Source organism: Mirounga angustirostris, unplaced genomic scaffold (genome assembly GCF_029215605.1).
Source record: "Mirounga angustirostris isolate CCGP_5_RB_7025 unplaced genomic scaffold, mMirAng1.0.hap1 SCAF_11, whole genome shotgun sequence".
Classification (NCBI taxonomy): Eukaryota; Metazoa; Chordata; class Mammalia; order Carnivora; family Phocidae; genus Mirounga; species Mirounga angustirostris.
This window is the reverse complement of record NW_026991719.1, coordinates 43,030,938-43,319,295: the sequence shown is the minus strand read 5'-3', so window position 1 is coordinate 43,319,295 and position 288,358 is coordinate 43,030,938. Positions and strand designations below refer to the sequence as shown.

The following is a 288,358-nucleotide window of genomic DNA, read 5'->3' as shown; positions in this document are numbered from 1 at the left end:
CAAATTTGCTAGTAAGAAATCTTATCAATTTAATTCTTTCCTTTGTAGAGAATTTTATTTTTCTATCTGGGAGCTTTGAGTAGTCTTTGATATTCTTAAATTTTATTATAATGTGTGTGCATGTGTGTTTGTACATACATATACATATATAGGTCTTATCTCTCCTAGTCTGTCAGCCACAATGTGTTTGAGGAATGGGGAGAAAAGAGCACTAGGTACCACAGAACCTATTAATCATTCCCATTTGCTGCAACTACTATGATCAAGTTTTCATCTTGAAAGTCTTTGAAAGAAGCAGCACTGTGAGGAGACAATGCTCCCCCATTGTAATCTACTAGCCTTGGAGATCTGAAAGGTATGAAGAGTGAATATCCAATGAGGTAGTCCTCATCTATTTTAAACAACCTCCCACTCAACCAAGCAGAGTTTTTGCTGCCCTGATATACTCTAATATATCCACAGACACTGGTAACTGTAGTTTGAGATGTTTTCACTGATTTCTGTAGTGAAGGGGTTGATAATGTAGGCACTGTGACAATTAGAAGAAATACAAGAGCAAACTTCAAAAGCTTTCCTTAATGTATCATCTCACTTCTGCCTCCAGTTACTCTCTATTCCAGGCTGTTAAAGAAAACCATACAGCCAATTGAAGCCACCACAACAGGAGTTTTGGTGGGTGTATTTGAGATATTGACACCCTGATTCTAAAGTATATGTGAAAATGCAAAGGGCCAAAAATATCCAAACCATTCTTAACATAAAAGAATGAAGTGGGAAGACTTCCCAGATACCAAGACTTAGTATAGAGCTATTGTCATTTAAGATAGTGAGGTACTGACACAGGCAAGTAAACCAATTAAACCAATGAGACACTAGAACGGACAAAGCACTCTTACATATGTAGACCCTTGTTTTATGACAAAATGGCACTACAAAGTGGTGGATGCAGAAAGTTTTCTTTTTAATAAATGGTGCTGGAGGAATGAGGTATTCATATGGGACACAAAATCAGATGGGAGCTTATTTCACACCAACACCAAGTTGATTAAAAACCTAAAAGCAAGTGGCAAAACTAGAAACCTTTAAAAAATTTTATAGGAGAATATTCATACACTTGGAATGGGGAGAAAATATTTGCAAAACATATAATCCATAAAGGACTTGTATTCAGAAAAGAGATAGATGATAGATAGATGATAGATGGATGGATGATAGATAGATGATAGATAGATGATAGATAATAGATGATAGATAGATGATTGATAGATGATAGATAGCTGATTGAGAGATGATAGATAGATAATAAATAGATAGAAAGAAATTTCCTACACATCAATAGGAGACAGATGGCCCAATAGAAAAATGAAAGACTTGAAAAGTCACTTCACAAAGGAGGAAATCCAAATGATCAATAAACATAAAAGTACATCCATCTATATTAAAATTTAAAAGTATGACAAATGCCAAATATAGGAAAGGATGTGGATCAACAGTAACTCTCATATACTATTGGTGGGAATGTAAATTGGCACAAACACTTTGTAAAACAGTCTGGCATTACCAATTAAAATAGAAGATATACTTAGACTATAACCCAAAAGTTTTATCCTGGGTAATAAATGGAACAGAAACGTGTGATCATGGAACACTACATCAAAAACTAATGATGTAATGTATGGTGATTAACATAACATAAAAAAAATTAAAAAAAGAAATGTGTGAAAATACACAAAAATGATATATAGCTTTACTCATAAGAGCCAAAAACTAGACACCATCTAAATTTCTTTCAATGTGGAAGGATAAACTTTTCTGTATTCATATAGTAAACTACTATTTAGCTAAGAAAATAAAAATATTACAGTACACAAAACAACATGGATAAATTTCACAAATGTAATCTTGCACAAGAGAAGTCAGACACAAAAGAAGATAGTGTATACTATTCCAATCATATATATTTCAAAACAAAATTTAACTGTAGTGCTTAGGGATGCACACATAGGTGCTAAAATTATAAAGTGCTAGGAAGTGACTACCACAAAAGTCACATCATATTTTGATGCTACCTGATATAAACTCTCACAGCTTGCCACTTCCTTACTGGTAAATGCATCCACATCTACACTCATCCTTTCCTTTTCCCCTCTAGCCTCAAGGATAAGACATCTCTTCTGTGTCCTCTGTGTCCTTTCACCACTAATTATTCCTCTTTCTCCAACATCTTCCATCCTCATTCCACTGCTTCATTCTGTAAATACCCTAAAACAATCTAGTATGCCCCACCTCTTTTTCCTTCTTCTCTTTGCCCTTCCACCTCTCTCCTCCTTTCACAAACTTTAAAAGGTTAATTTACACACACACACACACAATTTATTCATGTTCATTTCTCAATCAATTAAAATCTGGTCTCCATACTTCGTCTCACTGCCCTGATATAAGTTCAACAACGATCTCCTTCCTCATTGTCAAGCCCAATAGCTAAGTTTCAGGTGTCATCATTTTGGCCCTTTTTATTGTATTTGATAAGTTTTCAAGTTTCTTTAAATCTTCTCCTTTGGCTTCCAAAACACTGCTCTTTCCTGTTTCCTTTTGCTTCTATTACCACCACTAAGAAGAAGAAATACATTTTACAGCTAACAATAATACATATTATATTATATAATATATATATATATATATTCTACATCCTAGGTAACAGTCTAAACATTTACATATATTAAATTGCTTAATCCTCATACAACGTTATACAATAGATACTATTGCCAGCATATTTAGAAATAAAGTAGTGAAAGCACCTAAGGTCACTAAGCTAAGTGGCAGAGGTGGAATTTGAACCTAGGCAGTCTGGCTCCAAAATCCATTCCTTTAACTTCTACTGCTCGCCTACACAGTCACCATCAAGGGCTTTCTTTCTTCTATTTTTTAACTGTTGGCATTCCCTGGAATTTATCCTTAACCCTCTGCTCTTTAGATAATCTCATCCACTCTTATTATTTTATTTTTTTTAAGATTTTTATTTATTTGACAGAGAGAGAGACAGTGAGAGAGGGAACACAAGCAGGGGGAGTGGGAGAGGAAAAAGAAGGCTTCCCGTGGAGCAGGGATCCCGATGCGGGGCTCAATCCCAGGATCCCAGGATCATGACCTGAGCCGAAGGCAGATGGCCAAGGACTGAGCCACCCAGGCGCCCCCACTCTTATTATTTTAAAAGACTATCTATATGCCAATGACTCCCAAATCCATACTTACCACTCTGACTTCTCTGCTAAGTTCAGGACTGGTCTCATGGGCATGAACTCTGTGCTGGTTCACAGGGCCCCATGTTTAGAAAAGGCCTTGTGCTTGGTTTAATGCTCTGCTGTCACTGCCTTGAAATTTTTAATAATTCTTGAACAAGCGGTTTCACATTTTATTTTATTTTATTTAAGATTTATTTGTTTATTTGAGAGAGAAAGAAAGCGGGGGTGGGTGGCAAAGGGAGAGAGTCTTAAGCAGACTCCATGCTGAGCACAGAGCTTGAAGCAGGGCTAGATCTCATGACCCTGAGATCACAACCTGAGTCAAAACCAAGAGTCAGATGCTTAACCAACTGTGCCACCCAGGTGCCCCAAATAGCTTCACATTTTAATTTTGCACTAGGACTTGCAAATTATGTGGCTAGTCCTGCCTAACATTCTGACATATATCCAACTGCCTATTAGACACCTCCACCTCTCTCAGCCCAAATCTGCACTCATATTCTTCCATCTCAATCTTCCTAATATTCTATCTGATATTTTATCTTTAGTCAATGGTAACATCTGGTCACCCAACCCAGAATCCTAAGAGCCATCCTTCATTTCACCTCCTCTCTATATCCAGTCCTGCCACCTAAACTTTCTATCTTTTCCTTGAAATTATTTCCTTGAATTATTTTTTAATCTCCATTACTGCTATTATTTCAGATCCTCATTATCTTTGGTCTGGAATATTGCAATAGTTCTCCTTAAAAGTTTGTCCTGCTTCTAGTCTTACCCTTTCAAATCCATCCTTCATAATGCTGCAAAACAGGGCTACCACAGTGCGTAACTCCAAGTAACATTACTCACAGTGTGCAATGTAGTAGCCTTAATAACAAGACTGATTTTTCTTAAATGCAAATATGGTTATGTTAATACACTACTTAAAACTCTTCAATGGCACCCCCGTCAACTACAGGATAAATTCCAAGCTCTTTACATTCCATTCAAGCACTCCACAAACTAGGCCTCAACAACTCCTTTCCTTCATCTCATGTTCTATCAACAAAGACCTATGCTCTGAATTCCCTGTTCATATGATAATTGACTTTCTCTGCTTGACTTATTTCACTTATTATATGGTTTCACTTATTTGTGGAACATAAGGAATAGCATGGAGGACATTAGGAGAAGGAAGGGAAAAATGAAGGGGGGGATATCGGAGGGGGAGATGAACCATGAGAGACTATGGACTCCAAGAAACAAAGTGAGGGTTTTAGAGGGGAGGGGGTGGAGGGAAGGGTTAGCCCAGTGATGGGTATTAAGGAAGGCATGTATTGCATGGAGCACTGGGTGTTATACGCAAACAATGAATCATGGAACACCACATCAAAAACTAATGATGTACTGTATGGTGACTAACATAATAAAATAAAATAAAATAAAATTTTAAAAAAAGAATTCCCTGTTCACACCATGCTTTCTTCTCTGCTGCAATGTCTTCTCCTCAGCCTCCTATTCTTTTTCATCTGCATAATTTCTATTTATGCTTCAGAGCTCAGTTCAAGCAATCTGCTTCAAGAAGCTTACTCTGAACCTTGACTCTCAACCCCAGGCTGGTTTAAGAATCCCTTCCTCTATTATAGCATTTATAACACTCTAGATCATTCTCTATTTATATATCAGTCTCCCCCACGGAGTACAAGCTCCTTAAAGGCGGATATTTAGTGTCCTCAGCACCTAGCAAGTTCCTGTCCGAGCTGAACTGACCCCAGAAAAAGACAAACTCTACCCTAACTTCAGGATAGGGAATGGTTTTTCAGAAATCCTCTTAGGACTGTTCATAGTGGCAAACACCGTTTAACAAGTAGCACCAACAGAGAGGAAGAAAATGATAAATATATCCAGAGCTTATATGAAGCCAGCATGTAGTATTTCAGCCATAATGATTGTAAAAATATTGAAATGTTTTCTTTTTTTTTTTTAAAGATTTTTAAATTTTATTTATTTGACAGAGAGAGAGAGAGGCAGCTAGAGAGGGAACACAAGCAGGGGGAGTGGGAGAGGGAGAAGCAGGCTCCTGGCCGAGCAGGGAGCCTGATGCGGGGCTCGATCCCAGGACCCTGGGACCTGAGCCGAAGGCAGACGCTTAACAACTGAGCCACCCAGGCGCCCCTGAAATGTTTTCATACCTGCCAGTAAATAGCTATTTAATACTCAAGCTCTACAACTGCTTCCATCACTATCCTAGGGCCTCCCCTATGTATCTCCTAGGCTCCACCAGGATCCAGCTCAACAGGGGCTTCTGGAACCTTGCTCTAGGACTAATGTCTTCTCTGACTGATTAGAGCCCAGATTAAACCAATTGTTAAATATTTTGACGATTACCTCTGAATTTACTCCTCCCCAAGCGTGCAGCATTTCCTCCAACAACTTATCTCTGTTTCACGATCCTGGAGACCCAAGTCATTCAACTTAGAACCTAAGCTGAACAATTAAACATCCACTAGGAAGAGTAAACTACAGTCAAAATGGATATTTACCATCATCAGGATTGATATTTTTCAAGCTTTCTGTGGCATTGGATACCCCCATTTTTTAAATGAAATTTTTATGTGCATGGCAGGGCAACACACTACCCAATTAATATCCTAATACCTTGCTCTTTATCTTTGCAGCAACCCTCCCTTGAACTAAAACCCTAAGCCCTGACAATCGTTAAACTGTTCCCAATTTCTGTGATACTGTCATTTCAAAAACTTTAAATAAATGGAATCATACAGTATGTAACTTTTGGGGATTGACTTTTTTTCATTCAACATAATTACCGGGAGGTTTTTTTCTTTCTGTTAATATACTTTTCAGTTTGCATTCTGCTCTTTTTTATAACTTCTGTTTCTTTGCTGAGATTTTCTATTTTTCATTTGTTTCTAGCATGTTCATAATTGCTCATTGAAGCATTTTTATAATGGCTTCTTTAAAAATCTTTGTCAGATAATTCCAACATGATTCATCTCAGTGTTGGCGTCATTCGATTGTCTTTTTCTCATTTGAGTTATTTTCCTGGTTCTTGGTATGACAGGTGATTTTTTAATGTATCCTGAATATTTTGGCTATTGTGTTAGGAAACTTTAGTTCTAAATAAATCCTCTATTTTATCAGGCAGTCTCCTTGTTTAGGTTTAGCACATAGATCCTGTCCTAATTTTATGTGCTGTGGTTTCAGTAACAGTTTAATTTTCAGAGCCTTTGCTGTGCTTTGATCTGCTTAGGCTATCTGGTGCCTCTGGGGTTCCCACTGGTCTGTGCTGGTCTGCTTGTGGAGGCAGAAGGTGCTTCCTCAGGCTAGGTTGTGTGGTGCCTCTAGGTGGGGAAAGGGAGTCTCCAATGAAGAACACGTTTTGCATTTGGCCTCTTGTGGCAGGATCCCTCCTCCCAGGGCAGCCTGGCCAGTCTCTGTCAGGGAAGGAATTCTCAGACCATTGGACACAAAGAAGCTTCCAGAATAGGTCACTTGTTCTGGAGGGATCCTGCTTGCAGTAGACTCCCTGGCTACCCAGTGTCTCTCAGTGGAGAAAGGAGTCTCAAGGACCACAAGAACAAAGAGTTTTATTTCCAGGATTTATAGTTGTACTTAGTAAGTAGGAGTAGGGAGAATGAGTCTATTCCATCTTATCTGGACCAGAAGAGCTCTGTATTCTCTTTCATGCTAGTTAGGATGTCTTAGCATTGAACTAATCTCTTCCCTCTTCTAAATTGTATAGAACATTTTAGAAAATATTGTTCTTGCTTTACATTTAAGAAACTTAACATCATCTCCCATTTGAAGAGCCAGCTGGATTATTTACCAATAAGTTAACAGAGAGACACTGAGGTTTTGTTCAATATTATCACTTAAAAAAAGAAAAATATTTTCTTGAGGTATAACACACAGAAAAGTAAATGAATCTTAAGTTTACACACCAGTAAATTATCACAAAATGAACATACTCATATAGTATTTTACTTGATTAAAAAATAATCTGGAGATCTATCTTACAGAAGTGTGAATATACTTAACACTACTGAACTGTACACTTAAAAATGGTTAAGAAGATAAATTTTATGTTATGTGTTTTTTACCAAATTAAAAAAAAGAATATGGAGAGACAAAACAACAAAATTCTGAAAAATACCAACACCTCCAGACTCACAGGCTAGCAGAGATAATTGGAGCAAACTCCTAGCATGTCTTTAGTTCCTTTTCCTCCCACATATTTGGGAAAATAGTTCTTCACGGTTTTTAGCTATAAAGAAAAGAAAAGAAATGTGGCACGCATTGCACCTTAAGTGTTGTGGAAAAAGCAAAGCATAGTTGTTCTAGTCGAAGTTAGGGTAGTGTAGCAGCCCTGCCCTTTTCACTTGACTTTTCATCATACAGTCATTCTGTCTTCAGGACTGTTGTGCAAATTAAGTGAAATAAAATAGGTAAAAGGTCTGCTACATGGCAGATGTTCTTTAAAAGTTTGTTGAGTATGGAGATGAAACGAGACAGTAATACAGACAGGCTCATATTATAAACACATGCTGCTCTCTAAAGAGGAAAACCAGGGAAGAACAGTCAGAGTAGGACTTACCTTGTATGCCAAGCACCTTGAAAAGTGATTTATAAATGAGGTATCATTTAACCCTCTACAATTAATGCTAAGAAAGTAGTACTATTAATTTTCCCACTTGACAGATGAAAAAACTGAAGCTCAGAAAGATTAGGGTAACTTGCCCACTGACACACTGTTAAAAAAAAAAAAGTAGCTGAACTAGGATTTGACTATCTAGCTTCTCTCCCAGGAACAAAGCCAAGCCTGTCCGAAGAATAAGACTCAAACCCCTTTTCATGGAGTACAATAATCAAGTCTCAGCAGATCTTTCCAGCCTTCTCTCTCCACTTCTCCACCTTGTACTTCTGCTCTAATAACTGAATATTCCCTCCATCATCCTCCCCCTCTCTCAGCCAACCTTTACACTTTTACACCCTGCTGTTTCTCACATCTATGCTTTGTTCCTACTGCCCTAAATTTGGCCTCCTCTCCCTCTCCCATTTACATGGCTAAGTCACCTCTTTTTGGAAATCTCTGTCCATGTCTCCATAACCTGGCCACCCTTATAACTCCTACTATGCTCTATGCTTATTTATACTGAATTACCAATGTATATTTACTTTTATGTGAGCTCTTTGAAGACCAGAACCATTTCTTATTCATCTATATTGTGTCTAACATGACTCTTGGCACATACTTGTTATTCAGAAAATGCCTGTTGAATGAATAAATGATTGAGTGAACAAATGAATGACCCTAAACAGTGTTTTTTCCTCTTCGGCCATTCATCTCTCCTGGTCTGAATTTTGGAGCCCTATTTTTGTGGTAATCACCTTCATTGATTATTTGTGTAATATTTTTCTTTAACTCAAGTCACTTTCAATATTTTAAATCAATTTAGTCTTGTCCTAAGCAATATTTTGTGAAATTATAGGTTGTATGTATTGGATATATATAAATATATATTCCTAATGTATATATAAAATATATTCCCGATATATATTAAGATGACTACATAACTATTGAAATTTTAAAAATGCTCACCATTTACTTTCTAAATCATTGTGAACCTCAAGTGGTATACACACCATGATTAAGGAAATAATCATCTAATGATACTGATGCTGTTGTAGGAAGCAGGGGAGGGGCAATGGTAGCTGGATAACTCTGTGATATTTACCACCAAGGCAGGTATTTTGACTGAGGCAGGAAGTCCCTAAACAGTGGCAGTTGCTCATGGTATTGCTTGATCAGTCTCTGGAATATGGCATCCCATACTTAAACTCAGGATGCCTATGAGGTACAAGAGGCTCATCCCAAACCACACCTGGCCCCATCACAATGCACCAGTCCTGTTAAAATGGAGTTCTGGCCCCAAGTCCTGAGTGCAAGCTTTCTCCTTGTGGCACACATTGTGTAATACTGAATTCAAAGCTGTGTATCCTAGTGCTTATTTTTAACTGGGTGACCTGGTGCAAATTTTCTGAACTTAATTTTTCTCACTTGTAAAATAGTTTATATATATACCCCTCATGCAGTGGTTTTCAACCATGGGTATACATTATAATTACCTGGGAAAATTAAAAAATTTTTTGCCAGAAATTCTGATTTAATTGGTACAGTAAAGGCTGGGCACAAATATTGTTTTTAAAGTTCTCTAATATGTAGCTAAGGTTGAGAATTATTGAGTTCACTGGAGAATTAAATGAAAGCATGTATAAAGCACCTGGTACACAAGAAATGTAAGCTATTATTAATATTACCATCATTACTATTAGGCTTATTCTTTGGTTACCTTTTCTAGTTTCCATTCTGGTAACCTATTCACAACCTCTTTCTCTGGCAAGCCCACGCATCTCTGGCCCCAAAGACCAAGCTGGCTGTCTGAATCATGTTTGCTGATGATGGCTTTGAACATCATCCTTTCCCCTCTTAGCAGAAACTCTGGGATGAGCCTCTGACACTGGGACCACATGTATTCCACACACCCTGGGTTGAAACCACTCATGGTCAGGTGTGTGGGTGATTTTGAATAAGCCCCCATGCCCTGCTTCTCTCTGTGGAATCTGAGATGCAGCGGGTGGCCATGGCAATCACACGTTGCCTCTCTCCCCCTCCTTCTTATCCAGGGACATCAGGTTACAAGGGAACAAGCTGTTCTTCTGCCTTAGTAATGGGGTGGGGAAGGGGAAGAGACCAGCTGTATGCATATGAGTCGCATATGAGCTGCATATGAACCTCAGGTGAGTTTATTATTATGGAGGCTCTTTTGCTTTTTTTATGCCATCAGCTACCAAAGCGGGTTTTGAGCCTAAGGAAGGCAGTTAATGTGCCTACTTGCTAATCATCACCCTAAAAGCAATAGTTAATATTTATTGACTGCCATGCTTTGTGTTAAAGCACTTATATAGATGATCTTATTTAATTTCCAGAGCAACCTTTGGAGACAGGGTCTATTTTTATCATCTTCATTTTCAGGTAAGAAAACCAAGATGCCCAGAAAGGTGAAGTAACTTGTCTCAAAGTAGTAGGTAAAGAATCCTAAGAAATCTGCCTCCAGAGACTGTGCTTTTACCCAGATCTCTAGACTTCATCATAGAGATGCAAAAGACCTGAAAGACCACCCATTCCAAACCTCTTATGTTATTAATGGGGGAAACTAAAACCCAACTTGGGAAAGGAACATTTTTCTGAACCACAGGCATTTTTAATTTTTTTAATTTAAATTCAATTAGCCAACATATAGTACATAATTAGTTTCAGATATAGAGTTCAATAATTCATCAGTTGCATATAACACCCAATGCTCATCACATCATGTGCCCTGCTTAATGCCCATCACCCAATTACCCCATTCCCCCACCCACCTCCCCTCTAGCAACCCTCAGTTTGTTTCCTATAGTTAAGAGTCTCTCATGGTTTGTTTCCCTCTCTGATGAGTTCCCATTCAGTTTTCCCTCCCTTGCTTTTGCTTTTGTTTGTTTTGCCTTTGAATGCTCTGTGCTGCTTCTTATATTCCACATATGAGTGAAACCACATAATTATCTTTCTCTGATTTATTTCACTCAGCATAATACACTCCATTCCCATCCACATCGATGCAAGTGGTAAGTATTCATCCTTTGTGATGGCTGAGTAATATTCCACTGTGTATGTATGTGGGTATATATATACCACATCTTTATCCATTCACCTGTCGGTGGACATATGGGTTCTTTCCACAGTTTGGCTATTGCTGCTATAAACATCAGCGTGCATGTGCCCCTTCGGATCATTACATTTGTATCTTTGGGGTAAATACCTAATAGTGCAATTGCTGGGTCATAGAGCAGGTCTATTTTTAACTTTTTGAGGAACCTACATACTGTGTTCCAGAGGGGCTGCATCAGCTTGCATTCCCACCAACAGTGTAAGAGGTGAACTATGGGCATCCTTTAAGAAAATTCACTTAACAAATATTTATTGAGCACCTACTAATACCAGGCCCTTTGCTAGGTGCTGGAGATATACAGTTAAAAAAAAATACTTGCCCTGGGACACCTGGGTGTCTCTGTTGGTTAAGCATCTGTCTTCAGCTCAGGTCATGATCCCAGGGTTCTGGGATCAAGTCCCACATTGGGCTCCTTGCTCGGCAGGGAGCCTGTTTCTCCCTCTGCCTCCCACTCCTCCTGCTTGTGGTCTCTCTCACTCTCTCTCTCTCTGACAAATAAATGAATAAAGTCTTAAAAAAATACTTTCACTAATACAGCTTATATTGTAGGGAAGAGATGGATTAGGAACAAATTAATGAAATAAATGTGGTGTATTAAAAGTTGCTAAGTACTATAAGAAAAATAAAACACAGAAAAGGCAAAAGGAGTATAGGGGTAGCTGCTACTTTAAATAGAGCAATCAGGGAAGATCTCACTGAAAGGGCATTATTTTTATTAATATCTAAAAAGGTGAAGGGGTTAATTATTTAAATATTTGGGGGAAGATTTTTTCCAGGCGGAGAAAACAGCTGGTACAAAGCCCCTGTGGCAGGGGCACATTCTCTATGTCCAAGGACCAGTAAGGAAGCCAATGTGGCTAGAAGAGAGTGAGCATGAGGCAACGTAGTAGGGCCTGATGTTATAGAGCAAAAGATCATGCAGGGATATGTAAGCCATTGTAAGATCTTTGATTTTTACTCTGGATGAGATGATTAGTCATTGAAGGATTTGGAACACAGGAGTGATATGATCTGAATTAAGAAATAAAAGCACTCCCCTGACTGCTATAAGGAAAACAGATGATAGAAGGGCAATGGTAGAAAGAAGAGGGTGAATACAGAGGCCACAGTGAGTGAATCATAGCTTAGAACAAAGTGGTAGTGGTGAAAGTGATGAAAAAGTGATCAGTTTATGAGAAAATTTGAAGGTAGACCCAGTTGTAAGGGAAGAATAGTTGTGAGATGTGAGAGAAAGAGAGGAGTCAAGAATGTCTGTTTAGACTCCTCTAGCACACTCTGTTGGGCCCAAGAATTGTTTTGACCAAGCAGCTGCCATTAATTTTCATCCTTTCTTCCTGTCCCAGTTTTAATCCAACTCCATGGATACTCTGGGGAGTCTAGTACCCTCTAGGGAACCATGAGAGAGATCTAAAGCCAAAAGAATCATTGAACCCCTGTAGTGAAGGTGAGACAACTTGGCCTGATGTGCCTTATCCTAACCTGCATTACTTGCCCTAGGACCACTGCAGGAAAAGAGAATATTCTGAAATTGGAGGCTATATATGCTCATTTGCCTCCTGGGTGAGGCAGCTATTATGGCCTGAGCAGGAAATAATGTGGCTTCCCTGGTACCTCTTGCAGATGGTCAGCAGAGGCCTACTTGACAGGTTGCAGACAGAATCTCAGAGGGAGAAATCCATTCTACTTCAGTTATAAGTCATCTTTAAGAAGTCCCTCAGATCCCATGACAGACATTTAGAAACTAGAAGAGAGAAAACCCTTTGGTTTTTTTTATTTTAGGTGACAGCTGTACATTAAGGTATTTGAAGACATGTGAAAAGTAAAAGGTTTTGCTCCTCCTCCCCTCCCTGATTTTTGGCCCTGACTATTAGGATTTACAGTTTCAAGATTCTTGAGAATAGCAGCTAATCCTAGTCATGCTTTCAATTAGGCACCTCTAACAACTGCACTTCCAGGAAGATATCAGGCAGGTTAAGAGTTTCCTTAGCAGATCCAAAAATAAAAGGACACTTCATTAGAGAGGAAAGAGGGTGTACTAGGATGTGGGGAGAGGCCAGAGTCCCAGCAAGATGCCCAGACCATGTGTTTCACAGTTATATACTGCTATCTTCCCAGAACTGGGCTGATATTGATAAAAGAGACTGAACAATGCAGACATTTCCAGAGTCTAGCAGTGATATATGGACCAATATCAAGAAGAGAAGTAAGGAGGAAATAGCCTCCTTCCCTTCTAGCTGTCCTCAACCTGATGGTAGCACCCCTAATGAAGCACAACCTCCTAGGAATGGTGTGTCTACATGTGGGGCAATTTCCCTAACTCAAGCCAACTGAAAAGCACCAGCAACCCAAGGCTGTAGAATGTCCAATAGTCCACAAGCTATGGAGAGAAGAAATCATCTTAAAAAGTGAATGTTTTTATAAGAAATTCCGCTTAGATGGGCCTTTGCAGAATCATTAAAAACATTAAAATAATTATTCTGAAGGCTGTGCTAAGAACTCTACAAGTCATAAAGTAGTCATAGTCATAGCCTCCATTAATGGTTATCTACTCTGTGCTAGACATATTGTACATTTTTATTCATCAATCGTCACAGCAACCTTACAGAATTACATTGACATAGCCATTTGGAAGGTTAGGAAATGGAGGCCACCACTGATTTTGTCTTATGTCACATAACTAATCAATGCCAGATTCTGGAGTTAAAGCTAGATCTGTTGTTCTTATTCTACAATTGTTACAAGTGTCTCTAGAAATCAAGACCCTTCGAGGTTGACTCCCTCCTTACCTATCATATTCTCCTGTTTTGTGGCTTCCCAGTCTCTGTATCCTAGTTGGGCCTCTAACAGCACATACCCTCATTAAAATACCTTGCACACTCCAGGAGCTAGATAGATTATTAGTTAACATAATAAAAAAAGATTGTAGGCTGTGGAGGCAGACTGTCTGGATTCAAAATGTTATTTCTGTCACTTCCCTGTGTAAAATAGGGATAATAATTTGATTCCTCAACTGTAAAATTGGGATAATAGTCTCTAACTCATAAAGTTGTTTTGAGGATTAAATGAGATAGTGTACATAAAGCTCTTAGAATGATGCTTGGAATAGAGTAAGAATTCCTTAAGGGTTAAGTATTGTTCCTGGCACTGGGCCTTTCCTATTTCTGTTACACTTTATTTGAAGAATATCTCCACCCTCTTCTTTCCATTCAGGTATTTCTTAACTAAGGATTAAAGCCCACCTCAAACCCCACATCCTTAAGATTTTTCTGACTCGGGGCTCCTGGGTGGCTCAGTCGTTAAGTGCCTGCCTTCGGCTCAGGTCATGATCCCAAGGTCCTGGGATCGAGCCCCACATCGGGCTCCCTGCTCGGTGGGAAGCCTGCTTCTCCTTCTCCCACTCCCCCAGCTTGTGTTCCCTCTCTCGCTGTGTCTCTCTGTCAAATAAATAAATAAAATCTTAAAAAAAAAAAAAAAAGATTTTTCTGACTCTTTTCTCCTAAGGTCAGGAACAAGACAAGTACACTCTCATCACTTTTATTCAACAAAGTACTGGAAGTTCTAGCCACACCAATCAGACAACAAAAAGAAATAAAAGGATTCCAAATCACTAAGGAAGCAGTAAAACATTCACTATTTGAAGATGACATGATACTATATATAGAAAACCCTAAAGACTCCACTAAAACACTACTAGAACTGATAAACGAATTCAGTAAAGTCGCAGGATGCAAAATCAATGTACAGAAATCTTTTGCATTTCTATACACCAATAATGAAGCAGCAAGAAAGGAAATTAAGAAAAAAGTCCCTTTTGCAATTGCACCCAAAATAAAAAGAAATCTAGGAATAAACCTAACTGAAAAAGCAAAAGACCTGTACTCTGAAAACTATACAACACTGATGAAAGAAATTAAAGACAACACAAAGATATGGACAGACATTCCAGGCTCAGGGCTTGGAAGATATTGTTCAAATGTCTATACTACCCAAAGCAATCTACACACTTAATGCAATCCCTATCAAAATACCAACAGCATTTTCATAGAGCTAGAACAAACAATCCTAAAATATGTATGGAACCAGAAAAGACCCCAAATATACGAAGCAATATTGAAAAAGAAAAGCAAAGCTGGAGGCATCCCAATTCTGGACTTCAAGTTATATCACAAAGCTGTAGTGGATAAAGCAGTATGGTACTGGCAAAAAAAATAGATACATAGATCAATAGAACAGAATAGAAAACCCAGAAGTGAACCCACAGTTATATGGTCAATGAATCTTTGACAAAGCCGGAAGGAATATGCAATGGAAAAAAGACAGTCTCTTCAACAAATGGTGTTGGGAAAACCAGTCAGCTACATACAAAAGAGTGAAACTGAACCACTTTCTTACACCATATACAAAAATAAATTCAAAATGAATTAAAGACCTAAATGTGAGGCACAAAACCATAAAAATCCTAGAAGAGAACACAGGCAGTAACCTCTTTGGCATTGACCATAGCAACTTCCTTCTAGATATGTCTCCTGAGGCAAGGGGAACAAAAGCAAAAATAGAATATTGGGACTTCATCAAAATAAAAATCCTCTGCACAGCAAAGGGAAAAAATCAACAAAAGGTAACCTATAGAATGGGAGAAGATATTTGCAAATGGCATATCTGATAAAGGGCTAGTATCCAAAATATATATAGAACTTAAAAACTCAATGCCCAAAAAACAAATAATAGAATTTAAAAATGGGCATAAAACATTAAGACATTTTTTCCAAAGAAGACATACAGATGACCAACATACACATGAAAAGATGCTCATCATCCCTTACCATGAGGGAAATGCAAATCAAAACTATAATGAGATATCACCTCACACCTGTCAGAATAGCTAAAATTAACAACACAAGAAACAACAGGTGTTGGTGAGACTGGATAAAAAGGAAAACTCATGCACTGTTGGTGGGAATGCAAACTGGTGTGGCCACTGTAGAAAACAGTATGGAGGTTCCTCAAAAAGTTAAAAAATAGTTAATATCCAGCAATCACACTACTGGGTATTTACCCAAAGAATACAAGAACACTAATTCAAAAAGATACAGACACACCTATGTTTATAGCAGCATTATTTACAATAGCCAAGATATGGATGCAACCCAAGTGTCCATTGTTTGATGAATAGATAAAGAAGAAGTGGTATATATACAATGAAATACTATTCAGCCATAAAAAAGAATGAAATCTTGCCATTTGCAATGACACAGATGGAGTTAGAGAGTATAATGCTAAGCAAAATAAGTCAGTCAGAGAAAAACAAATACCAAATGATTTCACTCATATGTGGAATTCAAGAAACCAAACAAGTGAAGGGCAAAAAAAGAAGAGACAAGGGGAGTGACAAAGTAAGAAAGAGATTCTTTTGTTTTAATTATAATTTTTTTATTATATGTTAGTCACCATACAATACATTATTAGTTTTTGATGTAGTGTTCCATGATTCATTGTTTGCATATAACACCCAGTGCTCCATGCAATATGTGCCCTCCTTAATACCCATCACTGGGCTAACCCATCCCCCACCCCCCTCAAAAACCTTCAGTCTGATTCCTGGAGTCCATAGTCTCTCATGGTTCATCTCCCCCTCTGATTTGCCCCCCTTCATTTTCCCCTTCCTTCTCCTAAGGTCCTCCATGCTATTCCTTATGTTCCACAAATAAGTGAAACCATATGATAATTGTCTTTCTGTTTGACTTATTTCACTTAGCATAGTCTCCTCCAGTCCCATCCATGTTGATGCAAATGTTGGGTATTCATCCTTTCTGATGGCTGAGTAATATTCCATTGTATATATGGACCACATCTTCTTTATCCATTCATCTGTTGAAGGGCATCTCAGCTCTTTCTTTTAGTTTGGCTATTACGGACATTGCTGCTATGAACATTGGGGTGCATATGGCCCTTCTTTTCACTACATCTGTGTCTTTGGGGTAAACACCCAGGAGTGCAATTGCTGGGTCATAGGGTAGCTCTATTTTTAAATTTTTGAGAACCTCCACATTGTTTTCCAAAGTGGTTGTACCAACTTGCATTCCCACCAACAGTGTTAGAGGATTCCCCTTTCTCCACAACCTCTCCAACATTTGTTGTTTCTTGTCTTGTCAATTTTTGCCATTCTAACTGGTGTAAGGTGGTATCTCAATGTGGTTTTGATTTGAATTTCCCTTTTTCCCACATTTTTTCATGTGTCTGGTAGCCATTTGTATGTCTTCTTTGGAGAAGTGTCTGTTCATGTCTTCTGCCCATTTTTTGACTTGATTATTTGTTTTTTGGGTGTTGAATTTGAGAAGTTCTTTATAGATCTTGGATACCAGTCCTTTATCTGTAGTGTCACTTGCAAATATCTTCTCCCATTCCATGGGTTGTCTCTTTGTTTTGTTGACTGTTTCCTTTGCTGTGCAGAAGCTTTTTATCTTGATGAAGTCCCAAAAGTTCATTTTCGCTTTTGTTTCCCTTGCCTTTGGAGATGTGTTTTGAAAGAAGTTCCTGTGGCCGATGTTGAAAAAGTTACTGCCTATGTTCTCCTCTAGGATTTTGATGGATTCCTGTCTCACATTGAGGTCTTTCATCCACTTAGGGTTTCTCTTTGTGTACGGTGTAAGAGAATGGTTGAGTTTCATTCTTCTGTACATAGCTGTCCAATTTTCCCAGCACCATTTATTGAAGAGACTGTCTTTTTTCCATTGCATATTTTTTCCTGCTTTGTCAAAGATTAGTTGACCATAGAGTTGAGGGTCCATATCTGGGCTCTCTATTCCGTTCCATTGATCTATGTGTCTGTTTTTTGTGCCAGTACCATGCTGTCTTGGTGATCACAGCTTTGTAATATAGCTTGAAGTCAGGCAACATGATGCCCCCAGCTTTGTTTTTCTTTTTCAACATTTCCTTGGTGATTCGGGGTCTTTTCTGGTTCCATACCAGTTGTAGGATTGTTTGTTCCAGCACTTTGAAAAATGCCATTGGCATTTTGATCGGGATGGCGTTGAAAGTATAGACTGCTCTGGGCAGCATAGACATTTTAACAATGTATTCTTCTGATCCATGAGCATGGAATGTTTTTCCATCTTTTTGTATCTTCTTCAATTTCCTTCATAAGTGTTCTGTAGTTTCTCGAGTATAGATCCTTTACCTCTTTGGTTGGTTTTATTCCAAGGTATCTTATGGTTTTAGATGCTATTGTAAATGGAATCGATTTCCTAATTTCTCTTTCTACAGTTACATTGTTAGTGTATAGGAAAGCAACTGATTTCTGTGCATTGATTTTGTATCCTGCCACATTACTGAATTGCTGTATGAGTTCTAGTAATTTCATGGGTGTTCAGAATGGTCTGGTAGATATCCAGCTCAATTCAAGAGACCGGTTGAAATAGGGTCCCCTACTCCTCCACCATCTTTTTCCTCCCCTCCAGATTCTTAATTGTAGAGAACAATCTGATGGTTACCAGAGGGGAGGTGAGTGGGGAAATGAATTAAATAAGTGATGGGGATTAAGGAGTGCACTTGTCATGATGAGCACAGGGTGATGTATGGAACTGTTGAATTATTATATTGTACACCTGAAACTAATATAACACTGTATGTTAACTAACTGTAATTAAAATAGAACTTAAAAGATTTCTCTGACCATCACAATTTGCCAGTACTTCCTGCCTGAACATATTATCCACTTTGTGTTCACAGTCCCTAAATAAGCTTGGAACCTAGAAGGTGCTCAGTAAATCCCTGTGGAGACACACAAATCTGTGAATAAAGGAGACATATTGCTAGCTGTTTTTGATATGTGAAGACTCTTCCCAGCTGCCCTCCTGCCCAATTAAGCAATACAGGCATTCTTATTCTTTTATAGCTTAGCTTAACAAGATTTCACTTTCAGGGTGGGATTTTTTTTTTTTTATTTAAAATTAACTAACATATAGTATATTATTAGTTTCAGAGGTAGAGTTTAGTGATTCATCAGTTGCATGTAACACCCAGTGCTCATTACATCAAGTGCCCTCCTTAATGCCCATCTCCCAGATACCCCATTCTCCACCCACCTCCCCTCCAGCAACCCTCAGTTTGTTTCCTAGAGTTAAGAGTCTCTTATGGTTTGTCTCCCTCTCTGATTTCATCTTATTTTATTTTTCCTTCCCTTCCCCTACGTTTATCTGTTTTTTTCTTAAATTCCACATATTTGGGTGGGATTTTTTTTTAAGATTTATTTAGTTATTTATTTTAGAGCGAGAGGGAGAGCATAAGTGGGGGAGGGGCAGAGGGAGAGGGAGAGGGAGAAGGAGAGAAGCAGACTCCCCACTGAGTGAAGAGCTCGACATTGGGGCTTGATTCCAAGACCCTGAGATCATGACCTGAGCCGAAATCAAGAGCTGGACGCTTAACTGACTGAGCCACCCAGGCACGCCATGATTCCCCCCCCCCCAGGTAACTTGCTCATTTCTCACTCTCAGACTTTCTCTAGGAAACAGATTCACCTAATTTGCTAACACTTGACCTTCCTGACCATGTGCCTTAGTGATATAGTGGGAAAAGTGTAACTTTCTTCCCTTTTACTGGTCTAAGGACCACTGGGGGGTTCTGATTTAAAGTTTTGAAACTTCTTTTCCCAGTACAACTCCTTGCCCCTCTTCCCAACCCACCCTGTACTCTACCTGGGGGATCACATCCATTCACATAATTTTAATTACTGCCTCTATGTTAATGGCTCCCATGCAGTGATGCACTAGTAAATATTTAAACACTGGCTCTGAGGGAAAAAACTTACTGATTTATATGTAGTGTTTGCTAATTTCCCTTGTGTAAATATTTCCACTTTGACAGTTTTCAAGTTATCAACATGATATCAGTGAACACAGAGATGGGAAGAGATGTGCAATAGCATACCATTATATTACATTTCTACCATATAAATATGGTAAATATAAATAACTTCAAGAGCATATATAATAATAAAATAAATAGGAAGTGATGGGTTTTGAGTATTTACCTTTGTTTTTAATATAATTTATTTAATTATAATTTTATATAACTTAATTTTTAATAACTGTTATGTTTAACAACAAACTCACTAATCTTTGAAAATTTGGCAGTCTCTCATGAGCCATTACAAGTAGGCTTCAGCACACCACTGCTCCCATGTGACTGTCTCTCAAACATATGTCTCCAGCCCAGATTGTTCTCCTAAATTTCAGACATATATACACAAATGACAACAATTCAACTCGACTTGGATTTTCAACAGGCATCTCCAACACATTTTAACAATTATATTTTCCATCAATTCCCACTGTCTAAAGTCTACTTCAAAAAAAAAATAAAGTCTACTTCACACTTTGTCTTCCTTATTTCAATAATGAATATCTCAGCCTATGAATTATCTTTGGCTTCTTTTTCTAAGCTGTCCAATATCACTGAGCCTTTTTAATTCTAATTTATTAGCACATTTTCCCCCTCTATTGCCTTAGTTTAGGTTTCTTCATCTCATCTCTAGAACATAACAACAATCCCCTAACTGGTCTCCCTGTATTTCCACCATAACTCCCTACTAATCTATTACACAAAATAATTAGAATGAAATTCAAACTTCCCCATGTCACTATAAAATTTAAAACTCCTCTGTGGAGATTGACTTCCATCATGATGGTGTAAGGAGCTCCACTGACCCACTCCCCAGTGAAACTGGTGAAAAATATTTTTAAAACAACTGTTTAAATCTCTGGAAATTGTCCTAAAAGCAAACAGCAAATGAAGAGACATCTCTTCAAGAAAATCTGCAAAATTTCAGTAAGGAAGGTGAGAGTCTGTGGTATTTGAACCAAGACTGCTTCCTCCATTCTCCTCCCAGCTCAGGAAGAGGGAGAATGCCACTCCAGACTACTGCAACTGAGAAACAGGGCTCCCTCTCCCCCAACTTCCAGTCAGAGGGCTCTCTTCCCATGAAAAGCAGGGGTGACTGTTGTCAAGAGGTGGTGTCTCACTTCTTCCACCCAGTCCCCACTCATAGAACAGAGACTTTGCCTTGGGTGAGGCATGCTGACAATACTGGGACCTTGATCACCCTTTCCCTGCCTCATGAGGTGGTAGTTACATGGAAGGAGAGGAAAGCTAAGAAGACCTCAGCTTACTAACTACCTCCCCACACCAAGAGATCAGCTCTTAGAGTGGGAACATTACTCAGAAAGAAATTTGCCACCTCCTCATCCCCAGCTCCAAAGCATTATTGGCTCAGAGAACTTAATCTCTTACCAAAGGAACTGACTTTATTTCAACAGAACTTGAAGAAGTACAAGCCTAAGGAAACTCTCAAGAACAGTGGAGGATGAGGTGAAAAGTGATTGGGAGGAGGTTCATGGATTTAATGAAGATACAGTCTAGGGATGCCTGAGTGGCACAGTTGGTTAAGCATCTGACTCTTGGTTTTGGCTCAGGTCATGATCTCAGAGTTGTGAGGTCAGGCCCTGCATTAGGCTCCATGCTCAGTGCAGAGTCTTCTTGGGATTCTCTCTCTCCCTCTGACCCTCCCCACCTCTCTCTCTCAAATAAATAAATAAATCTTTAAAAAAAGATATAGTCTAGATTGTAGGCCACCTAGTTTTCAGGAGAGAACTGGGGAATAAGACAGCTGGGAGGAGCCCTCCTGGGGTCAGAACAAATATCAAACACTGTTCTCAGAAACTATTGCTTCTGAGAAAATGGAAATTCTGGGCTTTAAAAGTATAATAATTGGGCTTCCTGTTTCCAGTTTCTTATGGGGAACAGGAAAGTTGCTACTCCATCCTAACAACAAGTAAAAAGCTGAACAGACTGAAAAATAAAAAAAATCTTAGATTTATAAGAGAAATGAAAACACAGGCAAACTGCTGCCCCTGAGATTAGAGAGACAGCCAGGCATATAAAGATTATCACAGATCAGAGACTCATGAGCAGAAACCACCAGGAGAACCAGTGCCAATAGGAAATTCTGAACTGTAATTGATGTATTGCTGGAGGCTAAGTGTTGAAAAACTCTAAGCGTTAAAAAATCCACACGGACCCAGTTATGGGGTTTCATAATATTGTGAGACATACTTCCAGGAGCTTGACCAATTTCCCATGGTAGGTATCAAAGAAAAATTCCCTTGGACTTCTGGCAGGGGAAGGGGAAAGGAATCATTTTGAAATATACCAGAGCACTCTATTCTTCTAAACAAGGTCTGCCCTCAGGGGAACCTAGCTAACCAGAGCCTAACCTGCTGGAGTTTATCAGTGCTTAACTGAAAAGCTACTTTGCAGGGGAAGAGAAATATCCAAATCTAGCTGTCTAGCCATCCTCTCCTACCTAAGGAGGAAGACAAAAACTGAGTAACACTTGTGAAGTTCAAAGTCCAGAGGTATAAACTTACTTAAAGACTGAGACCTAATCATAGAACTACAGATTGTTTCCCCTCCACCCCCAACACCTCATTACCACAATACTAAAGGCCTATTTGCAGTAGTTTCTTTTACCTGGTACATCATATTCTGCTATCTAAGGAAAAATACAAGACACATCAAAAGCAAAAAACACAATTTGAAGAGACAGACCAAAGAACAGAATGAGATGTGGCAGGGATGTTGAAATTATCAGAGTGGGAATTTAAAACTACCACAATTAATTTGTTAAGGGCTTTAGTGAATAAAGTAGACATCATACAAGAATAAATGGTCAATGTGAGCAGCAAGGCGGAAGTCCTAAGAAAAAAATGCTAGAGATAAGAAAACACTATAAAAAAATAAATGCTTTTGATGGGCTAATTTGTAGACTGGACACAGCTGAGAAAAGGATCTCTGTGCTAGAGAATATATGAATAGAATCCTTAAAAACTTAAAAGAAGGGGCCCCTGGGTGGCACAGTCAGTTAAGCAGCCAACTCTTGGTTTCAGCTCAGGTCATGATCTCAAGGTCCTGAGATCAAGCCCTGCACTGGGCTGTGAGCTCAGTGAGGAGTCTGCTAAAGTTTCTCTCTCCCTCTCTCTTTGCCTCTCCATGTTATCTCTTTCTCTCTCAAATAAATAAATAAATCTTTTCTTATAAAAACCTAAAAGAAAAGAAAACAAGGACAGAAAATCAGAATGAAATACCAAACGACTGTGGGACAACTACAAAAAGTATAACATACACATAATGGGATTACCAAAAGAAAAAGAAAGGAAGAGAAGAAATACTTGAAACCATAATATCTGAGAATTCCCCCAAATTAATGTCAGTCACTAAACCACAGATCCAGAAATCTCAGAGAACCCCAAGCAGGATAAATATCCAAAAAGCTATACCTAAACATATCATTTTTAAATTACAGAGAATCAAAGATAAAGAAAAATCCTAAAAGAAGCCAAATGGGGGGAAAAAAACCTTACTTGTGGAAGAACAAAGATAAGAATTATATCCACGGGCACCTGGGTGGCTCAGTTGGTTAAGCAACTGCCTTCGGCTCAGGTCATGATCCTGGAGTCCCTGGATCGAGTCCCGCATCGGGCTCCCTGCTCAGCAGGGAGTCTGCTTTGCCTTCTGACCCTATCCCCTCTCATGTGTTCTCTCTCATTCTCTCTCTCTCAAATAAATAAATAAAATCTTAAAAGAAAAAAAAAAGAATTATATCCAATTTCTCTTCAGAAACCATGCAAGAAGATGAGAGAAGAGTGAAACATATAAAGTGTTGAGAGAAAATAACCACCAACTTAGAATTCTGTACACTGCAAAATTATTCTTCAAAAGTGAAGGAGAAATAAAAACTTTATCAAACAAATAAAAATTGAGGGAATTTGTTGTCAATAGACTTAGTTGCAAGAAATATTAAAAGAAGATTAATAGAGGGGCGCCTGGGTGGCTCAAATGTGAGGCATCTGCCTTTGGCTCGGGTCATGATCCTGGGGTCCTGGGATCGAGCCCCACATTGGGCTCCTGGCTCAGCAGGGAGCCTGCTTCTCCCTCTCCCTCTGCTTCTCTCCCTGCTCATGCTCTCTCTATATATATATAAAAAAAAAGGTTAATGGAAAGAAGGTAAATAATACAGGTCAGAACTCAGATCTACATAAAGAAAGGAAAAGCACTGAAGAAGAAACAAGTGAAGGTAAAATAAAAACTTTATTTTTTAAAATTGATTTAAGAAGTAAAAGTTTATTCAAAATAAAAATAGCAACAATGTATTCAATTATGTATGCTAATGTATATATCATATACATATATTTACATATGTATATATATATAAGTAAATTAGTGACAATAATGATACAAAGAATAGGAAGAAGAAATTAGGGTTATATTTTGTTATTATAAGATGCCCTATCTATGAAGTGACATAGTGTTATTTGAAAGTAGACATGGGTTAGTTGTAAATGTATATTGCCAACTCTAGGGCAACCACTAAAAGAAATAAAAAATAATTATAACTGATAAGCTAAAAAAGGAGAGAAAATTGAATTCTATAAAATGCTCAGTAAAAACAACAAAAGGCAGGGGCGCATGGTGGCACAGTCGGTTATGTGTCTGACTCTTGATTTCATGATATCAGGGTCCTGGGATCAAGCCCCACATCGGGCTCCACACTCAGTACAGAGTCTGCTTGAGATTCTCGCTCCCTCTCCCTCTGCTCCTCCCACTCATGCTGTCTCTCTCTCTAAAATAAATAAATAAAATCTTTTTTAAAATATATAAAACAACAAAAGGCAGAAAAAGAGTGGAAGACAAAATTAGAAATAAAGAATGAAAACAATAGATAGAAAATAATAATTAAGATAGTAAATATTAATACAACTATATCAATAATCACTTTGAATATCAATGGTCTAAATAAATCAGTTAAAAGACAAGATTGTCATAGTATATCAACAAAAACAACCTGGGGCACCTGGGTGGTTCAGGTCATGATCCCAGGGTTCTGGGATTGGGTGGGCCTCAGGCTCCCTGTCAGTGGAGAGCTCGCTTCTCCCTCTCCCTCTGATGTTCCCCCTGCTTATTCTCCCTCCCTCCCTCTCTCTCTGTCAGATAAATAAAATCTTTAAAAAAAAACCTCACACAAAACCCAACTGTATGTTGACTACAAGAAACACACTTTAAATATAAAGATACATAAAGATTAAAAGTAGAAGGGTGGAGAAAAATATACCATGTTAACACTAATCAAAAGAATACAGGTATAGCTATATTAATTTCAGACAGAGCAGAATTCAAAGTAATTAAAGTTATCAGGGCCAAAGAAGGCCATTACATAATGGCAAAGTGTCAATTCTCTGAGAAGACATAACAATTTTTTACATGCATGTGCCTAATATCACAGTATCAAATTACATGAGACAAAAACTGAGAGAATTAGAGAAAAATAGATGAACCCACTATCATAGTTAGAGGTTTCAACACTCCCGTCTCAGTAGTGAGCAAATCAGTCAGGCAGAAGTGAGGACATACAGGAATTCAATAACATCATCAATCAACTGAATATAACTGACACTACTTTAACAATAGCAGAATGCACATTTTTCTCAACCTCACACGGATTATTCACCAAGATATATCACACTCTGGGCCACAAAACACACCCTAACAAATTTTTTGAAAAAAATAGAAATCATACAATGTAAACACATGGATCACAATGAAATAAGCCTAAAAGTCAATAACGGAAAGATAACTGGGGCTGAGGGCAGACATCTGGTCTGACCGCTGACACCACACCACCACAAGCCCACAGCAGCACCACACTGGCCCCTTAACAGCACAGGGACCACCCAGGTCCACAACAAACAAAGCAGGCCATTACAACTGACAAGAATGAAGACAGACAAACACAGTTCAACCACAACAGTAGGGTACACACAACCCGCATAGGACACATCCCTGAAGAGCCTTGTTCTGGTGAACAAGGGACATTACAGTCAGGGCACTGCCAAACCTCTTCTTCATAAGGCCACTATGCTCAAGATCAGGAGACATAAATAACTTCCCTAATGGATGGAAACAAACAGTGAGTTAAACAAAATGAGGAGACAGAGAAATATGTCCCAAATAAAAAAAAGACAAAAAACAGCAACAAAGCTAAATGAAATGGAGATAAGCAATATGCCTGATAAAGAATTCAAAGTAATGATCATAAAGATACTTACCTGACTTGAGAAGAGAGTGAAGGATCTCAGTGAGACCTTCAACAAAGAGAAGAAAATATAAAAAATAACCAGAGATAAAGAGCTCCATAGCTGAAATATAACACTAGAGGGAATCAATAATCAATTAGAGGAGGCAGAAGAAGAGATCAGCAATCAGGAAGACAAACTAATGGAATGCAACCAAGCTAAACAGCAAAAAGAAAAAAGATAATAAAAATGAAATGGGGAATGCAGAAACAATATCAAGCATAATAACATTCATTATAGAAATCCCAGAAGGGGAAGAGAGAGAAAAGGGAGTAGAAAATTTATTTGAAGAAATAATAGCTTAAAATTTTCCTAATCTGGGGAAGGAAGCAGACAGCCAGACCCAGGAAGCACAGAGAGCCCTCCCCAAAATCAACTCAATCAAGACACATAAGTAAAATGGCAAGAACTAGTGATAAAGAAAGAACTCTAAAAGTAGCAAGAGAAAATAGTTACATACAAGGGAAACTGTATGAGGCTATCAGCTGATTTTTCAGCAGAAACTTTGCAGGCCATAAGAAAGTGGCATGAAATATTCCAAGTGCTGAAATGAAAAACCTGAAACCGAGAATACTCTATCTAGCAAGGCTATCATTCAGAATAGAAGAGAGGTAGTTTCCCAGACAAACAAAAGTTAAAGGTGTTCATCACCACTAAACCAGCCTTACAGGAAATGTTAAAGGGAATTCTTTGAGTGGAAAGAAAAGGCCATAATAATGAGTAAGAAAATTATAAAGGGAAAAATTTCACAGGTAAATACACACATAATAAAAGTAGTAGATTAATTACTTATAAAACCAGTATGGAGGTTAAAGCACAAAAGCAGTAAAATCGATGATGTATATAAAAATCAATCAAGGCATTCATAGAATAAAAGGATGTAAAGTATGACATCATATAAATAAAATGTGTTGGGGATGGAGTAAACATTTAGTGCTTCTAGAATGGGTTCAAATTTAAGCAACCATCAACATAATATAGACTGTGATATGCATGTTATATAGGAGCCTAATGGCAACCACAATTCAAAAACCTATAATAGATAAATAAAAAATAAAAGGAGAAAGGAATCCAAGCATATCACTAAAGAAAGCCATAAAACCACAAAGTAAAAGAGCATGAGAAGACAAGAACAGAGAAAAACTACAAAAACAATTGCAAACAACTAACAAACTGATGATAAGTACATACCTACAAATAATTACTTTGAATGTAAGTAGACTAAATACTCCCTTAAAAAGATATAGGGTGACTGAATGGATAAAAAGACCTATCTATAAGCCACCTATAAGAGACTCACTTCAGACTTAAAGACGATACAGATTGAAAGTGAAGGAATAGAAAATATTTATCATGCAAATTGAAATAAAACAGTTTATTGATTGTTCTCTCTCATGGTTGGTCCCCCTCTGATTTCCCCCCCTTCATTTTTCCCTTCCTTCTCCTAATGTCCTCCATGATATTCCTTATGTTCCACAAATAAGTGAAACCATATGATAATTGACTTTCTCTGCTTGACTTATTTCACTTAGCATAATCTCCTCCAGTCCCATCCATGTTGATGTAAAAGTTGGGTATTCATCCTTTCTGATGGCTGAGTAATATTCCATTGTATATATAGATGCAACCTTAGTCTAAATTGAAAACTCTGGGGGTAAGAAAAAGCTACTTGGGTGTTTTTTTCCCTGAATAAATGTTATTTTTTGGTAGAAATTTAGAAAACTGACACAAAAGTAGAGAGAATAGTATAATAAATATCAACTTGAACAAGTAAAAAAAAAAAAGAAAGTTGGGGTACCAATACTTATATTGGACAAAATAGACTGTAAAGCAAAAAGAGTAAAAAGAGCCAAAAAAGGACACTACTTAATTATGAAGGGAACACTCCAACAAGAAGATATAACAATTGTAAATATTTATACCCCCAACATGGGAGTGCCTAAATACATAAGTAACTGTTAACAGACATAAAGGAATAATTTGACAGTGATACAATAATATTAGGGGTCTTTAACAACCCACTTGCATTAATGGATACATCATCCACATAGAAAATCAACAAGGAAACAGTGGCTTTGAATGATACATCAGACCAGAAGGGCCTAACAGATATATTCAGAACTCTCAATCCCAAAAGCAGAATACACATTTTTTCAGGTGCACATGGAACATTCTCCAGAACAGATCACATGTTAGGCCACAAAAAAGTCTCAATAACTCAAAAAGGTTGAAATCATATCGTGCATCTTTTCCAACCATGACATTATGAAACTAGAAATCAATCACAAGAAAAAATATGGAAATACCACAAATACATGGATGCTAAATAACATGCTACTAAACCATGAAGGGTCAATGAAGAAATTAAAGAGGAAATAAAAAATACATGGAGACAAGTAAAAATGAAACAAAAAGGTCCCAAATCTTTGGTATGCAACAAAAGCTGTTCTAAGAGGGAAGATTATAGAAATACAGGCTTATGTCAAGAAGGAAGAAAAAAAACTCAAATAAAAAAACCTTACACCTAAATAAGCTAGCAAAAAAGAGCAAAGAGAACCCAAAGCAGGTAAAAGGAAGGAAATAACAAAGATTAGAACAGAAATAAATGAAATAGAGACAAAAAACCCCCCACAAAACAATAGAACAGAACAATGAAGCTAAGAACTTGTTCTTTGAAAAGATCAAAAAAATTGATGAACATTTAGACAGACTCATCAAAAAAAATGAGAGGACTCATTTTTATATAAATATATAATAAATAAAAAGTAAATAAAATTAGAAATGAATGAAAAGAAAGAATAACTGATACCACAGAAATAAAAGAATTATGAGAGAATATTATAAAAAATTATATGCCAATTAATTGGACAACCTAGAAGAAATGGATAAATTCCTAGAAATATATAACCTTGTTACACTGAATCAAGAAGAAATAGAAAATTTGAACAAACCAAATTCTAGCAATGAAATTGAATCAGTAATTTAAAAAAAACACCACATCCCAACGAACAAATACCCAGGACCAGATGGCTTCACAGGTGAATTCTGCCAAATATTTACAGAAGAGTTAATATCTATTCTTCTCAAACTATTCCAAAAAATAGAAAAGAAAGCTTCCAAATTCATTCTAGAAGGTCAGCATTACTCTGATATCAAATCCAGCTAAAAATACTACAAAAAGAGAAAACTAATATCTCTGATTAACATGGATGCAGAAATCCTCAACAAAATATCAGCAAACCAAATCCACAATACATTAAAAATATTCATGATCAAACAGGATTTATTCCAGCGATGGAAAGGTGTTCAATATTGGCAAATCAAACAACATGATATATCACATTAACAAGCGAAAGAATAAAAAACATATGATCATCTCAACAGATGCAGAGAAAGTATTTGAGAAAATACAACATTCATTTATGATAAAAACCCTTAAAAAAGTAGGTTTAGAGAGAACATACCTCAACATATTAAAGGCCATATATGAAAACCCCACAGCTAACATCATACTCAATAATGAAAAACTGAGATCTTTTCCTTTAGCATTAGGCACAAAACAAGGATGTCCACTCTCATCACTTTTATTCAACATAGTCCTGGAAGTCCTAGTCATAGAAATTAGACAACAGAAAGAAATAAAATGCATCCAAATTGGTAGGGAAGAAGTAAAACTTTCACTATTTGTATATGACGTGGTACTATAGATAGACAACTCTAACAACTCCACCAAAGAACTAGAACTGATAAGTGAATTCGGTAAATTCACAAGGTAAAAAATTTATACCCATAAATATGTTTCAGCTTGTACACTAATAATAAAGTAGCAGAAAGGGAAAATAAGAAAACAATCCTAATTAAAATTGCAACAAAAATAAAATGTGTAAGAATAAAGTTAACCAAGGAGGTGAAACATCTATACTCCAAAAATTATAAAACATTAATAAAAGAAATTAGAGACAGCACAAACAAATGGAAAGATATTCCATTCTTATGGATTGGAAGAACCAATATTGTTAAAAGTTCCATACTACTCAAAGCTATCTACAGATTTAATGCAATCCCTATCAAAATACCAACAGCATTTTTCACAGAAATAGAACAAGTAATCCTAAAATTTGTATGAAACCACAAAAGACTCCAAATAATCAAAACAATCTTGAAAATGAAGAACAAGCTGGAGATAACACAATTCCAGATTTGAATACATACTACAAAGCTGTAATCAAAACAGTATCTAATGGTTAAAAAAAGATAGATACATAGATCAATGGAACAGAATAGAACTCAGAAATAAACCCACAATTTTATGGTCAATTAATCTATGACAAAAGAAACAAGAATATCCAGTGGGCAAAAGACAGTCTTTTCAACAAATGGAAAATTTGGGAAACTGGGGAGTTACATGCAAAAGAATAAAATTGGACCACTTTCTTACACCATACACAAACATAAACTCAAAATGGATTAAAAACCTAAATGTGAGTCCTGAAACCATAAAACTAGAAGAAATATAGGCAGTAATTTCTTCCACATTGGCCACAGAAATATTTTTCAAGATATATCTCCTCTTGCAAGAGAAAGAAAAGCAAAATTAAACTATTGAGACTACACCAGAATAAAAGTCTTCTTCATAATGAAATAAACTATCAACAAAACAAAGAGGCAACCTACTGAATGGGAGAAGATATTTGCAAGTGATGTATCCAATAAAGGGCTAATATCCAAAATATGTAAAGAATTTATATCACTTTACACCAGAAAAACGAATAATCTGATTAAAATGGGCAGAGGACCTGAATATACATTTTTTTCAAAGACACAGAGACCGCCACAGACACATGAAAAGATGCTCAACATAGCTATTCATCAGGGAAATGCAAATCAAAACCACAATGAGATATCACCTCACACCTGTCAGAGTGGCTAAAATAAAAAGAGAAAAATAACAAGTGTTGGCAAGGATGTGGACAAAAAGGAACCCTCATGCATTACTGGTGAGAGTGGAAATTGGTGTAGCCACAGTGGAAAACAAAATGAAGGTTCCTTTAAAAGTTAAAAATAGAATTACAGTGGGGTGCTTGGGTAACTCATTTGGTTAAGCATCTGACTCTTGATTTTGGCTCAGGTCATGATCTCAGGTCATGAGATTGAGCCCCACGTTGGGATCTGCACTGAGCATAGAGTCTGCTTAAGATTCTCTCTCTCCCCCGCCCCTCCCCTACCTCTCTCCTGCTCTAAAAATAAACAAATAAACAAATAAATAAATAATAAATAATAAAAGAAAAAATAAAAATAGAATTATAGTATGATCCAGTAATCCCACTACTGGGTATTTACTCAAAGAAAACAAAAACACTAATTTGAAAAGATATATGCATCCCTATGTCTACTACAGCATTATTTATAGTAGCCAAGATATGAAAGTAATCCAGGTGTCAATTGATAAATGAATGAATAAGGAATTGTGGTATATCTACAATGGAATATTACTCAACCATAAAAAAAGAATGAAATCTTGCCATCTGCAACAACATAGATAGACCTAGAGGATATAATGTTAAGTCAAGTATGTCAGTCAGAGAAAGACAAATACCATATGATTTCACTCATATGTGGAATTTAAGAAACAACAAACAAACAAACAAAGGGAAAAAAGAGACAAACCAAAAAATAGACTCATAAATACAGAGAACAAACAGATGCTTACCAGAGAGGAGATGGGTGAGGGATGGGTGAAATAGGTGAAGGGTATTAAGAGTGCACTTATCTTGACCAGCACTGAGTAATATATGGAATTATTTTACCACTGTACTGTACACCTGAAATTAATATAGCAATGTATGTTAATGACACTGGCATTAAAGAAAAAAAGAAAGAAATATACAATCAATATCCTAACTTTCCACCTTCAGACATTGAAAAAAGAAGAGCAAAGTAAACCTAAAGCAAAGGAAGAAAATAATAATGATCAGAATGAAAATTGTTAAATATAGAATAGAAAAGCAATAGAGAAAATCAATAAAGCTAAAAGCTGTTTCTTTGGAAAGATCAACAAAATTAACAAATCTTTGTCTAGACTGACCAAGAAAAAAAAGTCAAATTACTAGAATCAGAAATGAAAGGATATACCAAAGACCTTACAGAAATAAAAAGAATTAAAAAGTAGTACTATGAACACTAACAAGTTAGAAAACTTAGATGACATATTAGTTTCCTAGGACTGCTGTAAAAAGGTATTATAAATTGGGTGGCCTAAAACAATAAAAATTTATTCTCTGGAGAATAGAAGCCTGAAATTATGGTGCCAGCAGGGCCATGCTTCTCTAAAGCTCTAGGAGGAGGATACTTATTTGCTTCTTTCCAGCTTCTTAGTGTTGCTTGCAATCCTTCATGTCTCTTGGCTTATAGATGTGTCACTCTAATTACCCACTGTAATCACATAGCATTCTCCCTATGTGTTTGTGTCCACATTTTCTTCCTTTTATAAGGACACCAGCAATTGGATTAGCACTCATCCTAATCCAGTACTCTCTCATCTTAATTGATTTCATCTGCAAAAACACTATTTCCAAATAAGGTCACACTCACAGGTTTCAGGAGTTAAGACTTCACCATATCTTTTTGGAGGATGCAATTCCACTCATAAAAGATTAGATGGAAATTTTCTAGAAAAACACAAACTACTGAAACTCACTCAAGAAGAAATAGACAACCTGAATAGACCTATAGCAAGTGAAGAGATTGAATTAGTAATAAAAAAAATTGCCCATTAAGAAAATCCCAGGCTGAAACTGATTTACTGCTGAATTTTGCCAAACATTTAAAGAATGCCAGTTATTCTAAAACTCTTCTAAAAAATAGAAGGGGGGAATAATTAACTCATTTTATGAGGTCAGATTGCCCTGATTCCAAATCAGACAAGGACATCAAAGAAAAAGAAACTACAGCCCAATATCTCTTATGAAAATGGATACAAAAGTCCTTAACAAAATAGTAGCAAACCTAATCCAGAAACATATAAAAAATAATAATATACCATGACCAAGTTGTATTTAACCCAGGGATACAAGGTTATTTAACATCCTGAAATCAATTAATGCAAAACTCCATATCTTAAGAATAAACAAAGTCACGCTATCCTTCAATAGGTACAGAAAACCATTTGACAAAATCCAACACTCCCAACAAGTAGGAATTTTGAAAATGGGAATTTTCCCAACACAATAAAGAACACCTATGAAAAATCACTGCTAACATCATACTTAATGATGAAAGTCTAGATCCATTTTCTCTAAGACAAGAACAAGACAAAGATGTTTGCTCTCACTACTTTTATTCAAAATTTACTATCCAAGGAAATTAGAGAAGCGTAAGAAGTAAAACGCAACCAGATTGAAAAAGAAGCAAAACTATCTCTATTGCCAGAAGACATGGGAAAATCCTAAGGATTGTACATAGAAAATCCTAAGGAATCCACTAAAAAAAAAATACTAGAATAAATGTGTTCAGCAAAGACACAAGATACAAGATCAATATACAAAAATCAGTTGTATTTCTACTGCATCTGCAATGAGCATTCCAAAGATATAATTAAAGAAATGATTTCATTTATAATAGCGCCAAAAAGGAATAAAATACTTAGGAATAAGTTTAACACAAGAAATACAAAACATATTTGGAAAACTACAAAAATCTACTTTTTATTGAGGTAGAAATGATATACAATATTACATTAGTTTCAGGTGCACAACATAGTGATTCAAAATATGTTTACATTGCTAATTGGCTCTTATTTTATTTTGTTTGTTTTATTTTTAAATTCCACATATAAGTGAAATTATGTAGTATTTGTTGTTCTGTGTCTGATCTACTTCACTTAACATAATACCCTCAAGGTCCATCCATGTTGTTACAATTTCTCCCTTTAGGTCTGTTAAAATTTGCTCTGTGTATTTTGGTTCTCCTATGTTGGGTGTATATATATTTATAAATATTATATCTTCTTGCTGGCCTGACCTCTTTTTCATTATGTAGTGCACCTCTTTGTCTTTTATTACAGTCTTTGTATTGATTCTATTCTTTCTGATATGAGTATAGCTATACCAGCTTTCTTTGGGTTTTCATTTGCATGGAATATCTTTTCACATCCCTTTACTGTCTTTGTGTCCTGACTTCTGAAGTAAATTCCTTGTAGGCAATATATAGATTCATCTTGTTTTTTTTAATCCATTCAAACACTATGTCTTTTAAATGGAGAATTTAGTCCATTTACAATTAAAGTAATTATTGATAGATTTCTACTTACTCTGTTCCTTTCTTCTCTTTCTATCTTCCTTTGGGGTTTGACAACTTTCTTTAGTGTTTTGTTTAGATTTCTTTCTCATTTTCTTTTGTATGTTCACTATGTTTTTCCTTTGTGGCTACCATGAGGCTCACCTAAATCATTCTATTTTAAGTTGATAGCAACTTATATTTGAACACATTCCAAAGCTCTATGTTTTTATTTCCTCTCACATTTTATGTTTTTGATGTCACATTTTATATCTTTTTATTCTATGTATGTCTTAAGTATTGTACTTTTTTGTCTTTTAACCTTCACTGTAGCTTAATAAGTGATTAACCCACTACCCTTTCTATGTATTTACCTTTTCCGATGAGATTTTTACTTTCTTATATTATCTTGTTAGTTAGTGCTGTCATTTTTAAGCTTAGTAACGTCTCTTTAACATTTCTGGTAAAGCCAGTTTAGTAGTGATGAATCCTTTAGCTTTTGCTTGTCTAGAAAACTTATTATCCATTTCTTTGGTTGTAAATGATAACCTTGTTGGATAGAGTATTCTTGGTTAGAGTTTTTTCCTTTCAGCACTTTGAATATGTCACGCCATTCTCTTATGATAAATCTGCTGACAGCCGTATGGGATTTCCCTTCTATACTTCTTTTTCTTGCTGATTTTGAGATTCTCTTTGTCTTTTACTTTTGACATTTTAATTATAATGTGTCTTGGAGTTGGAGTTAAGATGACACAGAAGCAGGGGAACCCTAAGCTTACCTTGTCCCTTGAACACAGCTAGATAAATATCAAATTATTCAGAACACCCCAAAAATCAATCTGAGGGGGGACCTGGGTGGCTCAGTCAGTAAAGCAGCTGCCTTCAGCTCGGGTCAAGATCCCAGGGTCCTGGGATCAAGCCCCACATTGGGCTCCCTGCTCAGCAGAGAGCCTGTTTCTCCATCTCCCTCTGCCTGCTGCTCTGCCTGCTTGTGTTCTCTATCTCTCTTCATTTATTTATTTATTTATTTATTTATTTATTTATTTATTTAATAACTAAAATCTTTTTTAAAAATCAATCTGAGGACTGAGAGAACAAAACTGCAAGTCTACAAGTAGAATCATGGATGGTAGGAGTGGCAGAGAGTTGATTTGGGGCAGATAAGAACTGCGGGTGCTACGAAGGGGAGGGAGACATGCTTATAAACACGACCACAAAGTATTATAAACAGTAGAGCACAAAATCTGACATTTTAGAAGTATGCCACCACCAGCGTTGTTCCTGGCTAAGCAGTGCTCCTGTGGAGAAGGAGGGTGGAGACCCAGGAGCAGACAGTGTGGTCTGAAGATCTCCTGGGTCACACAGGGAGAAATTGTAACCCTGCTTGGAATGCATTTGGCAGTGGCAGCAAGGCCTTTCCAGGGACAGAAGAATGGGTTGTGCCAATGTGCTGCCCTGTTCCCAGGCATAGGAGCAGGAACCTGGCTGAGGGCAGCAAACCTTGGTGCTGGCTTTCTGCTCTTCTTTGCCATAAATTTCAAACTGCTGCCTGGTCCTGTGACTGCTTTCTTGAAATGAGCTGGCAAATGGCAAAAGTGTAGCGAGTCCCTCCCCAGAGGTTCAGCGTGGGGCCTTGCCAAGTGAGTCCCTAAAATTTGGACTTTAGAAACCCAGCTGTGTGCCTGAGATAAAACACAGGAGTGCTGTGATGCCTGGCAGGAAAAGAGCTCAAACACACACACAGTGAAGGCATGGATCTGATGGAAGCCAAGAACACAAGAGGGGTGATGGGTGATTGTTTACTGTTCTGTGAAGGCTTCTTAAAGGGTGATGTGTGCAAGCTCTCTGCTCAGGGGATGAAAGAGTGTTGTGATGTCATTTTTGCCCCCCACCAATCAGCACTGACTGAACTCAGTGAGCTAAACAGTGCCAAAAAGTGGAGACCAGAGCCACTTACAACAAGCCATGCCCCCTTGTGTGCATCTCTATAAGGGCAAGTTGGACTGAAAATCAGTGCAACAAGACTTTCCCCAAGAAGGCCAGAGAAAACCCATTGCACACACCAAGTCTATGGGTCATAGAGTATGACAAAGCTTCAGGTTTAGAGAAATAGAATCTAGCTTCTTTTTTTGAGGGGGTGTCTCTCTTCTTTGAACAAGCAGACCAAAATAGGCCTAGGATCTAGCTGGACAAAAAGACAAGACAAAGGAATTCAACCCAAAAGAAAGAACAGGAAGTAGAACTAATGACCACGGATTTAATCAATGCAGATATAAGTGAGATGTCTGAACTAGAATTTAAGACTGCAATTATAAGGATACTAGCTGGGTTTGAAAAAAAGTATAAAAACACCAGACTATCCCTTACTACAGAAATAAAACACCTAAAATCTAGTCAAGCTGAAATTAAAAATGCTTTAACCAAGATGCAAACCTAAATGGATGCCATAACAATGAGGATGGGAGAAGCAGAGGAATGAATTGGGGATATAGAAGACAAAATTATGGAAAATAATGAAGCTGAAAAGAAGAAAAGAAAGGTATTGGATGATGAGGGTAGAATTAGGGAGTTCAGTGACTCGTTAAAATGTAATAACATTTGTAACAATGGAGTCCTGGAAGATGAAGAGAGAGAAGAAGGGACAGAAGTTTTATTAAGCAAATTATAGCTAAAAACTTCCCTAATCTGGGAGAGGACACAGGCGTTGAAATCCAAATCCAAGAAGCACAGAGAACTCCCATTAAATTCAACAAAACCCAGCCATCACCAAGACAAATCATAGTTAAATGCACAAAATACACAGACAAGGAAAGAATCCTGAAACCATCAAGGGAAAAAGTCAACCTACAAGGGAAGACAAGTCAAGATCACAGCAGATCTGTCCACCTAAACTTGGCAGGGCAGAAAGCAGTGGCAGGATGTATTCAATGTGCTGAATGGGAAAAATATGCAGCCAAGAACACTTTATCCAGTAAGACTGTCATTCAGAATAGAAAGAAAGGTAAAGAATTTCCCAAACAAAAACTAAAAGAGTTCGTGACCACTAAATCAGCCCTGCAAGAAATAGCAAAGGAGACTCTTTGAGTGGAGGAAAAATGCCAAAAGAAACAAGACTAGAAAGAAACAGAGAACATCACCAGAAATACCAACTTTACAGGTAAAACAATGGCACTAAATCCATATTTATCAATAGTCATTCTCAATGTAAGTGGACTACACATTCCAATCAAAAGACATAAGATATCAGAATGGATAAAAAACAAGACCCATCTAATGTTGCCTACAAGAGACTCATTTTAGACCTAAAGATATCTGCAGATTGAAAGTGAGGGGATGGAGAACGAACTGTTATGCTAATGGACATCAAAAGAAAGCCAGAATATCCATACCTATATTAGACAAATGAGATTTTAAACCAAAGAATGTATCAAGATCTGAAAAAGAGCATTATATCATAATTAAGGGGTCTATCTATCAAGAAGATCTAACAATTGTAAGAAATTATGCCCCCAACTTGGGAGCACCCAAATATATAAATCAATTACTGACAAAAATAAAAAAACTCATGGATAATAATACAATAATAGTGGGGGACCTTAACACCCCACGTATAGCAATGGACAGATCATCTAAGCAAAAAAACAACAAGGAAACAATGGCTTTGAATGACACATGGACCAGATGGACTTAACAGGTATATTCAGAATGTATCATACTAAAGCAGCAGAATACACATTTCTTTTAGTGCACATGGAACATTCTCCACAATAGATCACATACTGGGTCACAAATCAGCCCTCAACAAGTACAAAAAGTTGGAGATCATACCATGCATGTTTTTTGACCACAATGCTATGAAACTTGAAGTCAACCACAAGAAAAAATTTGGAAAGACCACAAATACATGGAGATTAAAGAACATCCTACTAAAGAATGAATGGGCTAACCAGGAAATTAAAGAAGAAATTTAAAAAAAAACATGAAAGCAAATGAAAATGAAAACACGATAGTCCAAAACATTTGGGATGCAACAAAGGCAGTCCTAGGAGGGAAGTATATTGCAATACAGGCTTACCTCAAGAAGCAAGAAAAGTCTCAAATTCACGACCTAACGTTACACCTAAAGGAGCTAGAAAAAGAACAGCAAATAAATTCTAAAGCCAGCAGAAGAAGGGAAATAATAAAGATTAGAGCAGAAATAAATGAAATAGAAACAAACAAACAAAAAACAGAATAGATCAACAAAAATAAGAGCTGGTTCCTTGAAAGAATAAAGTCTATCAAGCCCTAGCCAAACTTATCAAAAAGAAATGGAAATGATCTACATAAATTAAATCATGAATGAAAAAGGAGACATCACAACCAACACCACAAAAATACAAATAACCATAATAGAGTATTATAAAAAATTATATGCCAACAAACTGGGCAAACAGGAAGAAATGGACAAATTCTTACAATCACACAAACCACTAAAACTGAAACAGGATGAAATAGAAAATTTGAACAGACCCATAAACAGCAAAGAAATTGAATCAATAGTCAAAAATCTCCCAACAAACAGAAGTCCAGGGCTAGATGGCTTCCCAGGGGAATTCTACCAGACATTTAAAGAAGAGTTAATACCTATCCTTCTCAAATGGGTCCCCCCTCAAAAAGAAATGGAAGGAAAAATTTCAAATTCCTTGTACAAGGCTAGCATTACCTTGATTCTAAAACCAGAAAAAGACATCACTAAAAAGGAGAATTACAGGCCAATATCCCTGATGAACATGGATTCAAAAATTCTCAACAAGATACTAGCACATCAAATCCAACAGTACCTTATAGAATTATTCACCACAATCAATTGGGATTTATTCCTGGGCTGCAGGGGTGGTTCAATATTCACAAATCAATCAATGTGATACACCACATTAATAAAAAGAAAGGATAAAAAGGTAGATCCTCTCAATAGATGCAGAAAAAGCATTTGACAAAATACAGCAGCCATTCTTGATTTAAAAAAAAAAACCCTCAACAAAATAGGTATAGATGAAATATACCTCAACATCATAAAGGCCATATATGAGAGACTCATAGCTAATATCATCCTCATGAGGAAAACCTGATAGCTTTTCCTCTACAGTGATCAGACAACAAAAAGAAATAAAAGGCATCCAAATTGACAAGGAAGAAGTCAAACTTTCATTTTGCAGATGATACGATACTCTATGTAGAAAACCTGAAAGACTCCACCAGAAAATTGAAAGAACTAAAACACGAACTCAATCATGGGATATAAAATCAACGTACAGAAATCTGTTGTATTTCTGTACACCAATAGTGAAGCAGCAGAAAGAGAAATCAAGGAATCAATCCCATTTACAATTGCACCAAAAGCAATAAGATACCTAGGAATAAACCTAATCAAAGAGGTAAAAGATCTGTACTCTGAAAACTATAGAACACTTATGAAGGAAGTTGAAGAAGGCACAAAGAAATGAAAAAACATTCCATGCTCATGGATTGGAAGAACAATCATTGTTAAAAATGTCTATACTCCCCAAAGCAATCTACATATTCAATGCAATCCCTATCAAAATACCACCAGCATTTTTTCACAGAGGTAAAATAAACAATCCCAAAATTTGTATGAAATCGGAAAATTCCAGACTTCAGGCTATATTACAAAGCTGTAGCTATCAAGATAGTATGGTACTGGCACAAAAACAGACATGTAGATCAATGGAACAGAATAGAAAACCCAGAAATGGACCCACAACTAAATGGTCAACTAATCTTCAACAAAACAGGAAAGAATATCAAATGGAAAAAAGAGAGTCTCCTCAACAAATGGTGTCAGCAAAATTGGACAGCCACATGCAGAAGAATGAAACTGGATCACTTTCTTACACCATACACAAAAATAAATTCAAAGTGGATGAAAGACCTGAATCTAAGACAGGAAACCATCAAAATCCTAGAGGAGAACACAGGCAGAAACCTCTTTGACCTCAGCTGGAGCAAGTCCTTACTAGACACATGACCAGTGGCAAGGGAAACAAAGCAAAAATGAGCTATTGGGACTTCATCAAGATCAAAAGGTTCTGCACAGCAAAGGAAAAAATCAGCAAAACTAAAAGGCAACCTATGGAATGTGAGAAGATATTTGCAAATGACATATCTGATAAAGGGTTAGTATCCAAAATCTAGAAAGAACTTATCAAACTCAACACCCAAAGAATAAATAATCCAGTTAAGAAATGGGTAGAACACATGAATAGACACCTTTCCAAAGAAGACATCCAGATGGCTATCAGATACATGAAAAGATGCTCAATATCGCTCATCATCAGGGAAATACAAATCCAATCACAATGAGATACCACCTCACACCTGTCAGAATGGCTAAAATCAACACCCCAGGAAGCAACAGCTGTTGGCAAAGATGTGGAGAAGAGGGAAGCCTCTTACACTGTTGGTGGAAATGCAAACTGGTGCAGCCACTCTGGAAAACAGTATGGAGGTTCCTCAGAAAGTCAAAAATAGAACTACCCTACAACCCAGCAATTGCACTACTAGGTATTTACTCAAAGGATGTAAAAATACAGATTTGAGGGGGTACATGCACCCCCATGCTTATAGCAGCACTATCAACACTAGCCAAACTATGGAAAGAGCCTAAATGTCCATCAACTGATGAATGGATAAAGAAGATGTGGTATGTATATATTTGCAATGACATGGATGGAGCTAGAGTCTGTTATGCTAAGCGAAATACATCAGTCAGGGAAAGACATATACCATATGATTTCACTCATGTGAGATTTAAGAAACAAAATAGATGAACATATTGGAGGGGAGGGGAGAAAGAGAAACAAACCATAAAAGACTCTTAAAGAGAGAGAACAAACAGGGTTGATGGAGGGAGGTGGGTGGGGAATGGGCTAGATGGGTGATGGGTATTAAGGAGGACACTTGTTATGATGAGCACTGGGTATTATATATAAGTGATGAATCACTGAATTCTACTTCTGAAACGGACATTGCCCTTCATGTTAACTAACTAGAATTTAAGTAAAAATTTGAAGAAAAAAATAACCAAAAAAATTTCTCTGGCTTTGATTTTCTGCAGTTTGACTATGATATACCTAGGTGCAGTTTTTGTTTTTGTTTTTTTTTAGGAGGTGATGTGACAAAATATATTTTTAAAGTTTTTATTTAAATTCCCTATAGTTAACACTGTAATATCAGTTTCAGGTGTACAATATAGTTATTCAACACTTCCGTGCAACACCTGGTGGTCATCACAAGTGAACTCCTTAATCCCCATCACCTATTTAACCCATCTCCCACCCACCTCACCTCTGGTAACCATCAGTATGTTCTCTGTAGTTAAGAGTCTGTTTCTTGGTTTGCCTCTCTCTCTCTTTTTTTCCTTTTGCTCATTTGTCTGTTTCTTAAATTCCACAGAAGAGTGAAATCATATGTGTCTTTCTCTGACTTATTTCCCTTAGCATAATAGGCTCTAGCTCCATCCATGTCATTGCAAATGACAAGATTTCATTCCTCTTTATGTCTGAGTAATACTCTAATGTGTATATGTGTGTGTGTATGTATATATATATATATATATATATATATATATATATATATATATATATATATATATATATATATACCACTTCTTCTTTATCCATTCTTTGGTCAGTGGACACTTGGGTTATTTCAATAATTAGGCTATTGGAGATAATGCTGTGATAAACATCAGAGAACATGTATCCCTTTGAATTAGTATTTTTGTATTCTTTGGATAAATACCTAATAGTGCAATTGCTGGATCGAAGGGTACTTCTATTTTTAACTTTCTAAGAAAACCCCATACTGTTTTCCAGAGTGGCTGCACCAGTTTGCATTCCCACCAATAGTGCAAAAGGGTTCCTTTTTCTCCACATCCTCACCAGCACCTATTGCTTCTTGCGTTGTTGCTTTTAGCCATTCTGACTGGTGTGAGGTGATATCTCATTGTAGTTTTTTTTATTTAGATTCCATTAGCCAACATATAGTACATGATTGGTTTCAGATATAGTGTTCAATAATTCATCAGTTGCATATAACACCCAGTGCTCATCATGTCATGTGTTCTCCTTAATGCCCATCACCCAATTACCCCATCACATCTTCTTAATGGACATCTTGGCTCTTTCCACAGTTTGGCTATTGTGGATATTGCTGCTATGAACACTGGGGTGCAGGTGCCCCTTCAGATCACTACATTTGTATCTTTGGGGTAAATACCTAGTAGTGAAATTGCTGGGCCATAGGGTAGCTCTATTTTTAACGTCTTGAGGAACCTCCATACTGTTTTCCAGAGTGGCTGTACTAGCTTGCATTCCCACCAACAGTGTAGAAGAGTTCCCCTTTATCCACATCCTCACCAACATTTGTTGTTTCCTGTCTTGTTAATTTTAGCCATTCTGATGGGTATGAGGTGGTACCTCTTTGTGGTTTTGATTTGTATTTCCCTGATGCCAAGGGATGTGGAGCATTTTTTCATGTGTCTGTTGGCCATTTGTATGTCTTCTTTAGAGAAATGTCTGTTCATGTCTTCTGACCATTTCTTGGTTGGATTATTTGGTTTTTGGGCTTTGAGTTTGATAAGTTCTTTATACATCTTGGATACTAGCCCTTTATCTGATATGTCATTTGCAAATATCTTCTCCCATTCCATAGGTTGTCTTTTAGTTTTGTTGACTGTTTCCTTTGCTGTGCAGAAGATTTTTATCTTGATGAAGTCCCAATAGTTCATTTTTGCTTTTGTTTCTGTTGCCTTTGGAGATGAGCAAGAAGTTGCTGCAGCTGGGGTCTAGGAGGTTGCTGCTTCTGTTCTCCTCTAGGATTTTGATGGATTTCTGTCTCACATTGAGGTCTTTCATCCATTTTGAGTTTATCTTTGCATATGGTATTAGAAAGTGATCCAGTTTCATTCTTCTACATATGTCTGTCCAATTTTCCCAACACCATTTATTTAAAAGACTTTTTTCCATTGGATATTCTTTCCTGCTTTGTCAAAGATTAGTTGACCATAGAGTTGAAGATCCATTTCTCAGTTCTCTATTGTGTTCCATTGATCTATGTGTTCTCTATTGTGTTCTATTGATCTATGTGTCTATTTTTGTGCCAGTACCATACTTTTTTAAAAAAGATTTTATTTATTTCAGACAGAGAGAGAGAGAGAGCAAGCACGAGTGGGGGGGTGGAGACAGAGAGAGAAGCAGGCTCCCAGCTGAGCAGGGAGCCCAATGCAGGGTTGGATCCCAGGATCCTGGGATCATGACCTGAGCTGAAGGCAGAGGCCCAATCAACTGAGCCACCCAGGCGCTTCCAGTACCATACTTTCTTGATGACACCTTTGTAATATAACTTCAAGTATAGAATCAGGATGCCTCCAGCTTTGCTTTTCTTTTTCAGGGTTGCTTTGGCTATTAGGATATTTTGTGGTTCCATACAAATTTTAAGATTCTTTGTTCTGTCTAAAATGCTGTTGGTATTTTGGTAGTGATTGCATTAAATATGTAGATTGTTTTGAGCAGTATAGACATTTTAACAATATTTGTTTTTCCAATCCATGACCATGGAATGTTTTTCCATTTCTTTGTCCTCTTCAGTTTCTTTAAACAGTGTTTTCAGAGTACAGGTCTTTTACCTCTATGGTTAGGTTTGTTCCTAGGTATCTTACTGTTTTTGGTGCAATTGTAAATGAGATTAATTGTTTAATTTCTCTTTCTGCTACTTCATTGTTGGTGTATAGAAATGCAACAGATTTCTGTAGATTGATTTTGAACCCTTTGACTTAATTCATGTATCAGCTCTAGCAGTGTTTTGGTGGAGTCTTTTGGGTTTTCTATATAGAGTATCATGTCATCTGTGAATAGTGAAAGTTTTACTTCTTCCTTGCTATTTTGTATGCCTTTTATTTCTTTTTGTTGTCTGAATGCTGTTGCTAGAACTTCCAGTTAAATAATAGTGGCGACAATGGACATCTCTGTCTTGTTCCTAATTGTAGAGGAAAAGCTCTCAGTTTTTTCCCCATTGAGGATGATATTAGCTGTGGGTTTTTCATATATGGCCTTTATTATGTCAAGGTATGTTCCCTCTAAACCTACTTTCTTGAGGGTTTTTATCATCAGTCGATGTTGTACTTTGTCAAATGCTTTTTCTGCATCTACTGAAATGATCATATGGTTTTTACCCTTTCTTTTATTAATGTGGTTTATCACCTTAATTGATTTGCAAATATTGAACCACCCTTGCATCCCAGGAATAAATCCCACTTGATTGTGGTGAATGATTTTTTTAAATGTATTTTTGGATTTCGTGTGCTAATATTTTATTGCATCCATTTTCATCAGGGATATTGGCCTGTACTTCTCTTTCTTAGTAGAGTCTCTATCTGGTTTTGGAATCAGGGTAATGCTGGCCTCATAGAATGAATTTGGAGGATTCTTTGATATTTATCCTGCATGGTGTTCTCTGAGCTTCCTGGACCTGTGGTTTGATATCTGTCATTAATTTTGAAAAATTCTCAGGCATTATTACTATAATTTTTTTTTAACTCCTTTCTCTCTTTTCCTTCTGGTATTCACATTACACATATGTTAAATATATTCCAATTGTTCCAAGTTCTTAGATATTGTGTTATATTTTCTTCATTCTTCTTTGCATTTCAGTTTTGGATGTTTCTATTGACATTCCTTCAAGCTCACTGATTCTTTCCTTGACCATATCCAGCCTTCTGTTGAACTCATCAAAGGCATTCTTGATTTCTGTTACAAAGTTTTTGATTTCTATAATTTTCCCTTTGATTCTTAGAGTTTACATCTCTTTGCTTATTCTGCTTATGTTACCCATCTGTTCTTGTATGTTGTCCACTTTTTTTAGTACAGCCTTTATTATTACTATTATTATTACTATTATTATTATTATTATTACTATTATTCAGTTATTTCAAATCCCAGTCTGATAATTCCAAAATTTCTGTCCTATCTGGGTCTTGTTATAATGCTTGCTTTGTCTCTTCAGACTGTTTTAGTTTGGTTTTGTTTTGTCTTTTGCCACTCTTTGTGATTTTTTATTAACTAGACATGATATATTAGGTAATAGGAACTGAGGTAATATGCCTTTAGTGTGAGTTCTTAGGTTTATCTGGCTAAGAGTGTGGCTATGTTTAATGTTTTCTATAGAAAGCTTCAGTTTCATCTAGGGTCCTTACATTTGTGTTCCCTACTGTCTTTGAGTTTGCCTAGAAACTCCTTCCCAGATAAAGCCCACTGTTCTTTCAGCTCTAATCCACTGTTACCATAAAGGGACCCTATTGATGTTGTAGTTAGGTGTGAGGGGAAGGGAAACATTCTAATCTTATGATAGATGTCAGTCTTTTAATGAGCCTGTACTTTTTTTTTTAAAGATTTTATTTATTTATTTGACACAGAGAGAGAGAGCACAAGTAGGCAGAGCAGCAGGCAGAGGGAGAGGGAGAAGCAGGTTCCCCACTGAGCAGGGAACCCAATGTAGGGCTCAATCCCAGGACCCTTGGATCATGACCTGAGCCAAAGGCAGTCACTTAACCAACTGAGCCACCCAGGCACCCTGAGCCTGTACTTTTACCTAATTTGATAATCTCTTTTTTGATTGAATTTTTAAACATGTTAATATTGAATATTAATATTGACAGATTGGATTTGTGTCTGTGTATCATTTTGCTTTTTTAATGTCTTTTCTGTTCCTCTGTTCCTCCTTTAATGTTTTGTTTTGCATTAAATGAATATCTGTAATATAATATTTTATTCCTATTAATGATTTTTTCACAATATATTTAGTTATAGTCTTACTGGTTTCTCTAGGGAGTACCAAACACATTTTAACTTATCAGAATCTACTTCAGATGTATACTAACTTAATTCAGTATGATGTGGAAACTTTATTCCTATAGAGTTCTACCTTCCCCTGTTTTGTACTATAATTGTTATACATATTATATCTATATATGATTTAAAAAACAATAATACAGAGGCACATGGGCAGCTCAGTCAGTTAAGTGTCTGACTCTTGATTTCATCTCAGGTCATGATCTCAGGGTTGTAAGATCTAGCCCCGCATTGGGCTTGTGCTGGGCATGGAGTCAGCTTAACATTCTCTCTCTCTCCCTCTCCCTCTAACCCTCCCCCTTCCCTCTCTAAAAACACACACACACACACACACACACAAAAAACAATAATCCATTTTATTTGTATATATTTATATTTATTTATTTATAAAATAAAGTTATATATTTGAAAGAAGCTGGGAGAAGATAGGACAGAAAGTATATTTTTTTATTTTTTAAAGATTTTATTTATTTACTTGACAGAGAGAGACATAGCAAGAGAGGGAACACAAGCAGGGGGAGTGAGAGAGGGATAAGCAGGCTTCCTGCGGAGCAGGGAGCCTGATGCAGGGCTCAATCCCAGAACCCTGGGATCATGACCTCAGCCAAAGGCAGATGCTTAATGACTGAGCCACCCTTGTTTCTCCCAAGAAACAAGAAAGGTCTCAAGTACACAACCAAACCCTACACCTAAAGGAGCTGGAGGAAGAACAGCAAATAAAGCCTAAACCTAGCAGGAGAAGAGAAATAATAAAGATCAGAGCAGAAATCAATGAAATAGAAACTAAAAGAACAGTAGAACAGATCAACGAAACTAGGAGCTGGTTCTTTGAAAGAATTAACAAGATTGATAAATCCCTAGCCAGACTTATCAAAAAGAAAAGAGAAATGACCCAAATCAATAAAATCATGAATGAAAGAGGAAAGATCACAACCAACACCAAAGAAATACAAACAATTATAAGAACATATTATGAACAACTCTATGCCAGCAAATTAGATAACCTGGAAGAAATGGATGCATTCCTAGAGATGTATCAACTACCAAAACTGAACCTGGAAGAAATAGAAAACCTGAACAGACCTATAACCACTAAGGAAATTGAAGCAGTCATCAAAAATCTCCCAACAAACAAAAGCCCAAGGCCAGATGGCTTCCCAGGGGAATTCTACCAAACATTTCAAGAAGAATTAATACCGATTCTTCTGAAACTGTTCCAAAAAATAGAAATGGAAGGAAAACTTCCAAACTCATTTTATGAGGCCAGCATTACCTTGATCCCCAAACCAGACAAAGACCCCATCAAAAAGGAGAATTACAGACCAATATCCCTGATGAACATGGATGCAAAAATTCTCACCAAAATACTAGCCAGTAGGATCCAACAGTACATTAAAAGGATTATTCACCACGACCAAGTGGGATTTATCCCTGGGCTGCAAGTTTGGTTCAATATCCGCAAATCAATCAATGTGATACAATACATTAACAAAAGAAAGAACAAGAATCATATGATCCTCTCAATAGATGCAGAAAAAGCTTTTGACAAAGTACAGCATCCTTTCTTGATCAAAACTCTTCAGAGTATAGGGATAGAGGGTACATACCTCAATATCATAAAAGCCATCTATGAAAAACCTACAGCGAATATCATACTCAATGGGGAAAAACTGAGAGCTTTCCCCCTAAGGTCAGGAATGCGGCAGGGATGTCCACTATCACCACTGCTATTCAACATAGTATTGGAAGTCCTAGCCACAGCAATCAGACAACAAAAAGAAATAAAGGCATCCAAATCGGCAAAGAAGAAGTCAAACTCTCACTCTTTGCAGATGATATGATACTTTATGTGGAAAACCCCAAAGACTCCACCCCAAAACTGCTAGAACTCATACAGGAATTCAGTAAAGTGGCAGGATATAAAATCAATGCACAGAAGTCAGTGGCATTCCTATACACCAACAACAAGACAGAAGAAAGAGAAATTAAGGAGTCGATCCCATTTACAATTGTACCCAAAACCATAAGATACCTAGGAATAAATCTAACCAAAGAGACAAAGGATCTGTACTCAGAAAACTATAAAATACTCATGAAAGAAATTGAGGAAGACACAAAGAAATGGAAAAATGTTCCATGCTCATGGATTGGAAGAACAAATATTGTGAAGATGTCAATGCTACCTAGAGCAATCTACACATTCAATGCAATCCCCATCAAAATACCATCCACTTTTTTCAAAGAAATGGAACAAATAATCCTAAACTTTGTATGGAACCAGAAAAGACCCTGCATAGCCAGAGGAATGTTGAAAAAGAAAAGCAAAGCTGGCGGCATCACAATTCCGGACTTCCAGCTCTATTACAAAGCTGTCATCATCAAGACAGCATGGTACTGGCACAAAAACAGACACATAGATCAATGGAACAGAATAAAGAGCCCAGAAATGGACCCTCAACTCTATGGTCAACTCATCTTTGACAAAGCAGGAAAGAATGTCCAATGGAAAAAAGAGAGTCTCTTCAACAAATGGTGTTGGGAAAATTGGATAGCCACATGCAGAAGAATGAAACTAGACCATTTCCTTACACCACACACAAAAATAGACTCCAAATGGATGAAAGACCTCAATGTGAGACAGGAGTCCATCAAAATCCTAAAGGAGAACACAGGCAGCAACCTCTTTGACCTCAGCCGAAGCAACTTCTTCCTAGAAACATCGCCAAAGGCAAGGGAAGCAAGGGCAAAAATGAACTATTGGGACTTCATCAAGATAAAAAGCTTTTGCAAAGCAAAGGAAACAGTCAACAAAACCAAAAGACAACCGACAGAATGGGAGAAGATATTTGCAAATGACATATCAGATAAAGGGCTAGTATCCAAAATCTATAAAGAACTCATCAAACTCAACACCCAAAGAACAAAGAATCCAATCAAGAAATGGGCAGAAGACATGAACAGACATTTTTCCAAAGAAGACATCCAAATGGCCAGCAGACACATGAAAAAGTGCTCAATATCGCTCGGCATCAGGGAAATCCAAATCAAAACCTCAATGAGATACCACCTCACACCAGTCAGAATGGCTAAAATTAACAAGTCAGGAAACGACAGATGTTGGCAGGGGTGCGGAGAAAGGGGAACCCTCCTACACTGTTGGTGGGAATGCAAGCTGGTGCAGCCACTCTGGAAAACAGTATGGAGGTTCCTCAAAAAGTTGAAAATAGAGCTACCATATGATCCAGCAATTGCACTACTGGGTATTTACCCCCAAGATACAAAAGTAGAGATCCGAAAGGGTACGTGCACCCCGATGTTTATGGCAGCAATGTCCACAATAGCCAAACTGTGGAAAGAGCCAAGATGTCCATCAACAGATGAATGGATAAAGAAGATGTGGTATATATATACAATGGAATATTATGCAGCCATCAAAAGGAATGAGATCTTGCCATTTGCAACGACATGGATGGAACTGGAGGGTATTATGTTGAGCGAAATAAGTCAAACAGAGAAAGACATGTATCATATGATCTCACTGATATGAGGAATTCTTAATCGCAGGAAACAAACTGAGGGTTGCTGGAGTGGGGGATGGGGTGGGAGGGATGGGGTGACTGAGTGATAGACACTGGGGAGGGTATGTGCTCTGGTAAGCGCTGTGAATTGTGCAAGACTGTTGAAACTCAGATCTGTACCTCTGAAACAAATAATGCAATATATGTTAAGAAAAAAAAAAGAAGAAGAAGAAGGTAGCAGGAGGGGAAGAATGAAGTGGATGAAATCGGGAGGGGTAGATGAACCATGAGAGATGATGGACTCTGAAAAACAAACTAAGGGTTCTAGAGGGGAGGGGGGTGGGAGGATGGGTTAGCCTGGTGGTGGGTATTGAGGAGGGCACATTCTGCATGGAGTACTGGGTGTTATGCACAAACAACGAATCATGGAACACTACATCTAAAACTAATGATGTAATGTAGGGGATTAACATAAGAATATAAAAAAAAAAGAGTACAGATTCTCCCTCTTCCTTCTAGGATTTTATTGGATGGTTGGTTGCTTGCTTATTTTGTGACTTAGCTGGACTATTTAAGTGAAGTCTATTTCTCCACTGATGTAGAGCTTCTGTTTCTCCCCAGAGGACACAACCTTAGGCATGCACACAATTTTCCTGACCATCATGAATGACTGTGGTTTTAGCTTCTCTCTCTCTTTCCTGATGTACTTATTAAACTTCTGGCTGGTATGCCTCTATTAGTATTATACCCAGCTGTTAGTCTCTATTAATTGCCAGCTGATTGCTCTATTGTTTTTAACAATGCTCTGCAGCATAAATTGCTCCACAATATGATACAATTGTAGTTGGGTTCTTTGACAGGGACACACTATTACCAGTCTTTTATTCTTACACACACATTGGCATAAAATTCTATAATTCTTAAGAAGAACCTCTGAATAATAAATCAGGAGCTGGAGGGTAAGGTGGGAATGGGGGATGGAAAACCCACTATTCACTAGATGTCCCACCTAGATCTTCTCTTTGGAGAAGGTGATATGTGTGTGTGTGCACATGTACAAGTACAGGAGGCACTGGTGCCACTCCCAGCTGCTGACACTAATTAGTATGGATCTTCTGCATCTCAGAGGTGGGAAGGATGGAACCTACAATGTTTACTGGCTCCTGATTCTACCTGGTGTAGATCTTCTACCCCAGAAATCTTTGCAAGATGAGAGCTATCACCAGACGGCCAAGTGCTTTGGAGCACCTCTCTTATAACACAGAACTGTACAAAATTAGGGGACTGTTTTCTTCACCAGCTGCCCTGTCTGGATCCCTCTTACATAGTGGGATTTGAGGAGGTGGGGAACAGGCACCTCCTGGTTACTGCCACTCACTCTATATAGACCTTCTACATAACAGAGCTGTGGAAAATGGGACCTGATGATGTTTACCAACTGCCAAAAGCACGCAAAATAGCTTTTCCATCCCAGAGGTCTGGGGATATGAGATTTGCCACTTGGCAGCTGAACCTGATGAAATAGTTCTTCTGCATGGCAGAGCTATCAGGGATGGCTGCAGTCTCTAATTCAAATGCCATGGCCTCCTACTGTTTTTATTGAGTTTTTATACATTTTAAAAATAAATGTATCTCAACTTTTTATAAGCCTGTTAATCAACTTCCAGAGATTTTGCTGATTTTGATCAGCTTACTAGATGTTTTTCCTAGGTAGAGGTTTCCTTGAGCTCCTTACTTGCCATTCTGGGAATTGGAACATCTTTTTTCTTTTTATAGCCACTGTTGTAGAATGAGTTGTTTACACTTAGTCTCTCTACTTCCTCCTTTTATTCCTTTCTCAACCTATTGAAATTTGGCTCCTGTCTCCACTATTCCCATGTGGTAAACCTCCTAATGACCTCTAAGCTGTCAAATCAATAGACACTTTTCAGTTCTAATTTTGCCAGAAACTCTTCATAGAATTTGACATGTGGACCAATCCCCTTTTGCAGTTCTCATTCTTCTTGTTTTCTGTGATGCCATTCTCTCCTGAGTGTCCTCCCACTTCTCTCTCTCTCTTTTTAAATATTTTATTTATTTATTTGATTTTTTAAAATTTTTATTATGTTATGTTAGTCACCATATAATACATCATTGGTTTTTGATGTGGTCATCCACGATCCACTGTTTTCGTATAAGACCCAGTGCTCCATGCAGTATGTGCCCTCCTTAATACCCATCACCGGGCTAACCAATCCCCCTCTCCCCTCCCCTCTAAAATCCTGTTTGTTTCTCAGAGTCCATAGTCTCTCATGGTTCATTTCTCCCTCCAATTCCCCCCCCCCATTTTTCCCTTCCTTCTCCTAATGTCCTCCATGCTATTCCTTATGTTCCACAAATAAGTGAAACCATATGATAATTGACTTTCTCTGCTTGACTTATTTCACTTAGCATAATCTCCTCCAGTCCCATCCATGTTGATCTAAAAGTTGGGTATTCATCCTTTCTGATGGCTGAGTATTCCATTGTATATATGGACCACATCTTTCTCCATTCATCTGTTGAAGGGCATCTCAGCTCTTTCCACAGTTTGGCTATTGCAGACATTGCTGCTATGAACATTGGGGTGCATATGGCCCTTCTGTTCACTACATCTGTGTCTTTGGGGTAAATACCCAGGAGTGCAATTGCTGGGTCATAGGGTAGCTCTATTTTTAAATTTTTGAGGCACCTCCACACTGTTTTCCAAAGTGGCTGTACCAACTTGCATTCCCACCAACAGTGTAAGAGGGTTCCCCTTTCTCCACAACCTCTCCAACATTTGTTGTTTCTTTCCCTGTCCATTTTGGCCATTCTAACTGCTGTAAGGTGGTATCTCAATGTGGTTTTGATTTGAATTTCCCTGATGGCTAATGATGATGAACATTTTTTCATGTGTCTGGTAGCCATTTGTATGTCTTCTTCAGAGAAGTGTCTGTTCATCTCTTCTGCCCACTTTTTGACTTGATTATTTGTTTTTTGGGTGTTGAGTTTGAGAAGTTCTTTATAGATCTTGGATACAAGCCCTTTATCCGTAGTGTCATTTGCAAATATCTTCTCCCATTCTGTGGGTTGCCTCTTTGTTTTGTTGACTGTTTCCTTTGCTGTGCAGAAGCTTTTTATCTTGATGAGAGAGAGCACAAGCAGAGGGTTGGGGATGGAGAGGGAGAAGCAGGCTCCCCACCAAGCAGGGAGCCTGGGGTGGGGCTGGATCCAAGGACACTGGGATCATGACCTGAGCTGAAGTCAGACACTTAACCAACTGAGCCAACCAGGCACCCCTCCCACTTCTCAAACTGTGCTTTGATATTCCATCTTTTGGACTCTTCTTTATCTATCTGCCTCCTAAATGTTGGGTTTTCCCCACACTTCCCTCCTTGTCACTTCCTCTATGAACTCTCTCTAGGTAATCAAATTCACCTTCTCTGTTTAAGTACTACCAATATTAAAGTGTCTCCCAAATTTACATCTATACAACCTTGCCTGGAACCTGATACTTGTGTATCCAAAAGCCTGCTAAAAATCTTCACACAGCTGTTTCTTGGGCTTTTTCAAATTCAACATCTACAAATCAGGCCTTATCATCTACCTCCCCTCGAACCTGTTCCTTCTTCTGTATTCTCATTTTCAATGGATTGTGACAATTTCCACCTAGCCCCCCAAAAGAGAAGACTGTAAATCATCCTTAATTGCTCTTCCTTATTCTCCTCCCAATTCTGTCAGGTCACCAATCCTATTGATTTTATCCTCCAAATATCTCTCAAATTCATCCTTTTGTCTCTAGTCTTACTGCCCATGCCTTAACACAGCAACCATCATGTCTGGCCTTGACCCAGTGGTCTCCATGTTCTAGTCTAGGCCCATCACCTCCCCATTCTTTACACAACAGCCAGAATGATGTATTTATAACACATCAATGATGTTATCATTATCCTTGTAAAAACCTTATGACAGTTCCTCATCATGAACAGGATGTTCAAATTTCTTATGTGTTATAAAGCCCTTCCTGATCTGGTCCCTGACCACTTTTCTGGTTGTATCTTACCAATTTCTGCCTCCTCCATCCCTTCCATCATGTATCCAAAGCTACCCCGCACTCTTTTAATAAACATATTGTCTGTTTTAGATTAAGCTTCTGTTGATTACAATAGCAATTCCAACCAATTCATGAGCTGTTTGTGTTACTCAGCAAATGAGCCAGCTTTTGATTGCTTCATCATCTTTTCAGAAGCTCTTCAAGAAGTTAGAGCATCCCACTTACATATCTTGACTACCTGACAATATCTACAAATTCTTCAAGATTCATTTCCAATACCAACTCCTCTCTGAGGCCATTCTTGGCACCCTTATACTAAATTAAGCATTTGTTCCTTCATTAGACCTGTGGGTTTTCAAGTGTATTTTTCATATCTGTATCCATGAAGCCTAACACAGTGCCTAATATATGACAGATGTTCTGTAAATATTCTGTACTTGAATGCTAGCTATAATTTACTGTTTCTATAATGTGCAGGGTGCCTGTCCATAGTCCTACACAACTTGTATTACTGTTATACCTATTTTTTTTAAGATTTTATTTATTTATCTGAGACAGAGAGAATGAGAGAGACAGAGAGCACATGAGAGGGGGGAGGGTCAGAGGGAGAAGCAGGCTCCCTGCCGAGCAGGGAGCCCGATGCGGGACTCGATCCAGGGACTCCAGGATCATGACCTGAGCCGAAGGCAGTGGCTTAACCAACTGAGCCACCCAGGTGCCCACTGTTATACCTATTTTATACAAGGAAACTGAGGCATAGAATAGCAACATCCCTTCCCTAAGGACATATGGTTGGTCAGTGGTAGAATCTGAATTAAACCTCAGTTCCTCAGGACTCTGAAGCCTGTGCTTTATAAACTTCTGGAATGAACCTGAGGTTGGGGTGTAATGAACAGCATAAACAAAAGTACAGAACTGAGAAGACAATACATAGATGGGAAACAGTAAAGAGTTCAGCTGGTTTGTAGATTTTCAGAAGCTGGCATAGAAAGAAAACATCTGAATGCAGATGGCCTGAAATGCCACACAGAGAAGCATGGACTTTATTCAGCAGACATATATAGGAGTGACATGATTAATGTATCCTTTTGAGAATATTAATCAAGTGCCATTGTGCAAGATGGATTTGAGGGCAAGAGACTGAAGGACAGGAGACAAGTCAGAGCACTTGATGATGCTCAGCAATCTTATTCCTCAGCAATTCCCTCTCTCTTTCCTCTCAGCAGGTTCCAAGCTTTTTAACAGTTTTCTTCAGTCCTTTACCCACCCCCCCATTGCTTGCTTTCAGCAACTGGCCTTTATTGACAGAAAGGTAAAGGACTTATGTAGGAATACCTTCCATTCTTACTCTCTACTGCCAAATTTATATCTAGCTTGCCCCTATCCTATCCTCCCTAGTAATAATAGCTACCATTTTGAGCACTTACTGTCTCATGTAATCCTTACAACTACACTGTGAGAAAGATTCAGTTATTCTCAATTTATAACAGAAAATTGAGGTTTGGAGTGGTTAAGTGCTTGTCAAGTTCACCCAGGTAGCAAGTGGCAGATTTGGGATTTGAACCTAGGGTTATGTGATTCCAAAATCACCTTATAACTACTATACCTGAGAGTGAGTGGTATCTGTACCACTACCCTGAGAGGGGTCCATTTCAACTATCTCCTCCCACTTCCTTGGGGTCTTTCTCCAGCAACTATCCCCCGTCTTTTTTTTACAAAGTCAACCTCTCTACTTCCATGGACTTTTTCTTCTCAGGGAATATATACCCTAAAGCTTTATCTACTAAAAATAATATTGAGCCAACAAAAGGGTCAATTTCACCCAAGTTTTTTTTTCCCCCTATATTATCATCCTAGTTCATACCCTTTATTCCACATGTCTGTAAATATTTTTCTATCCTGTCTCTACTTTCTCAGTTCCCACACTGAAATCTGATTTTAACTCTACCACTGCATGATAACACTTTTACTAAAGCCACCAAATTGACAAATCCTATTTCAAACCTCATATTACCTAGTCTCTTTGTTTCTGGTCTTCTCCTTGTCCCTCTTCCACTGTGTTTTCTTATTCTCAGCTTCCATACCACTACTTTACTTCAGATCCTCATCATTGCTTGTCTGGATTAATCTCTTCTCCCCACTCTTATCATCTCAAGTCTATTCTCCACACTGGCTGTAAGAATGACTTATCTAAAATGTAAATCTAACCATGTTGTTGCTCTGCTTAAAATCCTTTAATTCAAATACAGAACTACATAATATGTTGTACATGGGTCTTTAGAATTATGGCCCTTATTTAGACTTCCAGCCTCATCTTCCCTCTCTCCTTCCTGCATACTTTGTGTTCCATCCATATTGAATGCCTTGCTTTCTCATACCTTCATGCCTTTATATGTATTTTCCCACTTTTTCATACATTTCTTCTCCTTGGTCACTGGTTGAACTTCTCTTCCTTCAAGACTCAGTTCAAATGTAATTTCTTTTTTTTAAATTTTATTTTATTATGTTTTGTTAGTCACCATACAATCAAATATAATTTCTTTTGTTCTACCATTCCTGACTCACTGCTCTGCAATCTCTTCACTCTTATCTCTTTCATATTTCCCAATCCCCGTTTGTTGCCCTCCCCTCTATTTCAACACAGTACCTCTATTAGCACTAATAGATTCCAATAGCAATCATTATATGCCCCAAAGGGATTATGAATTCCTCAAAGCCAGAAACTGGGTCATAAATATTTTTGTATCTTCAGTGCCTGACACATAGTGTGTGCTAAATGAATGTTTGTTGAATTTAAAGGATGAATTGATGAGGCTGTCAACCTTGTCCCTATATAAAATAAGAGACCCAACCTATGGTAGCAACCATAGGAATATAAAATGGAAGAGACAATAGGCCTTGGCTGGGTAAGATGAACAAAACAGAAAAGATAATTGGGGATGTTCTTATCAATGGCAGAGAATGGAAAGCTAATTGAATTGAAACAAAGATGCTGAAATAGGACTGGTTATATTTAATGTAAACATGAGCCACCCAGGTAGTGATTTACAGCCATTGGAAATAGAGGTACAAAGTTTGGGGATAAAGCTGAAATTTCCAAGATAGAATGGGGAAGTGGCATTTTCTTATAGTAAACAGATGTCACAAAAAGATTTAGTTTAATTGAAATTTATCTATATCACTTTATCTCCTACAGTTTTGGGAATAATATTTATTAAGAATTTCTTATTTATAAGCCAGGACTAGATTACTTTGGTTGCATGTGTGTGAGTGAATGAGTGATGAGGACAGACATTCAGGTTCCTTTTCAGCCACCCATTCAGTCAACAAAAATTCAGCAAGCATCTACTCTGTCAGACCCTGTGCTAGGTGCTGGTCTGAACAAGAAAGATTAAGTCCCTACTTTTATGTGATACATGAGATTGTTAACAACAACAACAACAACAAAAAACCCCATAAAACAAATAACCACATGAATGTATATAAAAGAAATATAAATTGGAAATTATTAAAACGATGATGACATAAAGGAAATAATAATTGGGGGAAATTCCTTAAGAATTCTTTGAGGATGGGATGCCTGGGTGGCTCAGTGAGTTAAATGTCTGCCTTCACCTCAGGTCATGATCCAAGTATCCTGGGATCCAGTCCCACATCAGGCTCTTTGCTCAGCAGGCAGCCTGCTTCTCCCTCTGCCTGCCACTCCCCCTGCTTGTGCACTCTCTCTCTCTCTGACAAATAAATAAAATCTTTAAAAAAAAAAGAAGAATTCTTTGAGGAAGTAATGTTTAAGCTGAAACCATGATTTTCATCAATCTTCTCAATGGTCAGTTACTTAGAAATAGGGTCAAAAACGTAAATTAGGAGTCAGCAATATTGGGTCGCTCAGCTGCATATCCAATCAATCACCTTAACCTGACTCCCATATATATACATATATGTGTGTGTGTGTATACTGCCAACCTGACTCCCATATATATATACATATATGTGTGTACATACACACACACATACCACCACCACCACCATCCCCATTCCCCCAAATCTGCCCAGTTATGGCTGCAAAGGTGCAAAGGATACTGGGATGAGGGGATGGGAAAGGCTCTGTGGCAGTTAATCTCCAACAGAACCATACTTCCCAGTGTTCACACCATTGTAAGGTCTCCTCCCACATTGACTCTGGGCTGGCCCTGTGACTCATTTTTACCAATAGCATGTGGCAGAAATGATGCTTTGTAACTTTGAGTCTTAGGGATCTAAAATTTCTGTTTTCACCACTTAGTACACTCCTTGCTGAACCTAGCTGCCTTGCTGTGTGGAAACCCAAATAGCCATGTGAAGAGGCCTGCTTGAAGGAAAACCAAGCCTTCAGCCAAAAGTCCAAAAACTCCTAGCCAACAGCTAGCACCAATCAACCACCATGTGGATGAGACTATTTTAGACCTTCCAGCCATCCCAGCACCTCATCTGATAGTACATGAAGCAGAACTGCCAGTTAACACACATAATCATGAAAAATCATAAAACATCGTGGTTTTAAACAACTAAATTTTGCAGCAGTAACTGAAATAAGTCCTTACACCCATGAAAGACCGAAAGTAGGAAAATGTGTTAAGCCAAAACTTCATAAAATCTTTGTGCTTTTTGGTTTTTATTTTTATTTACCAACCTTTTTTCTTTCACAGTGATCAGTAATTGTCTTTATAATGAGAAAAAAATAAACATTTAAAGAATTTTAAAGTAGGATCATTCCTGGGGCATTTGGGTATAGTGTTGGTCAGAGTCTGCACCAATGAGGACTGCATGTTTTTTTACCTAATTAATGCTGTATTGGTAAAATATCTGCTGACTCATGAGTCCAGGCAATTGTTCGAAGTTGAATAAAAGTCACCCCCAATTATTTGGAGATTTGGAATAGAATGGAATAAAGAAGGAAAATAAATTCAGGAATATAGAAAAAACATGTCATGTGGCTAAAAAGGCTGGAAGGTTTGGGGTCATGAGCAGAGAGCTATACATTTCTAGCAACAGTTAAAACCCTGCTATTAGGAGAAAAATCTGGTACACAACTTTAAGCATCTTAACAGGATTTTTGTCCCTCTCAGTCTTTGCCTTCTTTTTACTTTCTTTGTTTGACAAGAGATATACAGGTACTGCAGGTAATTTTCAACTTCCCAAATAAGCAGATCAAAATGATAGCTGCCTAACTGATATTCTCTATCAAGAGCCCCTTCTTCTCCTGGTAAGAAGACATTTTTGTTGGCACACAGAAGCTTTATGGCAGCAAAACGATGAAGAGTAATTAGACACAAAACTGCATTTTCGTGTCACTTGCCACAGAAGCAGTAAGAGTCAGAAATTGCTATTTCAGCCTTATAAAAAAAGAAAAAAAAAAGCTTTCTTTAGATTTACCCCTTTGTCAAAAGAAAGGTGAATTTAAAATTTTTCCTCCCCTGTTATTCCATTCAATTAGCAAGTGACAATCCATTTCCATCCAATCTGTTGATTAAATGTGCATCAACTTATTTAGATTCAGTCAACCAGCAACTTTGGTGACAGACTTCTCTTCAGTGTATAGAAATATAACATAAACAGATATTCACAACTTGATTATAGTCTGCTTCAATAACATGCAAATGCTATTTATTGCTCACTTCCAAATTAGAAGTAAACTAAATCAAATCCAAGTTCAACATTTAAAGTAAGACTGAGGTTATTATGAAATAGCAGAATAAGAGAAAACAGTGCTTTAACAGTTTTAAGATAAATCATCTGAAATTTGTGGTTTTGAGAATAGCTTTGCTAAATCCTTCCTGTTAAAAGAAACAGCCAAAGAAATGTACAAAAGGTACATTACATTGGTAAGTTCCCATTTCATACCTTGATGGTGTGGGTGTTGGACTATGTATAAGTTGATAGTGGAAGAAAATGGACTCTTTTTTTAAAGATGTATTTATTTATTTATTTGACAGAGAGAGAGACAGCGAGAGAGGGAACACAAGCAGGGGGAGTGGGAGAGGGAGAAGCAGGCTTCCCACCAAGCAGGGAGCCTGATGCCCGATCCCAGAACCCTGGGATCATGACCCGAGCTGAAGGCAGACGCTTAATGAGTGAGCCACCCAGGCGCCCCAGAAAATGGACTCTTGACAGCAAAAATTGCTGTACTTCTTATTCAATCAACTGTGGTTTGAAAATAGTCTTCCTTTTATATTGTACTAGAATTACAAAAATGAAATTAAAATGTAAATGTATTCTGGTTCAGGCAAATACCTGCATGTGAAGACTAAGGTCTGTGGAAAGAAGGAACCTTGCCTCAGTGACACCTAGAAAGACTAGTAAGGAGGTGACTGAGTGATGAGGACTGTTGGAAAAAATGTGGGTTCTGAAATTAATGATGAAAGCTTTAAAACATGACCAGTTCAGGTATAGTTACTTCAGGGGTTGGGTACATAGGGAAGCGTCTTTGTTCTAGGTGACTCTGTAGACAGCATCTGAGGAACTTACAATATTTAGAATTGTACAGAAATGGCCATATTTATTGAGTTACTAGAGGAGTTGTAAGGAAAAGCTCTGGTTTAAAATTAAAATTAATATTCATTCATTGATTTATTCAAAACACATTTATTGGGTTCCTTCTCCATGCCCTGTCCTGTTATAGGTTCTGGCGATATAGCAGTGAACAAAATAAAGTCTCTACTCTCACAGAACCTAGTAGCTAAACTGAAGATATCAGTAAACAAGAATTTTAAGTGGTTGTAAAAGCAGGATCCACATGTGAATAGTGTCTGTAATTTCACTTGTACAAATTGTGTCTGATTCCTGAACAGCTGATTTATTTTTTCTTATGGGCATCTCTATATCAACATCAGGAATCATTCCCAATATTCTTCCCTTTCTGCTTGAGCTCCTAATTTCCCATCCTTCATCTTTCTAATGCTGACTTTTGGGGATCAGTATGCATTAATAAAGGAATGCTGACTCCACCTTATGGAATAGGTCCCTCAGCTTCTTCTAGCCTCAAAGGAATGGTCCTGAATGTCCCAATCTATTAGCTGAAGGTCATACCACATAAGAGAAGCCAGTTGAGTGTGAAGGCAGGCCAGAAAGCGGGGACTTGAATTCTGACTTTGGTTAGTTACTTACTCCTAAGAGGCATTTTGCTATGGGACTATAAAACCAAGAGTACCTGATACTGTGCAATAGTAGTCAGAAAGAGATAAACATAGAGAAGGCCCATGGACAGATAGAATGAATTTGAGACAGAATGCCAATAATTATACTTTCTAGATTAAAAAAATTATAACTTTCTGAATTAAAAAAGCTGCATGCATTTGCTACCTTTGTGAGCCAAGAAAAAATTCACACTGAAAGATAAAGCAACCCTAATCATAGCTACACAGAAGTGTAATGTTAAAACACACCTGCACCAAGATAACTTTTAAATAAGTTTTGAAATTAAATTAAACATAATAAAGAATTAGCATCATCAGGCTCTAATGCCCTTGAAACTTTTCAGAAGCCCTCTTTAAAATTTCCACAAAACTCTCAATCTACCTCTTCATCCTCCTCTAATTAAACCTGATTTTCTCAAGCACTAGCATTCCAAATACATAAAATAATTTCTTACTCAATTTTATTGTTTTCTCAACTCATTTAAGAATATCGTTTTCTTTTCTTTTGTATCAAAATGTCTCCAACTTCAGCTACATTGTAAACTAAATTGGTTTGATGAACTAGCCTTGGAACCTAACAACCATTTATAAAAGATTTCCTTTCTTTCTTTCTTTTTACACAGATATATTTGTTACTATGTAATTCACAAAATATTTTAGCCTATTCTTTCTCATAATGGGCTTTTAATTTCAGTACTTTAAGTCTTTTGCACCCAACTTTATTGAAGTATAGACAAAATTGTAAGATATTTAAAGTATACAACATGATGATTTCACATACACTTACATTGTAAAAGGAGTCCCCCATCTAGTTAATTAGCACATCTATCACCTCACATATTTACCTACTTTAATTTATTTAATTTTTTATGATTTTTAAATCTAGTTTTAATAGAGGTTACCAGTGATATTTTTTTCATTTTTCCACATGTCGTTTCTTATTTTGTATATTTCTGCATGGTCTATTTTTATTCAAAAGTTAGTAAGTGGTTCTATTCTGTCATTGATAAACATGATTCTGATGTGTCAGTTTGGCCTACTGTTCCTCTATGATCTCCCTTTTTTATTGTTATGCTCATTATAATGGGGAAATGTTTCTTTTTTGTCTTTTTTAGTTTCTTAAACTTGGCAGAGTTCTAATCTCCCTCTTGATTTTTCTTTTCTTTACCATATGGGTTTTACAGAGCACTTATTATCTCATTTTAAAAATATATAGGCTTAGGGAGAGAAAAGTGTTTGAAGAGTTTGAAGGGGGAGTCCTGAGGCTTGGCAGTCGGGAAGTTTCCAAAGCCGAAGCAGCCGCCGCCGCCTTGGACAGGACCAGCAAGGACAGTGGAGTGATTACTCAATTAAGAGCAAGATGGCGGAGGAGTAGGAGACCTGGATTTCGTCTCCTCTCAGGAATTCAGCTGGATAGGGATCAAACCATTCTGAACACCTACAAACTCAACAGGAGATTGAAGAAAAGAAGAGCAACAACTCTCTCATCAGAAAAGCGACCACTTTCTGGAGGTAGGACGTGCGGAGAAGTGAATCCAAGGCGATATTCGGGAGGATAGACGGCGGGGGAGGGGCCTCCGTCGGCCGCTTCTGGCAAGTGATAGAGCCGCGGAGCACAAAATCGGAACTTTTAAAAGTCTGCTCCGCCGAGGGACGTCACTCTGGTGGCTAAGCGGGGGGTGGAACCCTCCGGGACAGTGTGGTCTCAGGACCCTCGGGGTCACAGAAAGACCGGGGGTGCCTGAGGGCGGCAGAGCTCCCAGGTATCGGAGCAGGGAAGCCGGCTGCAGAGGCGGAGCCCAGGCGCGGGCTCTCAGCTCGGGGTGGCCATAGACCGTGATCCGCGGCCCAGTCGGGCCCCTGCTCCTCCAGCAGGGACCCAACAAGCGGCAGATCCGGGGACACTCACCTTCCTCCCCCGGGGGAAGCCGCGCGGGAGTGCACCGCAGGGATCTGCTGGGTTTGGAGACTCCGCATGGGGTTGTGCGCCAGAGATAGGAACGTTTGGTCACAGGCCGGGGGAGCACGGAGTGCGGCCAGACCAGGGAGATGGGAGTGACTGACGGCTTTTCTCTGGGGGCTCACTGAGGAGCGGGGCCCGAGTTCTCGGCTCCTCCGGGGCGAAGATTGGGAGGCCGCCATTTTCACTCTCCGCCTCCAAAGCTGTACGGAAAGCTCGCAGGGAACAAAATCTCCAGAGAGCAAACCCGAGCAGATTACTTAGCCGGGAGGGGGCAAGGGTAGGGCAATTCCGCCTCTGGCAAAGACATTTGGAAACCATGGCAACAGGGCCCTCCCCAGAAGATCAGCAAGAACAGCCAGCCAAAACCAAGTTTATCAATCAATGAGAACGGCAGAACTCCAGCGCTAGGGGAATACTGCACATAGAATTCATGGCTTTTTTACCATGATTCTTTAGTCTTTCAAAGTTAATTTTTTTTTAACTGTCTTTTTGTCTTTTTATTTCTTTTTGAATTTTTCTTTTTCCCTTTTCCAACCAACATCTTCTCAATCCCTTTTTTTAAAAAAAACATTTTTATTTTTCATTTTTAGAGTCATATTCTATCCCTTCATAGTAGTTACCCATATTTTTGGCTTATATATATAAGTTGTTCTCTCTTTAAAATTTTGAGATAGTTTCTTCTAACAGATTAAAATATACCCTAAATCTCTAGTATATGGTGTTTTCTATTCCCCTGCCTGATCACATCCTCTCCCTTTTTTTTCTTTTTCTTTTTTCTTTTTTTAAATCCTCTTCTTTCTTTTTTCAAACAACTTCTTATCAATTCCTTTTATAAAATTTTTTATAATTTCCATCTTTACAGTCATATTCCATCCCTTCATCATATCAACCCTTATTTTTGTACATATATAAGTTTTTCTTTCTTTAAAATTTTGGGAGGCACTTTCTTCTAAAAGACCAAAATACACACAAATCTAGTGTGTGGCACTGATCTATATACCATATAGATCATATTTGATCACATTCTGGTTTTTCTTTTGTTGTTGTTGTTTTGTTTTGTTTGTTTTTGTTTTTATCTTTATCTTTTTCTTTTTTCTCTCTTTCCCTTTCTTATCCCACTGCTTCAGGTCTTTTCTGATTTGTTTAGAGTATATTTTCTGGGGACGTGGATACTCTGCTAGCATTTTGTTCTCTCATTAATCTATCCTCCTCTGCACAAAATGACAAGACGGAAAAAATCACCTCAACAAAAAGAACAAGAGGAGTACCGACTGCCAGGGACCTACTCAATACGGACATTAGTACGATGTCAGATCTAGAGTTCAGAATCATCACTTTAAAGATACTAGCTGGGCTTGAAAAAAATATGGAAGTTATTAGAGAAACCCTTTCTGGAGAAGTAAAAGAGCTAAAATCCAACCAAGTAGAAATCAAAAAGTCTATTAATGAGGTGCAATCAAAAATGGGGGCGCTAACTGCTAGAATAAATGAGGCAGAAGAGAGAATCAGTAATATAGAAGATGAAATGATGGAAAATAAAGAAGCTGAGAAAAAGAGAGATAAACAACTACTGGATCACGAGGGCAGAATTCGAGAGATAAGCGATACCATAAGACGAAACAACATTAGAATAATTGGGATCCCAGAAGAAGAAGAAAGAGAGAGGGGGGCAGAAGGTATAATGGAGCAAATTATAGCAGAGAACTTCCCTAATTTGGGGAAAGAAACAGGCATGAAAATCCAGGAAGCACAGAGAACCCCTCTCAAAATCAATAAAAATAGGTCAACTCCCCAACATCTAATAGTAAAACTTACGAGTCTCATAGACAAAGAGAAAATCCTGAAAGCAGCTCGGGAGAAGAGATATGTAACCTACAAGGGTAAAAACATTAGATTGGCAACAGACCTATCCACAGAGACCTGGCAGGCCAGAAAGGACTGGCAGGATATATTCAGAGCACTAAATGAGAAAAATATGCAGCCAAGAATACTCTATCCAGGTAGACTGTCATTGAAAATTGAAGGAGAGATAAAAAGCTTCCAGGACAAACAAAAACTAAAGGAATTTGCAAACACAAAACCAGCCCTACAGGAAATCTTGAAAGGGGTCCTCTAAGCAAAGAGAGAGCCTAAAAGCAACATAGACCAGAAAGGAACACAGACAATATATGGTAACAGTCACCTTACAGGCAATACAATGGCACTAAATTCCTATCTTTCAATAGTTACCCTGAATGTAAATGGGCTAAATGCCCCAATCAAAAGACACAGGCTAACAGACTGGATTAAAAAACAAGACCCATCGATATGCTGTCTGCAAGAGACTCATTTTAGAACCAAAGACACCCCCAGATTGAAAGTGAGGGGGTGGAAAACCATTTACCATGCTAATGGACACCAAAAGAAAGCTGGGGTGGCAATCCTTATATCAGGCAAATTAGATTTTAAACCAAAGACTGTAATAAGAGATGAGGAAGTACACTATATCCTACTTAAAGGATCTATCCAACAAGAAGATCTAACAATTGTAAATATCTATGCCCCTAACATGGGAGCAGCCAATTATATAAGGCAATTAATAACAAAAGCAAAGAAACACACCAACAACAATACAATAATAGTGGGGGACTTTAACATCCCCCTCACTGAAATGGACAGATCGTCTAAGCAAAAGATCAACAAGGAAATAAAGACTTTAAATGACACACTGGACCAAATGGACTTCACAGACATATTCAGAACATTCCACCCCAAAGCAATGGAATACTCATTCTTCTCTAGTGCCCATGGAACATTCTCCAGAATAGATCACATCCTAGGTCATAAATCAGGTCTCAACCGGTACCAAAAGATTGGGATCATTCCCTGCCTATTTTCAGACCACAATGCTTTGAAACTAGAACTCAATCACAAGAGGAAAGTCGGAAAGAACTCAAATACATGGAGGCTAAAGAGCATCCTACTGAAGAATGAATGGGTCAACCAGGAAATTAAAGAAGAATTAAAAAAATACATGGAATCCAATAAAAATGAAAACACAACTGTTCAAAATCTTTGGGATGCAGCAAAGGCAGTCCTAAGAGGAAAGTATATAGCAATACAAGCCTTTCTCAAGAAACAAGAAAGGTCTCAAGTACACAACCTAACCCTACACCTAAAGGAGCTGGAGAAAGAACAGCAAATAAAGCCTAAACCTAGCAGGAGAAGAGAAATAATAAAGATCAGAGCAGAAATCAATGAAATAGAAACTAAAAGAACAGTAGAACAGATCAACGAAACTAGGAGCTGGTTCTTTGAAAGAATTAACAAGATTGATAAACCCCTGGCCAGACTTATCAAAAAGAGAAGAGAAATGACCCAAATCAACAAAATCATGAATGAAAGAGGAGAGATCACAACCAACACCAAAGAAATACAAACAATTATAAGAACATATTATGAGCAACTCTATGCCAGCAAATTAGATAACCTGGAAGAAATGGATGCATTCCTAGAGATGTATCAACTACCAAAACTGAACCCGGAAGAAATAGAAAACCTGAACAGACCTATAACCACTAAGGAAATTGAAGCAGTCATCAAAAATCTCCCAACAAACAAAAGCCCAAGGCCAGATGGCTTCCCAGGGGAATTCTACCAAACATTTCAAGAAGAATTAATACCGATTCTTCTGAAACTGTTCCAAAAAATAGAAATGGAAGGAAAACTTCCAAACTCATTTTATGAGGCCAGCATTACCTTGATCCCCAAACCAGACAAAGACCCCATCAAAAAGGAGAATTACAGACCAATATCCCTGATGAACATGGATGCAAAAATTCTCACCAAAATACTAGCCAGTAGGATCCAACAGTACATTAAAAGGATTATTCACCACGACCAAGTGGGATTTATCCCTGGGCTGCAAGTTTGGTTCAATATCCGCAAATCAATCAATGTGATACAATACATTAACAAAAGAAAGAACAAGAATCATATGATCCTCTCAATAGATGCAGAAAAAGCTTTTGACAAAGTACAGCATCCTTTCTTGATCAAAACTCTTCAGAGTATAGGGATAGAGGGTACATACCTCAATATCATAAAAGCCATCTATGAAAAACCTACGGCAAATATTATTCTCAATGGGGAAAACTGAGAGCTTTCCCCCTAAGGTCAGGAACGTGGCAGGGATGTCCACTATCACCACTGCTATTCAACATAGTATTGGAAGTCCTAGCCACAGCAATCAGACAACAAAAAGAAATCAAAGGCATCCAAATTGGCAAAGAAGAAGTCAAACTCTCACTCTTTGCAGATGATATGATACTTTATGTGGAAAACCCCAAAGACTCCACCCCAAAACTGCTAGAACTCATACAGGAATTCAGTAAAGTGGCAGGATATAAAATCAATGCACAGAAGTCAGTGGCATTCCTATACACCAACAACAAGACAGAAGAAAGAGAAATTAAGGAGTCGATCCCATTTACAATTGCACCCAAAACCATAAGATACCTAGGAATAAATCTAACCAAAGAGACAAAGGATCTGTACTCAGAAAACTATAAAATACTCATGAAAGAAATTGAGGAAGACACAAAGAAATGGAAAAACGTTCCATGCTCATGGATTGGAAGAACAAATATTGTAAAGATGTCAATGCTACCTAGAGCAATCTACACATTCAATGCAATCCCCATCAAAATACCATCCACTTTTTTCAAAGAAATGGAACAAATAATCCTAAAATTTGTATGGAACCAGAAAAGACCCCGCATAGCCAGAGGAATATTGAAAAAGAAAAGCAAAGCTGGCGGCATCACAATTCTGGACTTCAAGCTCTATTACAAAGCTGTCATCATCAAGACAGCATGGTACTGGCACAAAAACAGACATATAGATCAATGGAACAGAATAGAGAGCCCAGAAATGGACCCTCAACTCTATGGTCAACTAATCTTCGACAAAGCAGGAAAGAATGTCCAATGGAACAAAGGCAGTCTCTTCAACAAATGGTGTTGGGAAAATTGGATAGCCACATGCAGAAGAATGAAACTGGACCATTTCCTTACACCACACACAAAAATAGATTCCAAATGGTTGAAAGACCTCAATGTGAGACAGGAGTCCATCCAAATCCTAAAGGAGAACACAGGCAGCAACCTCTTTGACCTCAGCCGCAGCAACTTCTTCCTAGAAACATCGCCAAAGGCAAGGGAAGCAAGGGCAAAAATGAACTATTGGGACTTCATCAAGATAAAAAGCTTTTGCAAAGCAAAGGAAACAGTCAACAAAACCAAAAGACAACCGACAGAATGGGAGAGGATATTTGCAAATGACATATCAGATAAAGGGCTAGTATCCAAAATCTATAAAGAACTCATCAAACTCAACACCCAAAGAACAAAGAATCCAATCAAGAAATGGGCAGAAGGCATGAACAGACATTTTTCCAAAGAGGACATCCAAATGGCCAGCAGACACATGAAAACGTGCTCAATATCGCTCAGCATCAGGGAAATCCAAATCAAAACCTCAATGAGATACCACCTTACACCAGTCAGAATGGCTAAAATTAACAAGTCAGGAAACGACAGATGTTGGCGGGGATGCGGAGAAAGGGGAACCCTCATCACTGTTGGTGGGAATGCAAGCTGGTGCAGCCACTGTGGAAAACTGTATGGAGGTTCCTCAAAAAGTTGAAAATAGAGCTACCATATGATCCAGCAATTGCACTACTGGGTATTTACCCCAAAGATACAAAAGTAGGGATCCGAAGGGGTATGTGCACCCCGATGTTTATAGCAGCAATGTCCACAATAGCCAAACTGTGGAAAGAGCCAAGATGTCCATCGACAGATGAATGGATAAAGAAGATGTGGTATATATATACAATGGAATATTATGCAGCCATCAAAAGGAATGAGATATTGCCATTTGCAACGACGTGGATGGAACTGGAGGGTATTATGTTGAGTGAAATAAGTCAAACAGAGAAAGACATGTATCATATGATCTCACTGATATGAGGAATTCTTAATCGCAGGAAACAAACTGAGGGTTGCTGGAGTGGGGGGTGGGGTGGGAGGGATGGGGTGACTGGGTGATAGACACTGGGGAGGGTATGTGCTCTGGTAAGTGCTGTGAATTGTGCAAGACTGTTGAATCTCAGATCTGTACCTCTGAAACAAATAATGCACTATATGTTAAGAAAAAAAAAAAGAAGAAGAAGAAGGTAGCAGGAGGGGAAGAATGAAGCGGGGGAAATCGGAGGGGTAGACGAACCATGAGAGACGATAGACTCTGAAAAACAAACTGAGGGTTCTAGAGGGGAGGGGGGTGGGAGGATGGGTTAGCCTGGTGGTGGGTATTGAGGAGGGCACATTCTGCATGGAGCACTGGGTGTTGTGCACAAACAATGAATCATGGAACACTTCATCTAAAACTAATGATGTAATGTATGGGGATTAACATAAGAATAAAATAAAAAAAAAGAAAATAGAGACATGAAAAAAAAAGAATGAAGCGGAGGAAATCGGAGGGGTAGACGAACCATGAGAGTCGATGGACTCTGAAAAACAAACAGGGTTCTAGAGGGGAGGGGGGTGGGAGGATGGGTTAGCCTGGTGGTGGGTATTGAGGAGGGCACATTCTGCATGGAGCACTGGGTGTTGTGCACAAACAATGAATCATGGAACACTTCATCTAAAACTAATGATGTAATGTATGGGGATTAACATAAGAATAAAATATATATATATATATAGGCTTTATTTTTAAGATAAATTTTAGGTTTATGTCAAATTTGAGTGGAAAGTACAGAGATTTCCTAATATTGGTTGCAAAAATAGTCTTTTGTTAGCACCAAATCTTGGGAGTCCTTCCGAGTATCTTCTGAGACTCTATTCAGACTTAAATATGGACTAGGGTTTTGGGATCCCAGCTGCCTCTCAGGGTCCAATGATGCTTTGAGGAACTCACAATATTTTTTTTTCTCTCCACTTCTTTTTTTTTATGTTATGTTAGTCACCATACTTCACATCATTAATTTTTGATGTAGTGTTCCATGATTCATTGTTTGCGTATAACACCCAGTGCTCCATTCAGTACGTGCCCTCTTTAATACCCACTCCCCCACCCTCCTCCCCTCTAGAACCCTCAGTTTGTTTCTCAGAGTCCATAGTCATTTTTAATGAGAACATTTATATTTTACTCTCTTAGTGAATTTCAATTATATAATACAGTGTTATCAACTATAGTCACCATGTTGCACATTAGATCCTTAGACTTCATTCACCTTATAACTGAAGTTTGTATCCTGTTACCAACCTCTACCTATTTTCCACGAACTCTCCACTCTCTACCCCTGGCAACCACCATTCTACTGTTTTTATGAGTTCAATCATTTTTTTAGATTCCATATATGGGTAACACCATACATAGTTTGTCTTTCTTTCTCTGACTGATGCATAATATCCCCAAGATCCATCCATACTGTAACAAATGGCAGGATTTTCTTCTTCCTCATGGCAGAATAATATTCCTATATATATCACATTTTCTTCATCCGTTCACCCTCTAACTAACATTTAGTTTATTTTCATACATTGGCTATTGTAAATAATGCTGCTATGAACATGGGAGTACAAATAATCTCTTCAAGATACTGATTTTGTTTATAAAAGATTTTCTATAGGAAAACTAATTCTGTAATCCAGACAACTGACATACAAATGAACTTTGCAATGGCCTGTTTGTGATTAATAAATGTCAGTTAAGTGTTGCAGACAATAAATGTTATTAGAATCCAGATGGAAAGTGCCCTCTGTATTAAAGATTCTGAGACTGGTTTTACAGATGAGTCAAGAAAGCATCCTAAGCAGTGAAACAGTAGGATCTGGGGCATTAAAGCTGGAATTGCCTAGGGTATATTTAACGGTTATTGCTGAAGTGAATAGCTTGGATGGAAAATGTTGGATTGAACCAGATTATAGGGATGTGTGAGGGTCTATTACAATAAGTAATAGAAGTTGGGGCACCTGGGTGGCTCAGTCGTTAAGCGTCTGCCTTTGGCTCAGGTCATGATCCCAGGGTCCTGGGATCGAGCCCTGCATCGGGCTCTCTGCTCAGTGGGAAGCCTGCTTCTCCCTCTCCCACTCCCCCTGCTTGTGTTCCCTCTCTCACTGTGTCTCTCTCCGTCAAATAAATAAAAAAAAAGAAGTATACAGAATTCATATGAACTCTTATGTTAGTACAGTCAACCAACTTGAACACAGAACAATGCACCACTCTACATATGTGTGTATGGAAATCATAACCATCCCCTCCAAATTATGGTCTGTCCTTTTACTGTACTCTTAATCTCGTGAATGACACCACATGCACCCATCTGCACCAGGTAAAACCCTGGCAAATTTTCCTTGACACATCCTACCTCTTCATTCCCACATATAAGTCATCAGCAAATCCTATAAGCTCCACCCCACAAACATACCCAGAATTCACCCACTTCTCTCTTGCCATACTAGCTTCCCCTGCTACTTCCATAGTCCAAGCCATCAACATCTCTCACCTGGACTACCTCAATATCCTCCTGAATCCGTATTTGCCACCCTCAATCAATCCACTCCACACTGTAGTCAGTGACCTTTATAGAAAACCCATCTGATTGTGCTACACACATTTTAAACTCTTCGGTTGTTTCTCACTGCTTTTAGAAAACAGAACTTCTTAACATGGCCTTTTACAGTTTGTTCCCCACTATATCTCCAGTCACACCTCAAAGCGTGCACCCCCTACTTTCTACACTTAGCCATACTAGCCTTCTTTCAGCCTTTTTTCCTTCCCAAGTCTCTACTGTCGTGGGGATTTGGACACTCTGTTCCCTCAGTCTGAAGTGCTTTTCCTTTTCTTCACTCTTCACCTACTTAACTCCTATTCATTCTTCAGATATCTACTAATAGCAATTTCCCTGAGAAGCCTTACTTGATCTACCAGTCTAAATTAGGCCTTCATATTACTCTCTCACAGCATGTGAAAATTTTCCTTCCCAGAACTTTTCAAAGTTGGACCTTCAGATTTGCCTGTGTGGTTATTTAATTAATGTCTATTTCCTTCATTAGACTATAAGCTCCAGGGGGCAGAAACTATATTTGCTTTGCTTTCCATTGTATCCCCGACACTTAGCAAAGTGAAAGACATGCAGTGGGTGCTCTAAAGAAATTTGAATCCAATCTCCTTGCTCCCTTGCACTTCAGCCATACTGACCTCCTTACTATTCCATTAATCTGCTCCTTGAATACTCGTGTACAAGAGCTTTGGTACTTGCTGCTATTCTGCCTGGAAAACTCTTCCTCCAACTTACTCTCTCACATCATTCAGGTCTCTGCTCAAATGTCTCCTCTTTGAGCAAATATCTGTGGTGTGCATTCTTGCACAAAATGCTGCTATACAGTGATGGTGAGGATTATTAATACAGTCCCAGTGGAATATAAGCCTTACAAAAGCAGAGATTTTGATCTGTTTTTTTTTTTTCACTGCTATATCCTCAATGCCTAGAGCAGCTCCTGAAATAGTTGGTACTCAACAAATATTTGTTGAAAAAGTAGATTATTCCAGGCACCTAACCAAAGCTGTCTATATCATGTAATAAGAAAATTTCAAAGACCATCGAAAAACGAAGATCACTGGAGCATTAGTGGGAAGCTATCCGAAACAACTTGTGTGAGAAGTTGTTGGCAGATTTACCAGTTTTGGGAAATTTCCTTGAATTTATATTCTATTAAAGTGGAATACATATACTCTCAGAGAGTCTCTCAAGTTGAGTATGAAGGAATTCTCAGTTTATATTCTCTTCTTCCCAGAATTATCTAACATTAACTTGAAAGTTGTTCTCATCGGGGGATTACCCTGTTCTTCCCAACTACTATAGATTGTAAACTCCTTGAGGCAAGGGATTATGTTTCCTCTTGTCTCCAGGAGAGACTCAGTGGCTGCCAAAATGCATTGAATAGGCCCCATTTATGGAAATGCTTCTAAAGATTCCTTTTTGATTCTACTTGGACCAGTGCTCCCCCATCCTTTTTCTCCCCTTTTCTCGGAAATACTGGAAGTCCTGGGAAGTGAGAAATGAAGCCATAATGATTTTTTACAGATAAAATCTCTCAGTGTTCTCAAATGAATAAGAATACTGGTTTTTTTTTTCACATATGGGCAAATTAGCGTATTAGCAAAATAGAACAGAAATGTATTTCTTAATATAGTTAAAAGAACTATAGCTTCTACTCAAGGGATCCAAATGATAGCAGACTTTATAACTAAAATCATTTGCTAGAAACAAATGATATAACCAATTCACAACTTTGTAGCAAGTCTCATAACTCACATCACCGAGAAAGGGGCCTGTATGATTTATCTAATCAGTGTCAAATGGCCCTGAGTGTGGTTCAAACATCAGAGATCAAATACAAAGAGGACCAAAAGAAATTTATCAGCTTTCCTGAGGTTACTAGTTAACAAACAAGATTTTATTTATCTGGTCTTCCATGGGTTGTGTGTCTTTTCAAGCTTCTTAAAGAGAATATAACAGAATAATAACTATGGAATGCAAACAGCCAGACTTTGAGGTTCTTGGATGAATTTGAACCTCAAACCACCCCAAACTATTCTTCCTAATTATTCTAACAATAAGAGGAAAGGCAGTGGTTATCTTTTCCTTTATTCTTTTAAAGAATTTCCTTTATTCTTATAAAGATAAGACATCAACTGAACATTGGCAGGCTGTCTTTATAGAGTTGACATGACAGGCAGTTACACTAGAGTAAGAACCGAACACCACAATATACACCTTTCAAAACCTTCAACCTACCACTCCAATTTACAGTGGCCCTAATGTGTGGGTATGAAAGAGGTGCCAGACAGGGATCTGGATTGGCACTATGAATTGATTCTTTGTAGGCTCCAATCTCATGTAGAAATGACCCCTTTCTACATGCTAGTCTCCTATAAGCCTGTTTTGATATGGGAGACACATATTAAAAGGCCCCCTGGCATATGGACATAGGAATGTCACATATGTAATCTGGGAAGTGAAATTAACTATGAAACCAGAACAATCATACTGAACAAGAAACCAGCTTTGTCATCATTCATATTGGTTTTGTTTTGTTTTTTCAAAGGTACCCCTAAAAAAGGTACCCCTAAAGCTCAACCCCTCTGTTTTTAACTATCTTGTCTCATGACTAAGTTAGCAGTATCTGGAACCAGCCTGCTTCAATTCAAATCTCAGTTCTTGCATCTTAGGCTTGCACAAATGAATTAACTCTGTGTCTCTGTAAAATGGGAAGAATAACAGTACCTACCTCATAGGGTTTCTGTGACAAGAAAATATGTTCATAGAGGACTAAATGTAGCACCTAGCCCATAGGACTTTGATGCTAAATAAAGGGTACTATTATTGTTATTCATTTAGCTAAGGGACAGGTAATTAGTTTTATTAACCAAGACAAACTAGGCCTAAACTTAAGGTCAGACAGCCGTGATTTGTAAGTTTTTTTCTTTCAATACATTGACATCTTGCTTGTTTTCCCTTGGCTTCCAAATTTAAAAAAAAACAACAACAACAACAAAACAACTGCTTATGTTCAAATTATGTCTCTACCACTTACTGTGTGACATTCATTAAGTTATGTAACCTCTCTGTTTCAGTTTCTTCACCTACAAAAAGAGAATAATAATAGCATGATAAGGTCATTGTGAGTATTAAATGGGTTATTTCACATAAAATCCTTCAAATAATGCTTTCTAGAAAGACCGAATTGAGACTGGAGCAAGATTGGAAAAAGCTGGGGAAAGTTAATTTTAAAGATGAAGAAACTGGAATACAAAGAGTAACTTGCTTAAAATCTTAACTGCTAGAAGTGGTGGATCCAGAATTTGAGCTTGGTCTGAACATACTTTTTTTTTCCCTAAAGTTTTCTTCCCCTTCCTTTATTGTCCAATTCTCTCTTACATAAACTGCCTCCTTCAGACTGGTATATTCACTGGTCTTCAAATGTACCTGGCCCCAGCACACCTTTGCACACACTATGTTCCTTACTTGGAATGTCTTTTCCCATTTCTTTACTCCCTCTCTTAATCAAGGCCTAAGTGTAAATCTGCGTTGCATAATGGAGCCCCACTGACTTGATCTCCACCTCATGCAGATCTCTTTGCCTCTCAACTCTGGAATTCTCAGTGTCTACATCAAACCCTTGACATCACCACTAGTGACTAACACTGAATGCCTAATGTGTACCTAGGTATCAGCTAATGCATGATTTCATTTAATCCTCCCAAGAAGCCCAGAGTTAAGTACTTTTATTAACAGCCACATTGTACAGATGAGAAAATTCAGGCTCAACAAGGCTAAGTAATTTGTTCATGGGTAGTAAGTGAAGGAGACAGGGTTCCAATCCAAGCCATCTAATCCCCAAGACCATACTCTTACCCACAATATTCCACTGACTGGTGTCCTTAGGCTTCTCTTCACATGTTTCTCAGCTCCCCAGCTTGATTCTGAGCTAATTGAAGGGAACAACCATGTCTTATTTATCTTTATAGTTCCAGTGTGCCTAGTAGCATAGTGCTTGGCAAGGAATAGGTATCATATATATCTATTTAATAAGAATCGGCTTCCAACTTAATCCACAATTTCACCTTGAAAATCAAACAGAAACAGACATGAATCATGTTTATGGATGAAATTAGGCAAGGTAGTGTGGCTTGATCATCAATTCCATTAGTCATTAGTGGCAGGGTGATGTCTGCATATTCTGGAATCTGAGATAAGCTTCTTTTTGTCTTTCTGTCTTTCTTTCATCACTCACTCATTCAACAAACTATAATAGAGGTAAAAGCATGCATAGAGCTCTGAGGGAGCACAGAGAAAAGAACTAACTGGGGGGTGGGATGTGCAGGGGGAGATTGTTGAGAAAGTTTCTCAGAGAAGGTGGCATAACCCCATTCAGCAACCACTACAGTACCATTTCAATAAGTGGATGCATAATAAATGGCAGTAATAATACCATTATCTAAATAAATAATGGAAATGGAATAGAGTTGGCAGAGATCACTTGATTTTAGACTTCTTAGTGAAAGCAAGTTAGGGAAGAGATCTTGAAGCTTAAGGGCATGGGATTTGCCAGGGCTTGAAGCATAGGTTCTTTGTAAGTAAAAGATGGGGGAATAAAAAAAATTCCCCAGGTATTGAATGCCTCTTAGGTACCTGATGTTTGATTTATGTCATTTAATTTAGTCCCCAAAGTAATAATGTGAAATGAGGTTTTCCCCCCATTCTATAGTAATAATGCTGAGGACAGGAAGATGAAGTGACTTATAAATGGTAAAGATCAGTTGGACTTGTTTTAGTGCTCTTTCCATGAATACTGGTAACAAACTCTCATATAGAACTTATTAATTACAAAACATGTTTCTTAGAGTGTCAAATTTATTAAGTTATTTAATTCTTTCAGTACCCTCAATGAGGTAGGCATTAGTATTACCATATTATTTTACAGATAATGACAATGAGACACAAGGAAGCTAAGCAATTTTCCCTAGATCACATAGTAAAGAAAATGATGGAGCCAAAATTCAAACACAAGTCAACTGTCTCTTAAACTAAGTACATTAGGCTGCTTGCACTCTGTTAGGCCTAGTTGGATAGAAGGAGGCATTTGCCTTCCAAATTCTACAAGGCCATTAGCACAAATTCTTCCTGTGAAGGTGACAGATGGGGGGGAGGATGTGATAGAAAGTAGGAAGAGAGATTTGGTGTCAGCAGAGGAAACCAGCATTTCTTACTGTCTCTTTTCCTTCCTCTGCTTTACCCCAAAGTCAGAGGGGTGGGTGTGTGGCAGCCTAGGGGCATAGAGGTCGCAAACCACTTCCTCACTCCCCCCATCCTTGAATCTAACAAGGGCAGAGTCCATCTTTTCAGAGATTCCGCATGACTAAACCCCTTTAACCTCATCTTAGAAAATGCACAATGACTGGTGTTAGAGCATTAAATTTCTCCTCAGTTTGTCCTATGTACCACCCAGGATGAGTACCATGCTAAAGAGAAATGCCAGAGTTAACTCATGATGGGGGTGTCCCCTTTAAGGAACTTTGAACTTATTTAGATTCCTTTGTCCTTTTTGTTAAGGGGTAGAGCACCGTCTTGGGGGGGGGGGCATGACATTTTCTAGTTTTGAACTGCAGGGACCCAAGGTAAGGAATATAAGAATATACTAGACCTAAGCAAGCCCCATGAGAACTTTGAGAACTTGCTGTCTTTCCACAACAAATTTGATTTGTCCTGATAGGGGTTGTCAAAATAATTGCCTCCCCTTACCCCTTACTATCCAACTTACCTTTCACTTCGCTTACCTTTTGTTGCTTTGTTTTTTGACAAATAGTTGTCCTGTCAGTTTGGTTACTGAGTTTTAGTAATGTTTTTTTTTTTTAGTTGGTTTTAATGGACGATGGCCAAATAGAGCAGACAAGAACCTGGTCCAACTCTATCTCCTAAAGACACTTCTACCTGACATGCCAATACCTCACTGCATGCCACTCATAGACATTCAACTCAGGTTCCCCCACATATTCAGAATCGAGTTTATCATGCCAGACCCCCCACTGAGCTGGCTGGGATAACTCTGCTTACAGAAAGGCATACACTAATTGAAGTGGGCACCCCCCAGTCCTATCATGAATAAGAAATGAAGCATATACTTGATCCCCCATGCCCCCAGTTTCCAATCTACAAGGCAGTAGAGAGTGGTTTGTAACAAGCTAGAGAATTACCATTCTAAGTGTTTTCTGCAGCTTGATTTTATTATACCTTTAATTAAATCAATGTTGTGGCACCAACCCCCAGTAGAGATGATAAAGGGTAGTTAGTTCAACGGATTTCTGAGGGAATAAAGGGCTTCTCCAACCTGGAGACAGAAAAAAGTATTGGCTGAAACCAAGCTTGCAGCAACTATTATGGGAAAGAAAAGAGGGAAAAGGGAGAGATAGAGGAAGGGAGATAAGAGGCATGTATGGAAGGGCAAGAGTGAAGGGAATACTGGATAGCCAAGACCAGAGAGAAGGTGAAGGATGCAACATCTGCTGACAAACCCCATAGCACAGAGCTGAGATATCTGGAAGGGTGTTTTCTCTGGGAAATAACCAGATCTGTGAGCATATTAAGAACCTCATTGAGAGGCACCTGAATAGCTCAGTTGTTTAAGCATCTGACTCTTGATTTGGGCTCAGGGTCCTGGGATCGAGCCCCACATCGGGCTCCACACTCAGCACAGAGTCTGCTAGTCCCTCTCCCTCTGCTCCTCCAGCTCTCACTCTCTCTCACTCTCTCTCGCCCTCACTCTCTTGCTCTTTCTCGCAAATAAATAAATAAAATCTTAAGTCAATCAGAGAAAGACATGTATCATATGACCTCGCTGATATGAGGAATTCTTAATCTCAGGAAACAAACTGAGGGTTGCTGGAGTGGTGGGGGATGGGAGGGATGGGGTGGTTGGGTCACAGACATTGAGGAGGGTATGTGCTATGGTGAGCGCTGTGAATTGTGCAAGACTGTTGAATCACAGACCTGTACCTCTGAAACAAATAATACATTATATGTTTTTTTAAAAGATTTTATTTATTTGACAGAGAGAGAGAGAGAAGGAACACAAGCAGGGGGAGTGGGAGAGGGAGAAGCAGGCCTCCCGCAGAGCAGGGAGCCCGATGTGGGACTCGATCCCAGTACCCTGGGATCATGACCTGAGCCGAGGGCAGACGCTTAACGACTGAGCCACCCAGGTGCCCCAATACATTATATGTTAATACAAAAAGAAGATAGCAGGAAGGGAAAAATGAAGGGGGGAATCGGAGGGAGAGACGAACCATGAGAGACTATGGACTCTGAGAAACAAACTGAGGGTTCTAGAGGGGAGGGGGGTGGGGGGGATGGGTTAGCCTGGTGATGGGTATTAAGGAGAGCACGTATTGAATGGAGCACTGGGTGTTATACACAAACAATGAATCATGGAACACTACATCAAAAACTAATGATGTAGAGGCGCCTGGGTGGCTCAGTTGGTTAAGCGACTGCCTTCGGCTTGGGTCATGATCCTGGAGTCCTGGGATCGAGTCCCGCATCGGGCTCCCTGCTCGGCAGGGAGCCTGCTTCTCCCTCTGACCCTCCCCCCTCTCATGTGCTCGCTCTCTCTCATTCTCTCTCTCTCAACTAAATAAAATCTTTAGAAAAAAAAACACTAATGATGTAATGTATGGTGATTAACATAACATAATAAAAAATAAATAAAATAAAATAAGATAAAATCTTAAAATAAAAGAACCTCATTGAGCAGAACTGTGGCTACAGCTGCTGGAGCTATGGAGTGGGGAAGGCAAAAGACAAGTTCCTGGATGTGGGAATGACTTCAAGGAGTTGGGGGTGGAGGAGGATAGAGAATGGAAAAAAAAAAAATACAACAATCTGGAAAGGAGTAAGAAAAACACATTAAAGATGCAACTCAGATGTTGACATTCTCTGTGCTGTTTAGTGTCAGAGCCTCACGGGAGAAGAAAGAATTGCACAGTCCTCAAGGTGAAAGGAAGACACGTGCAGAATCACTGAGGGGAAGAGAAAACATCAGTAAACCATTCAAATGATGATTTGTTGTCAGGATTAGATACCCAGTGATATAAGTAAATATTCACACAGAGACTGTGTGGTGGGAACATTAATAATTCATACATTGGGATGCTTCCCGGGGATCTATTTGCTACGATTCAAATCTGAGGCGTGACAGAATTTGATGTAAGTTGGAGGCCCCAGGGACAGCTGCATATTGTGGGGTTAGAAATAAAGCTTACAAAGGAAAGAATCAGATAAATTTTAGAACTAAGGAATCAGCTAATTGAATCCTCCCCCTTGACAGATAAAGACACTGTGGCTTAGAAAGCAGAAGCATTTGTCCAGTGAATTACTGTGGGATCTGGGCTTTTAGACCAGGAACCTGTGCTCATCTCCATACAATTGGTCACTGGTGCCATCTGTGTGGGTCCAGAACTGAGGAGAATTGGGACAAAGAGACACTGGAACCAAATGCAATCCTTCACCCCACCCCCATCTCCAGGATTCAGAAAGTAAATAGATCCTAAAATGGGTAATAAAAGAGAAAAATGCCTGTAAGAAAGACTGGGCCATTGTAGCAAGAGAGAAATGGGCTCTTCATCTCATTATCTGAATTAATTAAATGGAAACAGCATCAAATAACATGCAGCTAAAATGATGCTCTAGCATCATCTATAAATTGAAAAGTACATTTTAAGATGCTTCTATGTATTCCATACTATGTGAGGCTCTGAGAAATAAGTGAGGATTCTTTTTTTAAAAATTATTTATTTATTTATTTGTAGTTTTTGATTTTATTATATTATGTTAGTCACCATACAATACATCATTAGTTTTTGATGTAGTGATCCACGATCCATTGTTTTCGTATAACACCCAGCGCTCCATGCAGTACGTGCCCTCCTTAATACCCATCACCGGGCTAACCCATCCCCCCACCCCCCTCCCCTCTAAAATCCTGTTTGTTTCTCAGGTCCATAGTCTCTCATGGTTCATCTCTCCCTCCAATTCCCCCCCCAATTTTCCCTTCCTTCTCCTAATGTCCTCCATGTTATTCCTTATGTTCCACAAATAAGTGAAACCATATGATAATTGACTTTCTCTGCTTGACTTATTTCACTTAGCATAATCTCCTCCAGTCCCATCCATGTTGATCTAAAAGTTGGGTATTCATCTTTTCTGATGGCTGAGTAATATTCCATTGTATATATGGACCACATCTTCTTTCTCCATTCATCTGTTGAAGGGCATCTCGGCTCTTTCCACAGTTTCGCTATTGCGGACATTGCTGCTATGAACATTGGGGTGCATATGGCCCTTCTGTTCACTACATCTGTGTCTTTGGGGTAAATACCCAGGAGTGCAATTGCTGGGTCATAGGGTAGCTCTATTTTTAACTTTTTGAGGCACCTCCACACTGTTTTCCAAAGTGGCTGTACCAACTTGCATTCCCACCAACAGTGTAAGAGGGTTCCCCTTTCTCCACAACCTCTCCAACATTTGTTGTTTCTTTCCCTGTCCACTTTGGCCATTCTAACTGCTGTAAGGTGGTATCTCAGTGTGGTTTTCATTTGGATTTCCCTGATGGCTAATGATGATGAACATTTTTTCATGTGTCTGTTACCCATTTGTATGTCTTCTTCAGAGAACTGTCTGTTCATCTCTTCTGCCCACTTTTTGACTTGATTATTTGTTTTTTGGGTGTTGAGTTTGAGAAGTTCTTTATAGATTTTGGATACCAGCCCTTTATCTGTAGTGTCATTTGCAAATATCGTCTACCATTCTGTGGGTTGCCTCTTTGTTTTGTTGACTATTTCCTTTGCTGTGCAGAAGCTTTTTATCTTGATGAAGTCCCAAAAGTTCATTTTTGCTTTTCTTTCACTAGCTTTTGGAGATGTATATTGAAAGAAGTTGCAGTGGCCGACATCAAAGAGGTTACTGCCTATGTTCTCCTCTAGAATTTGGATGGATTCCTGTCTCACATTGAGGTCTTTCATCCACTTTGAGTTTATCTTTGTGAATGGTGTTAGAGAATGGTTGAGTTTCATTCTTCTGCATGTGGCTGTCCAATTTTCCCAGCACCATTTATTGAAGAGACTGTCTTTTCTCCACTGCATGTTTTTTCTTGCTTTGTCAAAGATTATTTGACCATAGAGTTGAGGGTCCATATCTGGGTTCTCTATTCTGTTCCATTGGTCTGTATGTCTGTTTTTGTGCCAGTACCATGCTGTCTTGGTGATCACTGCTTTGTAATATAGCTTGAAATCGGGCAACGTGATGCCCCCAGCTTTGTCTTACTTTTTCAACATCTCCTTGGCGATTCGGGGTCTTTTCTGATTCCATACAAATTTTAGGATTGTTTGTTCCAGCACTTTGAAAAATGTCATTGGAATTTTGATCGGGATGGCATTGAAGGTATAGATTGCTCTGGGTAGCATAGACATTTTAACAATGTTTATTCTTCCAATCCATGAGCATGGAATATTTTTCCATCTTTTTGTGTCTTCTTCAATTTCTTTCATGAGTGTTCTGTAGTTCCTAGAGTATAGATCCTTTACCTCTTTGGTTAGGTTTATTCCGAGGTATCTTATGGTTTTCGGTGCTATTGTAAATGGAATCGTTTCTTTAATTTCTCTTTCTACAGTTGCGTTGTTAGTGTATAAGAAAGCAACTGATTTCTGTGCATTGATTTTGTATCCTGCCACATTACTGAATTGCTGGATGAGTTCTAGTAATTTGGGAGTGGAGTCTTTTTGGTTTTCCACATAAAGTATCATGTCATCTGCGAAAAGAGAGAGTTTGACTTCTTCTTTGCCAATTTGAATACCTTTTATTTCTTTTTGTTGTCTCATTGCTGTTGCTAGGACTTCTAGTACTATGTTGAACAACAGTGGTGAGAGTGGACACCCTTGACGTGTTCCTGATCTTAAGGGAAAGGCTCTCAGCTTTTCCCCATTGAGGATGATATTCACTGTGGGTTTTTCATAGATGAATTTTATGAGCTTGAGGAATGTTCCCTCTATCCCTATACTCTGGAGAGTTTTAATCAGGAAAGGATGTTGTATTTTGTCAAATGCTTTTTCTGCATCAATTGAGAGGACCATATGGTTCTTCTCCCTCCTCTTATTAATGTGTTCTATCACATTGATTGATTTGCGAATGTTGAACCACCCTTGCATCCTGGGGATAAATCCCACTTGGTCGTGGTGGATGATCCTTTGAATGTACTGTTGGATCCTATTAGCTAGGATTTTGTTGAGGATTTTGGAATCCATATTCATCAGGGATATCGGCCTGAAATTCTCCTTTTTGATGGGGTCTTTGCCTGGTTTGGGGATTAAGGTAATGCTGGCCTCAGAGAATGAGTCTGGAAGTTTTCCTTCTGTTTCTAGTTTTTGAAACAGCTTCAGTAGAATAGATATTATTTCATCTTTGAATGTTTGGTAGAATTCCCCAGGGAATCCATCAGGCCCTGGACTCTTGTTTTTTGGGAGGTTTTTGATCACTGCTTCAATCTCCTTACTGGTTATTGGCCCATTCAGGTTGTCAATTTCTTCCTATTTCAGTCTTGGCAGCTTATAGGTTTCCAGGAAGGCCTCCATTTCATCCAGATTGCTCAGTTTATTGGCATATAGTGGTTGATAATAATTTCTTATAATTGTTTCTATTTCCTTGGTGTTAGTCATGATCTCTCCCCTTTCATTCATTATTTTATTAATTTGGGTCCTTTCTCTCTTCTTTTGGATAAGTCTGGCCAGTGGTGTATCAATCTTATTAATTCTTTCAAAGAACCAACTTCTAGTTTTGTTGATCTGATCTACTGTGTTTCTGGTTTCTAATTCATTGATTTCTGCTCTAATTTTAATTATTTCTCTTCTAATGCGTGGCTTAGGCGTCATTTGTTGCTTTTTCTCTAGTTCTTTAAGGTATAGAGTTAGTTGGTGAATTTGGGATTTTTCTATTTTTTTGAGTGAGGCTTGGATGGTTATGTATTTCCCCCTTAGGACCACCTTTGCAGTATCCCATAGGTTTTGGACTGATGTGTTTTTGTTCTCATTGATTTCCATGAATTGTTTAAGTTCTTCTTTGATTTCTTGGTTGACCCCAACATTCTTGAGCAGAGTGGTCTTTAGCTTCCAAGTGTTTGAATTTCTACCAAATTTTTTCTTTTGATTGAGTTCCAGTTTTAGAGCATTGTGGTCTGAGAATATGCAAGGAATAATCTCAGTCTTTTGGAATCGGTTGAGACCTGATTTGTGACCCAGTATATGGTCTTTTCTGGAGAAAGTTCCATGTGCGCTCGAGAAGAATGAGTATTCTGTTGTTTTAGGGTGGAATGTTCTGTAAATATCTATGAGGTCCATCTGGCCCAATGTATCATTCAAAGCTCTTGTTTCCTTGTTGATTTCTGCTTAGATGATCTGTCCATTGCTGAGAGTGGAGTATTGAGGTCTCCTACAATTAACGTATTGTTATCAATATGACTCTTTATTTTGGTTAACAGTTGGCTTATGTAGATGGCTGCTCCCATGTTGGAGGCATAGATATTTACAATTGTTAGATCTTCTTGTTGGGTAGACCCTTTAAGAATGATATAGTGTCCTTCTGAGTCCCTAACTACAGACTTTAGCTTAAAATTGAATTTGTCTGATATAAGAATTGCTACCCCAGCTTTCTTTTGAGGTCCACTGGCATGGAAGATGGATCTCCATCCCTTCACTTTCAGCCTGGATGTATCTTTAGGTTCAAAATGAGTCTCTTGTAGGCAGCATATGGATGGGTCCTGTCTTTTTATCCAATCTGCAACCCTGTGCTATTTTATGGGAACATTTAGGCCATTCACGTTGAGAGTGATTATTGAAAGATATGAATTAATTGTCATCATGTTGCCTGTGAAGACGTTGTTTTTATAGATTGTCCCTGTAAATTTCTGTTGTAGATCACTCTTGGGGTCTTTCTCCTTTTATAGAACCCCCCTTAATATTTCTTGCAGGGCCGGCTTAGTGGTCACATATTCTTTCAGCTTCTGCCGGTTGTGGAAGCTCTGCATCTATCCATCCATTCTAAATGAAAGCCTTGCTGGATAAAGTATTCTTGGCTGCATGTTCTTCTCATTTAGTACTCTGAATATGTCTTGCCAGGCCTTTCTGGCTTGCCAGGTCTCTGTGGATAGGTCTGATGTTATTCTGATGTTCCTCCCTCTGTACGTAAGGAATCTCTTCCCCCTAACTGCCCTTAAGATGGTTTCCTTGGTTCTAAGATTTGCAAGTTTTACTATGACATGCCGGGGTGTTGGCCTGTGTTCCTTGATCTTAGGAGGGGTCCTCTCTGCCTCTAGGACTCGAATGTTTGTTTCATTCCCCAGATGAGGGAAGTTCTCAGCTATGATTTGCTCATATACATCTTCTAGCCCTCTCTCTCTCTCCAATCCCTCCGGGATTCCAATTATTCTGACATTGGAATGCCTCATGGTGTCATTTATTTCTCTGATTCTATTTTCATGGATTCTGAGTTGTTTTCCCTGGCCTCCTCTTTTCCCTTTTTATCTATTATACTGTCTTCCAGATCGCTTATTCTCTCTTCTGTCTCAGTTACCCTAGCTGTTAGATTATCTAGATTGGGTTGGATCTCATTGATAGCATTTTTAAGTTCTGCCAATTCACCTTTCATTTCTGCCCTTAGAGACTCTATGTTGCCATTAATTGATTTCTCCATTCTAGCCATTGTCTTCACAATTGCTAGCCTCAATTCCATCTCTGACATCTTGGTTATGTCTGCATCCATTTGTAAATCTGCAGCATAAGTCATAATCTCTGAGTCTTTTCTGTTTTGGGGGCTCCTCCTCCTAGTCATTCTGTTGATGGGTGTTTGAGGGAATGTATAGAGTCCAAATTATTGACCAGAACCCAAGCAAGATGCACCTGTTTTCTTGGGACCTTAGGGTTGCTGGCCTCTTGTTTTCCCAGCCTGTCTTTTGCGGGAGGGGCCTGCCGCGCTGTTACTCAGGCAACCCTGTTTGGGCGGAGTTGCCCTGCACCCCTGTGGCGGGGGATGGGCTCAGTGGGAATCAGTCTTTGGGGCTTTTGTTCTCTGGTGCCTTTCCCTGGCGGCTTTCCATGTCTCTTCCGCGAGTCAGAGCAGAAGAGATCGTTTCCAACCCTCTGCCTCAGAGCAGAGAGACCTCAGTCTGTTCTTCCATGAGCTCTCCAGGCCACACCGTCTCCGTTTCTGTCCCTGCTGCTATAAACTGCAGCGTCCTGGGTTGTGCACCCCTCCGCAGCGCTCCCAGTCCTGCCTCCAGGTCAGGGCACGTCTCTGCCCTTTGTGCTTCTAAAACCGCCAGCCGCTCCCAGTTCGGGCAAGACCCCGCCGGTCGGGGTTTCCTCCCCGGGGGCTGCCCTAAAGTCCTTTCCCTGCCAAAACCACTCTGCGAGTCTGTGCCCCGTCCTCAGCGCGCAAGGCTGTCACTCACCGGCGGTGTAGGATCCCCACGGCCAGGCACCCTCCTGCCGCCGTTTATCCTCCGATATCTGCCCACAGAATCACGGCTCTCCGCTTCGTACCTCGAAACCAGCCGCCCACGATATTCTGTTTGTAGAGATCCAGATCTTCTCACATCTCAGGCTGGTTTCGTGGGTGCTCAGAGTGGTCTGGTAGATATCCAGCTCAATTCCGGGGACCAGTTGAAATAGGGTCCCCTACTCCTCCGCCATCTTTCTCCTCCCTCTAAGTGAGGATTCTTAATTTGATTTCTCAAAGGAGAATTCCATGTGGGTGGGGAAAACAGATCTAGCAAATTCATTTGGCTACCAAAAGCCCTGGATTTTCCAGGTCAGTTCTCATTTAAAATATTCAGCACCATGATCCCCTTTGTATATTCCTAGTTGCAAATCAACATCTTAAACCACTTGATTTAGAATTTTTAGTCACTCATTCATTTAACATATATTTATTAGGTGTCTACTGTGTGGCAAGCACTGTACAAGGTACTCGCGATCCACTTATGAACAAAACAGTCCCTGGCTTCATGGAGCTTACAGACTGTTAAGAGACACAGACAAGTAAACACAATTACAGTCATAGAATAGGGTTATTATGGAGTGAAACATACAGTACTATAGGAACATAGAGGAGGGGACAATATTATGCCTCCTGGAGGCTGAAAAGACTTCTGAGAGGAGGTAATGGCTAAGGTAAAGACTGAAGAGCAAGTAGGAATTAACAAGGCAAAAAGAGAGAGTGGGGAAGGGGACAGAAAGATATTCTTGGCAAATGATATAGCATGTGCAAAGTCCCCAAGGCAAGAAAGCAAAATATAGAAGTTATTTAATATCAACTAAGTGTTAAGTTGTGGGTTGTGAACATTAAATATAACATGAGGTAAGAAATGGGGGAAACTAAAGGTTTTTTTGTGGAGGATGGTAAGAGAGAACAAAGTCTGGAAGAAATTCCAAATACTGAAAATTGGCAAATATAATTTTGACTTTAAAAAAAATGGAGAAAAGGGTATTCTGCAAAACTATTAGCCAGTGTGTTTGATGTTAACCCAGGTCCATATTCCTAAATGTTAAGGGACTGGTTTAAAAACACATCATTTAAAAAAAGAAAGAAAAAGCATTGCAGAACTCATCAAGTGTTAGCCATGGCGGGCTAACTTTATTTTCCCTATTTATGGGATTACTAACTCAGGAAAATGCTATAAGCAGGGCATGTCTGAGTGCCAGGCAGTCTCTCCTGATATTTTTTTCAACAACTGAAGAAGTGAGTCTGGATGATAGTAGAATTTGATGGATTCCCAACAGGGTGAATGACCATCCCTAAGTATGCAAATGACAAGATATCAAATATGATGGAAAACAGAATAAGGATCTACAAAAATCTTTCTTCTCAACCAGGTCATAAATGCTCTCTAACTAGAATGACCATATAATGTATCATCTAAATTGGAACATTTTGAAAGAGATGGGGGTCATTTTTAACAATTATGTCAGCAAAATATGCATAAGCCAGGACTGTCCCTGGGCAGACTAGGTATATGGTCCCTGATCTATATTTATTGAATGAACAAATGCACAAATGAAACTCATCTAAGAACACCACATCTCCTTAAGTCCTTTTGAAGTGTGCCATGATCGGGCAACAGTGTCAAGTATCTCTCTAATTCTCCATGTTGCTTCCAAAGAATTACGCCTTGTGTAAAAATCCTCCTCTTCTGAGGTTCATATCTTCAGCAGGTGGTCAATACCATGTAAAAACCTCTTGGTCATTTTTCCACATTCATTGAAGACGTTGGAACCCATCCCTAACCTCTCCACTCACATAGGTTTTGCTGTCATCCTTTGGGGACTTCAATGGTCACCAACCCATTCAACCCCATGCTCTCACAGTTTCTTTCTGGTGAACTTCTCTTTTCTGCTTCAACCACAACCATACCCTGGACTTCTTTGGTGCTTGGAACTGCTCTATTTCTGAAATTTTGAACTCTACTATCCTACATCTAATTACACCTTCCTATCCTTCTATGTCTCTCACTCCCTCACTCTTATGACATCAATTGTTTAATCTCATTGATACCTTAAGTTACTTTCTTTAACCAGCATAGACCCCCTAAGCAATAACTTCACCTCTTCACTATCCTCTCTCTGCTACTCCCTTTCCATCTTGTCCCTCCACTGCACCCTAAAAAACAAAATCTTTTGTGGGTCACCTGCCCCTTCTTCACCTATCTTAAGTATGACTAGAGAAAAATCACACAAGCATGTGGATAACTACCAGTATAAAATCTTGATATCCAACCTTAGCTTGATCTTCAAGCAGTCAGATAATCCTACTATATGACCCTAACCAAGTTCCTTTCCCAATACTCTCAGTGGCTATTTGAAACTTTCACCAAGCCCCTCAAGTTCCCTACCCACCCACCATACCTCTCAACATGTACAGTAGATGAGCTTGCTTCCTATTTCACTAAGAAAGCAGAGGTCACCAGGACAGGAACTCTCCCAACTTTATTCCTGTACCTAAAAACTTATCTGCACTGGAAACTACCCTAACCTGACCCTCATGCCTCAGAGGAAGAGGTGTTGCCTTCTAATTAAGGTTTATTCCTCCATCTGTGCTCTTTTTAAAAAATATTTTATTTATTTACTTGAAAGAGAGAGCAGGAGTGGAGCACGGGGGGGCAGAGGGAGAAGGACAAGCAGACTCCCAGCTGAGTGGGGAGCCCAACGAGGGGCTTTATTCCAGGACCCTGATATCATCACCTGAGCTAAAGTTAGATGCTTAACCAGCTGAGCCACCCATGTGCCCCTCCATCTGTGCTCTTAATCTCACACTCTTCTTCTTCAAGAACCTTGCTCCATTACCTTCTCTCTTTTGTACCTTTCACCTTTCCCTCTCTACTAAAATGGTCCTTTGAGGTCTCCAATGATTACTTGGACACATTTTTTTTTTCCAAAAGTTGTTTAACTTATTTTGAAATAACTTAATTCACAGGAAATGGCAAAGCTAGTTCAAGAGTGGCCCCATGTATCCTTCACCCAGTTTCCCCCAGTGATTACACTTTTTTAATCAATATCAAATCAGAAAATTGTCATTGGTTTTATCACACGTGTGGATTCCTGTAACAACCACTGGAATCAAGATATTGAACCATACCATCACCATAAGAATTTTCCTCATGCTGCCCCTTTATAATCCAATTGCCTCCCCCTTACCCTCATTATCCCTAACTCCTGGTAACCACTGAACTGTTTTCCATCTCTCTAATTTTGTGATTTTGAGAATGTTATATAAATAAAATCATACAGTATGTGATCTTTAGAGACTGACTTTTTTTCACTCAACATAATTCCTTTGAGATTCATCCAAATTGTAGCATGTATCAATAGCTCATTCATTTTTATTTCTGAATTGTATTTCATCATATGAATATACCACAGTTTATCCATTCACCTGTGTAGGACATTTTGGTTGTTTCCAGTATGGGGCCATTAAGAACAAAGATTTTTTTAAACTATTCTAGAGCCTGTGCATTTTCATATACATTTTATAATAAATTTTTCTAATATCTATAAACAATCTTGCTGGGATTTTGATAGGGCTACATTAAACCTACATAAACCTTTGGGGATAGTTGTCATCTTTACTATGTTGAATCTTCCAATCCATGGACACCGTATGCATTTTCATTTATTTAAATCTTTTTTAAATTCTTTCATTAGCATTCTGTAATTTCAACATACAAATTTCATACATGTTACATTAGATATACACCTAAGTGTTCAATTTTCATTTTTTGAGTGATTTTATAAATAGCATTGTATTTTAAATTTTGGTTTCCATATGCTCCTTGCTAGTATATAGAAATACAATTGACTTTTGTATTTGATAACATATCTCGTGACTTCACTGAACTCACTCATTAGTTTCATGAGTTTTTTACAGCTTTCTTGGGATTTTATATATAGACAATCATGTCCTCTGCAAATAGAAACAGTTTTATTTCTTGTTTACCTGTGTGCCTTTTATTTCCTTATTGAACTGGCTAGAACTTCCAGTACTGTGTTGAATAGTCATGGTGAGAATGGATATCCTTGTTTGTTTTAGATCTTAGGAGAACATTCAGTCTTTATCTGTTAAGTATGATGTTACAAGTTGTAGGTTTTTTTGTATATGTTCTTTACCAACTTGAGAATGTCTCCTTCTATTCTTAGTTTACTGAGAGTTGTTACCACTAATGAATGTTGAATTTTGTCAAATGCATTTCAGCATCAATTGATACAATTATGTTTTTTGTTGTTCTGTAAGCCACTTAATGTGGTGGATGACATTGATTGATTTTCAAATATTAAAGCAACCTTGCATCGCTGAAATAAACACCACTTGTCTTTCTGTTAGTGATTTCTAGTTTGATTCTATTACAATCATAGAACACATTTTGTATAATTTCACTTCTTTTAAATCTGTTGAGGTTTGCTGTATAGCCCAGGCTATGGGCTCTCTTGGTATATGTTCTTTGAGCACTTGAAAAGAATGTGTATGCTGATGTTTTGGGGTGAAGTGCTCTATAAACATCAATTAGATCCTGTTGGTTGATGATGTTTTCAGTTCTTCTATATCTTTGCTGATGTTCTGACAAGTTGTTCTTTTGATTGCTAAGATAGGAGTGTTGAAGTCTTCAACTTTAATTCTGGATTTGTCTATTTCTCCTTTCAGTTCTATCAATTTTTGCTTTACATATTTTGTAGCTCTATTGGTTTGTTAATGCACGCTTAGGATTCTCATGTCTTCTTGGTAGATTGACCCTTTTATCATTATGTAATATTCCTTTGTCTCTGGTGATTTTCTTTGCTCTGAAATTTACTTTATCTAAAATTAATTTAGTCACTCCTGCTTTTTATTAATGTTTGCATAGTATATCTTTTTCCATACTTTTATTTTCATCTTATATATATCATTATGTTTTAAATAAGTTTCTTATAGACAGCATTAAGTTTGGTCATTTTTTAAAAAATTTTTTCTGCCAATCTGTCTTTGAATTGATGTATTTAGACAATTTGCATTTAATGTAATTATTGATGTGTTAAGATTTAAGCCTATGATTTTATTTTTAACAAATCTGCTTTTCTGTTGTTCTGAGGGGTTTTGTTTGTTTGTTCATTTTTTGTTTTTTGGTTTTCCATTTTTCCCTTTGCCTCCCTGTAGGTTACTTGAACATTTTTAGTTTAGTTTATTTTTATTTTTTTCTCCCCCCACCTCAACCCCCTAGTTTAGTTTTTAATTGATCTTTTTGTATAACATTTTAGTGATTGATCTTAATAATCCATTATACATGCATAACTTACCACATTTTACTGGTGTCGACATTTTTCAAGTTCAAGTGTAGAAGCTTTACTTCCTTTTATGTTCTTTTGTTCTCCTCTGTTTACAATATAATTATCCTAAATATTTCCTTATATTCATTGCAAATAACATCAGTTTATCATTTTTCTTTAACCACCAAACATAATCAATAACTCATGAGAAGGAAAGCGTGTTATTAGGGCTGCAATAACAAAACACCACAGATTGGGTGGTTTAAACAGAAATTAATACTCTCACAGTTCTGGAGGCTAAAAGTCTAAAATCACAACATTTTCAAGTTTGAGTTCTGAGGCCTCTCTTCTTGGCTTACCGATGACCATCTATCTTCTCTCTGTGTCTTCACATGGTCTTTCCTTTGTGTGCCTGCATATCTGTGTCTTACTCTCCTCTTCTTGTAAGAACACCAGTCATACTGGATCAGTGTCCACCCATATGACTTCATTTTACCTTAATTACCTCTTTAAAGGCTCTATCTTTAAAGACAGTCACATTCTGAGGACCTGGGGCTTAAGACCTCAACATATGAATTTTGGGGAGACATAATTCAGTCCATAACCAAAAGTATATTGTATTTACTCGTATTTTTGCTCTTTCTGCTATTCTTTCTTCCTGATGTTCCAAGATCCCTTATTTTATATTTCCTTTCTGTTTTGAGAAATTCTTTTTTTAATTTTTTTAAAATTTTATTATGTTATGTTAATCATCATTAGTTTTTGATGTAGTGTTCCATGATTCATTGTTTGCATATAACACCCAGTGTTCCATTCAGTATGTGCCCTCTTTAATACCTATCACCAGGCTAACCCATCCCCCCACTGCCCTCCCCTCTAGAACCCTCAGTTTGTTTCTCAGAGTCCATAGTCTCTCATGGTTCGTCTCCACCTCCAATTTCCCCCCTTCATTTTTCCCTTCCTGCTATCTTCTTTTTTTTTTTTAACATATAATGTATTATTTGTTTCAGAGGTACAGGTCTGTGATTCAAGAGTCTTACACAATTCACAGCGCTCACCGTAACACATACCCTCCCCAATGTCTATCACCCAGCCACCCCATCCCTCCCATCCCCCACCACTCCAGCAACCCTCAGTTTGTTTCCTGAGATTAACAATTCCTCATATCAGTGAGATCATATGATACATGTCTTTCTCTGATTGACTTATTTCGCTCAGCATAATACCCTCCAGTTCCATCCACGTCATTGTAAATGGCAAGATTTCATTCCTTTTGATGGCATTCTTTTGCTATTCTTTTAAATAGGCCACAAATTCTGCTAGCCACAAATTCTCTTAGTTTCACTCTTCTAAGAATGTCTGGATTTCTCCATCATATCTAAAGGATATTTTCACTAGCTTCTGATACAGCAGTTGTTTTCTTTCAGCTCTTAAAAAAAAAAGCTCCTACCATTTTCTTTCAGCCTCCATAGGTTTTTTTTGTTTGTTTGTTTTTGAGAAATTCACTCATTCTAATTGGTTTTTCCCCCTCTTTAGGAAACACATTCTTTCCTATGCTGCTTTAAAGATTGTTTTTCGTTGTCTTTAGTTTTCAGAAGTTTGACTATAATGTGTCTTGGCATGCATTTCTTTTACTGTGTTTTGAGTTCACTTAGCATCTTGAATCTATAGGTTTATGGTTTTTGCCAAATTAGGGGAAATTTCAGCCATTTTTTTTCTCCAAATACATTTCCAGTCCCACCTTTTTTTTTTCCCTCTCCTTCTGGAACTCCAATGGCATGGAAATTAATGAGGCTTTTAAAATGTTTTCAGTCTATTACTCACATTAGGGATTTTCTATTGCTCTATTTTCAAGTCTACAAATTCTTTCCTTTCCTTTGTCTATTCTGTTATGGAGCCCATCCATTGAGTTTTTGTATTTGGTTATTGTATTTTTCAGTTCTAAAATCTCCATTTGGCTCTTTTTTATATGTTGCATGTCTTTGCTGAGAATTTCCATTTCTTTGCTAAGACTTTCTGTTTTTTTTTTTTTCATTTGTTTCAAGCATGTTTGTAACTGCTCATTGAAATCAACTTTTATGATAGCTACTTAATTTTTTTGATAGTTCTAACACCTGTGTCATCTCGTTAGTATTTGCTGATAGTCTTTTTCATGCAAGTTGAGATCATCCTGTTTCTTCATATGATGAGTCATTTGGGGTATTGTGTTATGAGACTGGATCTTATTTAAATATTTTATTTTACAGCTCTCCTTTGATACCACTCTGGTATGGAAGAGTGGGTGCTACCTCATTATTGCCATGCTGGAATTGAAATCCAAGTTCTCTATAGACCTCTAGTGATATTCAGGGAGAACATTGTTGAAAGTCTCAACTCTCCATAAGGCTTTCTTTCCCTGACATCACTCCAGCAAGTAGAGTGTGAGATTCCTCATTACCACCAGGTGGAAATGAAAATTCAAGCTCTCCATGTGATTTTCACTGACCCCATGAAAGAGGGGTCTTGTTACCTCTTGGTGAGGATATAAATCTCAGCTCCCCACTCAGCATTCTCTGACGTCTCCTTAGCAGGGGATAGTGAAAGGCTGGGTGCCTTGCTACAGGGTACAAGTCTACCTTCCCTATTTGGTCTTTGCTGACAGTGATGGGGTAAGACCACAGATTTTTCTGTGCTGTTTAATTGGAGTTTTTTGCCTTTCTTCTTTTCCCTATTCCCAGTCCTTTGTTTGGAGACAGCAGGCTTTACTAGGGTTTTTTTTTGGGGGGGGAGGGCTCTGTGCCCATTGTTGTTGGCTTCTCCAACAACCAATCTGCGATACATGAAGCACAGAGTAACCCTGGAGGCCTCACCTCTGTCATTCATTGGGGTCCAAATTCTCTAACGGTCTGTCTTCTCTCCACCTTGTAGAGTCTTATTTTTGTTCTCTATATAATTAACAGGAAAGTTTGCTATATTTGGTGGGAGAAATAAGGAAAAGTATGTTTACCCCATCTTACTGGAAGCAGAAGTCCCATAATCCTAAATAATCTTTTTTTAATTTTCTTTTCTTTTCTTTTAAAGATATTTATTTATTTAGAGACAGAGAGCATGAGCAGAGGGGAGGGGCAGAGGGAGAGGGAGAAGCAGACTCCCCACTGAGCAGAGAGCCTGATGCGGGACTCGATCTCATGATCCCGGGATCATGACCTGAGCTGAAGGCAGACCCTTAACCGACTGAGCCACCCAGGTGCCCCCTAAATAATCATTTTATATCTTTGATTTATTTGACCTCCTTGCAACATTTGACTCTTTTGACTACAGCTTCCCACTTGAAATTCTCTTCATTTTGATTGTTATCCTACTCTCTGAATTTCTTTCTAATTGTCTTGCTGTTCATTCTTAGTCAACACTGTGAGCTCCTTTTTCTCTGCCCACCTGATAGATTTTGGGGTTTCCCAGGTTTCACTAACCAATTTCTAATTTTTCACTCTATATCCTAATCATGATTGACTTTCAGATCTAAATATAAAATTCAGTTCTTTTTTTCATACTCCCCATCCATATATCTAATTGTCTACAGGACATGAACACTGAATACCTCACAAATATCACAAACCTAACAGGTCAAAAATTAAGTTCATCATTTTTCACCTGAAACCTGACTTTTGCCTGTATTCTCATAGAGGTGGTATGATATAGTGGTAAAACATGCACACTCTGGAGGCTAGATTCAAATTCAAGCACAGTTTAGTACTAGCTACATAGCTATTGGCAAGTTATTTAATTTTTCATTGCACTAGCTTCATCATCTGTAAAGTGGGATTCAACTACCTCATAGCTTGAAGGGTAGGTTATTATGACTTAAAATTCCTCAAAGGCTTTCCCTCTCTTTCAAGATCCAATCCAAACCCATTACCATGGCAAACAAGGCTGAGTCCCATGTTTTGACGCCTTCCTTGTCACTTCCTCTCCTATCATTGCTAATACACAATCTATACGCTCCTTAGGAAGGTTGTAATCTTCAAAATGTACCATGTTCTTCCTATTCTTACTGCCTGGAAGATTTTGTTCTGCCTTTTTTTTAAAAAAAAAAATCTCATCTTTTAAGAAGCTGCTCAAATGTTCAAGCTTAAGTTGATAAAGACCCTTCCTTGATTTATTTAACACTACCATAACCCTTATCACACCCAAGGAAATATTCTCTAAGTTCCATATGCATTAACTCTTTTTTCCCCTACAATTCCATTGGTGGATAATATTATTATTTCCATTGTATTGATAAAGAGAATAAGGCACAGAGGAATCAAACAACTAATAAGAGACTAAGTGAATCTATCACTCTAGGATCATCCCTCCCAAAACCCAACTTAGACTGGTTACACCTTTTATGTGTCTCTACCTAACTATAAACATACTTCTAACTTGGCATTTATCTATCAGTGTTTTTATTTTCTATTCCTTTCATAATACATGGAGGTCAGGTACTGTCTGTGTCACAGCATCCAGCAAAAGACCTGTATCAATAAATGTTTTCTGAGTGAATGAACAGAATGATGAGTTGAATGAAACAAAATGAAATTTACCAAGAATGAATGTAAGGGACTACTTTTGAGTTCCAAGAACCAGCTGTACAATGCAGTACAGGCATCTTTGTCTTCACACCAACCTGTGCAAGAACCATATAGATGAATGGTTTGACAATAACCTCTATTCCAGCCAACAGTGAGATGTGGCTGCCAAAAATCTAAAGGGATAGTGATCCTTATTAGCTCAACCCCTCACAGCTAGAGTCACTGCAGCTCAGTTCTGTCCTCATCACGAGCCATCCTGACTTAGGCAAGACATGTAGTGCATTTCCAGTCTAAAATGGAATCAAATGGAAATAACATCTAAATTTCAAAAACATCAAAATGAAAAATGGCTGAGAACCATTGTAAGATGCCATTGATTATAAGACCCATCCTGTGTTCAAAGAAAAGAATAGCATGCATCTTAAAGTTGATTAAACATGAGTATCTGCAGTTTTAGCTCACCACTGGTGGGACCTAAATTAGCTTCACTAGCAACCCATTGGTAATGTTAGAGCTAAACACAAAGCCTTTGTATAACCTCTGAGTTACAGCATTTCCTTAAAATGTATTATTCCCCTTTTCCTATTTCCTCCTACTTCCCTGCATTAGTCCAGGCAGTACAACAGGGTATCTGTCTGTCTGTCTGCCTGTCTCCATTTCCTTCTTAAATTCTTTTCTACAGCCTGGTCCTAAGGCCCTACTCCAAATCTTAGTCCATGTGGATGAGGCTGAACTCAGATCTCTGAACCTTCCAGTCCCCAAATTGAATCTACAGTTAATAAGTTAATTGTCCAGAAGACCTGGCTTTGAGGACCCCTTTACCCATTTGGCTTCTGACTCTCAATCCACTTTTTCTGATGGCCTGAGGCTTGCCCCACCCTTTAAACACCATGCATTAGACCCACTGGGGGCCCCTAAAGTCTGGCCTCCGCAGCCCAGTTAGTGTCCGCAGTACTGCTCTGCTCTGTTATGAAAATCAGCCTCACAGCTGCGACAAAAGCAGCTCCAAAAAACACTTCATCATGGCTTGAAGCCTGCCGCAGTGTTTAAAGCACATTCGCCGCTTTATTATCAGCCTGTGGATCATTTATTTTGTGAATTATCTGTGGTCATTTAGAGCCCTAGTTTGCCCCTCCTCCCAATTGCAGAGGCTGAATCCAAGCACCTCCACTCCCAACCACCAGGCTCCCCCCTCCCTTTGCCAACAATTCATGTGTGCTCTGGAAATGCAAACTCATTCTAATATCAGCCCAAGAAAAACAGAATTAGGAACAGAGGTAACTATAAAAGAAATTCTTAAATACATCTCTAAGCCAAAGGAGAGAGAATTCAGAGCTTATCAGTACCAAGATAACCTCAAGTAGTGTATATAATTAAGAGTAGGCTTGATTCTCTGAAGGCACTCTGAGGTACATGCAAACAAGTAATCTGATGAAATCCATGCAGTGAAAATGGACACATATATTTTAGCTGTCCAGAGGTAGATCACGTTTGATATCTGGCTGAGAATAGACTAGAAATCAAAGAACTAGATAAAACCCCAGAGAAAAAGAATAGAATGGCCTGGAAGCTCATTGCCACTGAAAAATAAAAGATTTATAGATGCTAAAGAGATGGGGGGTGGAGAGATGAAGAACTAACAAACAGGGTAGAGGGGAAGAGGGGAAGAAGAAAAAGGGATGGGAGAGGGATTTGTAGATACCCTGGGGATGTGTGATGGTAACAGTGATGAAATGGAGAAGGAAATCAGCACTGCTGACTTTCTGCCTGCTGCAGGACTAGAGCCATGAAGGGAACTCCAGGGTAGAACACAGTCTGGGGTGACTGTAGCAGGCAAAGGGGAGCTCAGGGATATCTATAGGGATGAGCTGTAGGTATTTGCATTCATTTTTCAACAGGTTCAAAGTAGAAAGCACATGCAAGAGGTGGGGGAAAATGGTAAAAAGAAGTGAAGAGGAAAAGAAAAACCAGAAAAAGGAGCCCTAAAGAGGCTGGGACCAGGAAAAAGAGAAGCATGTGGTAAAGATTCAAGCTAAAAAGTACTTGAGGTCCAGCTATTTTAAGAGGTGCCTGATGTGAACCAAATGAGACAAAACCTTAGTCATTTTATGCCCTCAATGCCTAGTGCCTGGCACATTGTGAGTGTTCGCAAGTGTTTTATATGATTCAAGATATGTATGTGTGCACATGTGCACATGCATACATACGAATACCCCTATAGAAAGTCGAGGGTGGGCTAAAACATAAAATTCTCTTCAGAGATATGATAAAACTAGCAGAATTTATTTTCACCTCTATCTCCACTAATGCTTGGTCCTCCAGATCGCCCTAATAATAGCCTGCTTCTCAGGACCCCAACTGCCCTGTTTATGGCAGTCATCTTGTTCTGGGAGTCTGATTATATAGACTGTTGCCTTTTCTGTGCACTCATGGAGGGTCGAGAGCAGTTGTCCACAGCACTACTTAGAACAGAACTAGATACATAGTAGATACTCAAAAAAACAAAAAAAAACAAACAACAACAAAAAAAAACCCAGAGTGAGTGAATTAAATAAGCAGAAAATTCCAGTATTCTTCAGATAAATAGCAAATTGATCTTATTCTCCAAGGAACTGCCCTCAGGTAGAAAGAGGGAATGGCAACTTTCCAGAAATGTTGGCTGAAGTTTGCTTATATGCTGGGAGAACATGACAGATGGGGTTGCTTGCTTACTCCCTCCACCTTTTCCTTCCAGAGACCATGGTAATATAGTATTGTTTTGTATGTATGTATGACCCCAAAGGTAATACTGGGAATCAGAATACTCTATTCTGCAACCAATCTACCTTGCTGGAAAAAAACGCTTGATATACTCCTATTTCATGAAGACCATTCTGCTGCATGCAAAGTGTGACCTCACATTTTGGGACAAGGCCAATTTTAAAGCATTCTTATTTTTCTTATTTTTTCAAAAAAATAAATATCTGCATATTATGTTAAAGAGTTTATATGCATTTAGCAGGGCTGAATCTCATCTTGCACATAATAAAAAGGGTCATTCCAAATCCATATTTCCAATGGCTTACTGGGTGGGGTAGCCAGGTGTTTATTTTTTTTTAAGATTTATTTCTTTATTTGAGAGAGAGAAGGAGAGAGAGCACAGGGGAGAAGGGCAGAGGGAGAGAGAATCTTAAGCAGACTCCCCGCTGAGCATGGAGTTCGATCTCACCACCTTGAGATCGTGACCTGAACCGAAATCAACAGTCAGATGCTTAACCAACAGAGCCACCCAGGCACTCCGCCAGTTGTTTACTTTAAAATAATTTGCTAAGCTGCACATTTATGTTTCATGCATTTTTCTGTATGTGCGTTATATTTCACAAAAAAGCTCTTAAAAAATCCTGTTGTTTCCAATTGACAAAGTGAAATATGCACTTGTGGAAATTGAAATATTAAAATGTAATAAATGATTATAAGACAGTGCTTTTGAAATATGTAAAAGTAATGGTTGTCTTTGTTATCTCTGGAACAACAAGTCATAAGTGATAAGACCTCCATTAACTCTGAAATCCCCATTAAAGAACTTACTTTGCCCCTATCAAATGAAAACAATCACCTCTAGCAGATCCACACGGATTAGTTTGGGGTACAAATCTCTGAAAAAAAAAATTTGTGTGTTGTTGTCTTCTAGCATCCTGCTGACATTATCTGAAGCTAACTGACTAGATATAATGCTGCCGTGGGAAAAACAAGCACCCAAGAATGGTCATCTCACCCTTCTTTCCCAACCCATCCAGGACTAGTTGTAAATACAAGAATGGTGGAAGAGTTACTGCATTGTTTGTTATTGGATATTTCTGTGTCTTAACCAAAGATGATTCACTAAGAGTGACTAAAGTGGAAAAGAATCTGATTGCTAAGGAGCAGCTATACAAAATCTCCTGGTGCAGATTCAAATGTTGGCTTACCCAATAAAATATCAGGAAATTATTATTTTCATCCAGCCTATTCTCTCTGTCTCACTCTTTCCCTCCTTGTGCATACTTCCAAGCCTTACCACATGCTGCTTCCTCTGCCTAGAACACTGTCCCCCATTTCTACCCCAGTTCTTACTCAGCTAACCTGTACTCTTCTCTCTCAGCTTAGATGATACCTCCAAGAAGTCCATCCAAGTCTACCCAAGGCTAGACTCAATGCTATTCCTCTGTACTCCTCCTCTCATAGCCCTGATCACACTTGATCCTAGTGGCTTGTTTAGGGTCTTGTTCAACATGGTAGTCCCAAGCATCTATCAGTTTCTGGCATATAGTGGATGCTCAATGAAGGCTGTTGAATGAATAATTGAAATTCATTTCTGTGAAGCCTTTCCCACCTCTCCCAGTCAGAACAAATTGCTCTTTTGATGTTTCATAGCACTTTTTTACAGACCTCTATTCTAGGCTGTCTCATGTTATAACTAGCTGTGTACTGGATGTCTTCCTTCACAATGTTTCATGCTTCCAAGGGGGGCAGGGAATTAACCTTATTTATCTTTTTATTTTCCTTGGGACCTACCTTCTTCCTTATTTGTACAAAGTAGACCTCAATAAATGTTTGTTGAAATTCTCTGCCCTCTAGCCCCACTGTCACACAATTAATGATTAGAAAGGATTGGTTCATGATCTGTAAACAAAAACTTAACTGCACTAGAGAAATTGCTATTTAAAAGGACAAGTTAGTGGATGTTTGGGGAAAGGAAAAAAAAGGAATGTGTAATGTGAGTAATTATCTCCTAATTATCTGGTTAGTAAATTCAAGATTTCATAAACAGTGTTTTGGGTTGTTTTTTTTTCCTGCAAACATAAACATACTCCTGTAATTACTTTAAATTTTGCAATTTTACTGTTTTTCCTCCTTGGAATATATATTTATAAATTAGGTAGGGCCAGAATTAATTTTAGGGAACTAGATGAGGAGACACTGAGATGTCTCTCTCTCTCTCTCTCTCTCTCCCTCTCTCTCTCTCTCTCACACACACACACACACACACACATTCACACAAGGAAAAAGAGTTGTAAATTAGAGAGATCTTTTTGGTCTCAGCTTTAACCTGAGAGGATTCCAGTTAACTGAGATAAGATGCATTATAATGAACATAGCCTGACACTTTTGTAAGCCACTAATTTAAACTCAAGGCATGCATATTGAGTCTTTTTAATTTGTTGCTTATACCACATACTTGTCTGGTTACAACTTAAAAAAATTAAATGGAACATTGCCATCTCTACTCCACTGGTCTCCTGGATTCCACTCTTTCCCTTGCACGGTCCATTTTGCACACAGATTTCCAGAGTGTTCTCATGAAAACATAAATTATATCATGTATGTACACTGCTTACAACTATCCATTGACTTCCCACCACATGAGAACAAATATCCACACTTCCTGCCTAGTAGGCCCTAAATGACTCAGTCCCAACTTATCTCTCTTAACTAATTATCTACCTTTCTCCGATTTTCTTTCAGCTTCTTGAACAAGCCAAACTATTCCCAGCTTAGAGACTGCAAATACTGTTCCTCTTGCCTGGAATGTTCTTCCCATAGATCTTTTCAGGACAGGTGCCTCTCATCTTTCTGGTCTCAAATCAAATATCATTCCCTGACCATTCTATTTAAAGTAACCCTCCATCCCACCATTGGTCACTTCCTAAATCGTTTCCTTCATAGCACTTATCACCATCTAATATCATTATCTTATTTATATATTTGCTTATTGTGTGTCTTCCTCTTTAAGAAAATATTATGCAGCCATCAAAAGGAATGAAATCTTGCCATTTGCAACGACGTGGATGGAACTGGAGGGTATTATGCTGAGCGAAATAAGTCAATCAGAGAAAGACATGTATCATATGATCTCACTGATATGAGGAATTCTTAATCTCAGGAAACAAACTGAGGGTTGCTGGAGTGGTGGGGGGTGGGAGGGATGGGGTGGCTGGGTGATAGACATTGGGGACGGTATGTGCTATGGTGAACACTGTGAATTGTGTAAGACTCTTGAATCACAGACCTGTACCTCTGAGACAAATAATACATTATATGTTAAAAAAAAGAAGATAGTAGGAAGGGAGAAATGAAGGGGGGGGAATTGGTGGGGGAGACGAACCATGAGAGGCTATGGACTCTGAGAAACAAACTGAGGGTTTTAGAGGGGAGGGGGGTGGGAGGATGGGTTAGCCTGGTGGTGGGTATTAAGGAGGTCACGTATTGAATGGAGCACTGGGTGTTATATGCAAACAATGAATCGTGGATCACTACATCAAAAACTAATGTGTAATGTATGGTGACTAACATAACATAATAAAATAAAATTTTTTAAAAAGTAGGTTCTAGTAAAGCAAAGGCCTTATACACTGCTGTGTCCTCAGCAGCTAGAGTAGTGCCTCATACAGAGGGAGTTGGTTTAATAAATATTCATGAAATAAATTATGGTGAAAATCAGTTGGGATCCTTTTCAGTACTTAGTTCTGCGTCTTGCCCAGGGCTGAGTAATTCAATCTGATTCGATTTAATTTAGTTCAACAAGCATTTATTCGTTTTATTCACCTCTGAGTCTCCAGAACCTAGGAAGTGTTTGGCGCACTATAGATGCTCAACTAACAATGGTTAAATGAAGGAATGGGTTGTGCACCTACTGTGTGCAACACTGAGATGGGGAAAGCCACTGGGAAAGAGGGCCACAATAATGAGGAAAGCAGCCCAGAAGCCATTTGTTGACTGCCAACAGGCCAAAGGCAGAGGCTAGGCCTGGTCTCCATGGCAACCTTTCAATAGAAAGCATAGGAAGGAATCTATCTTATACCTTTCCACCAGGCCAAATAGAAGCTAGAAGGAAGATGAAAAAAAAGGAGAGGTGTTTTTTCCTAAGGCCCACATCACCTCTCTTTTCCACTAACAGGGTGTGGATCTCCAAACTGCTCGCAGGGTAGGTTTGGGGGAAAGGCTTCTTCATCAGTCTTGTTCCCACTGGAGCTCACCAATGGGATGAGTGCAGTACAGTACCAGTTTCCCAGTAAGGTGATCCCTTGGGGCCTACCTGAATCACTGCAGGGGAGGAGTTTCCATGGAGGGGGCTGCTTCCTTTAGCTCCCTTAGGCCTAGGTGAAAGGTGGGGATGGCAAGGGGGAAAGGGCTTAGCCTGGATTAAAGCTGCAATCTGTGAAGCAGGATATAGGCTCTGTGCCACCTCTGGGGCTCTTCCTACAGCTGCAGCTCTCTCTTGCTGCCCTAGTTACACTATCAGGGACATCTTTATGGAAAAGCACCATCTATACTGTAGATTCAGAAAGTAGATTAGAAAGTTCTTTCTAGAGGTGCCTGGGTGGCTCAGTCGTTAAGCGTCTGCCTTCAGCTCTGGTCATGGTCCCAGGGTCCTGGGATCGAGCCCCACATCGGGCTCCCTGCTCGGCCAGAAGCCTGCTTCTCCCTTTCCCACTCCCCCCGCTTGTGTTCCCTCTCTCGCTGTCTCTCTCTCTGTCAAATAAATAAGTAAATAAATAATCTTTAAAAAAGAAAGTTCTTTCTAAAAGCATCAGTTCAGCAGGACTGAGCTGAACTATGTATTAAGAATTGGTCCAAGATATATGACCTCTACCTCTCCAAACTCTCCAAAGTAAGATAATACTAACCCCATTTTGCAAATGAGAATATTGAGACTCAAGTTAAGTAGAAGTTTAAAATCTCAGACTCTGGAGCTGAGCTCCATCACTATGAGATCTTGGACAACTCACTTAATCTTTCAGAGCCTCAGCTTCCTTGTCTCTAAAGTGAGGATAAAAATAATATATAACTCCATAGGGATTACACACACACACACACGCGCGCACACACACACACTAATCTCTTGAAAGTGCTTAGCACATTATCTGGTAAATAGCACATCATTGCTCAATAAATATTAGCTGTTGTCATTATCCAAGGTTACCTAAGTAGTATAGAGATCAGATTCAAACCCAGGTCTCTCAGGCCCCAAAGCCCAAATTCCTTCCATTATAGCAGGAGTTCTCAGACCATAGCATGCATCAGAATGACCTGTAACACTTGCTAAAATGGGTTACTAGCTTTCACTCCAAGAGTTTTAGGTCTGGGTGGAGCCTGCAAATTTATGTTTGTAACAAGTTCCCAGGTGATGCTGATGCTGCTGGTCTAGAGACCACGCTAAGGATCACTGCACAAAAGTCCTAAACTAGAGCTTCACTTTCAAAGAACATCTAAAAGCAGCTCAAGAGATTTTAGAAGATAGTAAGGTAGGAATGATTCCAGAGCAACTGCATTTTAAATAGGGGATTATGGAAGCTGAGAGACTGCAGCTCTGCCTATAGAGAAGCACAAAGTAGGGTTGCTCTTTTAGAGCAAGGTATTTGCCCCTCAAATCACAAAAAGCTGTAAGCCAGTTCTTCATTTAGAGACTATGCAGTTACCATGTGCAACATGAGAAGGCCCTAGGGGAGAACCTCCTCTTCACTGCTCTCCAGAGCCACAAAGGCAAACAGCCAACCCTGGGGGGGGGGGGGGTGTTTGGGTTTTTTTTTTTAACCATGTCCAAGCCACACTGTTGGCATTAGTTCAGGCCTAAGCTCACATCTTGGGTATTTGGGAGCTAATGGGAGACATGGAGCCTGTAAATCTGTTTTAACAGTGAGTCACATGGCTGGGATGGACTTTTCCTTCCAGTGGAATGACTACAAAATACTGCCTCACCAACAATTCATTCCAAAAGAGGATGGAACTTGGATACATGGGATTCTCAGTTCTCCCACTAACTAAAGTCCATGCTTAGAATTCTGTACCCTGAAACATCCATATTGACATTCCTAAACTCCTATCTCTAGTAGCTACTATCAGTGGTAACAATGCACCACAAAGGGCTTATGCAAAGCCCCTCTCCCCACTGTTTCTTAAGGTCCTATGCTCTATGCTTAATACCCATAGCAGGTATCCATTTCCATGATAGACTCTCAATTATTTAGTTCCCCCCACACCATCATAGGCATCCAAAAACTAGATTTCATTCTCCGGGTAGGCAAGCTTTCCCTAAATTTTCCCATAAACATTGGTTTGAAATACCATTCTTTGGTATAGGTTCCTCAAAATGCAAATATCCCTGGCAGAATAACACTTTAAAGCACAGTAAGTCTTAATACCCGAGTGTCAGTGATTCTGGGAGTCCTTTCCAAGCAACTTAGGAAAATATGGAGCATAGCCCTCCTTCAGGGCTAGGTCTGTGACTGACACATCTATATATTCAGTCCCCAAGAAGGTCCTACTTCTATTTTTTGGGAAAGGCAATTGAGTGTTTATATGCATTATCTGCTAAGTCTTTTAAAACACACCTGTACATTGAAAATGTAAAAATTTTACATTACTGTCCCAGGCCTCCAATTTTGAATTTTATAAACAATAGATAGCTTCTTTTGAGGAGAGTGAAAGATTCTCTCTCTCTCTCACTCATCTCCTCATGTAATATTACAACTGGAAAGCCCTTAACAATCATCTGTTGCCAGCATTTCTCTATTGGAGGTATGTATTGGAACCAGCTAGATCACTTTTTATTTTTATTTTTTAATTTTTTATTTAAATTCAATTTAGTTAACATATAGTATATTATTAGTTCCAGGGGTAGATATTAGTGATTCATCAGTTACATAAAACACCCAGTGCTCATTACATCAAGTGCCCTCCTTAATGCCCATCACCCAATTACCCCATGCCCCCACCCACCTCCCCTCTAACAACCCTCAGTTTGTTTCCTAGAGTTAAGAGTCCCTTATGGTTTGCCTCCCTCTCTGTTTTCATCTTATTTTATTTTTCCTTCCCTTCCCCTATGTTCATCTGTTTTGTTTCTTAAATTCCACATATGAATGAAATCATATGGTATTTGTCTTTCTCTGATTGACTTATTTTGCTTACCATAATACCCTCTAGTTCCATCCACGTTGTTGCAAATAGCAAGATTTCATTCTTTTTGATGGCTGAGTAATAGTCCATTGTGTGTGTGTGTGTGTGTGTATACACACACCACATCTTTATCCATTCATCTGTCAGTGGACATCTGGGCTCTTTCCATAGTTTGGCTATTGTGGACTTTGCTGCTATAAACATTGGGGAGCAGGTGTCCCTTCAAATCACTATTTTTGATCCTTTGGATAAATACCTAGTAGTGCAATTGCTAGGTCGTAGGGTAGTTCTCTTTTTAACTTTTGGAGGAACCTCCATACTGTTTTCCAGAGTTGCTGCACCAGTTTGCATTCCCATCAACAGTGTAAGAGGGTTCCACTTTCTCCACATCCTGGCCAACATCTGTTTCCTTAGTTAATTTTAGCCATTCTGACTGGTGTGAGGTGGTATCTCATTGTGGTTTTGATTTGTATTCCCTGATGCCAAGTGATGTTGAGCTAGGTCACTTTTTAAAACTATAGATACCTGGGCCCTACTCCATATCTGTTGAGGCTGGGTCTCAATGCAAGGGGACCCTAAGCATCTAGATTTTCAAAAAAACGTACCTCCTACTGCTTTGAATGCACAAACCTAGTTGATCTCATTCAAACTCTTCATTTTAAAGATGTAGAACCTGAAGTCCAGGGAGGGAAGGCACTCATCCAAGGTTACACAGCCAATTAGTGGCAGAACTGACTCCCCAGCCCAATCTTAAAATAGTTAATTAGTTGCCTTTACTCACAACTTTGTCCAGAACTGCTCTTTCTCTGTGTGCCTTACAAACTTAAATGTACACTACAAAAGCTATAAAAGAAAGGACACGAAGAGAAGGATAAAGAAAAAACAGGGAGAGGGAAAAAGAAAGCATTGTGGATTTCAAACTATTCAAGGACTTAGATGGGGATAAGAACCTGTGAAGGTCTGAAATTTCCAATACTTACTAGCTGGACAGGATCTGCACAGAAATTATTTGAGAGTCACACTGCAAACATTATTGGGAATTTTATGATCCCTGAGCTCAGTGGCTGTCATCTTTGTATTGCTATTAATCAGCCAGGCTTGGTCTTCCATTCCCCAGTATAATCTCCTCAATTGTCCTTAGCCCTAGGCTATGCTATGTGATACTTTCACCCCACATTGAGCCTTACCCAATCTTCTGTCTCTTTGCAGGTCAGACAGGCTCCCATCCATCCTTTCTGTGTTAAAGCCACTTACAAGGGGAGGGGGGTGGGGGGATGGGTTAGCCTGGTGATGGGTATTAAAGGGGGCACGTACTGCATGGAGCACTGGGTGTTATACGCAAACAATGAATCATGGAACATTACATCAAAAACTAATGGTGTAATGTATGGTGATTAACATAACATAATTTAAAAAAAAATAAAGCCACTTACAGAGTGGCAGAGACAATGTCTCCATGGACCTGAGTTATATGAGTTTGTTTTCTTTTCAGATTTATTTCGGGGGAGGGAGAAGCTGGAAGCCTCCAAACCTTTTTCTACCAATGCATCAACGACATCCCAATCTAGAGGAAGGATTTTCAGCTGTCACAACTGTCTATTTGAAATAGGATCCTGAAAAAAAATAAGCTATTGTAAATTCAAGATTAAGAAAGTGGTTAGGGGGTTTGGTAACACCAATTTTTCAACCACCTTAACCTTCTGCCAATGCACAAGTAATCCTTGCCTTCCGCATTTATGATTTCTGCTCTTCTGAGCCTTCATAAAAGAGGTCATAAAATGATGCTGAAGTCATTTTAGGTATAGTTTTCAGCTCCCCCATCTCATTTCCCAAAGTATCTGTCACATACCTTCTCTGCTCATACAAGCCCCCTCTACTCAGTCTTACCTCCCACCTTACTGAAACCAAAGTCACACTAAGTGAGCTCCCTAGAACTCCCTTCTCCCTACATTTCTACCCAACATTCTATTTTCTTCTTTGTATCACTTATCTTCTCTGAAACAACTGCCTATATCCATCTACTTGCCCTTTCCTTAACCTCCAGCACTCTGCCTTCTATCTCCACCACTCTTCTACACTCCTCTACTTTCATCAGTAAACACCCCTGGTTTACTGATGAAATAATATTAGTAGAGCATATGGCACATAATAATATTAGTAGAGCATATGGCACAGTTCCTGACACAGAATAAGTACTCAATAACATGGTACCTCTTCCCAAACATAAGCAAACATATGTGTGCACCCATGCATATGCACATGTACACACACACACACACACGCATGCACACACACACACAGTCAATTCCAATGGCTTTCATTCTTTCATTCTTTATCTCTTTGTGGCATTTGACACTGTTGACCACTCTCCTTCCATTCTTGAAAGTTTCTGTCATTATGCATTAGTGTAGTGTCTTATTACTCCTTTCTTTTTTCTTCCTATCTCCTCCAAATGTGGTCACATCCTAAGATTCACAGCTGAAATCCCTTATATCTCTAGATTCTCTTTCATAGATCACTGTTACTCAAACTATAGTCCATGTACCAGTGCCCACCAGCACTAGTTACTGGTCCACAATGAGATAAGAAGCTTATCCAGAATGGAAATCACTCACATCACTAAGCACATAGATTAGTTCAACTGGCATTTTTTGGTAACAAAGCTTTCTCGATGAAGGAAGTAGTGCGTTGATTTACATTCTGCCGCAAGTGTCTCCTCTTGCCATGGCCTAGTGCCTCGAGATTTTTTATGCTGTTACAGCTTCAGTATTCATCTCTATTCAAATAAAGTTCATTCAAATCAGCATCTCTAACCCCAGCTTCTTCCCAGAGCTCCAAACCTATATCTTAGCTGCCTGCTAGACCCAACCACCACCATCAACCTGGATACTCTTTAAACTCAAGAAGTTAAAAACTAAACTCATACCTGAAATCCTTTTGGGAGACAAACAAACCTACACATCTCCAAATATGTCTTATATATATATTTTTTAATTGTACACATAATACATGAATTCATTTTCCTTGTAAAAATTTTTAAACTTATAAATAAAGTCCATTTTGTATACCATCAACAATCAATCAAGGTCCACTAATCTCCTCCTCAGAAATAACTGTTGTTGATAGTTTGGGTTTGGGTATCTTTCTAGATCTTTTCCTACACATTTGCATACATACACAGAATATGTCACTATAGAAAACATAGGGCACTTTTTTGTTCTTTTTTTTAAATCTCAGTGTTATATTATAATGTATCATTCTCAAATTGTTCTTTGCAGTCAACAAAATATTCGGTAGATCTTTCCATGTCAATCCACATAGATATGTCTCATTCTTTTTTAAGTGCTGACTAGTATTCCATAGAAAAAACGTCCATAGTTTATTTAGCCATTTCCTATTAATAATGAACCTTGTGTCACAGACACTGCTGTGTTCAGCAAACCACTCTATTATCCTCCTGGGCACACAGAAAGTCATAGGTGAGCAATATGACTAGACCTGGCCAATGGAATGTGGATGGAAATATACGTTCTATTCTTAGGCCTGGCACTAATATCTACAACAAACTCCTCTGCTCTCTCTCCCTTCTATTGTGACCATGGGGGCCATATGTGGAAGATGGGAGAAATGGGATCTCTGAATAACTGCGAGGATGATCCCTCTCCTCACTGACCACATTGGAATGCCATGTGAGCATGCAATATATCTTTATGGTGTTAAGTCACTAAGACTTTAGGATTATTTATTACAACATCTATCATTGCTTAGCCTGACTAATACAGACCCTTAGGTTGTTTCCAAATTTTTGCTATTTCACACAATGCTACAGTGAATGACTTCTGTATATGTGGAGTTGTTTTCCTATGATAAATTCCTTCCTTACAATTTAGCATTTCTCTGACTCAAACCTCATGGTCATTGTTCACTACTCCCATTTTTTGCCCTCCTTCCCATCCAATTAATTACAAAGTTACTTTTTACTTGGTAATGTCTCTTGCATTTCTCCCTTTCCTACCTCGTGTAATATCAACCGGACCAGGGCCTCAACCACCTATCTAGTCTCACTGCATCAATCCCCTACTCACTCTAATCTATCCTCACAACCACAGCTGATCTAAGTTTCATAAACTTCCACTTTAATCACGTCACTATTCTTGCTCAAGAAATGATCACTAGCTCCTCGCTCCATATCAGATAAAATATAAACTCCTTGACCTGACACTTAAGGTCGCAACTGAGCCCCATTCTACCTTTCTAACTTTACCATTAGTTACTTCCCCAAAGAAACTGCATTTCAGTTGGAAGTACCTTCCCTTAAATCTGAATTTGCTTCCTATATCCACAATGCTGCTTTGGCTTAGTCCCCTTCTCTATTTATTTGAGTCCTATTCATCCTTTAAGACCAAGATTATACCCTCTCTCTTCTGTGAAACCATCTGTGATCATTTGATCTCACTGGAATCGCCAAGTCCACAAATTCCTTTAACATTTTTACTTCCTCATTTGGTTCATGGATACTCTCTCTTTAACTTTTAAAACAATTTCACCTACCACATCAAGACCTCTCTGTAGAATAATACAGTTTCCCTGCCTCAGGACATCATCTTCTCTGATATCTATCATACACCTTTTTCTTTTCCACTTAGGAGTACTGTGCTCCCTCCTTTTTGTCTCTCTTCTACCACTCATATTTTTTCTTCTGGGATTTTTAAAATAAATATTCTCATAACCTCAAGCCCAATTGCTCTTTCTCTTCTGGCTCTTTTCCACTGACCCAGAGAGACTCCCTCATTTCTTTTGCTTAAATTATTGTCAAAATGGGTACAGGTGGGAAGTTGTAACTGTAGGTATTTCAAGAAAAGTAGGGAGGGGGGTCCCCCAGTGGCTCGGTTGGTTAAGCATCCAACACTTGATCTCAGGGTCATGAGTTCAACCCCCACATTGGGCTCCACACTGGGCTTGGGGCCTACTTTTTTAAAAAAGAAAGAAAAATAGGAGCAGCAAAGATCTTGTGGTCATGTTGGGCAGCTCTTGGGAATTTCACAAAAGATATCAGAGGCTAGTATCAAAGTTGGTAAAAGCACCCCAGAAGGGATGAAAGGAGATGAATGGAGAAATGAAAGGAGAGAATGAGACAGTCTGGGGAAAGGGGAAAAATAAAGGCAGAAATTGGGGCAGATATGCAACTAGATCCTTGGATTGAGAAAATAGGCTGGATGGAAACTAAGGGCCAAATGTTTAAAAGGTGAAAAGATTACCACTCCTAGGTAACCAAGAATCTATGATGGCCTGAACATTTTCTTCTTTGTTCCATTTGTGTTTCAACCAAAAGCTCTAATTATGGTTGATAAGTGTTAAGAGCAGTGCTGATGCAACCAAATTAAAGAATGAAGAGCCATATGCTTTAAAGTGAAATTAGACATGATCAAAAAACAAAAACAAAAACCTGTGCAGCATCCTCTAAAGTCCTTGAAAGTGCCAAAAGTCTTATTCAGAATCTCTACAAAAGCCTTCATCTTACTTTATCCCACCCCTAATTAAACCAGCTTCTCTCAAAAATACCAGCACTAAAACTCATCTTATTCAACTTTATATTTTATTTTATTTAATTATTAGTACAACAACATTATTTCTCATGTGAATTTTTGTAACAAATATACAATTTCAGCTATGCCGTGGAACAAATTGGATTTATGGATGCACCTGTAAAAGTACTCATCTTTAGCAAGTTCCTGATATAACATGCACTCCAAGGTCCAAACAACTGTCTTACAACCCAACTTTAAAACATCACCTATTATTTACTTTTCTATGTGTTTGTTTCTTGCCTCATCAAACAGCCCATAAGCAACTCAGAGTTAGGGAACCTACCATTTTCATCTCTTATCCAGTGTTTCCCCAACACTAGGCCAGGCACACAGCCTGTATCTTCTCCAGGACTGGGTTCAGATAAGAATTCAGTTGAATGGCAAATTAAACCTGCCTTCTCCGTACTTGTTCCTTTCACTTTCTCTCTTCCTTCACTACTACACTTTTTAAAACAGTAATAGGTCAGGGCAAGTCACTTGACTTCCCTGACATAGTTTCTACACCTGTATCTTGGGTACGTAATAATTTACTTAACTGATGTAAATTGTTGAGGACAGTGGTTATTTAATAAAAGTGGTCCATCATTATTATCTTACTCCTAGGCTCACTATTAATGAATTACTGTTACTAATAGTGAAAGTCAGAACCCATCCCCTCACAGGTGTGCTAGAGTGATAAAAGGATTGAGTACCACTCTCTGAGGTGGTGACTCCATAGATTTCAGAATTTAGTGTTCATAACTGCCTTGAGGATCTCTGATGGACTCAGGAGTGCTCCCCAGGCTTGATTTGCAGGGATGTCTTTATGCTCACTAAAGGTCCACAGAAGAAGGAGTGTTTCCAGCATGTGTAAATTCAGATGTTTCCAGGAGTGCTTCATGCACTACACAATAACATTCCCTCTGGGCTGAGGATGGAGCTGCTTTGAGGCAGATAGGAGCTTTTCCAGAACCAAAAGGTCAGTAAGGTCTGTGGGCCTTACTCTCCAGAAGGCATCTCCAAAACTACAATTGGTTGCTCACACTATCAGAAACAAGATACCCTCGTATATGTATATAATAGTAAATATGAAAAAAATACTAAATATTAGATACAGATAAAGAAAGCATCTGTTCCTAATCATTCTGGCTATGTACCTCGGCATACAACAGACCCTCAAGACAAGGTTCATTGTTACTGGAATGTTTATGAATTTGTATTTCAAAGTAAAAGGGGGGGCAATCCGCGCTCTTAGTCTCCACTTCCTTCCCTGCTATTTGTGTCTCAGCCCACTTGGCCCAGGTTTCTTTGGTACCATTCTACTGAATATGCTCTCTTTGAGGTCACCAATATCCCAAGTATGGACTCAAGTGAGGCCTGCTCCTATCATCATCTTTCTTGACTGCTGTGCAGTATTTGACACTGTGGACCAGACAATCCATCTCTCCAGGTTTTCCTCCTATCTCTCAGATTATTCATTCTCCCCTTTCAACAACTTTTCTTCCTGTGCCTATCCCTTAAAGGTTGCTGTTTCTAAAGCTCCCATTCATAATGCCCTTTTCATATTTTGCAAACTCTCCCAGGGAAATCTTCTCCACTCCCTTAGCTTCAACTACCACATTGATGATACATATGTTTTTATCTCCAACCTACATATTTCTCCTCCACTCTAGACCCATATATTCAACTATCTACCAAAACTCTTCAATTAATCTCCATTAATGACACCATCATCTATAAAGTCATCTAAACTAGAAATCTGGGAGTCACAAAGAAAGTTTTCCTTTTCCCTAGTACCCACATTCAATTGTCCACAAAATACTATTATAACATTCTTTGGAATTGCCTCTTAATCATATTCCCTCCTCATTAATTCCACTGTCACTGACTTTGTTCTGACCCTTATCACCTCTCACTTGGATTTTTGCAACAGTCTAATTGGTCTCCCAGCATCTGTTCTTGCCTCCTTCCAAACTGTCTTCCCTGTAGCTATTGGAGTGAGCTTTGTAAATTGTCAGTAATATATCATGCTTCTGCCCCCAAAATATTCAGTGCTAAATCCAAATGCTTTAGTATGGCATAAGGAGGTCCTTCACAGTCACTCTAATTTCCTTTTCTAGCAAGATCATCTGACATTGCTTCAGTCAAACTGAACTTCTTGCAGATCCCTGGACACTCTATGCCCTTTATATTTCTGTGTCTTTGCAAATGCTGTTCCTCATGCCTGAGATGACTCTTCCCTTCTTCTCCATCTTTGAAACATAGTTCAAATGTCACCTCTTTTATGAACACTTCCTTGGTTCCCCTGGAGCAAGGAGAGACTATTCATCTTCTGAGTTAGCATTTCATCCAGGCATCTAATCATCACATTTATTATTCTGTATTTCAATGATTTGTGTGCATCTTTGTCCTGAAGATAGATCTGTGTGTAGAGCTATAAATGAAACAAAGGCAGGACATGGTATCTTATGTGTCTTTATACCTTCAATACCTACTACAGTGCCTGGCACATAGTAGATAATCAATAGCAGTTTTGTGAAAAGATAAATGTGGTTGGCTGCCTAGAAAGGCACTAAACCAATAAAATCATAATAAAACAAAAAAATCTCCACAGAGTTACATGCATGCATTGAGACCCATGGATTATTCGGATCCCAAGCATCCGGGTTCACAGTCAATGACTACATGAATTCTATTCTAAAGGTGCCTAAGGCAATAATTCTATAGCAGCAACCAGAACTATAATAACCAAGAAACTAAGTTACTTAGTTACTTATGGCACTGTAATATCCCTTTCTATTCTTTAGTACATTCCTTCTTGGCACTGAAGAAGAAAAACACTAACCCTTAGGCTAGTGGTGGAAGTGGGAGTGGAGGGGGTAGTGAGGATTAGCTGACTTCTTCAGTCTCATTCACACGTTTTGGTTTCTATGGAAGAGAGAGAGCACACGTGTGATATCGTCAAGACTACAAAATCTTCCCTCGTCACTCTTGTCTCCAAAGAAGTCAAACCTCTTTTAAGAACTCTATCCTCTGACTTACGCTCACCCACCTTCACTTGTCACACAAAAGAGAACTTTATCAAGGGAGGAAAGTCTATGATATTTCAGTATGTAGTCAATCTAGTCACCTCTTTTATCATCATACCAGAGTGTGTCTTGATGCAGCTTAATATAGCACAGAAGAAAGAGATTTACAGAGCAGGAGTGAAAATCCAACTCGAACTCAGCAGAAAGAAAGTGGTTAAAGGCAAAAAGTGAGTCAGCTCTACAGGCAAGGAAAACATGGACATTCATACAAATTTCACGGAGGTTTGCTGACTGACTTTGTTGTCAATGCCTTATGTTCTCACCATATTAATTAATACTAGGGAAAACATTCAATGAGGACCTGGCAGTGCAGTTTGATTCTCTGCTGTGGACTGAATTGTGTGTCACCAAAATTCATATGTTGAAGCCCTAGCCCTCAATGTGATGATATTTAGAAGTAGGCCTCTCAGAGATCATTAGGTTTAGATGAAGTCATAAGGGTGGGGCCCTCACGATGGGATTAATGGCCATAAGAGAAGAGACACCAGAAAGCTTGCTCTTTCACTCTCTTCATCGTATGAGGGCACAGTAGGAAGGCAGCCATCTGCAAGTCAAGAAGAGCAGTCTTACCAGAACCCAACCATCCTGATGTGAGATTTTCAGCCTCCAGAACCATGAGAAATAAATTTATATCGTTTAAGCCACCCAGTCTATGGCACTTTGTTATGGCAACCCAAGCTGATTATGACTCCCTCCTAGGATTCCCCTCAAAGGTAGCAACTCCAAGTTATTAGTGGTGAGTTAATTTAGTGTATACTATCTGTATCTGCTCCCAGTTCCCCCAACTCTTCTATTCCTCAAGAAGCTCAAGAGAAGTTTCAAATTGCACTGGAGTGCTTCTTCCCATTCTTCTTGTTTGTTTTCCTTGAGGCTATGTTCACGTGAACAATTCAAGACATTTCCATCTTTATGCCTTTTATTCCTGAAATTTCAAAGAAGCTTGCAGATTAGGCAAAGTTCTCCTCATCTCCACTCCAAGTTTCCATTTCTCCTATGAAGAAGTAGAATAAGGCTGCAGTTCTGTGCTGCAGTTGGAAGAAAAGTCGGTATTCTTGGGAAAGAATGGAAGCACAGGGAGGATTTTGAAAGGAAACAATATTCTCAGGCAAGGATAGGAGGAAGTGGTTAATGGAAGGGGGAGGTAGTATTGATAAAAAGCAGTTGCCTCCTACCGCAGGTTTGGAGTGGACAGCAAATGAGTAGGAATGGCAATGGCTGATGTCATGTGCTGTTCTATCATTTCTAGAGAGCCTAACACAATTTGTAGTGAAACTATCCTCTACAGAACTTTATTGATTTGGAAAGTATTCACTTGGAGGATTCAATGGTAATGAACAACAAATGAGTATCTACCTCACAAGGCTGTTGGGGAAATTAAATGAAATAATATATGGAAAGTGTTTAGCATGGACCCTGGCTTATAGTAATCAATCCATAAGTGGAAGCTGTTGTTATAATTGCTATTGTTGCTGGTGGTGGTGGTTAAATTAGGGTTTCTTTATTATGGTAACTGTGTTTCTGTCAATGTTAGATTTTCCCTGAGTTGGTTTTGTCACAACAGCAATTGTAGTGAGGAGAGACAAGTGAGTTGATAGCAGTCCTGGACAATAACCTGAGAAACAGTGAATTAAGAGACCGTTGAAATGCACCATCCATCCCACTACATGAACTTAGGAGTCATCAGTGACATCTCCTTCTCTGCCTCTGCCCCTCACTCTCAATCTACCACCAAGCTCTATTTATTTCTTCTCTTAAATATCCATTTACTGGCTACCTAACTGTTCTCCCAACTTCTCTTATTCCTCCCCGATGGTCTATTCTTCACAAAAAGGTCAGTGTAATCTTCTTAACATGTAAATTATGACATCCTATTGACCATGACAATTTAAACACATGCATTTACCTCCACTCTTTTGGCAAACCTCACTAAAATGATCATTTCACAAGAGATGATGATACCAATACAATTTTTGAAGCTAGAAAATAGAAATACAAGGGTAACTGACTTAGCAGACCTGAGGAAATTGATTCCAAAACTGGCAGTGGGAAAAGTAGATAAGCAAAACAATTCACAACAAAGAACTTCCAAAGGTTCAGCAGTTGGTGCTACCAGTACTTCTGGAAGTGAGGGTGAAATTGAGGCTGAAAAGGAGAATATGCTTAAAATTTTATTAACCAGTTAGATCTCAATATCCCATCTACAACTTCACACAGATGGATGATTGTCTCTGCCCTCCTCCCCACCAGAATATGTGAGGTTTATTCTCTGGAGAGAGTAAAAAGAAAGGTCTCTGGATTGGGGAAACATTGAACACAGTTGAGGCAGAGGTACTATATGAAAAACAGAAGGATTAAAAAGTTTACTTATTGATTGTTGAGACTCCTAGCCCCTTACCCCACTTGGTTCTCAGGATTCTGGCAATCAGACTTAAAGCCTCCAGGCAAGGTATTGGAATATTCTTCTTTGGAAATATAAAACAACAACAACAACAAAAAGACTTAAAGATACTTGCATAAGGGGTTGGTCAATGAAAAAAGCCAACCAGATCATCTTGTAGTAAAGCCCCGTTGTAGTAGACAAACCCTAAAGTGATCCTCAACACGTCACACCTCCTGGTGTTCATTCCTTTGTGTAAATCTCTCCCCTGGAATGTTGTTGGGACCTGTGACTTGCTTCTAACCAACAGAATATGGCAAAGGTAATGGGATATACTCCCATGATTAAGTTACATTATATAAGGTTCTGCCCTAGCAGACTGGAGCCAGGGTCTCTTCTTGTGGGCTTGATGAAATAAGAAGCCATGCTGAAGAATCCCACATGGCGAGGAACTGCCAGTACCTTTAAGGAACAGTGGGTGGCCTCTAGCCAACAGCCAGCAAAAAGCCAGGACCCTCAGTCATATGGCCACAAAAAAATAAATCCTGCCAAAAACCTGAGTGGGCTGGAAGCAAATTATTCCCCAGTCAAATCTCCAGATAAGAATGCATCCTAAACAACACTTTGATTCATCCTGTGCAGAAGGCCCAGCTATGCCAAGCTTGAATTCCTGATGCCTAGAAACTATGAAATAATCAATGTGTGTTGTTTTAAGTCACAAACTTTGAAGTAATTTATTACATAGCAATAGAAAACTAGTGCACACATAGTCTACAAGTCTCACTAAACACTCTGATTTTCTAATCAGCTTTTTAGGAACCTACTTATAAACATAAGCAGATAGCCAAGGATGATGAGGTATCTGAGGAAAACCTCTGATATCAGAGACAGAGATCTAAACAAACAAACCAAAAACTTAAAAGAAACAGAGAGATGAAAAATAACCATTAATATCAAGAGATTAGAGAAGATATTGCATCCACTAAACAAGAACAAGGTGATATTTTTTAAAATAGGATACTGAGAGAAGACAAAATTACTCTTAAAAATTCTTTGAAATTCTTATCAGAAAGAGTTGTGTAAAAAGGAATTTGTCTGGTCTTCATCCCAGGTTCCTGGGATGGAGCTTCTACACCCTTGGAATTTCTTGAGTGATAGGATTGTCTTTGTTATTCATGATAGGCCTCTGGAACCATGTTTGAATTTATGCTAATGAGGTGATTTATGGTGGGCTCCTAGATAGTTTCAGGATTGGGGCTGGCCATGCTGGAAAGACTAGAAAGACTAACCATGAGTGTTAGGGCTTTGAGCCAGATGGTATCAGCTTGACTTGATCTCTGTGGAGAAGGAGGGAGTTGGAGATTGAGTTCAATCACATGGTCAATGATTCAATTGTGTCTAATAATAAAGCCGCACAAATACAAAAAGAAATCTCTCGACACCAAGGCGAGCTTCCTGGTTGGTGAGTACATTAATGTGTCAGGAAAGTGCATCCTGCTCCACTGGTGGGGGAGGGGGGCAGGTAGGACATGGAAGCTCCACATTTGATAACCTCCGGGAACTCACTCTACAGATCTCTTCATTTGGTTAGGCTAGTCTTGATTTGCATCCTTTGTAATGAAAATGTAGTAGGAAGCATAGCACTTTCCTGAGTTCTATCAGTCATTCTAGAGACTAATCAAACCTGAGGGAGTCATGGGAACCTCTGAATTTGTAGTCAGTAGGGAAGAAATGTGAGTGTCTTGGAGACCCCTGAATTTGTGGCTGCATCTGAAATGATGGCAATCTTTTTGAGAACTATGCACTTAACCAGTGAGGTTTATGCTAACTCCAGGTAGTTAGTGTCAAAATTGCATTGCAGTATTGCAAAAGATAAAACTGAAGAAATATCCCAGGAAAAGAGCAAACAGACAGACAAAGAGAAGGGAAAAGGAAGATAAAATATGAGTAAATTACAGGATTGGTCCAGGAAGTATAACATAAGAATAATGAGTTCCAGGGGGAAAAAAAGTAAAAAAAAACAAAAAACAAAAAACTGGAGAGACTAAGATGAAATAAATAATTCAAGAAAACTTCCCAGGATTAAAAGACAGTTTTAAGATTTAAAGAGCTCACAGAATGCCCAGTACAATGGAAGAAAATAGACATGCACCAGGGTATATCAATGTGATGTTGCACACATAAGGGCAAAACAAAGAACCTAACAACTTCTAGAGAAGAAAAATTAAAAAGGTAACTCACAGGAGATCAGGAATCAAAATAGTTTCAGTCTTCTCAAAAGTTAGGAGCCAAAAGACAATGAAGTAATGTCTTCAAAATTATTAGAGATATGGCAAGATGAGAGCAGTGCCACAGATCTAAAGAACAATTAGGCTGTGCCGAAGCAATTCAGAAGGATGTCTCCCAGAAGATGAAATTGATAGAAGAGCCAATGCTTTCAATGCTATCAATCTTCACACACTGAGAGAAGAGTTAGTCAGTTGAGGAACAGGTTATAGATGAAGTAATGTTAAGTTTATGGAAAAATAAAGAAATTGAATAAATAAGACAATTATCAGCTCCATTAAAAACACAGATGTGCAAGAAAGGAAAAGTAATCATAGTATGCTATAACTCAACTGTGAATAGGATTTCACATAATATAATAATAATATAATAATATAAACACTGAATATTGATGTAATCAAAATTACAACATAATTGTACTAGCAGAGGGGTAGAATGGGAAGTTTGTGTTTGTGTGTACATGGGGCTAATGGTGATAATGAGCTAAACTCTTCTCTTCCATAGAATACTTAATCTGAAAATTATAAATTAGCTTTATAAGCATGCTATTTAGCTAAAGGAGTTCAAAGTAGCTGCCGCTGGTGAATTGATAATGGGGGGGTGACAGCTGTTACAAATAACTATTTGTTTCTTTAAACTGCATATAAAGTAAAAAAATTAGAAAACAAAAACTGCTTTCAAAATAAAATTTAAATAAGATCATGTCACCAAATTGCTTAAAACTCCTAGTGGTTTACCACTGCAATGAGAATCAAATCCTAACTTTCTCATGACTTATATGGCTCATCATGATCTGAATCCTGCCTATTTATACTTCATCTTTTTGTACTTTTATACTTCATCCATTTATACTTCTCCCCCACCCCTGCTCCCCGCATCTCTAGGCTCCAGCCACTCTGGTCTACTTTTTCTTCCTCAAACATAACAAGCTTGTCCCCATCTCACAGCCTTTGTGTTTGCTGTTCTCTCTGCCTGTAATCACTCTCCGCAGATCTTCACATGGTTGAATCCTTCTTTTCGTTCAGGACTCAGCTGAAAGCTGCCTCTTTGGAGATATTTTCCACAATCAGACAAACCCAAATTGGGGGACAGTTCTGAAAGTAACTTACCTGTACACTTTAAAAATGTCAATGTCAAGAAAAACAAATAGAAGCTGGGGAATATTCTAGATTAAAGGAGACTAAAGAGACAAGAACAACTAAATGCAATCTATGATTTAACCCTCTATATTTTTAAAAAGTTATACAGAGCATTATTGGGACAACTGGAGAAATTTTAATACATGTTGTATATTAGATAATATTAATGTATCATTGTTAAGCCTCCTGAGTGTGATAATTATATTGTGTATATACAAGAATGTTCTTGTTCTTATGAGAGAGATGCTAAAGTGCTTATGGGTAGAGTGTCATGATGTCTGCAACTAACTTTCAAATGGTTCAGCCAGAGAGAGAGAGAGAGAAAGAGAGAGAGAAGAAGAGTTATAGATATCAAGCAAATGTGGCAAAATGTTAAGTTGGTTAATATTAATGAAGAATATATGTGTTCATTGTATTATTCTTGCAACTTTTCTGTAAGATTGAAAACTTTCCAAAACAGAAGTTGGTAGGGAAAAAAATATTGAACTTCAGTAGGTTTGTTGATAGTAGTGTTGATGAAGTAATTGCAAATTATTTTGGATATGTTATAGGATTAAACATATTGACCAAAGTAGTCCTCTAGGCAGTTCCTATCACATCATCCTGTTTTGCCTACTTCATCACATTTATCATTTATCAAAATAAAACATTATTTTGTTTATGTATTCATTTGTCTGTTTAATGTCTGTATTTCTCCCAACTCCTACCCATAAGTACTATTTGAGTAGAGATGGTGTCTGTCTTATTTACTGGTGAATTCCCAGCTTTCAAACAAGGGCCTAGCACATAGTAGATGTTCAATAATTACTTGTGGAATAAATGAATGAAACAATCCCAAGAAACCTTGGGTAGAAACAATGGTCAGGCCACTGCAGTCTTGTTCCTAGGGTCAAGTTAAGGCTCTGAAGCCCAGTTGGGAAAGGGCCTTGTTATTGCAGAGACCTGTGAAGCTGAGAGAGAAAAAGGAGAGGGAAGTCAGCTTCATTCTGGCATATGGAGTGTGGTTAAAGGGAATAAGACCTATCAGAAATGGCAGTGACCCCAAAGATTACAACTAGAGGATAGGGACTTAAAACTAAAGGTGATTGATGACAGAGAGGTCCTGGAAAGGACTATTTAATGCTTTAATCTCCATACAAGACAAGTGAGTTATATGACACTTGTCCTTCCAAGTCACTTCAATTGTGTAAAGACTCTTCCTTGAAATTCCCTCTTATCACAGAGCCAATGAATTGTACGTTTAGAGCTAAATCTCAGTAAGAGAGGAGAAACAGGGGAAGAGAAAGGGGTATCTTAGAACACAGTAGGTGATTCTTTGGGGGAAAGGAAAGTTACCTTCCTCCCCCTCTTTTCATCACAGCAGTTCTGTCTGTCAACCTCTTTTTTTTTTTTTAATTTCCTTTCCTTACCTGTTTCTTCCTCATCCATCATTCCCCTGTTTCCTACCCCTACCACTAACCTGGGGTTAGTGCCAGAAAGAAGTGCTGTGGAGACTAGTGAGGTAGTAAAATAATTTTGTGCAGGGACAATTCTTACTAAAATAATCCTTTTGTGCTTCTGAATAAGGACACACACACACACACACACACACGTTCAAATATTGAGAATGAGTATTGCAGTTGTCTGCCTGCTTCCATTATTGACATCACACCATGAGGGTGCTAAGACAGAATTTTTTTCAGTCTTTCTAAACGCCATCACATCAGGAATCCTATCAGCTCTACACACTCTCCTACCCCCACCCTTACCCCTCCCACACACCTGTGACCTGTCACACCACATTCTATCACTTCTTTCTCTGTGGCCTTAAAGCAATCTGTTTTCTCTTATTAATCTGAGCTCAGTTTAGATCCTTGGCAGTTCAGAACTGGATGACTGTTTCTAATCAATTTCCCCCATATCTAAGCCATAGTAAGTCAAAGATTCTGCAAAGATCCATTTTCTTATCCTCCCTCAAATTGTCCTCAATCTCTTAATCTGCTTTCAGGTCTACAACCATCCCACTCCAGCCTGCCTAAGAACTTTCTCTCATCTCCTCCATTCCACTGTTCATTCATCATCAGTTAGAATTTCAAATTAGGAATTCCATTAGCATGTTGAGTCCATGGAAGCCAAATGACCCATTATGGACTGAATCCAAATGTATAGGCAGGTGGTTAAGCAGGTCGGGCCAGCAGCCTTGGCAATGCAGACCCAAAACTAGAGGTTGCAGTAAAAATCAAGAAAGAATCATGATTTCACAAATGACCCTGAATTAACTGGATCCCAGCTCAAGGGGGACAACGTAGATTTGTAGATGATTCTAGAACAAAGTATGCCATCAAGGATAATTTTTCTCACTGGTTGGTTCTACCATGTCACCCCTATACTCAATCTTCATTGGCTCTCAATTACCTTTAAAATCAAATCTTCAAACCCTTAAGTCTGGCATTCAAAGCCTTTTACATCTCCCCATTCTTCTTACCGCTTACTCTGCTCTTACCTTATCTCTCATCAATCCTTGGTATAATCTGTCTACCTCAACCAGCCTGGCATATTCTCACTACCAGGTTGCAATTCTTGCTCCTCTCCTTGCCTGTAATGTCTTTTCACTTCCTTTTTGCAGATCCACATTAACTGCATCATTTAAGACTCACTTCAAGATATACCCCCTTCTAAGAAGCTTTCCCTGATTCACTCACAGTATCACTGATACTTTGTGCTAAAGCAGACTTTAAAGCTCGCTGATCAAGTTCAACTTTACCTCCCCCCACACACACACCAATTTTTCAGATGAGAAAACTTAAGGCCCAAAGATACTAAGTGATTTGTATAAGGTCTGTGAGTTTAGTGGTAGCAACTTAATCTCAAGCCAGATTTCCTGACTTCCTTTTCAATTTCTTTTCACATTGTTACACTTTTTCCCAATGATCCTCCCCACATACACACACACAAGTACAGTGTGGTGTCATGCTCATAAACTAACATCTGTATTTGGATTGTTTTTCACCTGTATTTGGTTTATCTCAACCACCAAGTTCTAATAACTCTTGAGGGAAGGGATTATGTATAATATTTCTGCCCCCTCTTCTCCTTCCCCATGGCACCTAAAAGGGCTGCATATACCTCAGACGGGCAGTAAATACATCTTAACTGTGGAGAGCTTCATTTCAAGAAAATATAAAAAACAAAACCAATAAAATGAGTACACCAGGGGTGGATTATTATATCACATACATATTCAAAAAGGTTCCTTTAAACAGGGACCTCCTATAGTGAACTTGGTTACAGATCATTAACTACCATCCAGAGAGAGAGAGAGAGAGAGAGAGAATGAGAACTGAGAAACCTCGAGGTAAAAATGTAAGAATCACTGCTCCTCTTACAGGCTTGAGAAATAAAAGGGTGTTAAGGCAGACTTCCCACTTTGCAATAGAGAGGATTTACACAGCCCCTGTCTTGCAACCCCCAACTCAGCACTAGCTCTGGTGTCTCTCTCGGCTGGGAGTTGAGTGATACAAGTTCTAAATGTCCGTTCCACCATTAATTATCTCTGTGACCTAAGACATATCACTTAATCTCACTGGACTTGTGTTTTCTCTCTGTAAAAAGTTAGGGGGTGGGAGTGTGGGATGGACTTGCTTTGCCTCACACATTTGTTATGAGGCTGAAGTGAGATAATATATGTGAAAGTGCTTTAAAAATCAAAAGGCATTATATGAATGCAAGGTATTAACTTTTTAACTCCCAGTCCTGTATCAATTAAATCATAGGAGCCTAGAGCAAGCAAAGGATAACAGGTTTGCATGTTAATCCCATCTAAATTAATTGTCAGAATCCTCTACCTTCTTTGCAAATGCTGATCTTCATCCTGTCTCTTTATTTTATTTGGTAGAATATTATAAAGGTTGCTATTTTGGCTTTGCACATTGCCGAGGTGGCAGGAATGGGGGAGGTTGGCAGCTGCTAAGACTCAGGAGAGGCACCTATTTCTTTCCTAAATTGCTCTAAAGGGGAGGGGGAGGGAAACTGAAGTTGTTGGTCAAGGAAAAAAAGGGCCTCTACTCTAGCTCTACAGTGTCACTCTCTCATTCAATAATGAAAATTGAAAAAAAAGGAGAAATAAAAGCTTTAATTTTGCCACATTTCTCAAGTTTTCTCTTCTTTACCTCTCCAGAATTCCTAGTATGCCTGAAATTAAAGGATCTCTGTGCTGGCTTGGATGAGTTTATTTTGGGTGGAATCAGGATAAATGTGAGGCTTCATCTAGCCCAATTGGGTAACTTATATAATATGCTCTAAAGTCCAGCATTAGGGACCATGTCTGCCCTGGGACATCCAGATCCATGTCCACTCAAACCTCTGTGGAAATGGTCCTTGTTCTTATTCTTATGCAGCTCTTGGCCTTTATATCAGTATTGTTCAATTAGAAAAGAGCCTCTTAAGAGATCATCAATCATTTGAAATATCAAATACTGCTAAAAAGCAATGCAGGGGGGAAAAAGACACCCTAACTGGTAACCTGCAATGAATCATCCACTTAACAGACATCTCCTGAATCCTTACTACAACCTCAGCCCTGGGTCAGGTTTTGAGGAAAACACACAAGCATCTCAGTAAAGCTTTCTCTGTTAAGAGACTAGCAGACTATGGGGGAGAGGAAGGAATAGATAAGACATAGCACCAGTGTCTCCCCAAGTCAGGCACTAATGAACTCTGAACTTCCCCCCCACACCCCCACAGTGGTCCCATTGTACTCAATGTTGGGCTGAGGAGAGACTAAAAAACAAAACAAAACCTTAGTATAACACAAAGCAATGAGGCAGCTTGTGATGTACTGAGAAATGTCTTAAAAATTAAATTAATCATAATTAAATCCAGGCAGTATATAACCCACCCTAATGGAGCCAAAACCAATGCACAAACAACTATTTTAGCATTCACCCTCAAACTGACTTTGCAGCAAGAGTTTACATCATAAATTTTGGACTCCTTGTAATTAAGTATAGAATTATAGACAAGAGTATCAATGAACATACATAAAGCAATAGCTCCAACTTGTCCCCTGGTGGTGTCCTGCTTGATGACACCCGATCTATGCCAAACCCCACCCTGTTGCTCTCTAACCCAAGAAGCCATCCTGATCAGGGACTCCTCCAACTTCAGCCCTTCTAATTATATGCCAGCGTTCGGTGAAAATAAGATTTAAATATGAGATATTGGCCCCTTCTAAAAACAGATTTCACAAAGTCTGAAAGCCTGAGAAGTGAGCTCCAAGCATAGGCATACTGGCTGGTCAGATCTGACATCTGCATGTTTTTCAGTCCTGAACTCAGGGTTAAAAGCAGCTTGGCTGCTTACATATGGGATGGAAGAGAGGAGAAAAAGCCCAAGGAGGGTGAAAAAGATGGACCCTTTGTGTGGATTTACTGGAAGGAGGCCTGCCATCAGTGAGAGACTTGATAGGCAGGGCTCACCTCCCCTGGGTTTCCCCAGCCCCAGAGGTTAGGGATGGTCCTGACACTAGCTTAGTAACTGCCAAGGAGTGTAACCCTTCTCCAGAAGGGTGGGCTTAGGCTATGATGCAGCAGTGAGGATCTGGGAAATGCAGATCTCATCAGATTCTGGTCTTTGGAGGTGGGGGGGTGCTAGGTAAGATTGTCTTCTGCTGTATTATTTACTGCTGGGACGTGGTGTAGGGAACAGAAAAATGCAGCAGGTTCTAGAAAATTCTGGGTGGGTCAGTGTCATTTGGCAAAAGAAGAGGGATTAGTGGAGGATATGGTCTGGGAAGAGAGGGTTAGAGGAGGGGCTGCAGAAGGAGGGCTGCCATCCACAACTGCAGTATTATGTGTGTCAGAGATAAATTCACTTGTCATATTTCAAATTAGGTTTATAGATACTTTCCCCATCCCCCACACAGCAGTGGCTTAACGGGTGGTCTTCTCAATTTTTAATTGCAATTTTGCAGTATATTGGCGTCTGAAGTCTAGGTCTGACTGAGATGATGGTTTGTATATATGTGTACGTGACTAACAGTCGAGAGATCTTCTAAAGTCTCCCGATGAGGTGGGAAGGGTGCTGCGGCAGGGACCGGCTGTACTCTTCTCAAGAGAATCTTCCATCCCTAACGTCAGAGTGCTATTGAGGTATCAGGAGGTGAAAAAGGTGTGGGTGATGCAGTGAATTTCCCCCAGCCCAAGATACACACACACACACACACACACATTAACAAGTTCAGTAAAAAGTCCCGTTGATGCCTGGGAAGTCCAGCTAAGAGCAAAAGGCAGTCTCCCATGGCCAGGGCGAGCCAGGCAGACTCCCGAATCGCCGCGGAGACCAGGGCAGCCTTCTCTCCGGAGCGCGCAGCCTAGCCGCCGCTTCCCGGGGAACTCTTGCCTTGCTCTCGGGGCTACATCTGCAGGCTGCGGAAAGCCAGGGCTCCAGCCCTTTCTCATTACACACCTTCCCCAAAGCACCCCAAGCCCAGTACCCAACGGCAAACCCCTCAGATCTGGCGAAACTCAAAAATGCAAAAACTGAGGCGGGGGGCAAATTGTACCTCAATCCAAAGGACTGAACACACACACACACACACACACACACACACACACACGCACAGGCGCGCGCGCGCGCACACACCTACCCCGACCCCGTGCCGTTTAATTTCTTTCCCCGGGTTAGAAAAGAGGATTACTTGCCCACAGAGGCTTGGAGATGGGGGGGCAGGAGGTTGGTCCGAGGCTAGGCTCACCTGCTGCTGAGGTGAGAGAGCAGACACAGGATGCAAGCTGTTAGGAGCCGCAGCTCACAGCTGAGTGGTTGGGGGTTGCAAAGACCCTCAAGTTCTCCTCTGGCTTTTTTTTTTTTTTTTTTTTTTTTTTGCATTCACGTCACCAAAGGGTTAAACGGCTGGGCTCCAACAGTCCCCCCCCCCGCCGCTCCACTCCCCCCTCCCCTTTTTTGTCTCCCCCCCCCCTTCCCGCACGTCGCTAGGAGGTCATCAAGCGCTCTGTCCAGTCCGCGTTCGCAAGCCCCTCTGCTTCCCGCCCATCGGGCCCGTGGCTGCTTACGAAGAGGTGTGCGCTCACCGAGGGGCGTGTTCCAGCGCTGGGAGACGCCGAGCGCCCCTGGGTTAGACCTCAGAGCGGAGCCAGCCATGGAGCGGGGCGGGGGAAAGTTTGGCACCCTGCAAGGGGTCGTCGAACAGGAGTGGGCGGGGCGCCCGAGGCTACTTTAGCCCTCCAAGCTCAGGGGCGCGAGCTGCCCAGACCTGAGGCGGTGTGCGGCCATGGACCGCGGAGCTGCCGCGGCCCAGGGCACTGCCCCGCCTCAGGATGGAGAGCAGCCCGCGGAGTCTCCGGAGCCGCCGCCGCCGTGGCCGCCGCCGCCGCCGCCGCCGCCGCGGGCTCCTGCGCTGCTCCACGCGCCTTCGCCAGAACCGGCACCGCGGTTCGCTCCAGAACCCTGTCCGAGGGCGACCCCAGAACCAGCCACAGAAGACACAGAAACGGTCGCAGAACCAGGTACAGAACCGGCCCCAGAGCCGGCTCCAGAACCAGCCACAGAACTCGACAAAGAACCGGTCTCAGAACCAGCCACGGAACCGGCCCCCGAGCCGGCTCCGGAACCAGCCCCAGAACCAGCCCCAGAACCAGCCACAGAACCGGCCTCTGAGCCGACCCCAGTACCAGCCACAGAACCGGCCCCCGAGCCGGCCCCAGAACCAGCCCCAGAACCAGCCATAGAGTCCTGCCCTGAGCCGGCTCCAAAGTCCCGTACGGAGCCGAGCCCAGCACCACGTCTACTGCAGTGTCCGGTGGTCGCTCCCGAGAGGGGTCTAAAGACCTCATCATCGCCCCGAACACCACTGCTGTTCTCCAGTATAAAGGTAAGAAAAAGACCCACTGGGGCGTGCGGGGGGAAAGAAGCAAAACGAGGCCGGATGGCTATCGAGCTCCTGGGACTCTAGGTATCCTAAGCATCCCATGTGGCTGCCACCGACTGGCAAAGATGCGCGGAGAGATGCGGGGCTGGAGGAGCCCGGGGGAGTGGGAAATGGTTGGGAGGCGGGAAGCAACATGTGGAAGCGAGAGTGGGCTGTTGGGGCTAGAAACAGGGTGACTGCACGGGTTGGGAGTCGGAGCAGTCTTCCCCATGGGGAGAAGTGGCAGTGCAGTGAGCGCTTATATCTTGAAAAAGAGGAGGAAGACGTCCCCGGGGAGCGCAAGAGACCTAGAGAAGTATTTGGGGCTGGCCCTGGGTACACGGGGATGGGACTGAGTGGTGGGGATGGGGGTGGGTGGGACACACCTCTTAGCCGCGGTCACTGCCGCAGAGGCCCAAGCTGCGGAGCCGCAGCCGTCAGCTTGGCCCCCTCCCTGACACTGGGGAGGGGGTCATCAGCGGGGACGCAACTGGCGGCTCTCCAAGGAGGTGCCCGGCGCGGCGCCTCTGTCGGCTGCTGGGAGCTGGTACTCCGGGTGGGGATGAGGGGCTGGGCGGCGCCCACGCGCACTGCAGGGGAAGGGCAGGGTTCGCTGGGGAGGAGGGGGAGAGCATGCGTGTGTCGAAGCCACCATTCCATGGGTCTGCAGGATTTCCCGGCAGGTAGGTGCAAACACTGTGATATGATGATGGGCCGCGTTACGAGCGGGAGACTGGCATCCCGCACCGGGGCTACTTGGAATGGTACAGGAGTCCCGGTTTAGAGACACCAAAATAGGAGTTGGTATTTGAGAGCGTGTGAATGGGAATCCTCATCTCTTCCAGTCTTCAGAGATGCCTTCCTAAGCGTTGCGCTTTGCCTGGAGAAGACGCGTGGAGGATCCTCGCGCACCCGCCCGGGGGAGAGGGGAGGGGGGAGGAGGGAGGGGGGAGGAGGGAGGTTTTCTGTGTTTGCCTTGGACCCCCTGAAATCCCACTGGCGCTTCAGCGGGAGTCTGTCTTTCTTGCTTTCTCTGTACTCCCCCTACTCATCCTTTTCCCCTATAAACTTCGTTCCACGAGACTGTGAATACAATGATAATGCATAGATACACCTTGATTTAGCTTCCCCTGCAGGAAAAAAAAAAAAAAAAAAAACACGAAACAAAACACAGAAGCAAACAAACAACACACCACACCAATACCCGTCCATCCTGCTGCCTAGCAGGGCGTAGGGACAGGGCTCTGGAATCCTTCTGCTGCGGACCGCACACTTGTAGAATGTAGGGGAAGGGGGCAGAACTTGGCATCGCGAAATGGAAATGGAAGCGCTGGTTGCTTCCTGAGTTATGAGTAGGGAGGCTTGAGTTTGCAAAATAACTGCAATGATAAACGACTGAATAAGAAGAAGCCTAACGCAAAAAGTTTCACGGGGGAAAAAAGTGCAGAGGTTTAAAAATAAATAAAATAGGACTGTAGGAGACTGAGACAAGTTGTTGTTGTTTTCCAACAACCGGGCTCTCACCAGGGGGTGGATCTCCCCCTCCCTGCAGCAGCCCTTCCCTGCAGTGATCTCAGGAAAGGGCTGTGCAGCTAGACGCTGTGTGCTCTGGTCTTTTTGGAAGAGTTTGTAATGAAGCCGGTGGGAGGGAGACCAGCAGGGACCACCTGAGCTATGGCCTTCTTAAGTGAGATTTTGGGAACATGGCTCAGAAACTGACACCTGGGGACTTAATTACCAGGATGTCCGGCAAATATATGGCCTCTTTGGTCCCTGGAAGACTGACTGGAGGCCAGGAGCTCCGGAGATGAGAACTGTGACAGTGGGAAAGCATGTCCCACAAGCTTGACAGGAAAATGTCTATTGCCAGACAGATGAGGAGGATCAAGGTAAGGGTAATCAGGTTAGCTTCCTCTACAGAGTGCCCTCTCAGATGTGCTGGCCAGCTGATCCATAGGCATTTGTCAGCCCTGGCAGGGGACCAGGACCCCCCAAGGTTTGACTTTGCCCTTGGTAAAGTTAGTCATTTGTTCAGCCATTTATCTTTTAGAATTGGTTTAAGGATCCTGACCATCCACTAAGAAGGCCATGCAGATGAACCCATCAGTGGCTCTAGATGATTTCGAAGGATGCAAAGGATCTGGGTAAATGCTCACGTTGCTGGGAGCCAAACCCCTCTTCAACACCCTAGGTGTTGCTTTGCAATTGCTCTCTGGTGTCGTTGGGAACATCTGATCTTCAGTGATAGGACCGTTCTCTGCTGCAGACTCCTCAGGCAAACAGCACCCACAGCCAGCTGACTTGCATCTTAACATTCAAGGCAAACAGGTTGCCATCTTAGCTGGGGAGGTGTTGTTCTCAGACACTGCCTCCTTGAGGCAAACTTGGGGAAACACACACACACACACACACATACACACAATCTCAACGATCCTTATCATACAATGAAATCCTCCGTCGCAAGGCACAGTCAGTACCAGAAGCATGAAACTAGCCTGATAAGTCAAAGGATGAAATGAGTAAAACGAAGTGTTTGAATGTGACTGCAGGTTTCTCCCAGATAATTTTTGCTGACTGGTTTTGCAGTGGAAAAAAAAAAAATCAACATCTTCCAGTGTGTAGTCTGCTCTCTTTTCAGGTTTCTGAACCTGTTGCTTGCAAATCGATGCCAGTCATGAGAGTAGAGACTGAGAAAAGGGGGCTCATATTGTCTTTCCAAACAGATACCAGGATAACACAGTCTTGTGAACCAAACTTGTCTATTTCCTTCCTTTCTAAAATGTTTTGATTTCCAGAAAATGAGCCATGGTCTCCCACCTGGTGGCAGCAAGTGTAAGTAAGGATGTGTGAATTGGTTCTTTAACAATGCTATGACTTGCTTGGGGGGAGTGGGGCTTACATGAAGTATACTATATTTGTTTCCCTCCCCTCATCTATGGTTGAAGAAAGATAGTTTGTGTTTTTATTAGTTGGGTTTGACTAGCTACAAAATTATAATCACACCATACAGGTGATTGATGAAAAATCTGAAAAGAAATACACTTCTGTGGCCTTTATTTCTGGGATGGGGGTGTGTGATAAGAGATCAATTGCCATTGACCATTACACCCCAAACCATAACAAAGAAGTTTTCTGGTATTTTTTGCACACACTTTCTTGCAAAGCAGCAAGCATTTGTTTATATGGTATCTGGTCATTCTTGCCCGAATACTTTATCGTTTCACTTATTTCTGAGCTTCTCAAGAAAGAAGAGACAGGTAGATACTGTCTCTCCCTCTCAGTGCCTAGTACAATTCAGCCCTCCCTGTTTTTGCTCAGTAAACATCCACTGAAGCTTGAAACCTATCAGTTCCATTTCCAGCAATGAGGACGACGTAGAGACTGCTGCTGTGAATGAATAAAAATGCATTCTCATTGATTTCAGAGTGAGAAGTAAATGCTTATTTAAATGCCCTGGACTATATAGCCCTTAAGGAAATGCAGTCCATCTTTCCCTTTTCAGAATGAATGTTAGAACCATAATTAAGAAGCAAATTACCAACAATGAAAAAATGGTTTGGAAAGTGTCCTTATCCCCTGCAGTCCCAGCAGCAGCAGACTAATGATGATGTTGTTGGTTTCAGGGGTAATAAATTTTTTTCCTAAGTGAACAGAATATCTGTGGTGACTATAAACAGTTTTGGGATTGTAGAATCAAATGTTTAACCTGTTGAAGTTCAGGATAAAATTACTTTCTTTCCTCTTGGGTTCTTTCCCCCCTCCTTGCCAGGTTTTGATGAAACCATCTGATTTGTTTGGTATATTCTGAGAGATCCTGAGCATTTGCAGCAGTTTGTTCTAGAAAAGATAATGAGATATTTGGTCAGTCATCTTTCTTTTCTGAGAATACAATTCTTACGTATATATTAAAATCTCTGACTGGGGCTTCTGCACATCTGCAGCCCAAAATGAAAGGCTGATCCATTGTCCGAAGTGGTTCCAAGGAAAAGGGGAAAATCCATAGAGACCAGGAAACCAGTCAGGGATATTATAATAAGGATTATATAATCCCTTCTGCTAGTATGGCGCTTTACAGTTTGCAGAATGCTTTCCTTTGCGTTATTAACTCTCATTCCCCTGACAAAGGCAGCAGGGTGGGAGAAGGCAAAAATAAAACTTCACACCTAATAGGATATAACTATTAATTTATCTAATGTGGATTTAAAAAAAAAATCGAACATAGGGCTTTCTGTGACACACAGGATCCTCATTTGTTTAAGAACAATCTTTAAGCTGACATTCCCTCAGCCTGGATTTTTTTCAAAGCAGCAATTGCTGTTCCTAGTCTGATGCTCCCAGCGGGGGCCATCCTAGAACAGGAGTCTGAGAAGGAAGGATACAAGGCAGAGGCGCAAGACCCTGAACCTATTACTCCCAAAGAAGACCTTTTTTTGGAAAGAAAATAAATAGAAATTCTGCTAGGGATAGGGTGCCCAACCTTTCCAAAGACTGCTGACTGTAATTCCCTCAGTGGAAAAAAATAGTTTTAAGAATTAAAAAAAGAAAGCATCCATTCCTAAAGGGAGATGCCCCACCCTCACCAAAGCAAATAAACCTTATTCTCAAAATAGAAAAACAAATTTACAAATTAAAAAAAAGAAAGGAACAGTGACCCCAGATAAGGAAACTTATGCCTCCCCTTAAAATTATTTTAAGAAAAAAGGAAAGAAATTCTAAAGGGAGATGTTCCTCACCCTCATCAAAACCCATGGAACTTATGTCCCCAAGAGAAAAATTAAAGAGGAAAAGAGAAAAATCACCTCAAGGTAAACAGTATTTCTAACCTTAAAAAATTCATGAAATTTATCAACTTTATTTGCACCCCACTGCTCATGCCCAATCTCTTACAAAAATTATGGGGGCAAAAATAAATCTCTCAAAGGGGAGTCTCACCAAATCTCCCTAACGTTATTTCTTCCAATTACATGAAATGTCCAGAATAGGCAAATCCTTAGAGACTGAAAGTAGATTAGTGGTAGCCTGGGGCTTGGGGGAAGAGGATGGGGGAAGTGTGGGTGATGGCTAAAGGGTAAAGGATTTCTTTGAAAGATGATAAAAATGTTCTGAAACTAGATAGTGGTGATGGTTGCACAACCCTGCGAACATGCTAAAAACCACTGACTTTGTACACATGAAAATGGTGAATTTTGTGGTATATGAATAATATCCGAATTTTTAAAAATAAGTAAAAGAAAGAGATCACTCCTCCAACTGCAAGATAATGAACCTACTCTCTTCCCAAAAATAAACAAAGGAATAAATGAATGCATAAGGAAAAAAGAAATTTTTAAAAAGGAACCAAAAGACAGAGAGATCCTCTTAAGAGCCTCTTAACCTCACCAAGGAAAATAACTTTTATTCACCCCCCAATTTTTTCTCTTTGGGAAAAACAAACAAAAAGGAAGTCTTTGTACAGGCAGATACTTTCAAAATCATCAAAGTCCATGAAACTTACCAATCTTTCCATCCCAGAAACACACAAATGTTTTAACAAAAAGAAAGAAATGTTAAAGGACAGGGTCCCTGATCTTACCAAACATCCTGAATTTTTAATTCCCAGAAAAGGAGAAAAAGAGAAACAAAAGAAATAAATCCCTCCCCTGCCAAGGGGAGATGCCCCATCCTCACCAAAGCACATGAACCTTATTCTCAAAATACATTTTTTTAAGGTTTAAAAGAAAATCAATAATGGAAAGGCATGTGTGTTGGTGGAGGGGATAATATCAATGAAATGAAAACAAAATCCTCTTAAAGAGAAGTGCTCCGGCCTCACAGACACATGAACTTTTCTGTCAAGATACAGCAAAAACAAATGTAAATTCTTTAAAGAAGAAAAAATAAAAGGAAATCCTTCTAGTGGGAGATGATCTGAATTTATTCAAAACCCAAAGCTTGATTCTTAATATAGGAAATTTAAAAATTGGAAGCATAAATAGAGAGAGAAACAGAAACAAAACCAAGATGTCCCCAACCTCAACAGAGCCCCTTCATTCTCAAAACAAGAAAATACATTTAGGATTAGGGAGAAAGAAGGGAAACAATGAAAAGTATATTTTCAAAGAGAAACCTCCTTTTTAGGGAATGAAGATGCCCCAAACTCACCAAAGTCCCTGAACATCTTTCTCCAAACAAAAAAAAAAGAAGGGAGAGAGCAAAGGGGTGAGGGAAAGGAATTGGAAGGGGAGGGAGAGAGGGGGAGGAAAGGAAGTGGGTAGAGAGGAAGGGAAGGAGGGAATGAAAGGCAGAAGAAAATAAACTAAGGGACAATTTTTAAAAGAAAGACATTCTTCTCAGGGAAAGTGCACCAATACTTTATTGATGATAATGCATATTATTCCTGATGTTCAACCTACTCTACCTCCCACAAAAAGGAGAAAAAAATCCCCCCCAAAATCTCTTCCTAAGGCTTCTTCAAGGGGAGATGCACCCAATCTCACCCAAACCCAGAGGCTTTATTTATCTTCCAGCTTTCAAGTATTTTTTTGATGAAATAAAGGAAAAAGAAATTCTTTTACAGAAAGATGCTCTCAATCTTATTTCTTCCAAGTTAATTATTTATTTTAAAGAAAATGAAAGAAAGGAAATACCCCCACCCCATCAGGAGGGCCCCCAATCTCACTAAAACCAGTGGCCCTTATAGTTTTGCCCCACAAAACTTAATTTTTTTCTAAATGGAATTCCTCCAAACCTAAGGAGATATGCTCCCACAACCCCACCAAAAGCAAGAGATCTTTCTCCCCAGACATTTTTTTAAAAGAAAAGTCCTTCCATCATAAGAGATGCTTTCAGTTTCACTAAAATCAATCTACTTTATCCACATCCACGAGGAAAACAAAACCAGAAAAAAATGGTAAGAGGGAAAGAAATTCTCCTAACCTAAGGCAAGTTGGCCAGAATCTCACCAACATCTTTAAATTTTATTCCCCTAAAGCGATTTAAAAAAAAAAAAAAAAAAAGGAGGGGAGAGGAAAGCCTGTCTTTTAAGCTCTCTACACCTACCCCATACTAAAGACTTCCTAGGAAGTGTAATACAAAGAAAAGGTAATATCTTTCTAGAACCATGCCAATGAACCTTAAATTCAGAACCTGAGGCTGAAGGGTAGTAAATGTTTAATCCCAGGCTGATTTCCCTCTGCCCCAACTCCAGCCCATTTCTGGTTACCTTCCCCATCAGTCAGTCAGGCTGTGCACTCCGGAAAGGCAAACCCTGCCCATAGAAAACAAAATTAGGAAAGCAAACCTTCTGGGGAAAAATCATATGCCGCATTTCTAAACCAAACAGAAATGATTTGGGGGATTAGCTGCCTCATATTCCCCTCTAGCACTATAGAAACTCAAAAGTTGATGATAAACTCTAAAGCAATGACGCTCTATTAACTTCCAAATTAGACACACACCTACCTAGCAGAGAAGGACCCTTAGCCAATTCAGTAATAGGTTTCTCAAGGTGGTTGTCTAATCATGTGCTCACTTAAATGTCTGTTCTCTAGAGTTATAAAGGGCTTGATTTTCACAAATACATAAAATTTGCAAGTCAGATTTATAAGCAGAGACTAAGACTCAATTAATGTTTTCCAAAGTTTTTAATTCATTTACTTATTTAAAAATTAAATTGAGTACCTGTGTATATCCTATGTGCTTAGCACTGAAGAGTCCATGGTGGGCAAAATCACAGAGACGAGACTTCCTTAAAACAAACTGGTAAATGAGACACCCAATTACCAAAACAGATGATTTGTTTTACTAGATGCTTTGCTGAGGCAATCACTTAAATAGTTCTCTCAGCATACCTTTTCTTAAATAAAAATTTAATGTAATAAAATAAAGGATATGTATCTTAATTTCAGAGAAAGTGGGAAATCAAAACTGCTTCCAAAAAGTAAATAAAAATTACGTAGCACCCCATCACTCAAGATTGAGTATCAAGAGATAATGAATATTTTGTTGGTTTTTTTCCATTTATTTTCTCAGAAAAGATGCTTATATACACTTATAATCTACAGTAGTTAAGACTTTAAAGGAATGTACAGTTGTGTCTCAGGCTCCCCCCTACCTGTTACCTCCCCCACTTAATTATCAAATCATGTGCATTTTTCTACATCGTATTTAGGAAACAATTGTTAATTTTTAGCTTAAAGTTCATCTAGTCAAATGACTGCCTGTGTGATCTGATTGATGAACCTATGCTGGAAACCTAACTGTTCAGAGATGTATTTGCAATGTAAAGCAATGAGAATATACATTGTCGTATATACAATTGGCAGTTTGATCTCACGTTTACTAAGTGCACTTTCTTAGACATCCAGATTTCATTTGTCCAGCTAGCTTTTGTGATTTGGACTTGAAGCAGGAGACCCGGAGCAAAATTCACCCTTTTCCCACTGTTAAATTCCCAAAAGAAAAATCTAAATTTAAATTTCTAAGACTCTGTTGGGTCACTTTTAGCCATATGCAAAAATGTAGTATTGGTTTTGTCTCTTTAACACACAGTTACCAGCCATGCTCATTAAGGTTCCTCCTACCCAGAAGGGAAATACTTTTGTTTGAGGACATTATCAGCAATTATAAGGAGATAGAATATTCATTCAGCTTTCATTAACCAAATGTGGTAGAAAATTGAGAGAGTTAATAAACTGTATACAATCCAACCAAGGTTGAATTAGTAATTTAAAAGGCAAGTGTAATGTGGTATTAAGATCAGAGTCTTCTTCCTTATCTGTAGCACTTGGAGATTTTCATCTTCCAAAGCGTTACAGGCATTTGCTGTTTAAGCCTTTTTCTTTAAAGAGATTGTAAAAGAGATTTCAGACCCTGAGGACGGCGACTCCCACCCCCTTGTTTTCCTCCTAGCACAGGACAAGGCACATGTTACTGGGGGATTCTGAGAGGTAAACGTGATGCTCCAACCCAGAGCTTCGCAGAATTCTAAAACAAGAGGCAGTGGGTACGGGGAAGGAGCCTGCCTCTGCCCCCAGGAGTAGGAGGGGGATGGAAGCACTGCTTGCAGGGCTCAGCTAAGAACTTCCAGAATCCTGGATGTTCATTCATTTGCCTTCTCCTGCAGCGAATGTCTCTACCTGTTCTCTTCTGGGATTTTGCAGCTTGAGACAGGAAATGAAAGGTACCTGCTGAGCAAAACCAAAATTGTTAATCTCCTTGGCTATGAGTAGAGACACTTGAAACCAGGAAAGTTTTTTATTAACCCGGGCTCTTTCAACTGAGTCCCCCACTCTCACTTCACTCTTCACTCTGTGAAGCCGGCTCCAGCATCACAGCACGATCCTCTGAACCCCACCTCTAACCGTAGTCCCTGCTTACCTTGATTGTTAATTTTCCCTCAGTAAGTGTCATTTATTATGTTCCTTGAATATATTGTTTCATGGTTTATTCACATCACTGCGCATGTCCCTTGCAGTATAAAAGAAAAATGTGATGTAGCTTTATTAACACAGCTAAGCATAAACAGCAAAAAGTAAATGAGGCTACAGAACAAGATTACTGATTTCAGAAAATTAACAAATTTGTGCCCTTCTCACTAACCTCAATTAATACTTACTGTGACAGTTTCCCTCCTGCCAGGCTTGAGTAGAACATAACTTTTCTCTTACTCAGAATTTGGATATTGCTGTCCCTTTCTCACACCCTCACCTTACTCTGCTTGACTGTTAAGACTAATTAATTAAAATGATAATTTTGGCATTGTCCTGGTCTCTTTTGCTTTAATTTACTCAACTTGGTGACTAGGGCTCCAGGATGTTTTTTGTTTGTTTGGTTGGTTGGTTGGTTGGTTGGTTGGGTGTTTTTTTTTTTTTTTTTTTTTTTTTTTTTGGCTTCACGTGGAATCAAAGCACCCATTTGGTGGCTCATTTGATGGTTTTCTTAGTATATCGCTTTTCACTAGTGAATTGTCTTTCTAGAAATGCCTGGAAAAGCCTTACTTTGCCTTTCTATCATCCCTCATCAGCACTAAATTTTTTGAGTTCTTCACCTCATCTCTAATGGTGGAAAAACAAACATAGACATTCCCAGGCAACTTGAAAGCTTGCTTTGTTTGTTTGTTTGTTTGTTTGTTTGGGTTTTTTTTTTTTTGGTTTATTTTGTATCCAGTATAATAAGGCATCATTGTGAACGACACATAAACATATCTGCTAATTAGCTCATTAAGTGTTCAATAATTATGTAATTGGTATATAAAATGCTTTACAATATGATACATATTTGGAGGATTGTTACATGGGCATTTTAGAGTATTTTACTGATATTTGAGGAAATTGGTTGGGGTTTTTAAGATGAAATGGGAATGCATTATTACTTTTCCAATGTAGAATAATGGAAGAAATTTTCCCACTATCCAAAATTCACTATCCAACAAGTTTTCAGAGGTGGATTAGATTCAGATATGAGGGACTGCCTGATAGCAAATTCACTTCGATATAAGAAATTTAAGGGAAAAAATATAAAGTTGTTTGAGGTAAGTGGGATATATTGTTCCCAATATATTCTCCTCAAACCCAGAGAAAATCAGAATTATTAAACAGTGACATTATCAGGTAGAAGTGAGGTTATCCCTGAATTGGGCAGGTGAGACCAAGGCCTACAGACCGAAGAGTGAGGCTTTTGTATAGTATATGGAGTTGGAAAAAAAAAAATGCCCACTCTAATAGAATCTAGAGTACAGATTGAAATAATGTGGAAAATAAGGTGGACAGGCAAAGTCCTATTGAAACTTTGAAGGCAACTGACAAAATTGTGTATATCATCCAAATGATGACATACAACCACTGGAGGGTTGTTGATTAGTAAAATAACATGGCTGAAGCAGAGGATTGGTTGATGGGGCATATAATTAAAAACTTTCAATTTCTTTGTATGCCAAATTCCAAATTAAACTACTAAAGCTAAAAGTGGAAGAAAAGAGTGATTGTATCTAGTGTCTTTTTTCTATTGTTTTGGGCCTTCTTTGCACTTTTGTAAGTGGCTGGTCCGCTTTCTCTATGATATTTTTCTCTATCTCATATCACAGAGTTTTCTACAGCAAAAGTAAGAAGTTGATGGCAATCCAGTGAAATCTTTTATCTTCAGTGTTGTAGACCCGTGGAATGTCCCGAAAATGGCCTTTGGGGATCAGCTGACCTAATATGTTTAAAATCTTTTTAACAGTAGAAGCTTTTTAATATTTTCTCAATGAAATCTTAAATGAAAGCCTAATATTTAATATAAATACAAGAAGTATTTCATTAGTCCTTTTCTATGCTAAAATGGGTTTGTAACTGATGTACATTTCTAATTATTTGAAGCTAAGAGGAAAGCGAGTTTGCACTCTGTTTATTCCTGGCTGCTTAGCAAGGGTGCTGGTGATGTAGAAACACATTGAATAGGAAAAAGAAGCAAGTCAGAGTTTAAAATTTGGCCTAAAATATTCCAGAAATTCCTAATAGTCTCCTGGAAACATAGCCATTCTGGAGAGTTCCTCCCCCCCCACCCCAGGAATGTGTTACAACAGGCCTCATAAAGTGGGTTGTCATAACGTACACTGCCTTCGCTTATAGGAAAGTTTTTCTTATGGGGGATTGTGTTCTTGACCAAGGACGCTATACCAAGTAAATGATAGGTATAGCTAAACATATGTAGTTAAAAGCTAATGTATAGCTGTAGGCTTCTGTAATAATGCAAACTAGCAAAATTGTTCCAAGTCCTATAAAATGGGCATAAGTGTACCGTACACATTGGTTTTGTGAGGGGCCCTGGTGTACTATAAATTGTACATGCAGCACATAAAAGAGCCAATTCTACATAAATTTAATCTATTGTTATTATTTGTTTAAAATTTGCACTCTGCCTGCATCCAAGAAGGATATGAAGTATCCTACAAAATTAAACACATACGAAACAGGACAATTAAGCTCAAATAAAAACAAGACAAACCAATTCAATGCAGTGGTGAAGGAGACTTTAAACTAATATATGCTAGTTATAATAAACCCCAATTACACATTTAATTAGCGGTACTTCTGTTTGCTGCCTTTGGTGCTTGAAGGACTTTGGGGAATGATTTGAATGACTCAGGCCTCTTAAAGTTGGTGTCCAAGGAAGTTGAGCTGATGCCTCATTTTTATGCGATATATCTTCCTGTAGCAAGCTGCAGCAACCACAAAATGAGGAACTAAAGGTTGCCAGCATTGTGGTATAGGTGTTAATTCACTGTCCTAGAAGGCTGAGGCTCAGGTTATTTCGGTGTGCCTACATTTTTCTAATATCATAATGCATGTGTCTGTGAGGCATGTAAGTACAGGACTTTCTCAAATAAAATAGTATTTCCAATAAAATTCCTCAAAAAAATCCAAATAGTACTGTATAACCAGGGGTTCAATAGTTTGTACTCTTTCTTAGATTGAGAGTTATTTCACAATGCTTCCAGTCATAATTCCACTCTACATAGCTGTGCAATATGAGGTAAATTGCTTAATCTTTCCGTGGCTTAGCTTTTGTGTCTCTTAAGTGAAGCCAATAATGTGCTGCTGACTCAGCTCAGCTCAGCAGTCTCCTCCAGCAAGTCTTCACTGGTATCCCATCTGGGCTAGGTGCCCTTCCTCTGGGCTCCCATAGCACCCTACACAAACTTCTGCCTCTCAATTGCCATATATACTGAGATTATCAGTTTGTGTATCCCATTAAGGCTATAAGGATAAGTAAGGCCCTTAGGGCCTAACATGCTGTCTGCCACTCAATAAATTGCAGCTTGAACTACTTTATAAAATTTTGGCAGTCAAAATTTTATCCAAAATAGCTATCTACTAATTACAGGAAAAGCTTTAACTTGTTTTACCAATGCCTCTGATCAGATCAGCACACGGATCTTGAAGACGGTTTGATCGGGAAAGAGAACATGGAGTCTCTACTTAGACACAGGAAACTCTTAACAGCTGTCTTGTTTCCAATCAGAAGGAACAACTTTTCCCTTAAATAGGATAAACAACTTTTATCTTTTCTAGAATAGCAACTGGGAAAGATCACCACATAAAGTTGTACAGTTTGTACACTCTACAAGGCTGCCATGTCTAAGGGGACACCTTTCACAAAGTAAGCCATCATAGATATATATATTTCTTCTCGCAATGTTCCTGCAGATGGCAGTCAAGTGCCTTGCGCTAACAAAATTGGTATATTATGACAATTTCCTGACAAATGGAAGTAAAATACCTTTAGTGAATGGTGCCTTTTCCTGATGTGCCCAATGGTGTGTTATGGGCTGATCCTGCTACTAATTCCTTGCATTTAAATATGATGCCCCCCTTAGCAACTCCCTAGAAGCTTATAAACCATATGCCCAGAACTGATTTCCAAAAGTACCTATCTTATTCCATAATACAATTAACCTGAGCATCATTTTAAAACAGAAACCTGCAACAATGGTTTGAAAAAGGAATTTACAGGGCCACAGGCATAGCCAGGCATATATCCACAGATGCACACTGGTACATTTACTCCCAGGAACATATCCAAGTATATATACTCCAATAGCTGAACAGCCTGGTAGGTAGGTATACACACACACACACACACACACACAGATTTAGCTGGACATTAAAGCATATAAAGGAGGAGGCTCTGGCTGCTTGCTTTGGTACCAACCTCTTGCCCAGTTTTCCTATTTAATCTATTTTCAGCATGTCTTACTCCTACAGGCCATGAGTTCCCCAAAGTTTACATGCTCTTATGTGAGTTCAATTCAACAAAACCTTTCTAAGGGCTTACTAGTGACAAAGAACTGTGCTAAGTAGATAAAGGAAGCCACTCCATCTTGGAAGGTTGTTTGAAGGAGGTTAGATCTGAACTGTGTCTGAAGATTAAGTAGGACTTTGATAGGCTAACATGAAAAAGGAGACAAAAGGCAGAGGGAATATCCTAAGCATAAGCATGGAAGAGGTGGAAAGGACAATGCTCTGATAATCCCACAAAGACTTCATATGGTAAGAACTTTTGGTACATCAGGAGGAAAGGCTGCAGAAGCTAGGTGGGAGCTAAAATGCAGAGGAATTTGAATGCCAGGTGAAGGAATATGTGTTCTATTCCATAAACAGTGGAGTATTGTGGAAGATTTTTGATTGAGAGTAACATGACTAGGTTTAGATTTAACAAAACTCTATCAATATATAGGATGGGTTAGATAGGAAGACTCTAGAGGATGGGACATAAGTCTAGGCAAGAGATGTTGAGGCCCTAAGGCAATCAGTATGGGAAGAAATAGAAGAGATGCTAACAGGATTTGGTTTGTAACTGATTGGGTGTAGATGATGGGGGAGAGATGAGTAGAAGACAACTCTGAACTTATGAGTCTGGAGTTGTTTGAATTATAGAGAAGACAGGGACAAGAGCAAGCTTAGGTAGTAGCTAGAGGAAGATTATGAGTTCAGTTTTGAAGAATTTGAGTTTGAGGTATTGGCGAGGCTTGTGCTCAAGACAGTGATTATAGAAAAGCAAGAACTTAAGGGTTAGAGGACTGTTGCCCTGCCCCTAATTGAAAACAATGAAACAAAATTAATAGAATCAGATAATGGAAGAGAAACAAATATGGATAAATTCTGTTTGGGAAAATAGGCAGAGAAAAAATACTGATGTAGAAATTGAAGTATCGGAAGAGAAGGGAGAAACAAGAGAATGTGTACTTTTTTTAAAGGAACATTTTCTTTTTAAAATGTTGATCCTGAATAATTTTTTTCAATAACTTCTCTATCCTCTCCTTTGGCTATTTTCTCTTTGTTGGTGAAAATCCTCTGACTGGTCTTGAAAGGAGAAGGAATATTGTTAATGTGTTGTCCTCAGACTGAATGCAAGTAGCTCTTCTCTCATTACCCAAGTCTTTATTTGTAAGCCTTGGAATATACTGTGCTTGGGAAAACCATTAAGAAAGGTTAATAGTTACCTAGTTATTAAGGAGAAGCATGAGAACATTTCTCTTATGTTAATATAATAAGAAGAATATATTGTCCTCTACATCAAAGATTCTATTTTAAAGCTCTTTGCACATAGTATGCACTTAATAACTTGAAATAACAAGAACCACAAAGCAGTCTTATATGTATAGTGATACTAAAAGATCTCCAAAGACAGTAGACTAAGACATCTTAAGGTATTATAAGATTTGCTCTGAATATGTTGAGGGGAGATGAGGACTTTCTTAAAGAAAACTATACTTACCAGGTAAACTGTCTTTTGGAAATGAGGTAAATAATAAGCCACTTAAAATGGCTCCAGACAGTGGAGGAAACACATGGAAGGCCAGACTCTGAGAAGAGATAATCAGAGAAGAAATTGATAAATGTTTGAAAGCGTGAGCTGAAGTCCTAGTAGGTCCCCAACTCTTTGCTAGTTGGTGTGGAAAAAGCAAAGGTAGATATGAAGTTTACAATCTTATTTGGGAAACAAAACATGTATACTGGAGACAGGTACATAACAATACAAAGAAAGATATTATATTTCAGCATGTGTAGTACAGAGAATAATGCTATAGAATTATAAAAGAGGAGCAATAAAGAATGGATTAGTTTGAGAAGGCTTCCTGATGGAGGTGACATCAATTGAATTTAGATGTGGGAGCAACATACACAGACTTGGAAGCATCAGGGACTCTATTCAATTGATATCAAAGAGCTTTTAGAGAAAGGCAGAGGGATTTGGATTCTATTCTGTACAGCAGGACATTATTTAAGGTTCTTGAATAGGAGAGTAACATAATGAAATAAATTTTTCTAAGATATATATTGCGACAGTAAGAAGGATAGATTGGAGAACAAGATAGGAGGCAGGGAGATTAGGCTGTTGTAAAAATCCAGGTGAGAGATGATGGTGGCCTGATTATTGCAAGTGATGATAATCATTCATTCATCTAAAATCATTTATTGAATACCTATTCTGTATCATGCACTGTGCTGATAACTGTAATTTACCTGAAGGAAATTATAGCCAAGCAAAGGAAATAAGACCAAGTATACAAATAATTGCAATCCCAAGGAGAAAATGATATTCATTTTAATACAAGAGAAACTCTGAGTTCAAAGGAGATAAGAAGTGATTGGAGCCTGGCAGAATGGGGTAGACTTGGGTTCAGAGATGAGTTAAAGTATATTCCAGAATTTTTCTTATCTGGGGGGAAGTACCAGGAAGAGTGATAAGAAGGTAATTCTGGGCAAGAAAACAGTGTAAGCAAAGGAACTGAGGTGAGAAAACACCAGTGTTTTTGGAGGCCAGAGGAAGTGGAGCTTCAGAGATGCAGACAGAAATGCAGAACTGGGAGAAAACCAACTGATTTGGGGGAAGGTGGGTAAGGAGGAAGGGAAATCATTAAGAGAGAAGCATGGGAGATTAATAATTTCTAATTTTCTTTCTACTCTGCAACTCACCCTTTTCTCAAATGCTGTCTGGATTCTTTCTTGGTGGCATCCGAAGGTCCAGGATGCTTTTGTTTCATTTCTGGACTACCCACTTTTACATACTGTCTTTCTCTAACATGAGAGTATAGGCTCCTGCCCGATGTTCAGAACTACCCTGATCTGAGAAGGGAAATGATTCCCCCATGAATTTCATACAGGGTCTGTTTCTATAGTAAGCAGCATCTATATTCAATCGTTGGTATTTAAGAGCATCTTCTAGTCTGTTTTGCTACTATATATGCATGTTTGGCATGCCTTTGGAAGGCCTTGTTGTGCATGTAAGGAACACTATTCCTAATCAACTTTCTCTGTATGCTTATAATACTAAAATTTCAGACTGAGCTTTCAGAGACCTTTCCCAATCACTCATGTTATAGCCATAAAAAGTAGTGGTCTTTCTAGACTACCACTTGATTTTTGTATTATACTCCACAGTTTTCTAAAATGCTTCCACATTTCCCATGTCCTATGTCCTTGGATTCTCACCCCAACACTGTGTGTGATATTGGTTTTATCCCCATTGTGCAGATCAGAAAACTAAGGCTAAAGGACACTTGACTACTAAGGATTGGAGTCAGGATTCAAGCCCAAGGCTCCTGACTCCAAAAGCAATCCCTAATTCATGCAGGCTAGTTAGTACAAGGTTTTCAAAGCAGCCCTCTTGAGCCCATATATAATCTAGATTATTCTAAACAAAGTGGGATAATGGGAGCCACCTGCCTTCATTTCAGGATTAATTACCTTCGTTAAAGCCAACCAAATCCACAGGCTTAAGATGAGATAAGGTTTTAAGGTGGTCGTAATGGTTGTTTTTTTAAAAAAAAAAAAAGCTGAAAAATGCTTTAGATGCTTATAATGATGATTCATTATGTAAATAATTGGGGACTTCCTGAGGTCAGAATTCTCAAAATGTTCTGCAATTCTTAAGAGATTAAAAACGCACCAGTCAAGTCATTTGGCCCCAGAATTGAGATTTAAGAGGCTGATTCTATTCCTAGCTGTGCCTTTGTGATTTGAGGTAAATCCTTTAACCTCTCACTTTTTATTTATCCATTTGTAAATAAGCATATTTCCCATCATAGAATATCGGGGAAGCACTTTAAAATTCTAGGCTCAAAAGTATTTCAAAGCCTCATAATTTCTGTAAAGCACTTTACACAGCTTCAAAATAACGGTGACATCGATACAAGGTGGAATTAGTTTGTTAAAAACAAGTAAAGTATATGGAGACAGGGTTAAAACACAGATTGCTGCCTGCCTACTACTGTTTTTTAATAGGTGCAGCTCAGGTCTGTGTTCCACTTTCACCTCTGCCACAACATGATGTTGCCACTGCTAGTTGGATCATCTTGCATCCCACTTCCTGGAGGGTCATAAGTCAGTAAGACTGATATCCCTGGGTGGAGATTTTTCTATAGGAGAAGCCCAGTGAAGAAGGGTAATTCTCTAATTTCATTTCCTCCCTTTGAAGCCTGGATTATGTGGAAGGGAAAATATTTTAGATTCTAGTATAATACTTCTCTGTCCCATGCCTTAATGTCCCTGTGTATAAAATAGAGTTATTAAAATCTGCTTCTACCTGGAGAGGGGATGGTGTGAGACTAACTGTGGGAATTGCAGTATAATATAGTGGGCTTCAAAGTCAGACACATGTGAGTTGAAATCCCAGCTCTGTCATTTCTTAGTTCCGTGACCTTAGGCAAAGACACTCATCTCTCGGAGTCTCATTTTTCTCATTTTATACACGAGACCAATAATTCCCACCTTGTAGGGTTGTTCTGAGGATCAATGGCATATCAAGTGTTTAGTTCAGTGCCTGGCACCTAGTTGGTTCTTTAAAAAATGGTAACTGTGCTTTTCCTTGCCGCTGCCTGCAGAGGTGGCAGCCATCTCCTATTCGGTGTCATAGCCACCCTCAGAACCCTTGTGAAGCTCAAGATTGTTAAAAAGAGGACCGAGAAGTTCATCCAGCACCAGTTAGACCAATATGTCAACTGACAGCAACCCAGAGGCATTGACAGTAGGGTGCACAGAAGATTCAAGGGCCAGATCTTGATGCCCAACATCCGTTACAGAAGCAACAAGAAAACAGAGCGCATGCTGCCCAGTGGGTTCCAGAAGTTCCTGGTCCACAACGTCAAGGAGCTTAAAGTGCGGCTGATGTGCAACAAATCTTATTGTGCAGAGATTGCTCACAATGTCTCCTCCAAGAACTGCAGAGCCATGGTGGAAAGAGCAGCCCAGTTGGCCATCAGTGTCACCAATCCCAATGCCAGGCTGCTCAGTGAAGAAAATGAATAGACAGCTCGTGTGCATGTTGTATTTGTGTTAATAAAACCATAAAACAATATTTTAGAAGGTAGCTGCTACCACATAAAAGACACTGATTTTGTTTCAAGCAAGGGCTATGTGTATGTGTATAATATATATATTTGCTCACTGCCTCTGCTCCCCTTCTCTTTTAAAAGGGATGAGTGTTCCATGCAAAGCAAACTGAGAAGAACAAGGGTGGCTACCATTGCTTCTTAATAATATATCTTAACATCAAAGTCATGTACCCCCTTTACTTACTGCTGTTTTCTTCTTCTGGTTAGAGGGGCATGTCAAGCTAGAACCTTGCAATTCAAGTCAACAAGCATTTTCTTTTGCTTTAAAAATTTTTTATTGTGGTATAATTGATGTATAACATTACATTAGTTTCAGGTGTACAACGTAATGATTCCATATTTGTGTATATTGCAAAATGATCACCACAAAAAGTCTAGTTAACATCTGTCACCACACACTGTTACAACATTTTTTTTCCTCCAGTCAACAGGTATTTTTGAGCATGTTGTATGTGCCTCTCTGACTTCTTAAGTTCTCTCCTCTTGCCATGATTAATTGGGGGGAGCAGATATTTCATTAATATTAATTACTTATAGAATTTCCTAAGTTTTTAGTTAATAATTATTTAAATCCCTCCTGACATCTGACTACCAATATCTCTCAGGATTTTTTTCCCCAGAAAAGCTGCACTTTTAATTCAAAAGCAATTTTATGTATGAGTGAAGGAGGAGAAAAGAACCCCCAAAAATCTGCAGGGCAAAAATGATACAGCCGCAGCAGTCTATCTTTGCAGGGGGCCTGCAGATTTTATATATATATCTCTAGGATACATAGACTTGGCACCAATTTAATTTATGCTGGCCTCTAGCAAGAATGTCAATTAACACCTGAGTGATCTTCCTTCCATCATTAAGGATGATGATGAACTTTCATGATCAAAGAATAAGAACTTGCAAAGTCTAGTGTTAACTTTATTCCAACTTTTGAAGAAGTCGCTGCAGAAACTTAAGCCCCGAAAGAGGCTCTTTTCACTTGGAGGCTCTCCTAGGGAAATTTTTTTAAGCAGATGGTAGAAGTACTAATTCAATATCTACATAGGATTTTGCCCTTTAGATGGAGGACTAGAGGGGCGCCTGGGTGGCTCAGTCGTTAAGCGTCTGCCTTCAGCTCAGGTCATGATCCCAGGGTCCTGAGATCGAGTCCCACATCGGGCTCCCCACTCGGCGGGAAGCCTGCTTCTCCCTCTCCCACTCCCCCTGCTTGTGTTCCTGCTCTTGCTATCTCTCTCTCTCTGTCAAATAAATAAATAAAATCTTTAAAAAAAAAAAAGATGGAGGACTAGATAAATGCCATTAGATCTCAAAGCTCCCTTTCTCATTGTTTTTCACCTAGAAAGAGAAGAAAATTTAAAAAAAGAAAGAGAAGAAAATGATTTTGTGTTGCCTTTCCCTCACCCCTTTTGATAAGAATTGTTCTGAAGCTGCTACTAAAGAATACTGACAACTATATTTTCCTTGTATTGCCTTGTAATCTGATGCTATAACATAGCAAACATGGCAGACACACTCTCTGCCTCAGGCACCTGTCTGATACATGGATTTCTATCCATAAGAAGACGTGGAGGGAACAAGGCTATTCTGTTTGTGTACTGATATTACAACAACATTTGTTACTATTAAGAGACTTGAGCTCTGACATTGAGTTTGGCTGTTTTGACAAGGTCTCTAAGATCCTAATGCTCCTCATAATGGACGATATCATGTACAACCAACTCTCCCATCATTAGGTGAAATGAAGACAGATTTAGGTATTTAATTTATAGTGCCAAGTAGACTTGAGATTTCATGGAGGAGGTTCGTGGCAGAGCATGTCTCTTGTCCTCTGGGAAATTCTTAAACTCAGTAGTTTAAAAATAATCTTTGAATTTCAGGGAAAGTCATTTAGATACTGCTGTGGTTAAATGGTTGTTTTTGCTAAGCACACACCTCAGAAGACAGGCAAATGATTATAAATGGCAGTAGAGAGGCAGCACTGCACTTCTGGGAAGCATAAAGTTAATCCGGTTTATGTGTCATCCTGCAACAGGATCAAGTTCTGTGCGTAGATGACAGTCAGTGGAAATCTGCCTCTTAAAGCCCACCAGTGGAACAAGGTGGAGAGTATCAAAAAGTAAGGGCAGCAACATCTGAGTTTCCGTCATACCTCCACTTACCTGCTTTGGCACTGTGGTGGATTATAAATGAAAGCTGGAAACTCAACAACTGGTATACAATGACGTGAGGTCATCAGAAGCCTAGAGGATAAAGAGTAGCTTCCAAGACGTATTGAAACATAGCATGACTTGGCTTTGGATCTCTAGAACATGAGAGTGTATGTTCCTAGTCAGGAACTCTCAGAAGCAGAATATCTTTTTACATATTGAGCCAAATCTAATCTTAGTTGCAAATGTATGCCAAACACCTGGCATGAGGTGGCTACTCAGTGGACAAGGCTGGCCACAAGCATAAGGTTTGTGTTTAGAGAGTTTTCGCACACTAATTATTGACAACCATGTGTATACATGACTTGTCATCACTTTCATTCCAGCATGAAAGACAATATGCTCCATGTTTTTCAAGTCCAAAAATCAGAAGTCCATATACACATTTTCTATGATTTACGGAGTGGAGGAAGAAAAAGAAAAGAAAAAACACCACATAAATCTAGTCATTCTAGGCTAAAGTCAATCCTAGGAACTGACTCTTGGTTGCCAGAGGGAGTTTTATGGGGAAAATGTAGTGTAGCTGGAGAAGTCAGACATGAAAGCTTTAACTCACTGTAGGAGCTGGTGAATCATTCTACACTCTACGTGTGTCTGAGCAAGGGCAGGCATCATACCAATAGCATAAATGGTAGCACTGGGGTGGTTGTGAGCCAGGTCAGATCTTAAGGCCAAAGTGCTTTATTATTGGCTTTTCTTTACAGGGAGCCTGGTAACCGGGATATGTGCATGACCTATTGCATTCTTTGCTCAGAGGCAAAGGATATCTGTTCTCTGCATGTGGCTTCTTTTTAACTCTGGGGTGGAGGAGGAAAAGCAAACAAAGTAGTGATCAGCCTTCTCTCTCCTCAGTGTCTTCTAGTCCTATTGCTATTGAACTCTGTCTTAACTGTTTTAATTGAGGCTTCCACCATAGCAGACACGTCCTTTGTGGGATGACTATTGGTGGGACATTTGGGGATTTCATCACCTTTGGGCAGGCCTTTCCTTGCTTCTGCTTGAGGAAGGAGAAAGTGGGAGGAAAGGAAGCTCTAAGTGGGTAAATCTCAGATGTTGTTAATTCCTCTATCTCCCTTCTGATGACTACCTGGGCTGCCATCCTGAGGGGTACGTGGTTCTTGGGTTTTGGTGTCATCATGTGTTTTAGCATGCTAGTCACACTCCAGAGCTTGGACTTCCTGACCAGCAACAGCAGTGTAGTGGTGACCTCAAAAAGGAAGTTGATATTCTTAACGAGAAACCAAGCTACTGTTGGCAGGTTGTTGAGGCTGTAGGCTGACAACAGTGACCTTCACCTTACCCTGCCCCTGCTCTAGAAGAAAAGGATCTAAGACTCACTATTGGTAAAGATACCACTCAGTTAATTCATATATCCTGACAATTATTTTGCCAGGGTGTGAATACAGAGGCACCTCCCCATTCCTCCCAACTTCACAGTTCCCTGCAGTCCTTCTGGGATAGTGAAGACCATTATTCCTAGGGAATCCTACAAGGGGAATTCCAGGTCAGGGAGCAGGACAGAGCCCTTAGCTTTTGTTGGAATACAGTTCGGTTCGCTGTTGGGGAACCTTTCACAGTGACTCATTGTAGGTGCCTGATCTTTTGAGTCACCACTATTAAGGGATGCTGGTCATCCAGTGTTAATTATGAGCCCTTGATAGTTATACAGACTTTACAGACCATAAGAATAACAGGAGAATCTATTTGGAAGCTCACCATCCCCTACTTCATCCCCTCTGTGTATTGTGTCCATTTGTGGCTCACTGTATACTTATGCACATTCATATGGATTTGTCCCTGCTGATGTGTGTTTCTCTTCCTACCAGTGGGAGTTAGTGTTTCTGTGTAGGAGTCTAGCATTGTACTTTTTAGTCAAGTCCTATGAGGGGCATTCTCAGGAGAATTAATAGAACAATTTGTTTAGAAAACACTTCCCACCCCCAGATGTCCCTAAGCAGACCAGGCTGATTACAAAAAAGGACTAATTCAAATCAGAACTCTTTGGCAAGTTCTCAGAAGATCAAATAGCCCAATTTCAGATTACACATTTGGGATCTAGGGAAAGGTATTTAGGCTAGAGCCTGCAAGATGGAGGTACTGGGGATGGGATGATAGAAGAGAAGAAGAGAAAGGAGGTTTGGTAAAAGGTTAAAAAGAACAACAAATAAGGACATAGCCCTGCCAGATGCCTAATTTCTCTTTCAATGTTTGCAAATGCCACACAAATAGCTCTTGCATTTGAGTTGTCCAGGTGGCTGGAGATCTATTTATTTTGCATTTAACCAAGGGTCAAAGGATCTTTGCTGATGTTTTTGCTTAAGGGTTCCAAATAAACTTTCTACCATGTTTATCTGGGGGTAGACTGGGGTAGAGGTGGTTTGTTCAGTACTTAAGTTATTTTTAGATCACCTTTAAGTCACTCCTTTGGAAGAAAGCAGCATTTATGTCCTGAAGGATTTCTGAAAAGAATACAGAAAAGCTGGGTTACTGCCCCCTCATTCCTGACTCTGAGAGAATTTACCACTGGGAATCCAGGCAAGTCACTTGGACTCTGTTTTCCCTGATCTCAAAGGGTTATTGTGCAAATGACCGGAATTGGTCAAACAGTGGTACAAACTAAGGCAAGGTATCAGAGATCTAGCTCTACCTCAAGCCAAGTTAAGTTTTAAGGGCAGATAATGACAAGTTAGTGGTTGGCAATATAAACTCATGGACTCTGATTGTCCTCATATGGAACACCTAAAACCAGTGTCCTGCGGTGAGTCCCATTTTACTGAATTTCATTCATGTTATCTTACTAAAGTAGGTATGTCAAGCATTTGTTGTACAGTGGCCTCAAATCTCAATTTCTGTAAAACTATATACTGTTTCTCCTAGGAGCTAAAGAATTTTAGATTTTAGATTTTTTGCCTGTGTGTGACCACATAATTTTCAAGGTATAAATTTCACAGATTTATATAACACTGTATATATACTAGTCATGCTTCTCTATTTAGTTTTTCTAAATAGAAGACAGTATAATTTGAAGAGGAATTGTAACTTTATGAGCTATTTTCCCCTGTTCACCTCAGAGATAATAAATAAACTCCTGTAGATAATATATTTTGTAGCATTATATTCAGCACTAGGAGCTATATTTCTATAGATTCCATAGTAGTACATATACATTAGTAATTATGCATAAGCAATAAGTTCAAATTCTTCTAGTTAGGCCAGTGAAAACCTCCAAAGGCATGAAAGATAGCAGAAAGAACTTCATGGGGAATGTTTCTCCAAAGGTGTTATATAATAGGCATATAACAATATGATACCAAAAGCATGATTCATAAAAGTAAAAATTGATTAGCCAGATCTCATTAAAATGTAAAACTTTTGCTCTGTGAGGATAAAAAGGGAAACTATAGACTGGGAGAAAATATTTTCAAATCACATTTCCAACAAAGAACTTGTTTCTAGAATATATAAAGAACTCTAAAATCTAAGTATTTAAAAACCAAAAAATCTAATTAGAAAATGGGTAAAAAAACATAGACATTTCATCCAAGAGAATATACAGATGGCAAATAAGTACATGAAAAAATATTCAATATCATAGCCATTAGGGAAATGCAAATCAAGACCACAGTGAGATGTTACTACATGTCTATTAGAATGGCTAAAACAAAAAAGTAGTGACACCACCAAATGCTACAGAGGATATAAAGACACTAGATCATTCATATATTGTTGGTGGGAATGTAAAATGGTACAGGTACTCTGAAAAATAGTTTGGAAGTTTCCTTTCAAACTAAAAATAGTATTTACCATACAGCCCAGCAATTGTACTCTTGAGCACAGATTCCCAGAGAAGTAAAAAATTTATTTTCAGGTAGAAATGTGTACATATATATTCATAGAAGTTTTATTCATAATATCCAAACACTGTAAACTACCCAGATGTCCTTCAATGGATGAATGGTTAAACAAATCATGGTACATGCATACCATGGAATACTACTCAGCAACATAACTTTGATGAACCTCAAGGAGATTATCCTGAGTGTAAAAAACTAATCTCAAAAGGATACATTTTGAATAATTCCATTTATGTAATAATTCTGAAATAACAAATTATAGAAACAGAACAGATTTGTGGATACCAGTGGTTAGGGATGGGAAGGGCAGAGGCAGCAGGGTGGCTATAAGAGAGTAGCATGAGGGAGTCTTGTAGTGATGGTACAGTTCAATATCTTGATTGTCATGATGTTTCCTCAAAGCTACACCTGTGATAAAATTGCAGAGCTACACACACACACAACACACACACTGAATTTATGTGTAACTGGTGAAATCCGAATAAGCTCTATGGATTGTACCAATGTCAGCTTCCTGCTTTTGATATTGTACTATAGTTATGCAAGCTGGTAATATGGGGGAGGGTGGGTGAAGGGTGCACAGGACCTCCTTGTACATTTCTTGGAACCTTCCTATGAATCTATAATTATTTCAAAAAAACTTTTTAAATGCCTAAAAAAACCAAGAGTAACATTTTTTGAATGCTGTATATCTTGTTTTCTATGTAGGGCATACTTAATTTCTTTATTTTGTGTATTAAAAATAATTCCTGTCTATTAAAAAATAATTTTCTGTCTTTTATGCCTAAATATAGCACAATATATTTTTAAAAGTGTAGCCTATAATGTAAAAAGATATTCTCTGGTGTAGGGATGTGATGGTGAAAATGGGAGGTACCTGAACACAGCTGAAACCAGAGTTTTACAGCCCACTGTTAAACTGTAATCGACAAATTTCATAGGGTTGTTTGTTTAGGATTTTGTAATAATCAGTCCTCAATTGTGGCATGACTAATCAAATATATTTATATTTGGCTTTTAGAGTGCGTTTTATACTTTCACTTAAATGTGGTTATATAAGCGCAGTGACTCCATATTCCAATCAGAAAATAGATGACATCTCATCTTAGACTCAAGCAAAGTACCCAAGTAAGGCAGAATGACTGTCTTGAGGCTTGAAAAATATATATTTCACATGTTTCTTAGCTCTTAGTTGCCTTAGGTTGTCTATTATGTGGTGAGATGGTCTTGTGACATTTACCTTGAGGAAATTAAGCATTTTGACTCAAGAAGCCTTTTTTAGGGTTGTAGATTGCATTAGACGGTAGAGCTCAAGAAGAGAATAAAGAATGTTATCAATGGGGGCGCCTGGGTGGCTCAGTCGTTAAGCGGCTGCCTTAGGCTCAGGTCATGATCCCAGAGTCCTGGAATCGAGTCCCACATCGGGCTCCCTGCTCGGCGGGAAGCCTGCTTCTCCCTCTCCCACTCCCCCTGCTTGTGTTCCTGCTCTCGCTGTCTCTGTCTCTGTCAAATAAATAAAATCTTAAAAAAAAAAAAAGAATGTTATCAATGGAGTTTCTCAAGATCCTTTGTTAAATAGTCTTAGTGAGACCCTGAAAACATTTTAACCCAGGAAAATGGTATAATTTTTATTTATTTATATCAACTTACTTAAAGGTTTATATCTAAGCTAATATATACCTACACACGTATTCTGAAAAAAAAAAACATGTAAGTGGCAATAATATAAACTGAACAGAATCTGTAACACATTTTGACGTTCTTAAATGCTATTGAGAAAACATGACATTTTCCCGCACCTAAACTTGGAGAAGGAAAAGCACTCTAAGTGTACCTATTGAAGCAATGAGTTATGAAGATGATACCCTACGTCCTCGTTGCCTTTGTAGGATGCTGAAAGGATAAATCAGGCAGAGTGTAGAAAATATTGTAAGCTTCATGGAAAATGTATGCTTGATGTTTTTTTCCTCATACAGTAAAAGGTTTTACACACTGAATTCTGCCTTCCTGATACCCTTCACTGACATCTTTTCTTCTAACTACCGTTTTTCTCTTTGATTCTCCTATCCATTCACTCCAGAACCACCTTCTTTCAGCCAAATATCCATATACCCACCCTCGTTTCAAGCTGTCAATCAACATGTCCTTTTACCTCTGAACATGCATTTTGAAGGACTTATATATGTGGGATTCAATTAGGAAATTGAGATAGACCAAAGGGCATTCCAATCCACCTCTGAGTCCTTGAATAAGGAGATGGTATGTGCATATACTCTACATATACTCTACAAAAAGATTGTCCTTTCATACTTACTCAAGGTTTATGAGGTTTTCAGGTTACATTTCCCTTGTTATTTTTTATTATGTAAGGTGCTACTCCTGGCTAAAAACCATGTGATTTTTTTAAAAAATCAGTGAATAATGAGCCTGGAAAAGTCTTACCATGCCTCCAGGTGAGAAAGACCTGGAGAAATTAAAAAGCCCATCAGTTGGAAATATCACAGTGGAAATTCTGCCCATCAGGAAAAGCACAGAGATTATAGGCAGACAGAGTGTTTTCTTATAGCTGATTTCTCTGCAATAACCAGAAAGTGTTCATTGGCATGGACAATCTCTGCCTACTCTACACTCACTTGTCTATGTTAAAAGTGCTCTTAGTTTTCCACCAGTCTCATGTTGGGAGAGTAAATCTTTGGTTGCTCCTGTAGAATTGAGAGCTAAGTAGAACAAGCATTTCCTTCCTCTGCATCAAGGCTAAAAGGAGGAGAAGAAACTTTTAAGAAAAGTAAGAACAGCCATTTGGAGGGGATAGCTTAAGTATATAGGTACAAGTATATAGCCATGAACAAGGAGCTTAAGCTTTTGAAAGGTATACAGATAAAATGAGATTTATTTGCCGGTTTTCATTGTATAACTGTACATTTAGACTTCCCTTGAAAGCCCAAGGCACATAAATGGCAAAATAGAATAAGAGGGGGTTAGAATTTTTGCTTTAGGTTGGCAGAAATTGTTACATAGCTAGCTGTAGACTTTTGGGCTCTGTCCAGTAAAGCCATAGGTCGTGCTAGTTGGTGTGATGACACTCTGCTTTTAGTTGTTTGTTCTATGGGAAATGGTCTTGTGATACTTACCTTTATTTCATATAACTAGTTTTGAGTTTGCAAGATCAGACCTCTAAAAGCTAGTCATTTCTTCCTACATAATTGGCCTGGAATTAGAATATGCTATCAGAATAGATTGCCACCAGGTAAATGGGGGTGCCTTAGTTATGGCAGATTATAGCAGCTCTTTGAAACTGTATTTCCCATAGTTGTGATTAATGGAATATAACAGAAGAGGATGTTTTCAACTCAGTCATCCTTTTGGTCCTTCAAAAATTGCCTTGCTGTTTCCATATAAACATTAGAGAAGATTAGATTCAAAATGTCTATGTGCTAAATTTAAAGAGGTACAAACACTTGGGTTCACTAATCCTAGCTGTTCTAATCACCACTTGTTTCAACACTGGTTTCTCTTCTAGACTTGAGTAGAACATTTCTCTTAACTTACCTTAAGTCTTCATACCTATAATCAGAAGCCCTTCTGATGTTCTAGGTTTTCTTTTTGGGGGGGTTGGGGGAGAAGTTCAAAAGTCCCAGCACTATGAGTATCTTTATGGGGACAGCAGGCATAAATTCCTCTACAGACTTAAATTTGATTTTCTATTTATAGGCTTTGTTTCCTTTCCCAGTTATCCCTGCTCTGTTATTCATGGGAGGGAGAGAGTCTGTGCTCTCATGGACTGATCCTTAAAATCAAAAGTACCCTAACCTCTGGTAGTAAAGACCCAATGGGTCTGGACTATTCATATATAAATGATGCTGTCAAATTTGGGGCAAAACACTGATTTCAAATTGAACCCCCCAGTATCCTGTTGAAACCACATATATACTCACACTTAACAAGCCTTGTGTTCCAATTTAGGGATCAAAAAATATTACCACCATATCCACAGAAGGAAAAAAGAAATAAGTATTGAATTTATACATAGCACTAAGCACTTTCATGTATTCTCTTGATCTTTATTGAGTTGAATGTCATTATATGTGTTTTTGCAAATAAAAATGCTGAGGTTTAGAAGTTAAATTACTTGCCCAAGGACACACACCTAGTAAGTGATGGAGCTGAGTTTCAAATCCAGGTTTGTCTGACTCCAAAATCTACACTTCTTTTTACTATACTTAGGCTTTTGCCTAAATATATATGCTTGAAAATATAAGAAACTTCATGTGTTTCCTATAGTAGCAAGTGGCTTTTAGGAGCCAATTAATAGGAACATTCAAGAATATGCTTTCTCATTGTTCTCCCCAGGTGTGTTTTTCCTTCACTCAATTTCACTTTATATACATTCATCAAGTACCTACTATGGGTAGGTGTGGCACTCTGGGCACTGTGCTGGTCAGATATAACTCAGCCTTATTTGTGATTTACCAAGAGTTTTGTGCTGTGGTTTACCTTTCTGACCTGCTCAGTTTTGAAATAATTTCTATTCCCGAGTCCAGGAGCTATCCTTGCAGTCTTTAATTTGGTAGGAGGTTACTTTATGGCCACAGACTTGAGCAATATTAATAGTTTTGTCTCTTATGTCTTGGTCTTCCCTTGGTGAAACAATGCCAAATGTTATCATCTTTATCTGCAGTTCCCAGCAAAGAGATGGCAGCTTGGGGAAGTGACATGACTTGCTCACATAGCAGGTTACTGATGGAGTCCAAACTCCATGGAATTCAGAGTCCATTATGCCCACTGTCTCTCCCAGGTGCCATATTGCTGCCCATATTGCTTCCACATACAAATGTTTCTCTGAAAACTCCCAAACTGGATCATTCAGATTTCTTGTGGTTTTGGAAACTACCCCTTCTCTCACCTCAAATCAACCTCAAATCAACCCTTACTTTCCAGGAAAGAGAGGCAATGTGTACAGTATAATGAGTAGAAATGTGTCTAGGCTTTGGAATCAGACAGATTTAGGTTGACAGTCATCCCCTTGGAGAATTTGGTTGACCATTCTCAGTTTCAGTGCCTTATCTGTAATATGAAGGCAGTAATACTTACCTGGAAGTACTGTTGTGAGTATTAGTACTAATGTATACAATGTGAGTAGCAGGATGCCAAGCCATAATGCACACTTCAGAAAAAGTGTGGATATCAGAATTGTGTCTGTAATAAGATACTTAGGAATAAACTTAACCAAAAATGTAAAAGACGTGTACACTGAAACTATAAAACACTAATGGATGTGATTGAAGACAACACAACCAAATGGAAATGATATTCCATGCTCATGGACTGGGAAAGCAAATATTGTTAAAATGTCCATACCACCCAAAGCAACCTACAGATCTAACAAGTACATTACTTTTTTTAATTATTATGTTATGTTAATCACCATACATTACAGCATTAGTTTTTGATGTAGTGTTCCATGATTCATTGTTTGCGTATAACACCCAGTGCTCCATGCAGAACATGCCCTCTTTAATACCCATCACCAGGCTAACCCATCCTCCCACCCCCCTCCCCTCTAGAACCCTCAGTTTGTTTTTCAGAGTCCATCGTCTCTCGTGGTTCATCTCCCCCTCCGATTTCCCCCCCTTCATTCTTCCCCTCCTGCTATCTTCTTCTTCTTCTTCTTTTTTTTTTAACATATAATGTATTATTTGTTTCAGAGGTACAGGTCTGTGATTCAACAGTCTTACACAATTCACAGCGCTCACCATAGCACATACCGTTCCCAATGTCTAACAAGTACGGTACTTTTTATCATATGTATGAAGGGATGAAAGGGGCAAGAGGGATTAGCTCTGTCTCCATATTTCTCTGTGTATCAATTTTGGTGTTTGTTTATTGCTATTAGTCTGTTTCACACTGGACTCCCCCCTGCCACTTCCCCTGCTCCTCCCTTTCTTAAGCAATCTGGTTTGTTAGGTCCTGTTTCCAATTAAAGGTCAGTCCCCTCACCCTCCCAGAGGACAATTTTGCCTACTGTTTATTTTTTGTGTGATTCAGGTCTAGCTGTCCCCCAGATCTTAACTAATAACCCTTCTCTTCCCATTTTAGTCAGTGCTGCATTCTCCCCAGCAACTCTGAGCAGAGAGCTGCACACATTGATTAGGGCACAATCTCAGAGCTAATGAAATGGTGGCTGAGAGATGGTTCCAAGACCAGTGGGAATCCTATGCATCATTGGTGGGAAAACAAGTATCTTTTGTCATCTACAAGTCTGTGAATGATCGCTGCCATCCCTAGCGACTCCTCCAATGTAACACACTCATCTTATTCTTATTTCTTTTCTATTCCTCTCTTCCTCCCCCTTTCCAGGCCTGTCAGCTTGAGTTATAATACCACTGATATCTCCCTTTCTCTCTCTCTTTCCCTCTCCCTTTGTGCATTTGTACTTTTCTGGATAAGCTATCAAGAGTTGAGCAGCACAAAATCTAGATGGTAACAGTCAGCCTTGCTCTAAGCCCTGGCCAGTGGGTGTTAGAATTTGATTACTGTAGTTAGTAGTCATTTAGAAGTTGAGTAGTCTTAATCCCTTAAATATAGCCTGGCTAGAGATGGGGGAGTAGTTTTACCAGATGTTTGCCTGCAGGGAGAAATTGGAAAGGGATGCAGATCTGGTTGGTGTTTCAACAGGGAAATAAATGAAGGTCCAAAACTATGAGAAGGGTAGCAGTAGGTCTTAGGGTAAAGCATCTGAACGGGCTATGGCCAAGTTAATTTTTTAATTATTGCTACCAGGAGCAGTTCAGGTCAGAGAAAAATTTCCCTTTGGGCCCAGCATGGTATTACCCCCATTAACCATGAAGATGTCTTCTAATGGTGCACTTGATTATGCCATACTTCTTTACCAGAGGTGACGGTAGAGAGTTATACTGAAGGATGGAAGGAAAGGAATGAGAAGGGGAAATTAGACTTTGAAAATACAGACGACTAATTAAAATGATTTCAAATAACACCAAAAACAGAAAATGTAGAGATACAGTGAAAAAAGCCTTGTACTGGAAGTTAGGAGGCCAGGACTAATTTACCACATAGTGACCTTGGGCAAGCTACTTACTTCACTTCCTTGGGTCACAGTGTTCTTTGGAAAAAAGCCAATAGTATTATCTACCTTGCCTACTCCCCAGGGTTGTCTTTAAAGCCAAATAAGAATCTTCAAGATCTTGGGGCGCCTGGGTGGCTCAGTTGGTTAAGCGACTGCCTTCGGCTCAGGTCATGATCCTGGAGTCCCTGGATCGAGTCCCGCATGGGGCTCCCTGCTCGGCAGGGAGTCTGCTTCTCCCTCTGACCCTCCCCCATCTCGTGCTCTCTCTCTCTGTCTCATTCTCTCTCTCAAATAAATAAATAAAATCTTAAAAAAAAATCTTCAAGATCTTTATAGCTGATAAAGTGTTGTGTAAATTAAACAATTATTATCACCTTAATTACTTTAGCACTTCATATTAAAAACAAAACCAAAACTAAACCAAATAGCTGTGATTCACACCACAAATCTCCCCCCATATCCTGCCTCCTTTTGTCAAATGACATAGAATAGGGTATAACTTGCAAAGAGACCTGTGATTTAAACCTTTTTTTTTCTTTCATTGAGGGAATAACTGGTTTTCCATGTCCTGTAAAACTCCAAGAGATATTTTAGCTGTGCCATTTGTTAACCTACTAAGGAAGTTACTAAATTTGTCCAAGCCTCAGTTTCTCCATCTATATATATAAAACAAGGATTGTTACAGCGCCTACCTTTTAGGGTTGTTGCTGGGATCAAATAAGATAACCCATTTAACATGATTTTAGAGTGCTTCCCACATAGTAAAGGCTTACCAACTGTTAGCAATTCACATTATTATTACCATTATTATTATTATTATTACTACTACTACCACCACCACTGCTAAGGAATCTTGTCCCTGGTGGCCTTCTTTGGCACAGGTTTTCAGCTTTGTTACCTGGCCAGTAATTCCTCTGGAACCAAAGCTCACAATATAATCCCTTCCTTGACAAATTAGTGTCTCCTGCAATCACAGCTCTCCCCTCCCATCTCCCTCCATGTTTGGTGGGCTGTCAAATTCCATTACCTCCAGGTGAGGCAATTTTCCTCGGCCAGAGAGTCCTCTGCTCAGAGGCAGCTAAGGTAGGTTTAGGGGCTGACTTAAGTCTCCCATGGATCTGTCTCTTACCCTACCCTGAAGTCAATCCCACCCCTGAAGTCCTTTTACCTGAGACCTTGCTCCTGTTCTCACCTATCACTGGTGGGGCAAAGCGGACAAGACACACACACACACACACACACACCCTAACATGCACACATGCCTCCCATTCCCCCCCCACACAGAAGCACTAATGAATTAATGAATTTCATCTTCCCTAGACCACTACTGCTGCAAGAAGCAAGCAGAACCAACTAGTTCTAGTATCCATTTCTGTCTACCAACCTCATGATTTTTGTCAACACCACTTTATAAAGCTGAGAAAAAATAAAAATGAAAACTCACACATCCCCTCTTTATTATCTAACCACTTCATCCCAAGAGGACGTTAGTAAATATATTCTTAGGTCCTGTGCATGCCTTCAGATAACTGTCTGCATGGGGCCAGTTTGGCAATAACGCAATCTCCCCAACTCCCCAAGTACATGGGTTAGGTGATATGGGCTTGTCACACCCACATTATGAGAGACATTTGAAGCCATGATTGGAAAGAGACAGTTATTTTTAATAAAGACCAAAGCACAGAAAGCATCAACTGAGTCTTCAGTGCTTTGTTCTTTGAGTGAGTTGTAGCCAAATAAGCTACATAGTTGTATGTTTGCAAGGTTCCTTTGGCACTAGGTTGCAAGCACTTTAAAACACCATTAAAGGCTGAAGTCCCCAGCTTTAAGAACTTCTAGGTATGGTATAGCATGTTGTTACAAAGTATAAAAATATGCAAAATTTGGAATTATGATATTTCAGGCAACTCTCCAAAGGATTGTGATTTTTTTCTCCACATTTGTGAATCATTTGCAGTACATGGTCTACTCCAGCTAAACTAGTGGGAAATCTGCAGATATTACCAGCCCATGGCTTTTCCTATTGGGTGAAATAGTGGCCCCTATTGGGTGAAGAAGTGGACTAAAATGATTCTCAGGTTAGACCTGACACCCAAGCCAGAACATGGTGACCATCTTGTAGATGCATGGTATTTGGAGAGGACAGGCAGTAAAGTCAGACAGACCCGGGTTACTATGACTTGCACTAGTCACTTAACCTCTCTAAACCTCAACTTCTCCACCTCCCTTATAGGACTGTTACTATGGGCATTAAATGAAATAATGCATGTAAACCAAGGGCTAATAGCAGGCCTTTGTCAGCCAAAAACAACTCTCTTCCTTTGGAGGGGAGTTGTTGAAGAGAAACTCAGAGAAGAAATCACTGCCCTGGCTGCTTCAATGACATCACCAGAGTCAGAACAGGAACCACTGGTCTCATAGGAGGTGGTTAGGATATCATGTGGCTTGGTGGTGGTATCCCAGAGCTGGAAGCAGCAGGGGGGGTGTCCCCAAGAAGAAACTCCCACAGAAGAACATATCCATCTTTGGTAGCTGATGGTCAGGTGAAAGGGTGGGGAATAAGGCAGTTGGAATCAGTCATTCCTTATAAGTTGGCGACACTAGATAATTGGTGCCCTGGTCTCTGTGATCTTTGTTAACTTAAAGACCAGGGTCCACAATGAATCATGGAACACTTCATCTAAAACTAATGATGTAATGTATGGGGATTAACATAAGAATAAAAAAATAAATAGAATTAAAAAAAAAAAAGACCAGGGTCCAAAATTCTCTGATATCTTTCATTTAAGGACCTTGTGTGACCACTTAACTTCCTTTTCTAACCATTAGCAACTGTGCTGTAGCAACAGAAGTCTTCCATTAAGCTCCCACTTACACCATTCCTTTCACTGGATTTCCTGCTTCTAAGCTTTTGGTTCTCCCAAGGCTCAAAAACAATCCTCTTTCCTCTAGTTGACAACTTTAGTCATCCCTGCATTTGCAGAGGAAGACCTAAGCCACTATTCTCCCCAAACTTCCATAGCTCTGACTCTTGATCCAACTCTCGGAGTCAAGCTATCTTCCTGCTTGTCTCCTCGCATCCCTTTCCATGCTATCCTGCTAGAGCCCCCGAAACTATGAGCATGTTCCAGGAGGCACTTCCAATACAGAGCAAACTCAATGGCTATAGTTAATAGGGCACCTTCACTCCCACTAAAGAATCAATGAAGATTCCCCACACCACTAAAATACAGTGGCCTGAAGCCCCAGTCCTGGTCCTGCCACTAAGTTTCTGTTTGACTTGGATAAGTACAGTCCTTCTTAGGGATTTATTTTCATCATTTCTAACAGGGTGAGGAGGGAGAAGATTAGTCATTGCTAAGGTCAAGGTTAGCTCTGAAAATTAAAAGGCAGTTTTGTGGCAAGAGCACAGACTTTGAACTATATAGACCCCATCTTCATATCCCCACCCACAGCTAAGTTACTGGTCCCTTATAGCAGTGAAATAGCATGTTCAAGTCTGCACAGTTCAATGCAGCAAAACCAGCACTCAAATCTCTGTGTGGGTCTGGGAGGACTCAGCTGAGCTCGTCCCCCTTCCTGGTTGCTGCTGGTCCCATGGCAATTATCAAGAGCCAGGTTACTGTTTTCTGCACTTTGTCAGCCTGGGTCCAAATTACTCACCTCCTCCCCAACCCCTAAGCAATTAGTGGTCCTTACCCTTCCTAGGAAACTCCAATAATAGAAAAAAGAAAGGGAGAGAGAGCAGAGAGATTTGAGAAGACATATGTGTTTAGGCTTTTTGGTCCCAGTAGACTAGTTTTAAAGTTACCAACCCTTGGTATTTGTCTTATCAACGTAATCACACCAGTGCAAAATGACATGTATATACAGAAAGTCACTGCAGTGTTGTTTGTAATAGAATAAGATTTTAAACCACTTCCACCAATAGGGGACTGTTTAAGTAAATCACATTATATCCATACAGTGAAATGCTATGCAGTTGTAAAAAGAAATGAGGCAGCTCAGTATGTAATATTGAAAGGACTCCATGATAAATTAGGCATAGAAAGTGAGAAACAAAACACTGTGCATACATGAAGGCAAAATAATACATGTATGTATGTTTGTGCATGTGTATAAAATATCTTTTGAATGATATGTTTTTACCTACTCAGAAAAAAATGTAGCATCATTTTCAACTTTATTTCACTAATAGAGAAGAGGGACATGGATGATCATCTATAGTTCTTCCTTAGCACAGGAAGTAGTGGGAGGGATTTGCAGCTATAGTCCTTGCAGACCTGAGCCGTAGAAAGATCTGACTCCTCAGTGTTAGGGTGACCAACAGATCTTGGTTTTCCCATGACTCTCCTGGGTTTAGCACTGACAGTCCTGGGGAAACTGGGACAATTGGTTACCTTCGCATTCTTCTGCTGCAGCCCTTAGCAGCCAGGGTTGCTAGTGCCAAGGGGAAAGCTCCCAGTAGTGGGATGAAAGAAATTGTGGCACAAGCCCCTGCCTCCACAATCCAGAAGAGACTCACACTTATAGAATGGCAGGCAAATGTTCTGTGAGATATCCTCATCTAACAAGACAAGGAAATTGAGGCTCAGAGAGGTTAAGTGATTTGCCCAAGGTCACACAGCTAGTAAATGCTGGAGCCAGTCTGTCTGACTCCTGCCATGTCAAAAGGACCCTGGGGAATGTAAAGCTTTCAGTAAAACAGCAGGTCTGGCCTTGTTTAAAGCCTAAAGCACCCAGAGTTGCATTTTAACCAAATCAAACATTGTTGCTCTGAATCAACTTTGGCAGGCCATTTTGGGAAATGGCTTTCTTCCCATCACCTCCACCCCCAAAGCAAAGAGAAGAGATGTTCCAGGTTTTTAGGCTGAAGGAGCCATAGGCAGGAACCTGGCCTCCCCAGCTGTGCTCATAGTAGGAGTCCAGTTCTCACTTGAAGTGATGACCTACTCATCCCCCAACTTGATCCACCTCCCTCCCAAGAGCAGCATGAGAAAGTAAAACAGAAGAGCAGCCAGCTAATAACAGGTAGTGGTACATGTTATGATGCTTGCCTACTCTTTGATGGGTTGGGGGTGGAATTCAATTTGGCTATGTAATAAGAGCTCCTTTTGCTAGGAAAGAGTAAAAAACCTAAAGCCTCACCCATCAAAAACACACTGAGCCACAGAAAAACAGATGTAGCAGATAGTCGCAGCTTTGGGGATTTGGGAGGAGCATAGGAAAAGGTCACAGCAGCAGCTGTACTTGCCCTTTCTCAATTAAGCAGCAGGCAGGTGTTAATTATATATGGGAAATTGGGCTGCTTTATAGACCCTGTTGAGATATTTTATAGAAGATGTTTAATAAATATGGGGCAAGGGAAATGCTTACCCTCACTACTGACAATTAATTTGTACATGCTGAGTTGTAGAGCATCAGGGACAGAGATCATCTGTGCCAGGATGCAAGAGTTTCTGGGAATAATGGAGATTGGCTTATCAAAGAAGACCTGAAAGGAAACTGAAGCAGAGCTTTCCAAAGCTCTAGCTTCCTCGGCAAGGGCTGCTACAGTTTAGGCAAAGACATTTTGTGTAAACCTGAATTACCTATGCTTTGGTAGGTCCTGCATTCTTGGATCTGAATGAAGCTGATCCATCTCTGCGGTAACTGAACTCAACACCACACTCACTCCTACTACAAAACAGGCAACCTTGAGAGTTTAAGAGTAGACACTGCAGTGTTTCGGTTTTAATGTCAGATAGAACTGGCAGGAAGGAGTAGGAGGCTTGCCTGCAGTATGTTCCGGTTTAAGAAGCATCAGGTGTGTCACATGACATTTCAGTATGTACAAGGATCCTATGACCCTTCCTAACTCCTTCCTATCCACAGCATCAAAACGTTGCCACAGAAGTGTGGCAGCTTGGACCAAAAGGATTGCGGGTGTGTTCCATTTTATGAAATAGTTGTATGCCTGTAAAGGCGGCCACCAAGAAAATCTCACATATAGAATCTTATTCCTCATTACCTTTCATAATAACATGAGAGATGCGTTCTTCTGACAAATATTTTTGCCCCAAGACACTGCAAAATCTCAGAAATGCAAAACAAACATTGACAATCTTATTTGAGAAGAAAAATTTCAAGCACCTCGATAATGTCTTAGAAATAAAAATATATGGACAAGCCACTTAAACTGAAGTTCAGGTTATCTTTCATAGGGCAGAATTGAGTTAGATGCCTTCAATACCTACTTCAAAGAGCTGCTGAGAGGATTCAATAACAAAAGTAAAAGCACTTTATCAATTGAAAGTGCTGTATATATGTGAATTCTCATCACTTTTCTAGTCAATCCGGGACAGTCACTTAAAAAAACAAAAAACAAAAACAGGAGTTCTTTCCCACTATGGATTACCATTTGCCTCTTAGAGGGAAGCTCATTAACAGTTTTAGTACTGAATATTCAGAGCTGTTCATAGAACAGCTTTTAATCTTAGGTATCTATGGTCTTGTCTTTCAGGACAAAGTTTGGAGATTAGTGTGTTCACTCTGTGGTGTGCATACTAATTAATCAGTCACTCCCTGTTTTCTTGTCATGGGCAGAGTAGTGGAAAGAGCATAGAGCCCACCAGCATTTTGTAATTGTGGTTCCTCAAGCAAAGTAACAGAAAACATCCAAGCCTCAGATTTACCTTCTGGAAATTGGAGGTACCACTGCACGGTTGTGGTGGAAGGTACTGAGATGATGTTATCTGCAAGCAGCCAGGAACTGGGAAACACTGTGCAAATCCTCTCATGGGATACAAGGGCTCTTCTTCCAAAGCCTCCCTTTGCAGGGTGTGTGTGTGCGTGTTTGTGTGTCTTCCAATTTTTGTCTCACATCCTTGTTAGGTTTAGTGGCCTTAAGCAGGTAAAGGTTTGCTTGCATGCACATATTTTATTGACTTGAGGCAACCCCTTGATTGAGTGATTTTTAGCTTCTGCTTGTTAAAATTGGGGCTGCTTATTGAGTTTTAAATAAAAAGTGGTTTATTTAAAAACAGGGGGATTGGGTTAGTAGGTAAGTTTCTCCCAAAGGTGGACAGAGTTGAAAAGGAAAAGAACTATAGGAACTTTACCTTTTTCCAACACAGATTTTGATATTTGTAGTTCAGAGTTGATGATATAGAGTCTGTGTTTAGAACTTAAGAAACTCTTATATGGCTTTCTAACCTTCATACCTACTATACATAAATCACATCAACATTTATCTGCTCCCACCACGGTAATATATATCTCATACGCAGGATCCTTACACACAGACTCTAAATTCATACACTGCAATCTCCTCTGACACTAGAAATACCCACCACTTAATTCACTTTGTCCTCTAGAGAAAGTGACAGTAGTCATAGTTCAGAAATTGCAGACTGGTTGCTGTAGGTGGACTTTGGCCTACATACATGTTTTGTTTGGCACTCAAAATTTTTTTAAAAAATTAGTTAGTTGCTAGCATTTCAATATTACAAAACTTAACATAGATTTTAGCTCGTATTGCCAGCTTGTCTTGAAAAATGGAATGAGCTGGTAACACTGGTCAGCATTCAATCATAATAATCACCTAGAATTTAGTAGCAACTGATCTTGGTCTCTCCAGTTCCCCTACTAGGTCTTGATGAGCCTTTTGTTACCAACCAGCCTTCTATGGATAATGACTAGATAACCCTGTACTTAAAGCTGTGCATTCAAAGTGACCAGTTTAATATTATGGGACAGAGAGGAGATAATTGTGATTTGGCTGGTGTACCCAATGACAGGATCTGTGAGAAGATAGCCACTGTCTTGGTGGAACCCCTCATTTGAATCAGAAGGTAAACATTTAGAGCAATAAGCATGAAGCCTCCAAGGCTCTTTCAAATAATTCTCTGAGCTCACATAACTTTGTGTCTCTCTACATGAATTATCAGTCCCTCCACCTCTACTCCCACTATCCTCATCTTGAGGCAGGGAATGTGCCTGCAATTTCTTCAGCTACCCCAAAGGGCCCTGCCAAAGGTGGAGTCCATAGTAGAAGCTCAGAAAATATGAATGAAGCACTCTATTCAATGATACATGCACCACAAAGTCTTTTTTTCCTTTATCTTGACTATGACAAATGCTAGGTTCATGGAATGAGAAATGAAGGCTTTGATGATTTGCTGTGTCCTCAGATTAATAGATTAATTAATTAATTGGTTCACTGTGTCCTTGGGTGGATAATAGGATGTCATTAATTAGCAAGGTGCAGGTAAGAGAAGAAAAGAGAACATTTCTTTAGTACCAGGAAGGGGAATTAAAGATTGATCATTACTAAGAGTTGATAGAAGGAAGCAGCTGGGGAGAAGAGGCTGAATTCTACTTATTTCAATATTTCAAATCACCAGGCTCTGAGAATTTTCTGAAGGGCAGAAAGCCCAGAGTTATGGGAATCTTCTGGAGGAAAAAAATCCCCCTCCTCATTTCTCATTACTACCTCATCCCATCATGCCACGCCTGAAAGGAACAGAAAGAGAAGAGAGCTAGGTATGGCAGCAGCAGTAAGAAGAATGTTGAAGTTAAGGGAGGCTTTAAAGAAGTGAAGGGAAACTTTAAACTGAAAATGGAGGGAAGGGGAAAATATTCACCCAAAAACTGTAAAATAAGCTATTACAGGGGACACTGTATATGACAAAAATAAGAACAGTATGAGAAGCATTTAATAATCAACAGAGTAGAATAACTTGAGAAAGGAGCAGAAATAATGGCCATGGTTTCAATGGTTGGAGCAGTTAAAATTTTGAACTTTAGTCTTTAGCAGAAAGGGATACTATGACTGCTTGGGTATCATGAAGACTTAGTGTGGAAGAATATATGGCATAGAGGTGAGGAAGTTAGGATAGAGAAAATTAAATACCATCATTGAGAGTATATACTGTAGGCCACCAGACCAGAGAAAGGAAAGACTGATGTAATTGCAATGCTTAGAAGAGTTGTTTTCTCATTGATGACTCAGTTTCAAAAATTTAAATATAATTTCTCACTCTCCCTGCCAGCTTTTCCCTTCCCACAAGATCTTACTGTTCACTTTGTCTTGACTCTTTCACACCGTTCTTTTGTAAGCATCTCAAGGGTATTACAATAACCTTGAAACTCCCATAAATTATCAAGAGGACTCAGATAAACTTTCCTCATGAACCAACTTTACAATTGACATACAGAGGTTCTATAAGTACTATCTTATTGATTAGAGAATTGAACAGAGAGTGTAATAGATGTGTGTATATTTGGGAGAACAGGAGTAGCAAAGGATTGCTTAGATCAGGGTCCCAAGCTCAAATGCCTGCTGGAGTCAGGCACCCCAATCTGAAGGGAGCATCTGCTACTCTGTTCCAGCAGATTGTTGCCATGTGAAAATATAGGTTCACACTGTTACCAGATTTTCTGTTGGTTGTTTTTTTTTTTTTTAAGAAACAGGAAACTTGAATTTTTCTATGAAATCTTCTTTTAAATATTATCAACGAATTAAAAACTGAAAAACACTAGGTAGGCCAAACAAAACACTTCCACAACCACTCAGTGGTGAATTCTAATTTAGATTATGGATATAATTCATGGTAGAGCCTTGATTTGGTGACTAAAACTAAGCCTGGCTCTTTGTCCATTCAGTATGGGTTTAGTTCCAGCTTTGTGGATGTGAATATTTCTCCCAAATGGCAATCTTGTATGTTGGTTTGTATCCTATAAATGTAACTGAGAACTTCCTCAAGGTAAAAATAGTAAATAGATTCTATGCTTGGTTAGAGTCAGTCAGTTCAGTAAGTAAGTGAAAAAGTGACCAGACTATGAGATACATAAAGAAAATAATCAGAAGGTAGTTCCTTTTTGGTACTTGTTTTTCTTTCTCACCAGATAATAAATCCCTTGAAGGTCATAGTAAAGACTTTGGATTTGGTTCTGAAAATGTTAGGAAGCTATTGGAGTCTCGTGAGCAAGGAATGGATGTGATCCAACTTAATATTTTAAAAGGAACATTCTAAAACTGATAGGAATGGTCTAGAGCTACAACCTGGAGCTTTCCTGAATATCTGCCGTTGCTGAACTCAGCGTTTCACTCACCCCTATCACTTATCCTCTCCTAGAAATGTTGTTCTTATATTTTTGTGTTCATGTCCCTCTTCCCCATCCCCTACCACCAGTGGAGATGGGCCAAATATCCTAAGGAATTTAGAGCCTATATCAACATGAATGTGTTTTCCAAGGGTAACCAATTCCTTTTCTGACTGAACTAACTTCCTTGTATTTTTGTCTGCCTCTCAGGCCATTTCTCAGATATGTGACAGAGATAGAGCCTTCCAGATACCTGATATTCTTAACTGAGAGAACAAGTGATATGATCTTGCAAATTCATCTAATTATTCAACATTATGCTTTTATTTTTCAGAAAATACTGAAGGAAGGACCTCTGCTGAAGAACTGTAATTCCTTCAAGAGATGGAAGCTTAGATATTTTCTGGTTCGAGGACAAAGGCTCTGTTTTGCACACCATCCTGCAGTAAGAAAATATATAAGATATATAGAATATTTATTCTATAGAATATCTATATAATCTTGTCATTAGGTGAGTGGGTGGGGATGCCAGGAAATGTTTGTGAGGGGAAATAGGCCAATAGGTAAAGACATGTTGGCAAACATCAAGGTAGAAGTTGAGATCTTCTGTTTTTCCTTTAACTTGTCCTTTTGGGCCAAATGAGGGACACTTTTCTCTCCCTTCCCTTTCCTCTTTCCCTTACCTTTTATAGATTCCTCAATGAGCTTCTACATCAGAACCAACTACACAATTTGTGGTGCCCAGTACAAAATGAAAATGCAGGGCCCCTTATTTAAAAAGCAAGGAAAAAATGTCATTAAAGATATTAAAATATAATGCAATGATTAGTCATGGCAGCTTTTATTTGTTGTTTAATGTCATTCTAAGAAAAAATAAAATTTTAAATTATTAGTATTTTTGCCATTCATCTGTATATTATACAATGCCAGTTTTAAAAGCAAATATAAAAGCATTTAGCTCATATGAAAAACCACCAAAATTATATAATTTGTATTTAGTAGCTCATACACACATATATATTTTATTCTCACCAGTATACAACACCAGCTCAACTGTTTTTATTTCACATCTTGATACTGATACATTCTACTGACACCCTGACTGAAAGGAAAAGGAAATATGGGCTGCCCTATCTTTCCCTTTCCTTCAGTGTTACCATTTTCAGCATAAATTATTGGCTAATATAGGGAAGTAACATAAGTAAGAAAGAACACAATAGGGTGCCTTGGTTGTTCATATTTCTTAGAACACCATTGCCTTTTTCTCTGTTTGAGGCAAGTTCTAGTTTCTACAGAAAGTGTGGATTCTCAGGGCTATAAGCTCCCTTACTTACTCAGTCATAGATGTAACATGCTTACCTTGTACTTGCTTTGAGTCTCGTTGAACTCCCACACATCATGGGTCCACTGGAATTCTATGCTCATGGGCATCATGAATCTAAATGGAGTGACAAGACATGGGGTGGACATGCAGATTGTGCATATCTCCTCTGCTTATGTTCATGAGTGATTGTCCCATTGGACTTCATTTTCAAAACATGTTCAAAGATGAAATTATTAAAAGTTTCAAGATTGTAACAGCAGAGCATTAAACCAAGTGCAGGGCCCTTCTGAACATGGGGCCTTGTATGAATGCACAGGCTACATACCAGTGAAGCCAGCCCTATCTGTATTCATAGTACTGCTTTTCTTGCTGCTGGCTGGATGTTAGCTATTATAGCCAACGTATAAGGAGACACAGGCCTCAAACTGGATAGGACTAGCAACAAAGTCAAAGGCTGCCAGATGATAAAATAGGAGCTAATAACTCCTATCTGCTCCAGTAGGCCCTTAGCTAGACCGTATCCCATTATCTTCTCTAGCATAAACCCTTAATTTTGAATATTTCTGAACCACCTAAGCCTTCCTGTAAATCCACATAAGAGTTTTAGGAAGAGTTGTATTTTGTTTTAGTTTGGTTTGGTTTTTGTATGTCACATGATATATCAACAAAAATCATGATGCTAAATAAATCCCAGCACTCAAGTCAAACAAATGATTGGCTCATGACTGCCAAGAATGTCTATTAGTGTGTGTGTGCGTGTGTGTGTATGTGTGTGTGTGTTTACCTTTTAGTATCTCTTGACATTATTAACCAGATTTTTTTTTCCTTCTCCCTCTTATCTCTTTCCAGTTTGCACGCTTTGAAACAATTGATCTGTCTCAGGTTGCCTTAGCAGAAAGCAGCTGTAGAAATCTTTGCCATAGTTTTTGTGTAAGTAATATTGGAAATGACTGAATGGGTAGGGGTGTGAGCTAGCTGAGTAGAGGGGTTGCCATACCCATGTGTTGCCTCCGGAGTTCAGGTTTCCCAAGCCTCCTTTGATCCCAAAGTGTGTATGGAAATCCACGTAAAGTAGTAATGCAAAATGAGTGCTGAAGATTATTCATGTAAACATTCTCTACCAGCCCATTGATAGAGAGGAAAAAGTGATGTTCCTTATTCTCTATTACCTGCCTGATACAAAGCTGAACTGATTTCTGGGTGGTGGGGAGAATGAGTATTACAAAAAATCAATCCTCCTGGTGAAGTTGATTTAGAAGATTTATCATTGGGAGGTTTTCAAGAGACTGCTAATATGCTGTAGAACATATCAAGATAATCAAGCTACATGACACTCTCTCCTTTGATGAAGTAGATGAGAACCTAAATCCAAAGTGAAACCTACCTTATGCTGAGATTACTGATGAGAGCACCTCAAAGAAAGCAGAAGATTTTCAAGGGATTCAAGGGTTTGGCACTGCTGAAATGTCACACGTCTTTGCTTATTTAAGTGAATCCAGACCACAAAGCTCACTGAAAAATAGCAAGTCCATGGGCTCAGGAATTCTCCTACCCACCTCCTTCTAGAACTGTCTTCACCCAGCCTCAATAGTGGGTTATGGAGACTAGGGTTCCTCTTCAGGAGGGTGATACTTAGCAGACTAAAGAGCTACAGGCCCAATACCCCACTTCTGTGGCTGATCCACATTCCATTCTCTGTTGAAAGGAAAGCAGTAGGATATAAGAGGGGAGACCCTACTATTATTTTTCTCTCTCATTACATCACACTGACCTAGGGTAAGGTTGAGAGTTCTGTTGACCCAGTCCCAAAAATCTCAGCCTTTGGGTGATGAGCATATAGGCTAATGTTTTTCATCTTTATTCTAGAGGAGAAATACCAAGGACTAGGATGCCCCTTAGCCTAATTAAAACATAGAGGCACCATTGATCAGCCCCACACAAGAATGGGTTTGGACCAAAGGTGTGGCTGTTATCATAATTCCCACTAGATTCCATTCCCATCTATCACAGAATCATGCTGTGCTACATGCAGGAGAAGGAAATTGCTTGCTGGTGTAGTGAGCTCTAGTTCCAAGATTTGGGGGGCTGGTAGTAAAGGCAAGTAGGGCCATTGAAGCAATCACTGATGCTGTAGCCATCTGTGTCCCTCCTGCCTTCTGGGAAAAGACCAAGTCTTGACCATGGCCTACCTCTGCTAGACCCTCAACATGGCTTTCTCATTATTCTTGCCAGGGTTCATATACCAACCAGGATTAAGAGACATAATGGTAAAGTTCTCTTCAGGTAGTCCTTGACTATAAGCAAGAAAGAAACTGGATTTTTAGACTCTTCACTATTTTAACTCTCCCCTCAAACAGAGAGAGGCAGACCCTGCTGAAGCATATACCCTTTTAGCATTTTTAAGTAGACAAAGCAGCAGTAAGTGAGTAGGATTTTCAGGCAACCTCACTGGAGTAATAGATGGTGCACGGCTTAGTGTTTAAGAACATGTAATCTGGAGTCAAAGAATCTAGATTTTAATTCTAGCTCAGCTTTCTACCTGCTAGGTGGCCCTGGGGCAGGTCATTAAACTCCCTTTGCCTTGGCTTTCCTTACTATGAAATGAGAAAAATAATAATGCCCATCTCATGGGGTCATGATGAAGATTGAAATAAATTATATACATAAAGTGTAATAGAGCAGTGCCTGGCACATGGTAAATGCCATTAAAGTGTTATTTATTACTATTATCATTATTATTTTGGGTAGGTATTTGAGAATTTCTGTCTTACATTTAAGTGGCTCTGGGAATTTCTGCCTTACATTTAAGAAGTAGCTTGGTAGACCTGTCTAGTCCTTGGAGAGTTCACAGGCTATATTTGGGGGCAAAGTTGTGGAATGTGAACCAGCTAATAATGTGACTTTTTGTTTAGGTGATCACACCACAACGAAAAGTTACCCTGGCTGCACCCAACCGGAAAGACATGGAAGAATGGATTAACGTCATAAAAACTGTCCAACAGGGAGAAATTCGTAAGGTAAGGGAAATAGTAGAGAATTCACACAACTTTCAGAAGTAAACATTTAATTGACTGCAATAGGTAAGCCACATTTCAAACAGAGAAATAATAAGATGGAAGTAGAGACCATGTGGTCAGGAATTATAGATGGATATCATTAGGAAACCTGTTTAGAACTATTTATTAAAAAAAGTAATTCACTCAAACTTAACCTTGGTAAGTATGTGGTTTAGATAATTCTGTGCAATCCACTTGATATGTAGATGTCACTGTATGCCCAATGGATGAGGCACTCAAGATGTATGTGAGCAGCTAACTTAGATGTTCTTATGTTAGTAAATCTGCAATCAGCAGTTTTGACCTGGGTCTGCTGAGTGACTATAGTAACAGCTAACGAAACTGAGGCTCACAAAGAAGAAAGAAACAAAGATGAAACAACTACTCAGTAGCAATGAAATAACCACTCAGGAGCAAAGGCAGGATTTGGACCCAGGCTGTGTGACTCTAAATGACACTATGTCATTTTGCCTTTCTGTTCACTGTCCACCACAAAAGAAACGTAGGAGGAAGAGCAGGGAGCAGTCCTCTCCAAAGCTTAGCAGAGTTCTTCTTCTTAGTAATAACAAACCCCAAGCCACTGGTCCCTGCAACCAATGTACACCATTCAAACTCTGGGCTATGCCCTCAATCCACTCTTCTGAAGACCTACCATAGTTAGAAGTTATGTAAGCTTCAAGAGGGGAAAGATTTTTGTCATTTGATTTCTTATATCAGTGACTGGCACATAGTAGAGGTGCAATAAATATTTGTTGAATGAATAAATGAATCTGAGGGTAATCATGGAGCCAGGGTTTAGAAAGAAAATGATACATGGTTCATCCTAAAGCAAAGTTCTGCTGTGCAGGTCTTGGAGATAAAGGGGAAGATCAATCCACCCTTAAAAAGAAGCTGATATTTTAACTAACTAGCAAAGGGTAGAGGATTATTACAGGCATTTGGGATAGAAGAGTGGTAATGATGGGTTTTATAAGCAAAAGCAATGCCATGGAAAAAACCATGTGTTCTCATTTCTCTAGGACTTCTCAGGCTTTTGACCACTTATTTTCATAGCTATATACTCTGCTACTCATGGGCTATGAGTACATGACAAGCTGACCGAACTGAGGCTTAAGTATCTTTCCACATATCAGTAAGGCCTCTCCCAGGCCTACATTGTCTATACATAAATGAGAGATTCTTGCTTAGAATCTGATGATGGTCTTTCATGAAATGCTCTCATCATTTTACTCCTTTGTTGTTTTCTAATCCCTTTCCTAATAGAGAAACTCATCCCATTCCTCCCCTCCATTCCCATTAAGCCCACTATGGCACAGCATTAGTGGTAGCTACAAGAAGTTGTGATTTCCATGCTCTTCTTCCGTTATCATCCCTAAGGCCAATTCTATTTCTTCCCTTGGTTTATCTCTATCCAAGCTGGAGCACTTCTCATGAAAGACACACTTTCAATTTGGCATAAAATTTTACATAGGATATTTTTAATTTCAATTATTAGTTTAGAAATGAAAAAGCTTCTAGAGAAAGCCATCAGAGCGTTGATGTGCCATTCCTGATTCAACTGAATTAAAGATCTAGGAATTGACTACCTAGCATAAACTAGAAAGGAAAAAAATGATCTGCCTGTTTATTCTCTTGGAAGAATCATGTTTCAGGTTGCAATCACAACCTCTGTGAAGCTGTCCAGGGACCTAAATCTATTAAGGAACACTTTTAGCTGATAGTGAAATGTCTCAGCACGAGCATCTTAGCAATTCATCTTGCATGAGTCTTAAAGAGTCAAATATGCTTTCTCTCATATGTACCTAATCTCTAATGGTCTCTTCTATTCTCTGTCGCCACCAATGCCTGATATAGGGTGAAGGAAGATTAATTATGGACTTAGTGGTTTATTAAAGTCACTATAAAGTAATTGGATAACCTACTAGAAAATAGGCAGTACACATTAAGGAATAAGCCCTTATTAGGCCCCCAGTTCTCTTCCATAGAGAGTTGAAAAGAAGGTGTGGCTTTGGTTCCTGGCCCCAATGAGCTTTTTAGGTAATTGGGAAGACAAGGTATACACAAAGAAACAGTTAAATGACAGTATTTGAGAGAAATAATAGTTTTCAGGCATGTTACAAGACAGTGCATGATTGATTGCCAGATGAATGAAATAGACAGTAAAGTGGTATAAGAGTTCAGGAGAGAAAAGTATGGGGTGGAGTTCTCTGGGAAGAATTAATAGAGGATAGATTTGAGACTGACCTTGAAAGATGAATAGGATTTTATTGGTGACAGGGAATTAAGGGTAGGGGGGAGTCCTAAACAGGGGAATTAATGTAAGCAAAAGCTGAGTAACAGAAAAAGAGAAACTTTTGTAATAGAGTAAAAGAGGAACCAGATGACCAGAAGAGTTTGGGAAAGTTAGTTTAAGAAATGTCTGGAGAGGTTGCCTGAGCCTGATGGTAGAGGACTATCAATGCCAGGATAAAGAGTGGTGAAGAATTGCAATATATCAAAGTTCAGTTTAAAGATGGATTGGAAAAGAAAGAGAGTTTATCAAAGGGATACTTTAGAAATACAAGCTGGATTAGATGAGGGAGAAACTGGAGGCCAGAAGATCATAGAGGAAGCTAGAGATTAATTCAGACAAGACAAAGTTAAGCTCCAGATTGAAGATATAAAGGGCGGACAAATAGTAGATACTGAGATAGAGGTGGGGATAATCTAAATATTTGAAAGAAACAAAGGAGAGAGAGGAGTTATAAACAGATAAAAGGTTTGAGACTGGGAGACTTAAAGAAAGAATAGGCAGAAGAAAATTGGAAATAAAGAGCTGCTTAGAAGACTAGATTAAAAGGTTAGCTCTTTCTAATGAATTGTCATGGATCCATCGACTATAGGAATAGGAATAGACCTTAAAAGTCATCTAGACTCCAGGTTCTAGATTCTAAAGCATCTTTAGATCCAGTCATGCAGCCTTTATTTAAATGCTTCCAAAGATGGGGAACTAAGTTTTTTACAAAAGAGTCCATTCTTGACAATGACTTCCCTTGTGGAGGAAAAGGAGAATGGGAGGACCAAGCAGCCCTCACCACCAAGGAGCCCAACAGCCCTTACCACCACTATGGAAACCCATAGTCTTGGCCAATGAGGTCCCTTGCAGTCTTTGCCAACACAGCCCTCAGTTGATGGAGCTCCACAGAGACGTTGCTGCTGTCCCATCCCTGAAGCAGGAATTGCTCCTGCACACCCTAGAGCCAGAGCTGCCTTATCCAACCCAAATTAGTACCCTCACACCCACCTATGGATAAAAGTCTTTATCCCAAAATGAGTCTGTAGAGTCCGGAAGAGGTGACTGCTCCATCACATGTGAAGACATCAACACAAGAGTACCAAAAACATTAAAAAATCAAGAAAACAGAACACCATCAAAGAATTAACAATAATTTTCCAGTAATTGATATCAAAGAAATAGAGATCTACGAACCTCCTGAAAGAGAATTCAAAATAATTATTTTAAGGAAGTTCAGTGAGCTACAAGAGAGCACAGATGCACCATTCAGTAAAACCAGGAAAACAGTACATGAACAAAATCAGAAGCTCAACAAAAAGATAGAAATCATTTAAAAAGAGCCAAACAAATTCTGGTGCTGAAGAATACAATAAATGGAATGAAAAATGCAGCAGGGAGCCTTAACAGAAGACTTGATCAAGCAGGAGAAAGAATCTACAAATAGGTTATTTTAAATCAGTCAGAGAAGAAAAAAGAATGAAAAAGCATAGAGAAAAGCAAACAAATATATGCATTATAGGAGTCCAAGAAGAAGGGAAAGGGGCAGAAAGCTATTTAAAGAAATAATGGTTGAAAACTCCCCAAATCTTGGGAGGAAGATGGAAATCCAGATTCATGAAGTTCAAAAATCTTCAAACAAGATCAACCCAAAGAAGACTACACCAAGACATAATCAAATTGTTAAAAGTCAAGAACAAAGAAAATTTTGAAAGCAGCAAAAGTAACCCATCACATATAAGGGAACCCTAATAGGACTATAAACAGTTTTCTCAACAGATACCTTGCCCATCAAGAAAGAGTGAGATGATGTAATCAAAGTACTGAAAGAAAAAAAACACATACAGGAATACTGTGCCTGGTAAAAATCATCCTTTAAAATGAAGGAGAGGGGGGCGCCTGGGTGGCTCAGTCATTAAGCATCTGCCTTCGGCTCTGGTCATGATCCCAGGGTCCTGGGATGGAGCCCCGCATCGGGCTCCCTGCTCGGCGGGAGGCCTGCTTCTCCCTCTCCCACTGCCCCTGCTTGTGTTCACTCTCTCGCTGTGTGTCTCTCTCTCTGTCAAAAAATAAAATCTTTTAAAAAAATTAATAAAATAAAATAAAATGACATGAAGGAGAGGGGCGCCTAGGTGGCACAGTCGATTAAGCGTCTGACTCTTGGTTTTGGCTCAGGTCATGATCTCAGGGTCCTGGGATTGAGCCCTGTGTTAGGTTCCATGCTTCACATGGAGTCTGCTTGGGATCTTCTCTCCCTTTCCCTCTGCCCCTCCCCCCCGTTCTCTCTCTCTCTCTCAAATAAATAAATAAATCTTTTTAAAAATAAAATAAAATGAGGAGTGCCTGGGTGGCTCAGATGGTTAAGCGTCTGCCCTTGGCTCGAGTCATGATCCCAGGGTCCTGGGATTGAGCCCCACATTGGGCTCCTTGCTGAGCGGGGAGCCTGCTTGTCCCTCTCCCTCTGCCTGCTGCTTCCCCTGCCTGTACATTCTCTCTCTGTGTCAAAAAGAAATAAAATCCTTAAAAAAAAATAAAATAAAACAAAGGAGAGATAAAGTCTTTCCCAAACAAAAACTGAAGGAGTTTGTCACCACTAGACCTGCCTTACAAGAAATGTTTAGAAGAGTTCTTCAAAATTAAATAAAAACACACTAAATGTTATGAAAGCATAAATCTCACAAGTAAATGTAAATATATAGATGTATAAGGATTAATAGAACACTGACAATTTATGTATTAATTTATGTAGTGGATAAACTACTTATAACCCTAAAATAAAAGTTAGTAGGTAAAACTTTGTTAATGGATACACAATATAAAAATAAGCAAACTCTGCCTACAAGAACACAAAGTGTATGTGTTGGGGGGAGTAACAGTGTAATGTTTTTGTATGTTAATGAAGTTAAATTGTTAACAACTCAAAATAGAAGGTTACAACTTGAGATATTTTATACAAGCCTTGAGCTACCTCCCCAAATAAACAACTATAATAGATACACAAAAGATAAAGAGAAGAAAGCCAAAACAAATTACTACAAAAAATAATCCTTAATAATAAAGGAAGACAACAAGAGAAGAAGACAGGGTCAAAACAACCGAAAGACATACAGAAAACAAATACCAAAATGGTAATAGTGAATTTTCACTTATCAATAATTACTTTAAATATAAATAGATTAACTTCATCAATCAAAAGACATGAAGTATAATACTCTAGCTCCATCCATGTTGTTGCAAATGGCAAGATTTCATTCTTTTTTATGGCTGAGTAATACTCCATTGTGTGTGTGTGTATGTATGTATATATATATTATATATATATACCATTTCTTCTTTATCCATTCATCAGTCAATGGACACTGGCTGTTTCCATATCTTGGCTATTGTAGGTAATGCTGCTATAAACATTGGGGTGCCCCTTTGAATTAGTATTTTTGTATTCTTTGGGTAAATACCTAGTAGTGCAATTGCTGGAATAGGGTAGTTCTGTTTTTAACTTTTTTAGGAATCTCTATACTGTTTTCCAGAGTGACTACACAAGTTTGCATTTCCACCAACAGTGCAAGAGGATTCCCCATAAGTCAGTCAGAGAGACAAACAGCTTATGATTTCACTCATATGTGGAATTTAAGAAACAAAATAAGTGAGCACTGGGGGAAAAAAAGAGAGAGAGAGGCAAATCAGAAACAGACTCTTAACTATAGAGAACAAACTGATGGTTATCAATGGGGAAGTGGGTAAGGAGATGGGTTAAATAGGTGGTAGGTATTAAGGAGTGCACTTGTGATGAGCCCCGAGTATTGTATGGAAGTATTGAATCACTATATTGTACACATGAAATTAATATTACACTGTATGTTAAATAACTGGAATTTAAATAAAAACTTTTAAAAAAGACATGAATTGGCTGAATGCATAAGGAATAAGATCCAGAAATATGCTGTCTACAAGAGACTCACTTTAGATGGGCATTAAGGAGGGCACATGATGTGATGAGCACTGGGTATTATACACAACTAATGAACCATTGAATGCTACATCAAAAACTAATGATGTACTATATGTTGGCTAATTGAATTTAAATTAAAAAAATAAAGAAATCATGGGCCAAAAGTGAAGGGATGAAAACAGATATTTCATGCAATTGGGCATTATATAATGGTAAAGGGGTCAGTTCAACAGGAAAATATAACAATTATAAAAATATATGTACCCAACACCAGAGTACCTAAAAATATAAAGCAAATAATGACAGATCTGAAAGCAGAAATTGACATCAATACAATAATTGTAGGGAACTACAACCTACAATAATGTATAGAACATGCAGACAGAAAATCAATAAACAGTTGACTTGAATAACACTATTGACCAAATGGACCTAACTGACATATACAGAAATTTCCACCCAACAGCAGCAGAAGACACATTTTTTCAAGAGTGCATGGGACATCCTCTACCATAGATAATATATTATGCCACAAAACAAGTCTTAACAAATTTAAGAAAATAGAAATCATTCCAAGTATCTCTTCTGACCATAATGGAATTAAATAGAAATAAGTAACACCAAGAAAATGGGGAAATTCATGAATACATGGAAACTAAACAGTACACTTTAAAAAAAAAAGTTTTTATTTATTCAGGTACTTTCTACACCCAACATGGGGCTCAAACTCACAACCTCAAGTCAAACGTCACATGCTCGTCTGACTGAGGCAGCCAGGTGCCCCTAAACAGTATCCTTTTGAACAAACATTGGGTCAAAGAGGAAATCCAAAAGGAATTTTAAAGTACCTTAAGAAAAACAAAAATGAAAATATACCAAAACTTAGGCATGTAGCAAAAGCAGTTATAAGAGAGAAGTTTATAGCAATAAGTGCCTCCACTAGAAAAGAAAGGCCTCAAATAAGCAACCTAACTTTACACCTCAAGGAGCTAGAAAAAACAACAAACTAAGCCCAAATTTAGCAGAAGCAAAGAAATAATAAAGATTAGACAATGAAATCAAACAGATAAAAAATTATAAAAAGCCAACAAAACAAAGAAGTGCTCTTTTTGAAAAGACGAACAAAATTGACAAATCCTTAGCTAGACTAACTAAGAAAAAAGAGAGAAGATTCAAATAAATAAAGTCAGAAATGAAAGAATAGACATTACAACAGATGCCTCAGAAATAAAAAGGATCAAAGAAACTATTATAAACAAACAAGATAACCTAAAAGAAATGGGTAAATTCCTAGAAACTTACAAACTACTAAAACTGAATCAGGAAGAAATAGAAAACCTGAATAGACCAATAACAAATAAGGAGATTGAATCAGTAATCACCAATCTCCCAATGAAGAAAACCCAGGAACAAAAAAAGAAAAGCCCAGGACTTGATGGTTTCATGGGTGAATTCTACCATTCAAAGAAAAATTAATACCAATCCTTTCTAAATTCTTCCAAAGTTTAGATACTAAACCAGATACTGACACCAAAACCAGGTAAAGACACTACAAGAAAAGAAAACCATAGGCCAGTATCCCTGATGAACATGAGTGCAAAAATCCCTAGGAAAATACTAGCAAACTGAATCCAGTAGTACATTAAAAAGATCATACATTATAACCAAGAGGGATTTATCCCAGAAATGCAAGAATGGTTCAACATAGATAAATTGATCATTCTGATACAATTAACAAGGTGAAAGAAAAAAAAACACCTGATCATCTCAATAGATGCAGAAAAAGCATTTGACAAAGTTCAACACCTATTCACCAAAACTTTTAACAAAATAGGAATAGAAGAATCTTGCCTTAAGACAATAAAGGCCATAATGAAAAGCCCATAGCTAACAACATAATGACAAAAACTGAAAGTTTGCTTTCTAAGATCTGGTACAAGGCAAAGATGCCTACTCTCACCACCCTTTTTCAACATAGTACTGGAAATCCAAGCCAATGTAATTAGTCAAGAAAAAGAAATAAAAAGCATCCAAATTAGAAAGAAAAAAGTAAAATGGCCTCTCTTTGCAGATGACACAATTATATACATAGGAAAATTGAAAGCTTCAACAAAATTTTTTTATTAAGTTTTTATTTTAATTCCATACAGTGTTATATTTCAGGTGTACAATATAGTGATTCAACATTTTCATACATCACCCAGTGCTCTTTATGACCAGTGCCCTCCTTAATCCCTATCACCTACTTAACGCATTTCCCCACCTCCCCTCTGGTAAACATCAACTTGTCCTCTATAGTTAAGAGTCTGTTTCTTGGTCTCTCTCTTTCTTTGCTTCTTTGTTTTGCTTCTTAAATTCCACATATGGGTGAAATAATATGGCATTTGTCTTTCTCTGACTAACTTATTTCACTCAGCATTATCATCTCTAACTCCATCCCTGTTGTTGCAAATGGCAAGATTTCATTCTTTTTTATGGATGAATAATATTCCACTGTGTGTGTGTATTATATACATATATACATATGTGTGTGTGTATCTATGTATATCACATTTTCTTTATCCATTTATCCATTGAGGGACATTTAAGTTGTTTTCATATCTTGACTATTGTAAATAATGCTGAAATAAATATGGGAGGCCTGATATCTCTTTAAGATCTTGATTTCATTTCCTTTGGATATATACCCAGAAGTGGGAATGCTGGAACATAAGATAGTTCTATTTTAAAATTTTTGAAGAATATTCATCCTGTTTTCCATAGTGGCTGCACCAATTTACATTCTCACCAACAGTGCACAAGGGTTCCCTTTTCTCCCTATCCTCATCCTCATTTGCTATCTTTTGTCTTTTTGATAATAGCCACTCTGAGTTGAGATGATATATTACTGTGTTTTTTTTTAATTCCAGTATAGTCAACATACAGTGTTACATTAGTTTCATGTGTACAATATAGTGATTCAACAATGCCATACATCACCTGGTGCTCATCATGACACATGCAATTCCTAATGCCCATCATGGGGATGGATAAAATAGGTAAAATATCATTGTGGTTTTATATATATCGATACACATCTTCTTTATCCATTCAACTATCAATGGGCACTTGAAGCCATGACAAAATTGTTAGAACTAATAAATGAATTCTATAAAGTTGTAAGATGTGAAATCAACATACAACAATCAGGTTCCTATACATAAACAATGAACTATTTAAAAAAGAAATTAAGAAAAAAGCCATTCACAATAGCAACAAAAATAATAAAATACTTGGGAATAAGCTTAACCAAAGAGGTGAAAGACCTGTACACTGAACATTATGAAACATTGATGAAGGAAATTAAAGAAGACATAGATAAATTGAGAGATCTCCCATGTTGATGGATTGTAACAATTAACACTATCGAAATGTTCATACAAAGTGATCTACAGATTCAGTGCAATCCTGATCAAGATTCCAATGGCATTCCTTACAGAAATAGAAAAAAAAACAATTCTAAAATTCATATGGAACCACCAAAGATCTGAAATAGCCAAAGCAATCTGGAGCAAGAAGAACAGAGCTAGAAGCATCGCATTTCCTAATATCAAAATATATTACAAAGTTAGGGGTGCCTGGGTGGCTCAGTCAGTTAAGCATCTGCCTTTGGCTCAGGTCATGATCCTAGTGTCCTGGAGTTGAGCCCTGCATCAGGATCCCTGCTCAGCAGGGAGTCTGCTTCTCCCTCTCCCTCTGCCCCTCCCCCCACTTGTGTGTGTGCTCTCTCTCTCTCAAATAAGTAAATAAAAGCTTTAAAAAACATATTCTGAAGTTATAGTAATCAAAACAGTATTGTATTGGCATAAAAACAGACATATAGACCAATGGAAACAAATAGCACATAAATAAATCCATGCTTCTACAGTCATCTGATCTTTGACAAGTGTGCCAAGAACACAAAATAGGAGGATAGTCTCTTCAATAAATGGTGCTGGGGACATTGGATATCTGTATGCAGAAAAATGAAATTGGACTCTTATCTCACACCATATACAAAAATCAACTCAAACTGAATTAAAGACTTAAACATATAAAACTACTAGAAGAAAACAAAGAAAAAGTTTCTTAACATTGGTTGGGGCAATGATTTCTTGGATATGACACCAAAACCACAAGCAAAAAAGTAAAAATAAATAAATGGGATTACATCAACTAAAAAGCTTCTGCACAGTAAAGAAAACAATCAACAGTTAAAAGGTAACCTAAGGAATGGGAGAAAATATTTGCAAACCATATATTTGATAATATCCAAAATATATAAATCATGCCTACAACTCAATACCAAAAAAACAAACTCTGATTTTAAAATGGGCAAAGGACGTGTATATACATTTTTCCAAAGACATAAAAATGGCTAACAAGTACATGAAAAGGTGCTCAACATCACTAATCATCACTAAGGTAAATCAAAACCGCAATGATATTTTACCTATTTTATCCATCCCCATGATGGGCATTAGGAATTGCATGTGTCATGATGAGCACCAGGTGACGAATGGAATTGTTGAATCACTATATTGTACACATGAAACTAATATAACACTATATGTTAACTATACTGGAATAAAAAAAAACACAGTAATATATCATCTCAACTCAGAGTGGCTATTATCAAAAAGACAAAAGATAGCAAATGAGGATGAGGATAGGGAGAAAAGGGAACCCTTGTGCACTGTTGGTGAGAATGTAAATTGGTGCAGCCACTATGGAAAACAGGATGAATATTCTTCAAAAGTTTTAAAATAGAACCATCTTATGTTCCAGCATTCCCACTTCTGGGTATATATCCAAAGGAAATGAAATCAAGATCTCAAAGAGATATCAGGCCTCCCATATTTATTTCAGCATTATTTACAATAGCCAAGATATGGAAACAACCTAAATGTCCTTCAGTGGATAAATGGATAAAGAAAATGTGATACACACACCCACATATGTATATATGTATATGATATATATATATACATACACGCACACATATATACACATACATACATACACACACACAATGAAATATTGTTCAGCCTTTAAAAAGGAGGAAATTCAGGGGTGCCTGGGTGGTACAGTCAGTTAAGCACTGGACTCTTGGTTTCAGCTCAGATTGTGATCTCAGGGTCGTAAGGCCTTAAGACTCTCTCTCCTTCTGCCCCTCCCCACTGCACTCTTTCTCTTGCTCACTCTCTAAAATAAATAAATAAATCTTAAAAAAAATAAAAAGGGAGGAAATTCTGCCAGTTGCAACAACATGGATCAACCTGGAGGACATTATGTTAAACTAAGTAAGCCAGACACAGAAAGACAAATATTGCATGATCTCACTTACATGTGGAATCTAAAATAGTCAAACTTGGGGCACCTGGGTGGCTCAGTTGGCTAAGTGTCTGCCTTTGGCTCAGGTCATGATCCTAAAGTCCTGGTATCGAGTCCCACATCAGGCTCCCTGCTCACCGGGGATTCTGCTTCCCCCTCTCCTTCTGCCCCCCTCCTTGGCTCATGCTCTCTCAATCCCTCTCTCTCTTAAATGAATAAATAAAATCTTTAAAAAAAATAAAATAGTCAAACTTACAGAAGCAGAGAGTAAATGGTGGTTACCAAGTGTTAGGAGAGGAGGAAATGAGGAGATGTTGGTTAAGGGGTAAAAAGTTTCAGTTATGCTGAATGATGAATGAGTTGAATAAGTTCTGAAGATCTAATGTACAACAATGTGTCTATAAGTAATAATCATTCATTGTATACTAAAATTTGCTAAGAGGGAAGATCTTAAATGTTCTCAGTACACACACACACACACAGAAGGAAAGAAAGTGGTAACTATCTGAGGTGATGGATATGTTAATCAGTTTAACTTTGGATGATTATTTCACTATGTGTATGTGTGTACATTTATATATGTATACCAGATCATCAAATTAAATATATATAATTTTTAATTGTCAAATGCACCTCAATTTTTACAGGTCACTTTAAAAAGAAAATTAGTTTTTTCTAGTGGGTAGACTAGATGAAATCTAACATTCCTTTCAATTTGAGAAGCTTATGATTCTGAGATTTAATTAAGCAGATGAGAAAACTGAAACTCAGAAGAGTTCAGTTGCCTTGCCTAAAGTCACAGTCTATTGTTGCAGAATTGAGATTTCAGATCTCCTAACTCTTAATCTATGCTCTTGGAAGAACATCTTAAATTCTGACTAATTAATTATCTTCATTCTCTCTTCTAGTCCCCACCACTTGTGGTTATGCGGTAGTCTGACACACAACTAGTGGCACTAAGCCAGACAACTAGATTGTGTAGAGCAACAAATAAATTCAAGTTGGCCAAATGATTCTCTAGCTCATGCCTAGTGTCTTCATGGCTAATGATTTGCTCAGGATGAACACATTTTACACTTGTTGTCCCAGCATAATTACTAATATCTTCCCCTTTTACTGTTAAAGTGTCATGATTTGGATGATATGGCTACCTTACCAATGGCCAACCCAGGAGGCCCTAACATTTTGTAGTTACTAAACCTTGATATAACAAAGCAGTTGAGTTTAAGTTACAGCAAAACCAGTGATTCTGTTATATCTAAACATAGCCTTTCATCAAATAAGCCATCCCAAACAAGATTCCTTTAAGGAAATATATCTTTAGAAGATTTTGTGCCTTACGGGATGTTTCATCTGAGACTCATACACTTTGCAGATACTTAATGCTATTAAGTTCTCACATTTGGATAGTGCTGTAGAGTTTACAAAATGCCTAGATTAACAAGATCTCCTTTAACTAATAGAAAAATAATTACTGTACCTCTCTGGGTTCCGGATTGTGCTGAGAGGGATTCAGGAGATTGAGGAAATAGTCTTAGCTGCCCTAAAACAGCAAAGAGTATGATTGGAGTGATGGTCTCTGCATGAATGTATTCACCTAAATATTTTGGAGGGGATAAAAATCAAGCACAAAACCCAACAACCACACACTGAAAGCTTTAAGTTAAACTGTCTTCCTTAGCATTCAGAGATCAGTGGTTTGTATACATGCCAGTTTTTCATCTGTCTTCAAAATGGATTTTTAATCTGTGTCAACTACTAGAAAAGCCTGTAATGATATACTATATTAGTTTCCTAGGACTGCCATAGCAAATTACCATAAACTGAGTGAATTAAAACAACAGAAACTTATTTTCTCACAGTTCTGGAGTCTAGAAATCCAAAACCAAGGTGTCAGCAGAACCATGCTCTCTCTGAAGGCTCTAGGGGAGGATCCTTCTTTGCCTCTTCTTAGCTTCCGGTGATTGTAGGCATTCCTTGGCTTGTTAAACACATTACTCCAATCCCTGGCTCCATCATCACGTGGTTGTCCCCACTGTGTCTACATGCTCTGTATCTTCACATGGTGTTCTTCTCTCTGTATGTAGTTGTGTCCAAATTTTCCTCTTCTTATAAGGACACTAGTCATTGGATTAGGGCTATGTGTGGTCTAATTCAGTCTGACCTCTTTTTAAATTGACTATATCTGCAAAGACCCTATTTCCAAATAAGGTCACATTCACAGGTACTGGGGAATAGGACTTGAACATATTTGGTGGGGGGAAACAATCTATCCTCTGCCCACACTCCCAAAAGTCATGGCCTTCCTACATGCAAAATACATCCACCCCATCCTGTCATCCCCCAAAGACTTAACCCATTCCAGCATTAATTCTTAGCTCAAAATCTTACCTTCTAAATAATCTAAATCAAGTATGGATAAGACTTTTTGTATGGTCCATCTTGGGGAAAAGCTCCTCTCTATTCATGGAGTTGTAAAACCTAGAAAACAAGTTATCTGCCTGCAAAATACAATGCTGTGACAGGCATAGGATGGACATTCCCATTCTGAAAGAGAAGAAATGGAAGGAATAAAAGGGTTGCTGGTCTAAAGCAAACTGACAGCCCAGTAGAGCAAATTCCATTAGGTTTCCAGGCCTCAGAATAATTCTCTGGTGGCTTGATGTTCTTTCCTCTGGCCCCATTCTCTCAAGTTAACAGGGGTGGGAGCCCCCGACTCTAATCAAGGAAGTGGCCCCACCCTCTGGATCCAGGAATACAGTGGCCTCACCTCCAGGCCACCACTCTCTGGATCTGTGGTGGCAGGGGCAGCACCTCTGGCTTATGAACCACCCTCAGCATCCCCGCTGACCTCTGAGCCCCCTTAGAGGCATTCTTCCATTTTGTTGAAGAATAACACATGTTCACAGCCAAGTAACTCTATCAGCCTGTTTTCTGCCTGTAGAATCCCCAAAGTCTGACAGTCTTTCTTCATTTGGTCCCATGTCTGACCCTTCAGTCCAAGCTGCCAATGTTTCTGCTGAGATAGTTTATTGGATCCATGTGTCACACATCTAATCCCTCCAGCAAAAGTTTGTCCAGCCACACTCTTAGTGCTCTCTCCAGAGTACATATTCTCATGTTTTGCAATATATGTAGGCTAATAATTTTTCCAAATCTTCAAATTCTGGTGACTTTTTGCTTAATAGTTCTGGAATGGACTGAACCTTGCACATTCTAGGAGAGTTCACGTGTCACTCTGTAATGAAATGATCTGTTTAGGAAGTTTTCTCCTCCACTAGACTATGAGCTCCCTGGAGGCAAGAACTTTGGATCATTTATCTCTATGTCTCCAATGTCTAGCTTCATAGATGACACAAAGTTGGCTCTTAGTAACTATTGGAAGAGGGAAGGAGGTTGGAAGGAAGGAAGGAACATACTTGTAGAGTTATAATTTAGTGACTTGGGGAGTAGAAAGGTACTGGGAGCTCAGACTGCCAAAACCAAGACTATGTCACTTCCTCAGGATTCTTCACCATCTACTCTGATCTTCTTGGAGCTTTGTCAGGGTCTAAGCATGAAGAAACATTGCAATCACAAAGTGATCCCAGATCAGGTGAGCCTTTAGCTCATCAAAATAGCTTTTCCTTCTGGAAGCTTCCTGGTCAATCCAGCAGCAGCTTAGCACATAGCCAGCATACCAGAAGAGGGAAGAAGGATGGAACAGAGAGTGCCATGTGTAGGCTATGGTTTAGATGGCTAATTCCTGTAAATTGATCAAGGCTGAATACTTAATGTGCTAGAACCCTCAATAGCTCTTTCTCTCTAATGGACCACTATCAGCTGGCATCAGGGAGAATATATATAGTTCTTTTTAAAGTCTTGTTATGCCTTTACACACCCTACCCATTTTATTATATAAATATAACCCATTACTTATTGTCAAGAATAAAAGCTAAATGTGCACACCTAATGTCTACACTCGAGAAAGGCAGAAAGGAAAAAAATAAGACATTCACAAGAATTAGAGAAAAAGTGGAAGAGTCCCATGGAATGCACACCCAGAAAAAATTTGGGTGTTTTTGGTGCCCACCTTTTCTTTTCTCCTTTCAACCCCCAAACGAGTTGCTGTTATACCCTCTGCCTTCCCCACAGCCATAAAGAATCAGGCTGTGATAAACAAATGCAGCATTTACAGGCAGGTTAACAGTAAATGTCAAATTCAATACCATGGAATAGAACACCAAACAGTGTTTTCATTTCATATTATTTCATGAATGCAGGAACTTTGTCTTGTTCATATAGCTCCAATGCCTTGAAAGGTGCTAAGCACATAGTAGTTATGCAGTAGATATTTGTTTAATGAATTTTGAATGAATTAAATTGATTAACCAGGAACCTGCTATAGGTAGTCAGAGTGTAACATTCAGAAAAAAATGCCTGGGCAAGAAGCCCCCGAGATGAATGCACTACTCTGCTTACCTGGCAGCAGTAAGGCCAGTAAGGGGAATGTATATCTCCAGGAGTTGGTTAAAGCATTCCTTAGCCCAAAGTCAGAGATCCCTGCCTCCTCCCTTTCTTGCCTGACCAGATGACTTGGATTCACTGTTTTTCCAACTAACCACCTCCTTTAGCTGACTACTCAAAGAGAACCAAGGCCAAGGCTAACAGAACTAATTTTGCTTAGACTAAATCAATACAGTGGTTTGGCCAAGCAGTATAGAGATCATTGCTCCTGTCTCCAGCTCCAATTGTAGGATCTACCTCCCTATTCCTTTTCCCTTTCCAAAACCACTGGGAAAAAAACTGGAGGTGGGAGATTTGTTAGATATTGGCTCCAATATTCAGTCTTCCTCTTCACATTCTCTGACCCCCGACTGGCCATTTCAGACTTAGAGCAGATTTTCTGTCCTTCCTTAATATCTCTCTATGACTAACTCTCTATTCTCTCTTCTCTTTGGCTTATTTTAGATACCTGCAGCAGAAAACAACCCTTTCCTTGTTGGAATGCACTATTGGTACTCCAGTCACAGCCCCCGGACCCAGCATTGCAATGTCTGCCGGGAGAGCATTCCTGCCTTATCTAGAAATGTTATCATCTGTGAAGGTACCTTTCTAATTACTTTAGGAAATGGAGCCCAGTGGGTGGAGACAGGGGTGAAAGAGCTCATGTGGCTTTAGTGTCATTGACTCATACTAGTCATTGACTCTAGTGTAAGGTTAATTCTGACACTTAACAGACTGAAGAAAAGAGATGGGAAGAAGCTGGCATGAATGGAAATTCTCATGAATTAAATGGAGGGTTGGGTCTGAGAGGATTGGACAACACAGTCACAAGAGCTGGAATAACAGAAATCACCTTATTCTTGCCAACAGTTTCCATTCAAGTCAGATAGTAGATAATTTAGCCAATAAGAATAAAAAGGAACTAGAAGATATGAGAGATAGGCCTTTGGAGGTGGGTCGGAACTATTTAGATGCATCTAAGTTCTAATTTTCAGAGAAGCTTAGGGAAGGGCCTTAGAATCTTCATTGTCACCAGATTCACATCTATCTTTTTTCTTCCTTTTTTTCATAGTGTGCAAAGTGAAATCTCACAAATTATGTGCTTTGAGAGCAAGCAAAGACTGCAAATGGAATACATTGTCTATCACTGATGACCTCCTCATGCCCGCTGATGAAGTAGTGAGTACCAGCCATCTTCTCCTACAGCCACTCTTTCCCATCTCTCCTTTAACCAGGATACACAGGGGAAGGAAGACTTCTTCCTGTCTCCATACAACCCAAGTCAACTTCCTGCCTAGGCTTAAAATCCAACCAGTCTAGAAGAATGAAAGCCCCCTACTCCCAGCTTTCCTCACTTGCTAGCATTGGAGTGGGGAGGGCAAGACCATGAAGAACTTTGTTGGGGTTACTTAATGTCCTCTGTGGGGTGGTATAGTCACTCCAGCTGGCCCTTTCTCTTCTTATATCTCTAACTTCTACCTCTTACCTTTTTTTTTACCTTTCAGAAGAGTATGCCTCATCAGTGGGTAGAAGGAAACATATCTGTCAGTTCTCAGTGTGCAGTATGTCATGAGAACTGTGGCAGTTACGAAAGACTTCAAGATTTCCGATGTCTCTGGTGTAATTCTACGGTAAGACTCTTATCATCTCCTTGATACTTAAAGAACTTGACTTCTAGAGAAGGGGTGGAGTTAAGCTATGTGCCTACACATAGACAGAAATCTCAGAGACCCTTACCCCAAAATAGATTATGCAGCTTACATAGTACAGAGCTCAGTATCTTGCCTTTCCAGATCTGGCTATGGAGTCTTGGAGAGAAAGACTTGACTCTCACCTTTAATGGTTCTTAATTGGTGAGGTCTACTAGCAAACGGGAAAAGCTGAACTCTGTTATGACAGTACGGGCAATTAAAAAAATAAGTTGTGAGTCTATCCTTAAGAAACCTTCTGCCTTCCTCAATCACTATTTCCTGGGAACTTACAATCTTTGTTAATTAATAATGGGTAATAAGATTAACATATTACTATTGCCACAATGTATTGAGTGTTTTGTGTACATGGTTTCATTTATTCCTTACAACAACCCTAAATAGGCCTTATTGTCCCCATTTACAGCTGAGAGAAGTGAGGTTCAGAAAAATGAAGTGATTTGCTCAAGGTCATGCAGCCAGTAAGCAAAAAGAGTCTTGATTCATACATAATTCTGCAAAAATCATATTCTTAACTACAATACTACCATGCTTCTAAACCAGTAGTTCTTAACTGGGAGTGATTTTGCCCAACCCACAGGAAACATTTGACGATATCTGGAGACATTCTTGATTGTTACAACTTTGGGAGAGAGGGTGTGCAATGGGCTTATAATAAGTAGAGGCCTGGGATTCTGCTAAACCTCCTATAATGTACAAGACAGCACAAAAAAATAACTATCTGGCCCAAAATACCAATAGTGTCAATGCTGAGAAACTCTGATTTAGACTTTAGCTTTTAGATGCTCCTGTCAAACTGATTTTTCTAGACAAGAAGAAACTAAAGTGTGAACTTCTTTTTAGAAGACTCTGGGTCCCTCTACTTTGCTCCAGCTCATCAGTTGCTCCTGAAAAGGAGCTTATACCCTCATCAGACACCCCCATTTTTGCAGCTGTCCCCAGGGGACACCTCTAGATCACACGGATCTAGTGGACAGTGAGTGTAGGTCCCAAGAACTGTAACCAGTGGAGAAAGAGTTCTTACCTAGCTACCACACCCAGGGTACAGCAAGGGGCAACAATCTGAGGAATCCAGTGTTACTGTAAAAAAGGACTCTTAGCATACCTTCATAATTATGGCCTGAAGGGCAGGCTTCTAGTTAAACACGTATCTAAGGGCCCACTGTAATACTTTTTAGAGACCTAGGAGGATAGGCACCATCTTGGTGCTTTCCCTCTGCCACACTCCAGAGTGCCAGTATCTCCAAGAGGGGAATTTTACATGCATCTGGTATGCCGGGGGTTTTTTGCAGCAGCTGCCCAGGTGATGCCCCTTTATTGCCTGGCTCTGCTGGCCAGCAGGGCTTGCATTCCTGGGTCCTATGGGACTATAACAAATGGAGAGAGGGTTCCTGGCCAACTACCATAAAGAGGGCGCACCACAGACAGCAGGCTGAAAAGAGGCCTATGTGTTTGTCCTGGAGTTTCAGCCTAAAGGTCAGGCTTCTGGTTTGGCTATTGTGGAGTGTCTGACTCTGGATTTCAGCTCAAGTCATGACCTCAGGGTCATGAGATCAAGCCCCATGTCAGACTCTGTGCTGGGTGTGGAGCCTGCTTAAAATTTTCTCTCTCCCTCTCCCTCTGCCCCTCCTCACCCAAAAAAAAAAGAAATGTTAAAGGGACTTCCTTAAGCTGAAATTAAAGGGCACTAGTTAGTAAAAGGAAAACATATGAAAAATATAAATCTCACTGGTAAGGGTAAATATATCATAAAATTCAGAATAATCTAACAATGTAAATGTGGTGAATTAATCACTAAAGCTAGTATGAAGGTTAAAAGACAAAAGTAGTAAAAGCAACTATAACTATAATTTGATAAGTGATACATGACATAAAAAGATGTAAATTAGATATCAAAAACATAAAACAAGAGGGGGAGTAAAATATAGAGCTTTATAATGCATTCAAACTTAAATTGTTTTTTGGGTTTTTTTTTAATATTTTATTTATTTATTCATGAGAGTCAGAGAGAGAGAGAGAGAGATGCAGAGGCAGAGGGAGAAGCAGGCTCGCCGCCTAGCAGGGAGCCTGATGCGGGACTCGATCCCAGGACCCTGGGATCATGACCTGAGCTGAAGGCAGATGCTTAACCATCTGAGCCACTCAGGTGCCCCAAAGTTAAATTGTTATCAACTTAAAACAGGCTATTACAAAAGTTGTTATATGCAAGCCTCATGGTAACCACAAAGCAATAACCTTAGTAGATACACAAAAGATAAAGAGAAAGGAATCTATGTATACCACTACAGAAAATCTTCAAATCACAAAGAAGAGAGCAAGAGAAGAAAGGAACAGGGGAACTACAAAATAGCAAAAAAAAAAAAAACAATTCAAAACAGCAATTACATACCTATCAATAATTACCTTAAATATAAATGAACTAAATTCTCAAATCAAAAGACATAGAGTGACTGGATGGATAAAAAAAGAAGACCCAGTTATATCCTGCCTATAAGAGACTCACTTCAGATATAATGATACACACAGACTGAAAGTGAAGGGATGGAAAAGATATTCCATGCAAATGGAAACAAAAAAAAAAGGAGGGGTTGTTATACTTATATTAGACAAAATAGACTTTAAAACAAAGACTGTAATAAGAGACAAACAAAGTCATTATGTAATGATAAAGGGGACAATCCAACAAGAGAATATAACATTTGTAAATATTTATGCACCAACATAGGAGCACCTAAGGGAGAAATGCACAACAACACAATATTAAGGGATTTAAATACTCCACTGTCATCAACAGACAGATTATCCAGACAGAAAATTAATACAGAAACATTGGCATTAAATGACACATTACACTAGATGGATTTAATAGATGTATACAGAACATTTCATCCAAAAGCAACAGAATATGCATTCTTCTCAAATACACATAGACCATTCTCCAGGATAGATCATATGTTAGACAATGAAACTAGTCTTAATAAATTTTAAAAGATTGACATAATGTAAAGCATCTTTTCTGACCACAATGGTATGAAATTAGTAATCAATTATAGGAAGAAAACTGGAAAAACCACAAATATATGGATATTAAACAACATGCTACTGAACAACCAATGGGTCAAAGAAGAAATCAAAAGAGAAATCAAAAAATACCTTGAGACAAATGAAAATGGAAATACTGCATACCAAAACTTATGGGATGCAGAATTCTGAGAAAATGGTGCTGTAGGAGGATCCTGAGCTCACCTCATTCCACAGACACACTGAGATAACAGCCACATCAATGCAACTAATTCAGAACATGACCTAAAAACTGGCAGAAGAGACCTTCCACCGTTAATTGTAGAGAGGAGGCCACAATGAAAAGGGTAAGAGGGACAGAGACACAGGTGGGAACCAAACCCTTGTATAGACTAACCACAATTGGGAGAGACATCTCAAGGACAGAGAAGAAAGAGGATTGGACCCCGCCACCAGGCACCCAGGCACAGGGGACCCAAAACTGGGAAGACAAGTTCCCATAACATTTGGCTTTGAAAACCAGTGGGATTTGATTTCATGAGTTTTTATAATCAGCAGGGCTTGAATCTGAGTACTTCAGAAATCAGTGGGTTTAGCTCCAGGAGAATCAGAAGGTGATAGGAAATTAGGTCCCTGCTGTTAAAGAGACAGCATAACAAATAACCCAGCCGAGATACAGCATAGAAGCAGCAGTTTGAGAAGCAAACTGGGGTATAAGTGAAAGAGATTTATTCACTAATCCCAGAACATGTGCTTGAAGGGCAGGGATCTATAGGAGACTTCTCAAAGAAAAAAAGAGTTGGCAGGTACCATTTCTCTCCCACCCTCCCCAGCCTAGATAGTTGGACACCTGCAGGAACCAGCAAGAACACTCTCCACCTAGCTTACTAACACTGTGCACCCTACCCCATTCTCCTGTGGATCTGGCCCATTCAACCAGCCAATAGTCCCTCCAAAGCAGTTCCTGCTAAATCTCATCCTGCAAGCAGCTCCATCAGGGACAAACACCACTCCAAAGTGACTCCTACCTTGGGGAGAGTAGAAGATAACCACACACACCAGTACGCCCACAGTCCCAGCAGTCAAACCTTATAGTTGACAGTGCAGAGAGGGTATCCTGCTGATCAGTGTAATTGCAGTCCTGGCAAATGGACTGGGAGCAGACATCTGGTCTGACTGCAGGCCTTGCCCCCCAACAAAAGCCTCTAAGGAGACAATGCAGGGAGAGCATCCTGCAGGTCAGTGTGACTACAGCCCTGGATAGACAAGCTGAGGGCAGGCATCTGGTCTGATTGTCAATGCTGCCCAATTACAAGCCTGTGGCAGCCCCATACTGGCTTCTTTTTTTTTTAATTTTATTTTATTATGTTATTTTAGTCACCATACAATACATCATTAGTTTTTGATGTAGTGATCCATGATTCATTGTTTTCGTATAACACCCAGTGCTCCATGCAGTATGTGCCCTCCTTAATACCCATCACCTCCTTAATACCCATCATTGTGGTATGAATACCCTTAATACCCATCCCCCTCCCCTCTAAAACCCTTAGTTTGTTTCTCAGAGTCCATAGCCTCTCATGGTTCATCTCTCCCTCCGATTTCCCCCCCTTCATTTTTCCCTTCCTTCTCCTAATGTCCTCCATGCTATTCCTTATGTTCCACAAATAAGTGAAACCGTATGATAATTGACTTTCTCTGCTTGACTTATTTCACTTAGCATAATCTCCTCCAGTCCCATCCATGTTGATGTAAAAGTTGGGTATTCATCCTTTCTGATGGCTGAGTAATATTCCATTGTATATATGGACCACATCTTCTTTATCCATTCATCTGTTGAAGGGCATCTCGGCTCTTTCCACAGTTTGGCTATTGCGGACATTGCTGCTATGAACATTGGGGTGCATATGGCCCTTCTTTTCACTACATCTGTGTCCTTGGGGTAAATACCCAGTAGTGCAATTGCGGGGTCATAGGGTAGCTCTATTTTTAATTTTCTGAGGCACCTACACACTGTTTTCCAAAGTGGCTGTACCAACTTGCATTCCCACCAACAGTGTAAGAGGGTTCCCCTTTCTCCACAACCTCTCCAACATTTGTTGTTTCTTTCCCTGTCCATTTTGGCCATTCTAACTGGTGTAAGGTGGTATCTCAATGTGGTTTTGATTTGAACTTTCCTGATGACTAATGGTGATGAACAGTTTTTCATGTGTCTGTTAGCCATTTGTATGTCTTCTTCGGAGAAGTGTCTGTTCATGTCTTCTGCCCATTTTTTTGCTTGATTATTTGTTTTTTGGGTGCTGAGTTTGAGAAGTTCTTTATAGATCTTGGATACCAGCCCTTTCTCTGTAGTGTCATTTGCAAATATCTTCTCCCATTCTGTGGGTTGCCTCTTTGTTTTGTTGATTGTTTCCTTTGCTGTGCAGAAGCTTTTTATCTTGATGAAGTCCCAAAAGTTCATTTTGGCTTTTGTTTCACTAGCCTTTGGAGATGTATCTTGAAAGAAGTTGCTGTGGCCGATGTCAAAGAGGTTACTGCCAATGTTCTCCTCTAGGATTTGGATGGATTCCTGTCTCACATTGAGGTCTTTCATCCATTTTGAGTTTATCTTTGTGTATGGTGTTAGAGAATGGTTGAGTTTCATTCTCCTGCATGTGGCTGTCCAATTTTCCCAGAACCATTTATTGAAGAGACTGTCTTTTTTCCATTGCATGTTTTTTCCTGCTTTGTTGAAGATTATTTGACCATAGAGTTGAGGGTCCATATCTGGGTTCTCTATTCTGTTCCATTGGTCTATATGTGTTTTTGTGCCAGTACCATGCTGTCTTGGTTATCACTGTTTTGTAATATAGCTTGAAATCAAGCAACGTGATGCTCCTAGCTTTGTTTTTCTTTTTCAACATTTCCTTGGCGATTTGGGGTCTTTTCTGATTCCATACAAATTTTCGGATTGTTTTTTCCAGCACTTCGAAAAATGTCATTGGAATTTTGATCAGGATGGCATTGAAGATATAGATTGCTCTGGATAGCATAGACATTTTAACAATGTTTATTCTTCCAATCCATGAGAATGGAATGTTTTTCCATCTTTTTGTGTCTTCGATTTCTTTCATGAGTGTTCTGTGGTTCCTAGAGTATAGATGGTTTACCTCTTTGGTTAGGTTTATTCTGAGGTATCTAATGCTTTTTGGTGGTATTGTAAATGGAATTATTTCTCTAATTTCTCTTTCTACAGTTGCATTGTTAGTGTATAAGAAAGCAATTGATTTCTGTGCATTGATTTTGTATCCTGCCACATTACTGAATTGCTGGATGAGTTCTAGTCATTTGAGGGTGGAGTCTTTTGGGTTTTCCATATAAAGTATCATGTCATCTGCGAAAAGAGAGAGTTTGACTTCTTCTTTTCCAATTTGAATACTTTTATTTCTTTTTGTTGTCTGATTGCTGTTGCTAGGACTTCTAGTACTATGTTGAATAATAGTGGCGAGAGTGGGCATCCTTGACGTGTTCCTGATCTTAAGGGAAAGGTTATCAGCTTTTCCCCATTGAGGATGATATTCACTGTGGGTTTTTCATAGATGGATTTTATGAACTTGAGGAATGTTCCCTCTATCCCTATACTCTGAAGAGTTTTAATCAGGAAAAGGATGCTGTATTTTGTCAGATGCTTTTTCTGCATCTATTGAGAGGACCATATGGTTCTTCTCTCTCCTCTTATTAATGTGTTCTATCACATTGAGTAATTTGCAAATGTTGAACGACCCTTGCATCCCAGAGATAAATCCCACTGGTCGTGGAGGATGATCCTTTAATGTATTGTTGGATCCTATTAGCTAGGATTTTGTTATGGATTTTGGAATCCATATTCATCAGGGATATTGGCATGAAATTCTCCTTTTTGAAGGGGTTTTGCCTGGTTTGGGGATTAAGATAATGCTGGCCTCATAGAATGAGTCTGGAAGTTTTCCTTCTGTTTCTATTTTTTGAAATGGCTTCAGGAGAATAGGTACTATTTTTTCTTTGAATGTTTGGTAGAATTCCCCAGGGAATCCATCAGGCCCGGGACTCTTGTTTTGGGGGAGGTTTTTGATCACTGTTTCAATCTCGTTACTGGTTATTGGCCTACTCAGGTTGTCATTTTCTTCCTGTTTCAGTCTTGGGAGTTTATAGGTTTCCAGGAAGGCATCCATTTCATCCAGGTTGCTCAGCTTATTGGCATATAGTTGTCGATAATAATTTCTAATTATGGTTTCTATTTCTTTGGTGTTAGTCGTGATCTCTCCCCTTTCATTCATAATGTTATTAATTTGGGTCCTTTCTCTCTTCTTTTGGATAAGTCTGGCCAGTGGTTTATCAATCTTATTAATTCTTTCAAAGAACCAGCTTCTTGTTTCATTGATCTGATCTACTGTTTCTGGTTTCTAAATCATTGATCTCAGCTCTAATCTTAATTATTTCTCTTCTAATGCGTGGCTTAGGTGTCGTTTGTTGCTTTTTCTCTAGTTCTTTAAGGTGTAGAGTTAGTTGGTGAATTCGGGATTTTTCTATTTTTTTGAGTGAGGCTTGGATGGCTATGTATTTCCCCCTTAGGACCGCCTTTGCAGTATCCCATAGGTTTTGGACCGATGTGTTTTCATTCTCATTGGTTTCCATGAGTTGTTTAAACTCTTCTTTGATTTCCTGGTTGACCCAAACATTCTTGAGCAGAGTGGTCTTTAGTTTCCAAGTGTTTGAATTTCTTCCAAAATTTTTCTTGTGATTGAGTTCCAGTTTTAGAGCACTGTGGTCTGAGAATATGCAGGGAATAATCTCAATCTTTTGTTATCGGTTGAGACCTGATTTGTGTCCCAGTATGTGGTCTATTCTGGAGAAAGTTCTATGTGTGCTCAAGAAGAATGAGTATTCTGTTGTTTTAGGGTGGAATGTTCTGTATGTATCTATGAGGTCCATCTGCTCCAGTGTGTCATTCAAAGCTCTTGTTTCTTTTTTTATTTTCTGCTTAGATGATATGTCTATTGCTGAGAGTGGAGTATTGAGGTCTCCTACAATTAACGTATTATTATCAATACGACTTTTTTTGGTTAACAGTTGCCTTATGTAGATGGGAGCTCCCATGTTGGGGGCATAGATATTTACAATTGTTAGATCTTCTTGTTGGATAGACCCTTTAAGAATGATATAGTGTCCTTCTTTGTCTCTAACTACAGTCTTTAGTTTAAAATCTAATTTGTCTGATATAAGAATTGCTACCCCAGCTTTCTTTTGAGGTCCGTTGGCATGGAAGATGGATCTCCATCCCTTCACTTTCAGTCTGGATGTATCTTTAGGTTCAAAATGAGTCTGTTGTAGGCAGCATATGGATGGGTCCTGTCTTTTTATCCAATCTGCAACCCTGTGCCATTTTATGGTAGTATTTAGGCTATTCACGTTGAGAGTGATTATTGAAAGATATGAATTAATTGTCATCATGTTGCCTGTGAAGACCTTGTTTTTATAGATTGTCCCTGTAAATTTCTGTTGTATATCACTCTTGGGGTCTTTCTCCTGTTATAGAACCCTCCTTTATATTTCTTGCAAGGCCGGCTTAGTGGTCACATATTCTTTCAGTTTCTGCTGGCCTTGGAAGCTCTGCATCCCTCCATCCATTCTAAATGACAGCCTTGCTGGATAAAGTATTCTTGGCGGCATGTTCTTCTCATTTGGTACCCTGAATATGTCTTGCCAGGTCTTTCTGGCTTGCCAGGTCTCTGTGGATAGGTCTGACGTTATTCTGATGTTCCTCCCTCTGTATGTAAGGAATCTCTTCCCCCTAACTGCCCTTAAGATGGTTTCCTTGGTTCTAAGATTTGCGAGTTTTACTATTACATGCCAGGGAGTTGGCCTGTTCTCCTTGATGTTGCGAGGGGTCCTCTCTGCCTCTAGGACACGAATGTTTGTTTCATTCCCCAAATTAGGGAAGTTCTCAGCTACGATTTGCTCAAATATATCTTCTAGTCCTCTCTCTCTCTCCACCCCCTCAGGGATTCCAATAATTCTGACATTGGAATGTTTCATGGTGTCACTTATTTCTCTGATTCTATTTTCATGGATTCTGAGTTGGTTTTCCCCTGGCCTCCTCTTTTCCCTTTTTGTCTATTAATTGGTCTTCTAGGCCACTAATTCATTCTTCTGCCTTGCTTACCCTAGGTGTTCGATTATCTAGATTAGATTGGATCTCACTGATAGCATTTTTAAGTTCTGCCAATTCAGCTTTCATTTCTGCCCTTAGAGACTTTATGTTGCCATTAATTGATTTCTCCATTCTAGCTGTTATCTTCACAATTGCTAGCCTGAATTCCAACTCTGATATCTTGGTTATATCTGAATCCATTTGTAAATCTGTGGCATAAGTCATTGTCTCGGAGTCTTTCCTATTTTGGGGGTTCTTCCTCCTAGTCATTCTGTTGAGAGGTGGTTGAGGGAATGTATAGAGTCCAAATTATTGACCACAACCCAAGCAAGATGCACCTGTTTTCTAGGGACTTTACGGTTGCTGTCCTCTTGTTTTCCCAGCCTGTCTTCTGCGGGAGGGGCCTGCTGTGCTGTTACTCAGGCAACCCTGTTTGGGCAGAGTTGCCCTGACCCCTGTGGCAGGGGGTGGGCTCAGTGAAAACAGGTTTTGGGGTGCTTTTATTCTCTCAGCTTTACCTGGCGGCTTTCCGCATCTCTTCCAAGAGTCAGAGCAGAAGAGAGCATTTCTAACCCTCTGCCTCAGAGCAGAGAGATTGCAGTCTGTTCTTCAGTGAGCTCTCCAGGCCACATTATCTCCATTTCTGTCTGTACTGCTATAAACTGGCATCCTGGGTTGTGTGCCCCTGAGCAGCGCTCCCAGTCTTCACCTCCAGGTCGGGGCACATCTCTGCCCTTTATGCTTCTAAAACTACCAGCTACCCCCAGTTCACATGCGTGGCCCTGCCACCCCACTTTCCGTCTGGGGGGCTACCCTAAAGTCCTTTCCCCACTGCTATCGGTCTGCGAGTCTGTGACCCGTCCCCAGCGCGGGAGGCTATAGCTCATCAGCGGTGTAGGATTCCGAAGGCTGCCTCCCTCCCCCTTCTGTTTATCCTCCAATATCTGCTCACGGGATCATGGCTCCCTGCTTCATACCTCGAAACCAACTACCTGTGATATTCTGTTTTTAGAGATCCAGATCTATCTTCTTACATCTCAGGCTGATTTCATGGGTGTTCAGAGTGGTCTGGTGGATATCCAGCTCAATTCCAGGCACCAGTTGGTATAGAGTCCCCTATTCCTCCACCATCTCCCCCCCCCATACTGGCTTCTTAAGAGCACAGGGACAAAAGCCTGCTAGTATGCCGACAACAGGCAAAGTGGACCATTGCACCAACTGGACTGAAGGCAAACAAGGCTCAGCCACAGAAGAAAGGCAAGCACAACCCACATAGGAGGCACCACTGAAGTGCCTGGTTCTGGTGAACAAGAGACACTGTGCTACAGAGCACCACAAGATTTCTCCATAGAGCCACTACTTTGAAGATCAGGAGATGTAACTAACTTATCTAATAGAAACAAGCACAAAGAGTTAGACAAAATGAGGAGACAGAGGAATATGTCCCAAATGAAAGAACAGGAAAAAAACCACAGCAAAAGAGTTAAATGAAACAAAGATAATCAATATGCCTGATAAAGAATACAAAGTAATTGTCATAAAGATATTTACTGGACTTGAGAAAAGACTGGAAGATCTCAATGAGTCCTTCAGCAAATTTTTATAGAAAATATAAAAAAGAACCAATCACAGATGAAGAACCCAATAATTGAAATTAAAAATAAATTAGAAGGAATCAATAATAGATTAGAGGAGACAGAGGAACAGATCAGCAACCTGGAAGACAGGGTAATTGAAAGCAACCAAGCTAAAGAACAAAAACAAAAAAAAATTATAATAAATGAGAATAGGTTAAAGGAACTCAGTGACATCATCAAGCATAATAACATTCACATTGTAGGGATCCCAGAAGGAATGGAGAGGAGGCAGAAAATGTATTTGAAGAAATAATAGCTGAAAACTTCCCTAATCTGGGGAAGGAAATAAAGATCCAGATCTGGGCAGCACAGACAGCCCCCAACAAAATCAGCCCAAAGAAAAAATTTCACAGGTAACTGCAAGCATATAATGAGTAGTAGTTTAATCACTTAGAGAACCAGTATGGAAGTTAAAGCACAAAAACAGTAAAATCAATTATTTCTATAAAAATCAATCAAGGGATTCACAAAATAAAAGGATGTAGAGTATGACAAACCTAAAGCATGTGAAGGGAAGAGTAAAAACTTAGTGCTTTAAATGAGTTCAAACTTAAACAACTATCAACTTAATATAGACTGCTATGTGCATAAGATGTTACATACAAACCTAATGCTAACCACAAATCAAAAATCTGTAATAGATACACAAGAAATAAAGACAAAGGAATCCAAGCATATTACTAAACAAAGCCATCAAAACACAAGGCACAAGAGCAAGAAAAAAAGGAACAGAGAAGAACTACAAAAACTAAAAAAAAAAAAACATAAAATAAGTGACAAAGGGCAATAAGTACATACCTATCAATAATCACTTTTAAAATTTTTTTAAAGATTTTTTATTTATTTACCTGACAGAGGGAGACACAGCGAGAGAGGGAACACAAGCAGGGGGAGCAGGAGAGGGAGAAGCAGGCTTCCTGTGGAGCAGGGAGCCCAATGCAGGGCTCAATCCCAGGACCCTGGGATCATGACCTGAGTCGAAGGCGGATGCTTAATGACTGAGCCACCCAGGCGCAATAATTACTTTTAATATAAATGAACTAAATGCTTTATTTAAGGCATAGAGGGACTGAATGGATAAGAAAGTAAGACCAATCTGTATGTTGCCTACAAGAGATTCACTTCAGACCTAATGACATGCAAATTGGAAGTGAAGGGATGGGAAAACATTTATCATGCAAATGGAAGCAAAAAGAAAGCTGGGGTAGTAATACTTATGTCAGACGAAATAGACATTAAAACAAAGACTAACAAGAGACAAAGAAGGACACTACATAATAAGAAAGGAAAAAAAAACCTACAAGAGGATACAACAATTATAAATATTTGTGCACCTAACATGGGAGCACCTAAATACATGGTGTGTCACCATTAACAGACATAAAGGAAGAAATTGACAGTGATAAAATAATAGTAGTGGACTTTAACACCCCACTTATATCAATGGATACATCATCCAGACAAAATATAAACAAAGAAATAGTGGCTTTGAATGACACATTGGACCAGATGGATCTAATAGATATATTTAGAACATTCCATCCAAAAACAGCAGAATATGTATACATTCTTTTCAAGTGCACATGGAACATTCTCCAGAATATATCACATATGAGACTACAAAACAAGTCTTAATAAACTCAAAAAGATTGAAACCATATTATATATGCCTTCCAACCACAATGGTATGAAGTCACAAAAAAATCACAAGAAAAAATGTGGAAAGAACACAAATACACGGAGGCTAAATAACCTGCTACTGAACAATGAAGGGTCAATGAAGAAATCAAAGAGGAAATCACAAAATACATGGAGACAAATAAAAATGAAAGCAAAATGGCCCAAAATCTTTGATGCAGCAGAAGTTGTTCCAAGAGGGAAGATTATAGCAATACAGGCTTTCCTCAAAAAAAAAAAAAAAAAAAAAAACTCAAATAAACAACCTAACTTTACAGCTAAAGGAGCTAGAAAAAGAACAAGCAAAGCTGTGAGCCAGTAGAAGGAAGGAAATAATAAAGATTGGAGCAGAAATAAATGAAATAGAGACTAAAAAACAATGGAAGAGGTCAATGAAACCAGGAGATTTTTTTTTAAATAATAAACAAAAATGATAACTCTTTAGCCAGACCATGAAGAAAAAGAGGGGACTTAAATAAATAAAATCAGAGATGAAAGAGGAGAAATAATAAACAACTCCATAGAAATACAAAGGATTATAAGAGAATATTTTTGGGTTTTTTTTAATGAGGATATTATGAAGAATCATATGCCAATAAAATGGATAACCTAGAAGAAATGGATAAATTCCTAGAAACATATAACCTTCCAAAACTGAATCAAGAAGAAATAAAAAATTTGGACAGACCAAGTACTAGCAATGAAATTGAATCAGTAATCAAAAAACTCCTAACAAACAAAAGTTCAGGACTAGCTGGCTTCACAGATGAATTCTACCAAACATTTACAGAAGAGTTAAAACCTATTCTTCTCAAACTATTCCAAAAAACAGAAGAAGATGTAAAGCTTTCAAATTCATTCTATGAGGCCAATATTACCTTCATTACCAAAACTAGATAAAGACCTTTAAAAAAAAAACTACAGGCCAATATCCCTGATGAACACAGATACAAAAACCCCCCACAAAATATTATCAAACTGAATCTAAGAATACTGTAAAAAAAATCATTCACCATAATGAAGTGTCACTTATTCAAGGGATGCAAATATAGATAGATGATAGATAGATGGATAGAGAGATGATAGATAGATGATAGATAGATGATAGATGATAGATGTAGATATCATAAAAAATAATGAAATCTTGCCATTTGCAACAACATGGATGAATCTAGAGGGTATAACATTAAATAAAATATATCAGACTGGGTGACTCAGTCAGTTAAGTGTCCAATTCTAGATCTCAGCTCAGGTCTTGATCTCAGAGTTGGGAGTTCAAGCCCCGTGTTGGGCTCCACGCTGGGTAAGGAGCCTATTTTTAAAAAAGTAAGTCAGACAGAGAAAGATAAATACCATGTGATTTCACCATACGTGGAATTTATGAAACAGAGCAAATGAACAAACAAACAAAAAAGTGACAGACTCTTAAATACAGAGAACAAACGAGTGGTTGCCAGAGCAGAGGTGGGTGGGGGTATGGGTGAACTAGGTGGAGGCAATTAAGAGTATACTTTTCCTAATGAGCACCAAGTAATGTATAGAATTGTCGAATCATTATATTTTACACCCAAAACTAATATAACATTGTATGTTAATTATATTTTAATTTAAAAAAGAAAAAAACTTAAGGGACACAGCAAAAGCAGTTCTAGGAGGAAGGTTCATAGTGATAAAAACCTGAAGGAAGGCACATGTTGTGATGAGCACTGGGTGTTATATGCAACTAATGAATTGTTGAATACTACATCAAAAAAAATCGTTGAACACTACATCAAAAACTAATGATGTAATATATGTTGGCTAATTGAACATAATAAAAAAACCTGAAGAAATAAGAAAATCTCAAATGAACAACCTAAATTTACACTTCAAAGAAATAGAATAAGAACAAGTGAAGCCCAAAGTTAGTAAAAGTAAGGAAATAACTAAGATTAGAGCAGCAATAAATTCAATTGAGACTAAAAAGACAATAGATCAATGAAGCTGAGAGGTGATTCTTTTAAAAGATAAACAAAACTGACAAACCTTTAGCTACACTCAACCTGAAAACAAAAAGAAGTCTCAAATAAATAAAATCAGAAATGAATGAGGAGATATTACAACTGACAGCACAGAAATACAAAGAATCATAAGGGAGTACCATGAACAATTATACACAAACAAATTGGAAACCTAGAAGAAATGGATAGATTACTAGAAACATAAAATGACAAAGACAGAGAAATAGAAAATCTGAGCAGACATATTACTAGTAGGGAGACTAGTAGGGGCGCCTGGGTGGCTCAGTCTGTTGGGTGTCTGCCTTCGGCTCAGCTCATGATCCCAGGGTCCAGGGATTGAGCCCTGCATTGGGCCCCTTCTCAGCAGGGAGTCTGCTTCTCCTTTTCCCTCTGCCATTCCCCCTACTTGTGTTCTCCTCTCTCTCTCAAATAAATAAATAAATCTTAAAACAAAAACCTCCCAACAAACAAATGTCCAGGACCAGACACATTCACTAGTAAATTCTATCAAACATTAAAAAATAATACCAATCCTTCTCAAACTCTTTCAAAAAATAGAAGAAGAAGGAACACTTTCAAACTCCTTCTATGAGGCCAATATTACCCTGATACCAAGACCAGACAAGGATGTCACAAGAAAAAAATTACAGGCTAATATCTCTGATGAATACAGATGCAAAAATCGTAAACAAAATATTAACAAGCCAAATTCAACAGTACATTAAAAGGATCATACACTGTAATCAAGTGGGATTTATTCCAGGGGTGCAAGCCTGGCTCAACATGCACAAACCAATTGATATGATACACCACATTAACAAAATGAAGATTGAAAATTATATGATCATTTCAATAGATGCAGAAAATCACTTGACAGGATTTGACATCTATTTATGATAAGAACTCTCAACAAAGTGGGTATAGAGAAAATATACTTCAACATAATAAAGGCCATATTTGACAAGCCCACAGCTAACATCATACTCAATGGTGAAAAGTTTTCAGCTTTTTCTCTAAGATCAGGAACAAGACAAGGACGCCCACTCTCCCTACTTTTATTCAACATAGTATTAGAAGTCCTAGGGGGGGAAAAAAGAAAAGAAAAGTCACCCAGTTATAAAATAAATAATTCACAGAGTTGAAAAGTACAGCATAGGGAATAGAGTCAATAATATTGTAGTAACACTGTATGGTGACTACTCTAATCATGGTGAGCACTGAGTAATGTATAGAATTGTTGGATCAATATGTTGTACACCTGAAACTAATATAACATTGTATGTCAATAATACTTCAAAAATAAATTCTTTAAAGTGTCCAAATCATAAAGGAAGAAGTAAAACTGTCACTATTTGCAGATGACATATTATATATAAAAAACCCTAAAAAGTTTACAAAAAAACTGTTAGAACTAATAAATTCAGTAAAATTGAAAGATTCAAAATTAATATATAAAAATCTGTTGCATGTTTATATACATAAACTATCAGAGAAATTAAGAAAACAATGTCATTTATAATTGCATCAAAAAGAATAAAATACCTAGGAATAAATTTACCCAAGGAGATGAAAGACCTATACTCTGAAAACTACAAGCTTTGATGAAAGAAATTAAATAAGACACAAATAAATGGAAAAATATTCTGTGCTCATAGATTGGAAGAATTAATATTGTTAAAATGTCTATACTGCCCAATGCAAGCTACAGATTCAATGCAATCCTTATCAAAATTCCAATGGGGCATAGCTGGGTGGCTCAGTCAGTTAAGCATCTGACTCTTGATTTCAGCTCAGGTCATAATCTCAGGGTCATGAGATTGAGCGCCGTATCAGGCTCCATACTCAGCGTGGAATCTGCTTGGGATTTTCTTTCTCTCCCTCTTCTTCTGCCGCTCCCCCAAACTCATGCACAAGCATGCTCACATGCACTCTCTAAATAAATAAATAAATAAATAAATTTTAAAAAAGTCCAATGGGATTTTTCACAGAAATAGAACAATCCCAAAATTTGTATGGAACCACAATAGACCCCAAATAACCAACACAATCCTGAGAAAGAAGAACAAAGCAGGAGACATCATACTCCATGATTTAAAACTATATTACAGGGGCACCTGGGTGGCTCAGTTGGTTAAGCAACTGCCTTTGGCTCAGGTCATGATCCCAGGACCCTGGGATCGAACCGCACATCTGGCTCCTTGCTCAGTGGGAAGCCTGCTTCTCCCTCTCCCTCTACTTGCTACTCCTCCTGCTTGTGTTCCCTCTCTCTTTCTCTCTGTCAAATAAATAAATAAAAATTCTTTTAAAAAAAACTATATTACAAAGTCATAGTAGTAAAAACAGTGTGGTATTAGCATAAAGACAGGCACATAGATCAATGGAACAAAAGAGAGAGCACAGAAATAAACCCACGCATATCTGGTCAATTTATGGCAAAGGAGCCAAGAATATTCAATGGGGAAAGGAGTCTCTTCAATAAATGGTGCTAGAAAAAGTGGACATCCACATGCAAAAAAGAATGAAACTGGACCACTGTCTTATACCACTCACAAAAAATTACTCAAATGGATTCAAGACTTGAATGTAAGACCTGAAACCATAAAACTCCTAAAAGAAAACACAGGTGGTAAGCTCCTTGATATCAGAATGTGCCATGGTTTTTTGGATTTGACACCAAAAGTAAAGACAACAATGGAAAAAATAAACGAATGAAATTACTAAAAAGCTTCTGCAGAGGAGTTATGATGATGGAGGAGTAGGGGGATCCTAAGCTTGCCTCGTCCCTCAAACACAACTAGATAAGTATCAAATCAGTTTGAACACCCAAGAAATCAACCTGAGGACTGAGAGAGCAAAACTGCACAAGTAGAGGTAGCAAAATGAACACATCATGGAAGGTAGGAGCTGTGGAGAACTGATTTGGGGAAGAAAGGAACTGCAGGTGCTGTAAAGGGGAGGGAGCCCTGATCACAGAGAGGGGAGCGAGAAAGACAGAAAGAGTGAAAGCATGTGCAGGGGTTTGCACAAGAAAAGGGCAGGGGGAGGGCACCTGGGTGGCTCAGTTGGTTGAGCGACTGCCTTCGGCTCAGGTCATGATCCTGGAGTCCCGGGATCGAGTCCTGCATCAGGCTCCCTGCTCAGCGGGAGTCTGCTTCTCCCTCTGACCCTCCCCCCTCTCATGTGCTCTCTCTCTCTCTCTCTCTCTCTCATTCTCTCTCTCAAATAAATAAATAAAATCTTTAAAAAAAGAAAAGAAAAGGGATCAGGGAGTGGGCAGCATAGTCCGAGGATCCCCTGGGTCACACAGGGAGAAACAGTTCCCCTGCTTGGAGTGAATTTAGGAGAGGTGGCATGGCCTCTCTGGGGACAAAAGATCCAGCAGACACCATTGAGCTGCTCCATTCACTAGCATAGGAACAGAGACACCAGTTGAAGGCAGCAATCTTTGGCTGTGCTTTACCATAAACTCCAAACCACTGCGCAGTTTCAGAACTAATTTCCTAGACAAAATGGCACTGGCCATAGCACATTAAGACCCTCCCCCCAGAGGATCAGTACACAGATCTCTAAAATTTGGAGATTTGAAATCCAGCTGAATGCCTGAGATAAAACACAGGAGTACTGTGCCACCGGGCAGGCAGACAGCCTTGATGCAGACAGGGTGAAGACAGGGATCTGGCGGAAGTGGGGGACACAAGAGGGGTGGTTGTTTGCTCGTCTGTGAGGGCTTCCTGAAGAGTGGTGGGTGCGAAACTTCCCACTCCAGGTAGGAGAGAGCAGGGCAAGGCCATTTCCCCCCTGGCCATTAGCACTGACCAACCTCAGTGAACAAAACAGCACCACCTAGTGGAGGCTGGAGCCACTTACAACAAGCCCTGCCCCCCTGCCCCCTGCAGGTACATCTCAGCTAGGGCAAGTCGGCCTGAGATTCAGTGCAGCAGGCCCCACCCCCAGAAGACCAGCATAAACTCCTCACATGCACCAAGTCCACTGGTCATAGAGTGCTGCACAGCTGCAGCTCTATGGGAAATAGGATCTAGCTTCCTTTTTTTTTGAATCTAGCTTCCTTTAACAAGCAAACCAAAACATACCTAAGATCTAGCTTCCTTTTTTTTTCTTGGACCTCTTCTTAATATAGCCATTACTCTCTAGAGCAGGAATATAACAGGCTTTCCCAACAAAAAACAGTGACCCAGACAAAATGACAAGATGGAGGAATTCACCCCAAAAGAAAGAACAGGAAGAAGTCATGGCCAGGAATTTAATCAATACAGATACAAATAAGATGTCTGAACTAGGATTTAAAACAATAATCATAAGGATACTAGCTGGGCTTGAGAAAAGTGTGGAAGAAACTAGAGAATCCCCTACTGCAGAGATAAAAGAACTAAAAACTAGTTAGGCCGAAATAAATAATGCTATAACTGAGATGCAAAACTGACTGGATACAATGACAATGAGGATGGACGAAGCAGAGGGACAAATCAGTGATATAGAAGATAAAATTATAGAAAATAACAAAGCTGAAAAAAGAGGGAAAAAAAGGTATTAGATCACGAATGTAGACTAGGGAACTCAGTGTCTCCTTAAAACATAATAATGTTCAGGGGCGCCTGGGTGGCTCAGATGGTTAGGCGTCTGCCTTCAGCTCAGGTCATGATCCTGGGATACTGGGATCGAGCCCCACGTTGGGCTCCTGGCCCAGTGGGGAGTCTGCTTCTCCCTCTCCCTCTGCCTCTCCCCTGCTCATGCTCTCTCTCTGTATCTCTCTGTCTCAAATGAATAAATAAAATCTTTAAAAAAAATAAAATAAATAAAACATAATGTTCATATCATAGAAGTTCAGGAAGAAGAGAAAGAAAATGGAACAGAAGGTTTATTTGAGCAAATTATAGCTGAAAACTTCCCTAAACTGGGAAAGGAAACAGACATTGAAATCCAAGAAGCACAGAGAGCTCCCATTAAATACAACAAAACCCGGTCATCACCAAGACATATCATAGTCAAATTCACAAAATACACAGACAAGGAAAGAATCCTGAAAGCAGCAAGGGAAAAAAGTCCTTAACCTATAAGGGAAGACAGATCAGGTCACAGCAGATCTGTCCACAGAAATATGACAGGCCAGAAGACAGTGGTAGGATATATTCAACATGCTGAATGGGAAAAATATGGAGCCAGAATACTTTATCCAGCAAGGCTGTCATTCATAATAGAAGGAGAGATAAAGAGTTTCCCAGACAAAAAATAAAGGAATTCATGACCACTAAACCAGCCCTGCAAGCAATATTAAAGGGGACTCTGAGTAGGGGGAAAAAAGACCAAAAACAACAAAGACTAGAAAGGAATAGAGAACATCACCAGAAACACCAGCTTTACGGGTAACACAATGGCACTAAATCCATATCTATCAATAGTCACTCTGAATGTAAATGGACAACATGCTCCAATCAAAAGACATAAGCTATCAGAATGGATAAAAAGCAAGACCCATCCATATGCTGTCTACAAGAGACTCATTTTAGACTTAAAGACATCTGCAGATCAAAAGTGAGGGGATGGAGAACCATCTATCATGCTAATGGATGTCAAAAGAAAGCCGGAGTAGCCATACTTATATCAGAAAAATGAGATTTTAAGTCAAACTGTAACAAGAGATGAAGAAGGGCATTATATCATAATTAAGGGGTCTATTCATCAAGAAGATCTAACAATTATAAGAATTTATGCCCCTAACTTGGGAGCACCCAAATATATAAATCAATTAATAACAAACATAAAGAAACTCATAGGTAATAATACAATAATATTAGGGGACATTAACACCCCACTTATAGCAATGGACAGATCATCTAAACAGAAAATCAGTAAGGAAACAATGGCTTCGAATGACACACTGGACCAGATGGACTTAACAGGTATATTCATCCTAAAGCAGCAGAATACATATTTTTTTAGTGCCCATGGAATATTCTCTACAATAGATCACATATTGGGTCACAAATCAGCCCTCAACAAGTACAAAAAGATGGAAATCATACCATGCATATTTTCTGACCACAATGCTATGAAACTTGAAGTCAACCACAAGAAAAATTTTGGAAAGACCACAAATACATGGAGATTAAAGAACATCCTACTAAAGAATGAATGTGTTACCCAGGAAATTAAAGAAAAAATTAAAAAACACATGGAAGCAAATGAAAATGAAAACATAAGAGTCCAAAACCTTTGGGATGCAGCAAAGGCAGCCTTAAAAGGGAAGTATATTGCAATATGGGCCTGTCTCAAGAAGCAAGAAAAGTCTCAAATACACAACCTAACCTCACACCTAAAGGAAGTAGAAAAGGAACAGCAAATAAAGCCTAAAGACAGCAGAAGAATGGAAATAATTAAGATTAGAGCAGAAATAAACAATAGAGAAACAAAAAACTAGAACAGATCAATGAAACTAAGCACTGGTTCTGTGAAAGAATTAATAAAATTGATAAACCCCCAGCCAGACTTATCCCAAAGAGAAAGGACCCAAATAAATAAAATCATGAATGAGAGAGACCACAGCCAACACCCCAGAAATCCAATTAATCATGAGAGAATATTATGAAAAATTATATGCCAACAAACTGGGCAATCTGGAATAAATGGACAAATTCCTACAAACATACAAACTACCAAAACTGAAACGGGATGAAATAGAAAATTTGAATAGACCCCCAACCAGCAAAGAAATTGAATCAGTCATCGAAAATCTCCCAACAGGGGTGCCTGGGTGGCTCAGTTGGTTAAGCGACTGCCTTCGGCTCAGGTCATGATCCTGGAGTCCCGGGATCGAGTCCCGCATCGGGCTCCCTGCTCGGCAGGGAGTCTGCTTCTCCCTCTGACCCTCCTCCCTCTCATGCTCTCTGTCTCTCATTCTCTCTCTCTCAAATAAATAAATAAAATCTTAAAAAAAAAAAATCTCCCAACAAACAAAAGTCCAGGGGCCAGATGGCTTCCCAGGGGAATTCTACCAGACATTTAAAGAAGAGTTAATACCTAGTCTTCTCAAACTGTTCCAAAAAATGCAAAAGGAAGGAAAACTTCCAAACTCATTCCATGGGGCCAACATTACCTTGATTCCAAAACCAAAGACCCATTGAGAAAGAGAACTACAGGCCAATATCCCTGATGAACATGGATGCAAAAATTCTCACAAGATACTAGTAAATTGAGGGGCGCCTGGGTGGCCCAGTTGGCTAAGCAGCTGCCTTCAGCTCAGGTCTATGATCCTAGGTTCCTGGGATCAAACCCTGCATCAGGCTCCCTCCTCAGCCAGGAGCCTGCTTCTCCCTCTCCCTCTGCCTGCCGCTCTGCCTACTTGTACTTTCCTCTCTGTCTCTCTGTCAAATAAATAAATAAAATCTTGAACGAAAAGATACTAGTAAATTGAATCCAACAGTACATTAAAAGAATTATTCACCATAATCAAGAAGGATTTATTCCTGGGCCACAGGGGTGGTTCAATATCTGAAAATCAATCAAAGTTGATACACCACATTAATAAAAGAAAGGATAAGAATCAAATGATCCTCTCAATAGATGCAGAAAAAGCATTTGACAAAATACAGCATCCATTCTTGATAAAAACCCTCAGTAAAATAGGGATAGATGGAACATATCTCAACATCATAAGTGCCTTATAGGAAAAACCCACAGAAATATCATCCTCAATAGTGAAAAACTGAAAGCTTTATCTCTACAGCCAGAAACAAGACAGGGATGTCCACTCTCACCATTACTATTTAACATAGTACAGAAAGTCTTAGCCTCAGCAATCAGACAACAAAAAGAAATAAAAGACATCTGAATCAGCAAGGAAGAAGTCAAACTTTCACTATTTGCAGACATAATACTCTATATAGAAAACCTGAATGACTCCACCAAAAATTACTAGAACTACCACATGAATTCAGCAAAGTTGCAGGATATAAAGTCAAAGTACAGAAATACGTTGCATTTCTATACACCAATAACAAAGTAGCACAAAAAGAAACCAAGGATTTGATCCCATTTATAATTGCACCAAAAATAGTAAGATATCTAGGAATAAACCTAACCAAAGAGGTAAAAGATCAGTACTCTGAAAACTATAGAACACTTATGAAAGTAATTGAAGAGGACACAAAGACATGGAAAAAACATTCCATGCTCGTGGATTAGAAGAACGAACATTGGTAAAATGTCTATACTACCCAAAGCAATCTACACATTTAATGCAATCTCTATCAAAATACCAATAGCATTTTTCACAGAGCTAAAACAAATCCTAAAATTTGTACAGAACCACAAAAGACCCCAAATAGCCAAAGCAATCTTGAAAAAGAAAAGTAAATCTGGAGGCCTCACGATTCTGAACTTCAAGCTATATTACAAAGATATAGTCATCAAAAGAGTATGGTACTGGCCCAAAAACAGACACATGGATCAAGGGAACAGAACAGAGAATCCAGAAATGGACCCACAACTATATGATCAACTAATCTTTGACAAATCAGTAAGGACTATCCAACAGAAAACAGACAGTCTCTTCAATAAATAGTGTTGGGAAAACTAGACAGCAACATGCAGAAGAATGAAACGGGATCATTTACACCATACACAAAAATAAAATCAAAATGGATGAAAGACCTAAATGTGAGACAGGAAACCATCAAAATCCTATAGGAGAACACAGGCAGCAACTTTTTGACCTTGGCCATAGCAACTTCTTGCTAGACACATTGCCAGAGCCACGGGAAACAAAAGCAAAAATGAACTATTGGGACTTCATCAAGATAAAAAGCTGCACAGTGAAGGAAACAATCAACATAATTAAAAGACAGCCTACAGAATGGGAGAAGATATTTGCAAGTGATATATCTGATAATGGGTTAGTATCCAAAATGTATAAAGATCTTATTAAACTCAACCCCCAGAAAACAAATAATTCTGTTAAGAAATGGGCAGACAACATGAATAGACATTTTTCCAAAGAAGACATACAGATGGCTAACAGACACATGAAGAGATGCTCAACATCACTCATCATTAGGGAAACACAAATCCAAACCATGATGAGATACCACCTCACGCCTGTCAGAATGGCTAAAATTAACAACACAAGAAACAATAGGTGTTGGTGAGGATGCTGAGAAAGGGGAGCCCTCTTGCACTGTTGGTGGGAATGCAAACTGGTACAGCCACTCTGGAAAACAGTATGGAGTTTCCTCAAAAGGTTAAAAATAGAACTACACTACAACCCAGCAATTGCACTACCAGGTATTTACCCACAGGATACAAAAGTACAGATTTGAAGGGGTACATGCACCCCCATGTTTATAGCGGCATCGTCAACAATAGCCAAACTATGGAAAGAGCCCAAGTGTCCATTGACTGATGAATGGATAAAGAAGAAGTGTTATATACACACACACACACACACAAAGAAATATTACTCAGCTGTCAAAAAGAATGAATCTTGTCATTTGCCATGATGTGGATGGAGCTATAGTGTACTATGCTAAGCGAAATAAGCCAGTCAGAGAAAGACAAACACCATGTGATTTCACTCATATGTGGAATTTAGGAAACAATACAGATGAACATATGGTAAGGGAAAAGAAACAAGAGAGGGAGGCAAACCATAGGAGTCTCTTAATGATAGAGAACAAACTGAGAGTTGATGGAAGGAGGTGGGTGGAGGATGGGTTAAATGGGTGATGGGTATTAAATGTGGGCACTTGTTATGATGAGCAGTGGGTGTTATATGTAATTGTTGAATCACTAAATTCTACTCCTGAAACCAATATTACACTATATTTTAACTAACTAGAATTTAAATAAAAATTTGGTAAAAAGTAATGCAAAGCTTCTGCACAGCAAAGATGCCACCAACAAAAGGAAAAGACAACCAACTGAATGAGAGAAAATATTTGTAAATCATATATATGATAAGGGTAAATATCCAAAATATATAAAGAAGTCATACAACTCAATAGCAAAAAGCAAACAAACAAACAAATAATCCAATTAGAAAATGGGCAGAGGATCTAATAGATCTTTTTCTAAGGAAGACATACAGACGGCCATGAAAAGGTACTCAACATCACTGATCATCAGGGAAATGCAAATCAAAACCACAATGAGATATCACCTCACACCTGTCAGAATAGCTATTATCAAAAGAAGAAATAAATGTTGATGAGGATATGAAGAAAAGGGAAACCTCATGCACAACTGGTAGGAATGTCAATTGGTGCAGCCACTATTGAAAACAGTAGAGTTTCCTTTAAAAATTAAAAATAGAACTACCATTTGACCTAGCAATTCAACTTCTGTGTATTTATCTGAAAAAAACGAAAACACTAATTCAAAAACATATGGGCACCCCCATGTTCACTGCAGCACCATTTATAATAGTCAGGATATGGGAACAACCTAAGTGTCCACTGATGGATGAATGGATAAAGAAAATGTGGTAGATGTATATGCAATGGAATATTATTCAGCCCTAAAAGTGAAGGAAATCTTGCCATTTGCAACAACGTGGATGAACCTTAAGGGCATATGATACATAAAATGAGTCAGAGAATGAGAAATACTATATGATCTCACATATATATGGAATCTAAAAAATGAGCTCATGCATATGGGAAGGGGGTAGATGGGCAAAATATGTGAAGGTGGTCAAAAGAAGGTGGTCCAGTTCTAAAATAAATAAGTCATCAGGATATAATGAACAGCATGGTGACTATAGTTAATAATGCTGTTTTGCCTATTTTTAAGTTGCTAAGAGTATAGACCTTAAAATTTCTCATCATAAGAAAAAACTGTAATTATGTATGGTGACAGATATTAACTACACTTACTGTGGTGATCATTTAGCAATATATACAAATATCAAATCATTATGTTGTATACCTGGAACTGATATAATGTTACATGTCAATTATATCTCAATTAAAAAAAAAGAAGACTATGGTTGTCCTCTGGCTCTCTTTTAATTGCTTTTGTGTAGTCAAGCCAGGTTCATGTCCTCTAGGAACTGTGTAATTGTCTAGGAAGTGGTACTTAAAAATATCAGAAATTTGGGAAATATGACCACTTGTGGGGAAGGCAGCAGAATCTCAGCTCTGCCACTTCCCAGCTATTTGACCTTGAGCAAGATTCTTCACCTCTCTGATCTTTGGTATCTTCATTTCTAAAATGAATCTAATAATCTCTTCCCTACCATACAGAGTTGTTTTAAGGATTGAAGTGTAATAGCATATTAACAGGATTAACACTTAAAATGCAAGTAAGCTCCCTATTCTGTAGGCCACTAAGATTGTGCCCTAGGACTACTATCTTCTTAATGCCTATGATGGGTATCTTCTGAAAGCTACCTTTGAAAGGAACAGAGTTCAGAGGCCACCTTCAGGGTAGTGCAGGCTGAAGTTGGAAAGGCTGTGTCCAGTTTGAGACAGGGGAATGTGTATGGCACCAAATCTCAGAAAGGGAGATTTTAATACTGGGGACTCAAATCTTGGAACTGGAACTCAAGACTAATCAATTGTATCCTTTTCTCTCCCCCTTCCTTTTTTTCTCTATTCTTCTCTTGTCATTTCAGGTGCATGATGCGTGCCGGAGACGGTTTTCCAAGGAATGCTGGTTTGGAAGTCATCGAACATCAGTCATTCCTCCCACTGCCCTCAGCGACCCTAAAGGAGATGGTGAGTACCTAAACTTTAACCTCAGAATGTATTTCATTGGGGAGGGAGGGAAGGTGTTAAGACTGGGGAAGTTTTTTAATTAAATTATTATTCTCAACCAGTCAAACATTTTGGGGGAATAGGAATGTGCATATATGTAGAGACAGCTCATGTTTCTTTTTAGACCTTTGGGATAATGACTGTTGATGTTTATGGTGCATATGTATGTGGGCATGTTCTCTGTAGGCTTTGTCTCAATTGTTTCTGAATTATCAGACTTGATTCCAACTTCTTCATGATTTTCAGACACTAGATAATTCATAAAATAAGTTTCCTTGCATCCAGGTGGGCAAGGAAGAACTACATAAAGGCCCAGGTCATGTTATTTTTAGAATGAACACTAACAACAAGATTGACTCCAAATCTGAAACCAGCATGATTATTGCCCCAGCATGCTCTGCTGATGCTTTGTCAATTCCTAAACACTAGTGATTTATCTAATGCCCCATGAGTTAGTTTTGAGCCTTTCCTTCTAGTCATTTACAATCTCGATCCAATTGAATCTCACTCTTGAGAGACTTTTTTCAGTAACAGTTGTACTCGGGTGCATTTTGAGGGTTAGATGAACTAACATTTGTTAAAGATGGTTTTAAAATACAGGAAGGGGATCAGTAAGCCATCCTTATGCTAATTTAACATCCTTCTGTGGTATGAACTGAACAAATTTGAGAGAGACTATAGACTCCCTGTTTTGCGACGCTGTGGTTGTATTAATGCAGCTCAAAGAAGCGTGAGATTTTTCTTGAAAGGCTCTTTCAGGCTGTTGAGTCATCTGGAGTTTAAAATCGACTAAATCCTCTAAGCCCTTTTCACACTTGATGCTGCCAAACCAAGTTCCTATTGTCCTATTCTGGTACGATTTATGTCCTTGGGCCTACAATCCAAGCTTCACATTTATCCCCTTTTCATCTTGTTGACTTTGACCCATGTGCCCTTTGAGGTCATTTTTCAATCTTGATTTTGTCATCCAATAGCTCTCCTTCCAGCTTTGAGTACTTCAGAGTTGAGAAGCCAGCCTTCTATGTTTTCATTTGAATTGTTGATTAAAATTATTAAATAGTACGGGACACTCCCTTACGATTAACATCAGCCTATTCAAAAGCAACTTTGTGGGCACACTTACCTGGTTATGAATCTGTCTAACATTGCTACATTCCAGCCCATGATGCCACACAATTTTTTCACCTTGTTCACAAGATTCCCTTCACAAACTTGGCCTTGCTCAAATGCATACGTTCTCTAACTCTGGGGGAAATGCTGGATGGGGCTGCCCTTGTCATCTCCTAGGAATAGCTTTCTGCCAGCACTGCTATCTCTTGTCTTCCCATCTGTGACCAAATTAGGTTTGACACTGAAGTTTGAGTTGTCTTAATTATAGAATTTTCTCTTTATCTCAGTTTCTCACCCCCATCCTGGATTATTTTATTAATCGTTGCAACATGATGCTCTTGTACATACGGAGAAATGAACACCCAGAGAAGTTAAGATGTTTGCTGTAGGTTAGTGAATAAATCTGAAGGGCAACCAGCTGTGGCACACAGCTGCATACTGTTGTAGAAGTACACTGCAGAAGGCAGCCCACACTCCAAGCTACCAAATGGATCTACAAACGATTTCAGCTACAACCTCATGGCTATTTAATTTATAGATAACATTAGCATAATTATTTTTCCTATTTCTTTTTTTTTATTTAAAGATTTTTATTTATTTATTCATGAGAGACAGAGAGAGAGAGAGGCAGAGGGAGAAGCAGGCCCCCAAGGAGCAGAGAGCCCGATGAGGGACTCGATCCCAGGACCCTGGGATCATGACCTGAGCCGAAGGCAGACGTTTAACCATCTGAGCCACCCAGGCGCCCTATTTTTCCTATTTCTTAATTTAATTCTGGACTAGTTAATATATTCACATGGTTCAAATTTTTTTTAAATAGAAACACATGTGCACATGTTTAGTAAAAAAAAAAAACTTACTATCCTTTCTCTCAATCTTCTCAATCTCCCATAGCCCCATCCCATCCCCACTCACAAAAAGTTGGTTACTGCCACTAGTCTATTGAAGAGCTTCCAGTATTTCTTCCTGTATATACTAGTAATTATAAACATATATTTTTATCCCTTCCCTTTTTAACACTATACACATTCCTCTGAAACTTGCTTTTTTTTTTTCCTTCACAGTATATTTTGGAGATCTTTTTGTATCAACAAAAGATTGCCTCCTCATTCCTTTTTACAGCTACAAGATACCCCATTATATGAATATATACCATAATTTATTTGACCAGTTCTCTAATTTGGTAGTTTTCAGTCTCTTGTTTTTATAACAATGCTGCAATTGACAATCTCATACAGGTCATTTTACATATACATCTATAGGAAAAATTCCCAGAAGTGTAGTTACTGGGTCATAATGTATAGGCATTTGTGATTTTCATAGATGCTGTCAAATTGCCCCCCATGGGGCTTGTGTCACTTTGCACTTCCACCCTCAGTGAGAGTTCATAGTTTCCGTGACTTCCTCAATCAAGTGTATCATCTATTTTTTTTATTTTTGCCAATCTTCTGGATAAGAAAAAAGTGGTACCATGGCCTGGTTTTAATTAGTATCTTTCTTATTTATGAATGAGTTTGGTCATCTTTTCACCTTTAAGAAACAATTTATATTTCCTTTTCTCATCAATGTAACACCTAGCTCATTTTCATCTCAACACTGGGAAACAAGTTAGTTTTTTGAATGGCCCACTTTGCAGATAAGGAAACGGAGTCCCAAATAGCTCACAGTAGTTGGTCTTAGTGCCACTGCTGCCTCATCTCCAGAAAGGGACTAACCCATCATGTTAAAAATCACTGGGCATAGACAGGTCTATTCCAGGACCTCTGGCAGGGAGAGTCCTTGCTTCTAAGCATAGCTCACAGTTCCACTAGATGTTGGCAGAAAACTGTTTCCATAAATCCTTTCACTGGAGTACATATCCAAAGTCACATGATCACCTGGAGGATGTTAGCAAAAGGTTGCTGAATAAGGAAAGGAAGCACAGAGCAGAATCAGCTTCTCAAACAAAGGAGGGGTAAGCCTGAAGCCAGGCCATAAGTTGGGGCCTACATTGTTGGTTGGATAAGGAGCAAGCACATAAAACAATACTACCTTTTTTAGGGGTGCCTAAGGTAGCTTAGTCGGTTAAGTGTCTGACTCTTGATTTTGGCTCAGGTCATGATCTCTGGGTTGTGAGATCAGGCTCCGTGCTGGGCATGGAGCCTACTTAAGATTCTCTCTCTCCCTCTCCCTCTGCCCCTCCCCCACACCCACACCCCCTCACCCATGTGTGTGCACATGCACTCCCTCTCTAAAAGAGAAAATAAATAAAATAAAAATAAAAAGATACTACCTTTTTTGATGATTTTCTTCATGTATCTTATGACCTGACCCCTAATGTTTTATACCATACTAAACAGTCTCACCCTTATTTTTGAACTGCTTCCTCACATCTTGTTGTCATTTTATATGGTTCCTGTCATCTCTCTGACCTCATTTCTGCCACTCTCCCCCTCACTCACTCCACAACAGTCATGCTGTTCTGTTCAGTGGTCCTCAGACACCCCGGACAGTCTCCTTTCTCTGGGTCCTAGCACTTATTCCTTCTTCTGCCCCCAAAACTCTTCCCCCTAATATCTGCATTGCTCACTTTTTTACTTCATTCAAGTCTCATCTCAAATGTCCCCTCCCCAGAGAAGCTGTCCCTGACCACCCGGTTTAAAATAACACCCCCTTTAGTCTCCATCCTGTTTCCCTGACTTCTTTTTCTTCATATCATATTATTTTCTTTTTTTTTTAAGATTTTATTTATTTATTTGACAGAGAGAGACATAGCGACAGCAGGAACACAAGCAGGGGGAATGGGAGAGGGAGAAGCAGGCTTCCCGCAGAGCAGGGAGCCCGATGTGGGACTCGATCCCAGGACCCTGGGATCATGACCTGAGCCGAAGGCAGACGCTTAACAACTGAGCCACCCAGGTGCCCCATATCATATTATTTTCTATATTTCTTTGTTATGTTGTGCCTCCCGCCATTAGAATATAAGTTCCACAAGAGCAGAAACTATTTCTATCTTGCCCACCACTGTATTCTCAGAACATAAGAAGGACAAGCACAGAGAATGCCCTCAATACATATTTGTTGAATGAATGAATGAATGAATGAATGTCTTAACTACCATTGCGCCAACATATTACCTTTTGTAAAACAAATGTTCAAAAGGGTACTACCTTTGGATATTGTGTTCAGGGAGAATAACTACTTCCAAGCTATGCTACTGAAGGGACATAGCAGACTCCCCTTATAGCTGTGAGTCCTAGCAAGCTCTGAAAATTTGGTGCCTGACTGGCTAACTGGCTAAGGATGCCTTCAAAGTCTACTGGCCAGTGAGTAGGAATTGGCCCATAAAGGAAGCCTGCTTTAGGTTTTTCCAGGCAAAACAGCCATGAAATCTGCTCATGTCAGCAGTATTCTTCCAGGCTCCCTTTTACCCAGGATACAAAAAATGGGACAACTCAACCCACCTCCCTCCCTATGCCCCGCACCATTCAGGAGTGGACCACATGCCTTTTGCCCTTTGCATTTCTTTTGCTGGAGTATTCCTGGCAAGTCACAAAAGTTTAGGGGCTCATGATTTGTCTACCATCTCCTAGGGGGCCATTGCTCACTGCCTGTCTCCCTGCCAACAAGCTCTAAGACTCAGCATGAGCGGGCAGGCATTGGCAAATTAGACTGCTATAACTCCACTTCCCTATAGGGAACTTCAGAGTTAAGAATTATTAAAAGCCTTTCTCTTGTTCAGACAATTTCCCTATAGTCTTGTTTCCCCTGAAAGTTGGTGTGATAACTAGGATTGCTCTGCTAGAGCCTTAGAGGAGTGATTAAATCTCCCTCCTTCCTCCCACATTGATATGTTCCGTCATTAGCTCCTGACTAAAAGACAGCCTTTCCCTCCTCCTCTCTCCTTATCTGGTACCTTCTCACTGTGAGAACTGAGCTATCCCAGGCAAAGAGAGAAATAATTGGTATTCTGATCCTCCTCTTGGGTGATCAACCCTCTCCTTCTTCAGTTTCCCCACAGTGTTTTATTAATCCTTCGTTGTGGCACCAATTTCCTTAATCTTTGTGTTCCAACATACTACTGTGTATGAGTCTGTTCCCCCAGCTTGGGGGCAGGGGCTATACCCCTAGCAGTATCTACTATGATGATTGGTATCTAGTAATTGCTCAGCAAATGTTTGCCTGGCAACAGTTGGGCAGACATTAAATGAAACTCCCTTTGGGTTGTGTTCTGAATTCCCCTCTGCTTCTCAGTCTCAGGAGACTGGAGCATAAGGAAACTCCGAGAGTTGTTGGATATGTCTTTTTGCCTTACTTGTGGTGATTGTATCATGGGTGTTTGCATATATCTAAACTCATTAAATTGTGTAGTTTATATTAAACTCATTAAATTGTGTAGTTTAATATTAAAATATTAAATATGTGTAGTTCTTTGTTTATCAATTATACCTCAATAAAGCTGTTTTTCAAAAAGTCTTTGCAAAATGTAATGTCAAGTTGTGTCTTATTTCCATCTCAACGGCCCTTTTCTTTTTTCTCCTTTTCTTTTTATTGTGTGCATGTATCAGGCCAATTAGTAGTATCTTCAGACTTCTGGAACCTCGATTGGTCATCAGCCTGTTCATGTCCCCTTCTCATCTTCATCAACTCCAAAAGTGGCGATCACCAAGGGATCGTCTTCCTCCGAAAGTTCAAACAATACCTTAATCCGTCTCAAGTTTTTGACCTGTCGAAGGGTGGACCTGAAGCCGGGTAAGCATGGGCTAAGGGATATAGTTGGGTATATAGAAGGGACACTTCACGCTATACATTCTAGACTAGGATAGGTTTCCTGGAATCAGTTCTAGTACCTGGGCAGGAAAGATATATTTTCTCAAGTCAGGATGCAGACACATAACTTCAGAGTATTTGGGGTTGGCTTGTTGGAAGATTTTTAGCCCTCTCCCAGAAATCCCTTCAAGCCCATGCCCTGCTCTCAGATTTGTTCCACCTTTCCTGGTTGGAAGAAGTCTAACTATGTCTCCTGACCTCAGAGGAAGAGGCAAATGGGCATTGCTGTTCACCTTTCCTGTCCCTCATTCTTTCCTGGGGCCAAATAGATATATCTCCACTATAGACCTGTTTTACTTATGGGCCATCTGGCTGTTCAGCTCTGGTTTCTGTGAAGCCACTGGCCACTGTGCAAGGCATTCTTCTTGGGCGTCAGCAAGTGGGTTTAGCTAGGTTACTAGTAGCTTCCAGAACAAGGGTAGGCATAGAAGAGGGTGGGATGAAGCAAGGCCTCATCTCCAGGATTACTTATGGGAGCATTGCCTGTGATGTTAGGTACACAGAGAGATAGGAGCGAAGTGAAAGAAGGCAGGTAGCCTGTTAGCAGGATGCAGAAGCAGTAGTCCTTAGCTCCTGGCACAGTATAGAAAGGAGTTGTAAAATCTAGCAGTTCATGAAATGACTCTCCTTCTTCTCTTTCTTTCAGGCTATGCATGTTCAAGAATTTTGCTCGTTTTCGCATTGTGGTTTGTGGTGGAGATGGCAGCGTGAGCTGGGTCTTATCTCTGATTGATGCCTTTGGATTACATGAAAGGGTGAGTTCCTAGCTGACTCAGTTCAGCCATTGCTAGAGAGACTGAGGGTATGAAGCAGCTCATCCCAAAAAGTCCCTGGTCTTCACTCTCCTTACCTATATCACACATGTTTTCCACTGGTTTCATAGTCAACCTGACAGACAGATAGCCAATCTAAGCTTCCTCACCTAAACAATTTCCTGTGGGAAGGAGAAATGAGGGAGTTAGTAGAAAGAATGAGCAGTGCTTTATTCCCCAGGCCCCAGAGTAAAGATTTGAAGGGAAGGAGAGCAAACAAAAAAGAAGCGTCTTCAGGCCACATTCAGCCCCCAATTTCCTTCCCCTCCTGAGGCTACTGATTTTCTTCCCTGAGTCACAAGAGTAGCCGAAACTTTCCTCTCACTTTCCCCCCTCTCCCTAGATAGCTCCCTGCTCTTCTGACTCTAGTAGCTTTGTCTCCCAAGACACCTTATCTCCTTGGCCAAGCCTTGATAGAAATTTGTGGCTATACCTCTCTTTCATAAGCTATCTATAAATATTGGCATATTCCAACCTTTCCCTGTACTGAGTACATTCTGCCTTGTCAAGAATGGGGCCAAACTTTTTAAGAAAAAGTTCACTCAGCCTCAGATATCTTCCTACTACACTTCCTAAAATCAGAAGTCTCTTATTGCCACTGGCTTTGAGACCACTATCTTTCCCAAGGAGCACCTTCTGGGTTCTTTTATGGGTGGATCTTGGTAGGATTGACTGAATATTTTGCCTGGTTTTGTTCTTGCAGTGTCAATTGGCAGTCATCCCACTTGGAACTGGCAACGATCTGGCCCGTGTCCTAGGTTGGGGTGCGTTCTGGAACAAAAACAAGTCACCTGTGACCATCCTCAACAGAGTGGAGCAGGCTAGTGTGAGGATTCTAGACAGGTGAGTGGCTGAAAGATCAGGTCGTTGTGCTTATTCCAGTCCCATATCAGTTACTCTCAGTTATATCATCTCATTCCTTTCTGGCTTCAGTGCAGGGCAGTTTTGGGGGGCCTTGTCTATTAAGAAGTCAGGGTCTACCATGTATCCTTTAGACATCACTAAAGCCCCTCTTCACACTTAAAAGATCCTAAATCAGGAGCCCCTCAGGTAAATTTAAAGGGTTTTGTAAACTGCCTTCAAATTGCATAGCTAATTTTCTTTTTTTTTAAAGATTTTATTTATTTATTTGAGAGAGAGAGAGAGCACATGAGAGGGGGAGGGCCAGAGGGAGAAGCAGACTCCCCGCTGAGCAGGGAGCCCAATGCGGGACTCGATCCTGGGACTCCAGGATCATGACCTGAGCCGAAGGCAGTCACTTAACCAACTGAGCCACCCAAGCACCCCATAGCTAATTTTCTATATAAGCATATTTTTTTCTTGGAAGTGATTCTATCTTTCTATTCTATTCTAGAATAGTATAGAAACTATTCTATAGCTTCATCAGTTTTTCAAAGAAACTCAAAAAAATTAGGGTTCAGAAACAATTGGCCTAGATTGTCTTTGCTCTAGAGAAGAATGAGTATTGCCATCCTATCTCCTGAGAAGAAGAGGTAAGGTCAATGCTGGGTCATAGTATTTGATTTATGGCTGCCCATAAGAATATTCTGGGAAGCTTTTTCAAGGTACCAAGCTGAGCCCACCACAAAGATTCTTATTCAGTACATCTTGGGTAGGGCCCTGGTATATGTATTTTATAAAAGCACCTGAGGTGATCTTGATAGTTACCTCTCTGGTTGAAAAGCACCGCCCTCTGACCCTATGATGGAATTCTTTCCATCACACTGGCCTCGAGAAGTCATGAGGTGGAGGCCCCAATTGTAGTATATCTTGAGATCAGGTGACCTGAAATAGTGTGGGCATCACTACAACTCATCTTCCCCCACCACATAAACATTTTGACCTTTTTCTTGACATGTGAAGCATTGATGACAGCCTGTGATGAAACAGAGCCCTAAATATCTGTCTTTGACCTTCATTTCAGATGGAGTGTGATGATCCGTGAGACTCCCAGACAAACCCCATTGCTAAGAGGACAGGTTGAAATGGATGTACCCCGATTTGAGGTAACTACTGCCCAGCTGTAATTCAGGCCAACACCTTTATTACACAGTGCAATAATAGGCAAAACCCAGAGAGAAGCTTTTGTATTGTCCATGGGCTCAGTGAGGATGAGATCACTGAGACTGGAGACACGTCAATCAGCAGCTTTTACTAGGAACTGTGTTAGGCATTGGGGATATAATTCATTCAACCATTTACTTATTCATTCATTCAAAATATGTATGGAAAATATTTATGGATTCCCTACTATGTGTGAGATACTATTCTGGGAGCTGTTCTTATGTACTAGTGGGTAACAAAGAATGACACAGTTCATGTTGTCACGGAGTTCATAGTCTAGTAATAGAAACAATAGTTTTAATAAAATAGTGTGAGTGTTAGTATATAAGGAAGTAGAGAGGGGTGTGAACACCTAGCAGGTGTACCAAACCCAGTCTGGGGGAAATCAAGGAAAGCTTCTCAAAGAGCCATTTCAGAAAAGATTGAAGGACCAGAGGGAGTCAATCAAGATAGCAAGAAAGAGGAGGCCTGTTCCAGACAGACTGAATAGTGCATGTTGTTCCAAAGGCAAGACAGAGCATAGAATATTCACAGAATGGAATGGAATATTCACATACATTTATTAATGGCTAAGACATAGGGGTCAGGGAGGAGAAATACAGGGAGAATGACTAAAGATGAGGCTGGAAAAGCAATCAGGGGCCAGGCCAGGAAGAAACCAGTAATCCATGGTAGGAAGTTTGGGCTTTTATCCTAATGAGAATTATAGAGGGATTTTTTTCTTATATTATTATGAGAATTTTCAAATATACTAGCTTCTTGAACTCAATAGTAAAACTAATTAAGACTCTAGCCTACAGGATGTAACTCTGAAAGACATAAAAAGGCTTATTTCAATATAAATGACATTTTATTGGCCATCTACTATATGTATATCACAGTACATATTATTAGGCATTATATTAAAGTTTGAGATATATAATGCCAATAAGCATGCAAACATATATATATATATATATATATAATGGTAGAGTCTACCATTAACATTTCACTATACTTGCTTTATCACATATCTGTGCATCTATCCATTCTGCTATCTAATAGTATTCTGCTATTTAACAGAAGTGTTTTAAGCAGAAGAGTTCCATGATACATGGAAAAACAATTGAAAGAATAAAGACTAGAGGCAAGGAGAAAAGAGAAGAGATGCAGTTGTCTAGGCAAAAAAAATGATGGTGATTTGGACTGGTGAAGTGGTAACAGGGATAAGGAGATGTGGGCATATTTAAGACATATGGGAGGGATAGAATCATCAGGACTTGATAGATGTTTGAATGTAGGAGGTGATGGGAGAGGGAGAAGTAGAAGCTGTAGTTAAGAATACAGACTTGGGCACTTGGCTGGCTCAGTTGGTAGAGCATGTGACTCTCAATCTCAGGGTCATGAGTTCAAACCCCACATTGGGCAAGAAGCCTAGAAAAAAAAAAAGAATACAGACTCAAGAGGCAGACTACCTGGAATCAAATCCTGGCTCTGCCACCTATCAGCTACCCCTTTCCTGTGCCTCAGTTTGCTGTTCTGTGAAATGGAGTTATTATAAGGACTACATAAGAAAATATTTATATATATACCTTAGAACAGAGCCTGGTACATAGTAAGTATGATATAAATGAATGCTATTATTATTACTTATATTATTATAATAAGAGGTAACACTCTGGCATTGGAAAGATGGGGGTTCAAATCCCAGATCTATTGTTTACTAGCTAGGCAATATGAGATTGTTTGTTCATTTGAAATATGGAAGAAAAAGTTACCTCCATGAGTTTTTGAGAATTATTTAAATGAGAGCAAGCAATATATATCTCTTATTTTTAGAATGACCACAGATCTAAGATTATCTATGGGGCTCTTCAACAAGAATTCTTTGATTTTGATTATCTTCAGAGAGGCAGTTGAGTTGTTGGTAAAGAGTCAGTAGGAAATAATAAGGGGATAAGGATGGGCAGCAGACTATGTCCCAGTCCTTTGATTCCAGGGCTGAACACTCCTTTCTCCCTAGGCTGCTGCCATCCAACATCTAGAATCTGCAACCACTGAGCTGAACAAAATCCTGAAGGCCAAGTACCCCACAGAGATGATCATCGCAACCAGGTCAGTCTTCCTTTAGCTTTCAAACTGGGGTGCTTTTTTCCCTTCATGGTCTGTTCCTCGGTCAGAGAAGGAGCTCCTTTTGATAGCTTGGGGTACTGAAGCCAAGGAAAGTATCAGATTTCTCCCACTCAAACCTCCTGAATGGAAAGTTTAGGAAAAAATAGATGAGATTGAGGAGAGGGCTCCTGCTAGTCCAAAAAGACAAAATTACAAGCCAGAGATTTGGAAGGATTACAGAAGGGAAACAACATTCCATGCTATTCAAGAGCATAACATAACACCCTGCAGTAGGGAAACCTTGCTTTCCATCTGACCCTGGGAAAGGTCTCTGTAGAACTGATGACAGCTGCTTTCTCATATCCTAAACAACATATTCTGCCCTTCCAAATATGTGGGTCATTCATTCCTCCTGGGACACTTTGGATGGTTCCTGATGAGTCTGCTATATTGTCCTTTGATAAACACTCCCCCCCCCCAGGACAGTCCTCCCAAAGTCATTATGTTTGTATTAAATTATATGGGCCCTTGAACCATAGCTGATTTGACCCAGGGTGAAAACCTGACCCAAGTTGGAGCAATCGAATTTTCTTTTCTGGAAATTCTGAATTTAGGGCTAAGAAATTCTAGTTAAACTCTCTTAGGTACTCATGTATTTGACCATATATACATGAAGAAATGGAAAACCAAAGGGAGAGGGGAAAGGAAGGAGAGGGAGAGAAGACAGATCAGGAAAGAGAGAGAAGGAAAGAGAAGGTGGAAGATGGACTTCATAAGAGAGAAGGGCTCTGGACCTCATGGTCCATATCATGTTGTCCCATCTATCTTATCTTTGCAGATTCCTGTGCTCAGCAGTGGAAGATTTTGTGGTGGATATTGTAAAGGCCTGGAGTCGGATAAAAGAGAACAATACAGCTATAGAATCCGTGATTTTGAAAGTAAGTTTCCATTCCTTTTATCTTGCATGCTTTGTGGAGCCAGGGCCTCCTTTTTATCTTTTATTTTTTAATTATATATTTTGGATACTAACCCTTTATCAGACATGTCATTTGTAAATATCTTCTTCCATTCCATAGGTAGCCTTATGTTTTGTTGATTATTTCCTTCACTGTTCAGAGCTTTTTATTTTGATGTAATCCCAATATTTTATTTTTGCTTTTATTTTCCTTATCTAAGGGGACCTATCTAGAAAAAAGTTGCTATGGCTGATGTCAGACAAGTTACTGTCTGTGCTCTCTTCTAGGATTCTTATGGTTTCATGTCTCACATTTAGGTCTTTCATCCATTTTGAATTTGTTTTGTGTATGGCATAAGAAAGTGGTCTAATTTCTTTCTTTTGCAGGTTAATGTCCAGTTTTCCCAACACAATTTGTTGAAGAGACAGTCTTTCCCATTGGATATTCTTTCCTGCTTTGTTGAAGATTAACTGACCATATAATTATGGGTTTACTTCTAGGTTTTTTATTCTGTTCCACAGATCTCTACATCTATTTTTGTGCCAGTATCATACTGTTCTAATTACTACAGCTTTGTAATATAACTTGAAGCCCAGAATTATGGTGCCTCCAGCTTTGCTTTTCTTTCTCAAGATTGCTTTGGCTATTTTGGGTCTTTTGTGGTTCTGTACAAATTTTAGGATTGTTTGTTCCAGTTCTGTGAAAAATACTGTTGGTAATTTGATAAAGATTGCATTAAATGTGTAGATCGCTTTGGGTAGTATACACATTTTAACAATATTTGTTCTTCCAATCCATGAGCATGGAATGTCTTTCCATTTCTTTGTGTCTTCTTCAATTTCTTTCATTAATGTTTTACAGTTTTCAGAATACAGGCCTTTCACTTCTGTGGTTAGGTTTATTCCTAAGTATCTTATTATTTTGGGTACAATTATAAACAGGATTGATTCCTTAATTTCTCTTTCTGTCACTTCATTATTGGTATATAGAAATGCAACAGACTTCTGTACATTGATTTTGTATCCTGCGACTTTCCTGAATTGGTTTACCAGTACTCTCAGTTTTTTGGTGGAGTCTTTCTGGTTTTCTATATATAGTATCATGTCAACTGCAAATAGTGAACGTTTGACTTCTTCCTTGCCCATTTGGATGCCTTTTATTTCTTTGTATTGTCTGACTGCTGTGGCTAGGACTTCCAGTACTATGTTGAATAATAGTGGTGAGAGTGGACACTCTTGTCTTGTTCCTGACCATAGAGGAAAAGCTCCCAGTTTTTCCCAAGAATGATGTTAGCTGTAGGTTTTTAATAAGTGACCTTTATTATGTTGAGGTATGTTTGTGGGTTTATTTCTGGGCTCTCTATTCTGTTCTATTGATCTATGTGTTGATTTTTGTTCCAGTACCATACTGTTTTGACTACTACAGCTTTGTAGTACATCTTGAAATCTGGGATTGTAATACCAGTTTTGTTCTTCTTTCTCAGGATTGCTCTGGCTATTCAGGGTCTTTTGTCATTCCATACAAATTTTAGGATTATTTCTTCTAGTTCTGTGAAAAATGCTGTTGGTAATTTGATACGAATTGCATTAAATCTGTATATTGCTTTGGGTAGTATGGACATTTTAACAATATTTGTTTTCCCAATCCATGAACATGGAATATCTTTCCATTTGTGTCATCTTTAATTTCACTCATCAGTGTTTTATAGTATTCAGAGTACAGATTTTTCACTGCCTCCGTTGTTTATTTTATTATTTTTGGTGCAATTGTAAATGGGATTGTTTTCTTAATTTCTCTTTCTGTCACATCCTTATTAGTATATGGATTGCTTTAGATAGATTTTGTATTCTGCTACTTTACTGAATTCATTTATCTGCCCTAGTAGTTTTTTGGTGGAGTCTTTAGGGTTTTCTATATACAGTATCATTTCATCTACAGATAGTGAAAGTTTTACTTCTTCCTTAGTGGTTTGGATTCCTTTTATTTCTTTTTGTTGTCTGATTGCTGTCGCTAGGACTTCCAGTATTATGCTGAATAAAAATAGTGAGAGTGGGCATCCTTGTCTTGTTCCTGATCTTGGGGAAAAGCTCTGTTTTTCACCATTTACTAGGATGTTGACTGTGGGCTTTTCATATATGGCCTTTATTATGTTGAGGTATGTTCCCTCTAACTCTACTTTGTTAAGGATTTTTGTCATAAATGGATGTGTACTTTGTTAAATGCTTTTTCTACATCTGTTGAAATGATCACATGGTTTTTATCCTTTCTATTGTTGATGTGATGTATCACATTGATTAATTTGCAAATATTGAATCATGCTTGCATCCAAGGAATAAATCCTACTTGATTGTGGTGAATGATTTTTTAATGTATTGTTGGATTCAGTTTGCTAATATTTTGTTGAAGATTTTTGAATCTATGTCCATAAGAGATATTGGCCTGTAGTTCTCTTTTTTTATATTGTTTTTATCTGGTTTTGTTATCAGACTAATGCTGGCCTCATAGAATGAATTTGGAAGCTTTCCTTCCTCTTATGTTTTTTGGAATAGTTGAGAAGAATGAGTTTTAACTCTCCTGTAAATGTTCGGTAGAATTCACCTATGAAGCCAGCTGGTCCTGGACTTTTGTTTGTTGGAAATTTCTTCATTGCTGATTCAATTTAATTGCTGGTAATCAGTCTGTTCAAATTTTCTATTTCTTCCTTGTTCAGTTAAGGAAGGTGATTTGTTTCTAGGAATTTATCTATTTCTTCTAGGTTGTCCAATTTGTTGGCATATAATTTTTCATAATATTCCCTCATAATCCTTTGTATTTCTGTGTTGTCAGTTCTTATTTCTCCTCTTTCATTTCTCATTTTGTTTATTTATTCCTCTCCCTCTTTTTTTTTTAATGAGTCTGGTTAACGATTTATCAATTTAGTTTGTCTTTTCAAAGAACCACCTCCTGGTTTCATTGATCTGTTCTATTGGTTGTTTAGTTTCTATTTCACTTATTCTGCTCTAGTTTTTATTATTTTCTTCCTTGTACTGTTTTTGAATTAGGTTTTCTTTTTTCTACCGCCTTTAGATGTAAGGTTAGGTTTTTGAGATTTTTGAGATTTGAGATTTTTCTTGCTTCCTGAGGTAGGCCTGCGTTGCTATAAACTTCCCTCTTGTAACAGCTTTTCCTGTATCCCAAAGATTCAGGATTTTATGTGTTCATTTTCATTTGTCTCCATGTATTTTTTCTTATGTCCCCTGACCTATTCATTGTTTAGTAGCATGCTATTTACCCTCCTTGTATTTGTTTTCTTTCCTGATTTTGTCCAGTGGTTGATTTCTAGTTTCACAGCATTGTGTAAGAAAAGATGTATGATATGACTTCAATCATTTTGATTTTGTTAAGATTTGTTTCATGGCTTAACATGTGATCTATCTAGAGAATATTCCATATGCACTTGAAAAGAATGTGTATTCCACTGTTTTAGGATAGAATATTCTAAATATATCTGTTAGATCCATCTGGCCCAAATTGTCATTTAAGCCACAGTTTCCTTGTTGATCTTCTCTTGGATGATTTATCCATTGATATAAGTGATTTGTTAAAATGCCTGCTATTATGTATCACTATCAATTACTTCCTTTATGTTTTTTTCATTTATTCACAATTTATTTTTTCAAAGAGGTAAAGCATTTGGCTGTTTGATATAGATACACCTCTATTTAAACCACTAAAGGAGGGCGCCTGGGTGGCTCAGTTGGTTAAGCGACTGCCTTCGGCTCAGGTCATGATCCCAGGGTCCTGGGATCGAGTCCCACATCGGGCTCCCGGCTCGGCGGGGAGCCTGCTTCTCCCTCTGACCCTCTCCTCTCTCATGCTGTTTCTCTCTCGCTCGCTCGCCAATAAATAAATAAATAAAATCTTTAAAAAAAAAAAACCACTAAAGGATGGTTTCTGTAATTTGCAACCAAATGTATTCCTTGCTGATTTATATATTTTTCTTTTTTTTTTGCATTATACTTTTTTAATTCAATTAATTAACATATAACGTATTACCGGTTTCAGAGGTACAGGTCTATGATTTATCAGTCTAATATAACACTCAGTGCTCATTACATCACATGCCCTCCTTAATGTCCATCATTCAGTTACCCCATCACTACACCCCCTTCCCTCCAGCAACCCTCAGTTTGTTTCCTATGATTAAGAGTCTCTTATGGTTTGCCTCCCTCTCTCTTTTCATCTTGTTTTATTTTTTCCTCTCTTCCCCTATAATCCTCTGTTTTGTTTCTTAAATTCCACATATCAGTGAGATCATGTGATAATTGTCTTTCTCTGATTGACTTATTTCACTTAGCATAATACCATCTATTTCCATCCAGTCATTGCAAATGGCAAGATTTCATTTTTGATGGCTGCGTAATTTTCCAGTGTGTGTGTGTGTGTGTGTGTGTGTATACCAGATCTTCTTTATCCACTCATCTGTCGATGGACATCTGTGCTCTTTCCATAGTTTGGCTATTGTGGACATTGCTGCTATAAACATTGGGGTGTAGGTGCCCCTTCAGATTACTACACTTGTATCGATGGGGTAAATACCCAGCAGTGCGATTGCTGGGTTGTAGGGTATCTCTATTTTCAACTTTTTGAGGAACCTCTATACTGTTTTGAAGAGTGGCTGCAATACCTTGCATTGCAACCAACAGTGTAAGAGGGTTCCCCTTTCTCCGCATCCTTGCCAACATTTGTTGTTTCCTGACTTTTTAATTTTAGCCATTCTGACTGGTGTGAGGTGGTATCTCATTGTGGTTTTGATTTGTATTTCCCTGATACCAAGTGATGTGGAACATTTTTTCATGTGTCTGTTGGCCATTTGTAGGTCTTCTTTGGAGGAATATCTGCTCATGTCTTCTGCCCACTTCTTGACTGGATTATTTGGTTTTGGGGTGTTGAGTTTGATAAGTTCTTTTTTTTTTTTTTTTTTTTTTAAAGATTTTATTTATTTATTCATGAGAGATAGAGAGAGAGAGAGGCAGAGGGAGAGGCAGGCTCCCCGCGGAGCAGGGAGCCCGATGCGGGACTCGATCCCAGGACCCCGGGATCATGATCTGAGCTGAAGGCAGACGCTTAACCGACTGAGCCACCCAGGCGTCCCAAGTTTGATAAGTTCTTTATATATCTTTGATACTTGCCCTTTATCTGATATGTCATTTGCAAATATCTTTTCTCATTCCATCAGTTGTCTTTTGGTTTGCTGACTATTTCCTTTGCTGTGCAAAAGCTTTTTATCTTGATGAAGTCCCAATAGTTATTTTTTGCCTTTGTTTCCCTTGCCTTTGAAGACGTATCTAGCAAGAAGTTGCTGCAGCTGAGGTTGAAGAGGTTGCTGCCTATGTTTTCCTCTAGGATTTTGATGGATTTCTGTCTCACATTTAGGTCTTTTAACCATTTGGAGTCTATTTTTCTGTATGGTGTAAGGAAATGGTCCAGTTTCATTCTTCTGCATGTGGTTCTCTACTTTTATGAACACCATTTGTTAAAGAGAGTGTCTTTTTTCCACTGAGTATCCATTCCTCCTTTGTCGAAGATTAGTTGACCATAGAGTTGAGGGTCCATTTCTGGGTTCTCTATTCTGTTCCATTGATCTATGTGTCTGTTTTTGTGCCAGTACCATACTGTCTTGATGATTACAACTTTGTAATAGAGCTTGAAATCGGGAATTGTGATGCCACCAGTTTTGGTTTTCTTTTTCAACATTCCTCAGGCTATGCGGGGTCTTTTCTGGTTCCATACAAATTTTAGGATTAAAATTTAGGTTCCAGCTCTGTGAACAAAGTTGATGGTATTTTGATAGGGATTGCATTGAATGTGTAGATTGCTCTAAGTAGCATAGACATTTTAACAATATTTGTTCTTCCAATCCATGAGCATGGAATGTTTTTCCATTTCTTTGTGTCTTCATCGCTTTCTTTCATGAGTGTTCTATAGTTTTCTGAGTAAAGATCTTTTGCCTCTTTGGTTAGGTTTATTCCTAGGTATCTTATGGCTTTTGGTGCAAATGTAAATGGGATTGATTCCTTGATTTCTCTTTCTTCTGCCTCATTGTTAGTGTATAGAAATGCAACTGATTTCTGTGCATTGATTTTATATCCTGCCACTTTGCTGAATTCCTGTATGAGTTCTAGCAATTTTGGGCTGGAGTCTTGGGTTTTCCACATAGAGGATCATATCATCTGCAAAGAGTGAGAGTTTGACTTCTTCTTTGCCAATTCAGATGCCTTTTGTTTCTTTTTTTGTCTGATTGCTGAGGCTATGACTTCTAGTACTATGTTGAATAACAATGGTGACAATGGACATCTCTGTTGTATTCCTGACCTTAGGGGAAAAGCTCTCAGTTTTTCCCCATTGAAAGTGATATTCGCTATGGGCTTTTCATAGATGGCCTTTATGATATTGAGGTATGTTCCCTCTATCCCTACACTGTGAAGAGTTTTAATCAAGAAAGGATGCTGTACTTTGTCAAATGCTTTTTCTGCATCTATTGAGAGGATCATATGCTTCTTGTTTTTCTTTTATTTATGTAATGTATCACATTGATTGATTTGCAGATGTTGAACTACCCTTGGAGCCCAGGAATAAATCCTGCTTGGTCATGGTGAATAATCCTTTTAATGTACTGTTGGATCCTATTGGCTAGTATTTTGGTGAGAATTTTTGCATCCATGTTCATCAGGGATATTGGTCTATAATTCTCCATTTGGTGGGGTCTTCATCTGGTTTTGGGATTAAAGTCATGCTGACCTCATAGAAAGAGTTTGGAAGTTTTCTTTCCATTTCTATTTTTTGAAACAGTTTCAGAAGAATAGGTGTCAATTCTTCTTTGAGTGTTTGTACAATTCCCCTGGGAAGCCCTCCAGCCCTGGGCTCTTGTTTGTTGGGAGATTTTTTATTACTGCTTCAATTTCCTTGCTGGTTATGGGTCTCTTCAGGTTTTCTATTTCTTCCTGTTTCAGTTTTGGTAGTTTATGTGTCTCTAGGAATACAACCACTTCTTCCAGACTGTAATTTGCTGGCATATGGTTGCTCATAATATGTTCTTATAATTGTTTGTATTTCTTTGGTATTGGTTGTGATCTCTCTTCTTTCATTCACGATTTTATTTATTTGGGTCCTTTCTCTTTTCTTTTGGATAAGTCTGGCCAGGGGTTTATCAATCTTATTAATTCCTTCAAAGAACCAGCTCTTAGTTTCATTGATCTGTTCTACTATTCTTTCACTTTCTATTTCATTGATTTCTGCTCTAATCTTTATAGTTTCTCTTCTCCTGTTTGGTTTAGGCTTTATTTGTTGTTCTTTCTCCACGTCCTTTAGGTGTAAGGTTAGGTTGTGTATTTGAGACCTTTCTTGTTTTTCGAGGAAGTCTTGTATTGCTATATACATTCCTCTTAGGACCACCTTTGCTGCATCCCAAAGATTTTGAACAGTTGTGTTTTCATTTTCACTTGTTTCCATGAATTTTTTTAAATTCTTTAATTTCCTGGTTGACCCATTCTTTCTTTAGTAGGATTCTCTTTAGTCTCCATGTATTTGCGTTCTTTCTGACTTTCCTCTTGGGACTGAGTTCCAGTTTCAAAGCACTGTGGTCTGAAAATATGCAGGGAATGATCCCAATCTCTTGGTACCAATTGAGACCTAATTTGTGACCCAGTATGTTATCTATTCTGAAGAATGTTCCATTTGCACTTGAGAAGAGTGTGTATTCTGTTGTGTTAGGATGGAATGTTCTGAATATGTGTGAAGTCCATCTGGTCCAGCATGTCATTCAAAGCCCTTATTTCCTTGTTGATCTTCTGCTTAGATGATCTGTCCATTGCAGTGACAGGGGTGTTAAATTCCCCTACTATTATTGTATTATTATCAATGTGTTTCTTTAATTTTGTTATTAATTAGCTTATATAATTGGCTGCTCCCATGTTAAGGGGCATAAATATTTGCAATTGTTAGATCTTCTTGTTGGATAGACCCTTTAATTATGATATAGTGCCCTTCCTCATCTCTTATTCCAGTCTTTGGTTTAAAATCTAATTTGTCTGATACAAGGATTGCCACCCCATCTTTCTTTTGATGTCCATTAGCATTATAAATGGCTTTTCACCACCTCACTTTAAATCTGGAGGTGTCTTTGGGTCTAAAATGAGTCTCTTGCAGACAGCATATCGATGGGTCTTGTTTTTTTATCCAATCTGATACCCTGTATCTTTTGATTGGGGTATTTAGCCCATTTACATTCAGAGTAACTATTGAAAGATATGAATTTAATGCCATTGTATTACCTGTAAATTGACTGTTTCTGTCTATTGTCTGTTCCTTTCTGGTCTGTTACTCTTGGGCTCTCTCTTTGCTTAGAGGATCCCTTTTAACATTTCTTGTAGGACTGGTTTGGTGATCACAAATTCTTTCAGTTTCTGTCTGTCCTGGAAGTTTTTTATCACTCCTATTTTGAATGACAGCCTAGCTGGATAAAGTATTCTTGGCTTCATATTTTTCCCATTTAGCACCCTGAATATATCATGCCAGTCCTTTTTGGCCTGCCAGGTCTCTGTGGATAGGTCTGCTGCCAATCTAATGTTTCCACCCTTGTAGGTTAAGACCTTTTATCACAAGCTCCTTTCAGGATTTTTCTCTTTGTCTTTGAGATTTGCAAGTTTTACTAATATATGTCTGGGGGTTGACCTATTTTTATTGATTTTGAGGGGGGTTCTCTGTGCCTCCTGGATTTCGATACCTGTTTCCTTCCCCAATTTAGGGAAGTTCTCTGCTGTAATTTGCTCCAATATACCTTCTGCCCCCCTCTCTCTTTCCTCTTCTTCTGGGATCCCAATTATTCTAATATTGTTCTGCTTTATGGTATCACTTATCTCTCAAAATCTCCCCTCGTGATCCAGTAGTTGTTTATCTCTCTTTTTCTCAGCTTCTTTATTCTTCATCATTTGGTCTTCTATATCACTAATTCTCTCTTCTGCCCAATGTATCCTAGCAGTTAGGGCCTCCATTTTTTATTGCATCTCGTTCCTTTTTTTATTTCGACTTGGTTAGATTTTAGTTCTTTTAGTTCTCCAGAAAGGGATTCTCTAGTGTCTTCTATACTTTTTCAAACCCAGCTAGTTTCTTTATAATCATTATTCTGAATTCAGTTCTGACATCTTACTTACATCCATACTGATTAGGTCCCTGGCATTCAGTACTGCCTCTTGTTCTCTTTTTTGAGGTGAGTTTTTCTGTCTTGTTATTCTGTCCAGAGGAGAATAGATGAATGCAAGAATAAAATGCTAAAATGGCAGCAATGACCCCAGAGAAATATACACTAAATGAATCAGAAGAGACCTGAAACTGGGAAAAAAATTTTTTTTAAAGGGAGAGAATATAATCAGACAGGTGAGCAGAATAGAGCAATACACTGGATTCTGTGTGTATTTTGATCTGTTTTAGAAAACTAGATCCCGGGCACCTGGGTGGCTCAGTTGGTTAAGCGACTGCCTTCGGCTCAGGTCATGATCCTGGAGTCCCGGGATCGAGTCCCACATCAGGCTCCCTGCTCAGCGGGGAGTCTGCTTCTCCCTCTGGCCCTCCCCTCTCTCATGCTCTATCTCATTCTCTCTCTCAAATAAATAAATAAAATCTTAAAAAAAAAAAAAAAAGAAAACTAGATCCCAAAACTGTAAAGAAAGAAAAACATATATGTCCAAGAATAAAATTAAATACTATGAAAGGATAGAATGTAACTGTAAAAATGGAAATTAAAAGACAAGAAAAACAAAAGAGAAAAAAAAAACAGCAACAAATAAAAGGAAGAGATATAAACAGGCAGGTGGACACAGTAGAGCAATACACTATCTCCTGAGTGTATATTGGTCAGTTTATTAGAAGAAACTACATTCCAAAATTGTAAGGAAAGAAAAACATATATACAAAAATAAAATTAAATACCTTGAAAGGATAGAATGTAACTGTAAAGATGAAAATTTAAAAAGACTTTAACAAAACAAAACAAAAAAGGAAGAAGGGGAAAAAACCAAGGAAAAAGAGAATATGATCAGACAGGTGAATAGAACAGAGCCCTACACTAGACTTTGGGTGTATTTTGGTCTTTTTGAAGAAACTGCATCCCAAAATTGCAAAGAAAGAAAAACATACATATACAAAAATAAGATTAAATACAATGAAGGGATAGAATGTAACTGTAAAAATGAAAATTAAAAAAGGTTTTAAAAAAGAGTTGATAAAATAAATTGGTTGAAAAAAGAAAAAAAATTTAAAGAATTAAAGTTGAAAAACTAAAAAATCATGGGGGAAAGGCAATGAATTCTATGTGCTGTATTCCCCTAGCGCTGGAGTTCTGCTGTTCTCATTGATCAGTAAACTCAGTCTTGGCTGGCTGTTCTCGCTGATCTTCTGGGGGAGGGGCCTGTTGCCGTGGTTTCCAAAAGTCTTTGCTGGAGGCGGAATTGCCCCGCCCTTGCCCAGTCTGGGCTAAGTAATCTGCTCGGGTTTGCTCTCGGGAGCTTTTGTTCCCTGCAAACTTTCCCTACAGCTTTGGAGGACGAGAGTGAAAATGGTGGCCTCCCAATCTCCGCCCCAGAGGAGCCAAGAACTCGGGGCCCCGCTCCTCAGTGCACCCCCAGAGAAAAGCAGTCAATCACTCCCGTCTCCCCAGTCTCCGGCCGCAGTCCGTGCTCACCCGGCCTGTGACCGCGCGTTTCTATCTCTGGCACCCGACCCCGTGTGGAGTCTCCAAACCCAGCAGATCTCTGCAGTGCACTCCCGCATGGCTCCTCCCCGGGGGAGGAAGGTGAGTCTCCCCGGATCTGCCGCTTGTTGGGTCCCTGCTGGAGGAGCAGGGGCCCGACGGTGCCGCGGATCACGGTTTATGGCAACCCCGAGCTGAGAGCCCGCGCCTGGGCTCCGCCTCTGCAGCCGGCTTCCCTGCTCCGTTACCTGGGAGCTCTGCCACACTCAGGCACCCCCGGTCTTTCTGTGACCCTGAGGGTCCTGAGACTACACTGTCCCACAAGGTTTCCACCCCCCACTTAGCCACCGGAGTGACGTCCCTCAGCGGAGCAGACTTTTAAAAGTTCCGATTTTGTGCTCCGCGGCTCTATCACTTGCCAGAAGCGGCCAGTGGAGGTCCCCTCCCCCGCCGTCTATCCTCCCGAATATCACCTCGGATTCACTTCTCCGCACGTCCTACCTTCCAGAAAGTGGTCGCTTTTCTGTTCAGAGAGTTGCTGCTATTGTTTTCTTACATCTCTGGTTGAGTTTGCAGGTGTTCAGAATGATTTGATAACTATCTAGCTGAATTCCTGGGCCCAAATGAAATTAAGGTGTCCTACTCCTCTGCCATCTTATAAATAAATCTTCCTTTATGTTTTTTAATAGTTGCTTTATATATTTGGGTGCTCCCGTGTTGGTTGCATAAATATTTACAATTGTTATATCTTCCTGTTGGATTGTTCCTTTTATGATTATATACTGTCTTTCTTTGGCTCTTGTTAGAGTCTTTGTTTTAAACTCTGTTTTGTCCAATATAAGAATTGCTATCCTGGCTTTCTTTTCACTTCTATACTGGCATGATAAATGGTTTTCCATCCCTTAACTTTCAATCTGCATGTGTCTGTAGGTCTGAAATGAGTCTCTTGTATGCAGCATATAGATGGGTCTTGCTTTTTTATCCACTCTGTCACCCTATGTCCTTTGAGTCCATTTACATTCAAAGTAATTATTGAAAGGTATGTACATATTACCATTTTGTTACTCATTTTATGGTTCTTTTTACTTCTTCTCTGTTCCTTTCTTCTCTTGCTCTCTTCTCTCATGGTTTGCTGGCTTTCTTTAGTGATATATTTGGATCCCTTTTTCTTTATTTTTTGCATATCCACTATCAGTTTTTGATTTGTGGTTACCATTAGCTTTGTATATAACATCTTCTGCATATAGCAGTCTATATTAAGTTAATGGTCACTTAAGTTTGAACCCATTCCAAAAGCACTAAATTTTTACCCCTCTCCCACCCCACATTTTAGGTATATGGTGTCATACTTTACATTGTTTCATTTTGTGAAACCTTTAACTGAGTTTCATAGATATACTTAATTTTACTGCTTTTGTGCTTCCTACTTTTCCTACTCCTGCTTATGGTTTTTCCTTTCCACTCAAAGAGTCTTCTTTAACATTTCTTGTAAGGCTGGTTCAGTGGTGATGAATTCTTTTAACTTTTCTTTGTCTGGGAAACTATCTTTCCTTCTATTCTGAACAATAGCCTTGCTAGATAGAGTATTCTTGGCTGCAGGTTTTTTTCTTTCACCACTTTAAATATATTATGGCAATCCCTTCTGGTCTGTATAGTTTCTGCTGACAAATCAGCTGATAGCCTTATGGATTTTTTTCTTGTATGGAACTGTTTTCTCTTGCTGCTTTTAAAATTCTCTTTATCACTACTTTTTGACATTTTAATTACTATGTGTCTTGGTGTGGACCTCCTTGGGTTAAGTTTGTTGGGGGCTCTCTGTGCCTCCTGGATCTGGATTTCTATTTCCTCCCCCAGTTTAAGGTATGTTTTCAGCTATTATTTCTTTACATAAATTTTCTGCCCTCTTTTCTGTCCCTTCTTCTGGGATCCATATAATGTGAACAGTGTTATGCTTGATGGTGTCACTGTGTTCACTTAATCTGTTCTCATTTTTTATTACTCTTTTTTATTTCCCCTGTTCAGCTTGACTGTTTTCCATTACTCTGTCTTCCAGGTCGCTGATCTGTTCTGCCTCTTCTAGTCTACTATTTATTCCCTCTAGTGTATTTTTAATTTCAGTTATTGAATTTTTCATCTCCAATTAGTTCTTTTTTATGTTTTCTATCTCTTTGTTGAGGGTCTCACTGAGGTCCCCCACTCTTTTCTCAAGTCCAGTGATTATCTTTATGACCATTACTTTAAATTTCCTATCAGGTGTATTATTAGCTCTGTTTTATTTAGCTCTCTTGCTGTGATTTTGTCCTGTTCTTTCATTTGGGACACATTCCCCTGTCTCATCATTTTTTCCAACTCTCTGTATCTGTTTCTATGTGTTAGGAAAGTCAGCTATGCTGCCTGCTCTTGAAAGGAGTGGCCTTATGAAGAAGAGGTCCCATAGTGCCCTGTAGTGCAATGTCCCCTGTTCCCCAGAACGTGGTACTCCAAGGGTTTCTCCTATATATGTTGCATGTTCTCTGCTATTGTGGCTGAGCTGCATTTGCCTTCAGTCCAGTCATCTGCAATGGCTCTCTTTGCCTGTTGTGGGCAGTGTTTCATCCCTGTGTTGTTAATGGGCCAGTTTGGGGCCACACTAGGCTTGAGGTGGGTCAGACCAGGCATTTGTCAGAGCTGCAGACACCAAACTGCAGGATGCTCTTCCTGTGTTGCCCCCTGGAAGGCTTTTGTTAGTAGGCAGGGCACTCTCCATGTGTTGCCCCCTGAGAAGCTTTCATTGGTGCATGGGGCCTGCAGTCAGACCAGATGTCTGCCCCCAGCCCACTGCTGGGGCTGTAGTTGAACTCATGTATGTGGTTATCTTCCCCTCTCTCAGGGCAGGAGTCACTTTGGAGTGACTGTTGGATGGGGTGGGCATGTTAGATGGGGTGGGTCTTCTGACAAGAGCATGTTGGATGGGGTGGGTCTTCAGGAAAATGCAGGGGGCGGGGTTCCTGGTGTTAGCAAGGTCTGTGCTAATCTCTGGGGGAGGGGACCTGTAGCTGCTTTGGAGAACTGCTGAGGATGGGTTGAAGGGGGTGGGTCCACAGAAGTGCATGGGGGTGGGGTGTGCTGTTTGCAAGCTAGGTGGAAAGTATTCCTATTGGTTCCCACAGGTGTCTGTGTACCTAGGCGGGGTCAGGGGGGTGTGTAGGAAATGGCACCTGCCAGCTCTTTTGTTCTTGGAGAAGTCTCCTAAGGATCTCTGCCCTTCCAGCACACATTCTGAGATTAGTAAATTAATCTCCTTCCCGTATGTACCAAGTGTTTTTCAAACTGCTGCTTCTATGCTGTATCTCAGTGGGGTTGTTTGTTTTGTTGTGTCTTTAAGGACAGAAACTCAGTTTCCTACTGCCTTCTAGCCCTTCCAGAGCTGAGCCACTGACTTTTCAAGTTCCTGGCGTTGAGACTCACTGATTGTAGGAACTTGCAAAGTTAAGTCCCTCTGGCTTTCAAAGCTAAATGTTATGGGGATTTGTCTTCCCAGTGTGGGTCCCCCATGTCTGAGGTGGCTGGTGTGGTGTCTTCTCCTCTCCCTTCTCTGTGCCTGCGGTGTCCCTCCCTCCTGCATACAGTCTTGCAGGTCAATTTCATTCCCAGTCATGTCCCTGCTCTTCCTACCACTGTCAGTGTGGCCTCTTCTCTATGATTAGCTGTGAATAGTATGTTTTGCCAGTCTTTGGATCATCTTCAGGGTTATTTACAGCAGCATGGCTGTTATCTAGGTGTATCCATGGGATGAAGTAAGCTTAGGATCCTCCTGCTCTGCCATCTTCCTGGAAGTCCAGGGCCCCCTTTTTAATAAAAGCAAATGTACCTTTCACTGGGAATTGTAAAAGAAAGGGAAGGCTGATAAGCCTCCATTATGGGAAAAGCCCAACCTCATCATATTTCCATCTTTCACCAAATGAAGAGTGGCATTATGCATGCTAACACATGTACCATGTACCTAAGCATATACCAAGCATCTGCCCACACCTAGACACAAGTGTACACCAAGCATGTATGCACATGGTTGTATACCAGAACATGAATGAAAATATGTACAAATACATGCTAGAAATATACCCACATTAACTTCTATAACAACAACAGCAACAACAATAACTAACACTTATTTAGCACTTACCCTGTGCCAGGAAACGTTTAAGGATTTTTAATGCATTAATTTATTTAATTTTCACAACTGCCTTAGAATATAAAAGCATATAGAGGTAAAGTGCCTTGCCTCAGGTCACAAACTATTCAGTGATGGAGCTGGAAATCAAGCCATAATCACTCAGTGCATTCCCTAAATATACACATATACAAAGGCAGACACTGGGCACCCATGCAGCAGCCCATTCACATCTGTGGGAGCATGCCCATGAAAGCGCCAACCCAGAAATATTTATCTTTCCTCAAGTTTGCCATGTTACATATCACTTTACAGGCCAGTCTGACACAAGAAAAATTTGGCAACATACATTGATGCCTACAGCTGCTCAGAAACAAATATCTGTTTGATACCCTAACACACTTTGGTTATCTCATCACATCTACCAAGTACTTCTTTCCCCAAACTTTTATTTCCTCAGATGCAGCTTTCTTGGCTCAGGGTTCCTGGCCAACTACCACCCCTCCTTACCTCTCCCATACCGCCCAGCTCCTCATTCTGTCCTTTCAAGTACTGGTCCCTCATAACAATGCCCTGTCCCCTTCATCCTTACACAGAGTGACATAATGTATGACAAGCTCAGTGTCCTGATTGATATCCTGGCTGAGGAGGCAGCAGTTGAGAAAAGTGCTACAGTATGTGCAGACGATGGCAAGGCAGATGGAAAACGCTTCATCCCTCGAATAGACCACATAGCCAAGTGCAAGTTGGAGCTGGCCACAAAGGCCCAGAATCTCCAGAAATCCTTGAAGCTCATCATATTCCAAGTTCAACAAGGTAAGGGTCCCAGAGTTGTGGTGATTGACGTAAGGGAAAGAGAAGGTTCCAGTGGATGGATTACTGATCTCCCTCACTCTGGGTCTGCTATTTGACTCCACTACCAAAACTTGACCTGATTCTGCATTCATATAGCATCCAAAGTCAGTCCTCAGACTGCTAATTTGAAAAGCCTCAGTCCTAATAAGCTGTCTCTTTGGCTCCTCCTACCTCCCAGGCACTCAATTCTTGCTACTCATTTATTTTTGGAACTAACACTCATCCTAAACAATTACAGCTCCTAAGTGGCCTGGCTCAAAGTTCTGTCAGCTTCCACCATCAGTCCCGGAATTTTTTTCCACCTGTTCCTATTTCCTTTCAACCACCAAGCCTGTGACTATTTTAAAAAGAAAAGAATGTTCATCTGTGCATGTCTTACATAGTATTAATCAGGCACAAGGGCCCTGAGAGTGGTCCTGGGATCTCTGACATTGATTGCCATTCCCCACAACTCATGACATCCGCAAGCTTTCAACTCAGACTGAAAACTCTTTCATCTCCTCCAACTTCTTAATTTAACATTTTGGCTCCCACTTCTTCCCCACTACACACAATGCTTCTTTGATAAACAGATCAGAAAATGGTGTAAGACCAAGTGTGCTCTACCTGAACTGTTGGGATTGAGTAGAAGTCCGTGTAGCAAGGAAGTCCCTTTGGCTGGCCTCTGACTTTTAGCCATGGTACCTTCTCTTACCTTTAATATAGCCTCAGCCAAGTTTCCCAGAAAGAAGGGAAATCTCCATTCTGCACTGTAAATGTAGCAAACAGCCAATTTGCCTCTATTTCTGTAGTTAGTTTCTAAGTAGTGGACATGTAGCCATAATCTTATTACAACTAACCCTCAGCCTGCTCCATCAACATGTAAGTCAGATTTATAGCTACAGCTTGTGGCAATGGGGCAGAGAAAGGCACCCCTAGTAGGATAGGGAGAGAACCTATGAGCTTGAGCACAGGTTGAGCACCTAAGCTATACAATATATAGGCTGGTGAATGGAAGGACACTTCTCAAATATTCTTGGAATGGATGAAACATTTGAATGAAAGGATGGCATGGTCCTAGAGGCTCAAGTCTGGAAAAAAAAGTAATGTGAGTAAATGAATTAACAAAGAGGTGATAATGAAGACAGAAGAACAGAGGGTTTCCCACCTTGCTCCCCTGCCCCAGGCCCTGAGCTTCTACTCACACTACATTTACTGGGTGACAGAAAAAGAGTAAGCAGTAAAACAGAAAGCTCAGGCATGGATATGAAGAGACATGGGGGCAATATTGTAAGAAAGCTAAGACTACAAACAGCATTGTGGAAGAGAGAAGAAAGTCAACTGGGGGTCTCTACTGTCTACCCACACACTGACTGGCATTAACTAAACAGAAGAGATGCTTAAGGGCAGAAGGAAAGATGGCGGAGGAGTAAGGGACCCTATTTCAACTGGTCCCCGGAATTGAGCTGGATATCTACCCGACCACTCTGAGCACCCATGAAACCAGCCTGAGATGTAAGAAGATCTGGATCTCTACAAACAGAATATCGCAGGCAGTTGGTTTTGAGGTACAAAGTGGGGAGCCGTGATTCTGCGGGCAGATATCGGAGGATAAACGGCAGCAGGAGGGTGCCTGGCCATGGGGATCCTGCACCGCCCGCCAGTGAGTGACAGCCTCGCGCGCTGCGGACGGGGCACAGACTCGCAGACCGGTAGCGGCGGGGAAAGGACTCTGGGGCAGCCCCCAGGGCAGAAACCCGGAGCAGCTGGGGAGCCCCTGGCGGTTTTAGAAGCACAAAGGGCAAAGACGTGCCCCGACCTGGAGGCAGGACTGGGAGCGCTGCGGAGGGGTGCAAAACCCAGGCCGCTGCAGTTTATAGCAGCACGGACAGAAACAGAGATGGTGTGGCCTAGAGAGCTCACTGAAGAACAGACTGCGGTCTCTCTGCTCTGAGGCAGAGGGTTGGAAACGGTCACTTCTGCTCTGACTCGTGGAAGAGATGCGGAAAGCCACCAGAGAATAAAAGCCCCAAAAACTGATTCCCGCTGAGCCCATCCCCCACCACAGGGGGGCAGGGCAACTCTGCCCGAACACGGTTGCCTGAGTAACAGCACGGCAGGCCCCTCCCCCAGAAGACAGGCTGGGAAAACAAGAGGCCAGCAACCCTAAGGTCCCAAGAAAACAGGTGCATCTTGCTTGGGTTCTGGTCAATAATTTGGACTCTATACATTCCCTCAAACACCCATCAACAGAATGACTAGGAGGAGGAACCCCCAAAATAGAAAAAGTAGAAAAAGTCAGAGATTATGACTTATGCTGCCGATTTACAAATGGATGCAGATATAACCAAGATGTCAGAGATGGAATTCAGGCTAGCAATTGTGAAGACAATGGCTAGAATGGAGAAATCAGTTAACATAGAGTCTCTAAGGGCAGAAATGAAAGCTGAATTGGCAGAACATAAAAATGCTATCAATGAGATCCAATCCAATCTAGATAATCTAACAGCTAGGGTAAGTGAGGCAGAAGAACGAATAAGCGACCTGGAAGACAATATAATAGATAAAAAGGGAAAAGAGGAGGCCAGGGAAAAACAACTCAGAATCCATGAAAATAGAATCAGAGAAATAAGTGACACCATGAAGCGTTCCAATGTCAGAATAATTGGAATCCCGGAGGGAGTGGAGAGAGAGAGAGAGAGGACTAGAAGATGTATTTGAGCAAATCGTAGCTGAGAACTTCCCTCATCTGGGGAATGAAACAAACATTTGCATCCTAGAGGCAGAGAGGACCCCTCTCAAGATCAAGGAACACAGGCCAACACCCCGGCATGTAATAGTAAAACTTGCAAATCTTAGAACCAAGGAAACCATCTTAAGGGCAGTTAGGGGGAAGAGATTCCTTATGTACAGAGGGAGGAACATCAGAATAACGTCAGACCTATCCACAGAGACCTGGCAAGCCAGAAAGACCTGGCAAGACATATTCAGGGTACTAAATGAGAAGAACATGAAGCCAAGAATACTTTACCAGCAAGGCTTTCATTTAGAATGAATAGAGAGATGCAGAGCTTCCATGACCGGCAGAAACTGAAAGAATATGTGATCACTAAGCCGGCCCTGCAAGAAATATTAAGGGGGGTTCTATAAAAGGAGAAAGACCCCAAGAGTGATCTACAACAGAAATTTACAGGGACAATCTATAAAAACAACGTCTTCACAGGCAACATGATGACAATTAATTCATATCTTTCAATAATCACTCTCAATGTAAATGGCCTAAATGCTCCCATAAAATAGCACAGGGTTGCAGATTGGATAAAAAGACAGGACCCATCCATATGCTGCCTACAAGAGACTCATTTTGAACCTAAAGATACATCCAGTCTGAAAGTGAAGGGATGGAGATCCATCTTCCATGCCAGCGGACCTCAAAAGAAAGCTGGGGTAGCAATTCTTATATCAGACAAATTCAATTTTAAACTAAAGTCTGTAGTTAGGGACTCAGAAGGACACTATATCATTCTTAAAGGGTCTATCCAACAAGAAGATCTAACAATTGTAAATATCTATGCCCCCAACATGGGAGCAGCCATCTACATAAGCCAACTGTTAACCAAAATAAAGAGTCATATTGATAACAATACGTTAATTGTAGGAGACCTCAATACTCCACTCTCAGCAATGGACAGATCATCTAAGCAGAAAATCAACAAGGAAACAAGAGCTTTGAATGATACATTGGGCCAGATGGACCTCATAGATATTTACAGAACATTCCACCCTAAAACAACAGAATACTCATTCTTCTCGAGCACATATGGAATTTTCTCCTGAATAGACCATACACTGGGTCACAAATCAGGTCTCAACCGATACCAAAAGATTGAGATTATTCCCTGCATATTCTCAGACCACAAAGCTTTAAAACTGGAACTCAATCACAAGAAAAAATTTGGCAGAAATTCAAACACTTGGAAGCTAAAGACCACTCTGCTCAAGAATGTTTGGGTCAACCAGGAAATCAAAGAAGAGTTTAAACAACTCATGGAAACCAATGAGAACAAAAACACATCGGTCCAAAACCTATGGGATACTGCAAAGGCGGTCCTAAGGGGGAAATACATACCATCCAAGCCTCACTCAAAAAAATAGAAAAATCCCGAATTCACCAACTAACTCTACACCTTAAAGAATGAGAGAAAAAGCAACAAACAATGCCTAAGCCATGCATTAGAAGAGAAATAATTAAAATTAGAGCAGAAATCAATGAATTAGAAACCAGAAACACAGTAGATCAGATCAACAAAACTAGAAGTTGGTTCTTTGAAAGAATTAATAAGATCAATAAACCACTGGCCAGACTTATCCAAAAGAAAAGAGAAAGGACCCAAATTAATAAAATTATGAATGAGAGAGGAGAGATCATGACTAACACCAAGGAAGTAGAAACAATTATTAGAAATTATTATCAACTATATGCCAATAAACTGAGCAATCTGGATGAAATGGAGGCCTTCCTGGAATCCTATAAGCTGCCTAGACTGAAACAGGAAGAAATTGACAGCCTGGATAGGCCAATAACCAGTAAGGAGATTGAAGCAGTGATCAAAAACCTCCCAAAAAACAAGAGTCCAGGGCCTGATGGATTCCCTGGGGAATTCTACCAAACATTCAAAGATGAAATAATACCTATTCTACTGAAGCTGTTTCAAAAACTAGAAACAGAAGGAAAACTTCCAGACTCATTCTCTGAGGCCAGCATTACCTTAATCCCCAAACCAGGCAAAGACCCCATCAAAAAGGAGAATTTCAGACCGATATCCCTGATGAATATGGATTCCAAAATCCTCAACAAAATCCTAGCTAATAGGATCTAACAATACATTAAGAGGATCATCCGCCACTACCAAGTGGGATTTATCCCCGGGATGCAAGGGTGGTTCAACATTCGCAAATCAATCAATGTGATAGAACACATTAATAAAAGGAGGGAGAAGAACCAATATGGCCCTCTCAATTGATGCAGAAAAAGCATTTGACAAAATACAACATCCTTTCCTGATTAAAACTCTCCAGAGTACAGGGATAGAGGGAACATTCCTCAAGTTCATAAAATCCATCTATGAAAAACCCACAGCGAATATCATCCTCAATGGGGAAAAGCTGAGAGCCTTTCCCTTAAGAACAGGAACACGTCAAGGATGCCCACTCTCACCACTATTGTTCAACATAGTACTAGAAGTCCTAGCAACAGCAATCGGACAACAAAAAGAAAGTATTCAAATTGGCAAAGAAGAAGTCAAACTCTCTCTTTTCGTAGATGACATGATACTTTATGTGGAAAACCCAAAAGACTCCACCCCCAAATTACTAGAACTCATACAGCAATTCAGTAATGTGGCTGGATACAAAATCAATGCACAGAAATCAGTTGCTTTCTTATACACTAACAACGCAACTGTAGAAAGAGAAATTAGAGAAACGATTCCATTTACAACAGCACCAAAAACCATAAGATACCTCGGAATAAACCTAACCAAAGAGGTAAAGGATCTATACTCTAGGAACTACAGAACACTCATGAAAGAAATTGAAGACACAAAAAGATGGAAAAACATTCCATGCTCATGGATCAGAAGAATAAACATTGTTAAAATGTCTATGCTACCCAGAGCAATCTATACCTTCAATGCTATCCCGATCAAAATTCCAATGACATTTTTCAAAGTGCTGGAACAAACAATCCTAAAATTTGTATGGAATCAGAAAAGACCCTGAATCGCCAAGGAAATGTTGAAAAAGAAAAACAAAGCTAGGGGCATCACGTTACCCGATTTCAAGCTATATTACAAAGCTGTGATCACCAAGACAGCATGGTACTGGCACAAAAACAGACATATAGACCAATTGAACAGAATAGAGAACCCAGATATGGACCCTCAACTCTATGGTCAAATAATCTTTGACAAAGCAAGAAAAAACATGCAGTGGAGAAAAGACAGTCTCTTCAATAAATGGTGCTGGGAAAATTGGACAGCCACATGCAGAAGAATGAAACTCGACCATTCTCTAACACCATTCACAAAGATAAACTCAAAGTGGATGAAAGACCTCAATGTGAGACAGGAATCCATCAAAATCCTAGAGGAGAACATAGGCAGTAACCTCTTTGACATCGGCCACAGCAACTTCTTCCAAGATACATCTCCAAAGGCTAGTGAAACAAAAGCAAAAATGAACTTTTCGGATTCCATCAAGATAAAAAGCTTCTACACAGCAAAGGAAAGAGGCAACCCACAGAATGGGAGAAGATATTTGCAAATGACACTACAGATAAAGGGCTTGTATCCAAGATCTATAAAGAACTTCTCAAACTCAACACCCAAAAAACAAATAATCAAGTCAAAAAGTGGGCAGAAGAGATGAACAGACACTTCTCTGAAGAAGACATAAAATGGCTAACAGACACATGAAAAACTGTTCATCACCATTAGTCATCAGGAAAGTTCAAATCAAAACCACATTGAGATACCACCTTACACCAGTTAGAATGGCAAAAATGGACAGGGAAAGAAACAACAAATGTTGGAGAGGTTGTGGAGAAAGGGGAACCCTCTTACACTGTTGGTGGGAATGCAAGTTGGTACAGCCACTTTGGAAAACAGTGTGGAGGTGCCTCAAAAATTTAAAAATAGAGCTACCCTATGACCCCGCAATTGCACTACTGGGTATTTACCCCAAAGACACAGATGTAGTGAAAAGAAGGGCCATATGCACCCCAATGTTCCTAGCAGCAATGTCCGTAATAGCCAAACTGTGGAAAGAGCCGAGATGCCCTTCAACAGATGAATGGATAAAGAAGATGTGGTCCATATATACAATGGAATATTACTCAGCCATCAGAAAGGATGAATACCCAACTTTTACATCAACATGGATGGGACTGGAGGAGATTATGCTAAGTGAAATAAGTCAAGCAGAGAAAGTCAATTATCATATGGTTTCACTTATTTGTGGAACATAAGGAATAGCATGGAGGACATTAGGAGAAGGAAGGGAAAAATGGGAGGGGGGATTTGGAGGGAGAAATGAACCATGAGAGACTATGGACCTGAGAAACAAACAGGGTTCTAGAGGGGAGGGGGCGGGATTGGTTAGCCCGGTGATGGGTATTAAGGAGGGCACGTACTGCATGGAGCACTGGGTGTTATACGAAAACAAAGGATCGTGGATCACCACATCAAAAACTAATGATGTATTGTATGGTGACTAACATAACATAATAAAATTAAAAAAAAAAAGAAGAAGAGATGCTTAAGAAGTGCTCAACCAAATATAACCAATCCTCCTTCCTTTCTTCCTTCCTTCCTCCCTCCCTCACCCCCTCCCTTCCTTTCTCCCTTTCTCCTTCCCTCCCTCTCTCCCTTCCTCCTTTCCTACCTTCCTTTCTCCCTCCCACCCTTCCTTCCTTCCTTCCTACCTTCCTTTTTCCCTTCCTCCCTCTCTCTCTTATTTCCTTCCTACCTTGCTTTCTCGCTCCCTCCTCCCTTCCTTTTTTCCTTCCACTTTTCCTCCATAGTTCTGGATGAGCAAAGCCGACAGACAATATCAGTTAAGAACTTTACTTCAACGTTCTTCCTGGAAGATGACTCAGAAGATATTAGCCAGATGAGCCCAAGACACCGTAAGGATCTTTCTTTCCTTTTCTTATTCTAGCCTTCATCACTGTCTTCTAGCTCCCAGAGAATAAAGATGTGTTCTCATGCATCTTTCTTTAGCCATAATCCTACTCTGCAGTAGATATCCCTCCCTCTTTCCCGGAAACCTCACAGTATATGATCCCATGACAATATCCAGAAGTAATGACCTCATTAGGTACTTTGAAAAGGCTTGCCTGATGAAACTCAAGATTTGAAGTTGTTTTCACTGCCAGCAAGCAAGTAGCCCTGTCTTACTATTCTCTCAGAGGAAGTCCATGTCCATCTAAGATGATCCCTCTTTGGATTGAGAACCTTGATTATAATCTAAGAAAAAGTCATTGAGCTTGACCCTGGTCCCACATAGAAAATAGGGTGAAATGCAAGTGAGGGGAAGGGCTTTCTTATTTTATCTGACACCAAGGTGATGTCTTTTGTGTCTAGGTTCTCGTCGTGGCACTTTGTCTTCTATATCTTCTCTGAAAAGTGAAGACCTAGATAACCTCAATTTGGAGCACTTACATTTTACACCAGAAACTATGTAAGTATTTAGCCCTACCACCACTTTTTACTTCCTTCTTTCTCTGGTTAAAAGAATAGTCTAAGGATATCCACAGTCAAATCCTGACTCCGCTTCCTAGTTGTGTGACCTTACAAAAGTAATTCAACCAATCTGAGCCTGAGTTTTCTCATTATAAAATGAAGATAATTGTAGAATTAGCCACATTATGTTTCTTGTGTTTATTCAGTTTATATATGCATAGTACTTGCATTGAACAATGCTCAACATAGTTAAGTGCTATATGTGTTAACAGTAATTATTGTTATTCTCATTATAAATACTTAATAAACATTAGCTGTTGTTATTTCAAAGGATCTGTTATTCCACTGTTGCTTTCAACAGTAAATAATTGGAGGTGCTAAAAAATAAATGAGCATTTAGGGGACTAGATAGAAAATCTAAGGGCATCTCTTTCATTAGCCGTGCCTCTTTAAAATATTTCCAGCATCCAGGTTCCACCACATTTCCTCCTTTTGAATTCCATTAAGATCAGTTTGGACATCACCTAGAGAAACCCCAATCTCCAGACTGCAGTTGAGGGAGGCAAATCTCATGTGAGAGATGTGAGGTCATTTGAGTAATGAATAAAAAAATTATCTATGATTGAGTAGCTAAACTGTACTCATTTTCAGTTTCTCAAAAGAAGGACACAGCTGGCAATTACTTCAGTTAACTGCAGCTTCTCATTTATTCCTATCTCCAACCCCCACTCCCCTCTACTTCACCATTGGCTTACACTCATGTCTGAAGTCTCATGGACCTACCTTATGAGTTTTATTTTTTTATTTTTTTATTTTTTTTAAAGATTTCATTTATTTATTTGAGAGAGAGAATGAGAGAGAGAGCGAGCACATGAGAGGGGGGAGGGTCAGAGGGAGAAGCAGACTCCCTGCCGAGCAGGGAGCCCGATGCGGGACTCAATCCCAGGACTCCAGGATCATGACCTGAGCTGAAGGCAGTCGCTTAACCAACTGAGCCACCCAGGCGCCCCTACCTTATGAGTTTTAATCAGTGGTATGCTGCCAAATGTTTAACAACCAGTTCTCTGAGGGGAAAAAATCCCGATTTCTTCCTAATACAAACCCTCCCACCATAACCTATTTCTTTTTTATTTTTTACATAGAATTGTAATTCCTGCTTTTTATTCACATACTATATCATTTGATTCATTATATAATATCAGCCCATACTACTGGACACTTAAATATGTCATTTTCCACTAGACGTTTCTTTTCCACTAAACATTTATTTTATTTTATTTTATTATGTTATGTTAATCACCATACATTACATCATTAGTTTTTGATGTAGTGTTCCATGATTCATTGTTTGCGTATAACACCCAGTGCTCTATGCAGTACATGCCCTCTTTAATACCCATCACCAGGCCAACCCATCCTCCCACTCCCCTCCCCTCTAGAACCCTCAGTTTGTTTTTCAGAGTCCATCGTCTCTCATGGTTCATCTCCCCCTCCAATTTCCCCCCTACATTTTTCCCTTCCTACTATCTTCTTCCTTTTTTAAAAAAAACATATAATGTATTATTTGTTTCAGAGGTGCAGGTCTGTGATTCATTTCAAGCTACTGATATAATTCCATTGAATGCAGAATTGGGACATAATAGGCATAATCAGCCTATATGAGCTGGTACTAACTGGTTCCAGCACACTGGTTTTGATGTTGACACCCAAGATGGATGCAGAAGAATCAAAAAAAAAAACCTGCCTGGCTTTTTTGGTTGTGTACATATCTACCCTCTTTTATCAGTCTTTTCCCTCAAATGTGTGGTCACTTTGCCCTTTGATGTGAAAGTGCTACAAAGGGGTTCAGACATCTCTGAAAACAGTACTGCAGACTTTACTTTCATCATACATTTTTATCTGAGATGCTTAAAAGTTCTTTATGGGAATAAGTCAGTTAGTATTTCCCTTTATTATATGTGAAGAAAATATTGACCACTCATATCTAAGGGCCTCCAAAGATGATTTCTTTATTATGAGTTCCAATCCCACTGAATCCTCCCACCTGGCTGGGTGCCCTCTCTTAAAGCAAACAAGCTAGGTGTTAACATAATAAGACATCTATATGTTCCTGTCGCAAACATAGTCTTGTGCCCAATGTAGGAGAGGCCCTCCCTCAGTGGTTTTCAATCATGCAGGTAAAGTCTCCAGCCTAATGATAATGGCACTTCTTTCCTACACCAATGTCTGTCTGTCCTCTTCTTTCCTTTGGCTAATTTCAGACGCTTCAAAGAAAGGTGTGTCATGAACAACTATTTTGGAATTGGACTGGATGCTAAAATTTCTCTGGAATTCAACACCAGAAGAGATGAACACCCAGGACAATACAAGTAAGGAAAAGAAACTCCCCTCCCTACATGCAAACACACAATTACAATATACACATATATTCCTACATCCCCTACCTTTCAGACAAGCAAGAGAAAGAGGTTCTTTAGAAGTAAAACACATTGTTCCCAATGTTAGCCTAGTGGGATGGCTTACTCTAAATTTTGACCTGATCTGTGATGACTCTGCTTTGGCATCCTGAACTTGGAGCTGCCTGCATAGTTTAGACCTATAGATTGCTGTGTAACACAGCTCATGGTGTTACTGTTATTGAAAACAGATTACACTGACTTGATTCAGCAAATTTTCTACCTTTGTTCTGTCTGTGAGAGCTTGGCCAGGTCCCAGTAGTGGCTTAAGTCGTTATTGCTTGGTAAGGCTACAAATTATCAAAGATTGCCGTACTGGTTCTTGGTGTTCCTAATACCTGGTTCCCCAGGATCCAGTGATTTTACCCCATCTAGTATTAGGTTACTTGGCACCTTTTAGTACTTTTGTACTATAGACATACCCTAAGGCAGCCTCAGAGTTCTTGTAAATTGAAACTACAAGTAAAAAAAAAGCACACACCCCACCACCACCCCTGCCACTTGCCACCAGAACTTCTTTCTCAGAGCAGACCCGGGCTGAGGAACAAGTACTTTATCAGATATGTGTTTTGCAAATATTATTTTCCAATTGATTGTCTTTTTTTATGACTCATTTTATAGTAAACATTTTTAAATAAGTATGCATAGATGTACATAGAAAAGGGTTTATAATTATAAAACAATGTTCCAGTGATTATTTCATAGGGATTCAATTGCAGGGTGATTTTTCTTTCTACTTTATATATTTATTTTTTTAATTATTGAAGCAGAGTTGACATATAATCTATTAGTTTCAGGTGTACAACATACTGATTCAACAATTCTATACATTGCTCAATGCTCACCAGGATAAGTGTAGTTACCATCTGTCACCATAAAATATTATTAAAATATTATTGACTACATTCCCTATGCTGTATATTTCATCTCTGTGACTTATTTATATTGTAACTGGACTTTTGTACCTGTTAATCCCCTGTATCTATTTTGCTCATTTCCCCACCCACATCCTCTCTGGCAACCACCAGTTTGTGCTCTGTATTTATGAATCTTTTTCTGTTTTGTTTTGTTTTTAGATTCCACATATAAGTGAAATTATACAGTATTTGTCTTTCTCTGACTTATTTCACTTAGCATAACACTCTCTGGGTCCATCCATATTGTTGCAAATGACAAGATTTCATTCAGTTGCTTGTCTTTTTTTGTTGTTGTCTGTCTTTTAATTTTCTTAACGGTGTCTTTTGAAATAAAAAAGATTTGAATTTTGATGAGTTCCAATTGATCAATTGTTTTCTTTTATGGACCATGCTTTTGATGACATAGCTAAACAGTTTCACCTAACCTAAAAAATTTGCTCCTAAGTTTTCTTCTAAAATTTGTGTTGTTTTTGCTCTTACATTTAAGTCTATTATCTGCTTTGAGTTAGTTTTTGTGTATGGCATGAGGCAAGGGTCTAAGTTTGTCTTTTTGCATGTGAAGATCCAATTAGTGCAGCACCATTTTTTATGCTATCCTTTCCCCCAAGGAATTGTGTTGGCACCTTTGTCAAAAATCAATTGATGAAAAATGTAAAGGGGGCGCCTGGGTGGCTCAGTTGGTTAAGCGACTGCCTTCGGCTCAGGTCATGATCCTGGAGTCCTGGGATTGAGTCCCGCATCGGGCTCCCTGCTCGGCAGGGAGTCTGCTTCTCCCTCTGACCCTCCCCCCTCTCATGTGCTCTCTCTCATTCTCTCTCTCAAATAAATAAAATCTTAAAAAAAAAAAGTACTTTAAAAAAAAAAAGAAAAATGTAAAGGTTTTTTCTAGACTCTTACTTCTGTTCCATAATTCTATATGTCTATCTTCACACTGTCTTAATAACTGTAGCTTTATAGTAAGTTTTGAAATTGGAAGATGAAAGTCCTCCAACTTTGTTCTTTGTCAGAATTGTTTTGGTTGTTCTAGGTATTTCGAATTTCCATATAACTAAACTCCTATTTTTATATATGAGGAAGCTAAAGTGCCCAGAGAACTTACGGTTTCAAACAAGAGTCCAAATAATTTTGTGCTAGCCTTCTTACATTTCAAAATTCATGCCTTGTAGTGACTCATTGTCACTCTAAAAGTTCATAGTATTCATCTTATTTTATTTTTCCTTCCCTTCCCCTATACTCATCTGTTTTGTTTCTTAAATTCCATATGAGTGAAATCATATGGTATTTATCTTTCTCTGACTGACTTATTTTGCTTAGCATAATACCCTCTAGTTCCATTCATGTCAGTGCAAATGGCAAGATTTCATTCTTTTTGATAGCTGAGTAATATTCCATTATATAAATATACACATCCCACATCTTCTTTATCCATTCTTCTGTTTATGGACATCTGGGCTCTTTCCATATTTTGGCTATTGTGGACATTGCTGCTATAAACATTGATGTGCATGTGCCCCTTCAGATCACTATGTTTGTATCTTTTGGATAAATACCTAGTAGTCCAATTGCTAGGTCATAGGGTAGCTCTGTTTTTAAACAGAGAGGGAGACAAACCATAAAAGAGTCTTAACTATAGGGAACAAAGTGAGGGTTGCTGGAGGGGAGGCAGGTAGGGGGATGGGGTAACTGGGTGATGGGCATTAAGGAGGGCATTTGAAGTAATGAGCACTGGGTGTTGTACACAACTGATGAATCACTGAATTCTACCCCTGAAACTAATAATACAGTATATGTTAATTAAATTGTGTTTAAATAAAAAAAATTAAAGAAAGAAATAAAAAAGAGAGTGAGTAAAGAATTTTGGGAAGTAAACTGAGTTTCATGGTCATGCTTCAAAATGGCCTTGCTGACTACCAAAAGGAAGCTTGTGCAATGGAAGAATATTTCTCGTTATACAGTACATGGAATAATAGTAACTATAAAATCTAACACTTCTATTACATTTTTTAGGCATCCAAATCATAATCAGGTATAAAAGCTAAAGGTCTGGAATGTTGTACAGGAATAACACAAGAATGATTATGTACTGTACTTATTAAAATATACATACATCTGATTTAATACCAGTAAAAGGTATTAAAATAGTAAAAAAAAAAACAAAACCTCATAGTAAACTCTATCCAACCTTTTTAGTGATTGTAAACCCCTGCCTGTTTTTATCAGAGATCTTACAGTCAGTAGAACCCTGTCCTTCCCACATCCACCCCAAGTCTCCTGACATCATTTGCCTTCCCATATTCTCTCCACTGGCTCCTCCTCTACAATCTGCCTAGTAAGCTTAGCTCTATTCTATGGCACTGGTTTAATATACAGGTCTTAGAAAATCCCTCCACTTTGCCAGAAAAGTTACACTTCAAATATATTGCAGAATAAGAGTCATATGTTTCAAATGAAATTGATCCCAAGCAGCTGAAATTTTATGCTCCTGGAATGGCACTTGCCAGACTAGCTGGTGTGTATAAACCAGTTATGCTCATAGTTTTTTATGAATATTGCATTCTGAATATAGCCTGTGTCTTCCAAGTTTGAGCTAATATCAGCATCAAGGAAAAACAGCAAATTGAGGTGATGCTGAGGCTTCTAGAGGGCCCAGGAACCCATTTCAGTAGGTGTTTGCATAGGGGTACAGGTTACATTATCCTAGCATCCCCTCTTGTGTCCACTTACCATCTGATATGACTCCTCTCTATAAGAAGGTACTTGGAGATGGTACTGGCACAAATATAGACACATAGGGGCACCTGGGTGGCTCAGTTGTTAAGCATCTGCCTTCAGCTCAGGTCATGATCCCTGGGTCCTGGGATCGTGCCCCGCATCAGACTCCCTGTTCAGCGGGAAGCCTGCTTCTCCCTCTCCCACTCCCCTGCTTGTGTTCCCTCTCTCACTGTGTCTCTCTCTCTCTCTGTCAAATAAATAAATAAATAAAAGCTTTAAAAAAAAACCAAATATAGACACATAGATCAATGGAATAGAATAGAGAGCCCAGAAATAAACCCATGATTATATAGTCAATTAATCTACAACAAAGGAGGCATGAATATGCAATAGGAAAATTCTCTTCAACAAATGATGGGAAAACTGGACAGCTACATGCAAAAGAATGAAACTGGACCATTTTCTTACACAATACATAAAAATAAACTCAAAAAGGATTAAGGACCTAAGTGTGAGACCTGAAACCATAAATATCCTAGAAAAGAACACAGGCAGTAATTTCTATGACATAGGCTGTAGCAACATTTTTCTAGATATGTCTCCTCTGGCAAGGGAAACAAAAGCAAAAATAAACTATTGGGACTATATCAAAATAAAAAGCTTTTTGCACAACAAAGGAAACAATCAGCAAAACAGAAAGACAACCTACTCAATGGGAGAAGATATTTGCAAATGATATATCCAATAACGGGTTAGTATCCAAAATATAAAGAATTTATGCAGCTCAACACCAGAAAAACAAATAATCCAGTTAAAATGGGTAGAAGATGTGAACAGACATTTCTCCAAAGAACACATACAGATGGCCAACAGATACATGAAAAGATGCTCAATATCACTAATCATCAGGGAAATGTAAATCAAAACATCAATGAGATACCACCTCACACTTACCAGAATGGCTATAATCAAAAACACAAGAAACAACAAGTGTTGGCAAGGATGTGGAGAAAAGGGAACCCTCTTTCACTGTTGGGAAGGCAAACCAGTGCAACAACTGTGGAAAACAATATGGAGGTTCCTCAAAAAATTAAAAATAGAATTACCATATAATCTAATAATTCCACTCTATTTACCCAAAGAAAATGAAAACACTAATCTGAAAAGATATATGTACCCCTATATTTACTACAGAACTATTTACAATAGCCAAGATATGGAATAAACCCAAGTATCCATCCTCAGATGAATGGATGAAGATGTGGTGTGTGTGTGTGTGTGTGTACACACACAATGGAATATTACTCAGCCATAAAAAATAACAAATCTTGCCATTTGCAACAACATGGCTGGATCTAAAGGATATAATAGTAAGTGAGATAAGTCAGTCAAAGAAAGACAAATACTTGGGACGCCTGGGTGGCTCAGTCGTTAAGCGTCTGCCTTCGGCTCAGGTCATGATCCCAGGGTCCTGGGATCGAGCCCCGCATCGGGCTCCCTGCTCGGCGGGAAGCCTGCTTCTCCCTCTCCCACTGCCCCTGCTTGTGTCCCCTCTCTCGCTGTGTCTCTCTCTGTCCAATAAATAAATAAAATCTTTAAAAAAAAAAAAAAAAAAAAAAAAAGAAAGACAAATACCATATGATTTCACTCATATGTGGAATTTAAGAAACAAAACAAATGAACAAAGAGAAAATAGACAAACCAAAAAACAGACTCTTAAGTATAGAGAACAAACTGATGGTTACCAGAGGGGAGGTGGTTGGGGGATGAGTATAATAGGTGGTGGGGATTAAAGAGCACAATTACCATGATGAGCACTGAGTAATGTATAGAATTGTTACATCACTATAGTGTACACCTGAAACTAATATAACACTGTATGTTAACTATACTGGAATTAAAAAAAAAAACTTTTTTTTTTAAAGGAAGGCACTTGAGGAATAAGATGGTGTCTCCTCTGGCTTTTCTTCATTCATTTATATTATTCACCCTCTGACTATCTTTCTCTATCCTTACCTCCCTATAGTAGCCGCCTTAAGAACAAAATGTGGTATGGTCTTCTGGGAAGCAAGGAACTTTTCCAGCGCTCTTATAGGAAACTGGAAGAACGAGTACACCTGGAGGTGAGTGGAAAAGAGGGCAATACTTCCTGACATGGAGAAAGGAAATCTCATTACTTTGGAAATCAACTTTTCCCTATTTCTTTGGTTCTTCCCAAGCTTTAACTCTGATCGTCCCTCGCAGCTCCTGGGAGGAAGGCATAAAGATAGATTTCCATTTCCATTTTGTGGATAAGAAAATGATAGCAAAGGGGCGCCTGAGTGGCTCAGTTGTTAAGCGTCTGCCTTCGGCTCAGGTCATGATCCCGGGGTCCTGGGATCGAGCCCCGCATCGAGCTCCTGCTCGGCGGGAAGCCTGCTTCTCCCTCTCCCCCTGCCACTGCTTGTGTTCCCTCTCTTGCTGTCTCTCTCTGTCAAATAAGTAAATAGAAATCTTTAAAAAAAAAAAAAAAGAAAGAAAGAAAGAAAGAAAAAGAAAATGATAGCATGAAGAGAAGACAGCCCTTTCCCCATCTCTGTAAAGGTCCCTCCACACTGGTATCTGAAGGGCCAACAAATGAGAACTACTCTTTTCTTTCAGTGTGATGGAGAAGCCATCTCCTTGCCAAACCTGCAAGGCATTGTAGTGCTCAACATTACCAGCTATGCTGGAGGTGTCAACTTTTGGGGAAGCAGCACAGCAACCACGGTGAGTATGGAACAAGGAACAGGGAAGGAAAAAGCTTGACCCCTCTAGGGTCTCTCAGAAAGGATAGCTGAACTGACTGGTGTAGGAAGTAGACAATGGGGGAATAGGAGATAGACTGGGAACCTTTATTAGCTTAGCTATGTGATCAGGTTTTTTTTAAAGGCAATTACCATCCCAGAGCACAAGAATCAACCAAAGGCCTCAGGATCAGATCAAATCTTAGGTGTTGGCTGGACTTTGAATTTTCTACTCCTCATGCCTGAAAGATCCTTAAAAGGTTTCTCTTTTCTCCAAGGAGTTCTGTAAATAAAACCTCCTGGGAAATTGGCCATGACTCCTTTCCTCTGAGCTCACCCAAGAAAGTCATGAGGCCAATGGGACTGGCCTTAGGAATTTATGAAGCTAGATTGGATGGGGGAGAGGTTTGGGGGAGCCAGCTAAAAGTTGTGATCTCAAAAGGGGCTGTGATCTCAGTGCCCTTCTTCCAGATTGGTTTCCTGACCTCATCTTTCCCCTTTTAATATACAGTTTTTCCATTCTTCATGAGCTAGAAAAATTCTCACCAGGAGCCTTCACAGCATATGTGCTTGTGATAGACAGGGTGTGGTTTCTCAAGGGTGGGATATGTGACATAGTTTTTCCTCCTCAGGAATATGAGGCTCCTGCAATAGATGATGGGAAGCTGGAGGTAGTGGCTATCTTTGGTTCTGTACAAATGGCAATGTCCCGTATCATTAACCTGCATCATCACCGCATCGCCCAGGTAGGCAAGGGTTGGGTGGGCACCAGAAAAGCCTGGGCTTTGAGGCTACAACCTAGAATGTGGAGTAGTCCCACAAAATAACTGGGTGTAAGAGTGCCAGGGTGGAGGGAGGTTATCTGGTGGGTGGTAAGGTGCTGGCTAAGGTTGGAGACAGAGGTCATAGGGACCAAAAGGAGCCAAAAGCCCATAGGAAACAGGTGTTTTTCCCTGAGATAATCCGATTCACATCCTTGCCAGTCCTGCTTCAGATACACATTAAGGCCATTACTGTGGGATTATCAGATTGATCTGTGGTATTGGCCTCATTTCTCTCCTCCATCCTCCCTCCTCTTCTCTGGCAGTGCCATGAGGTGATGATAACCATTGATGGTGAAGAAGGTATCCCAGTGCAGGTGGATGGAGAGGCCTGGATTCAGAGGCCAGGCCTTATCAAGATTAGATACAAGAATGCTGCCCAAATGTTGACAAGAGATCGGGTAAGAAAGGAAAATCTCACCTTTCTCCTATATTGTCTCCTCTATAGCTGTCACTTGAGTATTGAATACTTCCAGTCAGGCAGAATTCCTCAATGGGAGGTCTGCATGTCGCTTACATCAGAGTCACCTTGGGTGCTTATTAGAAATGCACATTCCTGGGCCCCACACCAGACCCACTGAATCAGAACGGGGATGGGTAGTTCCTGGGAACTGCATTTGTAAATAAGCTCTCTGAGACATTCTGTCATATACTGACATTTGCAAACCACTGTCAAGAGAGTGAGACAAGGAGCTCCCTCTTTTGGTTTTAGACAAAGTTGTTCCTCTCCCTCCACTGCACAGAGAACTAAAGGCCTCAAGTAGCTATGGAGATATCTCCTTCGACAAGAGATTGTTCATTGAATATGGTCTTTAAGTTTCTCTAAGATTGAAAATGCTGCATTTGCAAATGCCACCCACTTCAGTCAAACCACCTAAGGCTAGAAAGAAGCCATTATTGATCAGATGTTCAGTACCTGGAGACTTTCTTCCACTCTGACCTGTGAACCATCCATAAAAATAGCAATAGAGAAGGGAAGGGAAGTCTAGTTTATAAACTGCCTACTTTGTCCTGGGCACATATATTCTCTCAAGTAGGTACTCCCAACAATCCTATGAAGAAGATACTCTTATTCCTATTTTACAGGTGAGGAAAATGAAAACCAGAGAGGTTAAATAATATGTGCTAAAGATCACACAACCAGTAAATGGCAGAAGCACAATTCAAAATTAAACTAGATATGTCTGGCTCTAAAATCCATCACAACATATGGCCTAGATTTGGCAAAGAATGGAGCATGAAAGGTGCTCCACTGTCTTATGATTATGATACCCTCATATAGGAGCTTCTAGAAGGTTAATATCTATCTGACTGAAGCATGTGGTCCCAAGATGCAGCACAGTAACAACAATAAAAATTAACAGTGCCTAGTAGGAAAGGGACAGTAAATAAAATGAAGGATAGATGTGCAGGTGTGTTGATGAGTGTATAGAAGAATGGATGGGGTCCTCTTTCTCCTTTACCCACTGTCCCCACAAAAATCAGACTCACAAACAGATCTGTCATGTACCCTCTTAGCTATCGTGATCATCAGGATCTGCCACTATTTTCATTTTCAGGACTTTGAGAACTCAATGAAAATGTGGGAGTGCAAGCATAGTGAAATTCAAGCTGCCTCTCAACCCCAGCTGGACTCCCAGGAATCTCAGGATAGCCTCTCTGATGAGGAGTATGCCCAGATGCAGCACTTAGCTCGGCTTGCAGAAAACCTCATCAGCAGGTAAGAGGACTGGCCCAGATACAGGGCTGGGAATCCCAAGAACAGACAAGGAAAAGAAGCTAACTTGTGTCTATTGGCTGCTAAGGAGCCTGGCCTCAGAAAGGAGTCTTTCCCAGAGCTCTGAAGATTGACAGCGACCCTGACAATCCAGGCAGGAAATAGTCTTTGTGCTCAACAATAAGCCAGCTTGAGCCTCTTCCTTTAGGCCCAGAGATGAACTTTGACCTCCTGATGCCCCAGACCCCATAGGACTCAGAATATTTATCCTTGCCCTTAAATATCAAGAGGGCCTCAGAGTTCTTAAAGTCAGCTTCCCTTCTCTAGCCTGGCCTCCCACTCTCCCAAAGTACCCAGTATCCAATTCAGGTGAGATAAGGATGGACAAAGACAAATACCTAGAGAAGATCAGAAACATTTTCTGGCATAGTTTGCTACCCAACCCAGGTACCCAGAGCTCTCATTTCTACCTTCATCCCAACCCTCACCAGCACCCCAGGCCAGAAATTTTTTAGAATTTCCAGACCCATTCATCTGTTCTTGCTTTCTTACAGACTTACTGACCTGAGCAAGGTCCACCAGCATGTGTCTGTTCTCATGGATTCTGTGAATGCCAGTGCTAACATTCTGAATGACATATTTTACAGCCAAGACAGTGGCAATGAGGCATGTGCAGCTTCCTGCGTTCCCAATGAGGTAAGAAAGGAAGGGGCAGATGAAGAAAAAGAGTCAAACCAAATAGGAAAGGGGATGAAAGTGAAGAAAAGTGAGCCAGAGGCTGGGTGGAGAAACTGGGCAAATGATATGGCAGGAAACTGATCGATAGAGTAGAGGGGAAGTAGAGGTATTCCTTGACTTGTTATAGGTGCAGGGTGGCTACTGGGGAAATTCCATAGCAGATTTCATCAGCCTGAGAGCTAGCCCTCGTCCTGATAGCTATCAACCACACTGGCCTCATGGGAGAAATAGCCAATGGATAGAGAGCAACTTGGCATTGGCACTTCCTCATCCCAAGTGGATCCCTGTATAACCTGTTAAAGTGATGCCTGTCATGGAAACCTGAGCTCCAGGCTGCCTTGGTTTCCCTCTCGAGGGAAAGGTCCAGATTAGGATACTTGATGTTAAATGTGCCATCCCATGACTTTACCCATGGCCAGAAGATTTAAGTGATTCTTTTTAAAAAGTAACTTTAGTGCTAGGCAAACAATACGAAAGGGCCACATATAGGATCAAGGCCTCCTAAAATGTGGGTTTCCTATTTATTTTCAGCCAGACTGAGTTGGTGGAGGCCTAGAGCTCAAAGCCTGGAGTTTTGAAAAGAGATGGTTGGGCCTAACCCCACCTACCATGGGAAAGGAGGTTTTAATGTAGCAGCAACAAGTAGCATCAGATTTATTCTCTGGTTTCCATATTTCCTATTTCACTGTATCCATAGCAATCAATGGTGTCAAATGCCAAGGTGTGCCGCACCTCTTCGTAGAACACACCAGTCTGTACCAGTAGTTGACAGCTCTGGTTATGTCGGTTCTGATTGGTTGATGTCCATGCTGTACTAGTTGTGCTATATTTTGAATATTACTTTTTCACCTATGGCCACATCCTACTAGCCTGCTCCTACCTTCCTACAGAGAAGCCAGCTGCATGCTTACTAACCAACAACTCCTCTGTCTTTGTCCTTTCCCTTCCTTTCTTTTCCTTTCTTCTCTCAGACTCTAAGCAGAAATGATGCAGTAGATGTTACATTTAGTCTTAAAGGGCTCTACGATGACACCAAAGCTTTCCTGGATGAAAACTTGGTGAGTGGAGGGGGTTGGAATGAGGGAGGGCAAAGTATTCCATCTGAAGATGGTCATGGTCTATGCTTGGTTCTAGGGTGTTGGAAGACACATAGGAATATTTTGGCCAGGTGCTTACCTGGAAGTCCCTGCTGTGTCATCCTCACCCAGGGTTGTCATTGATTGTATCAATTCATGGTTATGCTAATCCATAGTGACAACCATATCCTTGAAGAAAAGTCTCTCCCTCTCCTTTGGCAAATGTCTCCTGGGTCCAGACCAGGCCAATCAAAAGTAGGGTGTTCTCATCATACTTAACACAGGTTCAGTAGAAAGGGGTGAACTCTTCTGAGCTGCTCTGTATCTCCCAAGTTGCCATATACCTTTGTCACCATGTGGGAAGAGAATATAGACTAGTGGGAAACTCTAGGTTCAAATCCCCAATCTGCCACTCACTAACTCTATTCATTTTGTAAGGCTGCTGTACCAAAGTACTGAAACCTGGGTAACTTAAAACAACAGAAATTTATTATCTCACAGTTCTGGAGGCTAGAAGCTGAAATCAATGTGTCAGCAGGGTCATATTGCCTCTGAAAACTGTAGGCAAATCCTTCCTTGCACTTTCCTAGCTTCTGGTGACTTGCCGGCAATCTTTGGTATTCCTTGGCTTGTGGAAGCATTACTCCAGTCCTCCATCTTCACATGGTATTCTCCTTGTGTCTCTCTGTCTTCACATGACCATCTTCTTATAAGGACACCAGTCATACTGGATCAGGGGCCTACCCTACTCCAGTATGACCTCATCTGTAATGATGCCATTTCCAAATAAAGTCATATTCTGAGGTACTGGGGGCTAGGATTTAAACATACCTTTCTTGTGGTGGGGGTAACACAATTTAATCCATAATTGTGTTACTTCCAAGCTGTGTGAAGTAACCTCACATCTCTGGGTCTTGGTTTCCCTATCTATAAAATAGTAATTGTAATCTCTACCTCTCCAGGTTGTTGTGAGAATTAAATTAGCTATTGTATATTAAGGGCATAGCTGGCCTGGCATCTAGTAGCGGCCTGATAGATGATAGATTTTATTAGTGTTAGGGAAAATGGACTGAAGCTCAGTTTTTGAGCTACAAGAATAGTTGAATGTTTCTCATAATGCAAAGCCCATAGGCACACTTGACGAGTGTGCTCTGATGAGTCAACTGATCATGACCACCCCACTTTTGGGTTGGCTGCTAAAGCCCTGAGGCAGGTGCTGTTCTTGCCTCTCATCTAATTAAGGTTTATTTGAAGAGGGGCTTCTGAGTTGATATTGCAAGAAGTGCATCCACTTCCCCTTTTCCATTTGCACATCTAATTGGCACACTGCACAGGCGGCAGAGTGGCTAAGGCAATCAGGCCAGGCTGTCCCAGCATCTGAGCCCCGAGCTAGAATCTTTCAGCCTTAAACAACAACAACAGAAGTACCTTCTATATATAGGCAGAGCTCAATGGCCTTGGAGTCTGAGCAGCAGGAAATATGGGAGCTTGGCCTCTCATTGCCACTCAAGCTTTCTTGAAGCTCGTGGCATGAAAATTGGTTTGGGCCAGCCAACAACCCAAACTGAGCATATACCACACCTAATACAAGTTAAGGACCTGATAAGGACCCCCACACACATACGCACATCCAAATGAGACCAGGGGGCAGGCAGCAGCTAGAATGCTCATGTATCTCTGGAAAGGCTATGTCAGAGGTGGCATGGAAATAAAGCTTATTTCATTTTGGTGGTGTTATTCTTCCCCTTGAAGAAGGGGGGCAGTAAGCAGCTCAGTGTTGGCAGAGGGATGTAGATTTATGATGAAGTAAATCCCACCCAGTAACTCCCACTTCCTTTATTTGGCAACCTCACTTATACTATGGCCAGTGATGTGTTAGAACAGAAACCAAGAAATAAGCACCGAAGTTCACACATTTACCTCAGAGAGTCCTGGACAAGGTCTCCTATAGAGCCAGAAGGATAGGAGAATAGAGCATGAGACCCAAACCCACCACCTAGAATTTTTCAGAGCCTGAATCTCTGGATGCTAAATAGGAAGTCATTAGGAAGCCAATTTATTCTTCTCCTATTATGACTAGAAATGATTTTCCAGGGACCCAAATCCTTCTTTCTTCTCTGTGGCTTTGGGTTTGACTACCAAACCCCTTTTGAGCATTGCTGTTAATGGACTCCCTGCCCCTTTCTCCCTTACCTTAAAGTGACAGCCATTTCTACCTGACACCTGCTATCCTGCATCCTACCCCCATGTGCACACACATGTCCTGTGCATCTGGGCTACTCTGTACTGTCCTAAATCATTAGTTGTAAAGCAAAAGATTATTTGTCAGCACTGACTTGTTTCTCTCTCATATCCCATTCTGACTGACCATAATCTCCAACCCATCCCCCACCTATTCACCTGCCATCCATTTGTGACAGTTGGCAAGGATCCATTTATGGTTGGAGCATCAAGTGGCCCATGCACAGCTAGAAGCCACAGAAGTGCCAGATTGATAGTAAAGTATATGACAGGGAGGAGAGGTGAGGCCAAGTTAGGTGGGCTGGAAAGTATGTCAGGGCTGATGATAGCAACATGCATCTGTTCTCCCAGCTCACTATTTAATGGAACATGAACTATCTCAGCTATGTTGCTGGTCTAGGACTTGGTTCTTCTGAGTTGAAGATGGTCCCAGAAGAATTCATTTTAACTCTCCCATGGACTGTACAGAGTTCATCCTGTGGGTTCTGGGGATTATTAGGGAATGCTTAAGCTTTGTTTCCTGAACCTGTGGAACAAGCCATCAGGATCGCATTTCTAAATTTCAAAGAGAGACTAGCTAGGGGCTAAAGCACAGCTTGGGGGGTGCCTGGGTGGCTCAGTCGGTTAAGTGTCTGCCTTTGGCTCGGGTCAGGATCCCAGGGTCCTGGGATTGAGCCCCACATCAGACTCTTGCTTGGCAGGGAGACTGCTTCTCCCTCTGCCTGCCACTCCCCCTGCTTTCCCTGCTTGTGTGCTCTCTCTCTCTCTGACAAATAAAATCTTTTAAAAAGAAAGAAGAAAGAAAGAAAGAGAAAGAAAGAAAAGAAAGAAAGAAAAGAAAAGAAAAAAGAAAAAAGAAAAAAGAGAAAGAAAGAAAGAAAGAAAGAAAGAAAGAAAGAAAGAAAGAAAGAAAGAAAGAAAGAAAGAAAGAAAGAAAGAAAGAAAGAAAAAGAAAGAAAGAAAGAAGAAAGAAAATAAAGAAAGCACAGCTTGGGGAGGCAGACCGTCTTTGCCAGAAAGGGAAAATTTGAGCCAATCTCTCTCTAGCCCTCTCCTTGCTTCACAAAGGAGCCATTAAATTATGGTAACTATGTAATAAAGATTCCCCCAGCATCTGACCACCTCACAAATCTTTTCTGGGCAGTGTGGTATATAGGGTGGGCTATAGAGTTAAACAGATCTGAGTTTCTATCTAGCCATGTGATCTTGAGCACCAAACTTCTTTGAGTTTGTTTTCTTGTCTATAAAATGAGAATAGTACCTCGTAAGGTATTATAAAGTTATTGGGAAGATAGAATGATATCACGTATGCACAATGCCTGCCATACAGCATGTACTAGAAATTGGTAGCTGTTATTTAGGGGGACACTTAGATGTCTCCGGGGACTTGAGGGTCAGGGGTAAGACCCTTGTTCTGGACCCTAAGCTGTAGGGGTATAACTTGTGTTAATTGATACTGGTCAAAAGGCCTCTCTGCTTGCCAGACTGTGAGCATGCCCAGCTCCAAGGAAATCACCACAATATGGTTGTTTCCTGGATCTCCCTATTGAGAAAGTAAAGAGCTAGCTACACCTTCCACCGATCCCATGGCCAAAGGAGATACAAGTTAGCACCCTGTGGCCTCATGGCCACTAGCAGGGACTGGGAGTGTGGGAGAGAGCCAGAGTTTATGAAGGCAGGGTGTTAGGCACTGGATACTCACTCTTTTTCTTGTCTTTACCAGCTGAGAAATGCTGAGGATGAGGCCACACTGCGAACTACCCTGGAAACCATGACTAAGGAGTTTGAAAAGCTATCCGAGATCGACTGGTTGAATTCAGTCCTTGTTCCAGAGGTGTGTTAACTGGGGATTAGGAAGTAGAGAGGAATAGGGCTTCTTCCTTGGTTCCTTCCAGTTTGGGCCAGGACCCAGTGACTGATGTAGCAGAAGGTATCCAGTAGTGGCTTTCAGCTTGAGCTTGAAGGAGCACCCTCTTCCCATCTACTCATCATAAGCAGACAGGACATGGCAGAAAGCACACTGAAAAACTAGATGACCATGGGAAAAATAACCAAAAAGAAGAGCTACTCTGTGGTAGGAGATGATTGGGAAAGAATAAGCAAGATTGGTTTTTTCTATGCTGTTCTCTGGTCACAATTCCCCCTCCCTGCCCAATACCTGCTACTAGGAACTGGATTTCATCTGGCACATACCATTATGGTCAATACCAGTTGTTTGCAGCCAACATCTGTTCTAAATGGTTGGTGCCTGGGCCATATGGGTGGTTAAAACACCTCTCTCTGCTGCTTCCTGTCCCTCCCACTCTGGGAGGATAGCAGGCTCAGTGCCTTCACAGGTGTGTGGCTTAAAAGAAAATCAAGCATGGCAGCAGTGGCTACAATATAGCTGTGGGGATGCTGTCATTTTTGGAGAGTCGGAGGAGGACAGGTTTATACCCTTTCTCTAATGGAGAGGATTGGAGGTATAAATATCTTGAAAAGATGAAAAATCCCTAAGTTTCTTGGAATGTGTTTGGCTGGACTTTCTGGCAACAAAGTTAACCTGGGAATTATGCTTTACGAAGATCAGTGGTAAAATAAGCACACTTCAGCAGGAGTGAGAGGGCTGGGAGGCTAAGCTGGAATTAAAGAGCCTGTTTGATCTGTACAGCAGAGAACACACATTCATAATTAAGAGCTATGTGTGGAGAACCTTCTTTGCATTCCAGTCAGGGAAGCAGGTGGCCTGTGAGGCAGGTTCTTCCCTATATGAAGGCATTTGGCCAAGGAAATGTGTTGTAGCTCATCAAACCATATGTCTGAAAGAAGGGGTGCTTTTTCTAATTCATGCAGAGGTGCCATATGAGCTAACAGTGCTACTAGCAATCTCATCCTTCCAATCCCTAGCCACATGGCCTCAGGCAAAATATTTTACCTCTCCGAGCCATTGTTTCCTCATTTCTAAAATAGGGATGATAGGGGCGCCTGGGTGGCTCGGTGGTTAAGTGTCTGCCTTCGGCTCAAGTCATGATCCCAGGGTCTGGGATCGAGCCCTGCATCGGGCTCCCTGCTCCATGGGAAGCCCACTTCTCCCTCTCCCACTCCCCCTGCTTGTATTCCCTCTCTCGCTGTCTCTCTGTCAAATAAATAAATGAAATCTTTAAAAAAAATTAAAATAAAATAGGGATGATTTAATAATAGTATTTAATAGCCACTTTGCAAGGTTGTGTGGGGGCTTATATGAGAGCAGTTATTAAAGTATTTAGCAAGGAACCTGACACAGAATAGGATCTTGGTAAAAATCATTTGCCTTCCTAGGGCATGGGACTAGTCTCCCACACTTAGATAGATAGCAAATCTATCTGCTTTATGCAGCCATCCTTGTTCACCAACTTGCCAGGCCTCTAGGAATTGTTTCTGAATGTTAGGCAACTAATTCTGACCTTCCTTTTGCTGTGGTTTCCCAGGAACAGTCTTCAGACACTGACAGTAGAAGCATCAGATTGAAAGTTAAGTTCCCCAAATTGGGGAAGAAGAAGCTAGAAGAGGAAGACAAGCCTAAATCAGGCCAACGAGTCCAGGGTTTTATTGGTAAGTGCCCCCATTCCACAGGCATAGGGGTCATGAAGACTTCCCCAGCAGCCCGGGTACCTCCCAGGGACCTAAAGCTCACATTAGAAATGTTCATGGATATGGTGGTGACGGAGGGGGAGATGGGCTGGGAGCCAACCTTAGACAATGCCAAGCAGCCTCTTAGACAAAGTGTGAGTTAAAAAGTGATATGGACAGTGGGAAGAACCTGAGAAGGAACCACGCTATGTGGTCTCTGTGATACAGATAGCTGAAGAGAAAATGAGAACAGTCACTTTTCTGCTTGACCCATTCATGTCCTTGGTTGATAAAGTATGGCAAAATAGTCATACTTAGATTACTCTCCCAGTCAAATACAGCTACAAGATTTTGGTTGTGCTCCAGAAAGCAGTATTGTTTGAGATGGGTTGGGATATCAGTGCTGGGCACCTACAGGGTGAAGAATAATTTCTATGACCTATGTAAACTCTGTTATTCCTTATCTGTAAATCCCTGGAAATGCAAGTTTTCTATGTTTCATTATTTGAATTTTGGTTCCATCCCTTCTTTGGAGTTGGACTTAAGCATTATTGATGTCAGTGGGGCCCAAAACAAGGTTTTCCTAGAGTTGTCAGTTATGCCAATTCTGATGTCAGTGGTCTCTACTAAATTTTGGGCCTAGATAACCTGGAAGCTTGAGAGATATACCAATAGTTGGCATGGGGGAAAAGGGATGGAGGGTGCCTGTTTGTTTCTGAGGAAATGGCAATTTGCACAGATGCCAAGAGAGAATGTCTTGGACCAAGCTATGTTTTCTCAGGTTTGGTCCAACTGGTTTGATTTCCTAAGAATCTTCCAGATGGGAGACCACGGTGTTTGAAAGTCTTTCAGAAGACTCTGAAGGGGTCAATAGCAGTTCCATGGATTATCAGGTTCTGAGAACTCATCCCATGTGTTTGGCTCACATGGTGTCAGCTGGTATTCTTGGATGATTCAGAGATGGTTGGTACAATAGAAACAAACCAGTCTGTCTCCTAACAGACTCTTTGTTGGCTCTCTTTAGGTGCCATATATTTGGGCATCTGGCAGTGTGCTAACATTATTTCTATACATGCTTTTTCTCTAAAGGACGTTTGTGGCATCACAGAAGTCATGAAGATGAAGCGAAAGATGATGATCCTCCAACATCATCAAGATTTCAACTGTAGTCCTTAAAAGCTGGAAGGAGAACTCACAATGTTTGGAATTCCACTACAAAACTCTGAAAACCTCAATATAGGCTAGACTAAATTATTTCAGAACAAACATGAGCACCACCAAGAAAGATCCTCCAATTCTTTACACTAATATGCTTTTCCTGGACTCAATCAGGTCTCCTTAGAGGTTTACATTTTCTCGTTGGCCAAAGATTCTTGTTCCGAGTTGTTTTGTTCAGTTCTCCTTCTCTGTGCATCTTGAGCAACTACAGTATTTAACTGGGATAAGCTCATGAATGGCCTGGGATCTACAAAGGATTCAAGAAAATTCACCTCTTCAGGGAATTTGAGAACAGTTTTCTCTGATAAGCAGAGAAACTGTTGATGCTAGGGAATGAATGAAAGAAATACTCTCAGGGAGACAAGGAGAGGGGTGAGGACAGCCAGGCTTGGTTGTTTCTCCCCCAATCCCTGCCAGTTGCAACTTGTAACTTCAGGAGGTCTCTTCTACTTGGCTTATTAAGATGAGAACTAGGTCCTGGGGGCTTGTCCACTTGCCTGTTACAATGACCATGTGAAATCTTTTCTTATAGACATGGTGACTACTTTCTCTGCAAACCCTTTGTGTTTTTCCATGTGTGCATGTATGTCTTTGCACATGTCCAGGTGGTGCTCTGGTGGCTGGGTGGGCCCATTGATTGGAACTCACCTCTATGGCAACCATATAGGATCCCCTGCTACTGCCTTGACCCTAGCCTGCATGCCTCCATGGAGTGTTTGCCTGCATTCTTGCTGGATTTTTTAACTAAATGTTTTGCCGCTGTGCTGCAGTATAGATTATGTACAGAGACATAAAGATGTATATATATATTTTTTCTTTTTAAGAACTGAAAATACAACTCGACCTCTAAGTGGCCCTATAATTTATTGTGCTAACCCAGGAATCCCTCCCCACCCTGATCCCATCCCCTACTCCCATTACCCTACACACACATACATGCCTCTACCAACTGCCCTAGTTCTTGGTGGAGCTTCTAATCTTTTGGTGCATTTTCAGCGTCTTAGAAGTGGCTGGGATCTACCTATAGCCCAGTTGATTCTGACGCCCTCCCCGCCCCCCCCCCCCGTAAAATTCTGAGCCAGGCCACGGAAGGGGGAACAAAAACACCAACGCCCTAGAGAAGGGGGCTAAGCTGGCATGCTGCCTTTTTTGCTCTATTTGTCCTGGACTCTACATCAGCAACTGCCCCAAACTGTGCTGTCTGTCCCCTTCTCCAGTAAAGACTATATGGAGCAACCAGGCCTTGAGCTCTGTGACTTAGATGCCTGAGCTAGGGACTGCCTGACAAGTCACAGCCTAGGCCCTTCCCCACAAGCTCCATCTTGGCCTGAGTCTTCTGGACAGGCTGTTGGGTCAGTCCCCAAATCACCTTTGAATCTCCCATCTTGCTCCTTTCCCTTGAGTACAGGGGGCATTCAGAGTGATCAGAAAGAACATGGGCCTGGGAAAAATGGAGGCTAAAAGCCTCTGCTTTTCCCATGGTTCTTCCAAATTTCTCATGGAAACAAACTAGGCCAAAATTGCTCCAAGTTCCGGTTCACATTTTTTGAATGCCTGCACCCAGTCAGGCAAATCTAATCAAATGCTAGTGTCCAGCGAGGCTCTCTCTGGTCTGCCTTGCATTACCACCCCACCCCCTTCAACTCATAGCTTTCGTTAAGTGTCCCTTCCCACTTATCAAGAGAAAGCCAGAAAGCTGGCCTCTCCCCACTTCTTAGACAAACTCAGCGTGCTCAATTACCCGACTCAGTCCAACGGCTGGTTCATCGAGGTGCACAATCCAGACTCCAAGCACTGGTTCTCAGCTCTGGAACTCCACCAGCCTAGCCCACTTAAACCAGCCACCTGTGTTCCACCTCTGCAGGGGTGAGGAGAAAAATACTAACAAGGGGATAGTCCCCATATGTCTGATTGCTGTGCCAAACAAACAAAAAAGTCCTAGCTCTACAACTAGAGAGGAAGGTTAATGGAAAAAGACGAGAGAAAACATTTAAAACTTATTTAAGCATCAGAAATATGTTAACTTATTGTATGTATTTGAGTGGGAGGTGTACTGTTGCTGTGTCTTTGGCTTTCTCTGCATCACTCTTTCTTCCCAGGAGGAGGTATTAGATCAGATCAGCAAGGTCACCATTGCAGCCTGACTTGGCTCTGCTGTGGCTGCAAGCGTTAACAGTTGCACACACAGTCACTCACGGAGTTGGGAACCGAGCTACATGTTTTTCTCAGAAGAGCCTTTTTCAAAACGGAAAATTTCCAAATGAGCAAATTTTAGGGAACAGAAGGAAGTCCTGGGAGAGGGTAGCTTTATCTTGGCAGTGCCTACGCAGGGCTGTGTCTTGTAATTATTTTTATCACCAATGACAGTAAACTGTGATAGGGCTCCATCTCTTGTGCTTACTTTGCTGAGTTACTATATGTCGTCGTACACTGTAAAGCTACTGCTGCTCTGTGGCATTATCTGGATTCCCTTTCACCCATCCTGTCCTCTCACCCTGAGTCAAAATGATACTGAATGAAACCACTAGGATTTGGGGTTGAAGTCAACTCATGGAGCAGAATTGATAGCTGATGAGACCCAGGAGCAGGTGTGGCTTACTAAATCGCTTGGTTACCTCCTCAATTGCCTAGTTACCAGTTGATTCCCAAAAAGGAAGACAGCTTGCTGAGCACCTGTTCTTAAATGTACATCTTGGAAACAAAGCGAGAAGTGGTGATCTCTTTCTCAAGGGAGTTGGCTAAGCCTCTAGAAGCATAAGCTGCTTTTAGAACCTCATTGTTTACTACTTGCAGTAATACAGTTGCTCGGGTGGCGGGACCAGACACCAAATATCCATCTTAATTATGTTCAGAGATGCCATTAAGAGCCAAAGTTCTGGGGTTTGGTTGCATCTTTGGTAGTACTTTCTGAGGGATTGATTGAGTGGGCAATTCCTGGCCAGAAGAAGAGTGGGGAATGAGAATACCAATAGATTTGGACTGCCATCAACTGTTTCTGGTATCAATACTACAGGAGGTCAGCAGCTTTCAGTTCCCACTCCCAAAAGGGCCTGTGCTGTGTCCAAAAGGACGGGGGAAGAATAAGGAAGACATTTTCAACTTAATAACTTAGGTTACAGATTGATCAGAAGAAACAGCTGGGGTCAACATCATCTTCTCTCAGGACACAAGTAGAAGAATTTTAGCTTCATAAAAGGTAGAAACTGATACCAAAGCAACCAACCCCATGAGCACCATTCCATCCTGTAATGAACCTTGACTGGCTATATGGTTTATGGAATTGCGTTTGTCTATTTGTCTGCTAATCTGTAATCCATGTTGTTTCCTCTTCTGTGTTTTTTGTTTCCTCAGAGGTCCCTGCAAATAAACAGCAGGGCCAGGGTCTGGCTGGGGGAGGAAACTAGGGTAGTTAGGGGTAATAGAAAAAAAGCAGAAAGAAAAGGTCCTTAAAGCGTGCCTATTCCTCCTCCCCCCCGCCAAATGGAACACCAGTCCTCAAAGTTAATAAAGTTTTGCTTCTTAAAATATTTTAATAAATGGATAAATGTAATCAACACCAGTGTCTCATCATTTACCTCAGCATGGGGGGAGCTGGACAGTAATGGAAAGGGCGGGGGGGAATACCTGGGTAGTCATCCAAACTCTAAACAAGTCACATGCACACGGGAATAGAAGGTGAGGAGGACAGCAGCAGCACAAGCCAAGAATCTCCATCAAGACGATCATAACACTGAAAGAGCTACCACAAAAAGTGCTAAAACCTAGCGCAACTTGAGACAATTCTGTGGGGGAAATAACTACCATCGTAACTGTTTTAGAATTCAATTCTCTGCAGGATCCAGATGCTTAGACCAATCCTGTAGGCTAGTGAATTACCATCAGAATTCAATTTGTCTTCGGTTTTTCATTAATTATTATACACTAAAGTTGCTTTTTTTTTCTTTGGGTGTATAATTCAGTGAATTTTAACACATATAGACATTTGTGTAACCACTACTACTCTCAGGGAACAGAACAGTTTCTACTGCCCCAGTAAATTTCTTGTATCATTCGTGATTTAAAGCCTTATTCCTTAACCCTAACTCTAACCTCTGAACTATTTTCCATCCCTACAGTTTAGTCCTTTCAAGAATGTTCATAGAATATGTAACATTTTGAGATAAGCTTATTAAACTCAGCATAAAGCCTTTCAGATTCTTTCAAGTTGTCATGTGAATCAATAGTTTGTTCCTTCTCATTGTTGAATAGCATTCCACTGTATGGATCTACCAGTTTGTTTATCCATTTACCAAAGAACCTTTAGGTTGTTTCCAGTTTGGTGCAATTATGCATAGAGCTGTTATAAACATTAATATACAGGTTATTGTATTCACTTCTCTAAGATAAATACCCACGAGTGGGATTGCTGGGTTATATCATAATGCACGTTTCATTTAATAAGAAATTTCCAAACTATTTTTCAGAGTGTCTGTACCATTTTGCATCCAAACTAGCAATGTTTGAGAGTTTTATTTGCTCCACATCCTCACCAGCTCTTGGAATTTAGTAATTTTTATTTTAGCCATTCTAAGAGATGTTTAGTGGCACCTCATCATAGCATCATAGAGGATGTTGAAAATCTTTTTATGTGCTTATTTGTCATACTTAAGTCCTCTTTGGTTAAGTGTTCAAATTCTTTTCCTTATATTTGTGATTGTGTTTTTCATTTACTCGTTGAGTTTTCAGAATTCTTTATATATTCTGCATCCAAATTCTTTCTCAGATATACGATTTACAAATATCTTTCACCAATCGTTAGTTTGTCTTCTCATTCTCTCAACAGTATCTTTCAGGGGGAAAATTTTACATTTTTATAGAAAGTACAATTCATTTTTTTCTTCTATGGATTGTGCCTTTAGTGTCATATCTGAGAACTCTTCCTCTAACTCAGTAGTTCTCAACCAGGGGTAACATGGCCCCCAGGGAAATTGGGCAATTGTCTAGGCATATTTTTGGTTGCCACAGCATGGGAGTGGGGTGCTACTGGTATTTAATGTGTAAAGGCCAGAGAAACTGCTAAATATCCTACAATGCACAGGAAAATTCCCACAACCAAGAATTATTTATCCAGCCTAAAATGTCAATAGTGCTGCTGCTCAGAAAACCAAATTTAACCCCAGGTCATAAAGATTTTATGTTGAATTCTAAAGGTTTTATAGTTTTATATGTTAATTTTAGATACATAACCCACTTTGAGCTAATCTTTGTATAATGTATGAGGTTTAGATGAAGGTTCATTCTTTAGCACATGGATGTCCAATTGTTCCAACACCATGTATTGAAAAAACTGCTCTTATCATTGAATTGCTTTTACACCTACAGCCGTAATTGTGTGGGTCTATTTCTGGACTCTCTATTCATTATATTGTTCTTTCTCTTCTTCCCCAGTAACATACCATATTCATCACTATAGTTTTATAGTAAGTCTTTAAATCAGGTGGTATGATTCCTTCTTTATTCTTTTTCAAAATTATCTTAGCTATTCTAGTTCATTTGCCCATGTAAATTTTACAATCAGTTTATCTATATCTGCAAAAAGAAATCCTGCTAGAACTTTGACTGGTATTGAGTTAAATCTATAGACCAATTTGAGAAGTGACATCTTTACTAAGATGACACTTCCATTCCGTGAACATGAAGCCTATCAATTTATATGATTTCTTTCATCAGCATTCTGCATCTTCCACCACATAGATTTTGTAAATGTTTTACTAGATTTATACTTAAGCATTTTTAATGAAATTTTTAATAAAATTTTTAATAAATTTTTAATAAATTTACAAATTTATTTATAATTTATAAATTTTTATAAATGGCATTTTAAAGCTTCAATTTCCTTGTACATTGCCAGAATATAGAAATGTGATTGATTTTTGTGTGTTGATCTTGTGTTCTATGATTTTGCTAAACAAAATATTAGTTCTAGTTTTTTGTAGATTCTTTGAGATTTTCTACACACATAATCATGCCATCTGCAAAAAAAAAAAAATCAATTTTATTTCTTCCTTTCCAATCTGTATTCTTACTTCTTTTCCTTGTCTCACTGCACTGCTTAAAATTTCCAGTATAATGTTGAATAGGACTGGTAAAAGTGACTATCCTTGCCTTGTTCCTAATTTTAGAAGTAATGTATTCAGTCTTTTACCATTAAATACGTTACATGTAGATTTTTGGAGACAACCTGTATCAGGTTGAGAAAGTTTCCATCTATTCTTAGTTTGATTATTTTTATCATGGATGTTAAATTTTGTCAAATATCTCTTCCATATCAATTGATACGTGATTTTTCTTCTTTAAACTCTTAATATGGTTGATTACACTGATTTTCAAAGATTGAAACAGCCTTGTATTCCCAGGATGAACCTTACTTTGTGGTATATTACTTCGGGGTTGGATTTGTTAAAGATCTTTGAGTCTATGCTTATGAGGGATATTGATCTGTAATTTTCTTTTTTTACATACTGCCTTTGGTTTTTGTATCAGGGTAAAGCTAGCCTCATAAAATGAGTTGAAAAGTGTTCCCTTTTCTGTTTTCTTTTTTTAAAGATTTTATTTATTTGAGAGAGAGAGAGTGAGTACATGAGCAGGGGGAAGGGGCAGAGGGAGAAGCAGACTCCCCCTGAGCAGGGAGGCCAGGCGGGGGCTCTATCCCAGGACTCTGGGATCATGACTCGAGCCAAAGACAGCCTTTTAACTGAGCCACCCAGGTGCCCTGCTTTTTCTAATTTCTATAAGAGATTGTGTAGAATTTACATGTTTATATATCTTTAAATGTTTGGTAGAATTTGCCAGTGAAAACACCTGGTAATGGAGATTTCTTTTGGGGAAGGTTTTTAACTATGAATTCAATTTCTATTTGGATTATCTATTTTATCTTGCATGACATTGGTAGTTTGTGGTTTTCAGGAAATTGGTCCATTTCATCTAAGATGTCACATTTACATTCATAGAATTGTTTTTAGTATTCAATAGCCTTTTAATGAATGAAAGGTCTGTAGTGATCATTCTTGATATTGGTAATTTGAATCTTCTCTCATTTCCCTTTGTTTAGCTGAACTAGAAATTTATTAATTTTACTGATCTTTTCAAAGACCCAGTTTTGGGTTTCATTGGTTTTCTCCATTTTTTTGTTTTCAATTTCATTGATTGTTGTTTATTATTTCTTTCCTTCTGCTTGATTTATTGTGTTCTTTTTCTAGTTTAAGATGAAAGCTTAAGTTATTGATGTCAGATCTTCCTTGTTTTCTAATATCACCATTTAATGCTATAAATTTCCCTCAAGTCACTGTTTTTCAACCAATTTTGATACTGTATTTTAATTTTCATTGTATACAAAATATTCCTAATTACTACTGGACATCTCTTTGACCCATGGATTATTTAGAACTATATTATTTAATTTCCAAGTGTTTGAAGAATTTACCATTATTTTTCTGTTACTGATTTCTAGTTTAATTCCACTGTGGTCAGATAACACACTTTGTATGATTTCAATTATTTTCTTTAAAGATTTTATTTATTATTATAGAGAGAGCATGTGTGCAAGCAGGGGGACAGGCAATGGAAGAGGGAGAGAGAGAATCTCAATAGAGTCTGCACTAAGCATGGAGGCTGATGTGGGGCCTGATCTCAGGACCCTGGAGACCATGACCTGAGCTGAAATCAAGAGTTGGACACTTAACCAACTGAGAAACCCATGTGTCCCTCAATTATTTTTAATTGTGTAAGGCTTCTTTTCCAGATGTAGGAGGCACAGAGAATTCCCATCAAAATCAACAAAAGCAGACCCACACCAAAACTTACTATATTAAGTTTGCAAAATAAAGTGATAAAAAAATCTTAAAAGAAGAAAAAAAAGAGGTCAGTAACTTACAAGGGAAAACCCATAGGCTAGCAGGAGACTTTTCCAACAGAAATTTGCAAGATAGAAGGGAGTGGCAGGATATATCCAAAGTGCTGAGTGGGATAAATCTGCAACCAAGAATACACTATCCAACAAGGCTCAAGGCTATCATTCAGAACAGAAGAAGAGAGAAAGAGTTTGCCAAACAAAAACTAAGGGAGTCTGTGACCACTAAACCAGCCCTGCAAGAAATATTAAAGGGGCCTCTGAGTGGAAAGGAGACACCAAGGGGTACCTGGGTGGCTCAGTCGTTAAGCGTCTGCCTTCAGCTCAGGTCATGATCTCAGGGTCCTGGGATTGAGCCCTGCATCAGGCTCCCTGCTCAGCGGGAAGCCTGCTTCTCCCTCTCCCGCTCCCCCTGCTTGTGTTCCCTCTCTCTGTCTCTCTCTGTCAAATAAATAAAATCTTTAAAATAATTAATTAATTAATTAATTAATAAAACTCTAGGACTTGCTTAAATTGTATGGAAAACATATTTTTGCTTTAGCAATCCAATTAGGTTAGGCCACACATTCCCACCAGCCTTCTGTGGGCTCATGGTCCAATGTCAGCTCAGTTCAAAGCCTTTGAAGTGTTCTTCAGATCTGCCTAAGGTATGTTTGTCACTAAGTGATCAGTCTGGAACCTAGATGTATATCTGTTAACTCAGTTCTCAAATTCTTTGGTATGCTAATTAGGATCTGATCAACTCATACACAGGTTAGTGGCACATACCCAGAAGCTCATAAAAAATCTTTGAGGGGCACCTGGGTGGCTCAGTTGTTTAAGCGTCCAACTCTTGATTTGGGCCAAGGTCATGATCTCAGGGTCCTGGGATCAAGCCCTGCGTTGGGCTCCATGCTCAGTGCAGAGTCTGCTTGGGATTCTCTCTCTCTCTCTCCCCCTCTCCTTCTTCCCTTTCCCCCACTCATGCTCTCTAAAATAAATAAATAAAATCTTTTTTAAAAAATAAAGGAGAGTTGTTTTAAAAAGTCTCTAAAAAAAACTTTGAGGTCACTTTCCTGCGCTGCGACCTCTTGCCACAGCACTATCCAATTGCTGGGACTTCCTTTCAGTCCTGTGGTCAGAAATTGTTCACTTCTGCAGTTGTGCTACCTCTGAAGACAAACAGTGGAAGAACAGAGATATAAAAAAGCAACAGTGTATGGCTCTACTCTCTGTGGCCACAGCTCCTTCAAATAACAATTAAGGTTCATCTCTCTAAGACTACTGGTTCCTAAAGGTTCTCATTGCCACTACAGTTGCTGCCACTGCATAATCGCCTGGGGATTGGGACGTGAGAGAAGAGAGAAATAAAGAAAAAGAATGGGAGATTTCTGCCCCCCCCCCCCCCACTTTTCAATCCAGTACTAGAGAACTCCCCTGGAGTTCTCTGTCTGTACTACAGTGCTCACTTCCAGGTTTTCAGCTGCATGAAGTTCCGGTTGGAGAATCTGAGAGCGGGAAAAGAGTGGGAAACTCTCCACTGGTTTGCTGGTTCCTCAAATTTTGGTGTTCTCCAATCTGCCTTAAGCTGCTTACTTTTCAGAATTCTCAAATAGCTGTGCCATGCACTCTGTCCAGATTTTATGATTGTGTTCAGTGAGAGACAAAGAGTAGCAGGTGCTTAACCATCTTACTCAGAACTGTAATCAAGAATTGAATTCTAAATAAATCATTCTGGTCATTGTGTGGAGGGTGAATTTGAAGGGAACAAAATTGAAGATAAGGAGACCAGTTAGGAAAGTCCCATAAATAATCCACACAAAAGATAAGATCTCAAACCTGGGCAGTGGTAGACAGACACTATGATGAAAATGCCAATTCAAGAAATAGTTAGGAGGTAAAGTTGGCAAGACTTAATGAGGTCACCCTTTTGTAAGGCCATAATCAAAACATGTATGCAAGAAATTGAAAGAGATCAAGACTGATGGCTCCATTAAAAAAAATACTTAGGAATAAATGTAACAATAGAAATATAAGCTTATGGGCGCCTGGGTGGCTCAGTTGGTTAAGCGACTGCCTTCGGCTCAGGTCATGATCCTGGAGTCCCTGGATCGAGTCCCGTATCGGGCTCCCTGCTCGGCAGGGAGTCTGCTTCTCCCTCTGACCCTCCCGACCCTCCCCCCTCTCATGCTCTCTCTCTCTCAGTCTCTCTCTCAAATAAATAAATAAAATCTTTAAAAAAAAAATATAAGCTTATACTTTGATAACTATAAAAACATTGTTGAAAAGAATCAAAGACATAAATAAAAGACATACCATGTTGTAATGCAATCCCTAATAGTTGGGTTGTTATTGTTTTGTTTTTCATAATGCAAGTGCCTGACTTAAACACAATGCCAGTCCCCTCATGTCTCTTTGATTGATTTTGATAACTGATCATTTGGGCCAATTGTTTTTTCTCTTCCCATACTGTTTTTTCTCTTCCCATACTTTACATTCTTGCTCTTAGGTTTTAAATTCACCAATAAAAAATGAGCCCACAAAACCCTAGGTCCCCACCCTCAACCTCAATAGAAGCAGAACCCTAGGCCTGTGTGTGCAAGGACTCTCCCTTTCCCTCTCCCTCTTCCCCCACCACAATTAGACCTTGCTATGTGCCTCTACATGTGCTGTGTAATTTCCAGAACTTGTAAGTAATAAATCTTGTCTCTTTCAGAATTTCCTGATGTTTACTGCTAAGGGCCTCTTGCAATCATAGTAAGAACCACAAGGATCAGAGCAGGTCCAGCCACAACACTGGTTATCAACAGGCTGAGACTAGCACAAAATACATGTTCATAGATTAGAAGATGTAATATGGTTAAGATGGCAATACTCCTTAAACTGGCCTACAAATTCAATGCAATCTCTATGAAAATGCCAGCTTTCTTTTCAGAAATTGACAAGCTGATGCGAAAATTCATTTAGAAAAGTCTAGCAAAACAATCTTGAAAAAGAGAAGCAAAGTGGTAGAACTCACAATTTCCCAATTTCAAAACTTACTAGAAAGCTACAATAATCAAGATGGTGTGGTAGTGGCATAAGGATAAACATATAGGTAAGCAGAATAGAACTGAGAGCCCAGAAATAAGCTCTCACATTTACAGTCAGTAAACAAGGTGCCAAGATAATTAAGCGGAGAAAGCATTAGTCTTTTCCAAAAACGGTGCTAGAGCAACTGGATATCCACATGTAGGAAAATGAAGTTGGAAACCTACATCTCACAATATATAAAAATTAATTCAAAATAGATTTAAGACTTAAATGTAAGACTTAAATGGACTAGGCAATGGTTTCTTTTTTTTTAAGATTTTATTTATTTATTTGACAGAGAGAGAGCACAAGTAGGCAGAGTGAGAGGGAGAAGCAGGCTCCTCACTGAGCAAGGAGCCTGATGCGGGACTCGATCCCAGGACCCTGGGATCATGACCTGAGCCGAATACAGATGCTTAACTGACTGAGCCACCCAGGTGTCCCTAGGGAATGGTTTCTTAGCTGTGACACAAAAGCAAAAATATTCGAAAAAATGGATAAATAGGACTTCATCAAAATTAAAAACTTTTATGTTTCAAACAGCACTTTCAAGATTATCTTGTGAAAAGACAATCCATAGAATCAGAGAAAATATTTGCAAATCATATATATGATCCAGAATATATGAAGAATTCTTACCACTCAGTAATAAAGACACAAATAACCCAATTAAAGATGGGCAAAGAACTTGAATAGATATCTCTCCAAAGAGGATAAACAAATGGCAAATAAGCACATAAAAAAATGCTCAACATCATTGGCCATCAATGAAATGCAAAATAAAACCATAAGAAGATACTTCACTCCCACTAGGATGGCTATAATTAAGATTTTATTTTATTTATTTGACAGAGAGAGACACAGTGAGAGAGGGAACACAAGCAGGGGGAGTGGGAGAGGGAGAAGCAGGTTTCCCGCGGAGCAGGGAACCTGATGAGGGGCTCAATCCCAGGACCCTGGGATCATGACCTGAGCTGAAGGCAGACACTTAAAAGACTGAGCCACCCAAGCACCCCAGGATGGCTATAATTAAAAAGACAGATAATAACAAGTGTTAGAAAGAATGTAGAGAAATTGGAACCCTCATATACTGCTCATAGAGATGTAAAATAGTACATAATCCAGCAATTCCACTCCTAAGTATATTCACAAGAGAAATGAAAATATATGTCCACACGAAACCTTGTTCATGAATGCTCATAGCAGAATTACTCATAATAGCCAAAAAGTAGGGAGAAAAAACAGATTTCCATCAACTGATGCCTTAACAAAATGTAGTGTATTCATAAAATGAAATATCATTCAGCAATAAAAGGAAATGAAGTACTGACACCTACCACAACATGGATAAACCTGGAAAACATTATGCTAAGAGAAAGAAGCCAGACACAAAAGGCTACACATTGTATGATTTAGTTTATATGAAAAGTACAGAATAGGCAAATCTATAGAGACAAAAAAATTAGTGGTTGCCTAGGGCTGGGGGGTAGGGGAGTGTGTAGGACTGGGGTTAACTGCTAATGGGTACAGGGTTTCTTTTTGGGGTGATGAAAATGTTCCAAAATTAGATTATGGCTATAGATGTACAACTCTTGTGAATATACTGAAAACTACTGAATTGTACACTTTAAATGGGTGAATTGTATGATATGTGAATTATATCTCAATAAAACTGTTACAATAAGGTTACAATGAAAACCAATTGCACTGATCTAGAGTCATCAAAATATAAAAAATTCTTGATAAAGAATTAGATGTGCTTCTTTAATAAAGAACTAAATAACAAGACCCAGGTCTAATAGTTGTCTTAATTTTGAAGTAGTGATAAGTGTAAAATAAATTTGGAGACAGGAACGACCACAAAAATGATTGATGGTTCCACAATCACTTCTAAAGAAGAACAGACTCGAAAAAATGTGGGAGCGGGGCGGAATAATCAAATCAGTTCATTTTTTCCTTTGATGAAGTTCCAGAATTAAAAAGCAGGTAATAAGATACTTCCTTTCAGTGAGGCTGGAATTTGCAAGAGGGATTCCAGCCTAGTGCTTTTAGCATGTTTATGCAAAGTTGGCTATGCAAGCTGAATCACTGCCGAGCAACTTAGACCTCTGGCTGTACCCTTTAGTCACCCTGCAAAATAATGGAACGGGGCACAAGGGAACCCAGTGATGTCTGGTCGCCAAGGCAAAGCAAGTTTGGAGGGGAAATGGGAAACTGACACAGAGAGAAAGAAAGCACTAAGACATCTCAGGGCTCAGAGTGCTCTCCCTCCTGTCCCCAACCACAAAAGGGGATGTGACCAGACTAGCATGGGGAATCTGGGGTCAGAACTGGGGAGGTATTTTCCCCAAGAGTTCTCCATCGACTGTCCCCTCCACCAGATTCCCACCCTCGGGACTGATATTCAAAACATTTGACAAGTAGTTACACATGAGCACGGACCAATCACAACAGTTGCCAGTCACAGTACTAGAATAGAGTCCTAGAGGTCTCCTGCTGTGACAGACATCCCTT

At 39.4% G+C, this 288,358-nt stretch overlaps 1 protein-coding gene across 1 annotated transcript; it reads left to right on the top strand.

Moving 5' to 3' along the window:
• The first annotated feature begins 127,722 nt into the window (after window positions 1-127,722).
• On the top strand, window positions 127,723-274,856 carry DGKK (diacylglycerol kinase kappa). Its single transcript, XM_045877990.1, has 28 exons — window positions 127,723-128,322; window positions 170,777-170,887; window positions 172,616-172,696; window positions 174,679-174,783; window positions 191,346-191,481; window positions 191,953-192,059; window positions 192,389-192,511; window positions 218,720-218,822; window positions 224,519-224,702; window positions 225,427-225,535; window positions 226,296-226,435; window positions 227,517-227,598; window positions 229,659-229,750; window positions 230,586-230,685; window positions 246,176-246,395; window positions 253,996-254,100; window positions 254,558-254,654; window positions 256,918-257,025; window positions 262,768-262,864; window positions 263,382-263,489; window positions 264,139-264,252; window positions 264,594-264,728; window positions 265,887-266,047; window positions 266,599-266,740; window positions 267,754-267,840; window positions 271,823-271,933; window positions 273,546-273,669; window positions 274,777-274,856. Exons 1-28 carry the CDS (start codon window positions 127,723-127,725, stop codon window positions 274,854-274,856), a joined length of 3,762 nt encoding a protein of 1,253 aa, XP_045733946.1.
• The last annotated feature ends 13,502 nt before the right edge of the window (window positions 274,857-288,358 follow it).

Coding starts and splice junctions, on each gene's coding strand:
- DGKK (XM_045877990.1), top strand. CDS start 127,723: ATGGACCGCGGAGCTGCCGCGGCCCAGGGCACTGCCCCGCCTCAGGAT. Junction 192,060..192,388: donor TCATGCCCGCTGATGAAGTA/GTGAGTACCAGC, acceptor ACCTTTCAGAAG/AGTATGCCTCATCAGTGGGT. Junction 192,512..218,719: donor GTCTCTGGTGTAATTCTACG/GTAAGACTCTTA, acceptor TTGTCATTTCAG/GTGCATGATGCGTGCCGGAG.